A 288,358-nucleotide genomic window follows, 5' to 3' on the forward strand; every position below is an offset into this window, starting at 1 on the left:
GGACGGACGGGAGTGTTAACCTGCCACCCCTGCGGCGTCCGGGGACGCCTCCCGCTCAGAGATAATAGATCTGAACTGAAGCAAGTTTCAAGGGGGCGGGGGATGGGCTCATTCCCTCCCTCGGGGTAAAAGTAAACACACGTGGGCAGAGGAAAGTGCGGAGGGAATTCCTGGGCCTGGTTCCGGCGGTGCAGAGGCTGGCGGGCCGGGTCGGGGATCTCGGAGGAGGTGAGAAGAGGTGCCTCGTGGGTTCGGTGAGCTTGGGGCCGCGCGCAGGCGCACTGAGGCCGCCCGCCCGCCGGCCGGTCCCGGGGTACAAAGCGCTCGGAGAGCCGCGGCTCCCGGAGGTTTCAGGGGCCGCCTGGGGCTCCCTCCCGCCGCGCTCCGGGAGCAGCCACAGGCATTCCTCACCCGGCGTCTGAGGTTGACCAGCCTCCCCCGACTTCTGCGCCGTAAGCCGCGTTTGCAGGGCCGGGTGGCTACCGAGCGTTTCGGTGTTTAATTCTGGCGCTGGGCAGCCGGCCGGCTCCGCCCCCTCCGCCCCGCCCTCCTCCGAGGTCCCGGAGCCGGCGGAGCCCGCGAGCGGCGCGCCCGGCTCGGCAGGACGGGAGGAGCGCGCGGAGGTGAGTGCAGCCGGGGACTCGCTGCGCCCTTTTCCCCGCGGGGTGGGCGCGGGCCACCCGGGCTCCGGCTCCTGCGCCGGCCCGGCCTCCGCCCAGCCGGGCCAAGTTGGCGCGCGCCGGGGGCGCACGGCGGCCGTGGCGGGGGCGGAGGGCAGCCCCGCGGATCCCTCTCGCCGGCTCCCTGGGCGGCCCCAGAGCGGGCCTAGGGACGGGGTCACCGGGGTTTGGCGCTCGCTGCGCCGCGGGGCTGGGTCCGTGTGGAAGGGGAGCGCGGCGCGCCCGGCTCCGGGCAGCGGGAAAGTCCGGCCGGAGCGCACGGCCTTTTGATGCCCCCGGGCCCTTTGATCCGCTCGGGATGGGGTGGGAGATTCCCTCCGAGACGTCTCCCCGAGAAGTTCTCCGCTCCACGGGAGGGCAGGCGGTCGCCCTCTTAATCTCTGTTCCGGAGCGGCAGGTGGCCTCGAGTCGCCCTCAGCCGACTCGGAGAGGACTCGGGCCGCGGTCGGAGGGGCCGGCAGGTGGGGGAGGGGTGTGGGAACTCGGCCTCGGGCCCTCGGGACTAGGTCGGGACGGCGTGGGCTTCTGGTGGGTCCGCAACGTCCGGTCGAGGGAGGGTGCGCGTGCCCTGAAGCGGACCTGGCCCCTGAGCGCCCCCTCCAACACGCCGAGTCGGCAGACGCGCAGGGAGTGCTGCGCTCGGGCAGCCACCTCCCCCCTCCTCCCCGCTCATCCTCTCCGCCGGGTCCGCGTGGAACCCCGAGGCCACTCTCCGCGGGGAGTCCGGCAGGTCAGCCCGAGCTCTGCTGCGCCGGGGTGACTGGGTGAGGGCTTTGGCCGAGTTATGAAAAACAACCTATGGCGTCCCCCAGGGCTCGCTCTCTGCACATCGTCTCCTCGGAGGTTCATCTTGTATTAAAGAAACGTTGTTTTAGGACGAGAGCGCTAGACTAACAAGGGAGGTTCGTCGTGCAGGTCTGTCATTGTGCAGTTTCTTGCCTCACTTACACCCACTCCCCCCGCCCCCTCCCGTCCCCTACCTCTGAGCTGGATTGAAATCAGAGCCGGTTTTCTCATTTTTAATTAGGAGTTTATTCAACTTGATTTTTATGTGGTACTTAGCACTTTACCTGTTAGTTCCTTTTTTCTAAAAAAGTTGGACACTCTTTCACCTTTATTTTAAAAAATGAGATATAATAAACATGCCATAAACTTATCCTTTTAAAGTGTACAATTCAGGGGTTTTTAGTATATTCACAAAGTTATGCAGTCATCATTACTACCTAATTCCAGACATTTTCCAAAAAGAAACCCTATACCCATTAGCAGTTATCCATTAGCAGTCACTCGCCATCCTCCCCGCCCCCCCGCCCAAGCCTAGTAGTCCCTCATTTTAAGGTGAAGTTTTCCCAAGATAGAGACTGAGCAAACAGAAGTTACCTTCAGTCCTTTTACACTTAATAGATTTGGGGAAAGGTGCTGCTGCCGAGGCAGTGCAAGAAAAATTAAGTATGGGCTGTCCTATGTCAAGATTAAAATGTCTGAGGAGCCTGGCAGGCGTGGCTCTGAGGTTGAGTGAGGACCTATGAACCAGGAGGTCATGGTTCCATTCCCTCTCAGGCCACATGCCCAGGTTGCTCACGTGCTCCATCTCCAGTGTGGGGCGCGTGCAGGCGGCAGCCGATCAGTGATTCTCATCATTGATGTTTCTATCTCTCCCTTCCTCTCTCTGAAATCAATAAAAATATATTTTAAAAAATGTGTAAGGATGGAGGAGAATCCCCTAGGGGAGGAGTGAATGCCTCCTTTAAGGACACACAAATTAGCCCTGGACAGTGTGGCTTAGTTGTCCCATTAATTGGTTCAATTCCAGGTCCGGGCACATACCCAGGTTGCTGGTTCCTTCCCCAGTCTAGGTGGGTATTGGAGGCAACAATGATATTTCTCACATTGATGTTTCTTTCTCTTCTCACCCTTCCCCTCTCTAAAATCAATTTAAAAAGATATATATGTAAAAATACACAAATTAGGAATGTGATTTATCCTCATAGGCCACAGGGTTGCTTTGGGACACTTTCTGCACTCTAGATTTGCCAAGTCCACAGATCACTCTAGTTGAGGTTCTGCTTCAGCCAAAGTGAGTTGGGGTGGGGGTGGGGAGGGGAGATGATAGAGGGGAAAAAGGGACTGCAAATTTAAAAATAGTTTTGTTTTAAATCATCCAAAATGGCCCCAAAGAAAGAAATCACAGGCAAAAGGCCAGTAGAAGAGGTTCATTTCAACATCTACTCACAGATAGTCACATGAACTAAACTGCTCATGCATTAATCCCCTAGTCCAGGGAGGAGGAGAATGGGAAAGGGTCTAGTTCAGTTGTTCTCAACCTTCTGGCCCTTTAAATACAGTTCCTCATGTTGTGACCCAGCCATAAAATTATTTTCGTTGCTACTTCATAACTGTAATGTTGCTACTGTTATGAATCGTAATGTAAACATCTGATATGCAGGATGGTCTTAGGGGACCCCTGTGAAAGAAAGGGTCGTTCGACCGCCAAAGGGGTCGAGACCCACAGGTTGAGAACCGCTGGTAGTTGAAGGAAATTCAAGGAATGGGGGAGGGGGCAGGAGTCTGGCTAACAGGAGCCTGTTGTGGGAGCCCAGGCCTGTTAAAGTGGAGTAGCTGTGGGATGAGCAGATTCAGAGGCAGCCAAAGGGATCTCAGTAAAAAGTAACATATATTTCACTCAGGCATTTGTTGGATTATTTGTGCATGCTTTAAAAAAATCACATTTTAGTGAGCGGAGTTGAAGCTAGGTAAATTACGCAACAGCCACCACACTTCTCTTCCGCTCTGCAGTCAAATAAAGAAGCCAACTGGTTTCAAATGTTATAGGAAATTTCATGCCTCATGTGTGGGTAGCTTGGCTTATGCCATCTCTTTTTTTTTAATGTAATTTAAAAAATTGAACTATAACATACAATATGACAAATATTTACAAAATGAACATAAACTTACAACCAGCACCAGGATCCAGGAACAGAACACTGTGTTCTGCCTATTGCAGAAGAACCCTCATGCTCCTTTCCAGTCACTATCCCCAAGGGATAGTCTAACCATAGATTAGTTTTGCCTAATATCCAAGAGTAGTGGATATATATCGTTTCTTTTTCTCAACATTGCATATGGCTATAGTTCAATAATTATCATTGCTGGCCAATACTCCATTGTGTAATCCTACCCCGATTTATTTATCCATTCTAGGGTTGATGGGCATTGAGTCATTTCCAGATTTTGTCGGTGGTGAATTGTGTGACTGAACATTCTAGTACATGTCTTGATATACCTGTACACATTTGTATTTGTATTGGGAATGTCCTCAGGAGTAGAATTGCTGAGTTCTAGTGTTCAGTTTAGCATATACAGCTAAACAGGTTGCAATATAGTTTATACTTCAAACAGCAGTATATGAGAGTTTTGTCCTATTCTTTTTTTTTTTAAGATTTTTAAATTGATTTTTAGAGAAAGAGGAAGGGAGGGGGAAGAGAGAGAGAGAGAGAGAGAGAGAGAGAGAGAGGTATGAGAAACATCATTAGATCAGCTGCCTCCTCCATGCCCCAACCAGGGATTGAACCTGCAACCCAGGCGTGTACCCTGATTGGGAATCGAACCAGCAATCTTTCAGTGCATGGGAGACGCCCAACCAACTGAGCCACGCAGGCCAGGGCTGTCGTATCCTTTTTTAAATTGCAAAAGCAGTAGACTTACTGGTAAGGAGATTTTGGCAAATGGACAAAAGGTGACCCATATTAATCGATCTCAGCAGACTGATTATTTCTCTTGTGTTTGATTCCAGTGCTTTTCCATGTCTGTTCATATTTTTATGGAGTTATAATCCTAATATTTAATTTTGTTTGTATATTAACACTATATCTTAATGTTGCTCCAGTCTTTATGACTTTTACTTCCTATACAGGTCCACAATGTCATGGTTATGTTTTCATTTAATAATTTACCCAACATTGGAAATGTGTGTTAAATTTTGTAGTATTACTGGTATACAGGGTGGGGCAAAAGTAGTTTTACAGTTGTATGTGAAACAGCTTATTCTTGTATTATTATTTATTAATTACTGTATTTTCTTTTTTTAAATCCTCATCTGAGGATATGTTGTATTGATTTGACAAAGAGAGAGAAGAGAGAGAGAGAGAGAGAGAGAGAGAGAAAAGAGAGAGAGGAAGGGAGAGAAATAGAGAGATAGAAACATTGGCAAGAGATAAACATCATGGATCAGCTGCCTCCCCTGCATGCCCTATACTGGTAATTGAGCCAGCAACCCAGGCATGTGCACAACCTGGGCTTGTCACTGCTGAACGAGCCTGGTGATCTTTGTGGAAATGGAGCTCTGGACCCAGGCTCTTGGTTCCTAGGTCACTGCTCACCACTGAGCCACACCAGCCGGGTGACCCTGATATCTTCTTGATAAATAGTGTAAAAGTGACTTTGTTGTGATCTCATTTACTACTCACGTAGTATTTTTCTTTATAGGATACTTTTTGCAAAGGTACAGAGCTAGGAGCTTTAGGTGATATAAGAAGGATCGTACAGTTAAGTGTGATCAGAAATTCTGTATAAAAATTAACAATACCACTTAGGCAGAATTCTTATATGTGACATAGGAGTGTCAAGTTTACTTAACAGATACGGAATGCTTATATGAGTTCTGAGTCAAAAGAGGCCTTTCTTGCCTGGTCGGTTAAGATTGGCTTCCATAAACATTAAGACTTGAGCTGAGCTTTAAAGCTGTCTTTAGAAAGTGGGGTGGGAGCAGTCGGGGAGAGGTCAAGGGGGAAAAAGGGAGACATATGTAATACTTTAAACAATAAGAATTTAAATTTAAAAGAAAAAGAAAGTGGCTAGAGAGCAGGTATCTCTAAAGAGAAGAGACTACTGAGCCATTCTCAAGGGGAGAGATTAATGTATTAGTTCACAGACCACTCTGGACCATGGGGTTACTGCTGTTTCCTTACCATTCTTTGTCTGGAAGATATTGAAGATAAACTAATATAAAGGTAGAAGAAGTGTTGAGAGCAAAGAATCTCACAGAGTTCATAGCAAGCGGGGAGATAGATACAGAATTGTGGTAGGAGTCAGAAGGAGGGAAGTACGTGCTGTCAATGGTTCATTCTGGAAATGTAGAGGGTGGAGAAATGAATGCTGAGTGGAGAGATTCGGTGATATTTAGGGACCTTGGGCCTTGAAAACTGTACAGGTGGAGAGTAGAGAGCACTGCAGGTTAGCTAGGCTTTGAGAAACAAGGCAGCCCAGCAGTGCTTGACGCATAGTAAGTGTGGTCAGTCACATGCTTGGAGACCCAGGTAAGTGCACTTTGAGACTGTACCTTTATCCAGTGGCTTGTGACTGCTGAACTAGCCTGGTGGGTGATCTTTGTGGAAATGCAGCTCTGGGCCCAGACTGACTGGTTTGAATCTAGGTTTTGCCATTTGATGTGTGATGTTGGTGCAGTTACTGAACCTGTCTGTGCCTTAATTTCCCATGTCTAAAATGGGCAAAATAAAGTCACCCCCCCTCTCATGGGGTTATTGTGAGAGTTAAATGAGTTAAAACACATAGAGTATTTAGAAGACTGCCTGATACACAATATGTGCTAAGCATGTTTTCTGTTGTCCCTTTGATTCTTAAAAATTTCCCCCCAGCTTTATTGAGGCATAATTGACAAATAAAATTGTAAGCTATTTAAAGTGTACATCATGATGATTTGATATATGTACACAGTTAACACATCATCACTATATATTTTGTGTGTGTTAGAAGCATTTTTAAGTTCTACTGTCTTAGCAAATTTTAGTTATATAATACCTTGTTATTAGGTTTCCGAAGTCATGTTTGCACATTGTAAGAATGAAAAAAAAAACAAAGAATGGTTTAAAATGAAAGTGAAATCCCATCACTCCTCTGATCCTAGTTCAGAGTATAGTCTCTTTTCAGGTGTCTTACTGTTGACTATGTTTTTAGGTCTTCTGATTGTTATTGTTGAACAAATTACCTTGACATTTAGTGGCTTAAACAATTTTTTCATGGTAGTATGGATTCAGGCAGGGCTTGCTGGGTGCTTTTGCTCTGCATGATGTCTGAGGTCCCTGTGGCACTTAGCTGGTGAATGGGCTGGTCTGGGTCTAAGAAGGCTTTGTAGGCCTTGGCAGGGGATGGCTAAAAGGCTGCACTCAGTGTTGACTATTGATATACATATGATAACTTAAGCATGGTGGCCATCCAGATTCCTCCATGTATAGTCATGCCCCACATAATGCAGGGGTGGGAGCGTCTGGCCCGTGGGTTATATAAGGCCCGCAAAATCATTTGGTCTGGCCCTGCCAAGGCATTAGAGGTGAGTTAATTAAATGTTTGACCAAATACAGCTGGCTAATTTTTAAGTTGATAATTTTGTATGGCCCAGGAATCCTATCTAATAAAGAGGGAATACACTAATTGACCCTCATGCCATCACAAAGATGGCAGTGCCCACAGCTAATAAGGAGGGAATATGTTAATTGACTGCCCCGTCCTAAAAGATAGTGGCACCCACAGCCAATAAGGAGGGAATATGCTAATTGACTACCACGCCCTCAAAGATGGAGGTGCCCACAGCCACAAGATGGCGGCGCCCAGTCCCCTCAGCTCCACTGGGGCGGCAGGTGCGCCGGGCCCGCCTGCCTCCAGAGACCCCCCCCCCCCCCCCCCCGCCCAGTCTCCACAGCCCCCCAGCTGCCCAGGGCCGGCTCGAGGCTCAGGTAACCAGGGCCGCCCGAGGCTTGCGCTGTCGTCAGTGGCAGCAGCAGAGGTGTGATGGGGCATCGCCTTCCCCTGATCGCCGGGTCGCCTCCCTCCCCTGAGGGCTCCCGGACTGTGAGAGGGGGCAGGCCAGGCTGAGGGGCCCCCCTCCAGTGCATGAATTTTCATGCTCTGGGCCTCTAGTGAAGTTACAAATATCCAAATGGCCCTTGGCAGAGAAACGGTTCCCTACCCCTGACATAATATAACGATGGGGGTACAGTCTGCTGGTGATTTTGTTGTGCGAACATCAAAGAGTGAACTTCACAAACCTAGATGGTGTAGCCTACTATACACCTAGACTGTTGTTCCGAGGCTACAAACACTTGAACAGCATGTTACTGTACAAAACACAAGATTCAATCAAGCACACGAGAAAGTGATGCGATAAAGAGACAAAGTATGAGGCTGCTGGCTGCGTAACATGGCATAGTTTTATAGCAAACTTTCTTTTAAAAATCCCCATCCGAGGACATGTTTTTATCGATTTTAGAGAGAGAGAGGAAGGGAAAGAAAGAGAGAGAGAAACATTGATTGGCTGTCTCCTGTATGTGCCCCATCCAGGGATTGAACCTGCAACCTGGGTATGTGCCCTGACTGGGAATGGAATCTGAAATCATTTCTGTGCATGGGATGACACCCAACCAACTGAGGCACAGCAAACTTTTTTAATAAGTAGGAAAAGTATACTCTAAAGTAATAATGAAAAATATAGTATATAAACCAGGAACATTTTTTTCATATGATTGGAAGTATGTTAGGTTTGTTTACACCAGCTTCACCACAAACACATGAATAATGCATCGCGCTATAACTTTATGACTTTATCACTAGGTGATAAGAAACTTTCAGGTCCATTATAATCTTAGGGGACCACCGCCGTATATGTGCTCTGGTGCTGACTGAACGACATTATGCAGTGAATGACTATCAGGGTTCTGTAGAGAAACAGAACCATAGAATGTGTACATGTTTATTATAGAAGCAGACTTATTATAAGGAATTGGTTCACATGATTATAGAGGCTGACAAGTCCAACATCTGCCATGTGGGCTCACAAATTGGAGGCTCGGGAGGCCAGTGGCGCAGATGAAGACCAAAGGCCGTCCGCTGGGGAATTCCTCTTGCCTGGAGAGGCCAGTTTTTGTGTCCTCACCAGGCTTCATCTGACTAGATGAGGCCCACCCAGATTATGGAGGGCAATCTGCTTTACCCAAAGTTCACCGATTAAAATGTTGATCTCCTTCCAAAACACGCTTCATGTTGACACATACAGTGAACTCAAGCTGTGGGCACCTCCCCTGAACCAGTTGGAAGCTTCATGGCCTTTTATGACCTGGCCTCAGAAGTTACCTAACTTCCCTTTTACCAAGCTCTGTTGGTTGGAGCAGTCACAAAGCCTGCTCAGACTCAAGGGGAGGGAACAGAGACCCTCTCCACTTGATGAGAAGAATGTCAAAGAATTTGCAGCCTTCATTTTAAACTGCCCCAGTCTATACTACTGGATTTTGCAGATTTGACAGTAGCTATCAATTTTCTGTTAGGGGGGTTATATTATCTGGCCCCTCTCTTTCTCTCCCCTGTGCCTTCCAGTACAGTATTTATTAGATACCCTCTTATTTCTATCTTATTATAGGTTTTCCTCTCTTTTTAGTTACCTTTATAATTTTCAGGAAAGCATTTTATACTTGACAAGGCCCTGGAGAGGTGGAAAACTCAGGTTTGTTGGCGTGTTCACGTGTGTATGTGTGTGTGTGTGTGTTCTTGTGTTTGGGAGGGGCACTGAAGGAGAAAACAGAACTGTCCTGAGTAGGGGAAGCCTGACAATGAGGCTCTTATTAAAACACTTCAGCCACTAGACATGTGAGCTGCCTGTGAGTATGTACTCTGCGTGAGCATAGCAGGTGACGTAATCCATGCTTTTTTCATTACAGAAGCAATCAGTTAATTGGAAACTGTTATATATTTCAAAGTGTCAGGAAGCCTGTAGCTCTGTTGGGTTTTTTGTTTTGTTTTAAATCCATTTAGTTAATGGAATTGAGCAGTGGGGCTTAGTTTAACTCTCAGAAGACATACTAATCCCCCTTTTTATAATTATCTGGTCCCCTGAGAAGCACACAAGAACCTCTGTTCTTGTTGGTTTACCTTCTTTTTTTTTAGAGACAGATGGTTTATTTGGTAACAAGGGGTGAAAAAGGAATTCTTCATTCCTTTCCCTTTTTCTCTGCCTGGTGGCTGCAAGAGCCAAATGACTAGCAACATGTAAGAATTCCCTTGCAGTCCTTGATCTTTTGCAGAAATGCAAAGCTGATGTGCTTTCCAGTATATCAGCAGTTCCTACATTTTCTCCCTAACTTCTGGTTTCATGGCAGGAAACAGTACTTCCTTGATTTTACTGGTATTGGAGTCTGTGAGAAACATGGTGCCTCGGTGGATGCCCGCGCCCCAGCCAGCTGTGGGGGGCAGCCCTCGACATTTGTGAACATGGCCTCATCATCGCCAGCGGCCTTGCCTTGGCCTGTTCTTCAAAAAGCAGCCGCTGCCCCAGGGGTCATTCAGCTCCTGTAGGCGTTGCATAGTTTCTTCTTTGTGACAAACAGCTCCAAGTGCTCAGTCAGACCCTCTTCAGAGCGGTGCCATGGTTTTTGGCCGAAGGGCTCATTATCTGGGGCGATCACAGATGAATATAGGATTGATGTATGTCACTTCCAAGCTTATCTGGAAGCCTGGCTGTGGTCCCAGGTTGAGGGCATTCAAAAGCTTTTGCCACACAGATATTATCAAGAATTTTGCTAGTTTCTTCAGTTTCAAAGAGTTTCTGGCAGTTTCACCCCCAAGGCTTTCTCAAACTCTTCTAGCATGCCGATTCTCCTCTCCGGAAGAGTGGGGCGAAGTGAGTCTCCTAGGCTTGGCCTTCCAGGCCATCTGGATGGTAGATGACCTTGTAGCTGCCTGTAATGTGCTTTGCAATCCCCGAAATCTGTGAGCCAGAGCTCCTGTGTGGGTTCTTGACTTGGTTCGGGAAAGATTTCACAATGAGAGTCCAGGTGACTTTTCTTTTTTTAAAGAATCCACCACCTGATTGGGAGAGGAAACTCTTTTTTTAAAAAAAATATATTTTATTGATTTTTACAGAGAGGAAGGGAGAGGGATGGAGTTAGAAACATTGATGAGAGAGAAGCATCGATTCAGCTGCCTCCTGCACACTCCCCACTGGGGATATGCCCGCAACCCAGGTACACGCCCTTGACTGGAATCGAACCCAGGACCCTTCAGTCTGCAGGCTGACGCTCTATCCAGTGAGCCAAACCAGTTAGGGCCCAGGTGACTTTTAGAGGATGTTTATTAAAGCTGGGGACAGGAAACAAGGAAGGTCCTAGGATAGAAGAAGCAACAGGCGAGGGACTAGGCGGGGAGATGAGCCTAGGCTGGGCTGCTTTGGCTCACTAAGAAGTCAGAGAAAAGGGAGCGTTGGGGACAGGGGTTTAGCCCGGGACAGGCTGCCACTGCCCATTACTGCCTGGTTGCGAGCCTTGTAGGGTCCCTTAGAGTTTAGGAGATGCATAACCTGTGGGGAGGGAGAGGAGGAAGGAAAAGGCATGGATGTGATCCTGGGAGGGAGAGCATGCTGGGAGCTGGGACCTTTGTGGGGTTTTTTGTTGTTGTTTTAAAGATTTTTAAAACTGTATTTTAGAGAGAGGCATGGGGGAGAGAAACATCCTGGAGGGAACATACATTAGCTGCCTCCTGCACGCCCTCTACTGGGATTGAGCCAGCAACCTAGGAATGTGCCCTGACTGGGAGTAGAACTGGCAACCTCCAGGTTCATGGGACAGTACCCAACCAACTGGCCACACTGGCTAGGACTGGACCTGCCGTTTTTGAGGGTTTTTAAAGGCTGAGAGTTTAGGGAAGGTCTTGGGGAGGATCTGAATGGAATATTCATCAACTTTATGCTAATGTGCCAAAATGCAATTTATTCCCTTAACTTCATCTGACCTTGGGTGTGGGGCAAATGTCACTAATTGGATTTCTGCTAACTGCCACCCTGAGTAGGGTGACTTAAGCTATTTACCCTCTGACTGGGGAGAACTATAAACCATTCACTCTTAAGTGTCCTTGGTTTAGGGAAGATAGGAATTTTGTGATTTACTAGATGGCTGTAGGCTGCTTGGCCATTTAACTGTCTGTCTCAGTTTCCCTATTCCATTTTCCTGGTTTACTAACTAGCCTGTCTCACTTTGACCTCGGGGGAAAATATGAAAAAATAGAGCAAAAGTAGAAATCAAGCTTGAATTCATTCATTCTCATTCTCTCTCACTCATTCTTCGCAACAGAGCTGCTTGTTCCTATTTAAAAAGGAAAAAAAAAACTAATTAAAAGAAGCCGTTTTTAGGGGCTGGGATTGTTCATAAAACTCACTTTTCTGCCAAATAGTCCCTCATGTCCCTTCCCCAAAATAGAGCTGTGGGTGGGCAGTTAGACAGACATGAGCAGAGCAAGGACTGTACAGAAGGCCACCAGGGTGGGAAGCCCCAGGTGCCTAGCAAGGGACACTTATAGTGTGGTCCTCGCCCCCAGGGTGGCCTTTCCTCCCCTAGCAAGTCCATGGTCACGTGGTTTGGACCCTCTCCGCCCGCCCCCCGCCCCCCCCCCCCCCCCCGACACACACACACTTTTCCTCTCTAGAGATAATATCTAGGCCTCAGTTGTATTTCAGCTCCTGGCCCAGAAAAGCAGCAAAACCAGACAAGGGACCACAGCTGACCTGAAGGGCAGCTTCATTGGATAATGACCTCCTGCCCTGGGGCTGACCAATCAGCCAGTGGAGATCCCTACCCTGAAAGGACCCACCTGGAAAGCTGATGCATATTCTATTGAGATCATGCCCTGGAACCTCCCCTAAAATCTCCACCCTTAAAACCCTTAGGATGGAGGACCCAGGGCTCTCTTCCTGGGAGCAGGGAGCATGCCTGCAGCTTTCCCTTTCCCTTTCTCCCCCCATCCCCTCCCCTCCCCCTCTCTCTCCCCCTCCCTTTCCCCCTTCACCACAGCATTACCATTGCCTTCCTCACTGGCAAGCTCCTAGGGCCCTTCCTTTGCCTCCATAACTCATTTCCTCAGCCCACTTCTACGAATTATTTCTTCTACCTCTGTGATTGTATAAATAAATGTTCTCTTATAGTTGGAGTCTTGGTTCTGATTTTTTTCCTAGCCAGAACTCAAGTACCGAGGTTGCTGAACCCAGGTCCAGTGGGACGTCCACCAGTCTAACACCCAGTGCTGTTCCTGCCCGCCTACAACAGTGGCAAGATTAAATCCTGGGGGGCATACCTAACGTGTCTTTGGGGAATCCAGGCTTCCGACCTTGAGGAAGGAATAAGATTTCTCTGCCTCCAGAGACACCACACTTTGATCTCTGTTCAGAATTAAAATTCACGCGTGGGAGTCCACTTTGCTGAATCCCTTCAAGGGGAGAGGAGGTTGGGAGAGAAATTATTGAACTTTATTTACTAAGTTTCTTAGCCTTGGCAGGGTTTCAGTAGCAAGTGGGAGAAGCGATTCAAATAGTTACTGATATGAAAGTGTTGTATATTGAAACATTTTTTTTTTTTAAGTTGAGGGGATTTATGGTTATTCCTCCAGTGAAATCACATGGACTTGTGTTCTAATAGATTTTTATTGGGTGGGGGTGGGGGAGGAAAGGGGAGCAGTTGTGGGATCTGAGAACTGTTCATAACGCTGGGAACGAAGCTATGTGTGTGGGAGGCACAGTGCAGAGACCTGAGGACTAGCCTTTGTATGGATTGGCCCGGTGGTAGTTGAGTGAATATGTGTAATTTCATCAGCAGCATATACTGAGGCTGCCACAGCCGCATGAAGGCCTCGATTCATCAGCTGTCATCGTGGTCTGGTGCCCACTGCATGGCAACCTGGCCCGTAGGTCATCAGGAATCCGATGCTTCTGTCAGCTACAGTTTACACATTTCGGTTATAAAGAGATTTGTCCTAACAAGATCTGGCCCTACCTGCCAGGTGTGTGTCTGAGCCTGGTGTGTGTTCTCCACACAGGCGTCCCCTGTTCTATGTGTGTGAACTTAGAGCCACGAGGGTGCTGTAAGTTATCCTCCCCAAATTGAGTGTATTTTTTTTTAATATATTTTATTGATTTTTTACAGAGAGGAAGGGAGAGAGATAGAGAGCTAGAAACATCGATGAGAGAGAAACATCGATCAGCTGCCTCCTGCACATCTCCCACTGGGGATGTGCCCACAACCCAGGTACATGCCCTTGACTGGAATCGAACCTGGGACCCTTCAGTCCACAGGCCGACGCTCTATCCACTGAGCCAAACTGGTTTCGGCCAGTGTATTCTTTTTTCAGGAGAGTTTTTTCTTGGTTAATCCTCCCCTGAGGATATTTTTCCCAGTGATTTTTAGAGACGGAGTGAGAGAAACATCGATGTGAGAGAGACACATGGATTGGTTGCCTCCTGCATGCGCCCCAACTGGGGCCGGGGATGGAGCCTATAACCAACATATGTGCCCTTGACTGAAATCGAACCCGGGACCCTATCTACTGAACCAAACCAGCTAGGGCAGGGATGGGCAAACTTTTTGTGAGTGCGTGCCAAAGCCAGCAAAATCTCTGACTCAAAATTCTTCTGCGTGCCAACCCTAATTTTTTGAGAACATGTTACGCCTACTTGATATCTCTTAAGGTGTACATATGTGAAGAACCTTGAAGAAATAATAAAATTCATTCGAGCGACAAAAACACAGTATATGATGATGAAAAATACATTTATTTTTTAATGTATACATATGTGTAAAATTATTTATTTATCTAAGATGCACCTACACTGAATTTATCTGAAAAATAAAAAAGTCGATATTAAGAAAAAAATTGTAAATGGAAGATTATAAGAGAGGGTTTTGCATGCCAGCAAAAGTTACTGGCGTGGCATGTTTGGCACGTGTGCCAGGGGTTGCCCACCCCTGAACTAGGGCTTCAGGAGAGTTTTAATCAATTTTTAGGCTAATAGAGAAAGAGACTGTTTCTCCTTTTCGAGGGGGCGGGGGGGGGGGCACAGGAAGGGAGTTCTTCTGGCCAATCCCAGGAAACAGAAGGCCACTGTTTGGCTCATGCAAACCAGGAAAACCTGATTGGAAAGGCCTCGGTTTTCCTTTCACAGAATCCCATGTGCTCGTAGAGCTTTTCAACACTGTCCAGAGAACCAAGGCATCTCACTCAGAAACTGTGCCACCGTGCCGGGGCTCGGGTCTGTGGTGGTTGCGAAGGGTGTGCCAACGGTTCACCTCTTGAAGTCAAGAATGAGTAAGAGGCCTTGAGGACTCTTAGTCAGCCCGTAATGATTCAGGAAAGTATTTGCTTTAGTTCAATGGAAAAAACTCACTCTTTCCTGGTTGGCCAACTTTCCTTGCAAAGGCAGGAAATACTGCTTAAGGGGCTTGAAGTTTATATAGTTTATAGTTTATGAATCATTCCTTTTCTTTAAAAAAAAAAAAAAAGGTCTTGTAAACCTCCGGCCTTACATCCTATTTGACCAGATACCTGTGCTCACCCGCTCAGAGCCCTGACGAACCGCTGTGAGTCACATGCGACGTCTGCCTTTAAGCCTGGGCTTGGGTCCCGGGCCGGGTTGAAGATGCCAAATCCAACTTAATCCTGGGCATCTCCTTTTCTCTCCTTGACCCTCAGTGACGCAGAAGAGCTTTTTCTTTCCCGTTTCTTCCCCATTTTTAACCTTTACTTTTAGTCTGGTCATATTGAAGGGAGGAGATTCAATGTAGGGCAGTGGGCAGGCTCTGGGGCTCTCGACTCTTAACTCTACTGCTTCCTGCCAGGCATGTGTTCCTTTGCTTCAGTCTGAAAAGAAACAATATCATTAAGCCATTGTGTTTGTGTCTTGGGGGGAAGGGGAGAAAGGGGACAGGGAGAGCAGGGAGGGAAGATAAAGCAAGGAACATCCAGGATATAGTATTTCCTGACTGTAAATCTCCCTGGGAGGGAAATTCTTAAAAGAGCTGTCTTGTTTGCTTACGGCCAGAGAGAGGGCTGTGATCTCAGGTAGCCCACAGTGGGTGGAAGAAGAACCCTGGGAACATGGAAAAGGGCGAAGGCAGGCTCAGGGGCCTGCCTGGGCCCAGGGGAAACCCCAGCTCCATGCAGTGCTGCCACTCTTCTGCTTTCTCTTCAAGCTCCTCCACCGTCCTGGCTGAGCATAATGCTCTTTCTCTGCCTGTAACTTGGGGATGAGGAGAGAGAGAGTGCACAGAGGAGCTGAGAGGATCAATGAGGTAATAGGTAAGTGTGTGAGCCTGACCCAAGCTTTGTTGAAATCTGCTCACTCGAAGGGGAGCTTGTTGCTCCTCCAGCCAAGGAAACTTTCATTGGTTGTTTAGAATAACGGGATCCTGGTAATTGCTGGGAAGTTGTTGAGGTGTTGGGTACTTGGCTCTGGGAGCATCTCTTCTGGGAAATGCTTTACAGAACTGCTGGTTATGCTGAGCTGTGCTGGAAGCATGCTATGGGACTTTTAAGGGCTGGTGTTGCAAACCCGTCACTATTTATAACAATGTTTCCAGGATATAATGCATAAATTCCCTTGATAAACTACAGGTCAAGTTGGTGAGTCCCTGTATCTGAAGCTTTGGGGAAGTGAGGATGGTAACATTGTAATTGTAGTCTAGGGCCTATACATAGGCCCGGTCCTATATAGTTAACTTTCCCATAAATCAGTGGCTGAATAGACCAAGAGGATTGGGTCTGTTTCTCGTAGCAACATGCACTATTTTCCATTTCCCCTATTCTCATGTTCATTACAATTAACAACTTTCATTCAGCAGTAAAAATTAAGAGTGAAAAGGCAAATCACAAAGTAGAATATATTTGTCATCCTTATATCCAACAAGCAACTTGTGCAGAATCTGTAAAGAACAGCTACCAATCAAAAAACAAACAAAAAACCTTAACTTTAAAAAGAGAAAAAATCAGGAAAATGCAAAATTAAAACGACTCTAAAATGCCAGCATGTGTGTGTGTGTGCGCACACACACACACACACACACACACACAAATAGCTAAAATAAAAACACACAACCCACCATTAATAGAGATACAGAAAAGCTCAAACTCTCATATAGTGCTGGTGGAAGTGTAAATTGTTTGAACCACTTTGAAATTTATTTGGACTAATCTATAAAGCTGAACAAATGCATATCCCATGTCCCAGTACTTAGGCTCCTAGATGCCCCACCAGAATGAGTTCGTATGTGCACCAGAAGCAGTTATAAGAATGTTCATAATAGAGACTATCCAGATATCAGTGAATGGGTAAATAAACTGTGGTATGGCTATGTAACGAAATACTAAGTGGCAATAAAAAAGAACAAATTACTGCTACATAGAACATGATGAATCTCTGAGTAAAAGAAGTAAGAAACAAGCGTACCTGTTGTATGAATCATTTATATGAAGCTCAAAAAGAGGCAAAAAATAAGCAATGGTGACAGAAGTTAGAATAGAGCAGGAGGTGGTGCAAGGAATGTTGTGACAGGGCAGGGGTATGGGGCGGGGGGCAGGGGGGTGCTGGGACCCTGATGATATTCTCTATCTTTGACTTGGTAGCTGATGACATGGATATGTTTTTTTTGTGCTTTTTTGTTATTTTGTTTTTTTTTTAAAATATATTTTATTGATTTTTTACAGAGAGGAAGGGAGAGAGATAGAGAGCTAGAAACATCGATGAGAGAGAAACATCCATCAGCTGCCTCCTGCACATCTCCCACTGCGGATGTGCCCGCAACCCAGGTACATGCCCTCGACCGGAATCTAACCTGGGACCCTTCAGTCCACAGGCCGACGCTCTATCCACTGAGCAAAACTGGTATCGGCGACATGGATATGTTTATTTTAAGAATTCATCATGATAAATATTTAAGACTTACGTATTTTACTGTATGTATGTTATTCCTAATTTAAAAAGTGTATTAAGATCAAGCATTTTAACGTAAATAAACCAATAAGGCTTATTGGCTGAAGAAAGAAAAAAGTGAGAGAGAAGTGAAGTCTCAGAAGAAGAGAAAAGACTCCTTTAAACTGGCTTAAACATACCAGCATCAACAATAAGGAATTTGTTGGAAGGAACCCAGTGAAACCCAACAGTGTGGTAGCCTGGCAGTCCTCCTGGGCATTGGGGAGTTAGGGCCCGAGTTATGATTTCTTGGGGGGCACTCATGGTGTTGCATCTCTAGCATTTGCACCATTCCTTGGCTTTTCTGTAGAGACCCTCTTTCTCCTACTTCAGCTCACGTGGTAGAAAATGGCAGGCCAGCCCTTGTTTATCATGACCTCCCATTTCAAGCCTAACTCCTTTTATATGCCTTACTGGAGGCCTGGTGCACAAAATTCATGCAAGGGGCTCGGTCCTCACAGCCTCGGCTTCGTCCGCAAGGTCGTCTGGAAGGTCGTTTGGCTGTCTGGTCTAATTAGCATATTACACTTTTATTATTATAGGTAGTTATGAACCAGGAGGTCACGGTTCATATGCCTGGGTTGCGGACTCGATCCCCAGTTGGGGGCATGCAGGAGGAAGCCAATCAATGATTCTCTCTCATCATCGATATTTCTATCTCCTCTGTCTTCCTTCCTCTCTGAAATGAATACAAATATTTTTTTAAAAAAATTTCTAGCCCTCTCTCCCTCCCTGCTGATTGGCTTCATTTCCCCCCTGTGGTCCAGTTAGCTGTGGCCAGGGAGGTTGGGATTAGGTAGCAAACAAAGCAGCCAAATTAAGGACAGGTGGATTTTTCTAGAAAGGGAAACGTGTGAGAAAAAAAGAGATTGCCATTTTACCACATGTTCTCCTGCTGAAGGTAGGCTTCCTCCTATGTTGTCCAGCTAGATTTGGATCAGGGGGTCAGGGAAGTCCCCAGAAATTCTTTGTTCCCTCCCAACCACATCAGACTCTGATGTCTACTTCCAAACAGGACACCCCAGCAGCTTGACCCTGATTTCTTGCGGAGTCTCCCTGAACTCTGGTTTTACCAAGAGCCACCACGAACTAGCCTTGTAGAGGGAGCTGCTGTTACTTTGTACCATTTTAGGGATCATGAGATAATTTCCCAGATACATGGTGAGTCACATCTCCGGGGTATAACTTTGTTTCAGATGATAGGAAATACTGTTCCTAACTTGATTGAAGCTTAACAGTGCAAATAGCCATTCTGATCTCTATTTCGGGCTTGCTAAGGCTGGTGGAGAGAGCCATGGGCCCGGATTCAAAGCAGGGTGTAGCATTCTCTCCCTCCCAGTCTCTGTAGCTTTACAGTTTCCAAGGGCTGTAAACCTTGACTTGGAGATGCCTGTATGGGATTTCTTAGCATTGCCCTTTACCTCTCGCTAGGTACCTTTCTTTTTCTTTTTAAAATCTATTTTATTGATTTTTTACAGAGAGGAAGGGAGAGGAATAGAGAGTTAGAAACATTGATGAGAGAGAAATATCAATCAGCTGCCTCCTACACGCCTCCTACTAGGGATGTGCCCGCAACCAAGGTACATGCCCTTGACCGGAATCGAACCCGGGACCCTTGAGTCCGCAGGCCTACGCTCTATCCACTGAGCCAAACCGGTTAGGGCTCTCTAGGCACCTTTCCACTGGGCCTTCCTTCCATTTGTTTCCTCCCATGGAAAACAGACTCTCACCACAGTCTCTGGATATGACAACCGTTCAGCTTAATCCTAGTAAGTTTCTGAGCTCCTCTGGACTCCAGCTTGCCAAGACCTAGCGCACGTTTGCGAGAGGTGGTGTTGAATGCTTTTCCTTCAGAAATTAACTTTTAAATGACTTTCTGTGTTTCATCAGAGTAGCTATGAGAGGAGCCTTATCTCGGGGTGTTGCTTTCCTTTGGCTTCCAGAAAAGAAATGGAGAGTTCTAGTCATTTTCATCAAGCTGTTTTAACCTATCATTTGGAAAACGATTGTATCAGATCTTATTAGTAAGACTCCCAGGCAGGGACTAATAGTAAAAAGCTAACATGAACCTCGGCTTTTTTGGGGAGATGATTTCTATATCTCATAAAATCCCAGGCAGTTACATTTCCTTGTTTTGCTGGGAGACTGGTGTACAGGTTAAATTTATAACCTTGATTCTTGTTTTATCCCCCTATCAGTTCGAGATTAATTACGGGACTGTGGAACGGTGAGCTGTTGAACTTTATCTTCTTTGAACCTACCATTGTTCTCAAGAAGGTCTCCTAAAGGTCAGTAACTTAAGTTCCCCCTTCCCCCTAAAGCATATATTTATAAGGCAAAAACCTTAAGTAGAAAAAGGGAGGTGTTTTTTACAGTTTATTAGAGTTGTTATGCAGATGGCCAGCCTGAAAATTCACTGGCAGTAAGACCTACATGTCCATCTACCTTCATTAGGCTGCTGTGGGTATTAATTACTCTGTTGAGCATGAAAACATTTTAAAAAGTAAAGTGTTGGTTTCATTTCTCAACCTAGGTGCTCAGTGGCTTAAAACAACATTTTAATTTCTTGTTCATATTACAGGATAGCTATGGCCCTGCTCCAAGAGTCTTCTTTACTCTAGCTCAGCAGTTCTCAACCTGTGGGCCTCGACCCCTTTTCGGGTCAAATGACCCTTTCACAGGGGTCGCCTAAGACCATCGGAAAACACATATATAATTACATATTGTTTTTGCGATTAATCACTATGCTTTAATTATGTTCAATTCGTAACAATGAAATTGGGGCTCACCACAACATGAGGAACTGTATTAAAGGGTCACGGCATTAGGAAGGTTGAGAACCACTGCTCTAGCTAGATCCAGGCTGAATGGGCCACTCCCATCTGGGACATAATCTCCTGGGAGTAGGAAAGGGTAAAAAGGAAAGGACCAGTGGCTGAAGCAAGTCATTTGGCTAAGCCCACCCAGCAGTGAAGTAGGGAAGTAGAATAATTCCTCCATCTGAGGACACTGTCACGTGACAGTGGGAGGTATAATCCTCTCATGGGGAGGGCATCAAATAATTGAAACAACATAATCTACCACAATGGCACCCTATATTTAATTCAGAGGTTTAATGGCCTGTATGCTGATGCAGAAACAGTTTTTAGAATTGATTAAATCTGTATTTCAGGGTTTATTTTGAAAAGGTTATGCTTCAGAAATCTGCCTAGATAATGGAAAATAGGGTCTAATTTTTGTACACAGGACTGATTAATCTTTTATGAGCTGGAAAGCTGTGCCCGCAATTTGGTAACTTTCCACTCATTGTTTCTCAAAGGTCTAGACCTGTATTTTAATCAAGAAATTACTCTTATTACTTTCTTGACTTTAGTTCTTGATTTTTCATGTATTACAGTCTATCTCATTGGTCACTGTTTTTTTGTTTAACTGCTTGAAATAGTTGGGTCTTGGCCGCCAACTAAAGGCAGATGGTTCTATCAAGAGAAGGGTAGAGAAATGGAGGTCTTTGGTGAAATGAAAATTTATTAGGGCCCAATAAATATGCCTTGGTATTTATTCTTCCAAAAGTGAAATTGCTGAGCTATTGCTAATATCCTTAATGGGAAATGTCTACCTTACCATTTAAAAAGTACAAAATCAGCCTTAGCTGGGTTGACTCATTGGATAGAGCATTGGGTCGTGGACTGAAGGTTTCCGGCTTTGATTCTAGTCAAGGACATGTACCTAAGTTGCAGCTCAATCCCTGGCCCTGGTCCGGGCATGTGCGGGAGGCAACCAATTGATGTGTCTCTCAAAATGCTGTTTCTTTCTCTGTCTCTTCCTCTCCCTTTCACTCTCTAAAAGTCAATGGAAAATATCCTCAGATAAGGATTAACAATAACAAGTACAAAATCAGAATCTTTTTAAAAAATATATTTTTATTGATTTCAGAGAAGAAGGGAAAGGGAGAGAGAGATAGAAACATCAATGATGAACGAGAATCGTTGATCGGCTGCCTCCTACGTGCCCCACACTGGGCATCAACCCCGCAACCCGGGCATGTGCCCTGACTGGGAATCTAATTGTGACCTCCTGGTTCATAGGTCGATGCTCAACCACTGAGCCACACCAGCAGGGCAGGTTCTGCAGTTTTTATGTGAATGTCAAAATTTCCGCTTGGCTGCCTTTTACAGTAGGTGGACCAAACCTCCATTTGTGATGTTGAATGCTATACTCTGGGCTCTTTCTGCACACTTGACCTGCCCCAGTTATGAACGAAAACTTGATTTGGAGAAATAGTGTTCATTCATGAAGTTCTAAAGGATTTTACACACTTGTTCCATCGAAATACTGGGTACTTGGGAAGCCATATTTCCTTTTCTCTCTAATTTCTTCTGTGGGGTTAGCTTACATGACTGAGGATAGGAAACAGTGTAAGAAGCAGCCACAGGAAACTCTCCCACTTCACAATCCCTTTGGTGTCTCTCGGCAGCCCTTTTTAGAAGAATCCTTAGAAAAGTTGCTATAGGGTGGAGTAATACTGGGACATTTCTTGGGAAAACATTTGATTGACTGAACAATGTGAGTCCTGTAAGAAATTGTGATTTCAATATTTGGCCAAATTTATATCCCACTGGTAAACAGCCATGTTGGACTTTACGGTATCTTTTTGGCTGACTAATTTAGGCCTCATTTACTATTCCATTGTATTTTCCCTTGTTCTGAATTTGATATTTTCTTTCCTGTTTTTAAAATTAAGGTAAATATAGTTCAATCTAGTTTTAAGACTTGCCTGAAACCCTTTTTGGAACAAGGCTGGATATAAGTATATATATCATGCTTACTTGGTGTATTTGAAAATTTTAAGAGGGCTGTGCTTATGTGAAGTGCAGAGAGAGAGAGAGAGAGAGAGAGAGAGAGAGAGAGAGAGAGAATATACCAGATAACACTCCTTTATGTGCTCCCCTTATCTCCTTTATTGTGTGCTCAGGGGGATGCTGGGGTCTCTGTCCCTTTTGCTCAGACTCTGGGCCCTTTTGCTAATGAGGGAGGGGCTCCTGGTGTGCCAGGGCACCTGCGCCCCAGGCCTAGGACCCAGGTGGGGTTGAACTGGCAGAAGGCAACGCTATAATGGGCACTTCTGCAGGGGCGGGTCAGGAAGGGACTGCATACTAACTGTTGGATTTGGAGTTGGTATTTCCCAGGGAGCTACTTTGGCATCTACCCCAGCTGACTCTCCAAACTCTACTCTGCTTCTTGGGCTGCAGTGTGTTGCCGGCCTGCGCTCTCCCGACCTCCAGCCTCCGGCCCGTGCTGGCCTTTCTTTTTCTACCCCTCCTTGGTGCTGATCGCTGTGGTAATCTAGGCAGAACGGACCAAAAGCTAAACACCTGGACTGCTTGCTGTGCAGTAGCTTCCCATAGAAGCATCTTTTCTGAACTTGGTTCGACTTGATGTTGTTCCTGTTGCTGTTATTGAAGGATAGCATAAAGCGTGATCATGTTAACTTTTCCTACACCTGCTGGTTCGCCGCCTGGCTCACTGGCCACTCCTCACTTTCCTTTGCTGGTTCTTCATTTCCTTGATTTTTGGAGGACCCTAGGGCACTCAGTCCTTGATTTTTTTTGGTTCTTTTCTGTAGACACTCCCTTGGTGACCTCATCCAGTCTCATGGCGTTAGTTACTATCGATTCTGGTTATTCTCACATTTATTTCTCCAGCCTGACTTCTTTCCCCAACTCCACTCTTATATGTCCAACTTCCTGCTCGTATCTTCATCTGGGTGTCTGGCAGCGCCTCAAACTCAGCATGGCCAAAACAATTCCAGGTTTCCCCAGTCTCATTCTTCCCTCAGTCTTCCCTGTCTTGATGGATGATGGAATCCAAAAACGGTACGCTCATCCTCACTCTTCTTTCTCTCACACTCCACCTCCATTGTTAGCAAATCCTGTTGACTCCGCCTTAGAAATATATCCAGAATCTGCCTCCTTCTCCCCTTTGCCACTGCCACCATCCTCTCTCACTCACCTGCATTACTGCAATAGCCTCATCATTGCTTTCCCTGCTTCTGCCCTTGCAGTCTATTCTCAACAATGATCCTTTGAAAATAGAAGTCAGATGGTGGCACTTCTCAAACCCTCTGCTGGTTTCCCGTTTCCGTCAGAGGAGAAGTTTTTACAGTGAACTCCCTGGCTTTCCTGAGCTGCTCCCTTGTTTCCTCTCTTAACTTCCTATCCTGGCCCTGTCCTCTCCCTTCTCCCTCTTGTGTTTGGCCTCCTTGCTCTTCCTCAAACATATCTGAATGCTACCCCTTCGGGCCTTTGCCTGAAGCAATCTCACCTCCATATTTACTTTTAGTCTTTACGGGGGTGTCAATTGTCTCAATACCTTAAAATTCAGAATTACCATCTGCCTTCTTACTCCTGATCTCCCTTATCCAGCCCTTCCTCTTCTTTTGTCCCATAGCATAACAATATAGTAAGTAATTTACTATTGTGTGTATTGTCCATCTACTGCAGTACCTGTGGGCTTCCCCAGGATTTGGTTTATTGGCTGATGGTTCCCAAATTCCTAGGACAGGGCCTGGCACTGACTTAATAGATATTGGGTGTTGAGTGAACAAAGGATTCATGAGGCCTTCAGAACCCCTCATGTGAGGAAGTGTATGTTTCAGTTCACCGTTAGGAAAACATTTGTTTCCCTGATGAGCAAGGACTTTTTGTTATTTTCCCCAGTTATGAAAGTTATTGAAGTCGTATTTCCTTTTCTGCTTTGGCTGTTAGGATGCAAAAAACTGTTTTATGCTCAGTTGTGATTGTGACTCTGCTTCAGTATGTCGGTAAACATACAACCCTCCCCTCCTTTCCCCTTTCCCCAGCCTCACTGGGTGGAAACGTGTTCTGTAGTTATTTTTATTTTTGACAACAGCAGTCTTTTATTGTTAGACCCTATAGGTAACCTTTGGAAGTGGTTTATGAAAGAGATTTGTTTGTCTTAGCTTATAGCTGGTTTTCTTTTGAACTTCAGCATCATTGTTTCTGGTAGTATGCAACTTACTAGTTTGATCAGTGTTCTGAAACAGTAATTTTGGGTATTCTGTTTCTCTGTAGGCTTTTATTTGATTGAATTACACTTAGACACGTATTAATATACTTGTAAACTGTTACTGTCAATCCCAAACTCTTGCTTCTTAAACCCAAGGACCCTCATTTCTGACAGAATAGCCATTGAAAGAATTTCTTGCCACTGTTCAATAAAAGGAATTGTTGGCTAAACCCCAAAAAGATCAAATTAATGGCAGGGTGTTCAGTCTGAACAAATGGATATCCTAGTGCGTGCTTTTCGGACGGGGGCAATTTTAGGGGGTTTTCAAAGCCATAGGCTTAACTGTCTTCCTGGAACTTCAATTCTGCTTGAAATTTTTGGAGAACTCTCTTTAGAATTTGAACAGTCTTAGCAAGTGCTGTCACATAGATTGTAAAAATGTGTAGAATTTCCTCTTTCTGAGTTGGCCAGCTTTGAGTTACTGACTCTAATACGTGTTGGACTTTTATGCCAGCAGCCTGTGGCGGTATTAATGTCGGGATCTAGGAGAGGAAGCGACACGGGGTTATGCCTGTTGCCCTTCTCCCCTGGCTGTGGCTCAGCCGTTAGGACTGGGATTGGGGATTTCACAGTGACCCCTTAGGAACTGCACAGCCAGTTTACTAACAAACTGAGTTTGTCACCTGAAGGAGCAGTCGGTGTCTGTTTGATCAGTTCCCGAAGGCATCCCTTTTGGACTGTCCTCAACCCTGAGGTGCTCTTCATTTCTCTTTCCTGGATCCCTTGGGGTCCTCTTTCCTTGTGGCCTCTCTGGTCTCTTACCTTGGTAGGTAGAGGGCACTGCCAGCAGCTTCGGAGAGTGGTTTAGAGGGATACACATTTTTTGAGATTTGGCATGTCTAGATTATTATTATTGTTTAAATATTTTTTATTGGTTTCAGAAAGGAAGGGAGAGGGAGAGAGAAATAGAAACATCAATGATGAGAGAGAATCATCAATTGGCTGCCTCCTGCACGCCCCCTGCTGGGGATCAAGCCCGCAACCCGGGCATGTGCCCTTGACCAGAATCGAACCTGGGACCCTTGGTCCACAGCCACTGAGCCAAACCAGCCAGGGCTAGATTATTATTTTTTTATAGAATTTTACTGACTTTAGAGAGAGGAAAGGAGATGGATAGAAAGATAGAAACATTGATTGGATGCCTCCCGCACACCCCTCCCACTGGGGATGGAGCCTGCAACCCAGGCATGTGCCCTGACCGGGAATGGAAGCGTGACCTCCCGACCCAACCACAAAGCCACACTGGCCAGGCTATTTTTATAGTTTTAAACATAGCAGCATAGTATTTCTTTTTAAAGGCTCCATATTTTGTTAAACCAGCTTCTTATTGATTCTGCTATTGGCATTAGTGCTGCAAGGGATAACTTTGTACATACATTCTTTTGTTCACATGTGATAACATCGTAAATATGGAATTACCTGGTGAAAGGCTCTGTGCATTTGTACTTGTAATAGGTGTCACCCCAAATGCCTTCCATAGAAGCTGTGCTAGTAAGTATGGGCTCACCAGCAAGGTGCAAAAGTACCTGTTACTCTCCTTCCTTGCCAACATGGGATGTTAGGCAACTTCTTAATCTTTGCCAGTCGGTTACGTGAAAAATGGTATCTCCTGTGGTGTTAATTTGCATTTCTCGCAGGAAGGTGAGCATCTTTTCATGAATCTGTTTAGACCCTTTCTGTGAACTGTTCTGTCCTTTGCTGTTGGGCTGTTAGCGATCAAGTTCTGTCACTTTATGTATAAGGAAATGTGCTTTTACCTATGATAAGAATGGGAGTTGTTTACAGTTTATTGTTCATCTTTTGACTTGGATTATGTTGCATTTCTCCATGTAGACAAATTTATCAGCTGCTTATTTTAAGGCCTTTAAATTTTATGCCATTAAATTTAAAGGCCCTGCGGACTGAAAGGTCCCAGGTTCGATTCCGGTCAAGGGCATGTACCTGGGTTGCGGGCACATCCCCAGTAGGAGATGTGCAGGAAGCGGCTGATCGATGTTTCTCTCTCATCGATGTTTCTGACTCTCTATCTCTCTCCCTTCCTCTCTGTAAAAAAAATCAATAAAATATATTAAAAAAAAAAAAAAAAAAAAAATTTAAAGGCCTTCCCCATTCTAAAATTATTTTTTTAATTGTCCAGAGTTTCTTCTGATACTTCTTTGGTTTCAGTTTTTATATTTAAACTAGTGGCCTGGTGCACGAATTTGTGCACATTGAAAGGAAATTAATTAGAAGAAATATTTTAATATCACTATTTGCCCTTTCTCTATAATAAAAGTGTCAACCAAATTCACGATTGACAATGACAGATCAAAACACATGCGTGTGATTGGCGCCAGCGAGAGCTTTATATGTATTGTGCATGTGCGAGTCAACTTAGCCTTTTATAGATATAGAATAAACTTGCTTAATTAGACCTGCTTTCTGATTTAGCTAAACTTTTTCCAGCCCAGTGAAGCACCCCAACTTCTCTTTCAGGTAATTGTCAGCAACACAGCAGTAAATATCAACATGAAGCAGATTATTATTGTAGATCACTCAGGGAGAACAAAGGGTGAACTATTTAACTGCAGCAGTGTTTGACTATATTCTGTGCAGTGAGAATACCTGAACTCATTTTCAAGGTCCACCATTTCTTACTTCTTTTCAGTCGGGTTAAGTTTCTAAGCTTTCTAAATCTCTGTTATCCAGCTAATGAGAAGAAAATAGGATTCCACCAAGTCTCCTGTCTACCTACTCCAGGACTTCTGTGAGAATCAAATGAGATGAGGCATGTGAAAACGCTTCACAGACATTTGGTTAAAGTGTAAAATGTTTGCACCTGGCTATAAAGCAAGTCGTGTTCCTGGGCTGAAGAAACTGCAAGGAGGCTAGTCGCTAGGGAGAGGAAGCTGGGTGTTGCTATGTGATGTCATTACCCAGATGGACACAGAGACCATTTCTGGGCTGGGCTGGGCTGTGGGCCACATTTTGCACCATGGGGTCTTGGTGGGCTGTTCCTCTGGGGTGGTGGTGGGGCCTGTGTCCCACTTGGGGGAAGCCGAGTGTTGCTTTGTGGGTGCCAGGTCTGTGATGCCGTTTCTCTGAAATGGCCAGTGCACATCACGGCAGCTCCTGTGTTGAGCATCTGCCCCCTGGTGGCCAGTGTGCATCATAGCAACCAGTTGGACGGTTGGATACTTAGTATATTAATATATATATACATATATATAATTAATCTATCTCAAATTAATTTTAGTAAGTAGGGATCTCAATTTACTTTTTTAAAAGATGGCCACGGGTTCTCTCAGCCACTTACTTGATCATCCATTTATCCCTTTATCATGTACCAAATCCCACAGACTTTGTTTCCATCTCCTGACTCTTCAGTTCTCTGGACATGCCCATATGTTCATGTTTTAAGTGTACAACTATTCTCATTGTTAAGGATTTTCTAACATATTTTTGTGTTCGTGAGGATCAGGTTTTTTATTTTATTGTTGGGGTTAATATTAAGCAAAAAATTTTTGCAGTGACATTTGAAAATGAACTATTCAAAATGTAAGGAAAACCAATCAGAATTTTATGTAATTTAAAAGAAGTATACTGAGCTAGGTTGGTAAAAGAGTTTTCTAACTCAAGGTTTACTATTTATTTATTTTTCCAATGAGGGGAATCAGGATGCCAGAACAGGGGTAAGAAGGACTTAATTATTCACTTTGGGGATCAAGATTGGCTTCCAGGTCAGAACATGTAACCTTGAGGGATGGGAAAAAAAGGATTAAATGGGTCAATAATGGCAAAGCAGAGCTCTTTTAAGTTTGAGAGTTGGATGAAGAGACTTGATTGTGGGACTCGGCCATTTGAGATGCAGCTCTGGCTCACTCAGGTGATGGAAGTAGAGCAGCCATCAGTAGTCGGCGGGAGTGCAGCAGCAGCGCTGATTTCTTTCAGTGAAAAGCTTTTATTTGTCTGCGATGAAAAAGGAGACTGCAGCGAACCGTGGACCATTTCCTTCTGAACCTTGACAGCCTTTTGGCGTCTCTCCTCAGTTATCCCTCGGAAATAGCCCAGAAAGTGTGCGTGTGTCTGTGTGAGCCAGGCTGTTGTCGTATTAGATTGTGACACCAGGAGAGAGAAGAGCACCTGTCTAAAGGCCCACCTGAACTGTGGTGCCCACAATGCATGCGTACGAGAGGCATTTTGGAAACTGTTTTTATCCTGAAGGTAGTGAATTTAAACTACAGTGGGGCCTTGACTTACGAGTGTCCCGACTAACGAGTTTGTCGAGATATAAGCCATCTCTCGGCCGATTTTTTGCTTTGAGTTGCGAGCTAAAATTCGGGTTACGAGCCAGCTTCAGATACCCCACCGCTAGTTGGCGCAGCGAACGTCACAATGAACGCCACAACATCAGCCCAGCATCACGTGTCATTGTAATGGTGAAAATTGATTTGACATACGAGTAATTTGAGTTACGAGCTCCGTCAGGGAACGAATTAAACTCGTAAGTCAAGGCCCCACTGTATTACCTCCCAAAGGCCAGACCTGCGGTTTCCATTACATTGGGGGTTAAGGCTTTCACATGAATTTTGGGAGGGGGACAGACACAGACATTCAGTCCGTAATCAGATTGTAAAAATAGCGAGTGGGCTGCTCTGAGCCCCTGTGGCCAGTTCTCTCAGCGGCCTCTAAGCAGAGGACTTAGGCACCACTTAGGCAGACAGTGTGTACAGATCAAAAAGTAACTTGAGAGAGAGCACTATCCTTTTTTAGGAGCTCTGAGCCTAAAACTTGTGTTTAAAGTCTTCCCGGTAGTGCCTAGAATGGGTCCAAGATCTTTCAGGGATTTATTGGTCTCATTTCCCTTCAGAAGTGAGAGATTTCAGGAAAGAAGCGAAACATCCACTTGAAAGTTACCACGATTTTGTTGTTGTTGCCATTTTAACTGTACAATTCAGTGGCATTAAGTACATTTACACTGTTGTACAACCGCCACTACCATCCATCTCCAGTTTTTTCGTCATCCCAGACAGAAACTCAGCACCCATGCCAACCGATCCCCATTTCCCCTCCCCCCCTAGCTCCTGGCAACCACCATTCTGCTTGTCTAATTGATACTCAGAAGCTAAGCCTTGCTCATTTGAGACTCTTCCCTGGCTCCTTGGCCTGGGCATCCAGCTTGCTGGTTAAGCTGGGACTAAAATGCAGCCTTAATCGCTGATGTTGGAGTATCTTGGAAGAGGGTAAAAAACGGCTTGAGTTCACAATGAAGAAATGCACTTCAGATTTCTGGAGGAGATCAGAGATTTCCTTACCAGCAGTGGCATCTCAGTTAACCGTGTTTCTCTTATCTCTTGGCCAGAAAACAAAAGCTGGGGTTGTGGTATAATAAGCCTGTGTACACAGCTGCAGGAGGGAGCAGGGAGGTGGCTGTGTTCAGAGGCCCGGGGGCCTAAGGAAGATAATGGGGCATCTGGCCCCATGCAGTCGTTGGTCACAGCAGCTTTGGAATTGGATTTTGTCCTGCAGTGATGGCGACTCTTTGAAGAAAAAGGCACTTTTGAATATTCGCATTGCTTTGAAACCAGTGCCAGGAAGATACTGGTTCTTACTGCTGGTCTGAGGCAAAGCTGGGTGTGTGAGGCTTTCATATGCAGGAACAAAGGTTGTTGGAAAAAGGAGGTAATCATTAATTTTGTGAGTGAAATTTGTTGAATTCCCAGGGCAGTTTGGAGGAGTTTTGGCTGTTTTTAAAATCCTTTGGTAATCATGGTACATCCCAAAAGTGAATCCCAGGTTAAGAGCATGAATTTGGGTTCTGAGTTTAGGTGTGCTGATGTGTGACGTTCTAAGCCTCACAAAATCACCTTAGGAATGATTAAGATAAACCAAGTGGTGAAGAATTAAATCGTTCTCTGCTAGTATGTCTATAGGACATATATGTCTGCTGCCAACACAGTCAGCATTTTCAGCTCTTACGCAGAATTTGTTTCCTCATCTGAAGAATGAACACGGAGGCAGTTTGTTACTGGGTTCTTTGTAAGGAACAGATCAAATAATGCATAACGCATTTAAAGTGGCCGGCACAGTCTGAGTACTTAATACAGGAAACCTCTTATGCCCCTAGATGAGGCATATAAAATGGAAAGTTTTGTACATACCATAAATATTTTTATCCTTCAAAACACTGACAATCTTCCAGTCCTGAATTACTTGACTGACTTGAATACCACATCGTTTCTATTGGCTTACACAGTCCGATGTCTGGACCATCCTGCCTGGAGGACCATCCTGCCTGGAGGACCATCCTGCCCAGTGAGCAGTCAGGGATAACAGAGGCCGGCTAGCCGCTTCCAGCCAGCCCACCTAACTCGGGGGCATCTCTAGTTCCTGACAGAGTGAGGGAGGCCGATGCCAACGTCATGTGATGTTGTTTTCCTCTGCAGAAAGTGGGCTGGCATTTGTTTTCAGTAGCTGAGTTCATTATCCAACTGTCTCCAAGCCATACCTCCCCTTTCCCATGTTTATGAAAAACAAAACAAAATGACTAGGCACTCACATCATCCTTTTAGAAGGGTCTGGAGATTGATTAGCTGACACTCCCTGAGTCTACAGATTTGGGTGGAGATAAGGAGAATAAAAGCCACCTGGTAGCTTCTACCACTGTGCTCTTTTATTCACAGGGGTCAGCAGGGGTTTGTGGCAGGGGGAAGGGGGAAGGGGTGGGTGAAGATACGACCCGGTTCTGTGGTCTCATGCACCCAAATAGTGCCTCCGCTCTGATAACTGCTTGTCTGGGTTTACTTGGAAAGGGCGTTGAGTAATTAATAGTGGGAGTGTGAAGAATGAGCCTTGAGACCCACCCAACGTGTGGAAATTCAGAAAATGTCATGCAGAAATGTACGTTTTCCCAGCCTGTGAGTCCAAACAATGGGATTGTGGGAAGAACTTTTGAGACTTGTTCTCTTTTTTTTGAAAGCATGATTGTCTTCAGTGGGTACATGTGCTTTGCTCATAAAAATTTGTGCTTTAACCACATTGCTGGCGGGGTTGAGCTGTGGATTTTACTACCAACAGAAAGTAATGTAAGCGGTGATATCTAACAAGCACGAAGATATTTTTTTTGGGGGGGGGGGGTGGAGGGAACAAAGGGGGAAAATCCCAGCTTTTATGCCGAAAATGCTGACTGTGTTGGCAGCAGACACATCTGTTTTTTGAACATACTAGCAGAGAATGATTTAATTCTTCACCACTTGGATTTATCTTAATCATTCCTAAGGTGATTTCCCTCCTCTTAGTTTTGCAATAACCTGCTGGCTGACATTTAACCATTGACTGTTAATCCTGGGGAATGAACCACTATGATTTATGGTCAGGGGTACAGATGTAAAGAGACAGAAAAGATATTCAAATGCTTTTAGTGCCTTTTTCCCATCCCCATGATGTCTTCTCCCAGAAACCTTAGGAAAGCACCAAAACTAAAAAAAATTTTTACAATAAGGAAAAAAAACCCTCTCCTTCTTCTTCAGTAGAAAATTCTATGAGTTTCTGTAAACTTTGGCTTTGCCTTGCTCATGTAGGAACAACTGTGGTCCTTTCATTTTCGATGTGTATTCTAATTCCCTGGACGGAGATGGGTGGAGGCGGGGAGAGGGAAGGCCTCTGAGGTGGGACGCCAGGCCGGAGAATTGATATCTTTCTTTGAGGATGCCCCCGTCCCCCTCCTGCTGGCTTCTGGACCGTGGGACCCAGCGCATCACTTCCTGTCCAAGTTGGCACTGACAGTGGCACAGTATCTCTGCCCAGTGTTCTCAAATGCAGTTGGCAAGTTTCCAGCAATGGAGTCACCCAGAGAAACAACTCACCCCCCTTTTTTCTTTCTCTGAAGTCTGGGGCAGCCTCCCCAGGCCTCAGTCCATCTGTCCCTTGCATTTTGGAATATCCCCACTGAGCCCCAAACCTTGCTGTGGATTATACAGCAGTGGCTTTCTAAACACCCCCCCGCCCCCGCCCCCTCGCCTCCCCCCAGGCTCGCTGTTTCCTTCTCAAAATGCTTTCCTGTGGGAGAAAGGAAAGATATTGTCCTCCCAGTCACTGTCCCCTCTACACTAGGTCAGAAAGATAGCTCACACTCCTGAGTGCCTGTGTCTCCTACGCGCTCTAGGGCTTTCCCTGTGGGAGCTCATTAATCCCCATAACAATCCCGGGAGGTGGGTGCTAGGGTCATTCCCAAGTGTGGTTCAGAGATTGTCTGCCCGGCTCACGTGGTGAGGAAGTGGCATTCCAGAGAGAGCCGTTGACTCACTGAACAGTGAGGTGGGCTGTGCAGTAACGCTGGGTGGCAGGGTTGTCCCATTGGGTGGCAGGGCTGGTCCCCACTTTGGGGTGTCATGTTCGTGGTGTGACATCCTCTGCTCTTAGCAATGTACTGTAGGCCTCTCCAAGATAGTACGTGCTTTGCTTACCAGGCTCTTCACTTCCTTTTGAGCCCTCCCTGGCAGTCCTCAATGTACATGCGTCTGTTAACAGTTCTGTTTAGGCAATTTAGACTTTTCTGTCATTCTCCTCAAGTCTTCCAGGCTCCACCCACCGCCCAATCCAGGGCCCCTTCCATAGTTTGTGGTATTTGTTACAGCAGCACCCCACTGCCAGGTACCAAAATCTGTATGCTTTTTATCCCATCATTAACAAAGCCGACAGGTTCAGTGCCCGAAATAACACAAGTGTATTGTCTCAGTTCTGTAGGTCAGAAGGTCAACGCAGGGCTCGCTGGAATCAAATCCAGGGATGGGCAGGGCTGGTTCCCGGAGTCCATGGCTCCTGATTCCCCTCCTCCATCCTCACAGCCACCAATGACAAGTGGAGTCCCTTTCATGCCCCAGTTTTCTCCTGCTCCTTCTTTTGTCGTCTCTATCCTTTCTCTGACCACAGCCAGAGGCTGTGTGCTTTCAAGCACTCATCTAGTTACCTGGTACCCATGCGGATAACCCAGGCAAATCTGCTCATCTTAAAGGTCCTTAACCTTACATCTTCAGAGTCCTTTCTGCCATGTAATGTAAATTACATAGGTTTGGAAATTAGGACTTGGGCCTCTTGGTGTGTGCATGTCTGTCTGCCTTGTCTGTCTGTCTCTCTGTCTGCCTGCCTGTGTCATTCTGCCTACCACACAAGGTAGGGTATACATACACAGCAAAATTCATCTCTGGTCTTTGTTTGCAGCCGGCATTCCTATAGGCCAAGCATGTGGTTACTAATACAACAAGCATTTTCTTCAGGGCTCATCTGCTCCACCTGGCTGGCGGCACACTCCTTGCGGGACAGGTGAGAGGGCAGGTGAGAGATGAGCGGGAGCTGTGGAAAGGCCGAAAGCTCCCTCCTGTCTTTCAGTGAAAACAGGCCATGGAAGCAAGGGCCCGACCACGTGGGTTGAGACTGTCCTCCTTAATGTGACATTAAGAAAGAAAACGGAAACAACAGCAAAAACCTTTCCTAACGAAATGCATACTAGTGCTGGGAGGTAAAACTGACCCTCTTCCTCACAGGCTCTTTCTCCTTCGGGCACAAAGCCACACTACATTATAGTTTGAATGCTCTTCGTGGGAACACTGGGCCCCTTGGTGGCATTTGGCATGTTACTGAGTAGGGTCCCTTTGGGAGGACAGGAGCCGTCTCCTTCCCCACCTGGAATTCGATGCTGGTTCCCCTCTGACAGCGGGTTAGCCTGGAGGGCCCTTACAAGTTAAATCTTGTCTCGGGAAATAAGTTGCTGGAAGATCAAAGCGTGGATGGGGTAAATTAATTTTTCAACAGACCACAGGTCTGGGAGAACGTAAACATTGTCTCTGAAGTGCTGCTGATGTCCTTGGTGAACGAGTAATTTTGGGGGCTCTTTTTTCCTAAGATTATAATTCTGCATTTGATTGACTCATGTCTTAATATGTTGGAAAAGAACTCTGAAATCTTGTGCCTAAGATAAGGCCCTAAAATAACCAGTTATTTCAGCACCTAACTCATTTAGAGCAATGGGTCTCCAGGGGCTTTGTGGGGGAGGGGGTGACTTGGCCCCCTGGGGCCATTTGGCAGTGTCAGAGACATTTTTGGTTGTCACGATTCAGGGGAGGGGTGCTCCTGGCAGCTAGTGGTTTGAGGCCAGGGATGCTGCTAAACATCCCCACCGCAAAGTTATCCAGCCCCAAATGTCAACAGTGCCAAGGACGAGAAACCAGAGGCACCGCCTTTTATTTTTCACTTACTTGGGTGTGTCTTTCACACGGCACATAGATTTAATTTCTCTGAGGGTCCATTTCTTTTCTCACTCATCACAGCACCTTGCCCTTCTTTGGCTCAAACATTTATTGATTGGGTTGACTTTTTCCCCCCTCCCACCTTTGTTAAGGTATCCATTCTTCTTTTCTCCTCTCAGAGCACAGTTCTTGGGGCAGAGTTGACAAGGTGACTTTGGCAGAGTCGGCACAGTATGGAGAGTTTGCCTGCACTCAGTCTCTACTTTCTGTAAAATGGAGGTAATAAACAGCTAATTGAGGGTGATTGTGTTACCGGAAAAACTGGGTTATCCTCTTCCCCACTGGGTGCTGGGGATGGAGTCCTTATGATATATTGAGAAAAAGAATTTTCTGAGACCTGCACTGGAGATGGAGTGGTTTTTATTTGCGTGGAATCGCATCTCTGAGTTTCTAAAGTCCCATTTCCCGTAGTCCAGTCACAGAGGAAGTGTAACTGGGGTTTCAGCAGAGCTAGAAGCAAAGCCAGTGTCCAGAGTTTTCTTTCCATGTTGGACCTGGGTCCAGTTCAGCGTCAGGCTAGCAGCAGTCCGTGAGTCCACGGTGTGTGGGGTCCGCATGGGCCATCTGGCTGAATACAGGGGAGCGCATCCCAAGCAGTGGGAGCCCCAAGAGCTTAAGAGGAACCAGGAGCACACAAGCAGCAAGAACGTGAGCTTCTTTGTTCAGGGAATTGACTATCCCAAATTTCCTCGCATTTGCAGTGGCCACGCTCATTTTGACCAAGGACCTTTATTCCCAGGTGTGACTGACAGGAAAGCACCTTCGCTAGTCCCCCCAGCTTTACTGGGTATGCACCTACCTTCCCTTTGCTCCTTTCCTGTTATTAATAACTAGGTAATTACAATGGTATCATACGTGTTCAAGAGAGATGGTATTGCAGAGTGTTTGGCATGTAATAAGGCTCAGTAAATGCCTTACTTGCCCAGGCAACTGATTAGGAGACCATAGCAAAGTCCAAGGGGCCTACAGGGCCCCCCCCCCCCCTTTTTGGTAAAAAGTTGCATATAAAGGAGAGGCAGAAATCTCCAGCATTCAGGGATTGTTCTCACCTCTCCAGGAAGGAGAAAGAAAGAACTTAACAGCTTTTCAGTAAAGGTTACTGAAAGTAGAGATCAACAAAACATCTGAAGTACATGAGAGGCATGACTTGCCTCAGGCTAGAGCTATTTTAAAACTAAATTGACAGCTAGTAGTTCAAGTTGGAACAATCCAGACGTAATTATAGATAACCTGCAAAAGTTCCTTCAAACAGGAGGGTTTCCCAGCCGGGGACTCTTTGGCAAAGGCTGTCTGGCCAGTTACTTGTTTGAGAGCCAGCTTAGAACAGAGACAGGAGGCAGTTGGGCAGAGAATTCTGTCTCTGTTCAGAGCAGAGCGTCAGTTGTCCCATTTGTAAAACGGACATCGTAATACTCCCCTCAGAGGATGGCTATGGAAATAAAGATGAAGGCGTTTTTGTGAGGCATCTGGCATAGTAAGTATACTTCATACACATACCTGTAAAAGTTAGTTTGAAATTTTCCCAGTTTTTTTAAAAATCTAAATTCTTTATTGTTTAAAGTATTAAATATGTCTCCTTCCCCCCCCCCACCCCCACTCCATTAACCTCCCTCTGGCCGTCCCCACCCCCCAGCACATGCTCTCACCCCCCTACTGTCTGTGTCCATGGGTTATGCTTATATGCATGCATACACGTCCTGTGGTTGATCTCTTACCCCACCCCCCATTGTCTGTACTTCATGCTGATAATGTCTCAACTTTACGTCTCCTAACTACGTGTTTTCTCAAGCTGCCTCTACTGATTTGCATTTGTAGACAGACATGCTGCTTAGTAAGTATAACCTTTCATATTGTTTCCTCTCCTTGATATTTTTCTTGAAAATTAGTTCCATGTCATGCATATGTTTTGATATCCCTCTAATACTTGACACAGAGGGGCATTCTATAGCCTTGGTACTTATATTTGCTGTTGATGATGAGCCATAACAAATTTGAGATAAGAAATTAATTAGAGGATCTGGCTAACACTGTACAGAGGATGAAGTAAGGTTGACGCTGATGGGTGGAGAGGAGGGCAGATCAGCAGACGAAGTGCTCTGAAGGAGGACAGGCTGTTATGGGCACATAATCCTGGGAACATGAGTGGAAGGTGGGAGTCGGAGGAGCTTAAGCTGAAACCTGTTGGGTGAGGTGGAGTTAGCCAGGTGAAGGGGCAGATTTGGGGAAGAGGCTGGGGGGTGCCGAGCATCCTGTGTTTAGAACCAAAGAGAGTTTATTAGTATGTGACTTCAATTAGAGGGTGGAGTTAGGTGTGTGTGTGGCGGGGGGGGGGGGGGGGGGGGGGGGTTGTGAGGCCATAGAGGGCCTGGTGAACTATGTTAATGCATTTTATTGATTGATTGATTGATTTTTTTTTTATAGAGAGGGGGGAATGGGAAAAGAGGAGTGTGAGAAACATTGATTTGTTGTTCCACTAATTTATGCGTTCATTGGTTGCTTCTTGTATGTGCCCTGACCAGGGATTGAACCTGCAACCTGGTTGTGTTGGGACGATGCTTTAATCAACTGAGCTACCTGGGCAGGCCCATGTTAATAAATTTTAAACTTCATCTTAAAGGTGGTGGGAAATCATTGGAGAGTTTTAAGCTGGTGAGTGATATAATCAGAAGTGCAGGTAGGAAGGTTCCCTGGGCTTGGGGGTGTGAGGACGGCCTAAGGACTGAGGTGCCTGCAGGGAAACCCAGGTGAGGGGCATCGGAGCCTGGGCTAGAGCAGGGGCACGGTGCTAGGGAAGGTGGAGTTTCGGATCGAGTCTCTGAGCTGACTGAATGGGGAGAGGGAAGCGTCAAGTGCAGTGCCCAGGTTTTGGGAGGTCCAGCTGCTGCTCAGTGAGAGGAAGCCCGGGAGGTTTGTGGGGGAGGACGTGGAGCTCAGTTTGGGGACAGATTTAGTTCTAGGGCCTGCGGGGTGTCAGAAGAGAAATGTGCATTTAAAGTTGAGAAAGGAGAAAGGGCACAGCGAGCTGGGTTCTGGGAGTCTCCTGCACCTTGATGATCATTGCAGCTGTGAGGTAATACGACCACTAAGATAAGATGTGTGTGTGTGTGTGTGTGTGTGTGTGGCGGGGGGGGGGGGGGGGGGGGTTAGGATATAGAGTGGGAAGGAGGGCTTAGGGCCCAGCCCTGCAGAGCAGTCCGCTGAGGAGGGTCGGCCAGGGAGGTTGGAGGAAACCTGCAAGCCCGCGTTTCAAAGAGGGGACAGCTACCAGTGTCCAGTGCTGTGGAGCCTTGGGAATTGAGACAGAGCTGTGGGTTTGGCAGTAAGAACAGTTCCAGGGGTTTGATGGCTAATGGACCCAGAGCAGAGGGGGAGGGGGGAGGGGGGTGTGAGGAAGGTGCTTCTGCTGGCCTGTGTGGCCCTTTGAGGGCATTAGAAAAAGCTGTGCCCCCTCTGGGTGGGCACAGTCCTAGGGTGCATGAGTTGGTGGGTGGACCATGAATGAGCCTTCAGCTCCCACCTGCCACCTTAGCTGGTGCCCTTGCTTAGTGTGCAAACTGCACCCCCATGCATGGTGCCTTCGGGTAGGTCGGTGGTTCTCAAGCTGAGACAGTTTTGCCCCCTTCCCTCTCCTCCCCCCAATCTTTCAGGGGACATTTGGTTATGTCTGGAGACATTTTGGAGGTTACAGCTGAACCAGGGTGGTGGGTGTTAAAATCATCTAGTGGGCAGAGGCTACGGATGCTGCTGAATATCGCACAACACACAGGTCAGCCCACACCAAAGAACTATCCCGCCCCAAGTGTCACTTGTGCAAAGGTTCAGAAGCCTTGGTGTAGGCCAGTGGTCGGCAAACTCATTAGTCAACAGAGCCATATATCAACAGTACAATGATTGAAGTTTCTTTGGAGAGCCAAATTTTTAAAATTATATAGGTAGGTACATTGTTATTAACTTAATCAGGGTACTCCTAAGGCTTAGGAAGAGCCACACTCAAGGGGCCAAAGAGCCGCGTGTGGCTCGTGAGCCGCAGTTTGCCAACCACGGGTAGGCGAATCTTTCGAGATCTTGTTCTGTGAAGAGGAGGGGATGGAGGGTGGTAGCTAAAGGTGGACCTGGGGACAGTGACACTCAGCTGCAGTCTCATTGGGGCCAGTTTTCATCTTGCCGCCTCACCTCTCTCCCACATAATTCGTACTCATCAGGTGTAGTTCTTCCACTGTTTATTCTTCGGTAGCCGTTTTCACTAGCTATCCCCCACTCCTGCCTACTGTAAGGCACGGGAACCCTGTATCCTAATTTCTGTTTCTGGGCTCTTTGTAGGACATCTGCATTTTAATACCATTGGTCAGGAAATTCTTTTGGCAACCAAGGGAGGGACATAGCTTTGGTTCATCTAAAGTAGAGTCCATGATTCAGTGTCAGGTTGACAAGGCTTTAATGCCTGGCCGGTCACCTCCTTGACTATCTGGCTTGGGAGAAAAAGACAGGAAGTAGCCCTTGTCTTTGGAAGCGAGCCTTGCTTCTGGCGTTGGGAAGAAAAGCGTACACATGGTTCTCACCAGATAGGGTTGCAGCAGCTCTCCCAGCATTTGGGGAACAAATCAAGTGATTATCTCAACAATGTCAAAACTGTGTTCCCAGATTAGTTGTTGTTTGAACATTTGGGGCTGGCTGATGAGGAGGAGGCTTAATTAGCAGGTCCTCCTTGTGGTGTCCTTTTTCAGCCTTCTCAGATTGCAGCATCAAAGTCCCCCAGACATGCTGGCTGCTCACTTGGTAATCTGTTTTACACGGTACAAAAGGTTGCTGGCTAAATTTTGTGATCCCTCTAACGCGAGGCAGACAGTGTCCTGGGTCCAATGAACAAGAAAATTTACTGTAACGTGTGATCAATGGGGAAGGACTTGAATTCACAGAACAGCTTTGGACAGTCCTGGGTAAGTTTGAAGGGCAAAGTTGCCTTTTCTGTTTTCAGAAATATCTTACCCTGCAACAGTGGGTAAATCTAAACCCTTTGGACAAATGAAAACAAGCTTAATATTAAGTTTTGGCAAAGAGTGTGTTCAAGATAAGGAGAAGGTATGGGTTAAGAACAGGAAGTGTCAAATAAAAAAATAAAAAAGAACAGGAAGTGTCCTAATTTTAAAACGATGGCTCCATCCGGTTAGTTGGTTGAGCATTGTCTTGTGCACTGAAAGGTTTCAGGTTCAATTCCCAGTTAGGGCACATTCTTAGGTTGCAGGTTTGATCTCTGGTCAGAAAGGCAACAATCAATGTTTCTTTCTCACATCAATGTTTCTCTCTCTCTCTCAAATCACTAAGCATGTCCTCGGGTGAGAATTTAAAAAAAAAAAATATTTTTAAAAGAAAAGCATGGTAGCAGAGATGAATTAAAATGAATTACTGGCCACATTGAATATGAGATATGCCTTGGTTGTGGGCATGTTCTTTCTGAATAACTTACTGTATATGGTGATGTATTTTAAACTCTTTTCTATGAAATTGTCTCAACTAGTTTAAAAGATAGGGCTGATGACAAGAATAATCCTCCTGTGTGGAACCATTATACCAGTGGTATAGGCGTGCTTGTTGTGTATCTGTATACATACAGCCTAACTACTCAGTCTACAACCCCCTAACATTGTAAAACTCACTCCAGCTTTTAAATTTTTGTAGTAGACCAGCCCATTTTATGAAAGGAGAAATGATGCTGGGCAGGAAGCAGGAAGTTTGGGGCTGAAGAATTTTGATGTAAAATCTTATTTCCAGTTATGGAAGTCTTTGGTCATACAGTTAAGAAGGAGCTTGAGATCATCTCACATTTTCACATTTTCCCTAGTCAGGGCTGTGGGAAATATTGGTAAACGTTTATCCTGTTTTTAAACTGCTCCATACTATCCTATATAATAAAAGAGTAGTAGGCAAATTGACCCTAACTGCAGAACGACTGGGAATGACTGGTCACTATGACACACACTGACCACCAGGGAGCAGACGCTTAATGCAGGAGCTGCCCCCTGGTGGTCAGTGCACTCCCATAGGGGGAGCTCTGCTCAGCCACAAGCCAGGCTGACGGCTGCCAGCACAGCGGTGGTGGCGGGAGCCTCTCCCTCCTCCTCAGCAGTGCTAAGGATGTCCGACTGCAGCTTAGGCCTGCTCCCCTCGGGCAAGTGGACATCCCCCGAGGGCTCCCAGGCTGCCAGAGGGATGTCTGACTGCCAGCTTAGGCCCATTCCCCTGGGGAGCGGGCCTAAGCCAGCAGGTGGATATCCCCCGAGGGGTTCCAGACTGCTAGAGGTCATAGGCCAGGCTGAGGGACCCCCCGAGTGTACAAATTTTTGTACACTGGGCCTCTAGTGAAATTCATAATCTTCCTTTATAACTACAATAGCATATGATTATCTATGGTTAAAGAAACTATTTCTCATTTGTCTTTTATGTTTTTTTTTAATGGGTAAGTAATTAAGGGAAACTAATTAAGATCTTTCTTATACCTTCATAATATCAGTGGTTATCCTAAACCATATTGTAAGCCCTCAGTGGAAAGGATTACTAAAGGTTTTTCTCACGTTAGGTAGCCAGAAGAAGATATGTGGGAAAGAATCCAAACTCTGTTCTTAGAGTCATTTTAGTTAACTGAGGAGGGCTTTCTAAAGGTTTGTCAGTGATATATGAGGAATTCCTGATTTTGTGATTGCTGCAGGTGAACTTGGTACTTCCTATGCTGTTAAACCTTCAGCAGCACATACAGATGCTCCTGTTTGCTCCATAGACTATTATAATAGTAAATAGCAGAGCTATTTGCCAAGACTCTTTAAAAAAAAGAATGCAAACAAATTTACATTTATTTGAACAGATATTCACAATGTCGGTGAAAAAAAAATCCAATGTGTATAGTATGAGGGAATTTTTGTAAATCAACATCTCCCTAACTAATTCACCATGTATTTATTTATGTGTCTATGTTTGCATAGAAAAAATATATATAAAACTAGAGGCCCAGTGCACGGATTCGTGCACCAGTGGGGTCCCTCGGTTTGGCCTGTGAGAATCAGCGGACTTCTGTGCCGCTACAGCACAAAGTAGTGCGTGAAGCGGCCGGCAGCTGGGGAGGAGCTTGAGCCTGGGCTGGGTGCTGTGCCTGCCTGGTGTGTAGTGGGAGTGTCTACGGGAGAGGCTTGTGCCACTGCTGCTGCTCTCACCAGCTGTCAGCCTGGCGTCTGGCGCCCATTTGTCAGCTGAGCGGCGCCCCCACTGTGGGAGTGCACTGACCACCAGGGGACAGCTCCTGCATTAAGCGTCTGCCCCCTGGTGGTCAGTGCACGTAATAGCTACCAGCTGCTCATCTGGTCGCTTAGGCTTTTATATATATAGAATATAGATGTTATTCTAAAATGTTAACAGTGGTTAAGTTTCTTTTGGAATTATAGTAATTTAATTTAAAATTTTCTGATCGGATTTTAAAACATTTTGTAATGGTCATGTTATATTTTACCCAATAAAAATAAAATAGAGGGGGAAGATAAGTAAATATATAAATGGCAGGAATTTTGTAATCTGGTTACAGAGTACACATTACATGAAATTATAGATGATATCATATAAAATTAGTATTTTTGTTTTAATTCCACCAATAATTCCGAAGAAGTTTCTTTCATTTTTCCACTTATTGCACAGAATGGAAATTCACATATGCGAAGTTTCAACTTTTCTTCTCTGCTTTTATTTTTTCCTTTCTCTTAGTTGATAGTTGTTCTCCCAGGCCCCTTGTTCCAAAGCCTTCCACGGCGAGTAGAGAGTGCCCCATCAAAACCCTTCTGCAAGATCAGTCCCCTAACTATAGCAGGTGTGACTGCGGGCCGCTTGCCACCCTAACACCCCACTCAGCCCTATGGGAAAAGAGTGCTTTGCTGAGGAAACAGCGATCCTGCCTCTCTCTGTGGTTGACTTAGTTTAGTTGCAGGTTCTCCAGTTTATCCGTGAAGAGGACTGCCAAGGACTTGTTTATGGCAGAATCGAACTAAACCGATAGAGGAAAGCTCCCAGACAGCTCTGTTTCATGTTGAGCAATGCTGGTTCCTTTAGATCAGCGGTTCTCAACCTGTGGGTTGCGACCCCTTTGGGGGGTCGAACGACCCTTTCAGAGGGGTCGCCTAAGACCATCGGAAAACACATATATAATTACATATTGTTTTTGTGATTAATCACTATGCTTTAGTTATGTTCAATTTGTAACAATGAAAATACATCCTGCATATCAGATATTTACATTATGATTCATAACAGTAGCAAAATCACAGTTATGAAGTAGCAACGAAAATAATTTTATGGTTGGGGGTCACCACAACATGAGGAACTGTATTAAAGGGTCGCGGCATGAGGGAGGTTGAGAACCACTGCCTCAGATAAAAGACGAGGCAGGCCTCAGAAAGGAGTCCTTAGGGCTGTTTTCCTTCCTCTTCCTGTCCCAGCTCAGACGGCTGCCTCAGCACGTAGCTTGAGTTGGGGAGCAACCTGGCTTCCACAAGCCCCTTGCTGCATTGTGGGGGTGTCAAAAAGAGGCCCCCCCCCCCCCCACTCCTCTGCCCCAGCCACCTGGCTCCTTTGTTTCTTTCTCCTCCGCCTGTTCTCTGGAGTACAAACGGCAGTGACTGCGTGACTCCATGACATAGGAACTCGGGGGCGGTGACTAAATCCCCAAGCAGGTGGCTGCCGATTGTCTGTCTGGAGGAAGTGACCAGGGACTGCTTTCATCTTCTGATAGCTTCTGGGGGGCAAAATGACCCTTAATTGGGGTTGGTGGATTGCGTGCTTGCACATGCGCACACACACACACACACACACACACACACTCCTAGGGTCAGCAAGTTCCCTAGGGAAAACCTCCTTGTGGGTTTTGGTCTTTTCTCTCCACATAGTGCTGAGGCCTTTTGGAGCCTGACCTTGCTTTCTGATGTGAGCATGTCTGGAATGTCAGCAGTCTCAATAACACGGGGCTGGAGGCAGATATTCAGAGTAACGAGTTCCTATTAAAAAACACACAGTGCAGGTGGGATAAATAAGCCGGCTTAAACTGTGGTAGATTCCCCTTGAGGTCCTAATTTTTAGTATCTTTTTAGTTATTGGTAATTTCAGAGAGAAGTTCCAATCTTTAATCAGGTTTTATGATAGCCATTAAGGTGTTTATTACCCAGAAAACACTCATTATTTAATAACATGGTGCTAGCCACCTGTTCCTCCCACATCTGTACGTAAGGCTGACTACAGACCTTTAACAATATATTTTTTCAGGCTGAGCGGCAAGAACAGACAGGTCATCTTCTCAAAAGCACCATTATCAGAAAGTAACCTGGACTCCTTTATCAGATTAAATGTTCTCAGAAGGGGGAGGCAGAGGCTGTACACCTGGGAAGGCCTACGAGTTCTCTACTCTTGATCTTGAGCCTCGGGTTGTGAGAGGTAGGGGCTTAATTATAAGAAACAGGCCCAGCGGTCAGCCATTCCATTTCATCTCATTCCTTTTTCCATTCTTTCCTTGAACTGTCTATCTTTTGACTTTTTTTTGAACCCTCCTTCCCCTTTTCCTAGGCTCCGGGATAATTTCCAAGAGAACGTAGCTCTAGGAGTTTGGTTAAAATCCAGGCCCCTCCCCCTGGTTTTGCCGCCATGTCACTGTGTCTGTTGCACATCTTGAGAGAAGCTGAGTGGGAAAGCTGGAAAAGAGATGAGGGCCAGGGGAGAAAGAAACACTGCAGGTGGAGGGAAATGGATAAGGAACAGGGCCTGGGGAGTGGCAGTTCATGGCTAATCCCACATGTGTGGATCTGTAGAACCAAGATTGTGATAAGAGGACCATGAAGCTTTGCCTCCTCCCCAGAGCTTTCCCCCAGTTATAATTAAGGAGGAGTGACACGGCGAGAATGAAGGCAAGCTGAGGTGGGGGGTGGGAGAAGGAAAACAGACATTTACTTATTTCCCTCTTTTATCTATCCAGAATGACTAGGTGAGAGAAAGAGTCATTACCCGTGATGGTTTTTAATGCCAAATTGAGTACACTGGTCACTTGGTCTTATCAGCCCAAGCCCCAGAATTTTGAATCTGAAGTTACCTGTCTGCTTAAACTCGGAAGGTCCAAAGTTGTTTTTCAGCTTTCACCAGCTTCTGTTTTTGGAAACCGGAAAGATATTGAAAGAATTTACTTTCTCAACTGACAATATTGCATGTCTGAACACCTAAGTGATCTGCAAGTGTGTCTACCCGAAGGACTCAGAATTGGCTGGGTGAGGATTGGGAGTAGACGCTCTGAGCGGGAGAAGAGTGGTGCAACTGCACGTGCCAAGGCCCTGCGGTAGGAAGGAGGCTTCCGCCCCCCTGAGGCACAGATGAGGATCCTGTGACTGCGGTCACAGGAGAATGGACAGGAGGACAAAAGTCGAAGCAGGACTTGAGTTAGGCAGCTCGGGATCGTGCCCAGGGTCTGTTAGCTGGTGAATGACCAAGCCTTCACTCCGACCCAGGCCTATAGGAAGGCAAGGCAGCATCTCCTCAGTGTTTGTCAAACAACGTTTGGTAACAATGTTCATGTTAACCTAGAACATATTGAAAAGACGCTTAACTGACAGGTTCCTTTTGACATGGCTTATCAATCTTTTAATTACAATGTGAAATGTGTGTTGAATTATCAACTGCAAAAAGGAAGGGCAGTACTCATTTGAATGAACCCGCAGAAACTTGAAATTTTGCCTCCTTCTTCACAGCCTTGCCAAAACGTAATTTCTTTCATTCATCCAATCACATTCTTGACTAATCTGCGCAAGTCTGTACTACGCCTTGGCTTTCCCTCTTGGGCAGCCTAGGGATCTTTTAAAGTAAATATTTTGAAATGTTTTCTCTTGATCAGAGTATTTGCGGTAAGGTATTGTGTATACTGCATTGATTGTAGAATGAGCTGTGTTTTCAGTCTTGGGATCCTTTGTGAGGAATGAATGCGGTTGTAATCTTGTCACCTTTATTTAAAAAATCATTTGTCAGGTGCTTTTCTATAGAAAGTGATTTAGATGTTTACAACCTTTACTTTCTAGAGACTTAAGTATGTTCAGAAGTATTTAAAATTGTATAGTTTTGTTAGCTAATAATACCATTACTATTGTGGAGTGAGGGCTGCTTTGTACCAGGCAGTGTGCTTTAAAATTTTTTAAATTTACATATATATATATATATATATATATATATATATATATATATCAGAGAGGAAAGGAGAGGGAGAGAAAGAGAAACATCAGTGATGAGAGAGAATCATTGATCGGACACCTCCTACATGCCCCCTCTTGGGGATCGAGCTCGCAAACCAGGCATGTGCCCTGATGGACTCGAACCATGACCTCCTGGTTCATAGGTCAGTGCTTAACCATTGAGCCGCATTGGCCAGGCTATAATCGCAATCTTAATGAATGATCACTTTATTATTTTATTTATTTTTTTAAATTCTCACACAAGGATATGTTTTTATTGACTTGAGAGAGTGGAAGGAGTGGGGGAGAGAGAGAGAAACATTGATATGTCAGAGAAACATTGATCTGTTGCCTCCTGTATGAAACCTGACCAGGGATGGAACTAGCAACCTAGGTATGTGCCCTGACCAGGCCTCAAACCTGAAACCTTTTGTTGTATGGGATGACTCTCAGGCCATCTGAGCCACCTGGCCAGGGCAATAAATGACCACTTTAAAGCAAGCATTTATAGCTGTGATTCTCTAACTGTACTGCTCACCCAAATCCCCTGAGGGCTATATTAGAACAGATTGCTGGACCCTTAACCTCAGGCTTTCTGATTCAAGAGTTCTGGAGCTCATTTGAGAATTTACATTTCTGACAAGTCCCCAGTTGACTCTGCTGTCTGGGGACCACACTTTGAGAATCACTAATATGGGGGCAGAAATAAGTGCTAATGAAAATCGATGGGCCAATAGCTAGCCCCTGAAAAAGCCACTTCCCGGTCTCAGACCACATCCACAACCCAAAGCTGAATGGTGTCCTGATGTCCACCAGGGTAAAGAGTGAGACGGTGACTCCATGGAGCCATTCCCACTTTTGGGAAATCAGTGGGGTGACCTTCCCTACCCCAGCCACCATGTACATGATGGCACATGACTTAGATATGCCAGATGTACACAGTTAACCCTGCAATGATTAAGCGCTCCCACTTTGCTAGGTGAATGACAGTTGCCCACACTGCTGAATTAAATGAGTCAATGAGGAAACATAATTCAGAACTCAGGAACCAATTAGTTAGAATATTAATTCTAATGAGTATGTTATGGAGATTGTCCTTCCTCCAGGACATTTCAGTGCCAAAAGCTTTGATGGGTTTCTCCTTCTCCCCTTGCTGCTCCTGACTATTAGCTGCAATAATCTAAAAGTTTCAGGTTCCCCTTTGGCTGGGAATTAAATCACATAGGGTGATTTAGTAAGCCTTAAGAAATTCTTCCAGATTTGATGTGCCCAGACTTGCCCTGGAATATGAAATATTTGACTTAACAAGATTTGTAGGTTCCCAGTGCATAAATGTTTTTGAAAATATGTTTCACAAAATACGATTAGGAAGCAATTCCTTTGAAATGCTGAAATTACTCGTTAGTGGTGATAAACATGCTGCCAAACCTTTCTATTTAAAAAATAACCAATAACCTTCATTATGTTACAACATTAACTTTTAACCTTCATTATGATATAACATCATTAACTTGTTTGTAGACAAACATCACTGACCATATTAAAGTAATCATTAAACCTTTTCAGAACTCTGCTTACAACTACTTTTTAATCATACTACTCTAAAGTTTGAGACATATTAGTATTTGCTATTGAGTTTATGTTCTTTAATTTTTTCTCATGTTTTCATGAATGAACATGAATTGCTTCTGTAAAATAGTCCCGTGTATGTATATGTATGTATGTATGTATCTGCTGCAGAGGGAGAAGTTTAGTGTACATTCAGTGATCCCAGTGAAGAACTGGGAACCCTGTGCTTAGGAAACAATTCCTTTGAAATTCTGAAATTACTCTTTAGTGGTGATAAAGATACTGCCAAACCTTTCTATTTAAAAAATAACGAATAACCTTCATTAATTTTTAACTTAAGATTTAAGTTAAAATTGTGCTAGTCTCTGAATGAATGTGGGTTGAGTCTTAGGCTCCAGAGTTGACTCTTAGCCAGTTTTGGAGTCCCAGTGCTTCCAGTTACTAGATGTGACCCTCACATTATCATTGAACCATGAAGTCTTAGTTTCCACAACTATAAAATAGGCATTAAAAATAGGTATTATCATGTGGTTGTAGAGTGCCTGGCTTAGTAAATAATCTGAACGTTAGCTGTCATCCGGATAAATTGCATGACATTATTATTATTATTATTATTATATTACTACTAGAGGCCTGGTGCATGAAATTCATGTGGGGGGGGGGGGCGAGGTATCTCTCAGCCCAGCCTGTGCCCTCTCGCAATCCCGGACCCCTGAGGGGATGTCCAACTGCCGGTTTAGGCCTGATCCCTGCAGTCGTACATCCCTCTCAAAATCCAGGACCACTGGCTCCTAACTGCTTGCCTGCCTGCCTGATTGTCCCTAACTGCTCGCCTATCTGCCTGCCTGCCTGATCACCCCTAACCACTCTGCCTGCCTGCCTGCCTGATCACTCCTAACTGCTTGCCTGCCTGCCTGCTCAGTGCATGTCATAGCGACCAGTTGTTCTGCCATAACGGTCACTTAGGCTTTTATTATATAGATTTTTTGCAAGAGAAATAAAGTAAGGATTCTGAATATGTTGAGTGATCTGGCAGGTTGCTACTAAAAAATGAGTTTCAAGCAAGTAGGCAAAAATGTAGGTGCAAATGGATGGCCACAGACTCATAAGACTGTTCATGAAAATGACATAATCCTTGGGTGAGAAAGGACAGGGGAAGGAAGCCCAAGAAGTCACAGAGGCCACCCAGGAACTGCTGAGGAGCTCTCTTTTATAAAGGAACCTGTGCAAAAGGTGGTGGGAATGTCCGGGAACCAAAGTGCAGAAGATGAGTTAGGTGCTGTGAAGGAGGTGGAGAAGGCCAAGTCTAGGATGGGCCAACACCTTAGGAAATATTTACAAGTCCCTCAAGGTGGAGAATAGTAAGAAAGTATCGATCCAGGACTTGGAGTTGTTCTGTAATGTAACAGGAGACCCAGAGGTAGCAAAACTACTCATTGTAGGAAATACAGAAAAATTGAGAGGAAACCCCATTTCCCCCCCACTGTTAACATAGTCCATTCGTATTATTAGCTTAGTTTTATGTTCTGTAAAGTGGCATGAGCACTGAATTAGTGAGTACTGAACCATAGCTACTAGAGATTAAAAAAAACAAAAACAAGCTAAGGTTCCTGTGAGCTTCTGGTCATAACATTTCTTTTAACATTAACTTGTCAACTGATCAAATACATAGCCTTGTTTTGTGTGTGTTTCCGTTGAAAGACACCTTATTTAATATGCATTGTTGATTCATTAACATTGAACTCACGGCCTACAGCACTATAACTCAACGCCCGAATGAGGCTTACCTAACATAACATGTTTTCTCTGCAAGGCACATCCTTGCCTTTTTACAGTTAGGAACATGGGACAGCATTTCGGCACTACTTTTGGGGGCTATTTTAAGCAACAAAATGACCAGCAAAAAGCACACAAATGCACACTGTGAAAAGGATACTTGTTTATGGGATGAGCGCTAAAACAAGAAGGCAGAGTGTTGCCTTGTCTGACCTCAGCTGGGAATGTGTGCGTAGAATGATGTGAATCTTTCCTCACTCTGCAGATGTCCACCAATGACCATGAGCATTGATTTTGGAGTTACAAATGAATTTTAGTGGGCACTCCAACTTGCAACTACAGAATACTTGAATAATAGTGAGGATCTACTGTATTTTTAGTAAGCCTTTTTTGGGTAACTTACCCATCGCTGTTGAATTTTATCCCCAAAAGATTTTTCAGCTTCTTGTAAATTATCTAGTCTGTTCTTATGGCCTTTCAGATTTATTCTAAACTCTAACAATCAAGGGTAGTGGCCATTTAGAATTTCTTGCAAATATTTTGCAGTGGTTATCCTTTACAATTTTTGTGCGCTGCAGTCAACACAGAAAACTCAAGGATGATGCTTTTTAATTGGAAAGGGCAAAATAAATGCAGGTGAAAGCGGGTGGAGGTCTAGGCTGAGGGAGGTGATGGAGTATGTAGGGAATCGAATTTGAGTGGCTAGGCCCAGTTTAATCATATCTTAGGATATTTACAAGTCTTGCCAGAGGTAATCCCTTTTAAAATGCTTTGTAAACTTAAAAATACTGTCGCAAGTCTAGGGCATTTTATGATTTGTAGACTTCTGTTGACAATCTTGGAGGACAGGAGAAAGGCCCAAAGGACTGAAACTACAAGTGGATATTCTTCAGAAATTGAAAACATTTTAATTTTCTCAAATAGAAAATGATAGATTTTCCAAGTCTGGCCGAGCAAAATTGTTGTGTTTGTTTTTTTAAAAAAATATATTTTTATTGATTTCAGAGAGGAAGGGAAAGGGAGAGATAAAAACATCAATGAGAGAGATCATTGTTTGGCTGCCTCCTGCACGCCCCCTAGTGGGGATTGAGCCACATCATGGGCAGGTGCCCTTGATGGGAATTGAACCCAGGACCCTTCAGTCCACAGGCCAACGCTCTGTCCACTGAGCCAAACCAGCTAGGGCTGGAGTCGACTTAGGTTAGATGTGTTTGTGACTATCTTCCCTGTGCCCTATTTTTACCTTTATGACTGCCCTTCACACATATTGTGGTCTAGCCAGATAGAGCTGTTCCCTCCTGCAAGATAAGTGCTTCTCTGTCCCTGGAGCAGTTTCGTCTTGTGTTGTACTTATGTGGATGTGTGTCATCTCTCTCCTTCCTGGGAGATAAGCTCTGTCTTAACTCATTGTTTTATCTCTCAAAGAACTAGTTCAGTGTCTTCTAAATAGTAAGTGTGAAACCATCTTGGGGTGAATAAATAGAGGGAAGAAGGGATGGGCTGTAATTATGAAAGAGAACCAGTGGTTGTAAAAAGTCAGCATGAGTTTTCCAAGGACAGTCTTGTTTCTTTTCAAATCAATTATTTATTAAAGAGAGAGCGTTTGAGTAATGTCATCTTGGGAGATATCAGAGTAACACGAGGTGTTTAGGACTAAGCTTTTTAGGATCTTTTTATAGATAAATTGAAAAGAAAATATGGACGCGATTATAAGATACATAGATGTGTTGCAGGTTAATAACTATATGATGTTGTGTAATTTACTACTTTGCCAATGCTATTTTCATTTTTCCATTAAAGGAGAGGGAAGGAAGTTTATACTTTTGGGGGGAGAGTGTGGTGCTGTGGTAGATTGTAGACAGGGGTGTAGGGGGACTTGGGAAGCATAACCAGGAGCTAAATGTCCTTGAAAGTGTCATGTTTTTGCACAAAGATGAATCCACTTAGTATTTTATTTTCAACATACCCATATTTGTTTTGGTTTAAAAATATTTCAAATTATTATAAAATAAAATGGTTTCAGTAGCCCTTCCAAAATGACTGGTTAGAGAAATTGGTCTTTGATAAAGAATGATGCATCAGTCAGGCCGGCAAGGCTCAGTGGTTGAGCATCGACCTATGAATCAAGAGGTCGAGGTTCATTTCCTGGCCAATGCACAGGCCCGGGTTGCGGGCTAGATCTTCATTAGGGGGCGTGCAGGAGGCAGCTGATCAACAACCCTCTCATCTATATTTCTCTCTCTCTCTCTCCCTCTTTCTCTTTCTCTCTCTCTCTCCCTCTCCCTTCCTCTCTGAAATCATGAATGGTGGATCAAATTTGTGTCTGTCCCAGTGATGGAAGGGAAGTGAACCAAATGGATGTTAGAAATCAGGATAGAAAAAGGCTTCAGAACTTGAAGAGGATCAAGTGAGCAAATATACAGTTAAGCTCCGCTGAATACCGCTTCCTTATTTATAGGATAGGGGAAGAAAGCTCTGTATTGTGGAACAGGGAGACCTGGATCAAGAGAAGCTCATGCTAAAAAAGAGGGAAGGTTTTAGCCAACCGTGTGACGAGGTTGGCACCTCCGACAGCGTTAATGCCGCAGTGTGCAGAACAAGGAGAGAATCGTCCCGTTGTTTCTGCCTTGGCCAGGCTGCCTCTGAGGGCTTGCTTTCAGCTGAGCTCTGCATTTTTAGAGGCAAGCCAGGGAGGTAACTGGACTAGAAACTCTGCCCAACAGGAATAGTTGAAAGGCCTTTGGGTGGAAAGGAGAGCAAACATTCCTCAGCCTCAGGGGCAGAATTAGAACTTTCAGATAGAAGAACATTCTTTTCTGTGTCAGTTAATTCACGATTGTTTTCTGTGTATACACACAGAAAATGGGGATCATATACGCTATTTAGTAATTGCTTTTTTTTTTTTAACCAAAAGTAATGTGTATCATTCCATGTTAACATGGATTTATATTATCATTTCTATTGGCTGCATAGCCTTTCATTTTATGAATGCACACACTTGCTTTGTTAAAACCATCTCTTACTGGTAGTCATTCTGGTTGTGTCCAGTTTCTTAATATCATCAACAACACTACAATGAACATTTTTGAAATATCTTCATCACTGTTGTACTTGTCAAGGTGTGTCCTTAGGACAAATTCTCAGAAGTGGAATGGCGAGGTCAAAGTCAGTCCCTGACAACATTTTCTGAGGCTTTGGGTTGCCTTACCAAACTGCCTTGCCAATAGAACTGGATGTATTAAAGAAGTTGCATTACCCCAAGGCAGACGTGCAGTAGAAGGGGTTGGGGCAGTGGGTTGTATGCTGGACAGCGATCTAAGATCCCTCCAAGGATGTCGCAGACACTTTACATAGGACCAGGTGATGATTTTACCCAGAGATGTCATGTTTCAGTCTTAGCATGTCAATCCTACTGTTGTAGCAAACTAGTTGTTAAGAGTCTGTAAGGAAAATAATGCAGAAGGTTTCTGCAATCAAAACACACTGTAGAGAGATGAGAGACTAATGGTTGCCAGAGGAGAAGGGAAGGGAGGTGAGGTGAAAAAGGTGACGGTGTTAAGAAGTACAAATTGGTACTTGCAAAACAGTCCCGGGGATGCAAAGTACAGCATAGGGAATATAGTCAATAGTAATATTCTAATAACTAGGCATGGTGCCAGGTGGGTCCTAGACTTCTCATGGGGAGCACTTTGTTGTTGTTGTTTTGTGGGTTGTTTTTTTTAAAAATCTTTATTATTGAAAGTATTACATTAGGTCCTCCTTTTCCCCCCATTAACCTCTTCCAGCTGCTCCCGTCCTCCCCCCAGATCACTTTGTAAGGTATGCAAATGTGTAACCACTATACTGTACACCTGAAACTAATACAAAATAGTATTGACTATCAACTGTAATTGAAAAATAAACTTAAAAATAGTTTTAAAAGTTTTTTTTTAAAAAAAGCACTATAGAAATCAACCAGTGAAGGAAGGCATAGCTCAGGCTGCAACTCAATGCTGTTAGGTTGTATGTATGATGGGAATAACAAAGGGTCATTCAGCCCTGAGATCCCATGGCAGGTAACAATTGGAAAATTACCCATTTTTTAACTTATATAGATTGAGCTTTTCCAGTCGAAGTAAATTGCATTTTCCCCACATTACCTTTGCTTCTGGGGAGGATAGAAACAGGCAGAATGCTGCTCCAGGGCATGTTCCTAATAGAAAGCTCAAAATGATTTAGCATGTGTTTTATCCTTATAACCCAAAGCCCAGCTCCCGTGAGATGAATGGTGTACTGATGCCAACCGGGTGGTGGATTCCAGAGCTGATCTAAGCCACATGATCTCTCAAGCCTTAGTTTCTTAACCTGTAAAATGAGATGAATCATTATCAACGATCAGTACTTCGCAAGGAGTTATTGTGAGGATTACATGACGTGATATGTAGGACAGTACTTTATAATCTGTAGAACGCTACACAAATGTTAGCTGTCACTATCAGCCAATGGAACGTTCAGCTTTAAATCTTTCTAATGGATGAAGGCGATAGTTAGCTTTATCAAGGAAGAAATTGGGCCTGATTTCTCTTGATTTTTGTGTTCTTTTTTTTAGGAATATATTTTTATTGATTTCAGAGAGGAAGGGACAAGGAGAGAGGGATAGAAACTTCAATGATGAGAGATAATCATTGATTGGCTGCCTTCTGCACTGGGGATCAAGCCCACAACCCGGGCATGTGCCCTGACCAGGAATCGAACCATGACCTGGTTTATAGGTCAACGTTCAACCACTGAGCCACACTATCTGGGCAATTTTTGTGTTCTTAATGCTTGGTGCACAGTTGCAACTCACTAAATATTTGTTGAAAGAATTAAGGAAATATTTGTGTAATGTAGGCTTAGCTGGTATAAAATAACATTTTTCCCCTTGAAAATGTGCTTCTCAACTTTGTGGAATAAGTACTGTTATTTCTATCTTACAAATGGGGAAGCAGATCTGTTGATCCTCAAATCACTCTGATAGCCAGATCATGCATTTTCAGGTCCTTTCCAATCAAGTACTTTCTTTGATTGTTTGAGAAAAGGTGAAACAAGCCTGTGGTACCATAGCTCTGTTGGGTAAAACCATTTAAAACAAACTGATGAAATATTTCTCAGAATTTATTATTTACTGACCATTAATAGAAAACAATTTTGTTTGTTTTATTTCTGTCCTCACCAAAGTCTCTGTTACCAGAAAGCTAATTCTGTTATCCACGTCCCTAATATGGCAACTTTGTCTGTATTTCTGTTCTTTGTGCATTGTGTTTGTTCTTAAACTGTGAATATTCTATTAACTGAGAGCTCTGAATAGCCATTGTGTCACTGGAGTGATACTCTGTCTGTCAGTTCCATGCATTGTGCTTGAGAATAAATGTGCTGTTTTATTTCTGATGGGATTTCTCTCATTGCCACTAATAATATGACATAGAAAAGATAGGCCTATGAATAAACCTTGTAAGTGCTTTCATTGCTAAAACAACAGTCGTTCATTTTAGGATTACACGATTATATATGTGTGTCTATTTCAAATAGGTAGAACGGTCCGTGACTTATCCTTAGAGTTTTAGGTAAGAAGTATCAGTGAAATTAAATCCAGAATTATTTGTATATATGCGTGCTTTGCTAGAGAGAGGTTCCATTTTTTTTTTTTTAACTCAGAATCTCAAATTAGTCGATGGTCCAGAAATGTTTAGGGACCACTGACCCAGCCAATTCAATTCAGCCTGGTAGCTTGTTTTGATTTATAGTGGCCGTGCCATTAGAAAGTGATGGGAACTACCTAGACTAGTACCGCGCACTCGTAGATGCTAAGTATTTGTTGGAGACCTGATAAAAATCACAGGTTCTCTTCTTATTTATAACTAGAGGCCCGGTGCATGAAATTTCATGCACTGGGGGAGGGGGTACCTCAGCCCGGCATGCACCCTTTTGCAGTCCGGGAGCCCTGGGAAGATGCCCAACTGATGGCTCAGGCTTGCTCCCCATGGGCCGCTGCGCTCGCAGCCATCAGCCCGGGCTTGTGGCTGAGTGGAGCTCCCCTTGTGGGGACACTGACCACCAGGGGGCATCTCCTGCATTGAGCATCTGCCCCCTGGTGGTCAGTGTATGTCATAGCGACCTGTGGTTCCTGGTCTTTCCGCTGTTAGGGTCAATTTGCATTATTACCCTTTTATTGTATAGGATACCTTATGGTCCGTGAGCTTCTAGAAGGAAGACCAGGTCTACCTTTTACTCATTCCTTGGCATCCTTACTTCTCTCACCTCTGTCTCCCACGGTAATGCAACATGTACTGTTTAGGTCAAAGTAGAAGTCTTTAAACTCTTTTGATTAGACATCCCCATTCATACAAAACAAATTGAGCACACGTGCTCAAGATAGACACGTTTATAAATTATATACATGTATATGTCTATGTTGAAGATATGTCTTCAGATTGTTTTATAATGGTAATAGAAAGTACACATAATAGCAATGCTAAAATAAGAAAGATGAAAAGATAACCATGATGGCTTCATATTCACATTAGCTAATATTTAAAAAGGCATGTGGACGAAAGGGGCCACATGCTAACCTGACAAGCTCAGGGAAGGCCTGCATGGCGGTCTTGCAAACTCAGAGACCTAAAGTAACCACAAAGGATGGTCTGAAATTAAACTTTAACTAAAAGCAGTTATGGTGGGTAGTTACATCCTAGGCTGGTATCTTCACTGACAAGGTCAACCTTTACCTTAACTGAGCCTATCTGTCTTTTTGCATCTATAATAACATACCCTTGAAATGTCTGGGTAATTTTTAACTTCCCATTTTCTGGACCCCTTGGGGCACAACCTAATGTTCCTGGGTGCCAGGACAGATACCACAAATTCCTTCATTGTTATGTTAATTGTTCCTGCACCCACCTAAGTATGTGTCTATCATTTTACTTGTTATCCAATCCCAGGGGTTTCCCTGCTTTGCTTTCTCCCGCCTCTCTAATCTGTCACCAATGGATTTCATGTAACCCACCTACGTCCCTTTCCTTTGATTGCAATGTATAAATACAGATGTAACCCGCCATTCTCCCGAGCATTATCTCAATTCATTGAGGTTCTGCTTCCCGGTGTATGTGGACAGTTTGGCTCAAATAAACTCACAAAAATTATTTACAGGTTTCAATGGGTTTTTACGTTAATAGGCACAATCTAGACTTATTTCTGCTAACTGCTACCTTTGTCCTCCTCATTCCTGGGCTTGCACCATTTCTGGTTTTCCATGGCTCTCCTCCTACCTCCTAACACTCTTTTGTAGACGCCCTCACTGTTAAGCATCCTCTATACTTAATTCAAATTCTGGAGACTCAGGATCTCATTGGTCTGGTTCACCTTATGCCAGGTCAACTCATGGAAGTCTCCTTGATAAACAGTGCTGGTTTTGACTTCATCACTTGGCACAAGCATAGCTGTTCAGGTAGCAAGGAGTGTGGGTGGGGCAGCTTTATGGATAAGGAGCCTGGTGTGGCTAGAATGGTGACTGGCCTCACCTTGCACTAATATGTCTGTGGGAGTAGAAGAGACACCACAGTCTGACTCCCTCTGTTTTTCCTTTGCAAATCCGTGCCAATATCCTCTTAAAGACCACTAGGCATATTAAGCAAAGTTTTTGTGATTTAAATAAACCAGAGACCATTTATGCCTGTGAAGATCTTCCCCACCCACACATCCACCTTTCCTATCTCATTACATTGCTACTGGGGAGGAAATGGTAGCAGCACCATCTTTAAGACTTAACCCATAGTTCTTGCCATAGGAAAGACTGGTTCCATGTTTGCTCCCATTCAGCTTTGTGCAGACAGGGGCTTAAAGATTACTTGTGCAGAACACCACTCGTTTTAAGTCCCTTCTGCATAGAGAGGAGCCAATAAGGAAAGCGTCTGCGGTATTTCCCAGTTTGGAATCGCCATATAAATGAAGCGCATGCTTGGGAATGCGAAACCTGTTTATGCATCCGTGGGAATGTTTCCTTTTGAAAGGCACACTCTTCAGTCCTTTTCTTGTAGAACTTCAGTGCAGTGTTGGCCCATTTTAAAGGCTGTTGGGCCCTGGAACAGTGCATGAGCTTGTCAGAGCCAGACCTTTTCAGAGCCAGACCTTCTCGTATGAGTATGTTCTTAATGTTCTAAGACTTTCAGTGCCCATATGTGTATTGAATTTAGAGTTAATTTTTAAAATTGGCACAAGACTATCCAGCATGGACAAAATTTATATCTTCTAAAAGAGAGACAGAAAGAGAACTAACATTTTATTGAGTGCCTAAGCTCAGCACTTGGCAATTTTTGTTTTATTTAATCTTTGCCCCTATGAGGTAACTATGCTCATTCCCACTTTACAGGAGGGAAAGCAAAGCTCAGAAGTTGTGATTTGGCTAAAGTCCTAGACTAGTAAGTCAGGTGTGAGTAGAAGGTGATCCTGTGTGATAATAGCTTTCATTTCTCTTAGGGAACTAAATGCCAGTGGTGGTAAGCTTTTAACACACATTACTTTATTCATTCTCACCACATTTACGTTTCAGAAGTTTTAAGAATCAGTCTCATTAGATTGTTTTTAGACAAAGAACAAACTATTAAGAAATCGATGTAGCCCTAACCGGTTTGGCTCAATGGATAGAGCGTCAGCCTGCAGACTCAAGGGTCCCAGGTTCGATTCTGGTCAAGGGCATGTACCTTGGTTGCGGACACATACCCAGTGGGGAGTGTGCAGGAGGCAGCTGATCGATGTTTCTCTATCATAGATGTTTCTAGCTCTCTATCCCTCTCCCATCCTCTCTGTAAAAAATCAATAAAATATATATTTTTTAAAAAGAAATCGATGTAGTTCTTTTCAATCATTTATGTATTTTTATGTCAACTCTTCAAACTGCATACCCAGTTTTCACTTAATTTTATAAACTGTTATTTCCTCATCTTAATAAACTCTTCATAAATGTTTATTGTCTGCATAATAATTTAATTACAGTTTTTAAGTTTCTGACTTTTGATACTGTAAGTTGGGCAGTGAATATATTTGTGTCTAAGTCTATGTGTTTTATTTTTAAACACTATTTTCTTAGTGTGTATAATTAGAAGTAAAATTATAGGGTCAGAAGTTACATTTATTTTTAAAACTGTAACCACCACGCTAAAGGCCCTTGATGCATTTTACCGATTTGATATCTTTTAAAAATGGGAGGGACCAGTGTCCACCCCCATGGTGGTCTGTGAGTGTCTGACTCCCTGTAGACCAGCCCATGGCGGGGGGCGGGAGGTGGGGGAATGGATGGTTCTGGTGCTCCGACACCCAGCTGCAGGCTCCATCCTGGACCCGCTCCTCTGTGGGGAGTTTGTGTGACAAGGTGGTGTCATGTGTCTACTCCACAAGAAAAGGCATTGTTACCAAGGCAAACAGTGATACTTGATACCGCTATGTGCACGCCAGAGCCAGAGCAACCAGGGCATTGTTGACAATTGCTAGAGGTTGTGGCGGTGCAGAAGTTACATAGTGTTCCTTTGGCAACACATGTTCATGGATTTGTTCTCATGTTGGAGCCCTTCTTAAATGAAAATTCTGAACACCCACACTGGGGAAATATGTGTAAAAATAACCTAAAAAGCCTTAGGAATGCATTGTTTGTTAAGATTTAAATAAAGGAGATTCCATGTTGTTGAACAAGGCAAGTTGCTTTTTTCTTTTTTTAATATGTAAGGAAACAACCATGTTTCACTTTAAAATAAAATAAAAATTTTAAAGGGAGAACACATTTCTAGTAAGGAAACAAGCAAGGCATGCATTAAAATTAAGTGAAAACCAGGCACTTGTCATCCCATGTAAATTTACAGTGAGAAACCACATAGTTCTGCTTTTTTTAAAGAAGGCTGAAATGCAGTTGGAGCACAGAGCCTCAGCTGAGAAATTTAGACACCTAAAGTGAGATGTTTCTTAATTTATCAGAAAAATTAAAGGCAATCGATTTTGTTTAAAGGCAGTACACAGATTATTCAGAGAATAAATATGGGTTTTTCTTAAAGTGCTTAATGAGCATTTGGTAAGGACGCAGATACTGGTCTTCGTCTTTTTTGGCTCATAAAATCAAGCCCTAAACTCACCACAGGAAATTCCTCCCAGTTAACCTGTGGGTATAGGTGCAGCACAACTTGGGAGCACGCGTTTGCCGTTCCGCCCAGGAGGTCGCTGGGAGGACATGTCCATTTTCTTTTGTCAGGCATTTCGGTTTAAAACAAGTTGGAACTGAAAGTCAGTGTTTTGCCTCCACTTACATATCTCTACCTTGTATTTGCAATAAATAGCGATGACAAATACATATGTAATTTTTAAAGGACGTATAGGGTATCCCAAAAAATGTATACAAACATGTGGACTAATTATAAAGGCAGTGTTTAAGCTACCAGCTGTTAAAGCGTGTATCCATTTTTTGGGGACACCTATATATGTCAAGCAGGTATTTTTAGTATGCCAGTGCATTCTTTGCATCAGTATGTTTTAACTGATGAGGTAACAATGGCTGTTTCCAGCAGAAAGATCTTCCTTTCTTTCTTTTAGAAAATTTCTGAAATATGATTCATTTTATTTCTTAATTGACTTTTTTTGAGAGAGAGAGAGAGAGAGAGAAACATTGACACGAGTGCGAAACATGGATCGGCTGCCTCCTGCTCACGCCCCAACCAGGGATCAAACCCATAACCGCAACATGTGCCCTGACTGGGAATTGAATCAGCGACCTTTTGGTGCACGGGACAGTGCCCAACTAACTGAGCCATGCAGGCCAGGACTGAGATATGATTTCTTGTTGGTCTAGGTCTAGGACAGTGATGGCGAACCTATGACACGCGTGTCAGAGGTGACACGCGAACTCATCTTTTTGGTTGATTTTTCTTTGTTAAATGGCATTTAAATATATAAAACAAATATCAAAAATATAAGTCTTTGTTTTACTATGGTTGCAGATATCAAAAAATTTCTATATGTGACACGGCACCAGAGTTAAGTTAGGGTTTTTCAAAATGCTGACATGCCGAGCTCAAAAGGTTCGCCATCACTGGTCTAGGACGTGGTGAGGTTGTATCAAGTGGCAGATCTCCTTAGGACTTGCGTTTTCATTCTTTGCCATCTTGTCTGACATGACCACAATCTGTATCCTAGTACAGTGAAGGTCGGGTTTAACAGGGAGTCGTCATTTGTTTCCAGCATGTTTTGAGAAACAATATTTGAGCTGGTACAGATTTTAATTACTGGCAGGCGGAAGAGTCTGACTCGCAGAAACCGTGATGCTGTCATACCTGGACAGGCGCTTCCTTTCCCTCCTAAGGAGTTCACGGCCATCACTAAAGGCCGTCTTCATATCAAAGAACAAGAGAGAACTTGTAAATGTGGAGGGCCTAGGTCAAGAAATTAAAATTGCCGCCTTACCAGTCTCTAAATGTATCCAATAAATAAGTCAAATTTTTTAGGCCAGAAGTAATGTAAGTTGGTGCCAGTGAGAAAAGGAAGGCGGTGAGGGAGGAGGGATTATAACGTCAAAGGCATTGTTTTCTTCTTATTTTAAAGACAATAGGAAAGTGGTCGACAGTGTTTTCCAACTCACCCCTCTCACCTGAGATTGATTGATGTTCGCCTTAAAATCCTGAATGCGAAGACAGGAATTGCTTCCTTGTGGGAGCGATTGATGGAGAAGGGTCAGGCTTCCTCCGTTACACGGTAATGGAGATGCATACGCACTGGGAGACTTTAGTATCAGCCTGGGGTAACAATAGATGGACGGCGCGCTTGTTGTTTTTGTCATTGAACCGAGCTTCAGTTAGAGGCTCAGCGGAGAACGCTGGGAGGTGCTTGGAGGGGTCAGGCAGGAGGATCAGTGGGGCTGGGCCTGTCCACCTCTGCTCTGTGCTTCCAGGGTGTTTGCCCTGGGAGCCCGGGTTGCCTTGCTAGTGGAAGGAGTCACCTTGTCCGACGGAAGTAGGACTCATGGAGGCGTAACTGGCATCATCTTGCCTTGGCCCTTGGGCTGCGCTTAGTGGAATGGCTCACCTCAGACTCACTCCTCTCTTGGGAAAGAGGACAAAGGTTCTGGGCCCAACATTCCAGGAAGGCTGAGGAGCAGGAGGATGGTGACTGGGCAGGGCGCCAGTTGTCTGTGCTGAAATACCAGAGCCTGGGCTCTGATATCTAACGAGGCTCGAGAGCACATTCCCGTGGCATACTTTACAGCCTGACCCAGTTAACTGGGGCGCTCCGGGGAGCCGGCCTCAGTTTCCTCTCTTTCTTCCCTAGAGTGGAGTGCGGCATTTCTATGATGGTTAATATTGAAATGAGCACCTGCGCCACCCCATTCTCAACAGGGAAGAGGCCCTTGTTTTAGAATTCTTTACTGGAAATACTACTACTCTCTCTTTTTAAGTGTATATATATTTTAAATGGAAGCCTGAATGTGTTGCATTCTGTCTTTATACACACGGCAGAACTTGAAGTAATTTGTTTTCACGAGGAAGAATTAAAAGCATCTTTTCAGATTATTCATAATTTTGAGATAGAAAACATTTGCTAGGTTTTATCTAGTTTATTTGTTTGTTTATTTTTAAATCTCACCGGAAGATATGCTTGGAGAGAGAGACAGAGGGGGAGAGGGAAGGAGGGAGGGAAGGGGGAAGGGAGAGGGAGGGAGGGAGGGAGAGAGAGAGAGAAAGCGAGAAACATCCATTGGTTGCCTTCTGTTCTGGGGACTGAACCCTCTACCCAGGCATGTGCCCTGCCCGGGAACCAAACCACAACCTTTTAGTGCACAGGGAAATGCTCAGCCAACTGAGCCACTCTGGCCAGGCTCTTTTTAAAAAATATATAAAGTTTTCTCCCATCTTGCCTGGTAAATGAGAGGTCTCTGGTTCTTACCTTAAATGTTACAAAGTATTTCGATGAAAGCAGTCAACAATATTCTAAAAGACAAGGCCACAGCTGATCATTTGGTGACATCCTTAAAGTTACATAGTAATAACCCTCTAATCAGATTTACAATATTTGGGAGGTAGGTATTTTCACTGTATATAGGGAAAGTTAAAGCACAGAAAAAGCTAGTACAGTACTTGCTTGAGGTAAGTCATATGGTTGATAACAAAAGCCACATTCTTAGTCCTTTAGTAAGAGACTTCTGTTTTATGTAGTAAATTAATCAGAGAAGATAGTATTCTAGATAATAGCAAAGGATAAACTTAATGAATAATTCTCAAACTATGGTGCCTGGACCAGCATCATTCATCCTCTGAAAGCTTGTTAAACATTTAAATTTTAAAAAACATACATGTTTCTATTGGTTTTTAAAGGGAGAGGGAGAGATAGAAACATCCATGAGAGAGAATCATTGATCACCTGCCTCCTGCACGCCCCCTACTAGGGATCAGGCCTAAAACTGGGGCATGTGCCTTGATGGGTAATCAAACCGAGAGCTCTTGATTCATAGGTTGATGCGCTACCACTGAGCCACAGCAGCCAGGCTAACAGTGCCTTTATAAATAATTCTCTGGGAAGGTTAAGATATTTCTCATTTAAACTTTGGGGAAAAGAACACACTGAAGGTCCTTATGGCATCTTCCAAACCAGCTGACAGCACCACCTGCTGATCATTACCTACTAGAGCGTCATTCCTCTCACTCAGAGTACAGCGAGGGGCCTCCTGCCACCTCATCCCAGGCCGCCCCCAGATGTGGTCACTTCTACAGAGAGCGGAAGGAGGAGAAACACTGGAGAATCCGGAGCTTTCTGTCCTGGGGTTTATGGTTTAAAGGGTAGATCTGAGTCAAATGGTAACCCTATCATTGGTTGCCTTCTGTTCACGCCCCAACTGGAGACCGAACCATCTACCCAGTTTCCAATCTGAACAGTAAAAAAAACAAAAAAAAAACATTGGCCTTTGTTTCCTTTGCTTTAAGTGGAAATATTCTCCCTACTTTATATATCTAGATACCAGGAAAGGAAGTTGCTTTGGATGCCCGAGTGCCCTTTATTCCCTTTGTAATCTCTCTCAAGTGTGACTTTTTTTGGCCTTTGCTAAGCAATCAAGGTTAAAAAAAAAAAGTATTAGCAGTATCATTTGCATGGGTAGCAGTCAGCCAGACATTTCATTTCTGATTTATTAATCCTAAGGGAGAAAAGCTCTTTTCTTGAGTCCTCTGTACAACATTTTAAAAATTGAGTCTATTTATTTTATTTTTTTTCTCCGGGGACCGTATAACAGTTTGAGAGTGTATCTCATAGTTGATTTTTAAAAAACATATATATATATGTATGTGTGTGTACATATATATATATATATATGTATAAATCTAGCTGTTTCTATATTGTTATCAACTTTAGTGCAAGATTTTTAAGGAAAAATTAGTGATGACATTTGAAAATACCCATTACCATGTTGGGTATTACCACATTTCTTTTTCATTTGAAGAAATTGTGCTTAGGTGTTCATGGGAGAAATTATCCCTACCCTACCGTTATCTGTCAGAAAACAGAACTCTCTCGACAACTGTTTTCTCTCCCCTCTGTATATGTAACTTGTATTTGAGATGTAGGTCTAAGCCATGCTAAGGTGACAAGCCTATCCGAGGGGAAGGACCGATAGCAGAGCACTCTGACTCCTGGAGTGTTACTGTTATATCTTGATTTAATAAAATGCCTGTAGCTGAAAACAGGTAAAGAGGGTAAAGCTTGCACACAGCATTCATTAATCCTAAAAGATGCTATCAGGGCCCGGCTGGCGTGGCTCAGTGGTTGAGGGTTGACAAATGAACCTGGTCCGGGCTTAATCCCCAGTGTGGGGCATGCAGGAGGCTGCTGATCAGTGATTCTCTCTCATCATTGATGTTTCTATCTCTCTTCTTCTCCCTTGCTCTCTGAAATCAACAAAAATAATATGTATTTTAAAATGCTACCAGGGCAACCAGCATGTTGCAGAGGATCTGTGAATGCTTCTTCATCTAGAATTTCAAGCAGTACATAAAATATTTAGACAGCACCGTGCTGCTTCACCCCTGACAAGAGCACAGGTTCAGGTGTGTACGGTTACTGCTGGCATCGCTAATGTACGAGCTGCCGAAGAACCTTGAATGGTGTTTGGAATGTTAGAAAGTCAGGTACCTGTCATGGGGTTAGGTTTGTAGTGACTGATAAAGTGGCCCTGGCTCCTAAACATAAATATTTATCTTGTTACCAAAATGGCACTGAAGAGTAAAGACACATCACAGAGGAAGGAGAAGAAGAGAGTTTTCACATGGAACTTAAAAGAGTGGATGGTACCCAGTTGGTAGGGCTCAGTGGTTGAGCATCGACCTATGAACCAGAAAGTCACGGTTCGATTCCCGGTCAGAGCACATGCCTGGGTTGCGGGCTTGATCCCCTGTAGGGGGCGTGCAGGAGGCAGCTGATCGAGATCAATGATTCTCTGTCATTGATGTTTCTGTCTCTCTCTCCCTTTCCCTTCCTCTCTGAAATCAATAAAAATATACTTTTACAAAGCTTATTTGTAAAATAAAAATCTCATTATAAATTTACTAACTGTGGATGCCTATTACATTTTACCTGGAAAAAGGAATGATACCACCTGCCCAGTGGTGCCCTGACAGGGAATCAAACCCACAGCCTTTTGGTGCAGGGGACGATGCTCCAATCAACTGAGCCGCCTGGCAGGTTTGATCCCAGGTCGAGCACATGTGGGAGGCAGTCCATCGGTGTTTCTCTCTCACATCAGTGTTTCTCTCTCTCCCAACTCTCTACCTTTCTTTCTCTCTAAAAAATCAATTTAAAAAAGCATTCTTCAGGTGAGGATTTTTTCTTTAAAGGCACCTTACTAACAACAATTTCCTGTTTGTTTTAACAGTGATTACTTCCAGGCATGACTTTACCTGCATTTTCTTTAAACCCTCAGAATAGACCAGTGAAGTAGTGGTGTTTCCATTTTAGAGATAGAATTTAAAAAAGGAGGAACACATATTTGCAACACATAAGGCAATGTTCGTATGTAGTATCCTGATACAAGGCTACCTCTGTGTCCTTATGGTAAGATGCTTTCTGACTCTGATAGGCTTGAATGGGCTTTGCTCCTTGTAGCCAAAGGTTCCCAATGAATATACCATCTTCTCTCCATTATTAGGGTACTAAGTTAAGAATATCTCTGATAGAAAAAATGGTACAACAAATGACGAGCATTCTAACAGAAAAGTAAAGGACATACACAAGAAGTACAAAAAAAGTAAAAAACGTTCAACCTCAGATATGCTAATAAAAATGAACTTTTAAAATCTATAGAATGGGGTAGTTAAAAAATAATACTACTACACTATTTTAGAGGGAGTGCGGAGAAGTGTACTCATGTTCCGCTAGAGCATAGAGTGGCTGAAACGTTGTATGGGGTGAGTTATCAACAATATCAAATCCATGTACTTTGCATACCTCTGACCCATGTCCTTATCCCTAACAAATACTTAATGGTGTTTTCCAGGATATCCGTCTCACTATTATCTATATAATAAAAAATTGCAGCATTTGACGTCACTCATCTATCTTTGGGCTAATGGGCCTCTCCACTCTCTTGGTCTTTCTCCTACCTCTGTAACCACCCCTCCATGCCTCCTTTATCTGTTCTTCCTCTGCCTCCCTCACCCTTCACTGTCTTCTGCTCAGTCCCCTTAGAATTTTCATTTAGTCTTGGGGCTTCAGCCATCTTTTTTGAGTTAAGAGTCTAAGAAACAGTCTTTCCCTGCTGTGAGTCATCCCTGCTGTTGCTGGGAGTTTGCACATAAAATGTTTGTTTGGAATGAGAACACATCCGCTTTGACACAAAATCTGCGCACATTGGACATACTGAGAGCTCATCTCCTGGCTCCAGGTAGAGGCCCCTGGATTGTGTGTGAAGGTCTACTCCTGATGGCGGAATAAGTTTCTTGTGTGAACTTGGTGCACAGCAGTGTGAATGCATGTAATATCACTGAACTGTGTACTTTAAAAAATGGTTAAGATGTTAAATTTTACATTCTCTATATTTTACCACAATACATTTTTTATTTAAAAAAGAAAAGAAAAGAAGATGGTGTAATTCATAAGAATCTTACCTTAAGGCACGAATGCTTGTAAATTTCAAAAGCATTTGCAGAGCTGTTGCAAAAAATCCCAGATTTGTAAAAATCCTAATGTTGTCCATGCTGAAGTGCAAGGCTAACTTAAAATAATCAGAATAGTCCCTTTCAAATTGGACAACCAGCTCAGTAAACACAAGACAATGGATGGTACTGTTAACCCTCTCAGTGTGAGGGTTAAGTTGTCGGAAAGGTGGGTGGGCATTGCCAGAGCTGGAGCTGGTCCTTGCCAGAAGGGATAAGAAAAGCTGTATCTTGCCTGGGGAATGAGAGCTGCAAAGGCAGGGTGTATGCATTCTTTGGAGCAAAGACTTATCTGATTAGAACAGAGGGTGTTTGTTGGAAATTGGAGGAAGATAAGATAAAGTAGATCTAGACTGAAGTTTGTGTTGTGTTTGTTTTATGGAAGAGAGATTTATTACCACCATGGGTAAGGATATAATAGAATGTTAGACTTGGAAATTAGAACAGAGAGCTTCAAAGCTGGAGATAATCCTGTAAGGTAGGGTGGGAATGACTATTTGTTGAGTACCTGCTGTATGTCAGGTGCAAGACCTCACAGCTCTTATTCCTACAGCAACCGTAAGGGTAGATGATATTATTCCCATTTTATGCAGAACACACTGAGTTTTGAGGAAATAGAATTTGTCTAAGTTCTGCGTGTGCCTGGGCCAGGATCCAAGCCCAGGGACATAGGCCTTCAAAGCCCAGTGAGGATGGAGAACACCAAAGCCAGTTTTATAGTGAAGAGAACTGAGACCCGGGAAACGGGACTGTTCGAGGTTATACAGGTCATAGGATGGAAGCAGCTGTTCTGCAAGAGAGAGAGGATAGGTGGTGATCCGCAGAGAGAGAACAGGTTAGAGCCTGCTGCTACAAACAGGTAGGGGTGCCAAAGAATTTGGTAATAGCGGTGGATTGGAATGAAAAAGAGGCAGAGAGCGGTAGGACATACAAGGGAAAGCTGTGGTGGACTGATCTTATGGAGGAAAGGATGATGGAGAGGGATGACTTGGAAATAATCCCACAGTTAATCCCAAGGGACTGCCATTTATAGAGAGTCTTCAGTGGAGCTACTTTTAAGAGAAAGGCCATGTGTTACTGATGGAGTGGTCTGACTGAAATGACAAATGTTAGAAGATAAAATTGATGGTATTGATGAGCTGACTGATGCATATTGGTAAGTACACGGAGAACAGCAATGGAAATGAAGGTGAAAGGCCATGAGGAGCAGCCCATTTCTTTGACGTGATGGTGGGAGATATACCCCAAGAGCAAGCGACTAGCTGTTACCTACAGCCAAGGAGACTTGTGTTTGCAGGACATGCTAGGTTCTCTGTTACTCTGGCCTGCCCCTTCCCAGCAGGAAAAGCACTTCACTGTACTTGGATTCCCGAACTGCATAGCCGCCTCTCACACTTGATTCCCCTTTCCTGCAGGTCTGCAACCTAGAAAGGAATATTTCTCCATCACATTTCCCTCAACCAGATTCTTTTGTCTTTTCAGAATGATTGTCACTGTACTGGACAGACTGCTGAACTACTGAAGTCCTTCCGTCTTTTGACCACACGAGGAAATTGTCCATGGAGTTGAAATATTTATTGCAGTAATTTCTGGCCTTACATAACTGAGGTAAGCTATGCTTTTTCCCATATACTTGTCATGAAGTTGCTGTGCTTGTCTCTTTTAACTGTGCTTTTTAAGGAACATTAATCCACTTTCCCCTACCTTTTGTGCCCCAGTAATCCTTCAGAGTGCTCCTAACCTGCAAATGTAGATATGGGTGCAGAAAAGACATTTATAGGATGAAATATGAGCAAGCTGTTTGACTCTGAAGAATAAAGAGGAAAATGTATTGCTCTTCATATTAAATCAATAAAATATCCCATTTCCATAAACGCAATATGCATGGAGTAGATTATGCTAGAGAAAAATCAATAGATTGAAAGGAGTATTATTAAGGCTACTTGAGAAAAATGGAGATACTTAAATATTAATATATTGCTGGATTTATTCAAGTATAGAAAACCTAGAAAATACAGAAAATTTAAAAGAAAAAAATCTGGTATTCCACATCTAGATATATAATCAAGGTTTAAATAGTACTGCATTAATTATAATGTTTGTATCACAAATACTTGTAATGATGTGTGTGTTGTGTGTGTTCATTTGCTAGATTTTTAAAAAATGAGCATCATCACATGCTTACTCAGTACTAGGCTCTGTACCAAGCATTTTACATACATTAGTTTATTAGTTCTCACTACCCTGTGAGGTTGGTACATTTTCATTCCCCATTTAAAACTTGAGGTTCAGAGAAATTTTTTTTTTTAATTTTGTTTTATTGCTTAAAGTATTACAAAGAGTAGTACATATGTCTCCTTTTGTTTTCCCATTTGACCTTCCCGTGGCCTCCCCTACCCCCCAATGTCTTGTGTCCATTGGTTATGCTTATATGCATGCATACAAGTCCTTTGGTTGATCCCTTACCACCCCGCCCCCCGGCCCCCCAAACCTCCCCGGCCTTCCCGCTGTACTTTGACAGTCTGTTCGATGCTGCTCTGCGTCTCTATCTATTTTTGTTCATCAGTTTATAATGGTCTTTATTATCCATAAATGGAATTCCTTCTTTTTTACAGCAGCATAGTATTCCATTGTGTAGATTTACCACAGTTTTCTAATCCATTCATCTGCTGATGAGAAATTAAATGACTTGTCCATGCTCACACAACTGGTAAACCCACTCAGAACTTGAAATAGTCAGGTACCAAAGTCTATAGTAATGGGATTTTTTACACACTTCCACTTCTTAATAAAATGCATATTCCTTTCCCACTATCGCATCATTTTAAATGACCACGCTGTGTTCACTATGGGAATGCAGTGGTTTCTCTACCCCCATCTCCTTTAGTTGGACATGTATTTGTTTTCCTATGCTTACGTTTAGAAATAACATTGCAGTGCACATCTTTTGTGCACAGCCATAATTCCCCCAGGACAGATTACTGTGAGTGGCATTGCTGAGTGAATGGGCATGTGGGAATGTACTGTTCAGGGTTTGATACACTCTGCTAATTGTCTCCTCAAAAAGTTGTGCCAGTTTATAGTCTCACTAGCAGCATATGGAAGTGCCTGGTGACCCTAAGTCCTCAGCAGTATTGGTAGTTAGCGACGTGGACACTTTTGTTTGCCTTTTAAAGTGGTCCCAGCTGTCCTTGTTCAGGTCCATATTCTTGCCTCTGATGCTCTACAGCAGCGGTCGCCAACCTCTCGGACCTCACGGACCACCAGTGGTCCGCGGACCACTCTTTGGCGACTGCTGCTCTAGAGCCATGGCTCCCTGACAGGTTTCCTTCTCTCTACCCTAGACCACACCTTGTCACAACAGAATTGCAGGACAGAGGGGGAAAAACCTGAACTCTAGAGCTAGGTGCCTGGGTTCAAATCCTGGGTGTACCGCTTTGCCTCAGTTTCCCCATCAATAAGATGATAGTAATGGAACCTCTCTGGTAGTGCTGCTAGTTGATGTAAAGTACTTCAGGATGGTGCCTGATTCTCGGTACCTGCTCATTCATTGTTAGCCACTACTATTGTCTTCCAGAAGTCCATGCTTGTGTCATTCAAAAACCAAAGGCTGTGCTTGTTTTGAATGAAATAGGATCATTACCAAATAGGTAATTCACAGTAGAAACATCGTGCTGACACTGTAGTATTGTGTTAGCACAGTGACCAACCTGAGGGTCACAGGTAACCGCTCCTGCCTCAGTTGATGCTGAGAGGTCAAGGATAGTGAGGAAACAGAAATAACAGGAATAACTAGAACGTTAAAGTGCCTTATAAACTCACAGAGCACTTTCACATGCATCATCTCACCCGATCCTCACAACAGAGCTGTGAGGGAGGTGGAGCAGCTATTATTAACCTCGGTTTACAGAGGAGGAAGTTGACTTGGAGGACTTAAGTGACTTGCTCACTTAAGGTCATGGATGTGGTCGGTGGCAGAACGGGGTGTCTGCAACTCTTGCCGCTTCATGACAGAGATGAACTGAGGAGGCGCAGGTGTAGATACCCAGGCCTGGGAGTCGAGTCTTTCCCCTCTGGTGTCCACATAGACTCGCCGGGACTCAGGAATGCCTTGATGGTGTTCCCCCGAATCTGTTCTTCACATAGCAGAGTGATCTCTTTGAAGTGTAATCACGGCTTGGCACACCCCGGCCTGAGCCCAGCATGACATTCTCCCTACCGAGGCCTGCAAGGCCAGGCATGATCTGGCGTCGCCTGCTCTCCAGCCTCAGCTCTGTTACTCACTCTAGAACACTATGTTCCAGCCCCACTGGCCTCCTTTCAAGTCAGGGAACAGGCCAAGCTCTTTCTTGCCCCCGGGATGCTGTTCCTTTGCTTGGAACATGTGCTTGTGCATGTGCATGCGCAGGTGCGTGCTTGCACACATGTGCTCACACACACATTTCTTATGGCTGACTCCTCCTTGTCCAGGGAGGCAACTCCCAGAGAGAGCTCTGGAGCAGGCTGCTTGGGTCCCCGTGGCTTCCCCATTCCCTAGCTCTGTTTCCTTGGGCAGGTTACTGCACCTCTATCTCACCTGTAACCGAAGAATCGTCATCATAATAGTACCTGTCTCAGAGTTTTGGAGGACCATGTGGGTTAACTCATGCAAAGCTCTTAGAAAACTGCCCTGTGCATTGAAGTGCACACCCATGGTAACTGTTAACAAGATCGTCAGCTTAAATCTCACCTCAGTCAGAGTGCCATCCAACGTTGGTTATTTCCTCAGTATTCTCTTCCTCAGAATCCTGCTATTTTCACCTTTGTGCACGTATCATTATGTAATTTTTTTTTTCAATTTCCCCCTCTAGCCTGTGACTCTACAGGCACAGGGACTGTGTCTGTGTTTTCCACAGCTAGCTCTCTGCTGCTTGGCATCTAGTGTTTCTAGAATGAATGCATGAAAATCAACATCTCCAACCATAAGATTGCATAGAAATGCTATCTACATTTTCTTACTGTAGTATGATGATGGTTTTATTTCACATTATAAAGTATTTCATCTGTATAGAAGTTAGTTTGAAGTGTGATTTGAGATATGAATGAAAACTAATTTTTTCCCCCAAATGAGTAGCCAATTGCAATTTTTGTGATTTCTTTTTTAAAAAATATGTATGTATATTTTTATGGATTTCAGAGAAGAAAGGAGAGGGGGAGAGAGAGATAGAAACATCAATGATGAGAGAGAATCATTGATCGGCTGCCTCCTGTATGTTCCCCACTAGGGATCGAGCCTGCAACCCGGGCATGTGCCCTGATGGGGAATCGAACAGTGACCTCCTGGTTCATAGGTTGACACTCAACTACTGAGCCACACCGGCTGGGCTTTTGTGATTTCTTTTAAAGAAAGCTTCAATCTAAATTACAGTCCTTAGGAACTCTGATGTTTCTTTTGTTTGTTTTTTTCTCTTCTTGAGTAATCCTTTTGCAAAAAGTAAATACAGAAACTGTTCATCCACTTGAGTTGATTTTCTCGTGAGCGTCCTGGCCCCGTACCAGGAAAGATGCTCCTGGGGTCACCTGCCACGGCCTGGCTTCCAAGAGGAGGACATAACATTACCAGCGTAGGGGCTTGTTCCGTTTGCTCAACCGATAGGTATTTTACACAAACTTGTTTTAGATATTCTGACTGTCCTTTTTTAAAAAATATATATATATTATTGATTTTTTTACAGAGGAAGAGAGAGGGATAGAGAGTTAGAAGCAGCGATGAGAGAGAAACATCAATGAGCTGCCTCCTGCACACCCCCTACTGGGAATGTGCCCGCAACCAAGGTACATGCCCTTGACCAGAATCGAACCTGGGACCCTTCACTCCACAGGCTGAGCCAAAGTGGTTAGGGCTCTGACTGTCCTTTTAAAAGCCCAATTGAAACCTAGAAACTTCACCATCCCGATGACTACGATACTTTTCCTTAACTGCTTCCTGCACTTAGATGAGGGACAAAAATGCTTTGGCAGACCATGTATTGTAGTCTGTGGTTTGGAAAAGTTGCTCACCACTCTTTTCCATATATATATATATATATATATATACACACACACACACACACATATACTAGAGGCCCGGTGCACAAAAATTTCTGCACTCGGGAGGGAGAGGGGGTCTCTCAGCCCAGCCTGTGCCCTCTCGCAGTCTGGGACCCCTCGGGAGAGAACGACCTGCTGGCTTAGGCCTGCTCCCGGGTGGCAGAGGGCAGGCTCAATCCCTAGGTGCAGCCCCTGGTCGGGCTCAGAGCAGGGCTGATTGGGGAGTTGGGGCACCGCCCCCTGTCATGCACAGAGCAGGGCAGATCGGGAGGTTGCGATGCCACCCCTAGTCATGCTCAGGGTAGGGCCGATTGGGGGGTTGGGGCACCACCCCCGTCACACTCAAGGCAGGGTCGATAGGGAGGTTGCGGCGCCACCCCCTGTCATGCACAGAGCAGGGCCCATCAGGGGGGTTGGGGCTTCGTACCCTGTCACTCACAGAGCAGGGCCGATAGGGGAGTTGGGGCACCGCCCCCTGTCACACACAGAGCCGCAGGGTGATCAGGGGGTTTGGTCGCTGCCCCCTTTCACGCTGATCCCGGTGCTGGGAGGCATATTACCCTTTTACTATATAGGATAGAAGCCTGGTGCACGGGTGGGGGCTGGCTGGTTTGCCCTGAAGGGTGTCCTGGATCAGGGTGGGGGTCCCGCTTGGGTGCCTGGCCAGCCTGGGTGAGGGGATGATGGCTGTTTGCATCTGGTCATACCCCCTTCAGGGTGGGGGTCCCGCTTGGGCGCCTGGCCAGCCTGGGTGAGGGGATGATGGCTGTTTGCATCTGGTCACACCCCCTTTAGGGTGGGGGTCCCCACTGGGGTGCCTGGCCAGCCTGGGTGAGGGGCTGAGGGCCGTTTTCAGGCTGGCGGGTGACTGAAGCTCCCAACCTGTCCTTTTTTCCTTTTTTTTTTTATTCTGGGCCAGCTTTAGCTCTGAGGCTCTGCTCCAGCTATGAGACCTCCACTGCTGAAAGCAGGTTTCTGGCCTTTGTTTACCTTCTGTATTTGAAACAATGTTGCGGTCCTGCTGGCTGAAGCCTGGGGTTTTGTTTAGCTTCTATATTTGTTACAATGTTGCTTAGAGTGCAGCTGAGAGGCCGGCAAGGCAGGCGGGGAAGCTTGGCTTCCTCAGTCACTGAAGCAAGCAAGCCTCCCTGTTCGCGTCAGCTGCCTGGCTGCCGGCCGCCATCTTGGTTGGTTGGCAGTTAATTTGCATATCTCACTGATTAGCCAATGGGAAGGGTAGCGGCTGTACGGCTGATTACCATATTTCTCTTTTATTAGATAGGATATCTATCTATATATCTATATCTATATCTATCTGTATATCTATATATCTATACCTATCTATCTATCTATATATATATCTTTATTGATTTCAGAGAGGAAGGGAGAGGGAGAGAGAGATACCAATGATGAGAGAGAATCATTGATTGGCTGCCTCCTGCAAGCCCCCCACTGGGGATTGAGCCTGCAACCTGGGCATGTGCCCTTGACTGGGAATCGAACATGGGACCCTTCAGTCCACAGACCGACGCTCTAGCTACTGAGCCAAACCGGCTGGAGCTTTTGCATATTTTAACTTTTAAAATTAAAATTAATGACAGAAATAATACATCCCCATTGTCACATATTCAAGCCATAAAAATTGTACACAGAAAAAAATTACTCTTCCCACTTTCTGGCCCACCCCCTTAAAATAACCACTGCTGAGTTTATTGTGTATTTTTTTAGACTTTTTTTTTATGCTTAGTAAATATATAAACTAGGGCAAAGGTAGGTTTACAGTCATGAGTACGTGAAACAGTTTATTGTATTATTATTTATTAATCATATTATTTTCCATACAAACAACTGTAAACCTACTTTTGCCCCACTCTTTATTAGATCTACACACACACACACTTTTTTGGAACAATGTCATAAACCCACTTTCTTATACATGTCAATGGGCCTTAGCAACACTTGCAGCCTTTGTTCTCTGGCTGGCAGCATCTTAGAGAAGTCACTAATGGATATTTTCCCAGGGCTTCAGCCACCAAGTCCTGCTTAGTGTGTTTGAAGCACTGGCTGTAATCTTCTGGAGGGCAGGGGCCCGGGCACAGTCAGGAATGCGGTGTCATCTGATCATGATTCCCCTCTCACTCCAGCGGAAGAAAGGAGGACTTACAAGGGGAGCCAGTGGAGTGGGGAAGGAGAAAATTCTCCTAAGTTCATGAGGGCATACATGTAGCGGAATGTTTTTCACTGCGTTATATAACGAGTACATAGTTTGATTTCCAGGAAAACAGAATGGCAGATAAGGTGCTGTCAGGTTATACATTTTTTCATAACACCGCCTCTCATCATCATTCTCTTGTGCCTTTTTGTGGTGGTTGTCGCTGGTCCATGAGAATAGAAGGTAAAGTTTGGGATGGAGTCAGGTGGAGGGCAGTGACTCACCGGGCTGTGCCCTTCAGACTGGCATGAGAAAACCTGCCGTTGGCTGGCCCGGCTGCTGATCTATGGCACTGCATTCCAGAGAACTAACTGTGAGGCTCTCTGTGATGATGGGGGCTCTGGACTTAGGCAGAATTGCACTTGTCAGGGTTTCCACCGTGCCCGCCTTATTACGCTGGGGAGGCAAGTTTCATTGCTTAAGGGGACAATTTACGGCAGCGGGCTTACCCCCTAGTTTCAGCTCTTTATGTCTTTCTGCCTCTTCATAAAATGGGAAGTCACAAAGCAATTAAATAGTAGTGTAGTTTTCAGGCAGAAGGTGGAGAGAGGCTAACCAGGGGAAAGGCTAACATGATTGACAGAGGCTGGCTGGAGATTTACATTGAGAATAACTCGTTCTTCAAAACTTTCTTCATTTGCTCGGAGGGAATTATGAGGTAAATCATACACCAGGAGGATGGATGATTAAAAACACAGGAGTTATGATTTCTTTTTGACTTTGTAAGTCTCTAAATCCTCCACCTTCGCATAGAGTTCTCATTTCAAGAATTCGATGGAATGATGGGAACCAGCCCTGCCATGGATTAAAGTGAAGCAGAAGTACTTTAAAATCTTAAATTGTTAATAAGCTTGAGATTATTTATATTTTGTAAAATGTCTTATGATTTAATGCAATAAACTAGAGAATTGATGAGTGACTTTTTTTTCCCCTTTAAAATCAGATTTATAAGTGTAGATATTTTTCAGAAGTCAAAAACATTGAATGGGATTTCAACTGTTAGGTTCTAGAATTTTTTTAAATAGCATTAATAATTTTTAATAATGACACTCAAAATTTGAAAAAGAAATGAAGATAAAAATTTGGAGAGTTAAGATTCCCTGTCCCTCTTCTTCCAACCTGCTTTAACATATAAAATAAATTCTTTTGATTTAGCTGCTTTGTATTGATGATGACCTACTTATTCCTATCAAGAGAATTAACAAATAAAGATATATAAGTTCTACATGTCATCCTTTCCTATTACAGAAATAATTTGACTTTAAAAAGGGTTGAAAGCTGCCTCTTGATTTGAAGTTCTTCTGTTTGTTCCCTAATAATCACATTGAAATGCTGAAACCAAATAGCGTAAATAAAAATGTGATTGTTGGTATCAGTTGAGAAAAGGATTAACTAAAAGCCCATTTATGTGACCCAGAAAATAAGTGGCTAGGAGGTCACTGCTTTTCCTGGTGTGACTTTCTGTTGCCTGGGAAGCCCTCTGAAGGGGAGACTAAATTAGGTGTTCATTTGTGTGTTTTTAATTAAAAAAACACACACACACACAAAAAGGTAGTCTCTACTGGTTATTTTAAAAAGCAAGTAAGAACTCCACTATCCCTTCAAATGTTCCCTAGCATGGTCCCTCTTAAGTTTGATATGTATCCTTACATATATTTTCTTTTTGTTGAACTTACTGAGGTGACTTATACCTGTTTCAGGTGCATAATTCCACAACACATCATCTCCCTGCTTATAAGTACAAATAAAATTTCTTCCTTTGAGTAGAATTATAATATACTTTGTCTACATTTTACCTTCTGTATTTTTTACTTCACTATAGATTATGAATATCTTCCTTTTTCAGTCCATCTAGAATTAACTAATTCCTTTTAAACACTGTCGATTGTACAGATGTACCATACTTTAAGGGTTTTTTAAAATGAGCATTTAGTGTGTTTTCAGCTTCTTTTCTCTTATAAATAATGCAACAGTGAACAATCTTGTATACTTATGTATTTCTTTAAGGTAGTTTCCTATAAGTAGAAATGATAGGGCCAGAAATATGTGCATATTACCTTTATATGGATAGCCGGAGATCTTATTTTGTTTTGTTTTAACTGCCTGTTTATTATAGATGTAGATGCTGGCCACTATTACCTAAGAACGTCACAGTGAGTAATTAAATGCTTAGAAAAAGTAGAGAAAGGGTGTATCTACCTCTTTATTGTCATACAATGTGGTAACATATAATTTAAATAGAATGTAAGTAATAAATTCCTCTTGGGTATGTTTATGAGCTGTGTAAACAAGGTGTCTTTAAATGCATTGTTAGTCTAACTTAATATTTTTAGGCGATGAAGCACCTAGTAGCACATTTGTGCCTCTTGGGCTTTTCTCTCTTCTTCCCTTTGTACAACCCACCCCACTACTAACCTATCTTTCATTGTCTCTCCCCTCCGCCCTCAATAATGCTGGCAGTCATTTCTTAAATAGCTTTGGATTTTATGCCAAAAGATCTTTTGCTGTTGACAGATTCTGTGAATACCCAGTGTTCTTTTCTTTGGCACCATCCAAGACCGGTTTGGGAATTCACTAACATAGTCTAAAGTTAATGACTTTGTTTTGTTCAGGACTAACAGGCTAAACTCCAGAAGGCAGGCTGCACTTAATTTTTGAGACAGTCGCTGTGATGTTCTGTGTATCCAAGTCTCGTGTCTCATGCCTTTCTACGCTTTTCCATGGTTGACTGAGTAAAGCAGAGGAAGGCCTTTTTAGTCAAATTCCCAAAGAAAAGGAAGCCAAATGGAAGTGAGGAGTAACGTAACCATAGTTGCTTCCCTCTGCCGTCGGTTTTTAAAATCTTTTTATTTTGAACTTGGAAAAAAAGCTGCATAGATTGTACAGAATTTACAGATACTCTTTTCCAGCTCCTGCCAGTATTAGCATCTTACATAATCAGCATAATGACCAGAATCAGGAGATTTAAATTAGTGCCGTACCTGTACCTTTAGCTAAACTACAGACCTTATTAGCATGTCATCTGGTTTTCCACTGATGTCCTCCTTCAGTTCCAGGATCTAATCCATGATCTTCATTGCGTTTAGTTCTGTCTCCTCAGACGGCGACAGCTAGTTCCTCAGTCTCTCCTTGTCTTTCATGATATTGATACTTTTGGACAGTACTGGTCAGTTATTTTGTTGAATGACACTGAGTTTGGGATTTTTGGATGTCTTCTAATAATTACTTTGAGGTTGTGTTTTGGGGAAGAATACCACAAAAGCGATGATGTGTTCTTTTTCCAAGTGGTATTAAAGGTGATGCTAACGTTGATCACTTGATTCAGGTAGTTTCCCTGGGATTTCTCCACTATAAAGTGACTATTATTCCCTCTGTAATTAGTAAATGTCTTGGGGGAAGATACTTTAAAACTATGCAAATTAAAATTTTAATTTATAATTAAAAACCTACCTTATAGGTCTGGACAGATATCCTATTTCTTCTCAAGCCCACTGATTTTAGCATCCATGGGTAGATCTTGCCTGCAGTTATTATCACTATACCACTTACCTAATAGTGATTCCATGTCTCCTTCATTCCTATACATTTATGTATTTATTGGAATTCTTCTGTAAGGAAGAGCTGCCCTTTCTTTTATACACACACACACACACACACACACACACACACACGGCAGTATGAACTCATGGATAGTTACTTTATTGTATGGGTTCTAATTCAATGCTATCATTATTTTATTTAATTGCTTAAATTGTTCCAGAGTTGGCCATTGGGAGTTCCTTTAGACTGGCCCCACTGTCTTTTGACATGTTCCCATCCTTTCTTATTTTGTGGCACCCCCAGGTATTCAGCCTTATCTTATATTTTCCTTGCCCCAGCCCTGGAGTCAGTCACTTCCTCAAGAATCCTGGATCTTTTTATTGGAGAATGGTGTTTAGAACCCAGTGTCTGTGTGTTAGGTGTGCACGTTGCAACGGGGGTGCCAGTGCTTTTAACTTCCACCAATTTTAAAGCAAACTCTTCCCTGTGAGCATGAATGTAGCAGGACTGAAAGTTGCTCTTGACACTGTTGGGTAATAAATCATTTTGATGTAAAATAATGTTGATTAGGCCACTTATTGGTGGGTTGTTAAAAAATCAGTGCACAGCCCAGCCAGTGTGGCTCAGTGGTTGAGCATTGACCTATAAACCAGGAGGTCACAGTCTAATTCCCAGTCAGGGTACATACCTGGGTTGTGGGCTCGATCCCCAGTAGGAGACATGCAGGAGGCAGCTGATCAATGATTCTCTCTCATCATTGATGTTTCTCTCTCTTTTTTCCTTTCCCTTCCTCTCTGAAATCAGTAAAAATACTTTTTAAAAAAAAAAAATCAGTGCACATTGGGAGGCCTGTAGACAAATAGGTATTTTGACTGTAAATGGAATGGGTTAACTTTTTGTGGAAAAGTGTTTTAACACAGGAAAGGCCTGTGTTAGCATTCAGATATCCCTAACATTCTTGTATTTTTGACTCTCATTTTTAGTTCATTCCCTATTTTAAGATGAGACTAACTTTTGGTCCTCCATTAGTTATAGAAGGTAAATGCTATCTGAAGGATACCTACTAGAGTGTTTTACGCATGTCTAAGTATAGACATGAGATTGCACAGCTAGTAGGTCAGAGAACGGTGTGGATTTTGTTTGAGTTCAGTGCTCATTCCATGTTATATACTATGGCTGGCCTTGTGTCATAAAGATGAGAATATCTTTATGATTGCCTTTCCTTGAGAATATTTTTAAATTTGTAAAATCCTTCAGAGTACTTTTAAATGATTTTTCAATGCTTGTTTTTGGGGGTTCAGCTATTGTCAGGCTTTTGGTTTCTAGGCTTCGAATACTTGATACGAGACGGTAATTTTGCTCCCATATGGTAAAACCATGATTTTTTCTTAAAGCTGAATATGACTTTTCTCTTGGACTTTCTTAATTTCTGTGAGTGGAAACTTCAGGCTTTGGGCTGGTGGCACATAATATTTACTGGCAGAGAAAATAAAGCAGTAAACACTACAGTAGGCAGACTGTGAGCATTAGTCAGTTATAACTGCTTTGACCTTTAGTGTGAATGCTGCTGGTCTTACCCTGTCCCCAGTGGACATTGTATGGAGTTTGGATTTAGGAAGCCAATAAAATACTGCAGTTGGGAATGTATCTGGGGTAAATAAAAAGCCCTAACTTCAACCCCTCTTCCACTTATCCTTCCTAAATCTCTAAGGTGTGAGTTTCTGTTTATACTGGGCTCATGGTGACATCTTCCTTTGGAAAAGGGGATTCTTGGGAAAAGGAGGAGAGTGGATTTTCATATCATTAAAAACCTGCCTTACGGGTCTGGATAAATGGGGTAGAGGTGTTGATCTTAAGATGCAAAACAGTTTAAGAGATTTGGATTTAAAACAATAATGTTACATTAAAGCTCTTAAGAGGATTCCCAGTTATTGGTCATTGGAGACACTTTTTGATGATTTCTGAGGTAGTGAAGCTATTTTGACTACATAATAAATGCAGGAGAATTTAAGATGAGTGTCATGTGATGCTGTGCATGTAAGCTTAAAAATGCTAATTAATGTCAAGTTTATTGATTGGACACCAAATTGCCTTGTTAATGTGCATCCATAAATTTTTAAAAATGGGGCAGTGGTTCATATGCTGTTTGTGTATTTCTCCACACAGCATTATTTTATATGAATGGCCAGAAGTCATATAATGGTCCTTTTTATTAGGAACATAATATCCTATTATGTTGATGTACCATGGTTCTTGCTAAGCTCCCCCTCTGATGTTTGATATTTGCTTATTCTAGTTCTAGTTTTTCCCTATTGTAAATACTGAGGGATATGTAGAAAGGGCCATTCTTGCTATGGCAATTGTTGAGCACCTGCTGTGTATGTGCCACACGTGGCGTCAGGTGCTGTGGTAGATGATACAAAGATGAACGAGACAAGTGCTGGAGGAGATGGAGGAATGAGGGATACTTTCTGTCGACTGATCAAGGAAGGCTCCATGGAAGAGCGGCGTTTGATTCTGGGTCATGAAGAATGAGCAGTAGTAAGAATGGCAAGTACAGGAAAATTAAACTGCAAGCAGTGGAGTAGGCAACTTCAGAGTGTTGTGGCTGGAGTATATAGGGTACCATCTGCTAAGAGTCTAAAATACATTTTACCATAAAATATCTTGCTGTAAGCATGTGTCCTGAATATGTTTTAGACAAAGTGCACCACGAGTGTATAATAAAAATGTTGCCAAAGATATGCTGTCTACAGGAAAATACATTCTTAGAGATTTAACTCCTGTTTGCCAGCTACTTTTTGACCTTCCGTGATAGTGTTTCTTTAGAGGGAGACTTGATATCTGATTTCCAAGTGATGAAAGGGAGAAATGGTAGTATGCCATTTTCCATAAAATATGAGAAGTCATCAACATCATATGTACAAGCAAACTCGAGCTCATTCCATGTTTCGTGCATGAACAAGTGTTTAGAGGATCTGTGCTTGATGGGCCAGATCTGGAATTAAAGAAGACCCCATCCCCCAAAGGAACTAATGGGTAAATTGAAGAAATAACCCAATAAACAACCACAAGGATAAAAACAAAACCTCAGTCACCAGTTTGTGAAGCTCTTTGAAGTTATGCATAAGGACTATGGAGCCACAGGAAAGGGGTATCCAAAACTGGTAGGGGGCATCAGGGAAGGCTTCCTGGGGTAGGAAAGGCCTGCACTGGGTCTTAAAGAGTGGGAGGAGAAGCACATGAGTGGGCAAAGGCATAAAGGGATAAGAGAGCATTAAACACTTGGAAGCTAGTGTTTAAACTCTTCTCTGCAGCTGAAGAGGTGGAGAGAGACCTAACAATGAATATCTGTGAATGCCATACAATTCTGAGTTTTAAAAGAAGCATAATCACATTTACCCACAAAGTGAATGGGATGGCCCAGGCTAGCAATGTTGAGCATAGTGGCAGGGAAAAGAGGCGATAGTGAAGGAGACCTCCCCCATGGACCACTCTCCCTTGGTACTTTGGTCTATGGGGAAATGAACAGCTTACTCAAGACAGCCACTGCGCCCAGAATGGTAGGCAAGCGTGGTTGTGTAAGTGAATGAACACCTGGTGAGAATTATTTTATTACTAGAGGCCTGGTGCACGAAAATCGTGTACTCAGGGGGGGTGTCCTTCAAACCTGGCCTGTGCCCTCTCACAGTCCGGGAGCCCTCAGGGGATGTCCAAATGACGGGGGAGTAGGCCTAAGCCATCAGTCAGACATCCTTAGCACTAATGCAGAGGCGGGAGAGCCTCACGCCATCACTGCTGCAGCTCCTGCATTGACGTCTGCCCCTGGTGGTCAGTGCGCATTATAGCAACTGGTCGTTCTGCTGTTTGGTCAATTTGCATATTAGCCTTTTATTATATAGGATAGGTTAGGCTGTGACCAGGATGGGAGAGAGAAATGGTAACAGGAATTAACTTGTCTCTGTACCCCACATGGAATTTGGGGGAAGCACTAGGTCCACAGCATGGGCCCCATGTGCTGACTCCTCCTAGTAGAGTGGTTGGTGGTAAAACGAAGTTTGCTACACAGTGAATTCTGGTTGTGGGTTTTAACCATTCAGCTAATTTTATCAAATTAGTATAAGTATGTTTTCCTCTTTCAAAGACCATAGTGGGAGAAACAAAAACAAAAATCAAACAAAAAGCCACGCAAAACAAAAACAAAATAAAAGACCATAGGGGGAGAAAAACTATGGAGCTTTTCCCCAGTATATAACATTGAATTTTATATAGAGAATATATATTTTTAATATACCGTATATATTATATATAAAAAGTAAAAGATGCCCTGTAAGTCATGGCTTTCATATGACCACTGCAGCTAGAACAGAGGACCAGAATCAACGAGCTTTTAAAAATCAAAGTCCCTGCTTTCATGGAATTTACATTCTAGTGGTTAGATGAGATAAGACAGATTAGTGAGTTGTTTTAAAAACTAAGAAGAAACTGGTGAAATATAGTTGTCCACTCAGATTTTAGGAAAAACATTGGGGCTACGATTTAAATTTAAATTTTATGAGTTTTCATGGGGCATTCTTTAAAACTGGGTTTTAGACCAGTAATTAATAAATGATACCCTCTTTCATCTTCCTTAATTTCTTTGCATGCTGTTGGGTCATTCAGAATGGCACTAAGGTTAAATCTGGCATATCATAAGCCACTTGAAAACAGAAGGTTAAGTCTGCTAAACACAGGTTCGATTGGGTACCTCTCCTTTGGGCTTGTTGGTTCTTGTACAGATTCCTGCTTCCACCCAATTCCAGGACCAGCTGCACATACCTGCCTCACCCCAGTCCAGGAGGGCCAGCCTGTTTTCTTCACCCAGCCCAGAGGTAGAGTTGTGCTTCCAGGATTTTAAGAACTTCTGTAACTTCTCCCCTTCCTTGTTCTCCTAACTTATTGTGCTGGGGGGAATTGTGAAGGGTGGCAAGGATTTTTAGACAAAGAATACTGAAATGGATGTGGTGCTGAATTTAGGCTCTCTAGGAAGCACCATAACAATCCTCTTTTATGATCCTGGTCCTTTACCTAGTCGTCTGTAATGTAACATTTGTTTTTCTTTTAAAAAATCTGTGTGTGTGTATATGTGTGTATGTGTGTGAGAGAGAGTGGGGTGGGGTACCTTGGAATCTTTGAGGGAAGAGTATGAAAAATTGTAATAATAATGACTTCATTTGCTGTGTATCACATTCTACGTGACAGTAGACCAAATCTCTTTTATTAATATTTGCATATTCTCTTAAAACCTACAAGAATTATTTTGGCTTTATAAAAATCTCTATTGACTGATGTTATAAATAGAAAAATGTCATTGTGTCAGAGCATATGAGATGAAGATGGTTAACCTGGGGGCCTTTGCATGTGGGCACAATCAAGAGAATTCAGGTTGAAAAGGGTGGGCTATGTCTGCAGCCTGTACGTCAGGAATAGTGCACTCATCATCCAGGCTGACTTGGTCAGTCCGTCTTTCATCAAGCCCATGGGGTAAACAGACTTGACAAATTGTTATAAAAGGTTTTCAGTTTTTAGGGCGTGGCTGTGGAACCACACCTGAGAAGCTAGCTCAATGAAGCCAACTCATAAAGTTACCTAAGCGCCTCCACCCCGGTTGATGGTCCAGATTGTCTCCAAGGGAGGTGAACTAAGCCAGTGTTAAGACTCTGAGTGGGATCAGGCTGTGGTGGTGATACATAATGGGTGCATTCATACCCATCACTTCAATACAGCCTTTTCTTGGATGGAAGCATGGGAAACAGCACATGAGCGCGCACTCACGCTTCTTGTCAGCTCTCTGGGTCGCTGCTGGCCCCCTTCTGTCCTTCCTCCCCCAGCTACCCACTGGGACTTGAGCCTTTGTAAGATCATTGAAAATACTTAAGTTCTAAGAACCCAAAGGAAAGAAAACTTGACTTCTATCCCTTCAGAAAGTTGGTTGAAACAATATTATTTTTTTTAAAGAGGCCCTCCACATATATTCAAATAGTTGTTGTTGACTAGAATAGATTTACCATGTTATGAAACTGATCATTGTGGTAGTTACTATGGCAGCATTTTAATTTAGAAAGTACTTTGATAAATTAGCTTATAAGTTAAATGGATTTGTCAATTTTTAGGGAATTTCTTAAACTTCTGATTGGTACCTCAAGTCCATTAAAAGTAGATATAATAGACATGGATCCTGAGACCCTATTTTGCCTTTTAACCCATTGGTACTTTTTCCATTTCCTTTAGTGGACTTAAGTAAAATTTAGGAAAGCTTATAAATTCCCACAAAATAAAGGAGAAGTTGGTTAATACCTTAGTTTGGAATTATGGCAAAATTAACTTTCATCAAATCACCGGTGAGCGAGTGTTTTATATTTATTTGTTAAAGGAAATCAGTAACATATTTAAATTGCATATAAATTCTAGCACTCTACACTTTTTGATCTTATATATCTTAGTTACATTTTGTTTATGTGGTGTACTTTCTATTTGGAATACTACTTTCACTGTAGTTTTTACAGTTTTCCACTCATTTTAAAAAATCCTTTACAATTATAATGATAAATAATATTCAGTCACATGCGTGTACCATAATCTATGAAACATCTTTCTCATGTTTACAATGTAGATTGTATCTAATTCTTTGCTGTGTTAGACAAGACATCATTATAGTGAAATCTTTATGCTGTAATAAATTATCTCTTCGGGATAAATTCACAAGAATAACTAGGCCACAGGTATGAACATGTTTTGGTTTGGTGGGCTTATCAAAGACTTTCTGGATTATAAAAATAATACATAATCATCCTAACACACTAGAATGGTATGGAAGTAGAGAAAATAAAATTTCTCTGTGGGACCTCAGTCCCCGCCCCCCTCCCCGCCTCGTGTGAGCAAAGGTTGTGTAGAATGGGGAAAGAAGGTTCTGAGCAGTGGAATGATGTGGAAGTGGTGACAGTGTGCTATCTAGTTAAACAATAAAATGAAGGACTGCTTTACTTGTATGATTTTAAACATGGAATCTGAGCAGTGCCCTCTTTGGACAAGACGTAGAGGTGTCCATTGTTAGTCACAAGCAGCTGGTTTGAGAAAGTGCAGTTTCCTGTGTCAGATAATGTTAAGTGATGTCTGTGCCCCCTTGACTCTGATTAAGAAGAGATGGCTGGAAGCAGCAGGCCCCAGCTTTCCTGGGTTTAAGGGTCATTGAGGAATCCTTGTAGATAAGAGAGGAAGTGTATATGCCAGGCCCTGGAGTGATGACTAGACTTGGGAAGGTGAGAGGGTCCGTGGAGGCAGTTCAAGTGTGCTATGGAGGGAGTAGGCTTCTGGCTGCGTGCCTGTGACCTGTGTGTCTTTGAAATTTGATTTCATCTTCTAGATTTCACCTTTCTAGGCAGAAATCAAGTTTTCGGTCTTTCCCATTTGCGGGGAATTGTGGCTGAGCAAAGGGAAAGAAACCAATATATAAGACCACTCTTTACAAACGTGTTCATTTCCTCCACGAGCCTTGGTTCTCCACCTTCTGGCCCTTTAAATACAGTTCCTCATGTTGTGACCCAGCCATAAAATTATTTTCGTTGCTATTTCATAACTGTCATGTTGCTACTGTTATGAATCGTAATGTAAATATCTGATATGCAGGATGGTCTTAGGCGACCCCTGTGAAAGGGTCGTTCGACTGCCAAAGGGGTCGCAACCCACATGTTGAGAACCGCTGCTTTAGAAGAATAACGCAATGATATTCTCCCATTGGGTTGTTTCATTAAATTGTTTTGAATTATTTGTCTCTAAAAGGAGGCATCTTCTGTGTCCTATGTGCTCACTTGTTACTCTGGCCTGAGTGAAATTAGGTGACCTTCTCACTCTTCCCACCAGCCCTGTCTCCATCCCCGAACCTGAAGGGAAGGTTGGCCTGACATGCATGGTGGTTTTTTGACCTTCAGAGATGTTAGCTGTTAGTCCACAGAGTCCTGTTTGCTAGCATTAGGTCCAGCTCACAGCTTTCTACCATAAAAACAACAGGCAAACTGGGGAATCTTTTGGTCAGTCACAGACATAATTGCCACTGAACCGAGATTCCCGCTAACTGGGCCAAGTTCCTCATTGACTCTGCATTAGTTTCCCGTGTTTGAAATTGGGTGTCTAGACTTATCTCCAGGATTCTGCTAGGACATAGATGAGTAGAGGTGGAGGCCTCAGGTGACAGCTGAACTTGGAATAAAAATCACGACACCCGAGTCCCCCGTCTGTCAAGCTTTTCAGACATGTCCCAGCACTTGCTGCCTGCACAGAAGCTGGATTCCAAACAAAGAAGCCACTGGGAAAGTTACGCTTCGCTGCACTTTTTAATAAAATAGAGTGACTACCTCATTAGATAGGAGTATGTCTGGAATTCAGAACCTCGGATGCCAGTTCTCTGACCTTCAGATGATGACATTGAATTTCTCAGGTATTTAAAAAAGGCCGAACATGTGATACATTTGTAGGAATAGAAGGAATGCGACCAAAGAGGAGAATTTTATAATATACATTAGATGTTTATATAAAAGATATAGTATTTTTCAGAGAAGTTTCCCTTATTCCCCTGTCTTTTCTTTCTTCCTCCCTCGGAGTAAGAAGCAGTGATGACTACTCTCAGTGACCTTCATCACCTTGATGATTTAATTTATGTGTGAAATATGATGTTTTAAAATAAAATCTGATCTTGTTTGCAAAATGAACACAGATTACCTGTATTACTTCCCACACCAACCCACCCAAACTTCCTTCACTCTATTTTGCTAATAAGAAATTGGGGGTCTTTTGTGTGTACACTTTTGGCAGTTCAGAACCAAGTGTTGTTACTCTTGGGTGTAGGATTGAGGAGATATATATATATATATATATATATATATATATATATATATTAAAATCCTCACTCAAAGACATGCTTATTGATTTTAGAGAGAGGAGAAAGGAAAGAGAGAGAAACATCAATTGGTTGCCTCTTCTATATGCCCTGACTGGGGATTGAACCCACAACCCAGGTATGTGCCCTGACCATGATTGAACCCACAGCCTTATGGTATATGGGACAACACTCCTACCCACTGAGCCACACCAACCTGGGAGAGAATATGATTTTTATAATCTGTATTTTTTAAATAGCCAGTGACTGGAGATATGAAAGGGAATTTTGGTATGCAGCCCGAGATGCCCCAGGGGTGAACTCTCACTGGGCGTGTTATCTAAACAACAGTGATTGAATGCAGTTCCACAGTGTGTGGGCAGGACTTTAGATGTTGCTCCAGTGGTGATAAGGTAGCCAGCAGTGTCCTACATACTTCTTGAGAGAGAAAGAAGAGCCTTTGGGATTTCAATTTGAGTATTGTCGTCTTCGTGCCTGTGGCCATGAATTTATATTCTGCCTTTGAACATGCCACTATTTTCTAAAATATTATATAAAAGCTTTATAATTTAAAATCATAAATCATTTATCTAAAAATGGGACAAAGTGTAGCACAGTGCGTCTCAGTGTTTTTGTGAGACAGGAAATGAAGAAGTAGTCCCTTCAGATGGAGAAGCGTCAGGCGTTTGAACAGGCATCTCAGGAGGCCATCACAAAGGTTTCCTTAAACCAGCGGTCGCCAGCCTCTTGGACCTCATGGACCACTGGTTGGCGACCGCTGATCTGGACGATGAAGAAGACAGCAGTTACAAGTGATAGTGTGCCTTTGAGATGACAGCACTTTAACCCCAGTGTAGGCCATCAGCAGTGCTGCTAATGAGGAGTTAACTGGTGGAGAGGGAACCCTAAGAGTCACCTCAGGCAGGAATCAACATAGACTGTGATATTTGTCTTCCATGTACTTGTGGTTTCATGATTGGGGGGGGGGGGGGGTGTCCCAGCAGGACCGTCATACAAATAACAGTAATGGCTGTTTTTTTAAAAACATATTTTTATTGATTTCAGAGAGGAAGGGAGAGGGAGAGAGAGAGAAACATCAGTGATGAGAGAGAATCATTGATTGGCTGCCTCCTGCATGCTCCCTACTGGGGGTCGAGCCCGCAACCTGGGCATGTGCCCTTGACTGGAATCGAACCTGGGACCCTTCAGTCCACAGGCCAAACTCTCTCCACTTAACTAAACCGGCTAGGCCTAGGGCATGGCGTTTGTTTTATATGTTCCCAATCTTGTTTCAGGGGGAAAAATATTATGGTGGCTTAAAAGGCCATACAAAGTAAAACTAAAAACCAGTGGGCGAGGATATTGGGGCAGAGGGAAGTGAGGCTGAAGATAGCATGTACTGTGTAAGGTCTTGTAAGCACACTGGAAACAGACCAGTGACGTGGCTCTGTGCTCTTCAGCAGTCAAGGCAAAGGGAATGGGGCCAGAGGCATGGCTCTCACAGGCTCTTTAAGGTTCAGTAACCTGGTTACTCAGGGAAAGCACAAGTACCCATGACACAGGGAACAAGTGGGCCATGCCGGCAACAGCACCCTGATGTAAGTTATAAAAGTATCCTCGCCCAAGGGTATCTTTTCCATTGATCTTTAGAGAGAGAGAGTGGAAGGAAGGATGAGGAAAAGGGAGGGAGGAGGAGAGAGAGACATTGATGAGAGAGAGACACATCGACTGGTTGCCTCCTGCACATGCACAGTCAAGGGCTTGTTTGACCCTATTGTGTTTATTCTTATTTCTCAGTTATGTAGAACAATACGTAGACTGCAAACTCAAGGTAACATAAGTGATACTTCTGATGAGATTAAAAACAGGATACACTGCTGCTTATACTTCTCAAACTCTACCTTAGGAAGATGGGCCCACGAGCTCTTAAATTGTTGTGACTTCTGGTGTAAAAAGGACTGGATTCACTAGATGGCAGTGTCAACAGCTTTTGGAAGTGAAACAGGACCATGAATCCCTCAAGTGCTGAAAATGTGGGAAAGCAGGAAAGCCGCTTCATCAAACACACAGGATCTCCTTTCTAGCACCCTCCACGGAAGAGAAGTTTCCATTTCCCCCTCCCCTTTGCTTTCGGAGGTGCTTACACACGGTGGCTGCCTTCATGTCTGGGTGGCCCTTCTCCCAGGAGCACACCCGCCAGCAGGTCTGTGCAGCCCGAGGCAGCAGGGTCTAGCCGCTTTCCTCTGCTGCTGCTGTGTGAGCCTTCGGGTGTGGTAGGGCCGGAGTTACTGGCAAAGTCTTGGGACCAGCTGTGGGGTCATGGTGTACTGATAAAGTGCAAAAAGGTTTAATAAGTGGGGATACTTTTGAGACCTCCAGCGTTTGCTCATTTCTAGCATCAAAGCAATGTGAGGAAATGAAGTGATTTTGTTCTGTTTATATAAAAACCTTTTGCCCATGCCCATCTTTGAGGAGAGATTACTTTTTCATACTTTTTTAAATGAAAAAGTTAAATTTGTTTTTACATCATGATGGCATGAAGTTAATGATATTTGTTGAATTGTAGGATTTCTGTAGTGCTTCTTGAGAAGTCATAGAAGAATTGATCTCTGTCCTATTCCTCCAGGCGCCTAACAGCAGCGCTGCTGGTGTTCTGAGTGGGACAGTCCTTCATTGTGTGGCACTGTACCCTGTGCTGCAGAGCATTCTGCATCCCCGGCTCCTGCTCACTTCTAAATGTCAATGTCCCTCAGTCATTATACCACCCAATAGCACATACAGCTCCAAGGTCTCCTTGGAGGTCAGTAGAGAAAGGTCGAGGCACCACCCTGGGTTGAGAGCTGCTGGGACTAGAGGTTTTGTGTAAGTAAAGGGATTTGTGGAATTTAGTGGGCATAATCTCTTTAAAAGATTGCACATTAATAACTTTATGATACCTTAAACCTCACACTTGCATTTATTTATGGGTTGTGATTTCAGTTAAGTCTACAGAAACACAATTTTTACAAAGCATAAACTTGCACACCGAATTTTAGGAGGCTACACTGTAAACAATTTTTAAAAAATATATTTTCATTGATTTCAGAGAGCAAGCGAGAAAGAGACAGAGAGAAACATCAATGATAGAGAATCATTGATTGGCTGCCTCCTGCATGCCCCACACTGGGGATCGAGCCCACATTCCCGGCATGTGCCCTGACCCGGAATTGAACCATGACCTCCTGGTTCATAGGTCTATGCTCATCCACGGAGCCACACCAGCCAGGTTCTATAAACAATACTTTAAAAATTGGTTTTAGAGAGAGAGGAAGGGAGAGGAAGAAAAGGAGAGAGAGAGAAACATCAGTGTGAGAGATACATAAATCGGCTGCCCCCTGCACGCTTCCTACCGGGGATTGAGCCTGAAACCCGGGCATGTGCCCTGACCAGGAATTGAACCTGCGACCTTTTGGTGCATGGGATGATGCTCAACCAACTAAGCCACACCGGCCAGGGTTAGGGTTTACTTTTTATATAACCTTATCAGGTGCTTTTTCTTATACTCCTTATTGTTTTTCTATTAGTCTACACATCATGTCCAGAAAATCCATTCTCCTCCACCTTGCTTCTCCCTTCCCTTTTAAAATAACTTTCTTTGAAAGGTACAACCGTTTATTTTTTTCTCCTGTGAAATTTAGTATCATTTTGAGATCTGTAAAGTCTCTTTTTGCATTTTAATTGAAGTTATTAATATACAAGCGACCTAGGGTTGAATTGTATTCTTTGCTGTTTTAGTCCGTCTGGCATCATATGTTCTCTTTTTGTCAAGTCCCCCTCTTCCCTCCCATAAATGTTTTATTCAATGGGAAGAAGTCTTACTTTTGTTCTCTGATTTCACCTGCCCTGGAGGGTGGTTTGCGTCCCCACATGCCTCTTCAATTTTAGATTGTGCTAGTTGAAAGAGGAGTAATCTGTCTCCTTTCTCTTTTTCTCTTCTCATCAACTAGACTAAAACTGCCACTTGAGCTTAAGGCCTGGAGTTTAGGATTTCTAATTGTTCACATGGTACCTAGCAGAGGGTCTGTCCATAGGTAAAGCCTTGGTTGATTGGATGTTCCCAGTTTACTTTCCCCGGTTGGTCTTTGCATTGGCACAGTGAACATCAGCTTCTAGATATAGGTTAGGTCACCATGTCCAAGACATTAGGAGCAAATTTTTTAAAAACCTGCCTGTAATTAAAATTTTAAATTATATTTTTATTTATATTTAGAGAGAGGAAGGGAGAGAGAGAGGGAGAGAAACATCAATGTGAGAGCGAAACATCAATTGGCTACCTTCCACCGGAGACCAAGCCCGCAATCCGGACACGTGCCCTGACCTAGAATCAAACCGGCAGCCTTCCAGTGCATGGCATGACACCCACACCAGCCAGGGCAGGAGCAAATTTTATATCTTGCTTTTGATGTGTAAAGATAGAAGATACGGGTAGAGGAGATCCCAAGTGGCACCTGACCTAACAAAGTATCCCTGAGTGAGAAAGGGATGAGGGAAGACAGCTGCTGAATCCAAGTGGAAGAATGCTGGCCTGCGTGGGTCCTTGGTGTGCCAAGGTCCAAAGGCAGTGCCAACTGATCATGTATGTTGTGCACCTGAGTTGATGCCACTTGCCTGCCCAGACGAGCTCTTCAGGCTCAAAAGCCCAAGGAAAGGCTCTTGTGTTAAGGAGCAGCTAGGACTCTTCTGCACCCTTCATCCCAGTGTTATCTCACCAACCACACTGGCACCCCTCCCAACCTGGCCCTCCCAGTGAAGCTCAATAAAGAAATTATGTTTAATGCTAAAGGATTCAGTCAACAAGATGGACTTTCAAAGTTTAGGTAATCTCGGGGTCTTGTTGGGTTTATTAGGCTTTCAACATCTATCCAGTCCCCAGAACTGCCTTGTTGCAAGGTATATCCATGGCACTAAAGTGAAGCTGTTTTGACAATCACTTCAGTGACTCCTCCGGGGCTGGTTGGTATTCTCCCTGCCCATGTCAGGAGCAACTGGATCAAAGAGGGCAGATCTTGTGCAGATTGTTAGACTAGATACTTTACACATTGATTATAAATTGCTATCATACTACACAACCCAGATCTTTATTTTGCTTTACAAAGACCTTTATTTTGTTTGCCACTTCTCCAAGCTGTCATTCAACCTAAAAGCTGGTGGTCTCCACACCCTGTAAGGAAATATTTGATTTATATTCAATTGATACCTACCAAATTTTATCATTGAGTACTTCCTACCATTTATCCGACCATTCACCCAGGCTTTATTAAGTGCCCTGTATAAGACACTCAATATCAGTCAAGATGGTAATGATACTTCATGACCCCAAATCTCAGTGGCTCTCTAAACAAAGACTGATTGCCCAGTTGTCCTACATGTGCCTTGTGGGGCAGCTGCAGCTCTGCTCTGTATTGACCTCAGTCTATTGATGGAGCAGCTCTGTCTGCATCATTGCTCCTCTCCAGAGCAGAGGTGGAAGAGAGAAGAGGTGAAGTTCCACACGAGCACTTCGAACTTGCCCCTGGAACTGATGCGTGGTCATTGCCCAAAGCAAATCACATGGCCGTGCTTGAGTTCAGGAGTGTGGGTATATGTAACTGCCTCTTGGGAAGAGACAGCAAATTTTGATGAATAGTGACTTGATCTACGATATGTCTAAAAATGCAATTCCCATCCTGGAAGATCTGAATATCCTGAGAGAGTAGTTTTCAAAATATAGTATCATTAAGAGACTGGTGAGTCAGGTTGATTGCCCCTCCCCCCCCATTCTTGCAAGTAATCTTGTTATTATGTTCAATAATAGTCATGATATATTTGAACTATCTTTAAAGTTATTTTACTGTGGCTTAATTTATCAGTTATCAGTGGCTTCATTTAACAATTTGTATTCTACCACTGTCAGTTGTTGGCTTTGCTGTTAAACATTTATTTTTCAAAACCAGACATCTCTTTTGCCTTCCAAAGCTAAATGGAATCAGTTGAGGGAAAGGATTGGGAAGAAGGAATGAGGGATGACAAATGTCTAATACCCTGGGTTTTCATTCCTTAATAACGCCCCTCCCTGAATAAATGTCGGCACTTGCTCAGGTGGGTCTATCTGTTTACTTTTAAAAGTTACTTTTGCTCTTGGCCAGAAGCCAGCCTGGCAGGAAGAGAGCCCAGGGTCTCCGTTACAGCGACTGGGTGGTGATAAGGAGCCAGCTACTCCTCTTTCTCTGGCTGGGGGCGGAGGGGGTGTGGCGGGGGTGGGGTGGGGTGTACAAGCAAAATGGGCTGGTCGGAAAAATTGCTTCCTGGGCTGAATTGTTCCCACCATCAACCTAGGCAGATAGGCTGACGCTCCACACCTATCTTCCTGGCAGAAACTCAGATCAGCAGGCCAGTTCCTGACACACACCTCTATACCCTTCAGATTGCCTGCTCGGTTTTCCTCTCTTCTGCTCAGGTTCCTCTCAGGAGTAGGCTCTGCTCAAGACTTATCACTTTTGTCAAAAAGAAAACACATATTTATAGGATGGAATATCATATCTTTCCGAAGGAGGGTGTGGGCAGAGCGGAGGAAGAAAAGAATCCTGGCTGTTGTCAGTCAGCAGCATTTATGGCACCACCCCTCCGGGTGCCAAGCTCACTGTGGGCAGTTATCAAAGAAGTAAGTTTGGCCCACCTGCCTGTTGTTATCCACCCCGCACACAGGACTTCATCCTGAAGATTATTTCTACTGGTTCTGCCCCTGGAGTTCAGCTTCCTGTGGATAAAGAACAACATTTCCGAGAGTAAAATAGACAAATCTGAACCCCACTTGGTGTAAAACTGTGGCATTCATTGAAAAAGGTAGAGCGTTTTTGGTTCCAGAACCCATTTTTAGCAAGAAACAGGTATTGTCTCATTGCCAAAATATTTATCAGGACATAATTCTTTTTACACAGAGTGCAGTTTTTTAAAACATGCTGACTCCTAGGCATCTGATTCACTGTTTCACACACACAGTAGGCATCATGAAATAATCTTTAAATGATAGTTAATCATAGAGCTTGCTCAACTTAAAAAATAAATCTCCAACCACTACACCCCTATTTGTCACCTGGGAAAGGATGCTTTGATTCAGTAGGAAAGCTTGTGCACAGCTGGGTGGGGAGGCAGCCTTTTATCTTCTGGCTCCTAGCATCTCCTATCTGTCCTGAGGCCAAAGCACTCCACCCTATTATCCCAAGAACAATCTGTGACTTCTCAATGTTTGAAAAAAAAAATGTACCTGCCACTTAAAATAGAGAATAAAGTTGTTGAGAAGTAGAGAATTAATGACCAAACTTTACTTAAATGTGGACTTAATATTTTCTGAACTTACATTCACTATCTGTTGCTGAAAATCCACAGCACCCTTCGGGGGAAAAATGGCCATAAGTAAATGCAGGGCTCTCTTTTAAAGAAATGCTCTTACCCTGGTTTGTTAGAACCCTCCCCCCCCCCCCCCAATTGGGTTGAATCTTAAGTTCTTTCTTCAGAGTCTGTACTTCTCTCAAAGGAGTAGGGGAGGTTTATAGTGCTTCTGAATTCAGGGTGTTGGGGGTCTTATCCATGCCTCAAGAATCGTTTTTATAAATGTTATTTTTTCAAGCCCTACAGTACTTAAAGGTATCACAATGCATAGTCTTATTTATCTAGTTGGGTGGAAGGTGAAAGAATAGGCAGGGTGGAATCAAGACAGGCATCAATGAGCTGTTGTCATAGCAACTTCTTCCTTGGGACAGGTAGCTATACGTAATTTCCCCTTTACATATCGTATTTGGTTTGGTCCAGTTGCTTTAAATTTTGAAAATGCGCAGTATTTACACAAAGAAGAGCTGACATCATTTCAGAATAGCTAAATCTACGCTTCTTTTAGAATCAAATGAGCTCTGACATACTCATCATAGCTTTCCAGCGTTCAGCGAGGGGACAGAATAATGATATTTGATGATCCACAAGTCACTTTGCCTTTAATTTATGGGGTGCACACGGACTACAGAATGCAGGTTTCCTCCAGTCAGCCTTACTGTAATTTTCATATACAGTATACTCCCATATTAAAACGTTAAAATTGATTAAAACCTGAGTAATTTGCTATAATTCTAAAATACTTTAAACAGAATCTTCCTCTGGTGGTATTGTTCTCCCAAATCTATTTAGCTGGTTGACATTCCTTTGTTGTATTCTCAGCTGTCTAGTTCAGGTCCAGGCAGGCCAGAGACTTTGCTCCGGACTAGTGTCTCCTGAAATGCCCTTAACTCTCCATTACTCAGTGTCAGCAATCACGTCCCATTCCTTCCCCACAATTCTTGGAACGGGACAGGAACTCTGTAACCACCCTTCTCCTAACACCTCTTTCACAGGCACAGGTGAGCAACAAGTATTCTTTGCAAGAAAGAAAAATGTTTTTAATTAGATAAGGGGATAGAGTAGAACTAGGGATATAAAGTTTGAAGGAATAAGAAGCCAGCATTGTCTTTTTTCAGTGACTATAGCCCTGTGAGCAATTTTACTCTTGACCTGAATATAGAGCACCAATTTGCTAATTGAATTGATCAAATTCCAAATTGAAATTAGTCATTGCTTGATTTATCAGAGTTAAGCCTCTTGGGTCAAATTTTCTCATTTGTTTCCTCCCATCTGGTCTATCTGAATCCTTATTTAAGGACCAAACTGCGAAAGTGCTGTCAGAATGCCCAATACCAGAAATCTAAGGTATTTAATTCACTCTCTCCTCTTTTCAGTCTTCTTACCTAAAGCCCACTTAAGAATTTTACTTTTGGGCCCTGCCTGGTGTGGTTCAGTTGGTTGAGCATCATCCCATGCACCTAGAGGTTGCTGGTTCGATTCCCAGTCAGGGCATATGCCCGGGTTGCGGGCTCGATCCCCAGAGTGGGGCCTGCAGGAGGCAGCTAATCAATGATTTCTCTCTCATTGTTGATGTTTCTCTCTCTCTCTCTCTCTCTCCCTCTCTGAAGCCAATAAGATCATATTTTTAAAAAAATGTTATCTTTGGGCCTCAGCTGAGAAGGGTAACTGAACAGTCACAGCTCTCAGATTACGTGTTAGCACTCTGGAAATTCTCAAGTCATGACAAAGTTCACACAGAGAATTCTGATCACGTGGCACATTATCCTGAGAAAAAGAAAGACTTAACAGCCTTAGTCCTCAGTCATTTCATACTGATGAATCGGCTCTGTTCCTAAATTTTCAAGAAACAACAATTCTAGGCAGTTAGAGGCGAAAAGTCTAAAACTTTATGATAATCTATTCCTTTCTTTCCCATGACCAATAGACATTCTTCCAGCCAGGGTTGATTTCTTCTTTCTTGTTCTTTTTTTTCCCATCAAGAGCATCTGTTGTTCTCTTCTCTTCTAAACAGTTTTTCACTTTCCAGCCCAGCCTGCTCACTGCCCTGTTCCTACTCTACCTGTGGTGGCATCTTGACCTTCACAGGTGGGCCATGCCCTCACCAGTGGAGGGGATGCAGTCCAGGCATGGGGAATGAAGAAACCCAAATCTCTGCCAGATGGCTTTGGTTTATCCTGGGGTTTACCTCTGCTGTTGCTTAAGCCTCTTGGGAAGAATGATAGAGAGAACAAACCCAAAAAACTGCCTTAGGAAACTTCTGACAAGAATAAATGATAGGCTCTCCCTATACGGCAAACGGATTATAACAAATGTTACCTGTTGGATTCGTTTGCTTTTTAATCATATAGAAGCTGCTGAAGTTAATATTAAAGCCCTTTAACTGTTTGGAGGGAGAGCCTACCAGAGAAGATTAGAAGGATATCTGGAAGAGGTTTTCTGGGTGAATTTGTCTGTTCCCAGCCGTGCACTAGTTTCTGTGGAATCCTCTCAGCATGTCACAGGGCTTTTGCACTATTCTGTCTCCAGTCACATTAGCCTAATTACTTAGTGTTCTCTCTCCCCAGAATGGAAACGTGAACCCATTGGTTGACTAGCATCTTGCCTCTTTAGTTCTAAGGAGCACAGAGATTACCATGGTAGGCTAGGTTAGTGGACTCACACCAATATTTCTTAGAAAATAGAGCCAGCTTTTGGCTCCCTTTCACTGCCTTTTGTAAGGCGCTTGTTCTTGCCAACCACCATGGTGCAGCTCAGAGAGCCAAAAGCTGGTTTATTATTGTAATTTTCAAAAGCTGAAATTCACTCATTTTTTATATGAAATTTATTTTTCATTAAAATTGCTTTCAAACTTTCTTTAAACTTATAGGTACAGTTTGTTTTTAAAGCTTTTGTTGTCCTGCTGTATCACGGGAGTTTACCAAGTATGGGAAGAAGTGGGGGAAGGGAGTAGTCTAATTTGCTCCAGTTGAGGAATCCCTGAAACCTGGTTATATTGATTTGGAATTGATGACTTGTGTTTTCAGTCTCTCTAACAGGCTTCCCTTGGATCAAAAAAGAGGCTAGTCATCGGTCTATCTCATTGTTTCATGCCCCTCTCAGGTTCTGTGTGATGGGGCACTGCTCTAGGTGTGAGAGACAGCTATAAGGAGACATACGGCATGAGGTCCTTTCCTGGAAAAAGCTTAAATCCATTAGGAGCAGTGAGCAATGTGTAAATAACCATTTAAATCTCAAATGAATCTAGTATGTACCTGGAGAGCTGCCAAAAGGCATCCTAAAAGTTGCATTAAAAAACAACAAACCAGTATCTTCTTTAAAAATGCAACTAAAAACAAACAAAATAAACTTTTTACCAGTGAGAGCCCGTCTCTAAGTAGGAGTTGAATTAAGACAATCCTAAGTTTAAAGCTTCAGTCTTGACATGGACTGATTTTATGCCCTTGACCAAACTACTTAACTTTTATATTCCTTAATTTCTGAATTATAAACTGGCAATGGAGCCTAACATGAAGGTGTCCTGGGTCTGAAATGCGCTACTACGGTTATACACGATGAGGGTCATTAATGTCCAGGGCAGACCCCATAAGCCCACAGGGGTGTCTCTTTGACAGCAAACTCCTACAGATTAGCAATTAAAAGCCAGATTTCCTCTGTCACGAGAAAGATTTTTTTAAACATTTTTTAGTACATTTTCCTAAGTCTTTATCAAGGAGGGCCCCCAGATAAAAACCCTTAAGGATTTAGCTGTAAGCCAAGAGTTGAGAATAGGAAACATTTAATCTTAAAGAAGCCGAGTCCAACAAAAATGCTGCCTGACAGCCCGACTGAGGTGACATAAGCCTTGTTTCCAAGTTTCCTAGAAAAAAAAAGGTTTATTATTGGGCAAAGCCCGGGCCTCCATGGTTTTGTTTTTCTTCTCTCTTTTAATCCACAGGAAACTTGTGGGTTGGGTCTTTTGATAGTTATCCGCTGTTAAAAGTTTTCTATTTCTACAGTGCGTGTTTCTGTAAGGCATATCTAGAAAAGACCAGAAGTTGAGATTGTTTAATCACTCTTTGAAAATTAGTGTCTTGGACAGGAATCTACCTTTACCTGGTTTGTAACTAAAATAGCCCTTATAGAAACATCCTGAAATAGAGCCACATAAACAGGTGTTCGTGGCGCCTTGCCATCCTTTTCTGCATGGCAGGCCTATTTCTTTGTGGCCTTTTGGGGCCCCAGCTTCATGTGGGGCTCCCTGCTCAACTCCCCATCTCAGGTGCTTTTGCTTCCTCAGAGGTACATACAAACTGTTCATCTTGTGATGACAAATCAGAGTTGATGAAATGTGACTTTAAGTGGCTAGAGTAGCCCTGGGTGGCTGTTTGCGTTGCCTCGCTTAGTTGGTTTTTTTTTTTTTTGGCTTTAGGGGAGTAAGTGGGTGTTCTCTGCTCCCCTTCTAAGACATTCACTCTCCCTCCCCCCAGCCTTCCGGGCCACTGCCTAACTTGGTTTCTTGCTGGGTGCACACATGTGACAGAAATACAATGTTAATATATATTTCTACATGTAATAGAGAACAAGCTGTAAAAATAATCATTTGCCATCTGCTCAGATGAGTTGCTAGGAAAAACAATGACATTTTCTGATTCAGTAACTTAATTATTCTTGTGCCTCCTGTAATCACATCATAGACAGACAGATTATACATATCCAAACACTTGTCCTACAGAAAATGCACTGGTCATTGAAGCAAACATGAATAGCAAAGGATGTCTGATTCTCCCTTCTCAGGGAAGGTCCAGAATAGCTATTCTCAGTTCTCACTTGCTCATTGTGTCTCACAGTTGCAATCTACAGTCAAAACATGTCCGTGATACACCTCCTATGTGTCTGTGGAAAGAATGGGTATAGCAAAGTGGAGAGGAGAATTGGCCTGATGGACTCCCAAGGCCTATGATGAGGGAGAAGAAAGTGTTGTAAACAGCAGACAGTAATAATAACTTCTTTACTGAGTGCCTGCTATATGTCAGGCACTGTACTAGGTATTTCACATACGTTAGCTCATCTGTTGGTGGACTACAAATGCTCATTAACAACAAAGGGAATAATCATATCTAATAAAGATGGAATATGCAAATTGACCATCACTTCACAACAAAGATGGTGGTGCCCATAGCCAATAAGGAGGCAATATGCAAACTGACACGACAAAGATGCAGCGGCCGGGATGCTTGCGTCGACACCATGGCAATGACGCAGGCATTTCGCCCCGCCCTGGCTGCTCCGGGCCTCTGGGCAGCACGCAAAGGCAGAAGGCAGCTCTGGGCTGGAGCAAAGGTGGAAAGGCGGCTCCGGGCCGGAGCGAAGGCATACCGGCAGCCAGGGGAAGGAAGGCCTATTCTTGCACGAATCTTCATGCATCGGGCCTCTAGTGGTAGGAATAAAAGGTAATAACTAATTGAAAGCGTAGACAGTTTTAGGTGAAAGGTGATAAAAGGAACTGAGAGGCTGCCAAAAGCTTAGTGCAAAAACAATTGCTTAGTAATTGTATTGTTAATCTTGAAAGGAGAGTTGAATGGGAAATATTTTAAAAACTGGTTAGAGAAGATAATTATTGGGATGGAGAAGATAATTGCTTATTACATGTACTCCAACTGGTGTGGATGGATGTTTCATGTAAAATAAAGCAGCTTGTTGCGCAATGGATAGCGCATTGGACTTCTAGCTGTTGAAGGTTGTGTCACAAAAAGGCAAACTCCGGGTGTGACCGGTTGGTGGGAACAAATATCTTGATATAAGCAGTTCTAGGAATGACAGGGGTCTGTTGTTGTTTCTGCTCAGTGTTAATATGTTTGCATACCATCTGCAAATATTTCCTTACTCCTTCACTTTGAGACAAAGGGGGTGAATTCACAAGTTAGCTGGAAACATTAAATACACAATACAGTTTATGCCCAGCAAACAGAATTATTGATGAAAGTCATATGGCCCACACAGAAATGGCCCCATTAGCACCCCAGGTTTCATGGGGCTTCTCTCCTGGGCAGCCTTAACCAGAAGAGTCTCATGGTCTCCACAGTATTCCACCCCAAGATTCAAGATTTATCTTTTCCTCTTTCTTAGAGGATTGTCATCTCTACTCCTAGGCTCAGCCATTCCACACTGCTCTGCTCCTTGTCTGCACCTCCAGCCCAGACCTCCCTCAGACCCCCCCCACTACTGTACACCTCTACTGGGCAAGACATTTCCCTCGCTTCCGCCAGGAGATGTTGGAATTCCTAAGAACTTAACCCCGTGCGGTGGCTTCAAAGCTCAGGTGACTCAGTGACTCCCCTTGCTTTCAGAAGAAATTCCAGACTCCTTGGCTTGGCATACAAAGCCCTTAGTCATGCAGCCTTGGCATATTTACTTTCCCACGATTCCCTGCTGCACACCCCGTCCTGTGGTCTCCTCTTGCCTGTGCATCTGCTGCATGTCTTCTCTGAGCACTTCCTCCCGCTCAGGGCCAACTTACCCACCTTCAAAACTCTCTTCAAGGGTGATGTCCTCCAGTAACCCTTTTCCACACTCCAGTTTGGGGTGTCTGCCTCTCCTCTGTGTTTCTGTAGCTCTCAGCTCGCATCAGTGGGATAACTAACATACAGTTAAACTACAGAATTATAATAACTTCCCTTCCATCACTCCGTGTTCCATGAGGGCAGAGGCTGTCGCACTGATCCTCTCCTCTCTGGAACAAGCACTATATCTGGCCTTTAATAGTCCCTTCATAAAAATTTGAATAAAAAGGAAGGGATATTTGGCCTTCAAGTTAAGGATGACAGGTCATTGATCCAGCCTTAGAAAGGAGCAATGAAATTCTGTTAAAGTTAGATTACACATTTTCCTTTAACGTCAGATACCACCAGCCACCTATTCCAGATTTTCTTGGCCAAAAATATTACTAAAATTCCATACTTCCAGATTTTGGTCTCTGGGATGATACATTCACAGCATGAAACTATTTGTCTGGATAATTGTGCTTTACCTTGGGATTCTAAGAGAGGAGGTTAAAGGAATCACTGGTTTAGTAATTGTATTGTTAATCTTGAAAGGAGAGTTGAATGGGAAATATTTTAAAAACTGGTTAGAGAAGATAATTATTGGGATGGAGAAGATAATTGCTTATTACATGTACTCCAACTGGTGTGGATGGATGTTTCATGTAAAATAAAGCAGCTTGTTGCGCAATGGATAGCGCATTGGACTTCTAAAATAAAGCAGCTTATGTGTGTGGTGTTTTTGTTTTGTTTTGTTTTGTTTTTGCTTTTGTTTTTTACAATTGCTGTCCTGTGTAGGTTTCACAGAGCATGTGTGAGGCACAGAGCATGGCCTTCCTTGTGGATGGGGCTTTAAAATTAATTCAGTAGCTTGGCTGTGTGTGTGTGTGTGTGTGTGTGTGTGTGTGTTTAGGGAGAGGGATATCTCCATTCTGATGAACTATGTTGAGTGTTTAACTTTGATTAGCACAGGGCGGGGGCCTGGGTGCCTCATCAAAGAAGATAATGAAAGTGAGTGTTTTAGCAAAGCCAACAGGCCGAGGCCACGTGGCTCTTTCCATCCATAGGTTATGAGTTTCTGTACCATTTTCTGTCCAGTCTTGTCTTTTTTTACACACTAATTTTTTAGTGTCCCATAAAACAATAAGGGAATAAAAGATTTTATGGACTATTAAGTAATAATACTTATTATGCTTTCCCCTTCTATTCAGGTTACTACCAACAGTGCCACCCTTACTCATAAGACTCCTAATTATTAATGCCTCTGCTCATATTGCAAAATCCAGATTGCTAAACCGGACCTATGAGCCCTCAAGAATTCAGTCCAACTCATCTTTCCAGTCTTAATGTTTGAATAGTTTTAGGTACAAGTAAAAACCCCAGAACACCCCGAGTCAAATTGCCATATAAGGAAAGGAAAGGTCATCTTTTTCCTAGCAGAAGTCCAGAGAGCAGCTCTTGAGACTGGCTCAGTGACCTAATGATGTCATCAGAAGCCCAGCTTGTTATGGTCGCTCCACTCTGCTGTGCACTCCACCACCTGCTGGTGTGTCCTCTGCCTGGTGGCAGGATGGCTGCAGAACTGCTAGGTATCACATCCGGACAATGTTGTGTGCCTCGCTCAGGAGTGAGGAAACCTTTCCCAGAAGTGCCCTGGAGAACGTCTCCTTGTGTCACTGACCAGAATGGAGTCACATGGCTTTTCCTGAACCAATCACTGGCAAGGGGAATGAGGCTACGATGGGAACCAACCTTTGTGGAACAGAAGTGGAGAGTCAACCATTAGGACTGGATTACAGGGCTTCCTTACTTCCCTGTGTATCCTACCTTCCCATACCTACCTCAGCCATTTTGGCCTTTCTGTGGTGGCCCTACAAAGCCTTATACCTGCCTCCCACCACTCCTCCTCTCTGTCCCTCCAGATCCTAGCCCTCCACCCTCACCACCACACCCTCCCCAGTCCTCTCCCAGGTTCCCTCTGCTTCATGGGACTGTCCTTGTGGTGCTCATTTGGCACCTGTGTGAAGGCCACATCTCTGTAGCTAGCTTTGTAGGTCCTTGGGGCGTGCCTGTGCATCTCTCTATTCCCTAGTGTCCTTTTCAGAGAGCCATAGACCCTGACTTTATTCATGCAAAGGTTTCCCCTAAATGTAATTAAGACGAATATAACCCACGGAAGAAAATGTTCTTAGATCCTATTCATAACAAACCCTTTTAAGACTAGAGGCAGTTCTTAAAATAGAATATGCATTCCTTCTGTTACTGGAAGAGAAAGAATTCCATATTAGTGGAACAGGAAAATGTAAAACTAGCATTCATAATTTATTAATACTCTCTTTTCATCCACCCACATCCCTTCTTGTTGAACTTGACTTCTGCCACTGAAGTGCTTGATTCCTTAGAATTCTCTCATAGATCCCCTATAGATTCCTATAATTCTCGAATCAACATGAGCCCTGAAATGTCCTGTTCTGACTCTTCCATGGAGTGACTCTGCCATTCACTTTGACTGCCACTGCCAGGAACAGATAGAACAGGGAACATAATGATGTCCACAATGTAGGGACAATCTGCTCCTTCTAACCTAAGGCTGAGCAAATGGATGTAACTGTATTTAATTTTACAATATACTAGAGGCCTGGTGCATGAATTTGTGCACTGGTGGGGTCCGGCTGGCCCTCCCCGATTGGGGCCAGGTCGGGTGGTGGTGGTGGGGGGGGGGAATTAGGGGAGGGACCGTGGGTGGTTGGCCAGCCAGCCCCGCCCCTGATGTGGGCGGGGGTGGGGGTGATTGGGGCCACAGTGCACATCAAAGCAACCGGTTGTTCTGGTCGCTTGGCTTTTATTTATATATATATATATATATATATATATATATATATTCACCTAAACAAGGGTAATGATTTAGAAGATTCATAAAATACATATGTAAAAAGCCATACCTCAGTGTAAGTCCTGTGTTCCTTAAGGCAGCAGTTGCCAACTGGTGGTCCATGAGGTCCAAAAGGTTGGTAACTGTTGCCTTAAGGAGCCCCATAAAAACTCTCTAAAGATGCGCTTTCACCCCACAGATCTGACAGTAAATACTTTGTTTCACCAGCTTCAAGGCTTATCTCCAAGTTGTCATTGTACTTGAGCTAGGAATATATGCCACTATTTAACTTAAATATACACCTCCCTTATAATTTTCTCTCCTTATCTTGGCAGGAATCAGTTTCTCTAGATCCCACCTTCTTTCCAAATGCAGGTTTGATCTTGGATGAGTTTACCAAACAGTGCCCCTGCCTTCTGCCTTTTGAGTCTGTGTGTGTGTGTGTGTGTGTTTGTGTGTGTGTGTGTGTGTTTGTGTGTCTGTCTGTCTGTCTGAGGCTCCAGGTGTGAGGTCTCCATATCTCATTGTACACTGCTTCATTTTAGAATGACTCCACACCTGAGTTAGGGACCCAAAAGCTCTCATCCCCAATCCTGTGCTTTGTGAAATATAAAGTGAAGTTCATTTGAATGAAATTCCTCTCTGGGATACACATCAACGTTTTAAAATGTCTGTCTGTGCTGCAGTGAACTTTGAAAAGGGAGAGCTCAGTTTTGATGTCAGGTTTTTAATAGATGTTGCCCAGAGCTGTGTTGCTAGCCCAAACCCATTTCCTGTTTACCACCAATGATACTTCCCCGCCTGACACATGTAGACCCATGTGGGGGAAAGTCCTGCAGGGGTGAGAATTCAGCTGTAAGAAACCAGGTTCCCCTGGAAGTGTAATTAATGCAATTAGGTGTGTGCTGTAGTGTGGTTTGGGGTAGTCTGGGCATGTATGTGTATGTTCTGTCTTTATCAGATAAACAAATGAAAGTCTTTTACCTAATTGTTTCCTGTGTTAGAATCCACCTCTTCACATGTTGGCTGTGGTCAATGAGGTAGGGCAGAGCATCCATCTCGGTAATCCTCCCTTTTTGCTAGGACTCCTCACATTCCTGTCCAGAACATGGGCTTGTTTTGTGAAATGGCTAATGAGAGCATCGCCACCACCATCCTTAGCACACAAAAGGAGCAGCTTTCTGGGTGTTCTAAGCATTGAGATTCCAAAGAATTTTAAGGCTCAAGGCAGCACTTAAAGAACTTGGAACAGAGGCATCCTCAAAGCCACCTCAGATTTGCTTTACAAAGGGAGGGAGAGAATAACTTTTCTCTTTGAGGGTAACATGCACAGACCCATGCCCTTTTTCTCTCTCACCTTAAAAACTTGATATTATTTTTACATCAGCTTCTATGAATGAATTTACATTTGGACAAAACTAAAAAACTGGAAAGAAGATGGTGGAGTTTAGGTGTTTAATTAGTGAAATTTAATTAGTGGTGCTTAAGCTTGCTTTTGTAAATTTCCTACCCCAAATTTCAACTTCATGGACCTACCCACTCTCCAGAACTGAGAGATGGTTTGCATTCCCATGAATGGCTAGCTGGCAGAATTAGCCATCTTCAAGAGGGAGAAAAAGTCAAGCTAGACAGAACTGTGTGTGTGTGATTTATGACTTGAAATTTATTTGTATTTCTAAGGAGAAATTAATTTCTCTATGTCCTTTACAGTAAATAGGTACTAGTCATCTTTTCTCTCTTCCATCTGACGAGCTTCTACTATAGATGGAAGAAAGCTAGTGCTTCCTTTTGGTATTTTGAGAGTTTTATTTTTGTGTCTCTCCTTGGCAGCCTATTCTCTCTGTAAGCCAGTGTCGACGTGATGGCGAGGGTAAGTATCCATGGTGTTCTAGAACGTCTTTTTGTTGCAGGTTTACATGAGTAAGTTTATATTTTTTTTCACCTACTTTAACTCCATATTTAATATGTTATGAACCTTTTTATAAACAAAAAAGAGAAAAGTCTATCTGGAGACACATAAGAACAGTGAAGGCAGGGTCATTTTTAAGCATCTGATTAGGTCACAATTTGGGAAAGATCTGACACTTTAAAACAAAAGTTTTGAACCACAGATTCGTTGAGGGTGGAGGGGGGGTCCTCCATCTTCTTCTTTCTTTGAAATTGCATTTAGATTTGTATGTGTGTTTGTGTGTCTGTACATATTTGAATTCTCTAATGAAAGCGTCCATCACTTTCATAAGCTTTTAAAGCCACTGCCTTAAAATATCTTCTTGATTTTTACTGTAGTTGTTTTAAGATCTGCTTTTTACTATTTATAAACAACTTTCAATATTCATTAATTCTGTAAATGTTTCTTTTGCAGAATAAAATCCTTCTTGCAATATATATTTTTTGTTGTTTAATTTATTGTTCACTCAAAATTGATCCAAATTCTAGGAGGCTTCTCCCAAGAGAATTTAGTTTAAAAGCAAAGGATTTTACCATAGATGAACTAGGCTTAGCTTGGCTTTGTTTTGCATGTGGGAAAATATATATTCCAGTGCAGTCTGTATCGCTCTTCACCACGGTTGCATTGGTTCTTCCTCATGAGGTGTCTGTGGGAAAGCCAGTCTTTTTTTAACCTCTGAAATAGAGGGAACACAAGTAGAATAGATCCTGACTTGCTACATCTGGAGACTGAACTATATTGTCCTCTGGGAAACAGTTAAACAAAGCACAGATTTAGAAATCAGTGTGGTCAGCATGGTTTCAACCAAGATGATAAGTACTATGATTTTATTGGGCTTGCTAATGTTTTGAAAAGAAGCATCAATTACTATCAACTTGGGTAAAAAGGAGCCGAGTTCTACTGTGATATTTTTAGGAGTTTAAGAATTAGGCTGTAAGTTAATAATCAGTGAAATAAGAGAGATCCCATTTTTAAGAAATGAAAATCCCTCACATTTAAAAATTCACATGTGTACATTGATCTGTGCAATGAAAACAAGATAAAGGGTTAAAGTATTTCATGATTTGACCACAGCTTACATTTTTGGCCTTAATGATAAGACTTGGCCACACAATTATTTATGTCAATAAGCATTTGTTGAATGCTTCATCTGTGCTGAGCACTAGACCAAACTTGTGCAGGAATAACAAGAGGACTTAAAGCCGGAGGTCTACCCAGGCGCTACCAGCACAGGGCAGGGCAGACACCCAATAACACCATTCCTTGCCCCTTTGTTTTATGTTTTCCTAAGTTTGTACAGGGTACCTATTTTGACAATCATACAGATCTTTGGAAAATATGACTATTACCAGGCTCCACAAGGAAATATTTTTTTAAATATTTAAAAATAAATTATAGTGAAAATACAGGAGCTGCCTCTCCTTGAGAGAATAAGCTATTCTGGACAATTGAGCTTTCCAAGTGGCCCAGGATTTGTCCCTCTAATTTTGTCTTCTCTGTTCCTCTCTCACTTTAACCACTTTAGTTTGAAAACTTTGTACAATTGATTATACACTTGTAGACTTTTTAAAATACATATTGAACAGATTTAAGCTTCCCTTAGTAAGTCAGGTCTGTCCTTGTCCATTATAATGATTGCATCATGCTGTAAGAGTCAGTGTCCCTAGGAACTGTACCTTGTATAGGGCTGTTTGCCCCAACTTTTCTGCTTTGTAAGCATCATTTTTTAATGTGTTCCCTTGCGATAGGACTTTTTCTTTGAGTTCCTAGACTTTCTAAAACAATCCCACGGCTTTATAATCTGACCATATGTGAAAGAAGAGTGAGTGAGTTGGCCATGGGCTTAGGGTTTCTGTGTAAGCTAAGTTCATGGATATAATTTTCCTGATAATATTATCTATTTACTTGATTATTTTCTGTTCTTGTTAGTGATCCAAACAGAGTGGCCAGACAAGTCCTGGGTGGATATGATGTTTTATAATATTTCTTGGCATTGTAAACAAGTGTGCTGTATTTTACTTTTATTGATGACATAGGAGGCAAGCAACTACAGAAGCTTCAGTGTAAGAAGACTGTCCCTTTGTACCTCTTTGGATTTTTCTCTGCCTTCTCATGCAACTTAATCAACTCGTTCTGTTTATCCTGGGCACTGGTGAGATCTCAAAGTAATGAAAACCACAGAAAACAAGTGTAGTGTTTTAGTGTCGATACTCTCTTCCCATTAAAGGTGTACTTAATCCCTAAACTCTTTTTAAAAAAAATCAGTTTGCTTTAAGGCAGTGGTCTTGAGGCTTAAACAAGACCTGTGGTGTCAAATGAGGAGAAGCACCCAAAGGGGAGTGTCAGGAGCAGAGGTTTTTGCCGTGATCTCGTGAAGTGTTCTGAGCTATTTTTTCCTTGTTGACTCAAAAGAACAAATACCGAAGAAGGCACTGAGTAACCTCCGTTTTCCTGCTGGCCCACACGTCTGTGGCGGGGCGTGAAATACCAGCTCCGATCCAGGACCTTCAGTGGGTAGTTTGAGGAAAGTGTTTTTCATAGAGCCATTGTTGAAGTCCAAGGAAATCGGGCCTAAAACTCCAGGATCTCAGTAGATCTAGTGCATTTCAGCCTTCTGCTTTCATATACTCCTCACACAGCTAATCTGCCTATCAGAGACCTCCATTTCTGGATGTTCCTTCTCCTTTAAGCTGTATTAACTACACGAGAGTGGTAAGTTCCTGGTTTCTCTTATCCCTCTCTGACAGTTCTATCTCATATTAAAAAAAATAACCTGTGTATATGATTTGCCTAGACTGGGTCATCAAGTGAGAATTTATACACAGAAATAGAAAGGTACCAATTCCTTTTCTTACGGAATTAATATAGCCATTCAAAAAATAATCTTTAGTTAATGAAAAAGAATTTTGAGCATTGGCTGTCCTAGACTCTGTGAGCCGGATACTCAGAAACCTGTACATCGTTGCACTTGTGAAGCCCAGTGGGGAAGAGTGGCATGCTGGGAAGGAAAGCCCAGTCCAGGAAGTGTTGACTCAGAGCCACATGCCATGTGAGGCTCACTTCTCTGAACTTCAGTCTCCTTATCTGTTACTGGGGAAGGGTATCTCACGAAGCTGCTTGGACACTTAGCTAAGATAATGCATGTGAAATGGTAAAGCTGTGGACGTGTCTGTTCGGTTTAAAATAGAAGCTAGGAGAATTTTATTCTGCAATCATCTGGGTAAAGGGAGTGCTGCAGCTCCCGGGCGCATGTTTGAGATTATATTATTAGGAGCCTCTCGTTCTAGAAATCATTGCATTGGCATTCATGCTAAAGTGTTGATGGCATTGGGAATAACACAGACACACTTGACATCACACATTACTGTCAGCCTTTCTTCGCACCCACAGCGCATTTTTGCTGCCTCTCATTAATAAGAATGTATTGCGTCTCATGGTGCCTGTTTGCTAGTCTGTTCTAGGGTGTCTTTATAGCAGTATCCCAGTGTTTCTACTTACTGTTCTTCCTCTCCCTCACCCTTTTTTTCTGTTAGTTCTTTAAAGGTAGGGAGATCATATACGCCTCAGTTTGCCTGGGATGGGCCTGGTTTATACCTGTTGTCCCAACAGCCCATCTATTTCGCATTTTAGCGCTCTCAAAAGTGTCCCCGTTTGGACCATAAGTTGTCTATAGTCACCCTGGCTCAAGGCATTACGAAAATGAAAGAAGGAGCTAGCAAATTAGTGGAGTTAGAAAGATCTGTGATAACTGACCTCAGCCACTGCGCTGACTGTTACACGGTGCGGATTTGGTCCAATAATACCCTGGAATGCAGCTCTCAGACTGAAGTGCATGGTGTCTGATGATCAGTACACATCCCAGCAGGTTTCCTGGGGAGCTGATAAGACTAAAACATGTGTTGAGCTGGTAAGACTAAAACATGTTTTGCTCACTCTCGCTCAGAACAGTAGCGTTGACACTTCAACAGTGTGCACTCCGGCCGGGCTTGTTGGAGCTTGAAGGCTGACATTCCTTCCTAAAGGCTCGTCGGGGTTTTCATTCAGTGTGAGCAGATGCATTCATATGGTATCGATCCTGGTTTGGCCATCTTCTACCCACGGCAGCCAACCAAGGGGGGTGTACGTAAAACATGTCGTGGCCCCCTCCCCACCCGTGCAGCTCTGGCAGTGGGACCAAGGGGATGAGTGAGATCAAGGGGATGTTTTACTGGTTTAGTATGTGCAGTCTTAGCATTTTCACAGCAGGGCAGTTTAAATAAAGTTTCAGTGCAGGTTATGCCTGGTCAAGAGCAAATGTGTGACGAACGGCCTTTCTCTGTGGTCAGCTCTGTTGGAGTTGGGGGTTGGCCTCTGAGCTCCTGAGCTCTAAGGAAATGACTTACATCTGTAAAGTGAAAGTGGACGGTCAGGAAATAAAGAGAAATCAATGGCATGGGTCATCTTAGGGCTATCCCCGTTTCACTTTCCCAGAGGCGCCAAAGTGGGGTAAAGATCTCTGTTGAAACAGTGCTTCTCACACTTGAACACGAGGCCTTGTGGGAATGCAGATTCTGAGACGGTAGGTCTGGGGCGAGGGCCTGTGGTTCTGCATTTCTGACCAGCTGCAGGGGTGCCGGTGCTGCGGGACCTTGGGCCACATCTGGAGGGGAGAGTTGTGGGGGAAGCCTGAGCTTCAGCCTGCTCTGACTCTGGATGGCACTGTTGTACCACAGGCAAGTCAGAGTGACACCCAGGAGACCCTCGCTGCCGGGAGCTCTGTTTCAGCGAGAGGGTAGAGCAAGAGGAGCTATCTTAATGTTCCTGCTCATGAAAAGAATGCAAAAATATATATCTCATGGACTTGCACTTCCAGTCACTCGCTCCTTTTCTATCAGTTAAGGGCTTTGAGGAAGGGGGAGATTAAGGAAATACATAGGAAACTAGAAGAAATTGAGAAAAGAAAGTTTTATTTGCTCCTGCTTCCATCATAGGAGAAAAAGTTGCGCTGTGCCTTCCTCTCTCCTGGCTACTTCACTTCTGTTATTTCAGGAAATGTCCTCATCCACCAAAGAAGGTTTGGAATGTGGGTGGTTTTCAGAACCGTTTAGATCAGCAGTTCTCAACCTGTGGGTTTTGACCCTTTGGGGGTCGAACGACCCTTTCACAGGGGTTGCCTAAGACCATCGGAAAACATATATAATTACATATTGTTTTTGTAATTAATCACTATGCTTTAATTATGTTTAATTTGTAACAATGAAATCGGGGGTCACCACAACATGAGGAACTGTATTAATGGGTCGCGGCATTAGGAAGGTTGAGAACCACTGGTTTAGATTGTTAAAGCATAGCAACTGAGAGGTTCATGATTGTACGGCACTATATGTCGTATAGTTTTGTCTTTAAGAATGTGGTTTTATTTCTGTAAGGGCACCTCCAAAATAAGTATATGCATTAGACAGGGGTGGGCAAAAGTAGGCTTACAGTTGTTTGTGTGGAAAAAGGCATGCCGGTTATGATTATTGCAGTAGCTTTATGAACTCTGTGTTTCGCGTACTCACAACTGGTAAACCTACTTTTTGCTCACCCCTGTATATATAAATTTGGCATTTCCCCCTGTATACCTGGTTCTCTTTCTTTGAAAATAATCTACTTTGTTTTGAGGAGGACCAAAGTTATGCCGCCCCATGATATGCCTTTTGGGATATTGACTTTTGCTGGTTATGAAGAAACAAAAAACTTAGCATCTTCGACTCTCACCCTTTACCTGCCTGGAGGAATTCAGATGGAAAAACCTGTTTAGCGGAAGGGAGCATAATCTTAGCATCATATTCTAAACTAAATGTGGCAGATGGGGAAAATCTAGCAAAGCCTGTTTGTTGGACTTCCCTCTGCGTCCCGTTGTTTCTGGGGGGCCCAGCAAGAGTTCATTTACCACATGTTTGCTTTTTCATCTACCTGCGAATTACCTGCCTTCCCTTTAAAGTCCCAGGCCCCTGTCCCCCTTCCCATTGTTCAAAATGACCTATAATCCTCAACTTCCCAATGTCTCCTGGGGTCCCACATTCTACGGCACCAGCATGTACAGCCCAAATACATTTTGGACATTTTCCCCTGTGAATCTGTGACATGTTAATTTGGTTATTCTCCCAGCTACAAGAACTTGGAAAGTGTGAGGAAAATTTCAGTTTCCTCCAGTTTCATAGCTTCAAAAATTTTTAAATATAACCTGTAGTTAGCTGTGTTAACTTCTGCTTCTGTAATACTAATAAATAGGAAACTAATTTGAGGAATCCAGCCTCACAGTGGCAGCAATCGCTAGAAATGTTTATTAGCACTTATTCTAAGCACCTGCTTGTTTTTGTTTTTTTTTGGGGGGGGGGGTGTATGTGTAATAGATGCCTCTTTTGAGAGGATTAAGGAGTGCTTCTTTCAAACGGTACGGTGGGTCCAACTGTGTGCACTCCACATGTGTCCTCTCGACACAGTGACCTCTTCAGTCTTAGGACAGAAGCCTGGAATTTATTCCCATCTCCGTTCTGGCTAACTGGTGACACATCAAACCCTATATAGTGTAGTGAGTAATGGAGTAATCCACGTCAGTCAAGGATTCCTCACTCTCAGACCTCTGGATGAGAAAATTAAAATTTTTCTATAAATTTACCCTCAGAAGAAATCTTCAGATTATACACAGGAGTTGAGTTTTATAAAATATAAATTATTCTGAACCAACGATGAAGAGTAGACGTAGAATCCCATGTTGAACACCTAAAATGGCTATATTGGATTCACAATGAAAGCATATTAATTGTCTACAGAGAGATTTCCATGCATTGTTTTGAGGGTGTGTTTACTGTATTAAAGGCAGTGAACCTCGGCATGGATTCCAGGCTCATTGGCCCTCCCAATGGTTTAGGTGAGTTTAAATCCGTGCCTTCTGCAGGGCGTCCTGACATTATCCATCAGACTGCTTGGGCTCTATCTCCTTATTTCATAGCTCTACTTCTTTGAGTTGGTCCATGGCAAATTATTGGACAAGTACACAACGCTCTATGTAAAAGTTTGTCCCTCACCGTGTTTGTGACATGAAAAAATTGGAAATAACCTAAATATTTCAATAATAAAGTAAGGTCCAAATATGGCACAAATGTGAAAGGGAACACGATGCAGGCATTAAAAAGAAGAGATATTGGTATTATCTTAGAAAGGTGGCGATAATAATAATGTTACAAGGCATAAAATAACATATTTAGAAAAAAGTATATGTATACAAATGTGTACATAAGAACAGGGAAGAGCCCTGGCTGGTTTGGCTCAGTGGATAGAGTGACAGCTTGTGGACTGAAGGTCCTGGGCTCAATTCCTTTCAAGGGCACATGCCTGGATTGCAAGCTCAATCCCCGGTAGGTGGCGTGCAGGAGGCAGACAATCAATGATTCTCTCTCATTATTGATGATAATTCTATCTCTCTTCCTCTCCCTTCCTCTCTTGAAATTAAAAAAAAAAAAAAAGGACAGGGAAGAATTAGAAGATACACACCAAAATGTTGATAGTAGTGGAAGGATAGCTGATTTTCACTTTCTTTCTTAACACTTTATTGTTGAAGATTTAGTGCTATCCCATTGAGGGGGAGGAGATAACTTAGTTAGAAAAGGGTCAGAAAAAAGCAGCCATCCTGCGAGCTGGGTTGGAGGAGAAGTCAGAGCTCTACTGTTTCAGCGTCTCTCCGGTGGGAATTCTCTGGTCTCCGCTGTGCCAGGAGGACCTTCCAGAGGCAGGGGACTGTGAGGCAAGACCTGCCCTGCTGACTCATACACAGTGTTCCATACGGTCTTACTTTATTTGCCAATGTGGGCCCTAGGGAGCCTTGTAGTTCCCCTGGGGCCTGGGATGTAGACAAGCAGAACCAGAGATCGCCTGTCAGGCCTGGAAGTGTCTTCAGGGCTGTCCTAGTCCAGCAACAAGGAATTGGAGGCCCAGAGCATTGAAGGCACTTTCCCAGAAACCTGGAGGGAGTTCAAGGCCATGTTGAAATGAACACATGGTTCTTAGGCTGCTGCTTTGTGTGTCCCAGATTTCTGCCGTCGTGGATGAGCCCCAGTTACAACGAGCAGCTTTTAAGGCCAGAGAAAAAGAGGGTTCCAGGCAAGGCAGTGCCTTTTCTCTCAGATCGTTGACTATGATGTTGTTAGGCCTTTTGTCCTGATCTGTTTCCAGTGAAATATGTAGAAATTCAGAGGTTCTTGACTTCCCTTGGGTCCTGGCCTCTTTGGAGTATCTGACAAAGGCTGCAGAACCTCGTCCTTGAACAATGTGTGTTTCCTAAAAACCACAAAACTATGCATTTGATTTTGCAGGTTTGGGGAACCTTCTGGCACCTGTCCCTATTTCGTAAATGTTTCTTGTCTTGTGTTCCTCGAGTTTTCACATAGTTCTCTTGTATGTGGACATAGTGGAACTGTGAACTCGTTTTCATATCTTTGTGGTAGATGTTCCTTGCCAAAACAATAGAATGGAAAGAGAGAAGCAAAGGACGGAAACTTAGGAAGAAGAACACGCCTTACCGCATCAGTGCGACCTTTGTTTCCTATTGCTGTTAGATTATCTATCCAATAAGGGTAGATTCTTATGATATTTTCTAAATGCCCACCATACTAGCATTTGGCAGAGTGCTCAGCTCTGTTCCTAGCCATATGAATGCTTTATGATTGCATCCAAAGACTGTCTTCAGCATCTTCCAAAGGACAGGGCAACCCCTTCCGTAAGAAAGACACTGGCCAAGGCCCAGGATGAGGCCAGCGTTTCTCTGTGCTTCTCACCAAAAACTAGGTGTCTGAATAAGAGCGAGGAGCTTCCAATTTAACAGTGGAAGATGGCCTGCTGCGCTGCCATGGCTTTCAGACCAACTGAGGACTTGGGAACACACTGATCTCTGGCCCACCTGCAGTTTCTGACCCAGTGCTCCAGGGTGGGGCCCAAGAATGTGCATTTCTAACACGTTCCCAGGTAGTGCCGACACTACCGGTCCAGGGCCACACTTTGAGAAACAGCGACCGCGAGGGAATAGGATTCCTGTCAGGCAAAGTGTTTTTCAGACTCTGATAACAAGAATCACTTGGGGTTGTGTGTGAAAAATGTAAATGCCAACTCCATGCCAGACTCACTGAATCAGAATCTCTGTGAGAGTCTTGGGATGCTGTGTGGTCAGATTTGGGGAAGCATGATTGCTGTTGGGATGGTAGAATTCATTTGCTGCTCTAAACCACAGTCTCCATCTACTGCATGCTTTGCCCCTATGAACCTCTCAGCCCCTGAAGTCTATCTTCCTGGCTTCATCCTCATTTTAGAATGAATTTTAAGCTATTGTTATGAAACATAATTTTTAAAAAAAATTCCAGGTGCCTAATTGTGCAAAATTGATATCAAGAATGCCTGCCTTCTGAGAACTAACTTAAAAAAATTGTATTTATTGATTTTAGAGAGGGGGTGGGGAAGGAGAGGGAGAGAGGCAGAGGGAGGGAGAGTGGGAGAGAGGGTGAAAATATGGCAGGGAGGGGGGAAGAATGGAAGAATGAATGTGCATTCTAGCAAGTTCCAGGTGATGCTGATGTTGCTGGTTTAGGGAGCACACTTTGAAAATTACAGAATAGACCAATGACTCTCAAGCAAAGTGCAGTAGAATCTCCTGGGGGAGATTTAAAAAATACTTCGGTCTGAGTCCCACCCCAGAGAGTGATTTAATTGGTCCGCAGTGGGGTCTGGGCTGTAATTCAGTGATAGGCCCAGGTAGTGAGCCACTGCTGTGGGCCCTCAGGACAGAAGGTAACCGGTTAGGAAGCATAAGGCCTGATGAGGCAAATAGGGCTAAGCCTATGGCCTCTGAAACGTTGCTGTGTCTATATATTACCTGGGCATCTCCTTAGGCTGAAGATTCTGACTCAGTAGGTCTGGAGTGGGACCCAGGATTCTGCTTTTTAAACAAGTCAGCACCAAGTAGATGCTGCTGTCAGCCTAGGTACCACACTTTGCATAGCAAGGGGCTTAGAAGGTGCCTATCAACAGTTTTTATGTTAGTTTTTTAAAGTGCAGAACAAATAAGAACAATGTCAATGAGATGTCAGATACCTTAAACTGGAAATAATAGTTTTCCATTAGTGAACATTTACCTTCCTTTGGTGGCTATAAATTTTTGTTTTTGCTTCTCCCTACCCCCTTTACCTATAGTTTCAAACAAATGCTTGTGGATTAATTTAGTGTGATACACATATACTAACCCCCCCCCTGCCCCCCCTTATCTAGATCTCACTATTCACTCTGAGTTTGGGATCTTGCCTTCCAGCTTCCTCATCGCCTGAGACCCAGCCCGTTGGGTGTTATCACCCAGGGGCCAAGGGTTCTGTAATGCCCAAGGCCCTCAGTTCAGGAGCTGGTGGCACCTGGCTCTGTGCTGGCCGATTGCACACTCAGGGAGCCAGCCTTCTTGGGACCTGGCTTCAGCCCATGTTTCTGGCTTAAGCCCAACCTTTCTGTCCTGGGTTAGGGGTGAAGCTTTTCCTCTGGCAGGTTCCACCCTCTGGCACTTTCCTAGGGAGCTGGAGTTGAGACATTGCCATCAGAGCCTTTCCAAGGGGGAAGGGAAGTGGGGCAAGGGAGAGGCAGGACCTCCGGGGGAGCGGGGAGCGGGGAGGGATTGAAGTCCCAGCTGCTGAGTTGGCTCCCCAGCCTGTTGAATTTCCCAGCAGAAGGGTCAGGTGGTTGATGGCAATTGAAATTGGTGTGACCCACCCCAGGGGTCCTCCCTTCCGATGCTGACCAAGGGGACAAGGCTCTCCCTCCTGGGTGTGGCCTCATCGGTCAGGTTGTCACCAAACTGCTATTCATGTCCCCAGGGAGATGAGACTCTGGCAGGAAATAGGGTTTTTAGTCATTTCCTCTTTCTAAATGAAATCTTTGTGGCAGATGCCAATGCCCCCACCCCAGCCCGCGCCCTGAAATTGGCCCGCCTAGCAAGGGTAGACGGGACATGAAACAGCACGACTTTTGCGGAGTCATGAAAGCAGTGTGCTTGTCCCAGGAGGGAAGCCCTTGACAGTAAAAAAAAAAAAAAAAAAAAAAAAAAAAAGCACAGAATGTTCTGAGTCTTCTCTATGAAAAAGGGGAAAGCTTAAGTGCGATTTATTACAACTAAAGGAGAGCGCCGTTCAGGATTTGCTTGAACAGCTTGTATGACGTGTGAAGGGCCACTTGCACTTGAGTGCGGCTGGGACACAGTGGACACAGCTTCTGCCCTTTTCAGTCTCTGCATTCAGTGTCTGGTCTCAGCTTTTCCCATAACCTAACTGTTTGCAGGTGCAGTGCATTTGCTGTATTGATAACACTGTTTAACATTTGGGAACTTCTGCTGGGCAGCACATTGCAGAGTACCTCTTGGGCTGGGCATTTGCCCCCTTTCAATTTTCCATTAAATAACTAGGAACTTAGAAGTTATGGGGAAACACAAGAACATCTAGGAAGTTTCTGTTTAGGAATGGGTGGGCCTTTCTGCTGTAAATTGTGGAAAATAAAATTTTTAAAGCTCTTCAGCCCTGACCTACCTCTCCGTAAAGATGGTAAGAAGCCTAAGCAAAACATTGAGAAATACGGCCATTTGTCTTATGTTACTCATTGGCTTTGAAACCCTCCCTGACTTTACTTTGCACCTAGAATAAAACCCCTTCTCCTTCTTGTGGCCAAGAGGCCTGCAAATTTCATAATGGTGCCTCTGTTCCCCTCTCCTCTCAGCCCAAGGTGCTCTGTCCGTTTCTTAGTAAACTCAGTTGCTCAAATGCATAGAGCTTTATCCTGCCCCAGAGCTTCCAGGCCATTCTTTCACACACACAAAAAAAGAAAAAGATTTTAATTTTGATGAAGACCATCTGATCTATTTTTACTTTTATCCATCTTCCTTTCAGTATTATGTCTAGAATTCTTTTCCAAGAATTGGAGATCTCTGTTTTCTTCTAAAAGCTTTATGTATCTTTTGTTTTTCATTCAAGACTATGATTTCTTTGGACTTAATTTTTGTGTAAGGTGAAAGGATAAGATCAAGTTTCATTATTTTGCCTTTACATGGCCAATTGCTGCAGCACCATTTTTTTATAAAAAGACTTTCCTTCTATTGAGTTGTTTTATATGCCATTGGAGAAAACCATGTGGAAGCGTTGTTTCTGAGCTCCATTCTGTTCCTGGACTATTCTCATCTCCCACATCCTGCAGCTCACTTCTAGGCATCTCTCGGGCCTCATCTTCAGTGTTATTTCCTAGAGAAGCCTTTAAAGACCACCCATCGCATTCATCTGCATATCCTCTACTTCAGTCCCAAGAAAATTGGCCTCCATTATTCTCATTCAACCCTGTTTTCCGCCCTCATGGTATTTAGCATGATTTGCTAATAATGTGCTGGGGTGTATGTGTGTAATTTCTGTCTACAAGCCCCAAGGAGCTGGAACTGAGTTCATTTTGTTTAGCACTATAGTGCCCAGCAGGGTCCCTGCTACATGCTAAGTGCCAGGTCAATATGTTTTCAATAAATTAATGGGGGGAAAAATTAAGGCTTCTTAAGGGATATTTTCTAAACCACTGGGTACCATTTCATAAAATCAAAGGACATTCCTGGCTCTAGGTGCCTTATGACTTCATCTCCCCGCCCCCCGCCCCCCCCCCCCTGCCGCCCCAATTAACCAATTAATATTTACAGGCAGTGGTTTTGAGAACCTTTGGCCTGCATCAGAGTCACCTGGAGGACTTACTGAACTGCAGACTGCTGGGCCCACCCCCAGAGTTCATGATTCGGTAGGTCTGGGATGGTGTGAGAATTTGCATTTTTAACAAGTTTCCAGAAGACCTTACCAATGCTGCTGGTCTGGGGACCACACTTTGAGAACCCCCATTTGAAGGTTATGATCTCTTTTATCTACTGATAGTTCCAGGCACCCTTGAACTTGTCATTAATAGTATTAATTAATTTAAGAGCAATCACAGAGAATATACAAGAATCCAATCCTAGAGGAATGAAAGGGAAAATGTCCATGATAGCAGTAAATAATATTAATAACTGCATATTTTAAATAATTTAAATAGGAAATGAACAAAAGCCTTCAACTACCCTGAACTAATTCTCTTACATCTGTGTCTGTTACATTTTGGTTCTTCAATATTTGAATAGGCAAAAGCACTGATGTTTTAATTCATAAAGTTCTACCAGGGATGCTTACTAAGTAAGAGCAAGACTTCACTAATATGGACAAATTTATAAAATCAAGGATGAGGTTTCTGCTATGACCTGTTTTTAAACTATTTACAGATGAATCAAAGCAAGTCAATAAAGACTATTTTACGTGCTTACACTGAACTGAGTCATAAAATTACTTTCCTCTAAAGCAGGGCTGGGGGACTTTTTCTGCCAAGGGCCATTTGGATATTTATAACATCATTCGTGGACCATACAAATTATCAACTTAAAAATTAGCCTGCTGTATTTGGTCAAACATTTAATTAACTCGCCCCTAATTTCTTGGCAGGGCCAGACCAAATGATTTTGTGGGCCTTATACAGCCTGTGGGCCAGATGTTCCCCACCCCTACTCTAAAGTCAACAAAAAATGGGAAGGTGGCACCCTAGCCCCTGAACCCAGATACATGCCCTTGACTGGAATGGAACCTTCGATCTTTTGGTGCCTGCGCCGACACTCTAACACTAGTCAGGGCAATAATTCTAATCTTCATTTGTCTCCTCTTCTCCAGTTTGTCCCCTATTTCTTTTGAGAAAAGCAGTTCGTTTTCAGCCTAGGTTGTTATGATCTGATAAACTTTCATCAGAGAAAATTTCCTGGAAAGAAAATCTGCCAGCATCAGTTCTTTTTAAGTGTTCAGGAAGCTATGTGGATCCCAGCAACCCACGTGGAGCAGAGCCAGTGCAGGGCTCGGAAAGTATTTACAGGCTCTGAGATGGTTTTAACCCGTTTGTTAACAGCATTGCCCTTAGGCACACTCTTGGGGAGATACTAATGTGCTTCCATGGTGTCGAGTGCATGTGGGCACACTCTTGCCCACTCCTGTGCATGGGGAGGCAGAGCTTAACATAGGAATTCTTTTCAAATAAGGCCAAAAAGCTAAGTAAGGAATTGGCTTTTCGTACAGCTAATCTGTGAAGTGCACTGTGACCTAAATTATCTTTGGGCCCAAAGCACAGATCTTTGGTGAGATTATTTTGGGAAAGGAATGAGGTGGGTGTCTGCTCTGTTCATTGCTATATCCTCAGTGCCAAAAACAGTATCCGGTACATCGTAGGCACTCATTTGTTAAATGAATGAACTTATTTACTCTTCCTTCTTCATATTTTGTCTTTATTTTAAATTGTTTCTGTGGCTTAAGTACTTCCTTCAGCCTCTTAAATATGTTACTGCAAGGCATAAGTTTTAAAATATAACCAAACAAACATAGCATAAAATTTCTCTCATGGGTAAAACCCAACCATTTTCCTACATTATCAATGCAAACAAGTATCCAGGTAAAATTTTAATTTAGATCTGGATTGATAATTGAGATTTCCCTTTACCTATACCCCACCCATACCAAGAAAACTGCTCTGTTTGAGGAAACCAAATGGGATTGGGTCATAATTAGGCAATTTGGTTGCAAAATAACCAAGAGCTGGTTAATATTACTCACCACAATTCTTCTAGTAGGAGCCAATATTCAAAATCAACGGAAGGTAACCTGATGATGAGCTGTGGCCAGAATTTCTTCACAAAACATACTTTTAAATAAATTACCTTTAATTAAATTCTTGACAGCCATATGTGGACATTCATAGATGGTATATTATACGTTAGATAGGCGTTTGAATGTCTGTTTGAAAGTCTGGCTTCTTTAAAGAAAGAAATGAACTTTGCATTTTTTAAAATTAGGGTAAAAGTGTGTGTGTGTGTGTGTGTGTGATTTTCGGTTTGTTGTTTTTTGTAGCACCCACTTCCTTCAGATTTCTCTCTAGCACCCCATCTCCTGACATCACTTCCTCTCTGGCAGTTCACTTTATTTACAGCTGAGCCCTCGTGGACGTGGACGTGGATGTGCTCTAGCCACTGTACTTCTCCTTGCCATGCACTTTCTCTTCTTCTGCCTTTGCATGTGCTGTTCCTTCTGCCTAGAATGACCTTCCATCTTTCTCACCCTGAAAAACACTCAATTATCCTTTATGACTTAGGCCTAGTGGTCTCTTGTGAATACATTTTTTGGCCACTCTCATTCTTTTTGGGCAAAGTAAGGCCATACTATGGCTTGGAATCGAATGGTGTACACAGCTGTTCTAGGCTTTCTCCTTTCATTGTGTCTCTGTCTGCTTCACAGTGCTAGTGTCTGAACTTCTGGGAATGGCTCAGCACTTTAGTTTTTCTCGTATCTCAGAAAAAAATGGCTGGTGCACATTCTGGAATGTTATAGGTCTTTAAAACATGTTAAGGTCATTAAAATATACAGTCAACCAATATATTGAAAAGAAATAGCCTCAGGTGGTCACAATGGCTACATTAGGATTGTGAGGTAATAAATTATTGTTTTTTGTATGTTCTATCCTTTCCAGATTTTAGGTAAAACTATATTGCTTCTTTAATTTCATTAAATGAAGAAAAAATACTATGACACGTTATAAAGGAGATTCTTGAACTTTCGCATCAAAATTGTTTCTCCTGTCATAATTGTCCTTTTGAGCATCAAGGTTCTTATTCTAATTATATTGCCATAATTCTATCCATTTTCTTTTGATTTATTTTAGAGAGAGAGGAAGGGAGAGGAGAGCAAAACAATCGATTTGTTGTTCCACTTATTTATGCATTCATTGGTTGCCTCTTGTCTGTGCCCTTCCTGGGGATCGAACCCGTAACCTTGGCATACGGGGATGATGCTTTAACCAACTGAGCTACCCAGCCAGGTCTAATTCTATCCATTTTTTGAAACTACCATGATTCCACTGAGAGCCTCCCGCCTGTCCTCAGTGGTGGACAATGTTTTCAGTTGAAAAAGTACTTAATTTTTTTGAAAGTGTCAGATGACATTCATAGCAGAATCTAAGGAACAAGGCCGATACTCAAGCTGACTAAATGTGGAGTCTAGAAGGAAGTGTGATGGTTAAGTGCTGAGACATTTCCTGTGTGCCATATAAGTGCCTCTTTAAGTTCTTAAACATGTAACCCCAAGGAAGAAAATTGGAAATTCAATCGCTTTAAAAACAATTACATAAATTTTGAAACGTAACTTTCTATCTAAAAAAAAATTGAGCAAAGCATCCTTGCAATAGGCATATACATCCGTCAGGTGACTACCTTGAAAAGGACCTCACTGACCTATGCGTCTAAGTTCTTACTTGTTAAAGCAATAGTGTCCTCACTCTAAATCTCATACTCACAGGGGCTGGAGCATGAGCTCTAGGGCTCATTTAGCCCCGAATGTAGCTCTCTCACTTACTAGCTGTGTGACCTCGGCAAGTTCTAAACCTCCCTATGCCTCAGTTTCCTATCTATAAAATGGGAAAAGAGGACCCTAATACTTCATAGGGTTGTTTTGAGGTTTAAATAGATGCCTTAAAAAGTGCCTTGAATGTAACATAATTTTACCAATTCTCAGATGCACAAATTTCACACTGTAACACTTCTGAAATGAGGATGTGTCTTATAATTAATGTAATTTTTAAAAAAGCATTTTGTCATCATGTAATCACCAGTAACTTTTTTTTTTTACCTTAAATAATGGAGCACCTTAAAGTGGATTATGTTTCAGATCCCAATAACTAATAGCAGCAAGAGCACAATATATACTGGCTGTCATCAACAGTGGCGTCAGTGTTGTCATCGCCATCATTACCGTGGTTCTAACCAAGACATGGCATTTGATTGGTTGGCAGTGCTAGCCTAGAGTACATAGCAAACCTCAGTTTCATCTATTTGTTTTTATTGATGTGTTCTTAGAAAAGATCTAGTGAGCTGATTTTTATATTTATTATATTAAGCTAATAATGGAAAGTATTTAGGGGTTAATTCGTATAATCTCTGCATTATTTTCTGCACTGTACTTGGGGAGCCACTAACATGTTCTTCAATGCAGATCAGTCTCTTGAAATAAATAGAGAAGACAAATTCTTTATTTTCTCTATTGATGTATTTTCCCAAATCCTTTCAAAGAAGTGCTCTTTCTTAGTAAGCAGAACTAAGCCACCATTGTACCACTTAAGATTTACTGGTTTGAATCTTCTCTGAGGGAGAAAAGAAGCAGTTTATTGATCTGTAACAGAGAGTGGATCCTGGCCAAAGCTTTTCTGGCTTATACAATAACACTGACCTAAGAATCTGCATGTCATTAAGAAGACGGAGTCCTCCCAATTTGAGGCCACCTGTCAGGCATGAGCAATACCTGAGGAAAATCGATACACAATATAAAACTTGTTTTTGCACAAACACTGCCAGGATCCACGCCCAGTGACAGGCGTGTCTTGTTATTTTACCACTGATATGCTTGTAGTTCCTAATTTTAAGCTCCCCCTCATTTTGATTTTATTGTTCAGTTGTGGGAGGGCGGGAGGGGGGGGGGGGGCTCATTTGAATCTGAGATAAAGATCTTCTGCCGGATGAAAGGGGTCCAATAACGTGAGCAAACCTTGGACCACAGTTTATGAAGCTCGATTAGGAAGATCCTGGGCACTCCTCCATCCACATACCTTGACACATACTTCATGCATCCATAACCCATGCAGCTTGTTCCTTCTTGCCTTCTGCTCGCCCTCGAGAGTTTAAATGGTGGTATTTACAAGCCACCATGAAGCAAGAGTACAAACACACCAGGCTCCACAGGGGCCAGGAAAGAGGGATTTCACTTAGGTTTTTGTTGTTGGCTTTTAAAAGTAAAATTCGTTGAATAATTCCAGAAGCTGGGTTTCTTTTCTTTGCCCCCTTATCTCCCCACTCCCCTTCCTTCAGTCCGCCCAGTCCCCATTTGTTTATTTTCTTTCTTTCCTATTTTTTTTTTACACAGGTACATTTGTCAGACATGTATAGTCATTCCTGTTCTTAAAGATGATGCTCACTCTACCCCTAAAGCCTGCTCTGATCCAGCTAGCTCTGCTTGTGCACAGAGGTTACTCTCCAAGTTCAATGCCCTGGGCCTGATCCAGTGTCCCTTTCCAGCAGAATGTCCGGGTGATTGCCACAGAGTCCGAGAGCTTTCAGCTCCTCTCCCCTCCTGGTGTGCTGCCAGGCAGACACGGGGGGCCGGCGAGGACCTGGAGGCCTCCGGTGGAAGGTCCAGCTTTGGGTCCTGTGCCGGAGCTGAGCCGTAGTCATTGTAGCTGGAAAAGCCGTGCAGGGGGCACTCCTGTCAGCAGCAGCCATTCCTTCGCGTTTGCACTGAGTCGCTTTCACAGTAGTTAGCTCCGAACTGTACAAATCCATCAAACAATGAGGGAAATTTCACAAGCTAAGTGATCGGCCATTTCTTCTTCTTTCCTTTTTTATTTACTTACATTTCTGACCTCTTAGAATCTCCATGATTGGAGTCTGATAGCTGCTTTTTGCATAGCGTTTTTAAAGCAAATAAAAACAAAGTTCACAGGAAGTATCTAATGCTTCTTTTTAATAATAATTATTATTACAAAAGCAGTAAAGGAGCTAACATTGTAATTGCACAGCATCCTGGGGCAATGAACATTTTGGTGTATTTACTTCTAATTGTTTTAAATAAATGTCTAAATGTGTACATACCGTACTGGTACATGTTTTTAATGAAATTATGTTTGTGATAGGGTAGTTTTAAAATCAATGTCCTTTGAATGTTTTTCGGTATGATTAAAAACTTGTAAATGATTTCAATGGCTGCATTAGATTCCAGTATATATGGATATGTTGTTATTTTAACATTCTATTGTTGGGAGTCATATGGTAGATTTTTAAATTGACACTTCAGTTCTGAGCTTGGAATTTGTTAAGCTCAATTTCTTCTGATTTCGTGGGCCTGGCGTTAAAACAGTGGACTATTTCTGTCTGTATCGTGGTTTGCTTTGCAAAGGTTGGAGTAATGTTTTCTTCTATTCTTGTTCTTGTTTTCTCCCCCATTTGTTTTAAATTCTATGATTGTAACATAAGTAACTTTACGGTAATCTCAGTTAACTTTTACTAGAGAATCAGTGTAAAATAAATACCAGTATGTTGCTCAACCTGAACCCTAATATTTCAAAACTGCCATTTGGAAAATAAAAAACTGCCATTTGAAATTTACCCAACAGGACAGTGGGAAATATTGAAGATTTTTTGTTTTTAAGAGGGGGGGTTAACTAGATTACATTTGTGCTTTAGGTGAAAGACTTGAGATATCTCAAAAAATTGCCATGAAGTTCATCTTTTTTAAGAAATGTGACCATGTGGTGTAACAACTGCTTTCAAGTTGAACTTGAGTAAATTAAACCAACTGAACCAACATTTCGAAAGGAGGATAAGCTTAAAAACCAAAAGTTTGTGAAGCGCTACAGAATGATACACATTAGGAGGTCATTTGTATTTGGAGACCACCTTCCTACAAAGTCTCGTTTCTGGATAGCCAGTCTTGTTTCCCGTCAGAGTATTAACTGAAGACCTGCTTTCAGTGCCTGTCCGCCCGGGCACCTGTCGGCCTGTTACTACTCCCTTAGCACCGAGTGGCGGGTCCAGGGCCGCCACCCCCTGGAGCCACAGGCTCTCTGCCCCTTTTCAGATTTGCTCTCTCCACAAGCAGTCATCCTTGTAAACGGAAGTCTAAGATTTAGTGTTGTACATACTTTTAAATGATCCTTTTTGATGGGGCTCTCTTTATTGTTTCAGGTTGAATGCATTTGGGAACTTGGTGCATAAATTTGCATGACTCCTCACTCCTTTCTAGACCTGTCGTTGGACTCAAGCCAGCATGGCTCACACCACAAAGGTTAACGGCTGTGCCTCAGGTAACTGTGTCCTAGAGTGTGTGTGTGTGTGTGTGTGTGTGTGTGTGTATCTATGTTCAAACCAATTTCTAATTTCTCTTTCACTAAATGGGTAGATAACAGCAAGTTGCCTAGATAACTAGAATTTCAAAGCGATTTTCTATCCATTAAAATTGGGGGAGGCATTGTTTTGATTTTTAATCTCTTAGAGAATTTGCTTTTATCTTTAGAGTCTTTATGTACAGAAATCAGTGAGGTAAATTATGACCTAAGTCAATTCTATTGAAGTGTTGAAAGATAGTAAAGCCCTGAATGCTGATGCATGTGTAATGTACACTCCCCTGGTACTTCTTTATGAGGGACTGAAGGATAGGAGAGGAAATGAGTTTGGATGCTTAAAACCAGTCCCTAGTATCTGCTCCTGAGCAGTTGTGTTTGATGTTGCTGCACAAAGGGAAAGGGAGGGGGCAAGAGAAGGGTATGTTCTCCAAAGTGACTTTCCCAGGGGAATAGGCAGCAAGCCATGTTCTGAATCATAAAGACTCACACTCTACTTCTCGCCGTGGTTACAGTGGAGACCTATATAGTTTGCATATCCCAATATTGCTTACATGAAATTTGGGGGAAATTTATAGAGCAAATGCAGTATGTAAACTGTAAAACAAAGAGGGGTCCTTTTACAGGTAACAGCAGAAAGAAGAGACCTGAAGTGGGCACATCCAGCCCACGTATGTGACTTTTTTCCCCCAAAAGCAATCATTATTTTATTGTAGTCGGCAGACACTATTACATTAGTTTCAGGTGTACAACTTAGTGATTCAACGTTTATACATCTTACGATGTGCTCACCACACTGTCTAGTAACCATCTGTCACTGTGCAAGTTTATCACAGTGTTATTGACTATTTCCCCTTCACCTTTTTCACCCATCTCTCCACCCCACACTGCATTATTGGGAAGGGAGAATCATTGATGGGCTGCCTCCTGTTCACAGCAGTGAACAAAACAGGCAGAAACACCACCATCAGTTTATTCCTTATTTGTATAAGTCTGTTTCTTGTCTTGATTTTTTTTAAAATTCCACATATAAGTGAAATCATGCTGTGTTTTTCTTTCTTTGACTTCTTTCACTTAGCATAATACCCTCTAGGTCCATCTATGTGGTTGCAAGTTGGGGGGGGGGGGTCATTCCTTTTTATTGATGCGTAATATTTCATTGTAAATATGTACCATATCTTCACTACCCATTCATCTATTGACAGACACCTCAGTTGCTTCCATATCTTGACTATTGTAAATAATGTTGCAGTGAACATAGGGGAGCATATATCTTTTCAAATTAGTGTTTTCCTTTTTTTTTGTAAATCCCCAAAAGTGGAATTGCTGGATCATATGGTAGTTCTGTTTTAGTTTTTGAGAATCTCCATAATGTTTTCCACCGTGGCTGCTCCAATTTCTGGTCCCTCCAGCAGGACACCTCTCGCCAACACTTGTTACTTATTGACTTTTTGGTCTGAGGTGGAATCTCATTGTGATTTTCATTTTCATTTCCCTGACGATTAGTGATGTTGAGCATCTTTCATATGTCTGTTGGCCATCTGTACGTCCTCTTTGGAGAACTGTCTCTTCAGGTTCTCGGCCCATTTTTTGATAGGATTGCTTATTTTTTCATTATTGAGTTGTGTGAGTTCCTTACATGTTTTGGATATCAACCTCTTACCGGCTCTATCATTTGCGAATATATTCTCCTGTTTGGTAGGTTGTCTTCTTGTTTTGTTGATTTCCTTTGCTGTGTAGAAGCTTCTTAGATGAAGTCCCATTTGTTTATTTTTGCTTTTGTTTACCTTGCTCGTGGAGACATACCCAAAAATATGTTACTAAGACTGATATCAAATAGTTTACTGCCTATGTTTTCTTCTGGGAGTTTTGTGGGTTAAGGTCTTACAATTAAGACCTTAGTCTATTTTGAGTTTTATTTTTGTATGCGGTATACATATGTGACTTTTTATTCCAGCAATCTGAGCTGGAAGTATCTGCTCTGTCAAGAATGCTTAGTTTGCTGAAAACCAAACCCAAATAAAGCTAGTTGTTTATTCTGCCCATTCTTTTGCTTGTCCTTTCTACTGCCCAACTTCTTGGAATTTCTCTAAATTTTGCTCAGGACTGCTGTCAGCAATAAATATGAATGACAGTATCTAACATGTAATGAACACTACAGTGACCAAGATGCTTTGCCTGCGTTATCATACTTAATCCTCGCAGGGACGCTGTGCGATTACATTGTTCTCATCATCGCCAGCACAATCACCCCTACGTGATAGCTCTGCGAAGCTCAGTAAGTTACCTAAGTGAAGTGAGAAAAGTCAGGATTATTACTGGTTTCTCTAGTGAAATATCTGATAAGGAAGGAGACTGAAACATGTAGAATTTCTTTTTTTTCTTTTTCCTTTTAATTTAGGGCTGGTGGGGAGTGTAGCTCTGGGGCGATGCCTTCTCTGAAGAATCCAGAGCCCTGGGGATGGGGGTGGGGGTGGGTGGGGTGGTAGAGGGTGGAGGGTGGGGGTCCATTGTGAAATTTCTTGAGAGTTGTGGGCAGGTTTCAATCTAGCGATGCTGTTATCTTCCTTCCCTGCCCTCACTTCCATTCCCACGCTCAGAGGAAGGTGGGGCTTGGAGATGAGGGAGGGGAGGGGAGGGGAGGGGAGGGGGGATTCCAACATCCACCCTCTGGAGTCTCTGACAATATCTGTCTTCAAGGGTTTAGACATCTGCTCCATTTGTCCCTAATTCATTGTCCAACTTGACTTCTCTTGAGATTTCTCTTTTCTTTTGTTCCCGAAATCTGACCATCCAGCTATAACCTTTCCTCTTCCCCTGTATCCTGCCTATGGGCCTGGGCACTGAGTTTGAATGCGAAGGAAAGCTCTCTAATTGCGGCTTCTGGGTTTCAGGGTATGGATTGTTCATGTACACAGGTATCTGGACCAGGCAAGGGAAGGCTTTTGTTTATTCTCGTCACCATGACCTCAGCAAGCCTCTAAGCAAATCTGATTAGAGGCTCAGTCGTACACAATTACTTTAATCACACTTACAGCTATCAAAACATATATGCATTGTATCTGCATATACATGGCAGCACATATACATATATATGATGCTCAGTGTAGAACCTTTAAAAATATAGATGTATAGCAATGTCTAAAAAAATAAAGCAGGAATTACTAGTAGTAATTTCATATAGTCTTTAAATTTTATATACAGGGTGTCCCCCCCAAAAATGTATACACAGTGTATACTTTAACAGCTAATAGCTCAATTTTGAAAATGAAATATATTTTAATAAACACTGCCTTTATAATTATTCTAAGTTTGTGTATACATTTTTGGGGGGAACACCCTATATTTCACATAGCTAAGATTGTGCTTATAAAAATAATTTTACCTTTTCCTTTCCCATTTTGTATTATAAAACAAATACCCACTGTTGTTGGTTGTTTTTTAAGGCAAATTCAAGCAATGCAAAAGTGTATGCTCCTTATAAATATACTATTTTGAAATGAAATTTACAGGCCTCAGATTAAGATGGGATGAAGAGGGCTTTATGGCAGCTAGTGAAGGCCTGTTACTAATCTTTCCCCTGAGAAAAAGATAAATTATTTGGGTAGTTTAGTAGGAGTTTTAAATGTGGAGTAATTGGTATGATTTTTATTTTTATTTTTCAAAGATACAGTATAATATTAAATATGTTATGCCCAAAAGAGGTCCTCCCACCCATCCCCCTGAAAAATCACTGCTTTGGGCTCCATAGAACTTGAGAAGAAATCCCATGAGAAGTTGAGGTCAGGGCACTGGCAAAGGAAACACTGTTCATGGTTTTAAGAATAAAACCAAAAAAAGTAGAGCAGCTGAAAAAAAACACCAGCTGGCCACACCGCGCCCTCGGCTGCAAAGCCATCTGACGACTGATCACCCCACGTTCAGGTCTCTGCTTAGAGCTGCAGTTGGGTAAGGGACGAGTCACAAGTCCTTTTATATTCTGACTTCCCCAGTGTGTCCTTCAGTTAGATTGGATAAAAGGTGCTGATTTGAAAGTAAGAGCAGTTAGTTAATACTGTAATCTGTAAAATTTATTAGGATCCATTTCCGACATGCAAAATGGGTAGAGGTTAGTTACATAGCAAGCACCCATGCCCATACCACCTCGCCTAATCGATATGGATAATATCACTCAGCACCTACCACGTGCCAGGCATCGTTCTGTGCACTGGGGACACAACAGTGAACAAAACAGGCAGAAAGAATCTTATCTTCGAAGGGAAGTTGAGGTTTTCTGTGGACAGAGTCTGTAAAAGTGTTTTGTTTACCTGAAATTCAAATTGAACTGCGTGTCCTCTGTTTATTTGCTGAGCCTGGCAACCTGACCTGTTGCATCTTTTTCCTTCCTGCCCACCCTGTCACTGTCAGTCGTTTGTCAGTGGTACCTCCTTTTCACCAGATCCTTCATCGGACTTCTGATGACTGACGCAGTTTTGTTTTTATTAATTTAAAACATTTTATTATGGTATCACTAAGAGTACCCTAAAGGCATTTTTTTAAAAATATATTTTTATTAATTTCCGAGAGGAAGGGAGAGGGATAGGGAGAGAGAGAGAGAAACATCAATGATGAGAGAGAATCATTGATGGGCTGCCTCCTGCACGCCTCCTACCAGGGATCGAGCCTGCATCCTGGGCATGTGCCCTTGGCTGGAATCGAACTCAGGACCCTTCAGTGGGCAGGCCGACGCTCTATCCACGGAGCCAAACCAGCTAGGGCCCTAATGTCATTTTTTAATGTGATGAGAATGAGCATCATAATGGATTATGACTGTTCTCTTATAGCTAATTAGGAAGTACATGGGGGAGGGGGGTCTTTGATTAGGAAAATTGCTGTATTTCTGCAGATTTTTCAGATGGGGACAGTCCACTTTTCCCCGAGTTTCTGAATCATGTAAACTGGAGGCACTGATTGATACCTCTCTAAACACTAATTAATGTTGTGAAACGTTAATTAAGAGTTTAGAATCTCTTCAGAAGCCAAATAATAAGTAGCTTATTTGTCAGATGAAGATAATAATACCCGTCCTGCCTTCTTCACAGGATTGTTGTGAGAAAAAAAAAAAAATGAAACAATAGCCATAAAAAACACTTTTTAAGTTGCAAGGTGCAGGTCCGATGTCAGAGGACATCACTGCCCCCCTGCCGCCTCTGCTGTGCGCTCCTGATCTAATAAACACCCGGGCAGGTGCCATCGTGCCAGGGTTGCTGTGGCACTGGGGCAGGATCTGTGCTACTGTCCTGAGTCCAGCAGTTACAGGAAACAAGTAGAGGAGCGCTATGGAGCGGTTTTTTATGCCTGCCCTCACCATCTTTTATTTTTGCGAATATACTTGCCTTTACTAGTTTATTTGCCGTTTTGCCCTCTTTTGCTGTTTCTCCCTCTTTCACAGCCTAAATATATACGTTTCCCCCCGAGACAGATAACATTATTTATTAAAGTCTTTATTGAATTGCACGGAAATGCGGTTGTCACTTTAAATTAATAGAATACATTTCATGCGTGAGCCTGTCAGTCACTCGGCTCCAGGCTTTGTCTCCACGCTGATCTTCAAGGAGGTACAAAGGCCGCTGGTACCCCCGGTCGCTCGGAGCCAGAGGCTCCTGGCAGCGCAGGTGGAACGCCGGCAGCCCACTCTCGTTGTGTAAATATTTTTTCTGGGCAGGAGTATTTCTCAAACAGAACTCTGAGCCCACTGCGGTGACCCTGACAGCAGGAACTGCCTGCTGTTTGTCAAGTGCAAGACCAGTTTGCACTGACTGGTCTGGCTGGAACCACCCTGGTGTTTTCTGAGGCCGCCCGTGGAGAGAGTCTCCGGACACAGCAGAGGCGGTGTGTTCCTCGTGGCGAGTCCCCGGCGTGTCGTCCGCCTCGGCGCTGGTTCAGAGGCAGAGGGTGAGCTGATTAGAAACCGGGGCTGCTTCGGTTTGTGGGTAGCTGGCATGACCTTCCGGGGTCTCCTGGTTCCATGTGCAAAAGGAGCCAGTGTGTGTTGCTACTTGTGCTTTGCATTCTCCTATCAGTGGTGTGTTCAGTGGCGTATCGGGTGCGCTGAGAGGGTGGAACAAAGACCTGTGAGCGCTAGAGGAGGGAGGGCGTCTTTTAGATTCTACCTGTCCCATCTCCCTGCCCGACTTTTAGGTGACAAAACAGGACTTGTCCAGCTCACACAGTTAATGGCTAAGCCAGACGTTCAATATGGAGAGTCTCTTTTCTTTGCTAACGGCATTCTGTTGACATTAAAATGAGAAGTGTGGTGTCCGTGAAGTTCTGATTAAACAGATCCAGGGGGAAGTATGTAATTTCAGAAAATGTATAAAACCCAGAAGTAGCATGGTTCAGAATAAAATGTCCTTCCTGATAGGGGTTATACTGCTAAGTTATTTTCTCTTAGTGTGAATTATTTTAGAGAGGCAAATTAAAATATATCTAATATCTTATATGCATTTAATAATTGAATTTAGTTAGATTGTGCATTTCAACTTTAAAAGAAACTGTTCGTTGTTCGTTTATTGAAGGCTAATTTCACACTGAAGTTTATCAGTGGAATAATTCATTTTCTCGCAGTGATGGTAGACGAGAAGACAGTTACATTTTTTTTTAAAAAAAATATTTTATTGATCTTCCACAGAGAGGAAGGGAGAGAGATAGAGAGCTAGAAACATCGATGAGAGAAACATCAATCAGCCGCCTCCTGCACATCCCCCACTGGGGATGTGCCCGCAACCCAGGCACATGCCCCTGACTGGAATTGAACCTGGGACCCCTCAGTCCACAGGCCGACGCTCCATCCACTGAGCCAAACCGGTTTTGGCAAGTTACATTTTTTAAGTAAAAAGCCGTTATCCTTGAATTTCCTAGTGGTGGAAATGCCGAGACTACCTACAAACAGGAGACCTGGGTTTCGGTGCCCTGCCTGTCTGGTTAAAGAAAACCCCAGGATGCATGCAGCCCCTTCAGAGGTTCTCAAGAGTCCCTGCCTGCTCGGGGCTTGCCTGTTTACAGGGCTTGAGTTTTAATGCAAGCCATAGGCCAGCTTCACCTAATACGCTTTCTTGCTCCAAACCTTGAGCGAGTCGTAATGGGTTAAGCGTCTGATTTCAGGCAGGTGATTATCTCTCCGGCCAGGCGGAGGCAGGTACTTCCAGCGAGTGTAGGAAGTATAGGAAGGGTAGGTGCCAGGCAAAGATACCCTCTGGTTGGAGACGTCTTCCTTGATGTTTGGTGGGTGCCAACAAGAAAGAAAGAACACCAAATGAAAACCCCGCAGGGAGGTCCACTGTGTTGAGGACTTGAGCTGCTGCTGTCACTCTAAGCTTGCATCGTGGGGCAAAGGATTAGAACAGCCCTTCCTCCAAGGACGTGCGTGTCCTGTGCCTGCTCACCCACAGACTTCCCATCGTGAGTATTGGCGTTGGCTTCTGGTTATGCACTTCCCCTCTTTCTTGAAGGACTTGGGTGAGCCAGCTCAGCCCATCAGAGTGTAACTCACCAGCTTCCTTTTCCAGGGTTTGCGTTCTTCCTGTGTGCTGGATAATTCCAGCTCGTCTCCTCTGTGTCGTTTCCAAGAAAGGTTTGTATGGGCTCAGGGAATGAGTGACCGAAGCTCTCGATTTCTGCTCAGGGGTCCTTTTCTATTTTTTTTAAAAAAAAGCTGTTTGTTTTGATCTGGCACAAAAAATACTAGCAGAGTTCCCAAATTCAGAGGAGTAGTGAATTCTTGCTCTTTTCTGGCAACAGATTTTAATTAAAATTGCATTGAGGAGACTTCTCTAATAAAAACCTCCAGGAAGACCCAGTCAGGAAATCAGATTTGATAAGAGCCATTCCAACACGTCTCGAAATTCTAATTAAAAATAAATTGGTGTTTCCCTTTTTCCTCTCCTGGCTTCTCTGCGGGATGTTTTCGGAGTGAGCTGTAACTGGCTTACTCATTTCCATATGCTTTAGGACTATGCTCGTGTTCTGGAGGCAAAGCCTGGTTCTGCTTTGGGGTTGTAGTTCCTTATGAAGCCTGAAAATGAGAAGTTTTTAAACTGTGCGGCCCATTTGTATATATAACCTTCGTGATCTCACAACTTAAAAATAATAAGCATGCTGCTATTTTGAGGATTTGGAAAAAAAAAATTGTGACTAGATTTCTAATCCTAGCAGTTCTTGGAGCAAGCCATGGCTGAAAATTCAGGTTAAATAATATTCTATAATATTCAGAAGGCCTTTCTAACCAACAGGTAGAAAAGCAGAACTGTTGACATGTGGGAGAGCTGGGCCAAGGGACACGCTGTTGGAGTCATGAGATTTGTTCTTATCCTGAAAGTTAAACCTTTGTACTACTCTTGCTCCGTCCTGTTTGTGACAAGCCCCGTTTGAGTGGTCTGGGACATTTCTCCCAGCTGGATCAAAGGTTGTGGCCGTGGTTGCAATTTGACATGTGAATCTTTACTTTATTAAGGAGCTGGTACTAGAGTAATAGTTCATGGAAGTCATTAGCTGTTACAATAGTCACAAGTCAATAGTCACAAGTACTGAGATTATTTTAGGTTCTTTTTCACAATTTTACTTACTTGGAAAAGTTTTCTCTCGAAGGGGGTCTTTTATATTTTGGACGAGATTTCTGTTAGGTAGCATCAAGAGACAGTCATGCGATTCTCTAAATTTAGTCTCACCGTGTTTGGTTTAGTTGATAAACTAAACCATCAGCTTTGCAGATAAGTTTGGGAAAACATTGATTCAGCTTGTCCTGCCCGGTTTTCCCCTCCCTGCCCATGTCTGGTGTCCTTTCCTCTGGCATCCACCGCCCATCAGGCTAAGGCACTAGGAGTGCTTCTCTCCGGGAGGCACATTTAAGAGTCTCCTGGAAGAAGAAAGGGAGACTATTCCCAGACTAGAAATAGAAAAAGGGGAGACAGATGTGACAGTTCTAATAATCCATAATCCAGCTGCTTCATACCTTTAAAACCTTAGTCCGTGTGCATCAGCGCTGGCGTTTTAATAACTAACACCCAAAATAGTTCACTCTCTCTCTCTGCTCTCAGTATCCACTCATCTCATTCTACATACCCTCCAAGGTACGGCAATTTTATTTCCTTTCCCCCAGCATTTCAGATCCAGTGGCTGGGATGCTTTATTCAGATCAGGAGCGCACCAGGGACATGTTTTTGAGGCAGCCCGTTTGGCGTGGTCCCCTCCGACTGTGAGGACAAAGACGGGTTTGTCTTCTCTGGCCCTGGCAGAGGAGGCAGAAGACCTGCCGGCTCCAAGCAGCATGTACCCTCACCGGGACTCCGCCCCTTCCAGGGGTGAATCATCCCGATGAGACACTGGTTTTTATAGCACTCGGGGTGGAGACCTGGACGTCTGTAGGCCGGGAGGGGAGGAGGGAATGGTTTGCATGTCAGACCAATGCAGCGGCAGCCTACAGGAAAACATTGCAAAACACCCAAGTCCTGTGCCACCAGATTTTTCCATTAGCACCACGCTTTCCACGTCTGCCCCAGGGACAGCTGTTTGGCCGTGTGAGGGGAAGCGGTCACATCACAAGCTCTGCCAGCCTGTCCCGTAAGGAATCCCAGCAGACCCTGAGCACTGCCTTCTGCACTCTCCTGCATCACACACACACACACACACACACACACACAGTGTGATCTCTGAGGAAGGGTGCACAGACGTTCTTTGGACACTAGAAAGCTGCTGGAACTTACGCCACCTCTGGATACTGCTTTTAAGTGAAGAAACCCAAGACCAGAACATCTTCAGAAAGGTAGAGGGGACCCAGAGCCGGGGGCTTTTCCTCTGGAGTGTTATTCTTTGGTGGTCTGTCTTCTGGACACTTGGATGATGACAAAGTAAACTTCCCAAATAGTGGTGCATTTAAATCGGGGTGTCATTTGGGGACTCCCAGGAGGAATAACTCAGAACTCGGGAGAAATACTTAAGTTCAGCCAGTTCATTCACTCAGTAGCTGGCTTTTCAGTGACTGCACGTACATGTGTGTGGCAGTAAAGGCAGTGTTTCCCTCTGGTGGAACGCTCTCGTCCTCAGGGCCTGCGAAAGTTGGTCTGTCTTTGCCTCATTCTCACTGCTTTGTGATTTTGTTTTGCTAAGGATGGCTGGCAAGATTAAGGATCATCCAGCTTTCTATACTTTTGTTATTTTTTCTTTCTCTCCAACCATTTTATCTTTCACTCATTTAATCTCTGTTCCCTTCTCTTAACTCTGAGCTGTTGGTTTTGGCCTTATTTTGATAGCATCCAGGGTCTATTTCTGTCTCTCCCGTCCTCGTGTGTGCAGAAATCATGGTGAGCCTTTCAAGCTTCCACGGCTCCAAGTTGCAAGACACCAGGTCTGTCCAAAGAGCTGTGAAAGAGGTGCAGTTCCCCTGCACCCTCCCAGCTGCCGTTCCCCAGTCCCACTCTGTCCTTTTCCCCTCTCAGTGGCTTTGCTCAGAGCACTGTTCTCTTCCTCTGCACGTCTTTCCCTTACCTATTAATATAAGCTCTTCTTGTCCTTCACGACCTGCTTCTTCTCTTAACCTTTTCCAACAGGTGTTCTCAGATACTCCCAATGGAAAGTCACCCTTCCTCTTCCTTATTCCCAGGGAGCTTTGCACTCTATTAAGTAGTTGTCGTCACTTGCTTTTAGGTAAGAGTTATGGTTGTGTACCTCACGAATATGTCGGCTTTGAGGTCTTGTGAGGCAGGATTCCGTGTCATCTTCATCTTGGTGTGCCCATCGTGGCTTGCGTAGTGCTGAGCATAGAGTCAACATGCTCAGTGTTCAGCAGGTATTTGCAGCACACCGGCTGTGTGCTGGCAGAATGCTGGGCACCTGATACAGAGCAAAGCGCAGGACAGTGCCTACTTCCGAATCTGGGATTGAGCCCTGCCGGTTGCCAGCCTTATATTGTCATGCCCTTTGCCGTTTTCTCCCGCCTGAATGAACAGGCGGCTCTCACTTTGTCACACACACGTGCTTGCTTCTTCCTCTGACTAAGTGGAGGTCTTGGTATCTGCCTTCTTCCCATCACGTACTCTAGGGAGGCTTACAATGATAGTGTCTGTTAGATGCTTTGGGTTCCAGGGAGAGGTGACCTGATATAATGTGGTTGTCCAGGGAGGCTTATTGTCACAGGCCATTTGGAAAGTTCTTTCATGGCCTCTCTCCTGTCTCCTTTCTCTGCTTGTTAGCAACCCAACCAGGGAGAGAGGAGGTGGGACCCTGGTCGGTTTCTTTTGTCCCAGGCCTAGTATCTAGTCTGGTTTGGTGGCTGGTTGAAACTGGATGAGGACCTGAGTTGGTGACCTCTCAGGTGGGAGTGTGGCTGGTTGGTCTACCTTCCTTCTCTGCCACCGTTTTCTTGGGAAGGTCTCTGCAGGTCTGTCACCCCTTTGAGATGAGAAGAACTGTCCTTATCATCACTGATTACTTACAGCCTTCATAGTCTTTGTGGCAATCTAATTTAAAGTTTTAATTGCCTTATTTGGTTTTGTGCTTCAGTTAATTTCGTCATTTGACCTTTTTTTTTTTAATTTTATTGATTTCAGAGTGGAAGGGAGAGGGAGAGAGAGATAGAAACATCAGTGATGAGAGAATCATTGATCGGCTGCCTCCTGCACGCCCCCTTCTGGGGATCGAGCTCACAACCCGGGCATGTGCCCTTGGTCGGAATCGAACCTGGGACCTCTGAGCCAAACCGGCTAGGGCCGTTTGACTTTTTTAAATGTTGATTTTAAATCTCAAGATGAAAGCATATTGCGTGACAGTCTCTTGTTTAAATTGGATGAAAGTAATATTCCTGGGGCAACCCAGACTGAAAAGGAAGCCTAATGTGTATGAATTCATTGCAACTCCAGTGTTAAGGCTCAAATACGTGTGGGGAAATGCACTTGGTTGAGTAGGGTATAATGAAGAAATGGACTTTTTCTGGCCTTTTAAGATAGGCCCATCTTCCGCAGCATCCTCTTCCTAATTTCACTCTCCTGAGTAGACTGGCACACCTCCACGGGGCACACACACCCTCCTCATGTTGATTGTGGCCTCTCCTGGGAAAATCTCCCCTTGCATTCAGTTGTAGGAGCAGATCCTTCTAATCCCTGTCCCACACAGAGGAGTCAGTCCTCTTCCAACACCCAACATTGTTCACACTTCACGGGGCAAGAGAGAGCTGGGAGCCCTTGCTGGACCTGTCCTTGTAATCCCTTCAAGTCCTGACAGTCCCTTGGGCTTTGGTGGATGTGGGTGGAGAAGCAGCTGTGGTGACATGGAAAGGAACTACGCCCGCTTTTCTCCTTCACCGTGGTTTCCTTAGGCACCCAGCTTTTGGTGTCACACCCCATCACAGTCTGAGAAAAGATGGGTAAAGTAGCTCATAAGGTATTTGAATTCTTTAGGGGTTGGGAAGAAGTCTCAAATACAGCAGAAATAACTCAGGCCCCCGTTAAAAGTGATAACAGCATCTTGCCTTCAATCTGTTTCTTTTTAAGATGATTTCTTACAGGTAGGCTTATCAATCAGGATTTTGCACATCAAGTTTACCTGTGAGAGAATTGGTGCAAGGGATCCTGGACTGTTGCTTTGATTGTTGCCTTTGTATTTAGTTATTTATTTATCTTTTATATATATTTTTATATCACCATTTATCCCCCCCGCCCTCTTTCACCTCCACCCACCCACCTCTGCAATCACTCCACTGTTCTCTGTATCCATGAGTTTTTTTCTCTTTTAACATCTTAGTAGTAAAAGAGCTAAATTTAAACATAAGCAATTAAGTTAATATGCACCAGAATTAAAATTGTTTTCTAATTTGTTATAGCTTGTTCCAACAAGGACTCTTGCAATATAAAATGAGAAAAAGTTGGCCACTTAGAAAGTGGGAAAAGAAAAGGGATGGGAACAGGAATGAAATTGGATCCCAAATGAATACCGGGAAGTCCTTGCTGGGCGCCACACGGAGGCCTGGGAGCATGTTCTGTTTGACCAACTCAAAGCTTTTTTAAAATTGCCCCCAATTTTTTTTTTTACTTTATTATGTTATTTATTGATAAATATAGTTTTACTCCCCATCAATTGTCAAAGTTTTTTAAATTAGGCAGTTTCATATAAAAATACCGATTTCTTCAGCTTCTCTTGAAAAGTCAAAAGATCTGGCACATCCCTGGGGTGTATTTCCATTGGTCCACAGGCAACTGGAGAGGACAGGGACTGTCTGGTCTCCCCCAATACCCCCCCCCCCCCCCCGACCTCTTCCTTTCCGTTGCTGGCCTGGACTCTAAAGGTACTTGAACTTGTGATCTGGACTCTGAAGGTACTGGAATTGCTTGAAGGGCTGCCCGCAATTTGGCTCTCAGCTTCTTTTTAGCCTAAAGGAAGAGCACACTTTGAGTTTCAGATTTTGCTTGATTTCTAGCCCAGTTTCTCATCCCAGGCTGTGGCATAGACTCATCTGGGGAGCTTCTAAACTTGCTGATGCCTCTGGTCCCACCCCAGGAGATGCTGATTCATTGAGGTGGAAGTGGGAGGGTGACTCGGCATTTTTAGAAACAGCCCAGGCCCTTTGATTGCAGGGCGGGTTGAGAACTTGTGGCACTGACATGCTTGCTCTGGGAGGTTCCAGCAAAGGTGATGTTAGTCCCATCACCCATTGTCCTGCCTCAGCTGTAAAGTGAGGACCTGGGCTCAGAGTCCTTGACATTTTCACGCAGCTCTTTAAAAGGAAATACTCCAAGTTTGGCTCCTCACGAAGGAATTAAATTGGCCGAATGCGTCCTGGGCACCTGCAGTGCCGGGGCACAGCTGTGGTTGAGATGAAAAGCACAAAGCTCCTGTAAGTTTGTAGGAATGTAAGGTGTGTGCACAGATTGGAACGGGGAAAACAAGCTACTCTGAGAGCCTGGCTGCAGAGGAGGCTGGGAAGATGAGACAGCTGCAGGCAGAACCGATATTTTAGCTGATCCTTGCAAACTAGAAATACTTTGTCCGAGAAGGTTTGGTGTGGGGCCGTGGTCGGCAAACTGCGGCTCGTGAGCCACATGCGGCTCTTTGGCCCCTTGAGTGTGGCTCTTCCTAAGCCTTAGGAGTACCCTAATTAACTTAATAACAGTGTACCTGCCTATATAGTTTAAGTTTAAAAAATTTGGCTCTCAAAAGAAATTTCAATCGTTGTACTGTTGATATTTGGCTCTGTTGACTAATGAGTTTGCCGACCACCCGTGTGGGGTGTACATCAGAAGGGGAAGGAAAGGTACAAGCAAAAGCATTGAAACACCATCCACCAGAAATGTCAGCTCCCCTCCGCTTCCCCAGCTTGCTTTGCCCTCTAAGGGCTACAGGAAAGAATGTGCTTGGTGTTAGAATGTGGCTTTTCAGTGCAGTGTAGCATTAATACAGCAGTCGAGTAGGCGGGGGCAGTAGAGTAGCAACATGGATGACATGAGTTTCACCTGTGAACTGCCGACAACCATAGGGTTGTTGTGAAGATTAAACGAGTTCCTGTAAATGTTTGACACACTTGGAGCAGTGCGGTCAAGAAGAATTGTGCGCAGTGCATGGTGGGGAGAGATGGGGGCAAGGAGACTGTTGTGAGACTGATAACCCAGGTGCATTTGTGCTGTGGCTCTGAGACTGGGAAGGTGGGAAGAAATCAAGGAGAGGAGGAGGAAGGTAAATTCAGGGCATGTCAGGATATATGCATCTTAAAATGTCCAAAATAGAATTCATTGTTACTGGTCAATACTTCATTTGATTTTGGCTTTATCTCCAGACCTGGGGTCAGGCCCTCTGGAGAAAGACCTTGCTGCAGTAATCCTGTTAAGTAAGCGTAGAAGAAACACAGGCTCAGGTAATGCCTGATTGCAGGCTCAGCCCTCTGCAGCCACCCTCCTGGGAAGACTGTCAATGCACTCCCTCAGCCAGCCGGGAAACACAGAAGTCTTTTGTCTACGGCCCATTGCCCTTCCCACTGGGAGTCATCTTTTCTGCCTACTCTCCACCTATCCGAGGAAAAGCCTTGAGTACATCTTCATCCTCCCAGACTGCATTTGGCTTCTTCTTTTGTACATAAATTAAGAGAGAGGAAAGGCAGACAGGTGTGCCTTTGCCACTACAATGGGAACCGTTGTGACTCTCCCATTTTTAATTCTATCAGAGGACTAGAGACTTATTTGCATACAATGACTTTTTCTGCTAGACCTGCCTTCATAGAAGCACACATGCGAGATAATTACCTTCAGCTGCTTTGTAGTGTAAGCTCTATTCTTACCAGAACACAATATAAAAGAAAATAAAAACGTAGCAGGATATTTTTGCTTTGCAGGATTAAGAAATACTACATTCTGTTGCTTTCCTCAGTTTAATTCTTAAAAACAAGACTTTTGATATTAACATCTAGTTGGGACAATACTAATGTGACTAAATAATACCAGGCTTTCTTCAAAAGCACAGAGAAGAAAAATTACCTGTTAAAAGCAAATGATAAAACAAACCCGAGGATAGCTTTAAGGATGATGGATATTTTCTACAACTGGATTGTGGTGTTAGATGCACAACGGTATATACATTCACTAAAACTCACCGAACAGTACACTTAAAATGGGTGAGTTTTATGATATGTAAATAGCTCCATAAAGTTTTCTGAAGTCCCCCAAAAACATAAGAATAGGCCTAACTCAGATCTCTGATGTTGGAGGTATTGGGTAACATAATTTGGAATTATTTGGACCCTGTATTTCAAAGTATATGCCACTGGAAGCTGTGTTCTTGGCTTGTAATTTCCCTTTCGGTCAGTTTGTTTGTTTTGTGTAAAACAAACCTCAACGAGTCCCACATCATCTTTAAAAAGTTTAATCTTTGTAGCTTCACACAGAAAAACGTCTGTGCCAAAGAGAATCCCTTGAAGTATCCAGCCCCCAGATGTGGGCTGGGAGAATGGAAGGAGCAGATGAATGGAGTGATGCGGGGAGGGAGCAGACACCAAAACTGAACCAGTCAAAAGAGGCAAATGCAGTGTGGGCTCTTGAAAACTTCGCCTTTCTCCTGTTTTGAACTTTACAAAGCAGGCCATTTAGAGCCATCCCTAATCTTTGGTAATCTCTGCTTTATTGTTTAGAACTGGCTTTGCTTGTTTGTCCTGTAGAGAAAATTCTGTAAATCTCTTCCTCTCGATTCACTTATACCCAGTGTATTTAGGCATAGGTGACGAGAACGGTTTAAAAGAAACTTTTCTTTCTCATTTTTTAAAGGTGGTGAATTGAAATAAAATCATTAGAGGGACATATCATCCTTTAACTTTTTAAACAGAAACCAAAGGTTGCTTAAATATATGATCACCCTAAAACAGAATGCATTTTTAGGGGCAACAAATTCTTTGTCTTAGAAAGTCACGTGGTCTAATTTGGGTAAAAATGTTTAAGGGAACAAAACAAAACAAAAAAAGATTTGGGTGTGTGGTTTACAAATGGGAGTGTTTTTAGCCTTCAAATTGCATCCTGCATTAAATAAAAATACACCAAGGAAAGGAACCACTTGCCTCCAGGCCAGCCTGGGCTCAGCATTACACTGAATCATTTCCTTCATAAGAGGGCTGCTGAGCCAGGGCTCAGATTATAGCAGGGAGCCTTGCTCAGCCCTGGAGGCTTTGGCGGGGGAGTGGGGGGCGGGAGGGACAGGCAGGGGGAGTTTTGGAAACATTTGCTGCCTGTCTAAGTTCTTCCTAGAATGAGCAGGTCCACAGCTGCATTTCTAGGTTAGGGTTTCATGGAGGATAGTTTGTTTGGACACTCAGAAGGGGCATGGGAGAGAGAGGTCTGTCTTCACCTCTTGTGTTAAGATCCTCCCTAGCAGTTTCGTTTGTGGGCAGTTTTTGCTGTCTCACTGACGCCCCAGCGTCCTGGAATTAAACCCGTGGCCTGCAGGAGGCTGCTGGTTAGTCAGGAAATTCCAAATGGGTATAAATAAATTCTCGGCAGCCTCTCCTGGGCCCTTTGCCTGCCCATGTGTGTAGTCCCTTTAATGCCGAGGGAGGCATGCCTCAGACTTAGCTTCCTGCTTGCTGAAAATCAGTTATTTTGTTTCTGGGTGGGTAAGTAAGAAAGCCCCAATAAAGACCAGGAGGACAGTGCGCCGTTCCCGGTGGGTGTTGGTGGGATAGAAACGCAGGCTCCGCATGTTATGTAAAGTATTTGCTCCGATTAACAAGCCGGGAAGGATCACTCAGAGCTTGATTTTTGGTTCAGTGAAAATTTCAGCTTGGCTAGGGCTTTAACATAAAGCCATCATTGTTGCAGGAGTGAAAGGTTGTACTGTATGCTAAGGCTTGAGTTTTTGAGTTTATGGTTTAATTAAATTCCAGAGTTTCCCTTTTTGTTGCTAAATCCATTTTTGGTCATTTGTTTTCAGCTCGGTTTTTCTAATGGGAACTGCTCAGTGTGCTTTTAAAGCTGGTTTCTTTCTCTTATATAAACACTATAAAACAAAGTGAGGGCCGAGAGTCATACAGTTACTCCAGCCCCCCCTCAACCCCTCCCTGGTTTCTGTCTGTTGTGTTAGAAAAGCCCTTTCTGTCCCAAAGTCCAAGTTTATGCTTCTTCTCAGCTCGTCAACAATCACCCTTTGAACTGGCACATTTTCCTATTTATGCTTCGAGCAGCATTGTTATTTTATGTAAGTTTAAATTTTAACCCTCACCCCAGGATATGTTTATTGATTTAGAGAGAGAGGAAGGGAGAGAGAGAAACATCAACCTTTTGCCTCCTGTATGCGCCCCAACCTGGGATCGAGCCCACAACCTAGGTATGTGCCCTGCTCTAGAGTCTAACCCACAACCTTTCGGTGTACGGTACAACGCTCCAACCAACTGTGCCACACCCGCCAGGGAGAGCAACGTGTTATTTTTAAAGAAAGTTGGGAGAATAGAATCTAGTTCCCGAGCTGGTTCTCTTGGGTGCAGGCATGAACATCCGGGCTGTGTTTCAGCAATAGCTTTTTAAATTAGACAGTGGGCCTTGAAGAGCAACACTGCCTAAGCTGGCAAAGGGCAAGTACTGAAGACTGGCGTCTTGGCTATTTCAGACAGATTTGGGGTTAAGAGTCACTGCATCTTGTGGTTGACACTGAACCCTGGAGATGAGGGCCACTGTGTAAACCTCGGGGCCTCTGTAACAGAATGCACCTTAGTGTAATGTCCCGGGCCTCCTTAATGTCATGCACCCTTTATGAAGGCACAGCCCGTTCCATTCCCAGGAGCAGCAACTCTTTCCACTTCCTTCCCTCGCAACCGCTCACCTGCAGCCTGGCTTCTGGACGCCTCAGACACGCCCTGAGTAGAACCGGTGATACTGCAAAGGGAAGTGGCATGTGGGGAACCTGAGCTGGTGCCAGGTGTGGTGGTGCAACTGGAAAGGTGCTGCGAAATGGCCTGGGAAGAGAGCAAGGCCAGGGGCTCTGCCCGCCTGCACATCTGGTCTGACAGCTGCTGCAATTAACTTCTGTCCTCGCTCGATCACATAGCATGAGGTGTTAGGAAGTTTTGTGCAACGTGCAGTCAGAGTCACAGGCTGGAAGCAGCCTTTGGAAATCACCGAGTCCCACCAACCCCCTCATTTCACACATACAGACCTAACTGCGGCAGGGAGCAATTCCAGATTCCTGCTTCCCCTTGCGTGTGTGTGGACTGGGAGATATTGACAGCTCCTGTTCTTGTGTTATGAAAAGAATTATACCTCCACCCTGGCCAGTGTTTCTCAGTGGTTAGAACATCAGCCTACAAACCAATGGGTTGCAGGCTCGATTTCCCGGTCAAGGGCACATACCTTGGTTACAGGTTTGTTCCCCGTTCCTGGTCGGGGCCCATGCCAGAGGCAACCAATGGATGTGTCTCACATCAATTTTTTTTCTCTCTCTCCCCCTTCCTCCCTCCCTTTCATTCTCTCTAAAAACCAATGGGAAAAAATATCCTCAGGTGAGTGTTAACAACAATACGAAAAAGAATTATACCCCTCACCCCCCTATTTAGGCAGCCATTCTGGCTGGATGGGAAGGTGCCCCTTGGGTCTAAGGCACACGCCTCTGCATTGTGTTAAAGAACGCTTTACTCCTATGACTTTGGTAGAGGTACGAGAATGAGGTTGTTCAGAAACATCAGTGCCTCCCTTTGTCCTCTTACTGTGACAAGGGAATATTTTAACTCAGGCCATAAGAATACTTTTAAAGGTTGGAGGACATTTGCCTACTTCTTCTTAGTTTTATTTTGCCTCCTTCCAGTGCCTAATTGATGCTATAGCCTCGATCACTCTCTCTGCCTGACCAGCTCCAGCACCCCACTGTCCCTGAGCCTAGTGAGTACCCTCGTGCACAGGCACAGTCTCCTGCAGGCCCCACAGCATCCCCCTCATCCACTCTGGGAAGCAGAAGCCAACTTAGACCTCAAGAGTTTAGTAAACCCAATTGATTTGGAATAAATGTTTCAACACTTCAAACTTTACCTTCTCAGGAGGCCAGTAGCGGGGTGCAGGGCAGGGTGGAGGGAGGAGAGTTCTGGATCATCTTGGGATGCCAGGGCCATAAGCGTCACCATACTACAGAGTGGTCCAATAATAGTGGACAGTAGGCATCCTTCTCAGTGGTCCACAGCAGGACTGCGAAGCAGGCCATTGTTTTTCCCACCTGCACCACTGGGGTAGAATCTGTCTTGCCAACAGCTGGAAAGTGGCAAAGCCAGGATTCAAACTCAGTCAGTCTGGCCCTGGAGTGTCTGATTTTAATCATTATACTCTCTCTCCACCACACTTATTAATCGGCACGTGCCTAGACATGGGAGTTTACATTTCAACAAACATTGAACATGCTGTGTGCCAAGCACCATGTTATGTGGTGAGGGATAGAGAAGTAAATACTGCGTGGTTCCTGCCCCCAAGATGCCTGTAGTCTGTTAGGGGAAGGCAGTCATGTTCCTGCTAACTATAACATGTGTCCGTAAGTGTAGGCAAAGTTTTAGGAGAATGGAGGGAAGGAGGGACCCAGTTCTTCCCAGAACAGAGCAGTTGGAGGTAAGTGAAGACTTTACAAAGGATGGGCCCTAAGGTGGATACAGCCAATTCTGACAGGTGGCAGAGGCTGGGCAAGGGTGTGTGTGCTGGTAGAGGAAACAGGATTAGCAAAGGCAGATAGGCTTGCAAGTCGCTCCAGTGGACTGAGGCTCAGGGTGGGGAGGAAACGGGGAAGAGCTGGACTGGGGCTAAATCGTTGAAGACTTTTAATGCCACAGAAAGGATCTTTCAGACTGCATTCTCTCTAAGGGGGCTCCTGGCACATCAGTCTGCAAGATTAATAATTGAGAAGCTCTACAAGTTTACAAGGATACCTCAAACAAATGTAAAGTTCCTCAAAGAATACGTAATACTGGAGACCAGAGACATCAGCCCATGGTTTTTTTTTGTGTGTGTTTTTTAAAGCTGCTTTTCTGACATCTGAGCAACAGTGGAGTGTTGGCTGTGCTCCCTGGTGACTGGCTGACTGCACTCATGTACCCCAGAGACACTGCCGGCACAGTGAAGGCAGGTTTTACACACAGGGCGGGGCACATGGACGTTTACAGTTGTTCATGTGAATGTGTGTGCCTCACACACACACACACTGATTAACATTGTTATTTTGATGCTCAAATTATCCCAGATTTGAACAGCAAGATCCCAAAAGACAGTTTCTGAGCCAGATAGATGCCTGGCCTGTCTTTAAATAGCTGCTATGATTCAGATTCCCCAGTGGGTAACATTTTACCACATTTGCTCCATCGTTTCTGCATCTGTGTGTGCGTACGTGCATGCGGTGCATCTGTCACATCTCTTTGATCCCCTTCAATCTAGACAGGTCTCAGCCTAACCTTCCCTTTCTTTCATGACCTTGGCAGTTTAAAAAGAGACACCCGCTACTTTGTAGGATATTTTTTAAGTAGAATCCCATCAGTGTTTCTAGACTCAGGCCATGCCTTCCAGGCAGGAACACCACAGCCATGATGCTGTGCTCTTCTCAGAGCATGACATTCGGGGCACGTGATGCTATAGCCTCAATCACCTGGTCCAGGTGGTTATCCATCAGCTTTCTATACTGAGAGTCACCACGTTTCCCTTTGGGATTGATAAGTATTTTGTGGGGGAGGTATTCTGAGGCCAAACCAATCAATATCTTCTTCTTAAGTAGGCAGTCTCTACCCACTAGCCTTAGTGTGCATTCATCATCCCTGCATGAATCAACCATTGTTATAATGGTTGTTAAATGGTGGTTTCTGTTTCCACAATTCCTTCATTATTTATTAGTTGGCACACTACTGTATTTATTATAACGTTATCAACTCAAGATACCTACTTTGCTCACTGAATTGTAATCTATTACTGTCGTTGACCATATTAGTTTGATGCTCTAATTATTCCACATTTGGACAGTGAGAGCCCAAAAGAGAGTCTCTGAGCCAAATAGACTCCTGACACTGTCTTAAATAAATAGCTAATGCGACGTGCGCTGACGACCGAGAATAACAACTGGCAGGCAGCATATGTCGTCCGAGTTCTGGATCACACATGTAACGCAGACTGTCAGGGTCACCCACAGCAAGATCCTTACAAGGCAGGCAGATAGGAACACTCAGGTGACTCCAGAGGGAAGCCACCTTGAAATTCAGCTGGCCAGAGACCTCCTACTGGGTAGAAGTCTTAGCTGCCCCCCAGGCCCTGTCCTCTGTCTTTAGCCGTCCTTCCCTGATGGGTAAATCAGCCTCGTCAGATGTGGGCAGAGGAGTAAGGACAAGGCCCGGGAGCACTGAGAGTTGGCAGCCGCCCCTTTGTCTCTTCCTCCTCCAGGGAGACACTTGCTGGCTGCCAGGGTCAGTATTGTTTGCTTCACAGACATTTTCAGTCCCTGCTGTTCCCATCCCAGTTTCAAATATGGAGCAAGTTTGCACTCTGCCCGTCAACGTGCTCAGTCAGAGCACGCCTTCCCTAAAATGCCCCCTTGTCTTCCTTCCTGCCCTCACGCATGCCACACTTATCCCTTTCCGGTTAGGTTTATCATGCTTTAATGACCTTCAGAAAGGGAAATCTCATCATTTTGCTCTGCAGTGAGTCATCCTTTAGAAAAATATTTTCTTTTTTGTTGGCAGGAAGAGGTCATGGACAGAGCCCTGAAGGACGAGTGCAAAGGCCTGCTCCTGGGCTCCAGCTCGGCCCTGAGAATCTCAGATGTCTCAGGCCTTCCCAGGCTCCCCTTCAGTATTTTGGGGAAGGTGTAGACCACACTACAGGGCGTCCCAAATTCAGCCAGGCTCTACCTCCTGGTGGTTTTAACACTACGGCTAAAATCAATAAAACTCATGTGGTGCAAAGGAATTTTTGACACCTAGAGAAAAATTCATGGGGACTTGAACAATTCATGGAAAACCAAATGGAGGACACTGAAGAGAACCTTAATGCAAACTCCAGCACGTAGCCAGAGCAGTCTTACTAAAATGCAAATTTGATCATTTCACTCCCTTGCTTAGAACCTTTCAATAGCCAACCTGACTCCAGGGGCCCTGTGTGATGGGGGCTTTGTCCCCTCTCTGAATCATTGAAGGGGGTCCTTATTATCAGGCAAAGCCCCCTTTTCAATTCCTAAAAGTGGCAGGTTTTGTATGTGCTATTTCCTCTGCCTAGAATTTCCACCTGCACACTTTGCCTGGTGGACTCCGAAATACAGCACTGGCCAGCCCCGTGGGTCCCTGCTCTCTCCTAGCATACCTCCTGTATTTTACTGTAACAGCACTTACCACAGTTGTTACTTATTTCTGCAGCTGCTTGTCTGGCTACTCCTAAAGGTCGCAAGTTTGTCCAGGCAGGCTCTGTGTCCGATTTGCTTACCTCTTGGCAGTGTTTGGCACATGGAAGCTACTTAATCAATATTTCCTGAATGAAAGACTACACCCATCTTGCAGTCTGATAATTGCATCTCCCCCGGATCGGCATTCCCTCTGTGGGGTGTGGGAATGGGTAGACTTAGAACGTGGAGCCAGTTTGGAAAGGGTAGTGATGGGAGACAGTGGAAGTGTAGGGAGAGTGTGCAAAGTAAAGTCTGTGGAGACAGGTTAAGGAAGCAGAGATAAGATCAGCTGTGAGAGGAAATCTAAAGATGTAGAGGGAGAAGCTAAAAGGAGTTCTGAAGAGTTATACCTATAAGAAATAATACCACATGATAACTTAGCCTTTTAAACAAACCATGCAGGTAGGGAACATATGACATGTCAATTGACCTGGTATTTCCTACGCACTTCCGTCTTACACTTTTGCTTTCCTTAATGTTGTCATTTTATTTGCACAAAACATGTAGATGCCTGAAGCAGCTGCAACCCTAGCTGAGGTCCAGGTGAAATCAGGTGGGTAGGTAGGTAAACTCCATGGAACAGGGATGCAGGCTTCATAGAGCTGGCCCTCGCACCTAGTGGGTGCTCAGCATTTGCGTGGATGATTGGATGGGTTTGTTGGCTGGGTGGGGTAAGAGCCCGTTTAAAAAGACTGGTTGGCACATGCAAGAGCAATCTAGGGAAATCTCACCTGCCACACATTATTTTAAAACAGAGTGAAGAACACTTACTCCGTCCTCCTTTTCATTGCGTGTTCTCTAACAGATGGAGTTTCTCACGTAGATTTGGTACAAGGAAGCTCCTTGGTCTACAGGTCCTAATGCTAACAGTGTCGTCCAGGGAACTTTCCAGTTAAACCTGTTCACTAGGTCCTGTTCCTCATCTCTGTCTTCTTATCCCACTGGTCCGTGTCTAGAAAAGTTGATTTGCTAGCTCAGTTACTTTCACGCTGTGAGTAATTAACTTCATGGGAATTTATCTCGCTCACGGAGTCAACCCACTGGTGTTTTCCCCTCTGCTTCTCAGCCTTCGCGGGTCTGGAGTCTTCTTTGACTGCTTCCAACAGCAAGACGCTTGCACTCTGCTGGTTTTAAATATGGCAACCTATGGCAAGTATGTGATTCTCAGGACTGACTCAGCTCTTTAAGCCGAGTCCCCATGCTTCTTGTGAGAGGAGACGATACAGTTATGGGGGTTAGCAGTGTTCTTCGGTTTCACCAGTCAGGTAGAATAGCTGGCGGAGAAAAACACAGAGAGAGCGTGTGGAAGTTTCGGCACATGGGCGTAATTATTTTTCATGGCGCCATTAGTCGGTAGTAATTGGGTCTGGAGTGTACAGCAGTGAGGCCAGAACAAAGTAGTCATTGTATCCTAATTAACAGCCAAAGTAATAATATCAAAGTTGTGTCCATTTAAAAGTCCACCAGGACACACTATTTCAGAAACTTCCAGCGTGTTTGCTCATATGAAAGAATGGCCCATTGTGGTAGAGTGTGTAGAAGACAGTTCAGTGTTTACTTACTCAGAGGTGGCATTTTTATCACCCTGTCACTTGAACATGAAGTGGAAGACTTGAAGCCCACAGCTTACATGGCCACATTCTCCATTGCTGTATGTGGGTTTTTTACTTTGCTCGTTGTCTTCGGTGCAGGCATTCTCAGCAGAGACATTTGCACTGGATAATCCTTTGTTGGGGAGGGTGGGAAGTCAATAGCAGGATCCTGGCCTCTACCCACTAGATGTCAGCAGCAGCCCCCATTCCAGTTGTGACAAGCAACCATGTCTCCAAACGTTGTCCAATGGCCCCTGGAGGAAAACAGGTGTGAATCCTACTAGCAGGTTAGTACCCTTGCTCCTTTCCACCATCTAATCTTTCACCCCCAGTGAGTACATTAATTTGTATGTCTTTCCAAACCAAATGTTGTCTGGACAGTTAAGTTTAGTTTCCTTGAAAAGTTAAAATCATATAATACCTGATGAACTTAAATGACATGGTTTTTGATATATTCATATCTCCATTTCACTTGGTTCATGCAAGGAAATTTCAAATTGTTCTTGAGTCTATAAAAGTGCAGTAAGTTGTACCAGGTAGTAAATATATGAGTAAAGAGTAGAATTGCCATCCGTTTGTTGATTTCACCTTCTTTCTGAACACGTGGGAATTTGGTCTGCACGTGGGAAGTTGTTTCTAGTTGCTCCTGCCACGTGTGGTGTTTGGTTACCCCACATTGCAGACTGTGCAAACTGGGTCGGGAGAGAGAAGTGGGTAAGAGGGACTCTGAGACCCTTGGCGTCTAGGAAGTAGGTCAGTTTGAGGATGACATCAACCCCAGAAGCCATGTGGCCCACTGTTAGCAGCCCATTCACTTACACACTGGTATAAATTCTGGTGATTCTACCTTTTGCTTCACTTCTGCCATCTACACTAATAAAAGAGAAACATGGTAATTAGCGTACGACCGCTACCCTTTTCATTGGCTAATCAGTGAGTATATGCAAATTAACTGTCAGCCAAGATGGCGGCCGGCAGCCAGGCAGCTGGAAGCTAACAGGAGGCTTGCTTTCTCCAGTGACTGCAAACTCCAACGTTCCCTGCCTCACTTTCCGGCCTCTCATTTGCAACTCTAAGCAACTATGTACTATGTTGCAAATAAGAAGCTAAACAAAAGCCCAGAAACCGGCTTTCAGTCAGCCGAGCTTTAGCAACATTGTATCGATGTTTTCGCGAGGCCTCAGAGCTAAAGCTGGCCCAGAATAAAAAAAAAAAAGAAAACAAGGAGCAGTTGGAAGCTTCAGTCACTCGCTTCCGGAAAACGGCCCTCAGCCCCTCACCCAGACTGGCCAGGAACCCCAGTGGGGACCCCCACCCTGATCCAGGACACCCTTCAGGGCAAACCAGCCGGCTCCCACCCGTGCACCAGGCCTCTATCCTATATAGTAAAAGGGTAATATGGCTCCCGGCACCGGGATCAGCGTGACAGGGGGCAGCGCCCAAACCCCCTGATCACCCTGTGGCTCTGTGTGTGACAGGGGGCGGGGCCACAACCTCCCTATCTGCCCTGCTCTGTTCATGACAGGGGAAGGCGCCCCAACCCCCTGATCAGCCCTGCTCTGTGGGTGATAGAGGGTGGCGCCCCAACCCCCCTCCAAGGGCCTTGCTCTGTGTGTGACAGGGTAGAGCCATAACCTCCCCATTGGCCCTGCCCTGAGTGTGACAGGGTGCAGCGCCCCAACCCCCTGATCCGCCCTGCTCTGTGTGTGACAGGGGGCGGTGCCCCAACTCCCCTATCGGCCCTACTCTGTGAGTGACAGCGGGGAGCTCCTCAACCCCCTGATCAGCCCTGCTCTGTGCGTGACAGGGTACGGAGCCCCAACACCCCTGATGGGCCCTGCTCTGTGCGTGACAGGGGGCAGCACCCCAACCCCCTGATGGGCCCTGCTCTGTGTGTGACAGGGGGCAGCACCCCAACCCCCTGATGGGCCCTGCTCTGTGCGTGACAGGGGGCAGCACCCCAACCCCCTGATGGGCCCTGCTCTGTGCGTGACAGGGGGCAGCACCCCAACCCCCTGATGGGCCCTGCTCTGTGCGTGACAGTGGGTGGCGCCGCAACCTCCCCATCGACCCTGCCTTGAGTGTGACAGGGGGTGGTGCCCCAACCCCCCAATCGGCCCTACCCTGAGCGTGACTGAGGGTGGCATTGCAACCTCCCGATCCGCCCTGCTCTGTGCATGATGGGGTGGCGCCCCAACTCCCCAATCGGCCCTGCTCTGAGCCTGACCAGGGGCTGCACTTAGGAATTGGGCCTGCCCTCTGCCACCCGGGAGCAGGCCTAAGCCAGCAGGTCGTTATCTCCCGAGGGGGCCCAGACTTCAAGAGGGCACAGGCTGGGCTGGGGGAACCCCCCCCCCCCCCACCCCGAGTGCACAAATTTTTGTGCACCGGGCCTCTAGTATATTATATTTGGCTTTTTTTTTTCATGCACCCCAGCCTTCACAAGACTGTGAGCCTTGTGAGAGTGGGGACCTTGTCCCTTTGGTTCACACTGTGTCCCCAGCTCCTAGAACAGTGCCTGGTAAAGAAGAAAGGATAGGAAGGCGAAGGATGGACGGAAGGAAGGAAGGAAGGAAGGAAGGAAGGAAAGAAGGAAGGAGAGAGATTGCTTTTTTATCAATAGCTCTAAATACAAGTTGAATGCATTAATTAATAAATTTTTTATTTGGTTCTCACTTCATACATGGGGATTATAACATTTTAACTAGTCCCCTTGAATTTAATCTCTTTCCTTACCTCAGTCTAATGCACACACAGTTATCAAGACAGTCTTCCTTGCTACCTTTGAGCCCCTAACACAGGGCCGGGTGTGCCAGGTAACAGTGACTCAGTGGACAAGACTCCCCTGGCCCAGGACCCAAGTCTGGTGGCCTCTTCTGTACTCAGCTATCCCCATCTCTTCTAACCTCATCTTTCTTTGAGCTTCACCACAGGCCCCGCCCTGGCTCTTCTCCACCATTTACCTGTCTTTTCCTTTTAGTCTATCATCACTTACTTACCTTCTCTTCAGAACTCATCTCCTGGTTAACTCCATTATGTTTTGATCACTCATTCGCATACTGTCACATTGTTCTTGTTGATAATATGCCTTTGTAACTGATCTCAATTAGTGTTTCGTTTAGGGTGTTTGGCATTTATCTTCCAGCTAGACTCTACCTCATTTTATTTCTTATAAACCCTCCCGCCTACTCCTCCCACTGAATAGGACCATTTTCTGCACCCAATTAAGCTTTCTGTAAATGCTATATAATGAAGGTGGAGGTGGTGCCAGGCGCAGTCTCCACCACTGGATTTCCAGACATTCAGAAAATTCTTGTAAACACCAGAGACAGCCCTCTGATTCCAGAATATTTACTTGGAAGCTGTTACTTTCAGGAGTCTAGTTGCAGACATGGCCAGTGGTTTTTGGCTGTGTATGGGCAGGCATAGCTCTGTTAGTCCAAAATAAGGCTTTTTCATCAGTTAAGAATCTCCTTATAACCTACTTAGAGATTTTTTAAACTGTTGCGTTTTACATTTCTGTAATTCTTAATCAAAATGTTTGTCATAAAAAAGTTTTACTGTAGCATCTCCCCAGGATATTATTTAGCATTTTTCTTCTTTTCAAGATCTGTCTTAAATTTTTTTGTGGGGGAGTAGACACATGGAATTCAGTTTAGCTATAAGTAACAGAGACCTAAAACATACAATGACTAAACAAAAAAGAAGTTTCTCTCTTTCACATAAAAGTATGGAGGTATACGCTTTCTAGAAGTAGCAGAGCAGCTTTGTTCCACAAAGCTTTTAGAGACCTAGGCTCCATCTGGCACATTGTTCCTGTATCCCTGTGTATGAACTCATGGTCCAAGACAGCAGCTAGAGTTCCAGTCATCACATCTGCATCCCTGGCAGCAGGATGGAAGAAGGACCAAAGAAGAAAGGAGGTCATAGACTTACTCCTGTGTCTTTTAAGGGTGTTTGCTACATGACATTTCTGCTATGGCCATACGAACAGTAAAGGGGGCTAGAGAAATAGTCTTTATATTTGCCCAGGTAAACATAATTCTGTTAGTGTAGAAGAATGGGATAAGACATACTGAGGAACATCTAGCTATCTTTGCCATGGCTGCCTCCTTCATCCACCTTCCAAATGAACTTATTTAGCATTTCTTGTCGTTTCTTTCGGTTCATTTCTCTTGCTTTCCAAATAGTGACTTCTTGGGATCATATTTTTAAAAGACAAACACCTATGTGTTATAAAAATTTATAAAACATAAATATCGACATTAAAACCACCTATGATTCCACAACCTAAAGGTAACTACTGAAACAGTGTTTTGAACAGTGTTGTGCAAGAAATGTCCTTAACACTAATACAGAGCAAGCAAGTCTCTCGACAGAGCAGTAAGAGCATTTAAAGCTCGTTATGTTATACTGTATATTCAGTTAATTCCTTCAGGAAACATTTTTAAACATCTTCTTTGTTCCCGGTATCTTGTTAATTGATGTGTGTGGTTGGGGGAACATATTTTATTTTTTTAAATATATTTTTATTTATTTCAGAGAGGAAGAGAGAGAGAGAAACATCAATGATGAGAGAGAATGATTGATTGGCTGCCTCCTGCACACCCCCTACTGGGGATCAAGCCCGCAACCAAGGCATGTGCCCTTGACCAGAAATGAACCCAGGTCCCTTCAGTCCACAGGCCGTCAGCTCTATCCAAGCATGTCAAACTCGCAGCTGGTGGGCTGCATGCAGGCCGCAAGTTCATGCTTGCTCCATCCACTGAGCCAAACCAGCTAGGGTGGGGGAATATATTTTAAATATTATATTATTGCTCTGAAGATAATTACAGTCTAGTATAGGGAGATAAGACTACCTACATGAAAAGTTGGGAAATCAGTCAGGGCCCTAGAAGTGCCATATTTGTGTTAATGTTTGTAAAGGTACACTAGAAAGCAAGAGATAAAAAAAAAGCAATGACACTGGATATCTCTAATTGTAGAACAATTCATACCGTGGACATCGTTTGTAAAAATGACATATTGAGAACACAGCTTGTAGTTTTTAGTTGCCTGAGCATGAAATTTGAAATTACAAAGCTGTAGGATAGTCTGATTCAAGCAGTATTCGCAAATCATCAATCCTAACCTGGTAAAATTCTAACCTCTACTGATTCCCAGATTTAGGAGCCTTGAGTCCATTTGAGGGTAATTCATTGTGACCATGCCTTTTGTAAACTTCAGTATGTAAACTTCAGTGTGACAGCTAAAGTTCACTGAAAACATGTGATGTAGTTTGTTGTGTTTTAAACCCTGATGTTAAATCAGTGCATTAAATTTTTTTTGGAGGAAAACAAAAAAAAGTTAACCTTTCCTATTGAAAATGCTTAAGTGGGAAAAGTAAGTATGTTAAGAAATAGAAAAATCTAGGAGTAACAACGAAATATTAACAGTTGCCGCTAGATGGCCAGGTGAGTGACTTTCTGTCTTAAATAGTTTCTACCTGACTTTTTTTTTTTTTTTAAACAAACATGTACTACTTTCGTAAATGGAAAAGGGTGTTTACATTTTTTTTTAAAAAGAAACGTTCAACAGTGGCCCAAGCTGAGTGGAGATGCTCGTTAAAGGATAACTTCTTGTCACTGGTTGAGCACCAAGTGCTGGTGCCAGTTCCGCCGGGCTCTGCACCCACCCACCCACCGGGCATGGCCGGCTCGGAGCCTGCAGGGAACAGTGGGGCCGATTGTGCCTCACTTTCGCAGGTGACCGAGCGTCGAGGCCGCCGAGCTTCCACACAAGAACACACACTCGTTCACGGAGAAGGGGCTGGCCCTGCAGACAGAGCCTCTCTGTGGCCCTGGTGAAACTGCTGGCTTTATGTTTTACTTCTGGCAGCCCTGGGAAGAAGCACACACGTTTTCAAAAGCTCCCGGTTTCCTGTTTCCATTAAGAAAGCAGGGAATGCCGAACCCCTGAGGGTGCTGGGGGTGGCGCCACCGAGGCGGAGGGAGCCTTCATTGGTGAACGCTCGGCCTATGGTATCTGCGCGTGGCCGGCTAAGTTTACGCGAATGTGGAACCTCCTTTCCTTATGGGGTGAAGACCCGTGGCCTCGGAGCAACAGAGCGGGGTGTGCAGTGCAGCGGGGCGGGCCTGCGGGGAGCGCAGCGGGCGCCTGGTAGGTGCGCGGAGAGCGGGCTAGCCTGCGGGGCTGGCGGGCCAGCAAATCCGGCCGCCTGGGGGCCTCATCTCGGGGGAATGGGGCTGGATTCCCTGGATTCCCCGGAGCCAGGACCCTGCGGGGGGGGGGGGGGGGGGGGCGGGGAGAAGTGGGGAGTTGAGAGCCACCAGGCTGGTGGTGTCTGAGATCTGTCTGCCTCTGCCTGACACCGGAGCCTGCAGTTTCTCTTCGCTTGTGGAATTTCAGACAGCGCTAGAAACAGGTCCGGCTGCATATTTGGAATGACGCGTTGTCCATGTGGAGTTAAAAGAGAAGGAGAGAGGGATGGAAAGACGCGGTCTTGCTAGCGTGAGCACAGATTTCCAGGCGCGGGCGCCCTGCATCAACTCACCCTTCTTTGGTTAGAAAATGCTGGGCGCTGTGCACCCCTTAAAGTGCTTTCCCTGCGTGGTTTAGAATTGAAAGGTAGGGCCTGAGTTCCAACAGCTGGGACAGTCTGATATTGTTTTAAATCGGGGCACAAAGGACACACAACGTTGTACTCCTCTGCTTGGCAGTCTTCTTGGTGTGCTTTCCTTTCCAGCGTTTCAGAGGAAAGAGGGCGAGCAGGGGCAGGAGGTTTGCTCAGAGCATTCCCATATCGGGTAGAAGTGTTCAGCAGTGGTGGGGTGGGGAAGGGCAGGCTGGCAGCCCAAACTGCTGGGAGTACTGGGCCCTCCACAGGCCTCCGTCGGGGTTTGTATTCCCATGGCTTGTGTGTTTTCACTCACTGCGTTTGGGTCCTTCCCGTAGCTCCGAAAATGCAGCGCTTCTCATTACGACTCTAGGAAGATCCAACAATTTAAACAAACAAAAATGGCCTTGCCTTTCAGCTTGAAATGCATAGCTCGGGCCAGCAGCACGCTCTGTGCCTTGAAAAGCTCTTGTGTTTCCTTTGCGAAATGTCTGGTTTAGGCAGAAGTAGCATTTACCAAATGCCACATGATCCCGGGTTTGGACGGAGGCTTGCCCTTGTTTCCATCCTCCTTTGCATCTGTTTGCATACACCACCGCCACAAAACAGGGTGTTCTTGGGACAGTGGATGTTTTGTCCAACAGAAGTCCAAGTTGGAGAAACTGTTTCCTCTGGCTGGCACGGGGTTTGCTTTTGTGTTTCAACGGGAACACACAAGGTAGAGGTGAAGTCTGTGCTCTGCGTCCTTGCACCCCTGCTGCTGGAGTTCATCACTCGGCTCTCTCAGCGAGGAAGGCTCTCAGGGAGGAAGGCGGCAAGGCCAGTTGTGATCTTTGCAGGTGATGAGGCACTGGGACCCCGTTCAGTAAGGCGGCATGATCTGCACTGGGAGGTCAGTTATGCTAAGTGTGTGTGGTTTTTTGCCTTTTGTGCCTCAGAGTGTACTTTATGAACTAGGAGTGTCAGTGACTGCTATCCTACTTCAAGGGACTGTATACAAAAAAATAAATTATCTACTTGAAAATGCTTTTAAGTCTTTTAATGATTCTTTTAAAAAATAACAATATTTAGTAAGGACTTGCTGTGTTCTTGGCTCTTTAAAATCATTATCTCATTACATTCTTTTTAACAGCTTTATGAGTTAAATGCTGGTATTTTCATCTTTTTGCTGGGGGGGGGGGTAGTGCAGGGGAGGGGAAACTGAAGTTCCCAACGGTTTATTAGCTCGCCCAGCTGTAAAGTTATAGATCCAGGATTCGAACATAGGTCTGTCAACTCTTAACCATTTGTATACCATAAGCGTCTATAGACGCAAGCAGCAGACCTTTTTTACTTAAATTCAAAATACCGTGGCAGTTAACTGGTTAAATAATACCAGCTCGCCACACTGCAACACACACACACACACACACACACACACACGTTAGCTTTTGCATTATGTGTATCCCATAGCATTAAAAGATTGTCTTCTCTTTCTCCCACAGGAAAAGCAGATGATGTTCTAAATGGGGACCATGACAAGGAACAGAGAGATCCTTATTTTGTGGAGACTCCCTATGGTTATCAACTAGATTTAGATTTCCTCAAATACGTGGATGACATACAGAAAGGAAACACCATCAAGAAACTGAACATCCAGAAGAGGCGGAAGCCGTCTGTGCCATGCCCAGAAAGCAGGCCCCCACCTGGCCAGCAGGGTGTGTGGACTTCCACCGAATCTCTGTCATCTTCCAATAGCGATGACAACAGGCAGTGCCCCAGCTTCCTCCTAGCCAGAAGCCAAGTTACATCGACTCCCGTCGCAAGGCTACCCACCCCTCTGGACATCTCACCCACTTTCCTTACCATCCCAGAAAGTCGACAGCTGCCACCACCCTCACCACAACTCCCGAAGCACAATCTTCATGTCACCAAGACACTGATGGAGACCCGAAGAAGGCTGGAGCAGGAGAGAGTCACCATGCAGGCGATGCCAGGTGACTTCCGAAGGCCCAGGTTGGCCAGTTTTGGAGGCATGGGCTCCACAGGCTCTCTCTCCTCCTTCATGGGTTCTGGAAACCACATTCCTGTCATGCACCAGCTTCAGAATGGTTACCAAGGCAACGGGGATTATAGTGGCTATGCCCCAGCTGCAGCCACCACCTCTTCCATGGGGAGCTCTATCCGCCACAGCCCCCTGAGCTCAGGGATCTCCACTCCTGTGACCAACGTGAGCCCCGTGCACCTGCAGCACATCCGGGAGCAGATGGCCATTGCCCTGAAGCGCCTGAAGGAGCTTGAGGAACAGGTACGAACAATCCCTGTGCTCCAGGTAAAGATCTCTGTGTTGCAAGAGGAGAAAAGGCAGTTGGCCTCAAAGCTGAAAAACCAAAGAGCTGCATCCCAGAACGACATCAGTGGTGTGAGGAAGCGGTCCTATAGTGCTGGGAATGCGTCCCAGCTGGAACGGCTCGCCAAGGGCCCGAGAAGTGGCGGGGAATTATACATTGACTATGAAGAGGAAGAGATAGAGAGTGTAGAGCAGAGCACACAGAGGATAAGAGAGTTCCGGCAGCTCACAGCAGACATGCAGGCCCTGGAGCAGAAGATCCAGAGCAGTAGCTATGAGGCCCCCTCGGAGCTCAGGGAGAACGGGGAGTGTCGGCCTCGAGAGCATCGGTCCGTGGCTGCGGGTGCCGACGAGAACATGCATGACATTGTTGTGTACCACAGAGGCTCCAGGTCCTGGAAGGATGCTGCTGTGGGGACAGTCACGGAGACGAGGGATTCTGGGGTGAGTGTGACAGAGGCCATGCTTGGGGTGACTACCGAAGCTGACAAAGAAATTGAGCTGCAACAGCAGACCATAGAAGCCTTAAAGGAAAAGATCTACCGCCTGGAAGTACAACTCAAAGAAACCACCCATGACCGAGAGATGACTAAGCTCAAGCAAGAGCTGCAGGCTGCTGGATCGAGGAAAAAAATCGATAAAGCCATGATGGCCCAGCCGCTTGTCTTCAGCAAGATGGTGGAGGCCGTCGTGCCGACGAGAGACCAGATGGTTGGCCGTCACGTGGACGTCGTTGACTCGTGTGTTGGGACCTCTGTGCAAACAAGTAGCGTAGGCATCTCCTGCCGGCCCCACTGTGAGAATAAAGTCACGGGGCCGGAGCTGCCCATGAATTGGTGGATTGTCAAAGAAAGGGTGGAAATGCGTGACCAGTGCACTGGAAGGGCTGTGGAGACGCGCGATAAGAGCGTGGGTGTGGAAATCAGCGTCTGTGAAACAGGCAGCAACACGGAAGAATCTGTAAACGACTTGACGCTGCTCAAGACCAACCTGAATCTCAAAGAAGTGCGATCGATCGGCTGTGGAGACTGTTCCATCGATGTGATTGTCTGCCCGCCGAAGGAGTGCACCTCCCGGAGCGTGAGCACGGAGCCCGCGGGCCAGGCCGAAGCTGCTGTCATGGCAGTGCCTCATACCACCAGCCAGCACACCAGCACGGCTTTGGAACAGCTGAACCAGTCCACCAACACCGAGACGGCCACCCTCGTCGAGTCCTGCACCAACACTTCCCTCAGCACTTTGGACAAGCAGACCAGCACCGGGACTGTGGAAACGCGGACCGTGGCTGTAGGAGAAGGCCGTGTCAGGGACATTAACCCCTCCACCAAGACTCGGTCCATCGGAGTTGGCACGGTGCTCTCTGGCAGTTCCGGGCTTGACCGGCCATCAGCTGTGAAGACCAAAGAGTCCGGCGTGGGCCAGATAAATATTAATGACAACTACCTGGTGGGTCTCAAAATGAGGACCATCGCATGTGGGCCTCCCCAGTTGACTGTGGGGCCGATGGCCAGCAGGAGGAGCGTAGGTGTTGGGGATGAGCCTGTAGGAGAGTTCTTGGAGGGCCCGCAGCCTCAGGCTCCTTCCGGAATGATGACCGGCTTGGATCACTACATTGAGCGCGTCCAGAAGCTGCTGGCGGAACAGCAGACGCTGCTGGCTGAGAACTATAGTGAACTGGCAGAAGCTTTTGGGGAACCTCACTCGCAGATTGGCTCTCTCAACTCGCAGCTCATCAGCACCCTGTCATCCATCAATTCTGTCATGAAGTCTGCAAGCACCGAAGAGCTGAGGATCCCCGACTTCCCCAAAATGAGTCTGGGTAAAGTCGCAGGTAGGTAGCACTCTGCAGGACCCAGGGATGAGGAAGGGTGGGGACTATACTTCTAGAACCATTCTAAAATGCTAGAACCCTGGAGAAAGCTTTAGAGTGGTCATTTGGTAGAATGATGGAAAACCGTGGCTAAATGTGCTATTTCTCATTGTCTGGTAGCTTCTTTGGCCTCTGCCTGAGGACTCAGGCTAGAAGAAGAAAAGTAAACTAATGCTGGCTGGCCTAGGGGCTGTCTCCTGGGACTGCTGGTTTGATATGATGTCTTCCAGTTATTTATTTAGTTGTTCATTTAATTTAGGCAGGCTTAAAAAGGTCCTTTCATGTTTGTAACACCAATTACCAGTATATTATTTTTTTTTTTTTACCAGTATATTATTGATAAAAAAAACTGGTAGAAAATGTTGTCAATTAAAACTTTTTATGAGGGGAAGGAGACTCCATTAATTCATATTAATCCAGCAAATAATAGATTGAGTTCCTGCTCTGTTTCAAGCATAGGTGTCAGCTCCTGTCCTGACATTCCAGTTGGGGGCACAGGCACTAAACAATAGACCTAGCCCATGTCAGGTGGTGATATGTGCTATGAAGAAAAGAACTCCAGTTACAGGAATAGTGAGTGGTGGTGGTCTGAGTGGGGGCTGTTTGAGGTGGGGTGGCCCAGGAAGGCCTCTCTGATAAGCCAGAACTCTGAGAGAAGGGAGGCCTAGCCCACTGTTTGTTTTGATCGGTGCTTACATTTTTGTCTTCCTCAGCCTTGCCCTTATTCATTGGGATTCCTGCTCACCTCCTGATTTTTTTTTTAATTGACGTTAATAATTGAGAAATTACCCTGGAAGATTTTGTGGCATAATACTTCCCTGGACGCCTCACTAAAATGACTTCCCTTGTTGTTAGTGTTGTGTGTCTCTAAGAATGCATCCTATCCGCCCAGGACGGGGCTTCATTCCTGGCTGCCCTGGTCTCACGAACCAGCGTGACCTGGGGAGGCAAAGTCAGCCTTCCTTACAGGGCATTGTAAAGTGGGGACTGGAAGGGCTCCCATCCTAGAAGGTTGTCACTGTGTTGGTCACTGGCATGTGGTGAGCACAGGGTCACTGTTGTTGTCATTGGTGGTTGTGCTAGTGGCATGTTGAATGTGGTTTCCTTTGTTGATGTGCTAAACCGTAGTGTGAGGTTTGGGAGGCCACTGCAAAGATATTCTCAACTCTGACCAAAGGCTACATGCAAAACGAATGTAAATGCTTCGTGTGATTTGTGTGATGTAGATTAAATTTAAATTTATTTTGATTGATTGATTTTAGAGAGAAAGGAAAAGGGAGAAAGAGACACATTGATTTGTTGTTCTACTTATTTATTCATTCATTGATTGATTCTTGTATGTGCCCTGGCCGGGGATCGAACCTGCAACCTTGGCATATAGGGATGACACTTTAACCAACCGAGTTACCCGGTCAGGGCCCTAATATGCATTAAATTTAATTGTAATGTGAAAATGTCCAATGTTTTAGACTTAACTGTAAGTAAGCCATTAACAAGAATTTCAAAGTCTTTCTGTTTCTCTTTATACGTAGTGCTTCTCAACCTTCTGGCCCTTTAAATACAGTTCCTCATGTTGTGACCCAACCATAAAATTATTTTCGTTGCTACTTCATAACTGTAATGTTGCTACTGTTATGAATCGTAATGTAAATATCTGATATGCAGGATGGTCTTAGGCGACCCCTGTGAAAGGGTCGTTCGACCGCCAAAGGGGTCGCGACCCATAGGTTGAGAACCGCTGCTTTATGGCCTAAAAGTAGTAGTGGCTGACATGGACTGAAATATCTTTTATATCTCCCTAGGTTTCCACTTTCAATACTGAATTAATATTAGCTTTTAGTAACCATGCTGTGGAACAGACAGCTTATTGTAGGGAAAAAAAATGGACATGACCATGACAGCTGATGTGTGTGTTTTTGCCTTTTAGAATCAAAGGAGTCTAATAAATGTTCAGGGGAGTCATTGTAGAGTAAACAGGATTAAAATGATATGTGGACTGAAGCAAGAGTCTTAAGTAACTAATAATATGTCTGTTTCCACGTCTTTTTTAAAAATCATGATGTCAAATGTTGAAGTCAAAATAAAACCCTTAAATACCTCCAGACACAGATGGTACAGTAGGTCATACATTATAAAGGCGTTTTCCTGCCAGCCTTCCTCCCTCTTCCCCAAACTGGGGCTTCTATTTCACATTCTTGCCAAAAATATTCAGCTGAACCGTTAGAGTAATCTGCCTGACACCCCGAACAGCAAGAGGGGGGATAAAGTTGTGTCTGGCTGTGTGACAGTGTGTTTGGGTCTATTTCCAGTCACACCGATGCTCCACACGTCTCTGCTTAGATCTGACCCTGCACAGGAACGCCTAATTAATCAGCTAAAATGCACACGCACCACAGCATTGGTGAACAAACAGTATAAATATATTTAATAATACTTATTGGGTCATAGTGGCAGCTCCCTCGCAGAACGCACAAGAACAGCTTCAAACTATTTCTGTAATCCACATCACGTTTGTATTTTAGACGTTTTGCTTTTAAACTTCCAATGAAGAAGGAATTCGGTCAGGAACTCAACCCAGGGTGTTAAATATTTGTTATCTGGTGTTTGTTATATGAACTGAAAATGAGAGCAGTTTGATCTCTGGTCTAGAGAGAGTGTCAGTACCTGCAAGCTGTGAAGATTAAAGGTGTGTCAAAATGCACTGTGGCTGACTGTGCACACCATATAATAGAGAGTGTTGCTCACACACAACGTTTCATGCCTTTCTCTACCAAAAGGCATAGTGGAGTATAGGAAGGTATTCATTTCAGACTTTGTCTTCCAAATGAAATGATAGGGTATTTGGGTTTGACATCTACCAAAAGGATCATATAAATGATTATGTATGTTATGTCAACCTAATACTTGAGTGCGAAGGAGCTGTTGAGTTTGGGCTCCAAAGCCAGACATTCTGGGATCAAATTCTTTCTCTGCCACTAGGACAACTTGTCTTCATTCCCTCACAGGGTTGAAATGAAGATTTAATGAGTTAATAAGAGTAAAGCATTTGGAACAGCCTGCAGCACTGAGTATATAAATGCTCAATATATGCTGGCTGTCGTTGCAGTTACTATTTTTAGTACTTCCAGAAATGGAAATGTGGACATAGAACAAATTGCCAAACAGAAATTGTGCAAATGATCTTTTGTTTTTAATCCAAATTTTCATCTTCATCATTCTGGCTGGCCATTGCCTTCGTCCCCCAATTATATTATGCCTCCCCAACTAACAATTTTATCAAAATAAAAAAATATATATAGAAAAAAATGGGAAAATACCAAGTAGGAAGAATAAATTTTCAGTTCAGCCTCATTCAGAATCTGTGTGAAAGCCCAAAACGAAGCCAAAATTAAATTAAGTATATTAGTGTCCAGTCTAGGAAATTCTCTTAAACTTGCCTAGGGTTGAAGATTTGAGGGTATAACTTGTTGTATGCACAAGAGCATTCTTTTTAGCAGCATTATTATGCCTAAACTATCATTTTCTTAAAATTATAACAAGTATATGCTCATAACAAATAGCGGTTCAGAAGGCCATAAATAAAGAATGACAGCCTCTCCCTCACGCCCCCAGGGGGTAACCTCGTGTGTGCTTGGTGTACACAAGTGTGTATGTGAGTGGGGCTGTATTTTGGATGCATACTTTTTTAAACAAAAGTTGAATCATACATATTCTATGCATTTGTCACGTAAAAGATCACAAACATTTTTCCTGAATTTGGTGCTGACCAAAGATGTTCTATAAAACATCTTTTTATAGACATGTTTTATAAAACATGTTTTTCATTCCTAGCAATTGAACTTCCATGTATTATTTCTATAGGTAGATAAGTAGGTTGTAATTAAGAATTTAAGAAGAAATAAGTTTCTGTTATCAAAGAAACCTTAGGAAAAGAATGCTTATGCTTCCTGTAAATCAATTGGATTGTTTTGGTTTGAGGAGTGGGTTAATATTTCTTTTCATTTTTTTCTTTCTCTCTGGAAGAGGAAACAGGAGAGAAAATTCTAGACAAATGACGTGCAGTTACAAATACTCTAAATATATTATAGCTGTCTCTGAGGAAACACAAACAAAACTATCTATAATGGTGGAACTGAACTGCCTGCCACATGAGTTATAGAAAATTCATCTCTCATACTCAAACAAAAGAACTGTGTTTTAAATCAGCTTCCACATTTGCTCTGTTCATTATCTCAAGTTTGTTAAAAAGTTTATGAACTTGAAGTCATTCCCATAATTGTGAAAGCAGTTTTGTAGACAGAGAGATGTGAGCCAAAGCAAAGCAGGGAAATAAATTGTTACAAAATACCATTTCTAGTTAGTTTTCTCCTAGTTCAAATAATTACCAGTTACTTGTCCTGGTACCTATTTTTTTAAAATAATAATTGTCTTTTAATTAGTGCTACAATAGCATCAGAATAAGCCAAACAAAATATTGTTGGCACCCTGCAGTATATGTATACTGGCATGAGGTAGTTAGCTGACTTCTGGTACCGGCTGTACAGGAACTTGGAGAATCACTGTAGAAAGGGAGAGACTGGGCTTCCATGTCCTTCTGTGTCATGAGAAGGATGCATTAGATTTTTCATGCAAGGGGCTCTTTCAGCAGAATTTTTTTTTAAATATATTTTTTATTGATTAAGATATTACATATGTGTCCTTATCCCCACGTTATCCCCTACCCACCCCACCCCCACCCCCGCTCATGCCCTCACCCCCACCCCCACCCCCGTTGTCCGTGTCTATTGGTTGGGCCTATATGCTTGCATATAAGTCCTTTGGTTGATCTCTCGCCCTTACCCCCACCCTCCCCTATCTTCCCTCCAAGGCCCGACAATCCAATCAGTGCCTTTCCGTCTCTGGATCAGTCCTTGTTCATCAGTTTATGTTGTTCATTATATTCCACAAATGAGTGTGATCATGTGGTATTTATCCTTCTCTGACTGGCTTATATAGCTAAGATTTGGAAACAGCCTAAGTGCTCATCAACAGATGAATGGATTAGAAAACTGTGGTACATCTACACCATGGAATACTACGCTGCTGTAAAAAAGAAGGAACTCTTACCATTTGCCACAGCATGGATGGAACTGGAGAGCATTATGCTAAATGAAATAAGCCAGTCAGCAGAATCTTTATGCGAAACTAGCTCTTCACCAGACTGCCTATCAGATTCAGCTGGGGAACTTTTCCAAAATTCATGGGTTTCCTGCTGTCATCCACCACCACCATCACCAACCCTATAGGCACACCCAGGCCCTATTTCAGGGAAATATTGTTGGAATAAACAGCCTTAGAGTGAGGCTTCTTAACCTGGGGTCCATAGCTTCATGAACATTTTTGTGTTTGGAATTTTTATGAAGAAAGTGCATAATTTTCATCAGAGTCTCAAAGGGGATAGTGACCCTCAGAAGGATTGAAATTTTAGATCGGTTTCAAACCTTGGGGAAAAGTACTCCAGTCCTGAGAAAAATCCTTTACAGAGTTTAAAATCTGTTCACCCTGTTGGTGAGCCCTTTAGTTGACACATTTCAAAATCTTCCTCTTAAAAAAAAAATTATATATGTATATGTGTATACATATATATATATATATATTTTTTTTTTTCAGAGAAGAAGGGAGGAAGGGAGAGAGGGAGGGATGGAAAGATGAGAGAGAATCATTGATGGGCTGCCTCCTGCACGCCCCTTACTGAGGACGGAGCCTGCAACCCCGGGCCTGAGGGGGAATCAAACCGTGACCTCCTGGTTTCTAAACTGATGCTTTATCGTGTTCAGTGGGTACTAGTGAAATGCACGTGCAGCCTGGGGAAAAGATGCAGGTTTACTTTGACGCCTATACTGTGAATGAATCCTAAAATGTGCAGTTCATTTCTGGCCAAAGCACAGAGATTAGTGGTTTGTGAGAACAAAATGGCTTTGAATCCCTGACGTCCATTCATAAATGACAAAGGGGATTGTTGAGTGAGGATGATGGCTACCGCTGTTTATTCTTCTTCTAAACAGCAAGTTACTCATATCTCAATAAAGATGTCCCAAGTCTGCTCTGTACCCTTCTCCTTTGGGGTCAATTGATAATTATGCAGTCAGCGTCGACTATATGCAAAGTGTGGCACTGCAACAAAGAGAGCAAGTGGTCCCATACCTTGAAGGACTTGGGAAGCCAAGACATATAGCAGAAATATGAATGATTACCTCTGGTGGTATATGTTAGCCCCTAAATAGTGTGCACGTACACAGCGCTGGAATTGTTCAGCTGGCATCCAGCTCTCTGAGGCAAGGGAGGGGACGAGCTTAGGGAGCAGAGGAGGACCTTAGCTGTATCTGAGGAACAGAGCACATCTGCTCAACCCAACTTCAGTTACTGCAGCTTGTCAGTGTGGGTTTTCTGGGTTGCCTTGGGTTGTGTGTAATTAGATGTGGGTGGGGTTGTGGTGAGGAAGAATCTGATTCTTAATCTACTCTAACGTTTTAATTTCTGAGTACCCACTTTTAGATACATTCATAACAGCTGTCTGGCATTTTCTCAAGAAAATATTAAAGTGGCCCTAGAAATTATTAAACTGCAGCTCTGGCCATGTAAGTTTTCATCTCCAGTTCGAGTTGACTATGTTGGTGACCACCTGTAGTAGCATTCAGGTAGTGCTTGAGAGGTGATCCTGGAAACAGAAAGGGATTGTCTCTTCTCCACCAAAGCTACATACTCCCCCCCCCCCCAAAAAAAAAGTCATAAAAGGTACCCAAAATAAGTGATCCTTCATAAATAATCTCTGTCTATTCCCCAAACCCACATGTGGGCTGACAAGGGTGAATTCATGTTCAAGCTCTTTTCTTCTTGGAAAAACTAGAAGTACTATTTCAAATTCCTCTGAATTCTTATACTTTGTGAAAATACCTAAATCATTGAGTGGCCTCTGTAATGATTCAGAAATTTCAGTCCTACCTCTTCTTGACAAGTAAGCTAAATGTTCTTTAAAAATCATATCACAGTGTCTAGCTCAAAATTGGCACCGTAACATGGTTAATTTTCCTTAGCTGTGTTTTCAGAAAGCACTCGACATTGAAAATAAAAATATGAGTTAGCATGCCAGAAGAGCTGGAATGTGTGAACAGAGCAACTTTTAAAATCTATTTTAGTAAATTTTTAAAAATCAACAGATCTAGAAACAAAACACTGCTCTTTACTAGCATTAATACCCATTCTGGGTGAATAAACATCTCAGAGGAAACTGGAGAAGGTGATCTCTTTAAAACTCCTCCAGTTCTATTTTTCATTGAATTATTTTTCTTCCAAATAAGTTTGCTTTTAACATTTCTAAAAAAAGTAAAAAAAAAAAAAAAATGTTTTCAGGTTACTTATTTTTCATTATAGTTTGCCTGAGCTAGTATAACTATCCATACATTCATCACTAAGTATACTTGAGAATACGAATTAATGTTTCAAAGTGGTTCTTATTTTCAAGAAGAAAATCACATTTTCTATCACTTGCTCTCTTAGTCATTACATCTGGTCAAGTCATAAAATGAGGCTAGTGCTTTATTGGCCTTTGTGGCAATTTTGAGTTCATGATCAAAGTTGCCCACTCCCCAGCTCACTCACTTCCCGGGTGAAAACCATTGCCACTTGGTGGGAGTTTGGAGCATCTAGGCCAGAATTCTGAGGGTGCTTCGTGTTACTTCTGTTGTTTTGCCCGTATTGTTTGGTCGTATTTACTGCTTGTCATGGGTTCCTACCATTAGGGGTCCAGGCCTGTTAATAACTAAATTACCAGTAATTCCTAAGAATTCACATGATCCCAGTTGATGGATTGAAACCAGATGGAAGTCTAAACTCTTGTTTTTAGCAGCCGAGTTGTGTTTTTATACTGGCTAATTTAATCCAGTGCTTCTCAGTCCTGGGTGCTCATTAGAATCACTTGGGGAGCTGTTAAAAAACAAACTAACTAATATTTAGGCCCACCTGCAGATAGTTCATTACATCTGTATTTTTAAAGGTGCCACCTCCAACTCAGGTGATTTTGAAAGGCGGCTGAGGTTGAGGCCATTGAATTTTCTTGGCCGCTTTATTTCTGGCTTTCTTGGCTGCACTTTCCCTGTGTTTTACTTAAACACATCAGTCATCTGTCACAGTCTCATGCTAGTGCACGTGTGATCTTAGTGTGCCCTATAACTACAATGGGTCTTATGAGTCCAGACTGCTGTTTGTGGACCATTTAAGATCAGTCAGAGTTTCAGTACCATCTGAGAAACATTTTCTGTCAATAAGGTTATAAATTCCCTCTGATTTCAGTGAATGGGAATTGGTTTAATATTTAATGTTGTTCTTTGCCTTTGCTAGTCAGCCTATACAGAATCCTCGTGACTTTCAGTTGAATTACATAGGCACTTACCAAAGGCTTTCTATTGTCCGGTGCTATTTTAAGCACTGAAGAGCACACCAGATATGAACATGGCACGAAGAGACTCAAGCTTACATTCTCAAGGAGGAGACTCACATGAAACAGAGAAAACGGAGGGCAGGATATATTTTGGTCAGGACAAGGAGGGGAGAAAAGAGGTGTCAGTGGAATCGTGTCATAGGAAAAAACTATAGAGGAGAGAGAATTGGGGCCAAGTCTTGGTTAGAGTGTGGGTAGAATTTAACTGGCAAAGGCAGCCGAAATTGCAGGCCTGTAGAACAATCTAGTAGAGAAGGTCACTGAAGTGGGAGTAATTAAGTCACTAGACCACTCTGAATGAGTAGGCGGTAGTAGCTGAGCAGGAAAAAAATCCCACAGGCAAGAAGAATCTATCCACACTCATCAAGAAGTATCCTCCAGTGCCTGCTTGAGCAGTTGGGCCTTGATTGGAAAAGGCTTAGAAAGCCCTAGTTTACAAAGGTAAGCTGTGTAGAGAAGCGTTGCCTTGGCTAGGGAGATTATCTGGAAGGAAGGGGAGTTGTGGGTTTACTGGGTGGTTAGAAGTGTTCTGTGTCTTAATTTGGGGGGAGGTTACACAGACATTTACCAAAACTCACCAACTCTACACTTAAAGTTTTTTCATTCTATTGTATATAAATTATACTTCCATTTTAAAACATTTTTAAAAGCTGTATTTAAAAAGAAAGAGAACCTATGGATTAAAATGCTTAAAAACCATAGCAGCCAATGGATGTATAGGACTGGGATTCTGATTTAAACACTATTAAAATTTATAAGAGACCATTGGACAGATTTGAATACTGACCAGATAATGTGGTAATTTTAAGAAATTATCCTTTTTTTTTTTAGGTTTGATAGTTTTAGCATTATAATTATTTTGAGAGCTCTTTGTTTTAGGAATATATACTAAAATATTTATGGATGCAAGTGATAGGATCTCTAGCTCTTGCTTCAGAATAATTCTGAGTGGGTGGAGGAAGTAAAGATGAGACCAGATAGCTCTGATCATTGTTGAAGCTGGTGATGTGAACACAGGGATTTCTTTTTTTATAAATAATTTTTTTATTTTTCAATTGCAGTTGATGTACAATATTATATTAGTTTTAGATGTACAAACCAGTGATTAGACATTTATTATGTATCTTATGAAGTGATCACCCTCAATAAATCTAGTTCCCATCTAACACCATACATAGTTATTACAGTATTATTAACTATATTCCCTACACTCTACTTTACATCCCCATAACTATGCTGTAACTCCCAGTTTGTACTTCTTAATCCCTTCACTTTTTCACCTAGCCCCACCCAACCCCTCTCCCATCTGGGAAATGACAATATGTTCTCCATATCTACCCTATGAGCCTGTTACTGTTCTGCTTATATACTTTGTTTAGATTCCATATATAAGTGAAATCATATGGCATTTGTCTTTCTTTGTCTGCACAGTACAATGCCCTCTAGGTTTATTCATGTTGATGCAAATGGCAAGATTTCTTTTTTTTTTTTTTTTATGGCTGAGTCCTATTTCATTGAATATATGCACAACTTCTTTATCCATTCATCTTTTTTTTTTTTAATATTTTATTGATTTTTTACAGAGAGGAAGGGAGAGAGATAGAGAGCCAGAAACATCGATGAGAGAGAAACATCGATCAGCTGCCTCCTGCACATCTCCCACTGGGGATGTGCCTGCAACCCAGGTACATGCCCTTGACCGGAATCGAACCTGGGACCCTTCAGTCCGCAGGCCGACGCTCCATCCACTGAGCCAAACCGGCCTCGGCATCCATTCATCTTTTGATAGGCTGCTTCCCTATCATGGCTATTGTAAATAATGCTTCAGAGAACATATAGATGTCTTTTCGATTTAGTGTTTGGGGATTCTTTGGATAAATACCCAGCAGTGGACTTGCTGGGTCCTTTGTTGTCTCTTGTTATAGCCTTTGTTTTAAAGTATGTTTTGTCTGGTATAAGTATTGCTACCTCAGCTTTCGTTTGTTTGTATCCATTTTCATGAAATATCTTGTTCCATCCCTTTAATTTCAGTTTTTATGCGTCTTGTCTTTCGTTCTGAAGTGGGTCTCTTGTAGGCAGCATATGTAAGGATCTTGTTTTGTTATCCATTCAGCCACCATATATCTTTTGATTGGAGCATTTAATCCATTTGCATTTAAAGTAATTGTTGATAGGTTTTTATTGTCATTTTATTCATATTTTTATCCTTTTTTTTTTCTTCCTCTTATAGAAGACCCTTTAATATTTCATGTAATATTAGTTTGGTAGTGGTGAACTCCTTTACCTTTTTCTTGTCTGAGCAGCTCTTTATCTGTCCTTTGATTCTAAATGATAGCTTTGCTGGGTAGAGTAATTTTGGTTTTAGGTCCTTGCTTTTCATCACTTTAAATATTTCGTGCTAATCCCCTCTGGCCTGTAAAGTTGCTGTTGAGGAATCAGCTAACAGTCTTATGGGAGCTGTCTTGTAAGTAACTAACTGCTTTTCTCTTGCTGCTTTTAAGACTCTCTTTGTCTTTAATCTTTGGCATTCTAATTATGATGTGACCTGGTGTGGGCCTGTTTGGGTTTATCTTGTTTTGAACCCTCTGTGCTTCCTGGACTTATATGTCTGTTTCCTTCACCAGGTTAGGGAAATTTTCCATCTTTTTTTTTTTTTTAAATAGGTTTTCAGTTCCTTACTCTCTCTCTTCTCCTCCTGGCACCCCCATGATGTGAATGTTTGAAGTTGTCCCCAGAGGCTCCTTACATTGTTCCCTTTTTGGGGGGGTAGGGGGAAGGTGTTTGTTTTTAATATTTTTATTGATTTTTAAACAGAGGGGAAGGGAGAGGGAGAGAGAAAGAGAAACATCGATGTGAGAGCAGAACATCGATCTGCTATCTCCTGCATGCTCTCTACCAGGGATCAAGCCAGCATCCTGGACATGTGCCCTGACTGGGAATTGAACCAGCAACATTTTGGTACACAGGACGATGACTAACCAACTGAGCCACACTGGCCAGGGCCTCTTTTTGGAGGGGATTCTTTTTTCTTTTTGCTGCTCTGATTGGGGTTTTCCGATTCTTTGGCTTCCAAATTGCTGATTTGATCCTCTCTTTCATCTACTCTACTGTTGATTTCAGCTTAGTGTATCCTTCGTTTCTGACTGATTCTTTTTTTATGTTTTCTACCTCCATTATTATGTTAACTCTTTGTTGAGGTTCTCGCCAAGTTCATCTATTCTTCCTCTAAGTTCATTGAACATCCTTATAACCAGTGTTTTGAACTCTGCATCTGGTAGATTGCTTCTCTCCATTTTATGTATTTCTTTTCTGGAGTTTTTCCCCTCTTCTTTCATTTGGGACATGTTTCTTTGTCTCTCATTATGGCTGTCTTGTTGTGTTTGTTTCTATGTATTAGATAGAGCTGCTATGTCTTCCAATCTTGGTAAAGTGGCCTATGGGCTCTGTAGGTATCCTGTATGCCCAATGGTGTAGCCTTCTTGGTCACCCAAGGTAGGTATTCCACTTGTGCTCCCAAGCCCGCCCCCCCCCCCCCCCATGTGGGCTTTATGCATACTCCTGTTGTAGTTGAGCCTTGATTGCTGCTGGCATGCCAAGAGAAGGGCTCACTTCAGCAGAGCTCTGATTCCCAATGAGTCCTCCCATTTGGAGTCTGCCCCTTGAATGTGTCGCTCATGGAGGTGGTTGGGTGGTACTTCAGCATGGTCTGAAGCTGTCCACCAGGTGTGCTGGCTCTGGTCTCCCGAGAGGTGCCAGGCCAAGGTCAGCCGCTTCCTGTGCCCTGCCTGGAGCCACCTGGCATGAGCTACAAAGCGATCTGCAGATGGCTGCTACATGTGCTGGGATTGGAGGTGCCCAGGTAAGGCCAAACTATGAACTGAGGCTGGCTGCCAGCATGCCGGGTGTGGGCTGTTTAGCAAGAGTTTGGGGGCACTCCAAAGCCAGATGCTGCTTATTTGGGGTTTGTGAACCTTTGAGAGATTTTAAGAAAGTCTGTAGCATGTGAACTGAGACAGGCCATTTGTATGGAAAAGCCACTGGAATTGGCTTGGTGGGCCCGCAAGTTGGATGGAGCATGGTCTCACCAGGACAGGGGTAACAGTGTTAGGCAGGTTAATAGAGAGACACTCAGACGTGGTGCCCTCCTGCCAGCTGTAGGGGGAGGGCTCAGCAAAGGAACAGTGGCTTCTGCCAGGAGTTCTGTCTGGAAAAAAGCTGCCCTTCCAACCCTCCCCCCAGACAGTCCAGTTTCTCCCTAGATGTTTCTGGCACCTTTCCAGCTGCTGCCCCAGTGCTGCATGAACATGGGGATTTCTTGTACCATCTACTTTTATGTTTAAGATTTCAATAATAATAATAATGATAAATGTATTTGCATGTTAAAAATCATTGTTCTTGATTATGAAAATGCTTATTGAAGGTGTTTCTTTAGGAAGAGTGTTCTGGCCCTGAGGGTTTACTATGGAGACTTTAGAGGTTACTGTAGTAATTTCAAAGTAATGATGAATGTACTTGGAGGAGGAATGAAGATAAATGATGATAAATCCCCTGTTTTGTTTATTTGCTTAAAATAAGTCAAAGGCATTTTAGACATCTTATATTTGCTGCAGGGAGACACATCAGGTTATGGGGCATTAAATAACATTTGGAGAGCTGCATTCAGTATTGTATGTGTGTGCTGAGGAGGGAGGTGGGTTTGTAAAGGAATTACCAGGAGGTACCTTCAGAGCTAGAGGAGGGAACATTGTGTTGTTGATTAGTGGACAAAGTGCTGTTCACAGAATTACAAAAGGTGACTTCAAGTCACTGAACCTCCCTGGCCTTCAGAATTCATAATCTCTCACACTGAACATTTTTCCTCCCTCTACCCCTTTTTTTTAATTACAGTATTGTTTTAAACTAGTAGTTTCCAAAGTGGGGCATCTGCATCAAAATCTCTTGTGAATGTGTCAGTGTGTGTGTGTGTGTGTGTGAGGGGGGTAGGGGGTGGTCAGAAATGCCCAGATCTATAGAATGATTTTCTGGCAGCAAGTGCCTGGGAATCAGCATTTAACAAATACCCCAGATGAACCTATGAACAATGGAGTTTGACAAGAACGGATTTATAGGCTATCATGGTTCTTTTTCTTCTGATTGCATCAAAATGCAATCAGTACTTAAATTTCTTCTAAGAATCTACGGTAAGGGATTTCAAAGCTTTTCTTTTCAAGAATGTTGTGATCAAATTCTTATCATGTGACGTTATTGTGCGTAGATTTCAATTTTGTGGTTGTACTAGTAGCTTATGTTTGTAATGCATAATTGAGAAAATAGAGACACAAAGAAGAAAAGATTATAAAAACCCATAATTCTTTAGCCTTACAAAAACAGTGTTAAATAGGTTTGTTGCATATCCTTCCAGACTTTTTCTAATATGTATTCATATAAATATAATTATTTACCAAAATAGCCTATTTTATTAAATTTTTATTAGTTTTATTCTCATGTAATCTTAATCTTTATAGCCTATTTTTAAAACTCATTAACACATTATGCTCATCTTTCTATGTTAATAAATGTCCACCTACATCAACATTTTGAATGGCTGCATGACATTTCTTTGTATAAATGTACCAGACTTATCGCATCTGTTTCTTACTGGCGCTCTGTGATATTCACCTCTTTTTATTGTTTTCCCCATGGAAATTGGGACTATCCTATTTTTTTTGTACATCTTCAGTATAAAGTTTCTAGAAATGAAATTGCTAAGTCATTTGATAAAAGTGCACAGTGAATCAATGTTCACTGTAGGAAAAATAATGACACAGGGAAAAGTTAAAATCATCATAGCTTTCAGATAACTTTTCTGTTTTTGTGTGAAAATATATTAACATGTTTTAATAGGATTATACCATACATAGAATTTTAATATCTGCTTTTCTCATTTAACCATATATTGTAAATATTTTCCCATGTTAGCCATATTGAAAATTCTGTGATGTACCTATATATATTAATTGCATAATACTTCATCCAATTTTTCTGCTTCAGTCAGAAAAAAATATTAAGTACCTAACATACACAAAAGCAATCTGGTAGATGTGGTGAGAGAAACAAAGTTGATTAGAATTGTTTGGTGTCCTTAAAATATTTACAGACTAGAGGGGAGTCTAACTCGGTCACACAAATCACCCAGTACCTTGTGTTATAGATCCTGTAAGAGGGTATGAAGGATGGGCTGTGAGAGTTCAGAGAAAGACAAGTTATTTTTCTTTAGGGAGGTGAGGGAAGGCTCAGAAGAGGACATGATGCCGGGGGGGGGGGGGCTTGACCATGTGGAGGTGGGGAAGAGGAGCATGCCAGGTGGAAGAAGAGCCTATCGGAAGTAGTTCCATCTATTGGGATGCAGTTCCCATCCCAGAAAGGACCACAGGTATAGAGGGAAGTAAACTTGGAGAGGAACCTTGGTGCCAGGTTGCAGATGATCTAGAATATCTGGCTCTGTGTTTCCTGAGTGATGGGGAACTTTTTAGGTTTCGTTTTAGCTGAGGTAACGATGGGATTTGAGCTGAGCGGGAGTGTTGCTCTCAGCGGCATGCGGGAGGGGGCGGGGGGGGGGGAGGAAGTGGGCCTGTCAGGATGCTATGCCGGTGGCCCAGCATAAGGCTAGGTGTAGCAGCCCGAGCAGAGAGAATGACAAGCTTCGGATACACTAATAAAGGAAAAGATTTAGAGTCAAGAAGGCCTTGGGGGTTTGCGTGTGGGTGGCTTGGATATAGTTCCACTTATGCAAAAAGAAATTGCGGGGGGAGGGGTGGTGGGAGGGGGCGGGGGGTGGTGCACTTAAGAAAATGATGAGTTGCAAGAATCTTTTTATTTTTCAACCGTTTAGCCCATTTTGTTTGGTTCCAGCATTACACACTTCTCTACCCTTCTCCTTCCTGACAGGAAGTAATTTGGAATACACCTGTAGGTGTGGAGGCCTACAGTCAGGAGGACCGTTAAATACGCAGACATCCCGACATGGACGGGAGGTGGGGTTCACAGAAGGAGAGCCCGTCTGCAGCCAGGACACCTTCCCCGCTCAGGAAAACACGCTGTCTGCAGTGAACCTGACAGATGACCAGATAGCTGCTGGCCTCTACGGTAACCTTCCTCCCGCCCAGTCCTTCCCAGCATCAGCATTCCAGGCCGGCGGCGCCCGCGTTCCAACCTGGTGTCCCTGTGCCTTATAAACTCACCTGGAGGCAGACCTAGCAGAGCTTTAGGATTACTAAAGAAAGAGCTCTGTGGTCCCTTTAAGAAAACTCACCTGATGTTATGAAGTAGAAAATATTTTAAACAGTGTTTCACTCTTTCACAGTCTGGAAGGCATATATTTTCCCCAGGTTATTTCAGCTGAAGAAAAGTTATAATAATAACCCTTATTTTAGTGCCGAAGTGGTTTTTGAAGATCAAATGAGACACGACATCACTTTATAAACAGTGAAGTCTGATACACACGCTAGTTGTCGCTGCTTTTGTTATGTCTGGAAGTACTAATGGTTTTTCTTTTCCATAAAGAACATTATTAAATGGAACTTTGAATTTTTTTTTGCATGCACACAGTTTTCCAATGAGTTGTGCAGGCTTCTCATATATAGATGCCAAGGTCTGTATTTACATGAATGAGGGGGGAAAAACTAAGTGTATGTGAAGAAAGATTACCTATTCACTGAACTTGTATGGGTATGAGTTACGTAAATTTTTATCGCCTTGATTTATGTTTTCACAGTATGTGCAAGTAATGAAAGTACGCTGAAGTCCATCATGAAGAAGAAAGATGGCAACAGAGATTCGAATGGAGCGAAAAAGAATCTCCAGTTTGTTGGCATTAATGGAGGGTAAGGAAAGATGGTGGTACCAGCATTTATACGTGGTCTTTCTGTCTCCTTTGCCTCCTGCCTACTCGAGTCATATCCAAAGGCGCCCAGCCTGGGATGCCGCCGCGTCTTGGTGATGGAAGACTCCCTCCTAAGAAGGGGGCACTCGGGCTTCTCTCCTCTCCCCCTCTTGCTATCTTTTTAGGATATGTCACTCTTGAAAGGAAACCTGATGAAGCTGAGCCATTTACATCTTCTCACCTTTGACCTGAAAAAAAAAAAGAATAGTCTTCAAACAAAAGTAGCAGGTTTCCTGCACTGTTGGACACCTTGTACTTACCCGTATCTGAACTCAGACACAAACAGAAAGAGACTGAGGGCGTCACTCCGTGGCCAGCGAGAGTTGCCCACTCCTTCAAAATGGGTGGTTTTCGCTTGGCGCTCCGTGTTTGCAGACAAAACTGTAGGGCCTCGCCCCCGAAGAGCAAACCAGTCCTGCTGTCAGTTCTTTGCTTTCTCAATAGAATGTTTACTAGTTGTTTGTTCCTTCTCTTCTAATTGGCACAAGTAAATAGCTAAGCCTCTTTGTCTTCCAACCATTAAATCAAATCAATCTATAGTGAAAGGATAGAAAAAATGAACAACTGCAGACCTAGTTCTTATATGATAAAGTTTCCTGAGATTTATACTAAGCAAGAGGTGCTCTCTATCTATAGTAACAAAAGTGTAATATGCAAATTAGACCGGACAGCGGAACGACCTTCCGGACAAAGCCAGGGCTGCGAGGGCCGAAGCCCCTTGCATGAATTTCGTGCATCGGGCCTCTGGTGTGTGTGTATGTGTGTATATATATATATAACATATTTTTCCTACAAGTGGTATACCAGTTGGTAATGCAGGTTATCCCTCTTAAGTCAGAACCTATTCAGAACTACCAGGCTTTTAAATAGACCTTACTTTGGACTGCTCAGTGTAGGGCAAGCATGTTAAATAAACGAGGCATGCGGCCCACCGGTTGCAAGTTTGACATGCTTGGTATAGGGTCTAAACACACTGGTGAGACTTCTGGAGTCAGTCCGCAGCGTTCCCTTCATAGACGTTTCTGTCACTGGGTCTTGATGGGCACACCTTGCATCTCCTGAACTCCCGATTGCCACCTAGGTATGAGACAACTTCAAGTGATGATTCCAGCTCAGAGGAAAGCTCTTCTTCCGAGTCAGAGGATGAGTGTGATGTCATTGAGTACCCTCCCGAGGAAGAGGAGGAGGACGAGGAGGACGAAGACACTCGGGGAACGGCGGCAGGGCACCATGCAGTTGATGTGGAAGGTTGCAGGTCCGCCAGGGTGGAAGATGAAATGCAGGTTCAAGAATGTGAACCTGAGAAGGTGGAAATCAGAGAGAGGTGTGGTACATTCCCCTCCCCTCCCTTCACCCCTCCCACGTTTAATGTACTTTGGCAATAGAGTTGGCCGTTTAGGAGATTTTGCAGTTGTATCCATTTGTTTATTAGTCTTTTCAATCTCCAAAGGAAAGCTAAACTTGATCTGTTCCTCAGAGATGCATACATCTTGTCGTGATATTGATAAGTACCAGTGTAGAAGAAGGTGATCACTCTCAGATCTCTTACAGTAGCAAAGAGAACGACTTGATGTTTTTGGTCACCTTTATTTCCTTCAACTTTAAGTATTTGTCATCTAATGGTGTACTTGGAGCCACCATCCACAGAGCTATTAGCGCCTCTAAGGTTTCCATTGTTTGAACAACTCGCCTTGTATTTAAAAGCATGTTAGAATGCTTTGTGTCAGCACATTTCTTTTAAGGTTTTAGATTTTACCATTAGTCATTTATCTTTTTTAAAAATATATATTTTATTGATTTTTTTACAGAAAGGAAGGGAGAGGGATAGAGAGTTAGAAACATCGATGAGAGAGAAACATCGATCAGCTGCCTCCTGCACACCTCCTACCCGGGATGTGCCCTCAACCAAGGTACATGCCCTTGACCGGAATCGAACCTGGGACCCCTCAGTCCGCAGGCCAACGCTCTATCCACTGAGCCAAACCGGTTATGGCTAGTCATTTATCCTGATACACTTCTCAGTACTGTTCTCACAGGAGCGTTGTGTGTGAGAGGGACAGTTTCTTGGCCTCAACCAAAGATCACATTTACTGTAAAGGTGATGTAACCGGTCACATGGCTATTTTTGGTTGTGCACTGAGTGATCGGGAACACTGCAAGAATGGTTTTTGGAAATATCATAAACAGCAGCTGAAATATCAAGTAAACACTGGTTGGCTGAAACATGCACACAAAATGTAGTAAATTTTAAAGACTTAGTAAATACAGCATCAGTGCCTATAAAACAAGAGAGAATGAACAGATGGAAATTTCAGTGTGGTTTTTCACTATGTGATGCAATAAATAGAACATTTTAGAAAGCTTGCCTTTTTTTAAATTTGGCAAGTGAAAGCTTAACTGTATTAAGACAAGGTAAGTACTTTTAGTTTATATGTCCAAGTATTTTCAAATGGCGCGATGTCTTGTCATCTGATTTTTTAACAGCTTTATTGAGATATAATGTATATATCATATGTCCTCTGATTTTTAAGTTTACACTTCACGTGGGTTCAACAAACACATCCTGGGTCACCAAATGTGAGTTCAGACGTGTGGTTTACTGGTCGGTGTAATGGGTATGTGGTAATTCAGGCCTCTTCAACCCCATAAGAATAAGAAATACTTTTAAGAACTCAGAACAAAAGGAGTGAAAAATATCCAAATGTTCTTCCACAGTAATGTCATACAATTCAAACTGATGAGGCCTAAAGCTACTCTCATGAAAAGCCATGCTCTCTGGTGATCTCTGGTTGGAGGCGTTAGCTCTGTATCATAGCATCAGCCCTTGGCCAGCTAGGGACGCCTGGACTACCTCCAGGGAAGCACCTTGTACCGAGCAGTGAGCTTGGCTCGGCGTGGGGCCTCTTGTCTGTTAAAGTGTTACAGAGTCTGAGATAAAAATGCCTTTCCTTTCATGGCCAATTGTGAGCTGCTTTCTTTTTATTTTTCCCCCCTTTCAGGTATGAATTAAGTGAAAAGATGTTGTCCGCATGCAACTTACTGAAAAATAACATAAATGACCCCAAAGCTTTGACCAGCAAGGATATGGTGAGTCTGATCTACAGTCACTGTCCCCAGTCTGTGCACAGTGCTGCGTGGACACGCTGGTCACGGCAGCTGTGGCCTGTCCCTGAGTTGTTGTTGTTGCCAGCATGCTTGCCTCCAGACTATCTCTAGCCTGTGTGGGCAGGGCGAGCATCCTGCTGCCCCGCTCCCTGGGTCACACTGTGAGCCGTTCCCGGAGGCCCAATCTCACATCTCCTCCTCGACCCTGTACTTTTCCCGGGGGCGGTGCATCTGTGAGGCATACTTGCACGTGGAAGGCAGGGCTGATTGCAGTCACTCGGCACCTTTCTGCGAGTTCTGCTTCTACTTACAAAACCTTGTGATCCAGGTAGCAGCATCCCAGATGTTTTTTTTTATGTTAGCATATGTGTGGGTTTGTTTTTTTTTGTTGTTTTTTTTTTAAAGAAAAAACCTATCTGGGCCAAGGTCAGCATTCCTTTCAATTATGAAACTGCATATTATGTTCCGGTGTGGAATGCAGGCTGCCACTATTTTTAAACTTAGAAATAACTGCACTGTCGTCATCCCACAGTCTGAGAGATTCAGAAGCAAACAGCAGAGAGGCTGATGGTTGCCGTAGTCAGCGCGAGTGGCAGATGTGGGACAGAGCCGCGTTCCCGTGGCAGTGGTGAATCCGACCCATTGCCAAGTCTGTCGCCCTCTCCTGCGTTGGTGAGGTCGATGTGTGGCTGCTTTCCTAGGTCAGACCAGCCCTCGTGTTGACAGCTCTGTTCAGTGTGCTGAGAAAATGTAGTTTTTTGTGTTGTTTTAGATAGTAATGCGCAGCTGAATCTTTGCATTTTAGCATTAGATTTAATAGGAAATTTTATGCTGGTTAACTTAAGTCAGCAGCTAGTGAGAGAGTTGATTTATAAGCCTCACAGCATTAGAGAGTTATGAAACCAAAATGTTTAGGGCTAGAAGGGATTTAAGGAATGATCTAACCCTGGAGAGGCAACTAGATTTCCTTCCTGTACAACAAGCACAATCTGAAGAACTGGTGGTGACTGTCACAGGCGTGAGAAGTGCATGGGCGTGTGCCTACGAGGCCTCTATTCTGGTTCATCCTGCTTTAACCAAAGCCCAAAAGATTATAAGTCTTGTCTAGAGTGGCAGCTACTAGTTAGTGCTGGGGCTAGATTATACCTGTCTTGAGTACTGGTTCATGTTTTTTTGTTTTGTTTTTTTAATAGGATATTGAAATATTTGTTTCTTTTTTTCTTTAATATATTTTATTGATTTTTTACAGAGGGGAAGGGAGAGGGACAGAGAGTTAGAAACATCGATGAGAGAGAAACATCGATCAGCTGCCTCATGCACACCCCCTACTGGGGATGTGCCTGCAACCAAGGTACATGCCCTTGACCAGAATCCAACCTGGGACCCTTCAGTCTGCAGTCTGACACTCTATCCACTGAGCCAAACCAGTTAGGGCTTTTGTTTTTATCCAAACTAAATCACATAACCTTAGTATATGGTATTTAAAAAAAAAAAAAAGGATGGTGTCTCATATTTGTGTATGCTGCTACGGAGACTTAAACTTCATCAGAGCCAGCCAAGTCCTGACATTCAGTCAGTGTCCTGAGAGGAGTGTGGCAGTGACGTTTACGGAAGGAAATACTCCATAAAATTCCTGGCCAAGGGGCGGACATTGACTACATGCTGGACTCTATCAGTGATGCACTAAATGCCGGTCTGAACCTTTGTCACAAATAGCGAAACCATGAAACATCACTACAGTGTTACTATTTCCCACTACATTTAAATTGAACTTAAAACTGGTGCTTTCAGGCCCCTGATTTTTTAGCCATAATATATTTTTTCTTTAATCTGGCTCAGCATACTAGGCCATGTGGTCTTCCGGGAAGTTTTCACATTTCTATGACCCCAGATTGCCAAGCATAGTGTCGGGCGCACATTCCGTGATCAGTACATTTTTGTTCATTGAATATTTCTTTAGTGCAAAAGTGTTTAAAGTATTGTGCTGTGAAAAGTAGTGGACATATGAATGGTCACAATGTCAGGGGCCATATAACCCTATAGGACACTGGATATTTAGCAGTAACAGAGCTAGGATAACCAGAGGACATAATTCCCCTTCCTTTCGTGTTATAATGCCAAGGAAATAGAAATCTGAATATGTAAAAGAGGGAGGGGGGGAGGGGAAGGAAAAAGCGGGAGCAGAAAAATAGAAAAAAAAATAGAATAATTCTTTCTTGGCCAGGACCCCTTTCAATGAGTGACCAAAAATGTGGTTGAATGGGCTAAAACTGAATCATCAGTGGCAAGAAGATAGAGGTGGAAGCTCTACAATCTCAACCTGCCTATAGAAAGAGGACTTCTTGGATTCTGTTTCTTTTGACATAGACTTTCCATCTTTCTTTGATATATTTTTAATCTTGTAAAGAGAAGCAAAGCACAGATGAATGGTACACTCGTATGAAAGAGGGCCCGTGAAAAAAGTGTAGTTATCCCTATCACCAGGACTGGCTGTGACCCGTCTACCTTGAACTTCATGCGGTGCAAGTTTGACCTGCTCATCCATGAAGAACATGTCATGTGTCCACACCCAAAGCGGGGAGGCGAGTGGGGCTGATGACCAAAAGCAGATGAACCTCCTGGGAAATGTAATTTGTCCCAGATCTGCTTTTTCCTCGCTTTCCGTGGCTGAACATGTCTTTAATATTGGCGTGGGGATTGAGCTGGCTACGTACTTATGGTCTCCCAGCCTCACGCTGTGGAGATGTTGAAGGAGCTGAGCAGCATAATTAAGTGTGGGTTAAGTAATTCCTTCTGTCCCAATTACTATGAAAGTCATTTGCACGGCCAGCATAACTGCATAATGTTCATAGTTCCGTAATAACTAGAGCCAGGCCTCAGAGTTTTACCTGTATTGCTTCAGTCATTCTCGCCACCAACACTGTGGAGGGGAGGTATGTTTATTGTTCCCATTTTGCAGACGAGGACACTGAGGCACAGGATGAGTGTCTTCCCCAGGGTCTTAAACAGCCCCTAAGGAGCAGAGCCAGAATGTGAACTCTTGTACAGGGCTCTGTGGCCTCTTAGAGAAGTCAGAATATGTTTGAGTTTAGAATCAGGAGGGATGACAATCCATGTGGAAGTTGAGGCCTCTCTTGGGGCTCTGGGTTTTGCTGCTGTTTCTACAGCCAGTGCTAACAGCATGGGCTTTGGCCATACAAGGCTGGTTCCTTGGGCTTCCAGCTGGGTCCCAGGGAGTCTATAAATAGAAGCACTAACGGCCTCGCCTGGTGTTTTGGCAGCGGTTCTGCCTGAACACCCTGCAGCACGAGTGGTTCCGCGTGTCCAGCCAGAAGTCGGCGGTCCCGGCCATGGTGGGGGACTACCTGGCGGCCTTCGCGGCCGTGTCCCCCGAGGTCCTGCGCCATGTCATCAACATGGCAGACGGCAACGGTAACACGGCCCTGCACTACAGCGTGTCGCACTCCAACTTCGAGATCGTCAAGCTGCTCCTGGACGCAGGTACGTGGCTGCGGGCTCCTCTCTAAGGGCGCCCGTCCAGGGTGCTTGGTCAGCGCCTCCATGCTGTGCCATCCTGCAATCCTCCCCATTGCTCCTCCACATGGTGAGGCAGGGAGCGCCTGACTCCGCGTGGGAGGCGTGGCGCGGAAACGAAACAGGGTGACGGACTCCAGATCGGTGTCGCGAGGAGGTTTGGAGGATATTCTTGCTGCAGTTCAGCTGCATGTGAGCGAGTGGTGAGCGAAGGGCATTCCTGGGCCGCCGTTCCCGCTGCTGGAGTCGTGCAAGGGTAGCCGGTTGGCTCCCAGGAGGCTGGGCTGCTCCCTCTGGCATTGCTCCACGACCTCCAGCCAACTGGCTCAGGGCGGTGTGTGGGGACCAAGCAAAGGCACTGTGATAGATTATGTAGAATCATCCGCGTTTCCGCCAAAATACACCCAGTTATTGGAAAATCAGCATAGAATGAAGGAAGTGTCACTCCTGAATCTGAACCATAGTCGTGAGAATTGTGGAGATTCTGGTTTATAACCGGAACTTGCCATCTCAAACTATTGCCAATGGATGTATTAAAGAGGAAGCGAGGGGGTGCTGCTACATAGAAGGGTCCCCTTTGAGAAATGCTGAGCTTTCAACTTATTCAAATGGAGCAGCCCAGAGGTGCATGTAGTTCCCAAAGCATTTTGATGTATCTGTTTGTTATTTATTTTATTGTTGACACTATTGCAGATTTCCCCCCATTTTGTCCCCTGCCCCCCACCCCCAGGCTCATTTTGATTTATTTTTGAAATCCCTATTTCCACTTCTGTGATGTGGCTGACAGAGTTCACAGTGCCTCGGTGTCGTTAATGGACACACAGTGTGGACAGCTGATTTAGAAAATGGCTGTAAAGTTGCCCGGTTTTCCTATGCTTCTGCTTGACCCAGCAGCCCAACTTTTTCTGCTCTGTTTTGTGGATGTTGGATTAATGCAGGGAAGAAACCAGGCAGATTTGTCCATTTTTCTCTTCTAAGCTTGCTTGTTCCCGGCATAGGGGCCACGTTAGGATACAACTGCTTCCGTGTTTCAGGGAGGAATTCCAAGCCGCCTTCCCTTCAGGCTTTCCAGACCGTAAACAGAGCTGGTGATACTGTCAGCCCTAGTTATTGTTTAAACAGAGAAGTGGACAATATCCAGGAAAGCAAAAAACAGGATTACTCCTGAAAGTGATGATTTAACCTAGCCGTGGATATTTTGTGTGGACAAGATATTTTGGTAAATTAAATGATTTTAGTTAATTCCATTGTTGGATGCCTTTGGTTAATCGCATATATATGTTTTTATTGATTTTAGAGAGAGAGGGAGGGAAAAGGATAGAATCATCGATCAGCTGCCTCCTGCAGGCCCCCTACTGGGGATGCAGCCTTCAACCTGGGCATGTGACCGGGAATCAAACCAGGGACCTCTGGGTTCATGGGTTGACGCTCAACCACTGAACCACACCGTGTGGCTGGGCTGGATTTAGTTTTCACTGATCACCATTATAGACAGAGATTGTGGCTCCGTAAAGTGTGTTTGAACTGAACGTCACAGATGCTGAGGAGCCTCGCAGAGCACGTCTGCTCACCTGCTTCTCCATCACACAGCCTTTTCCTTTCTTTCCTCCATTAAAAAATATGCACTATTGTAGATGCCAGATGTCCCTGGTGTACAGTTGTTTCAGAACTCGGGGAACCTTCTCATGGTACCTCCTCCCTGTGATGGAAACAGCCTACCATTTTAACTGCATTTGGTCACACACAAGTGTCTTTCCTGCATCCTCCATCCCTTTCATTTTATTAGTGCGGAAGGAATTTAAAAGGCCTGGAGGATAATGTCGCCCCAGAAGACCTCTTAGTAATTATAGAAATAGGAAAGGTCTGGTTTATAGGGTCTCTTAGTCCCTGGCAGTTTGGGACTTGACTGCATTTGCTCTCAGACCACAATTCCCGGAGTAGGTGTCCTGTGATTGAAATTATGCTTCTAAGGGCCTCACACACGTCTGATGAGTGAAGCCCGGGCCGCAGAATGAGTCGTGGTTTCATATTCAGATTCTGTGCACAAGCCTTTACAGATCCTTGTCAGTTGTAGCTCTCACTGCCTTCTTCACTCCACAGCAGTGATTTCCTAAACACAGATCAATGTCCAGTCGCCACATTATTGTTTATCCTTCACAGCAACCATTCCTTAGAATAACCTCCCAGACAGCCGCGCGATTCCAGTTCGGCCGCCAGTCGCAAACAAGACGTGTTCTGAAAGCTCATTGTAGCTCCTGGCCTCATGAAATAAAAATAATAATTTTTTTGTGTGACGTAAAAACACCCCTCGCATTTCCTTCCAAGTCACTCCTGTACTTGGACCTCCTGAGGCCATGTCATTGGGTTCTTCCAAACACCATGCCTTCAGTTCCTATTAGGAGATGAATTATCCCTAAACAAGACTCCTGTCGCTGCAGACGTGTGCAACGTGGATCACCAGAACAAGGCGGGCTACACCCCCATCATGCTGGCAGCCCTGGCCGCCGTGGAAGCGGAGAAGGACATGCGGGTGGTGGAAGAACTCTTTGGCTGTGGGGATGTGAACGCCAAAGCCAGCCAGGTGAGCGCACTTTCTTCCCAGGCTCGTTCGTGTCCGTGCTTGCTAGCACAGCTCTGACCTGCACGGCTTCCCACACCCCCTCCCACCACTGAGCACTCACTCACTGGCCCAGCCCCGAGTCCACGTGGCCACCTGGCAGCCCTAGACGACCCCTGGACAACCAAGCGCACAATGAAATACTGGCCTAAACTTCCCACTGGAAACTTCTCCGTCCTTTGCCTCTGTTTGGAGCCGTGTGCATGTAAACTGTAGGTCAGCCTGCGTATCGGTGACTGCGAGTCCCTGCATCGACCAGGTGACTAGTGTCTGCATGCCGGGTGCCCCTAGTTCAGATGTGTTCATAGTGGTTAACCATCTGCTGACTTTCCAGCTCCTGGATATAATGAGACAGAGCCTCCAAGCTAAAGGGAAAAACTGACTCGATACGTTATGATCTAACATATTAACTTAGCTCATCGCTCATGAGAAGCTGATTGCTCCATGCCTGCCTCCACCCGCATGCTCCCACGTCCATTTTTTCCCCTCTGTCACCACACTCCCTCCCCCCCCCCCCCCCCCCGCCATAGGCCACACCCTGCCAGCCCGGTATGCACTTCTGAAGTTCACTGCCATTTCTCTGCACAGGCAGGACAGACAGCCCTCATGCTGGCGGTCAGCCATGGGCGGATAGACATGGTGAAGGGCCTGCTGGCCTGTGGTGCTGACGTGAACATCCAGGACGACGAGGGTTCCACCGCCCTGATGTGTGCCAGCGAGCACGGGCACGTGGAGATCGTCAAGCTGCTGCTGGCCCAGCCCGGCTGCAACGGCCATCTGGAGGACAACGTGAGCATCTCCCTGGGGCCCGGGGCCCACAAGGCCACGGGGGGGGCGGGGGGGGGGGGCAGGCAGGGGAGCTCTGTGAGTGCTGCTTGGCCGGGGGCAGAAAACAAATCCTCCTTGATTCTCCTTGAGGATTTGTGTTGCCACCCAGGCCACCTCGCTTCATGGCCCAGCTTGGCAGCATTTATTGTGTGCCAACTAATACTCCATTAACTAAAGCCAAAGGCCGAGTGGTAAATGGACCTCACCCCCAAATTTACTAAAGGAAGGAGGTGCTGGGCAGGCACGAGAACCAGCCTATTAAAGGGGAATGAACAGATTTACATACAGAATCAGATGTAGGCAACTTCTAAGTCCACTGAGAGGACCAGGTCCCCGGCCTGGTTGGAAATCCGGATTCCCAGCCACTACCAGTTGGGGTTATTGGGTGACTAGAACCGATATTACTATAGTGAAACACTTCCCCAGGGAAATGAAGTAAAGGCAGGTGTGCCCGTCACCAGGGCCCACGGGAGTGACGTTGCATCAGCCGGGGGAGCTGGCCGGTCTTGGCCCCCTTAACATCTTTCCACTCCTGCTTGGGCTGGTCCACCATCACTGTTCTAATCTCCTCTCGCAGGTGCTAAGCTGTCCCCACTTCCAGATAAACCTTGACTGGGAGCCTCCTAAGGAAAGCTGCTTCTCTCATAGGAACTAACATTTGGGTGGTGACAGGGTTGAAAGGTCCAGGGGTCATAGAGGTCGGGCTGGGTTGGCTCTGTTTTGAAAAGTTTATCTCTGTGGAGCACAGGTTGGGGCCAGAGCTTCCTCTAACTGGAAACACTAAAAAGTGAGAGGGGAAAAAACATCCTTCTTTGCACTGAACCTCAGGTCCCGGTGGGCCCCAGGCAGCAGGAAGAGCAGCCAGTGCGGGGATTGGCAGGCGCGGTGGCTGCACAGGAGCGGAACCGCAGTCCCACCTCATTCCCTCACCTCCACCCGAGCAGAGGGAGCGTTTCCAACCTGTTCCCTCAAGAACACTGTGTTCCGTGTGTCTTGGTTTTTGTTGGTTGGCTTTTGCTTCTACTCTCTTTCAGCAAAGAACAGCTTGTGGATGTAGTAATACGAGGCCCTAGAGCCACAGTGACTTCCAGACATCCTGGTCACCAGCTAATCGTCTACTTCCTCATCCTTGAGGGAGTGGGAGGCATCTTTATTCCAATCCTAGACAGAAACTAAGTTGTGGTGTTTTTTGCCTTGATGCTCTTTTATATCCATCTAAATGTTTAATAGAAACCAAACATTTTACTGACAATTTTTCTTTCCCATATGTAGTGTTTTCCACATATTTCCATAAGATACATTTCTTTTATAAAAATTACTTTTGAGTTTCGATAGTGGGGAAGGAGGAAGAGGGGAGGGAGGGAGGGAGGGAGGGAGGGAGGGAGGGAGGGAGGGAGAGAGAGAGAGAGCCATCAACTTGCTATTCCACTTATTTGTGCATTCATTGGTTAATTCTTGTATGTGCCCTGACCAGGAATCAAACCTGCAATCTTGGCATATCTGGATGTCACTCTAACCACTTGAGCCACACAGCCAGGACCCCATAAGATACATGGCTTGCAAGCCAGCAGGATTCAGTGCTTCTGCATTGATGTTACTCACACATCCCACAGGGTGGTTAGGGATGCAGGACCAGCTCTCTCCCCAAGAGGAAAATTAAGAGACCTTAGGCAAGATGTCAAAACATACACCATGGTACATGCCTGCTGCTCATTTGTAATTACAAGGGGGAAAAAATTAAAATATGTTTCTACCTCCATCTCCTACTGTCCCCCACTGGTGGGCACAGTGGTTGAATGAGACTTCTCCACGGGCAGCCTGCATTGTCCAGGGCCCACAGTGTGCAGGCCTGTACACTAACCACTGTGAGGCCAAGACAGGGGAACGGGTGACGGTCCTGTTGACTGTGATTTCCTTAGGGTGCGGCCTGTGCCTCATTCGTCCTTGTATTTGTAGAGCTTAGCGCGTCGAGGTCGAGAAGTTCCCTTTTAAAGGACTGAACCAATGGCTAGATTTGGGGGACCATGTCAGTTACTGGAGGGTGTTTTGTTTTGTTACCTCTGGCTGTCTGGACGTCTGAGAAATCCAACCTGGCTCGTTCTTTTCATCTTTAAGGATGGCAGCACCGCGCTTTCGATCGCTCTGGAAGCAGGACACAAGGACATCGCCGTCCTCCTCTATGCCCACGTCAACTTCGCCAAAGCCCAGTCTCCGGTCAGTGTTGTGCGTTTGGCATTTGTTAGGAGGCTGAAATCCACCAGACAGGTGGGCCCCTTCCTCTGGGAGTTGACGAGAGGGAGTTTTCTGAGGATTCTGAAAATGGAAGTTTTAGTCTGGAACTTAAGACTCCATCACTTTTACCCCAAACCGAAAGGCCAGGAGTGCTAATGGTTAGCACAGCGGAGAAGGGACTCCTGCTTGTCCTCAGGGGACACACACTCTCACACCCTCATATGAAGGACTTATTCTGGGCGGAATTATTCAAATGGCACATCCCCAGCCAGCTAACACATACCGCCATGTTCCCGCCATTTCTTGTAATGCAGATAGTGTGAATAGCAGCCTGTGGTCCCAGAGTCCACTCTTAGCAGGAAGTCGACTTCCCAGGGACAGCTGGTCACAGCACTGCTGAGCGCAGCTGGCTCCTGAGCGCCTCCTGCTGGCGGACCTGTGTTCTGTGTTCCAGCTTCCGCTCTGGCTCACCAGTGGTTGTCAGCTATGGTGGACCGAGTTCCTATGTCACAGAGGACACACCTGCCTGAGGTCACATACTAACCCCCATTTTTTTCCTTTCCTGGTCTCTAGGGCACCCCTCGGCTTGGAAGGAAGACATCTCCTGGTCCCACCCACCGAGGTTCTTTTGATTGATTTCTGTACAAATAGCCATCCATTTACATGCCACCATTAAGCTGCTAACTGTTCCTGTTGGGGTGACAGATACTGAATGTATGCATGTTGTGCCTGAGCTCACCAGCAAACAGGACGCAAAAGGCCAAGGACCGAAGGCTGGAGCTGTCACGGTGGAAGCTGAGCCAGCGAGAGATTGCCGGCGGGCACTCACCACCTCCCTCCTGGCCATCTTCCCTCTGTGGAGGGCACACTTGACCCCAGTCGCTGTTGCTGTTGAGTCTCTGCTCCGTTATGAACAGTCGTAGGAAACTGTCACCTGACCTGAGCGGGCAACTTCTGCGCCTTCTCTCCACCCGCCCCCACAACCCCTGCTGAGAGTGTCAGGTTCTCACTGGCACAGTGTTTCCAATTTCTCCTCCAGTGTTTATATTGACTGGCGTGGAACGATTGGAAAGCTCTTCAGAAATTCCATTCCAGGATGGTTTTGTTGATGTTTTTTTTGTCTTCATTATTCTAAAGCAAGTTGAGGTGACTTTGGTCATCAGCAACTTGGGCCTGGGCTGGTAGGTTTCTGGGTTAAAATGAAAAGATGGAACTCTTTAAAAAGTATAACACGTACAAAAGGAAAGCTTTTCAGTTGGTTTTATCTTGGTGGATGTATTATATGACTTTTTATATAAAAGGTATCTATATGAAAGTGACACAGTATTTTCAACTTTTATATTCCATGGTAATAAAAGACATGAAGAACTACATGTAACAGTACCATATTTTTTTATTAATAATTGCACAACTCTATTACCTGATGATAAAGGTTGAATTGTGTTAGAGGAATTGGCTACATATTCGCCTCTAGAGAAACATGGCGTAGTTCTCCACGTATTTATGGATTCCTTTATACCATGTCACACTTACCATGGTCTTATATGTATTTAAATGTTTGAAGTGCCTTAGACTCTTGCCATATTTTCAAAATAAAATTTCATTAAGCTCTCTGCTCGTCCCTGCTTCATCTCTGACAGCTGTGTGCCTGATGCTATTGACTTGCAGCAGTGGCAGCACCAGCTGACGGATTGCTCGGGGAGGCCGAGCGCCCGGCCCGCCGGTCCGGTCGTGCACTCCGACAACAGAAGACACCTTATGAGAGCGCCACAGCTCTGCTCAGCACTCAGGTTGCACGTCACGAGTCTGAAATTTAAGACCTTGTTAGGCAAGCAGTTCACCAGACAGGTAATCTCTGAGGGGAGCCGGTGAGCTCGCTCTTCTCACGTGCAGAAGCAGCACACCTTGGTTCCGAGTCCGGGTGCACCTACCGGTGCTGGTGGAAACCCGTGATGATAGGAAAGGAGAGACGGAGCCAGGCGGGCTTTATATTTCAGACAGCTGATGGCCCGGCAACACCTGTTTCCAAGTCCTTTCTAAAAGGTCCATCTGATTAGAACAGCGGTTCTCAACCTGTGGGTCGTGACCCCTTTGGCGGTCGAGCGACCCTTTCACAGGGGTCGCCTAAGACCATCCTGCATATCAGATATTTACATTACGATTCATAACAGTAGCAACATTACAGTTAGGAAGTAGCAACGAAAATAATTTTATGGTTGGGTCACAACATGAGGAACTGTATTTAAAGGGCCAGAAGGTTGAGAACCACTGAATTAGAATGAAGAGGCGCGGTGGCCAGAATGCACACGAGGTATTTGGGCAGAGTGGCTGGTGGTGGGTTTTTTTAACCCAGGTCATCGTGAGAGCCAGGTGCATCCCAAAAAGGTCACTGAGGCTTTTCTTCAACCTTCATTTTCCTTCTTCCTTTCCTTCCTTTTTTTTGTTCATTCATCACTGAGCTCAAGAATAAGGCCAGAGACTAGAGTTTTCCAACAGGTGTGTGTCATCACAGTGCTTGCACTGGACAGCCTGTTTTCATGAGCTCAGGCGTTGGCACTTTGAAGAATTTTGGAGGCGCTGGAGAAACATTGCTGGCAATTCAGGCTAACTCGGGGCAGTAACAGGGACGGCTCAGTTCACGCTGGGGCCTCTGGGCAGAAGGGCCGTTCTCTTCCATGCAGCGTGAAAATGAGGCCACAGGTGCCGGGGTCACAAGCATCTCTTTCCCTCCTGGGACAGATCCGCCAGCTCTGGGATTTGGGCTAAACTTCGGTTCAGATAGTTATTTAAGGCCAAGTTCCATCAGATCTGAAGTCGCACAGCAAATTAAAGCAGGAGAGTGTGTTTGAAGAAAAGTGGGGCTGTGAGTTTCCTGCCTCTTAACGGCCTGGCCTGCCTTTTGAGCAAGGAGGGCTGTATCTCAGGTGGTTTGTGACCCTGAGAATTTTCTCTGTTGCATTTGAGAAAGGAAGGCGATTTTGTCGGTGCTGGAGAAAATGAATTCCTACGTCTGCGTGCTGCAATTCAGACTTCTTGTGCTAAATTTTGCAAAAAGAAAACGAGTGCTTGTTTTGCCGCGGAGTGAGGTCTTCTTCAGTACACATCTAGCTTCTGGGTAATGTCTGCTGCCTGTCTGCTGCCTTGGGCCTTGTTTGCTCTGCTAACACTGGGCACTTTGAATGCTTTTTATCTTGGGATCTTGGCACACTGTATTAACCAGCCTGAGTCTCCCCGTTGGCACAGCTGCAATTTATTGAGGCACAAATACAGAAAGGGGTTTGGGGGGGGACGCTTGGGCAAGGTCCCCAAGAGAGGCTGGCAGAGGGCTGGCGAGACCTGGTTTTATTTTCCAGCTTTACGGAAAAGCCAGTTTTCCAGACACCCTTGCCCTGGAAATTAAGAAGCTGAAGGCCAGCCCTGGCTGGGTAGCTCAGTTGGTTGGAGTGTCATTCCATGCACCGAGGGTTTGCAGGTTCAATTCCCAGTCAGGGCACTTACCTAAGTTATGAGTTCAATCCCCTGTCCGGGGGGTACAGGAGGCAACCAGTCGATGTTTCTCTCTCTCACTGATGTTTCCCCACCCTCTCTAAAATCAATAAACATACCCTCAAGTGAGGGTTTTAAAAAAAAGAAGCTGAAGGCCAGAGTCCACCCCAAGACTAAAGGAATAGAGCAATGGGAACTTTGAGACTTTAATGTTAAGTAAAACTGACAACTTGTCCTGCTGTTAGGACTAAACCCTATACTTGTCGCAGTGGTGGGCCTTGCTTATAGAGAAAGTTACCCCCAACACACTATCTAGCACTAACCCCCACAATAAATGACATGTTGGGTCCCTGTCAGTAATTTTTAGATACTCCCATGAGCACAGTTTTACCCCTGACTTATATAACACTGAAATACTGCAGATATGTGATAACGCAGACAGAATCAGGTAAGAAAACTGCAGTTTTCCCCTCAAGGGAAATAATGAACAGACGAGCCATAATCTTTCTTTAAATGCTCATGGGTCCCTTTGAGGGGGAAGCCTGTTGCAAGCGGAGATACCTTTATTTCCGTGATACTTGGTGTGAGCTTCCCCCTTCACAGCGTGCATAGGAGTCTCCGGAGGGAGCTGGTGGGCATACAAATTCCGGGCCCCACCCTGCAGAACTGCTTCTTTAGGTCTGGGAATCTTTAAAGAGCATCCCTGGTGTTTCTCAGTGTGACCTTTGGTGCACGCTGAGAATTTTATTACTCCTGAATTATGAGAACACTACCCTTAAGTTCTTTTCTAAACAAGGTAGGCAGGGTGGGGCCTGGAGAAGCCATTTCTAAAAGGCCGGGAACCTGCTGCCACGGATCCATCTGTGTGTGTTTATGGGGGAGGGAGGTGGGGGCAGCTCAGTACATGAGTGACAGCAGCTGAGCAGGCAGTCAGCTCTGGGAATATTTTCCTGTTAATCTTTTCCTTCCCCACTTCCTTGTGAAGCAGCAATGTTCCTGCACAGGAAGAAGGCCGTGACCTGTTACTCTGGCTTTGGAATAAAGACAGTTTTCTTTTTTTTTTTTTTTTTTTACTGAAAGCGCAGTTTTGGGGTTTTTTTTAAAGCCCCGGCCTTAGCCAGAGACTATTTCGTTCTCCTTTGTGCCATGAGGAAATTACTAATCATATGGTAACTCCGTGCTTACTTAGCATGGCTGTCATTTGGAAGCCAGCTGACTATAAAAGTATATTTAAGGCACATCTTGCTGAAGATGATGACCACAAAGGATGTGGCCGAGTGGTTGGCCACAGTGTTCCAGAGCTGCACACACTCTGCCCACCCACCAGAGTCCCTGGCCATTTCCTAGGGGGCTGGGGGGTGGGAAGGGACAGTCAGCCCTTCAATGTGACAGATGGACTTACACTCCTAATGGTGTCCCAGGACATGGGGCCCGAATGCCAGCAGGGACTTTATAGAGGCAGGAAAGCAAAGCACCATGTTTATGGGCGCGTGCCTGCACTGATGTGTCTGATTTTGAAGACATTTGGGGAGAAGCCGGCATTTTAGGAAACCAACTGCCCACTGTCTCTCCATGAAGACCTTTGTTTGATCAGTTAATAGTCAAGAAATTGGCCGAAACCGGTTTGGCTCAGTGGATAGAGCGTCGGCCTGCGGACTGGAAGGTCTCAGGTTCGATTCCGGTCAAGGGCATGTACCTGGGCTGCGGGCACATCCCCAGGGGATGTGCAGGAGGCAGCTGATCGATGTTTCTCTCTCATCGATGTTTCTGACTCTCTATCTCTCTCCTTTCCTCTCTGTAAAAAATCAATAAAATATATTTTTAAAAAAAAATAGTCATAAATTGGGAACTATATTCCTGATTTTCAGATCATGGAAGCTGCATAGGAATATCCCTAAAACCAAATGCCAATCTTGTATTTGGGCCAAAATAAATTTCACTTGTTCCTCATTCCCCAACCAGTTAACCCAGCCCTAGACCCACCTGGAAGGGCGAGGCTATACAAAAGGGAGAGAGAAAACAACTTGTGTTCAACGCTGGGAAGGTTGGCTGTGGGAGACCCAGTGGCGACTGGGCGGGTCACTTATTCGTCATCTGTCAGGCGGCAGCGATTCTGGCTATGATGGCATCTGCCCTGGTGTGAAATACGGAATGTGCGCAAGTAAACAGGTAATAAAGATAATATTCATTAAATTGGTTGAGTCCCTGAGAGTTCAGAGAGCTCATGGCCCAACCCTGTCCAAAACGTGTTACCCCACCCCCCACCCCCGAAAGCCAGTCTTCCTCCGGGCAGCTCACAGAGATCGGCTCCTGTGCTTGGGTTTGTCACACCACCTGCCAGGGCTGGGAAGTCTAGTGCTGCCTGGCTGATACCTGCTAGTTGAATGCATGTGCGTGAAAAAATAATTGAAGCGTGATGTTGGAAATCAGGAGAGTGTTACCGTTAGGAAAGGGGGAGGAGATGGCTGGGAGGGAACCTGATGGGGTTGCTGAGTGCCCGATGACCGTCCATTTCTTAGCCTTGAGGTGGCTATACTGCCATGTTCACTTTGTGGTCACTCATCAGGCTGTATCCTCAGGATTTGTGCACTTTCCTGTGTGTATATTAACTTCATTTTTTAAAATATAAAGAATGAAAAAGTTTGGTCAAAAAAGACCGTGGGGGGAGGTATAGATTTTGTTGATTTGAAGATCAGTGGGAACAAAGAGGCAGTGACTATAAAACGGAGAAGCCGTGGCCTTGCCTTTTCTTTACTGTTAACATGCAGCGATGCATCCGATGGCTACCGGGGCCCAGGCGTAACCTTGTACAGTGGTCATTCGGGCTGTTCTCAGGCACTCCGTCCTCTTCTGGGTGCTGCTCCCCTGCTTTGGAAGTTAGGCCTGGCATCTCCTCTTCCCCATCAGCCTGGGTGCCTGAGTGATGAGTAGAGTTCCCTTGCTGACCTGTGTTACCAGCTGTATTGGGGGCAAGAAATAAACCTTTATCATGATAAGGTAGGGACGTCTGCAAGAGGTTTGTTGCCACAGCAGAGCTTAGGTTTTCTTTATTGGTATAGAAAGTGGGTGCTGCTGTAACCAGGTGGCTTAGATGGTGATTCGTGGCCAGCCAGGGCGTGGCCAGTGGGGACTCAGTCACAGAACACGGAAGAGTATTTGAATAATGCTGTTCTTTTTTAAAAGATATTTTTAATGCTATCAGAGAGGAAGGGAGACAGAGAGGGAGATAGAAACATCAATGATGAGAAAGAATCATTGATCAGCTGCCTCCTGCACACCCACTACAGGGAATCAAGTCTGCAACCCTGGGCATGTGTCCTGACCGGGAATGGAACTGTACCTCCTAGTTCATAGGTTGGTGCTCAATCACTGAGCCACACTGGCTGGGCGAATGATGCTTTTCTTAATTTTCCCGAGGATGGTCTGTGTCAGTTCCATCCTAGATGCCCAGAAGAGAAGGTAATATGTTACATAGATGCCTTAAGGCACTAAAAACTAAATCTCTTTGGGAAGGATAGCCATGTCCTATGTACCTTCTGACGCAGATTGTATCTCATAAACTTGCAGTTCTCAAACTTGAGTTCACACCAGAATCCCCCGGGGGTGTGTGACAACACAGACCGCAAAGTGTCTGATTCAGTAGGCCTGGGAAGAGGCCCAAGCACTGGTATTCCCCACAAGTTCCCAGGTGTGACCCTGATGCTGCTGGTGCAGATGCCGCACTTTGAGAACCATTGCTCAAGGGGAAGGAGTATGAAGTATTACAAGGAGACTTTCCTTATCCCAACCGCAGTACCTGCTGGCATCCTTGGTGTTTGTATTCTTTGTGGGGTTTCGTTTGCCGTTTCCAGTGAGGAAGACTTACAGTGAGCCAGTTTCCTGTGGACCCTTTGCTCCTCAATCTAAAAACGAAATTTTACAAAGGTGCACTTGTTTCATGGCAGATTGGTCTTTCTGCAGCTTGTATAATATATCCAGTGTTTCTAATCCTGTACTTATCCAGAGTTGGGTTTTAGCATTTGGCTAGAGGACATGACTTTAATCACAACTGCCATGTAAGAAAAATGACACACATATTATACTTAGAAAGAAAATCTTTCTTCGTGCTAATCCCACTGGGCCTCCCTCTGCGCCGGCTCCCTCCCTCGTGAATCCTCATTTAAGAATCACCCTCTGGTTCTGAAAGCCCGGGGGCGGGGGGGGGGGGGGGGGGGGGGGAGCGTGCTGCATCGAGCCGCCCTCAGCTGCTGCCTCTGAATTCCATCTCTGTTCTCATGCTGCCACCGGGCAGAGGCACACAGTGCGTCCCTGTACAGAGCCAGGGCAGCAGTCCTCCTGGATGCTCACGCCAAGGCCGGAGAGACAGAGGCATCTGTGAGGGAGCCACAGGGGCCCATGGGAGCAGGAACCCACCCGAGGGAGCTCCTGCCTAGAGGCGTGCAGTGTCTGTCCGTAGCTCTGGGGCCAGAGACTGAATTGAGAGGAGTAAGAAGAGGGTGGAGAAATCAGTGTGTCCCTGAGAAACTGGAGGCCACTTGTTTACGTGCTCCCCCGCCTCTAAGTTCATCTCCGAGAGACAAGGCTCACTTTCAGGAAGTACGCTTGCTGACCCTGATTGACAGCCGGTGTTGAATGACCAAGGAACACGAATGAAGTCCTCCCACAAGCTCCATTCAGTCATCGTTAGGATATATGACCAAGTATATCACCAACAGCCAGAAGCTTGGTGACGGCCATTAAACCCCTGCTGTGTGGTCTGGTCTGTGTCACGTTTAAACAGGGCAGTCAGAGCTTACCTTCCTGTGTCAGAGTTCAGTGACTCCAGTTTGGGAGGCCAGTAACCCTGCCGTTGCTGGAGCACAAGAGACGTTGACTGATGAACTTGCTCTGCTAGAATTTTACCTGTGCTTCTAATCCGCATTGAAATCAGGGAAGCCACACGCTGCCATTGCCCGCCAATAAGTTTCATAAAGATGACCTGTCAGTGATAGTGTTATACTCTGACCTCTGCATGCACAGGAGTTTTCCAGATGCCAACATGAGGGATATTAACTGGTTCAAACAACCCACCCAACCCCACCTGGGTAGGCAAGTCCCGCATTAGCCGGCGTCCATGCAAACATAAGTGAGCATCATTTTTCTTGGCTTTGCTTCTCCCACGTGTGTTTGTTTGATGTCTAATAAAAAATGACTTGATTATGGTGCTCATTCTCTGGTTTCTGCCACGATATTAAACACATCTAGAGTTGAGACCAGTGAAAGATATTCAGCTGTCAGCTCCAAGCAATGCAAGGGAGGAAGCAATCTGCAGGAATCCATTTTATTTGAAGGTGAAAGTTGCTTCTAATACATATGATTTCTTCAAGGGGTGCCTCATTCTCTAATTTCTAGGTGGGGATGTTAGCTGACTATGGCCACAGTAATGCTGTGTAGCACGCTGCCCTGAAAGCCTCCGTGACACACAATAAGCATTTATTGCTACATGTCTGGGTGGTCAGTGAGGTGTCCGCTGTTCCAGGTTGGCTTTGGTCAGGGAGCTGAGGCAATTCGGTTCCATTCCACGTGACTCTGATCTTGCAGCCGAGCAGCCCAAGCATGGTCTCACAACTCTCACAAAGACACAAGGAGGACAACTGGATAAGGCTCCTTGAGACTTAAGCTCGGAACTGGCACCTCATCATTTCTATGGCCCAAGCAAGTTCAAGGCCAGTCATGATTCAAGGAGCTTGGAAAACAAACCCTGCCTCTCTAATCAGTGAGAAGAATTGCAAAGCCACGTGCTAGAGTGTTGGCTATACACAAGAAGTTTGGAGCAATAACTTCATCAGAGTGAGGCCCTCCCCTAAGAGTAGTTCTCACCAGGATTTGGGAGGGTGCTCAAGAGCCATCCTTCCATTAACCTCCTCCAATACCTGTGGGAAGGGTGAAGACATTACATCGGCAGAGCCTCTTCCACGGTGGAGGCCTCATTGTCACCAGGGGGGAGCCCCTACCTGGAGTTACCTGCCTCAGAGCACCTGTGGCGGTGAACTTAAGCAGTGGACAGAAGATGGTAACCTGAGATTCATGGGGGTGGTAGCTCCCAGCAGCTGGAAGTGGAGCGCGTTATAAGAGTCTTGGGAGTGCGTTTCAAAGGCTGTTTTGGAGGAGGGTCAGGGTGAGGCCCACTGAGGGAGGGAGGATAGATTGCTCCAGCCAGTCCTCACTGAGGAGCCTTCTTCCCTGGAGAGCAGGAAAACTTGACCTTCACAGCGTTGACTTCCTGCCGGCAGAATCAGAGAGGACCGTGGCAGGGGCTGTGTTAGAATCCCCCCAAGCTCTTAGCAGACAAGCATGACCTTCAAGCATGATTTTCACCACAGGCTTCTTCCTGTGGCCAACAGGGAGAGGCCCCACGGTCATTTCCGAGTCCTAGTCCATGGAATTGCTCTGAGGCAGTCTTCCAGGTCCATCTGGCTCAGTCTCTGGGCAGTTACTAAAAGGCTAACCCCTACCACTTCGATAGCTGATCCCAGCCTCGCGGAGCACATGGAGCCTGGACATTGTGGTGTGCCGGGGTGGGTGAATGTTGAGGGAAGGGGGAGCAGGGAATTGGCAGAGAGGAGCACTTTACTACTTGCTAATGAAGTGAGAAGAATTCTCCCTTGCTTAAGGACATTATAACCCTCTGGCTTGCTCTAGATATAAGCTGTCTACTGAAGTCTCAAAATATTGAGGCACGTACTCCGCGTCCTCCTGGAAAGATGGAGCAGGCTGCGGTCATCACTTTAGTCAAACCCGAGAGCCATGCTGATAGGAGGAAAGTGAAGCTAATGGGAGGAGGAAGGAGAAGAACAACGATACCCAGCTAGCACCTTGTGAGGCACTGGAGACAGGCGGTTCACCAGCCTGTGGCTGCCCCTCCCTGTGCTCACAGAAGAAGGCTAAGATGCCTAGTGGCCCGTGGTTCCTCGCTGCAGACAGACGCTGAAGCTGTGCTGGAGCTGAGCTAGATGTTTCCTTTCATTTGCTCCAGGGACAGCGCCCAGGGCAGGCCAGGGTGTCCTCGGAGCATCTGGCTTTTGATGTCACGGAGTTCTCCTCTGGGTTCCAGGATCACCTGGGTCAGGTTGTGCTGTGGCCTCGGCTCCCTCCCAGGGATCCCTCATGCCCCACAACCTCATTCCTCCAGCCTCACTGTGTCATAGCTACCGGTCAGATGGTTGCTTAGGCTTTTATAGATATAGATAATAATATGCCATGACACCCTCTTATTTCACATTCTGCTCTGGATTCAAATAGCGAAAAAATAACAATCCTTGAACTAGTATAGCACAGAACAGTACATACCAGGTACTGTTCTGAGGGCTTTATATATGTTAACTGATTTTTTTCCTCACCACAAACCTACTGACTGAGGGAGTGGACGGTTCCTGGCACAGCAGGGTATTCTGTACAGTGAGGCAGATTCCACTTGGTGTTCACGACAAGTCTCAAGGCAGCCGGTCACACATCTGAAGGACAGAAAGGGATGAGCTGAGTTCTGTGCTGCTTCACAAGAAAGAGGGTCTGAGTGCTGAGCCAAAAATCCAACAAGCAGCACACACACTACATTTAAATGGTTCCCTGAGGAGGGAAGGAACCAGGAAAAGTTCACTCAACTAAATCCACTAGAGAGATGTTTGTTCAACTAAATAAATTCTGACTGAGCACCTCTGGTATCTCTGTGAGGGGCTTGCTAAGGGGTGTGGGAGCTTGCATGGGCTTCCTGAGGTCCCCACTAGCACTGAGACCACTCCCTCCAATTCCTCCAAACCCTTTGCCAGTTTTAGGATTCCTCTGTGCAGCCTGACCTATCAGCTCCCTCTAGTGGCCAGCAGTGGGCACACCCAAGCATGAGTCAGTCTTCAAATAATGGTATTTTTTCAAACAAGGTTTCATGGGTACAAAAATCAACCTCATGTTATCTCCACTAATCCCACTGTGCTGTAGGGATGTTGAGACAGAAAGCTGGGCCTATGGCCCTCAGCAAGACTCACATGCCGTAGTCAGTGCCGAGGGATTCCATAGAGAGTGATGACGCATTGGATTGAATCATAAGGAAACTTGGACAGTTATTGGAAAATGTAAGTGTAACTTTGGTTCTCCAAGTAGGTTAGTCAGTCTTTTTTCATTTTTAATGGACAATTTAAAGAAGCAAAATGTTACAGACACACACAAAAATCAATGTAACTACAAGCATTTTTTTAAAACCTAATCAGAAATCTAAGATTTAACCACAAAATGGTGTCATTTCATGAAACTACGTGTGTGTGTGTGTGTGTGTGTGTGTGTGTGTGTGTGTGTGTGTTTTCTGGGTTGCAAGGTAAGATGTATGTGTTAGTGAGTAAAGTAGAAGTTTTAAAAGTTTGGAAAACCTAGGTCCAGAACGTGGTGCAACCAGGCCCTTTGTACTTTTAGTTCCTAGTGGCAAGGACTTCTGGGGGGATCATCTTCAGGCACCCATTCGGACTCATTCTGAGTCTAGGACTTGAATGGAGGGAGCAGCATAAAAGCGAGAGAAGATACAGTCCCTGGTCGTCAAGGGGTTAAGACATAGTTGACAAACAGCCGCACACAAGTATATTGTAGGGCAGCAGGCACCTGAGAAAGACTGAGGCAGGTAGCACCAAGGGTAGGAGGAGAGCTGTGGGAACAGAAAGGGGGTTGGGGGGGGGGGGCCGGGGCGGAGATTTGTCCCAAGATGTGTCATGAAGGAAACAAAGGGCATGGAAGTGCTGGAGGGAAAGGAGGCTAAGACTGGAAAGGACTTTTCAGACCAAGGTCATTACAGCTCAGTGTTTTCCTGATAAACCATGTCTACAGCAAGCGCCTTCTCTTTCAAAGTTAGCTGATTTCTCCCTCTGTTGTCATTTTTAATTTTTTTGTTGTAAAATACACATAACATGAAGTGTGCCATTTTAACTCGTTTTACGTGTACAGTTCAGTGGCGTTAAGTGCATTCACATTGTTGTATAACCATCACCACTACCGCTTTCCAAATCGTTTTCATCTGTAACTATAACAGAAACGGTAACCATCAAGCAATACCTATCCATTTCCCACGCCCCCTCCCCTGACAGCCTCAATGCTATTTTCTGTCTCTGATTTTGACTTTCTAGAAAGCTCACATATGTGAAATCATGCAATATGTGTCCTTCTGTGTCTGGGTTATTTCATTTAGCATAAGGTCTTCAAGGTTCATCCATTAAGTAGCACGTGTCAGCACTTCATTCCTTTTATGACTGAACTAGAGGCCTGGTGCACGGATTTGTGCACTGGTGGGGTCCCTCAACCTGACCTACAGGGATCTGGCCAAAACCAGCTCTCCAACATCCCCCGAGGGGTCCCAGATTGCGAGAGGGCGGTTCTCGGGTGACATACCCTGAAATAGGGCTCCTTCTTCTCTGGTTCTGGGTGCATCACCTGAGAACCACAGCTGCCAAGTCACTGCAGCTCGGCAGCTTCTGCATTGAGCATCATAGCTACCGGTCGGACAGTCATATATATATATATATATATATATATATATATATATATATATTCATTCCATTGTGTGCATATGCTACATTTCTTCATCCATCTGTTGATGGACACTTGGGTTGGTATCACCACCTCATTTTAAAATGGAGAAATGGAAGCTCTGAGTGGCTTTTGCCATGACACCCTTTTATTTCACATTCTGTTCTGGATTCAAATAGCGAAAAAATAACAATTTTTGTACTAGTATAGCACAGAATAGTACATACCAGGTACTGTTCTGAGAGCTTTATATATGTTAACTGATTTTTTCCTCACCACAAACGTATGAGGTAGTTGTACATCATTACTTTCTACTTTTTAATGATGAGGACACTGAAGTATAGCAAGGTTAAGTAATTTGGTCAAGGCCACACAGTTAAGGCAAGGCCAGGCCAAAGCGACAGGTCTCACTGGGAATATATATATATTAACTTTAGAGAGGAAGGGAGAGGGAGAGATAGAAACAACAATGATGAGAGAGAATCATCATTGCCTCCCACATGCCCTCCACTGGGGATCAAGACCACAACCAGGTATGTGCCCTGACCAGGAATTGAACCATGACCTCCTGGTTCATAGGTCAACGCTCAACCACTGAGCCACGCCAGTTGGACTGGGATTATATTTTTAATGTTAGATATTTGATCCCAAAAGGAAATCAATTAAGGTGCCCTTTATCTGAGATGAACTCAAGAAGGCAAGTTTGTTTCAGACACAAGACTGGAAGTTGAGTGACACCTGTCTTTTACACAAGCATCCATGGCCCCAAACTCTGCCTGGGTCTCAGGGACAGTCTCCTCCCCTAACCAGGGTGACCTAGGAACTACATGGCAAATAAAAGTCCTTCAGGCCCAAAATTGGTTCCCTAAAACATTCTAGAATGCTCGGTTAAAGACACACCAATCAGCCGAAACCAGTTTGGCTCAGTGGATAGAGCGTCGGCCTGCGGACTGAAGGGTCCCAGGTTCGATTCCCGTCAAGGGCATGTACCTGGGTTGCAGGCACATGCCCAGTAGGAGATGTGCAGGAGGCACCTGATCGATGTTTCTCTCTCATCGATGTTTCTAACTCTCTATATCTCTCCCTTCCGCTCTGTAAAAAAATCAATAAAATATAAAATAAAATAAAAAAGACACACCAATCTGAAAGTGTAAGTATTCAGTTACCCATATGCCTCACAGTCTCAACCTCAGTTACCCATATTCCTCACAGTCTCGAACTCCAGGCCACCACAGCCACTATAGTTAGGGGTAGGCCAGCAATCTGCAGGCCTCAGAAGAGCCACACAAGCACCAACAACCCTGCCCCTGCCATGTGTAGGTCATGTGGCTCACTGACTAGGAAGACAGAAACTACTAGAAAAAAGCAGTTAGTTACACTGGGAAAAGCAAGTGATGAGGAAATCACTCCCACCCTAAGGCGAGGGGAATAGGAAGGCAGTCAGCTGTCTCCAGTGAAAAACACAAGGACACTTACTTAACAGGCTCCGCTGAGAAACTATTCTTAGAAAGCCTGAGCCCCAGGGGACTCCGTGTCCCTGGAGTGTGGCTGCCTCAGTTCTCCCGGCTGTGGGTTCAGCCAGGAAGGCTAAGGACTTCAGTAGTGGGGTCAACAAGAACAGAACGTATTTACCTGCCACAACACGTGGAGCTGTAGCTCTGACAAGACTCCCCCAAGATGTCCTTCCAAAGCGACCTGTTTGCTGGCCCCTGCCATTGCTGGGGGAAGCCACGGCCTACTAAAAAGCAAGGAAGGGCAAACATGCACTGCTCTGTTATGCACCCAGCCACTTCTTCCCTTCGGCTTCAACACACCAGTGTTAACCAACGTCTCCTACCTCCAAAGTCAGGTACCACAGAAATCAGGGTGATATAGCCCACAGAAGGAACTGTTTTTCCTGCCATAGATTGGAGACGACAGTTCCAGAACCAGACTCAATAAAACCCCATCCAACCCCAGCTCTGTAAATAACTCCTGTGACTCCTCCTCTGGCCCAGAAGTCTTCACAGAAGGGTACCCTCTGTTCTAAAGAAGCCCAAGACCCTGTCCAGAGCCAGGGCAAGAAAATCCATGGAAGCAGGAACCCAGCAAAACTGACAGGCTACACAGCACTCTGCCACTCATGTGCAGACCTCAGAAGAGTCACACAACCACCCAAACTGCCCCAGTTACATTTAGGTCATGGGACTTGCTGACCAGGAAGAGAGGAACTTGCAGAGTGAGAGCCAAAGAGAATCCACAGCTGCTTTCCAAGCCTGCGATACTGGAAAAAGCAGGTGATGAGGAACTCACATGAGCCCATGCTTGTGAAAGCACCGTGTGAACTTGCACAGGCCCGCTAGAAGTAGTAGCTGTCCTGCTAGGGGTCAGATCGTTTCTTTCTCTTGAGGTCAGGTGGTTTGCAGCCCAAGTTTCACTCTCTGGCATCCCTCCCCAGAGCACACAGGCACTCACACAAAAACAGTGTCTCCCAAGTTGCCCTGTGAGCATGAAACACAGCTGGGCCATGGGTGACGATGTGAGCTACAGATGTCCATGTCCAGATTGGGTTGTTCGCTGCGGTGCTGAGCCCAGGCAAGCTGCTCTGGTGGGTGAAAAAGAAAAAAGAGCCCACTGGGCAGTGGGAAGGTTTTTCTGAGGAATCTGCAGCTTGTCTTTGTGGGGTGCGAGGTGGAGAGGTCTTCTCTGCCATCAGGGTGTGCTGTGAGGCAGTGCCTGGGCTTCATTCGCTCCTGGAGGCAGTGAGTATAGTTTTCTACGCTCTTTAGTCCTTGATGACCCCTCCCCTGAGGGTTCAGAAGTCTTTTTGTAAAACGAACAAAACATGGGTCTTACCTTTTCTGTTAGTTTTATTGAACACATTTCAATTTTAGAAAGCACAATCAGAACACAGATTAACTTAAATTCTTTTCACAAAGAAATGAATACCTTTTAGAGCCACTGTAAATGTTTCTCCATTCGTTTTCAAGGTTTTCGAAATCAATACAATACTTTTTATTTATTTTTATTGAATTTATTGGGGTAACACTGGTTAATAAAATTATATAGGTTTCCAGTGTACAACCCTATAATACATATTGTATTGTGTGTTCCCCACCCAAAGTCAAATCTTCTGTCATCATTTAGCCTTCCTTTACCTTCTTCTACCTCTCCTACCCCCCCCCCCCCCCCCGTTTCCCTCTGGTAATCACCATACTGTTGTCTGTGTCTATGAGGTTTGTTTTGTTTTATTTTTGCTTAATCCCTTCACCTTTTTCACACACACACACACACACACACACCCCAATGCCCCTCTCCTGACAGCTGTCAGTCTGTTATCTTTATCTGTGAGTCTGTTTCTATTTTGTTTGTTATTTTGTTCATTAGATTACACATATAAATGAAATCATATGGTATTTGTCTTCCTTTGACTGGCTTATTCAGGTTCATTCAGGCTGTTGCAAAATGTAAGATTTCCTTCTTTTTTATGGCTGAGTAGTATTCCACTGTGAAAATGTACCACAGCTTTTTTATCTACTCATCTACTGATGGGCACTTGGGCTGCTTCCAAGTCTTGGCTAGTGTAAATAACTTTACAATTAACATGGGGGTGCATGTATTCTTTTGAATTAGTGTTTTAGGGTTCGTTGCATAAATTCCCAAATGTGGAATCAGGTCATAAGGCAGTTCCATTTTTTATTTTTTGAGGTAACTCCATACTGTTTTCCACAGTGGCTGCACCAATCTGCATTCCCACCAACAGTGCACCAAGGTTCCCTTTCTCCACATCCTTGCCAATACTGTTGTTTGTTGATTTATTGATAATAATCATTCTAATAGGTATGAGATGATTTCTCATTGTGGTTTTTTTTTTATGTGCCCCAGCCATGAAACAGCTGTAGCCACCAACACAGGCATCAAGCTAGAATAAAGTAAGGACTGTACATCTGCTTTGCCCTAACTGATAGAAGGGCAACACCACCAATCAGGTGTCTCCTTGCCCTTTGCCAGGGAGTTCATTGTGGTTTTAACCTGCATTTCCTGATGATTAGTGACACCGAACACCTTTTCATATGTCTATTGGCCATCTGAATGTCCTCTTCGGAGAAATGTATATTCAGGTCCGCTGCACATTTTTTAATTGGATTGTTTGTTGGATGTTGAGTTGTATAAGTTCTCTATAAATTTTGATTATTAACTCATCAGATGTCTCAGTGGTGAGTATGTTCTTCCATTTAGTGATTGTCTTTGCATTTTGTTGATGGTTTCTTTTGCTGTACTCCTGTTTGTTCAATTTCTTTTTTGTTTCCGTTGTCCAAATAAATATATCAGAAAAAATATCGCTATGAGAAATATCGGTGATTTTACTGCCTATGTTTTCTTCTAGGATTTTTATGATTATGAGTCTTACATCTAAAGCTTTGATACATTTTTAGTTTTTTTCTTGTGTATGATGAAAGAAAGTGGTCTAGTTTCATTTTTTGCACACATCTGTCCATTTTTTCCAACACCATTTTTTGAATAGACTGTCTTTACTCCATTATATATTCCTACCTCCTTTGTCAAATATTAATTGACCATAAATGTGTAGGTTTATTTCTGGGCTTTCTATTCTGGTTCATTGACTTATATATCTGTTTTTGTGTCAGTACCCTGCTGTTTTGATTACTGTAAACTTGTAGGATGATCTGTTTTCAGGTAGTGTGATTCATTTAACTTTGTTCTTCTTTCTCAAGATTTCTGTGACTATTTGGAGTCTTTTGTGGTTGAATATAATTTTATGGAATATTTGTTGTAGTTCTGTGAAATATACCATTGGTATCTTGATAGGAATTGTGTTTGATCTATAGATTTCTTTGGGTAATATGGACATTTTAAAGGTGTTAATTCTTCCTATCCATAAACACAGTATATGCTTCTACTTACTTGTATCTTCTACAATTTCTTTCTTTTTTAAATATATTTTTATTGATTTCAGAGAGGAAGGGAGAGGAAAAGAGATAGAAACATCAATGTTGAGAGAGAATCATTGATCATCTGCTTCCTGCAGGTCCCCTACTGGGGATAGAGCCCCCAACCCGGGCAGATGCCCTGACCAGGAATCCAACCTTGACCTCCTGGTTCATAGGTTGATGCTCAACTGTTGAGCCATGCTGGTCCAGCTCTTCTTCGATTTCTTTCTTCAGTGTCTTATAATTCTCTCAGTATAGGTCTTTTACATCCACGATTAAATTTATTCCTAGGTATGTTTTATATGTAATTGTAAATGATATTATTTTCTCAGTTTCCCTTTCTGATCATTATTGGTCTACATAAATGCAACTGATTTCTGGATTTTTGTTTTGTATCCTGCTACTTTATTGAATTCAGTTATCAGTTCTAGTAGTATTTTGGTGGAATCTTTTGAGTTCTCTACATAGAGTGTCATGTTGTTTTCATATATGACGGTCTGTGTGTTGAAACCACATGTATGTGGTCTAACAGGTGGGATCGGATCCACGCGTCTCACATGAGAGGACCCCCCGGGGTCTTTATCTCTGGGCACATAGAGACCCCTGCACCCACTTGAGCAGCTGCTCAGCTTCCCTCCTCCACATGGACCAGGATTGGTGGATCCCATGCCCTCTCCACAGACATTAGTGGTCTCTCCAATTCCAGGCTATTTCATCACTGCTCTGATGGACAGTTTCAAAATCCAACTCTGACCAATTGTGCAAGAATTTCTGTGGAGTAACCCCTAGCGGGGGCACTGCCAGGTGCAGGTGTGCCCCTGTGGAGCTTTGGCAGGTCCTGCTCACTGTTCTCCCAGAGGAGGGGCCCTTCCCCTTCTCCCCAGAAGACCTGCTGGGGCCTCTGCAGCCTCACTTTGTCCCCAGGGTGCTCGCCACCAGCCCAGAAGCCCGCCAGTCTGACGGTGACAGTGCTCTCCCCCCAGTGCCCACTGTGGGTGTGTCCCCATCGGGGAGGTGGGGCATCTCTGACAGGTAGAGGAGTGTGCACTGTCTCTTTGGAAGTGCATGTGTTTGCCCTTTGTCCCTTTAGAAAACGACTTTCCAGAGTTCTCTGACCACAGGGAGGTCACACCTTTCTCTGGCCTTGGGTTGTGAGGAATGCTTTGCAGCTGGAGGTCTGTCTTCCCAGATTTCTGCATTTTTCTTGTTTTTGTTTTGGGCACAGGAAGAGCCAGCCTTGGCCTGACTGGCTTCTGGCCCTGAGGCCACACTGAGCACAGAGCCTCTACCTGGAGATAATGCACACACTTACTAAAAGGGCTTCTTTTTTTCCACCTGATCTCTAATCCATGTGGGATTTCCCTTTCAAATTACAAAAATGCTATTTCAGATAAAAAGCAAACAAAAATATGTGAGCAGACACAAAATGGCACTAAGATTCTATGTGTAGGGAACATCCAGAACAGGTAACAGAGCAGAGACAGAAAGCAGACCAGGAGTCTCCAGGGGCAGGAGGAGTGGGGAGTGAGAACTGTCGGTACAGGGTTCCTTTTGGGGGATGGAACATCCTGCAACTAGACGGTGGTGATGCTTGCCCAGCATCGTGACTGAACTTCAGGCTCAGCAATGGCACCATTTAAATACAAACAATAATTTTATTTATTTATGAAATTGAATCACCCCCAGGGAGAAACAAAGCATAAAAGAAGAAAGAAGAATAGAGAGAGAAAAAAAGACCCCAAAATTCCCCAAATAGTAAAACCTAAAAAATAAACAATTGAATAACCCCAAGAAGAAAAATAAAACATAAAAAAGAAGGAAAATAGAAGGAAAAGGTCAAGAAGGGGGGGTAGCACAACTGTTTCTGAGGGGACACGCCGAGCAGTCTCAGCCAGCAGCTCTGGAGCTGGCCCTGCTAGGTTTTCAGGAGGCAGCTCCTCCTCTGAGGCAGGTTCCAGGGAGGGCTCCTCACCCAGGGGTGGTGGGGCCTCAGTCATGTCTGCAGGTGCCTCCCAGGCCGGCCCCGGCTCCACAGCTGCCACCAGAGAGGCTGCTGCAGGTGGCAGGACCTCTGGAGGTGCCCACTCCTCCAGCTCTTCATCAGACTCCTCATCAGACTCCTCATCCGACTCCTCATCAGACTCCTCATCAGACTCCTCATCAGACTCCTCATCCGACTCCTCTGTATAGACTTCAGGAGTCTCCTCTGCCTCTGGTGCCGGTGCTGGGGTTGTGAGAGGAGAAAAGATCACCCCTGTGCCTGACTTTCTATGTGCCCATCCTCCCACCAAGGACATAACAGAAGCCAGAGCCTTCCAGAGAAGCCACAGCCCAGGACCAACCACAGAACGTGCTCCCCAGCTGCAGTCCAGCAGGTGGGTGGTCTGGAGCCAGGCTTTGTCCCTGGCCAGTCTCTGGGGGTGCTCCCTGTGTGCCTGGCCCTGAGCCCTCCCCATGAGCTCAGATGCATCACCTCCCCAACCCACTCCCACCTCCCCCTCCTTCTCACCCTCCTGGGGCTCTGCCTCGTGGGGCTGCAGGTCCTCTGGCCCAGTGTGATTCACGTGGGCCTGGTGCTCCAGGTAGGCATCACACATTGGGAACCTCTTGCGGAACCTGGGCGACTGCAGGAATGAGTTGCAAAGTGCGATCCGCCTTTGCTGATTGAGCAGCTTCCAGGACGGAGGTCTGCAGAACCTGATGGCCTTCTGGGGAGGACTCCATCTCCGGGCACTAAAGGGCCCTGGTTCTCCAGTACCACAGCTGGCCGTATGCACTGCGGGCCTGCTCTGGCCTTTAGTATGGCCCAACTGCCCCTCAGTGGTGAAGGCGGGGCTGGGGTCTTCATTGACCAGCTGCTGTTCCTCTATGACCCGAGTTGAGCTCTGCAATGACAGTGACCAGCAACCGGTTCAGAGGCTTCAAGCCCTGCCTGGCCCTAGTCGCTGCTGCTTCTGCCCACTGGACCTTCTGCTCCCGGATCAGGCCCAGCCCTGTGTCTGCACAGACCTCCACCCAGGGGAAATGAGAGTCACCTCCAGGGCTCGGGATAGACCTCGGGCAGAGGGCGCCACCACACTCCACGTCCACCCAGCCAGCCTTGACCCGGGGTGTGAACATGACTGGTCCACCAGGCTTCTGACCACTCCTCAGCCTGTTCTTGCTCAGGGCAGGCCCTTTCTATGTGAACCCCCCTTTTACACACACACACACACACACACACACACACACACACACGGAGGGGACATCGGGCTGCTCAGGTGGGGTCAGAGTAGTGGCCCGGCCCGCACACAACCACCCTGGGCCTCCCTGTGTTACCTCTGGCTCCAACCGTGTTGAGGGCGACAGGGGTCTGCGCTGAGTCCTGAACCATCGGCGACTGCTGAGGAACCTACTCTCATCTCTGCCTCTCTTGTGGCCTCGGCCTCGGGACACGGGGAGACAACAGGAAAACATGGTGTCCTCTCCAATGTCTCTGTCCGAGTGAGCCGGGAAGGGGCAGTTATAGAATGTGGTGCGTGGTTACCAGGTTCTGTTGGGCTCCATCGTCAGGAAGTGAGGTCACTGCTCATGTCTGAGGAGATGCTCAGGGTAGGGGACTCAGGGGTGACCTCACTTCCTGACGATGGAGCCCAACAGAACCTGGTAACCACGCACCACATTCTATAACTGCCCCTTCCCGGCTCACTCGGACAGAGACATTGGAGAGGACACCATGTTTTCCTGTTGTCTCCCCGTGTCCCGAGGCCGAGGCCACAAGAGAGGCAGAGATGAGAGTAGGTTCCTCAGCAGTCGCCGATGGTTCAGGACTCAGCGCAGACCCCTGTCGCCCTCAACACGGTTGGAGCCAGAGGTAACACAGGGAGGCCCAGGGTGGTTGTGTGCGGGCCGGGCCACTACTCTGACCCCACCTGAGCAGCCCGATGTCCCCTCTGTGTGTGTGTGTGTGTGTGTGTGTGTGTGTGTGTAAAAGGGGGGTTCACATAGAAAGGGCCTGCCCTGAGCAAGAACAGGCTGAGGAGTGGTCAGAAGCCTAGTGGACCAGTCATGTTCACACCCCGGGTCAAGGCTGGCTGGGTGGACGTGGAGTGTGGTGGCGCCCTCTGCCCGAGGTCTATCCCGAGCCCTGGAGGTGACTCTCATTTCCCCTGGGTGGAGGTCTGTGCAGACACAGGGCTGGGCCTGATCCGGGAGCAGAAGGTCCAGTGGGCAGAAGCAGCAGCGACTAGGGCCAGGCAGGGCTTGAAGCCTCTGAACCGGTTGCTGGTCACTGTCATTGCAGAGCTCAACTCGGGTCATAGAGGAACAGCAGCTGGTCAATGAAGACCCCAGCCCCGCCTTCACCACTGAGGGGCAGTTGGGCCATACTAAAGGCCAGAGCAGGCCCGCAGTGCATACGGCCAGCTGTGGTACTGGAGAACCAGGGCCCTTTAGTGCCCGGAGATGGAGTCCTCCCCAGAAGGCCATCAGGTTCTGCAGACCTCCGTCCTGGAAGCTGCTCAATCAGCAAAGGCGGATCGCACTTTGCAACTCATTCCTGCAGTCGCCCAGGTTCCGCAAGAGGTTCCCAATGTGTGATGCCTACCTGGAGCACCAGGCCCACGTGAATCACACTGGGCCAGAGGACCTGCAGCCCCACGAGGCAGAGCCCCAGGAGGGTGAGAAGGAGGGGGAGGTGGGAGTGGGTTGGGGAGGTGATGCATCTGAGCTCATGGGGAGGGCTCAGGGCCAGGCACACAGGGGAGCACCCCCAGAGACTGGCCAGGGACAAAGCCTGGCTCCAGACCACCCACCTGCTGGACTGTCAGTGGGGAGCACGTCTTGTGGTGGGTGCTGGGCTGTGGCTTCTCTAGAAGGCTCTGGCTTCTGTTATGTCCTAGGGAAGGGGGAAGAGATAGGGGTACAGAAAAATGCAGGCATGTGGGTGATCTTTTCTCCTCTCACAACCCCAGCACTGGCACCGGAGGCAGAGGAGGCTCCTGAAGTTTATACAGAGGAGTCTGATGAGGAGTCGGATGAGGAGTCTGATGAGGAGTTGGATGAGGAGTCGGATGAGGAGTCGGATGAAGAGCTGGAGGCGTGGGCACCTCCAGAGGTCCTGCCACCTGCAGCAGCCTCTCTGGTGGCAGCTGTGGAGCCGGGGCCGGCCTGGGAGGCACCTGCAGACATGACTGAGGCCCCACCACCCATGGATGAGGGGCCCTCCCTAGAACCCGCCATAGGTCCTGCCTCAGGGGAGGAGCTGCCTCCTGAAAACCTAGCAGGGCCAGCTCCAGAGCCGCTGGCTGAGACTGCTCGGCGTGTCCCCTCAGAAACAGTTGTGCTACCCCCCCTCCTTGACCTTTTCCTTCTATTTTCCTTCTTTTTTATGTTTTATTTTTCTTCTTGGGGTTATTCAATTGTTTATTTTTTAATTGTTATTATTTGGAGTATTTTAGGGTCTTGTTGTTTTTCTCTATTCTTCTTTCTTATTTTATGCATTGTTTCTCCCTGGGGTGATTCAATTTAATAATAATAAAAATATATTGTATTTTAAACGGTGCCATTGCTGAGCATGAAGGATATTCATGATGCCCATCTAGTTGCAGGATGTTCCATCCCCCAAAGGAAACCCTGCACCAACAGTACTCACTCCCCACTCCTCCTGCCCCTGGAGACCCCTGGGCTGCTTTCTGTGTCTGCTCTGTTACCTGTTCTGGATGTTCTCTATGCATGAAATCTTACAATAGGTGCCTTTTTGTGTCTGCTCACAGATTTTTGTTTGCTTTTTATCTGAAACTAGAGGCCCAGTGCCTGAATTTGTGCACGGGTGAGGTCTGGCCAGCCTGCCCCAATCAGTGCCAATCAGGCCAGTCAGGGGGAGGGGCTGCAGGCGGTTGGCTGGCCGGCCTTGCCCTCCAGTCAAACTCCCTGTGGAACTCTCGGTGGAGGGGGCAATTTGCATATTAGCCTTTTATTATATAGGATAGCATTTTTGTTATTTGAAAGGGAAATCCCACATGGATTAGAGATCAGATGTAAAAAAAAAAAAAGAAGAAGAAGAAGAAGCCCTTTTAGTAAGTGTGTGCATTATCTCCAGGTAGAGGCTCTGTGCTCAGTGTGGCCTCAGGGCCAGAAGCCAGTCAGGCAAAGGCTGGCTCTTCCTGTGCCCAAAACAAAAACAAGAAAAATGCAGAAATCTGGGAAGACAAACCTCCAGCTGCAAAGCATTCCTCACAACCCAAGGCCAGAGAAAGGTGTGACCTCCCTGTGGTCAGAGAACTCTGGAAAGTCGTTTTCTAAAGGGACAAAGGGCAAACACATGCACTTCCAAAGAGACAGTGCACACTCCTCTACCTGTCAGAGATGCCCCACCTCCCCGATGGGGACACACCCACAGTGGGCACTGGGGGGAGAGCACTGTCACCGTCAGACTGGCGGGCTTCTGGGCTGGTGGCGAGCACCCTGGGGACAAAGTGAGGCTGCAGAGGCCCCAGCAGGTCTTCTGGGGAGAAGGGGAAGGGCCCCTCCTCTGGGAGAACAGTGAGCAGGACCTGCCAAAGCTCCACAGGGGCACACCTGCACCTGGCAGTGCCCCCGCTAGGGGTTACTCCACAGAAATTCTTGCACAATTGGTCAGAGTTGGATTTTGAAACTGTCCATCAGAGCAGTGATGAAATAGCCTGGAATTGGAGAGACCACTAATGTCTGTGGAGAGGGCATGGGATCCACCAATCCTGGTCCACGTGGAGGAGGGAAGCTGAGCAGCTGCTCAAGTGGGTGCAGGGGTCTCTATGTGCCCAGAGATAAAGACCCCGGGGGTCTTCTCATGTAAGACATGTGGACCAAGTCTCTGCATCCAGGATCCCACCTGTTAGATCATACACATGTGATTTCCACAGGCAGAGCCATACATGTGAGAATGAGTCTGCCTGTGACAGAGACAGCCAAACAGAATGAGAGAGGCAGAGCCTGAGAGGGACCGGTAAGGCACTCCTGATGGTCACCTCTGTGGCGGGACTTGCAAATCTCTCATCTTCTGGTTGAGATGATGTCTGATTTTTTTTATAATGCATGTGTGACTGATAGTTCTAAACATATTAAAGTCCTGTTTTCAATGTTATCCATTGATCAGTCATCTATGGAGTAAAGTACATTATTTGGTTTTTGTTTTTAAAGTATTTCTGACCAAAATAAAAAGGCTTATTATGGTACAAAAAATGAACTTGAAAGCAATTCCGAATCAAGTAAAGAACAATGCCCTCCCAGGGAGAAGAGCTCTGACAGGGGTGCTCCCTGTTCCAGTCCCTTCCCTGTGTGTGCACATTGTGTTTGCATGTGCACGTGTGTGTACCTATGTTCCCTCACTCACGCATACATGTGTGGGTGCCTGTGTTCCCATGCTTATGCATGTATGTATGGGTGCCTCTGCATGTTCATATGTGCACACGTGTGTGTGCACTTGGGGTGGTGGGCAGGGCGGATTCTGGTCATGTGCCCTTCTGGAGCCTCATTTCCCAAGGGGTGGACACTGCCAGTCAGTCCTCTCCCTCCTTGGCATTGTCTGTGTCCCCACATCAGAATTTCCAAAGCCCCTGCCGTGGACCATGAGCCTTTTCTGATGCTTCACTCCCATCGTCGTGCTAAAGGGGACTTCTACATCCGTAAATCTTTATTTAGCTCGGGTCTCCAGAAGTGGAGATTCTCGGTCTAATGTAAACACGATTTTAAGGTGTTGGGGACAGCTCCCTACATTCGAGGTCACATTGTCCACTTCGAGCCTTGTTTGGGAAAGCAAGGGTGAGGAGACCTGGGGCTGAGACCTCAGGGAGGGAGAAAGAGGAGGGGTGGGAGTGGAGGAGATGAAGGTACCTGAGAGTGACAAACCCAGCTGGAAGTCATCCAACTTACCTTTGCCTGCCCCATGACCCACCACATATCCCCTCTCCCCTACCCCTGCCCCTAGCTCGCACCAGTCCCCCCTGCTCCATAACCCAGCTGAGCTGAGCAGCCTGGCCCTGCTGTCCAGGACACTGGAGGGTGGGGCCTGCACATTCTGGCCTGCTCCCTTTCCCCTTCCTCTCTGTCAGGAAAACAGATCTAGGGAGGCTCAGCTGGTCAGGGACCACCGTGAAAGTGCTCTATCCAGGGGGTAGTTCTCAGTTGCAACAGCAGGACCCACTTGACCTTGTGTGAGCAGAAGGGATCTTTTTTTTTTTTTAAATATATTTTATTGATTTTTTACAGAGAGGAAGGGAGAGAGATGGAAAGTTAGAAACATTGATGAGAGAGAAACATCGATCAGCTGCCTCCTGCACACCTCCTACTGGGGATGTGCCCGCAACCAAGGTACATGCCCTTGCCCGGAATCAAACCTGGGACCTTTCAGTCCGCAGGCCGACGCTCTATCCACTGAGCCAAACCGGTTTCGGCGCAGAAGGGATCTTATAAGGGGCCACATGGGAGGTGCCAGAAGGTGAGAGTATCAAGCTCGAGGTTTCGGGGCAGATCATAGCACCCAAACCACAGAGGTCCCCCAGCGGTGACCTCTGCCCCAGTCCTGTGCCAGCGCAGCCCACACACCCAGCACATCCAGCTTCTGTGAGTGGGGCTCTGCTCCGTGGGGAGGAGGCAGAGAGCTGTCACCTCATTCAAAGTCAGGTCAGGTGGAGTCCACTGGTGTGAGGCTGCCAGGTGAGGCCACCGTCAGCGACGTATCTCTTGTCTGCCCAGAAATGGGAGCTGTCTGAGCAGAGAACATATATCCTCTCTAGATGCGCTCTCCCTGGAGAAAGAGAGCGAGAAGCCCCTGGTGGTAGGGGTAGCAGGAGAGAAGAGAGAGGAGGCTATTTTTGCAGATCTCAGTCTTCTAACTGATTTTAACATAAGCCACGGAATCGGAGAAAGTGTTTTCAAAATGGATCTGATAAAAAACTGGTATCTAAGTATTTTTTTAAAAAGCCACTTAATCCTCAATAATAAGAAAACAAACAACCCCGTTAGAAACGGGGCATAAGCTCGGGACAGACACCTCAGCACAGAAGATGCAGAGAGGGTGGGGGATACAAGTTGTTCGTGAAGCAGGTGGAAGGTAAACGCAGCTCCTCACAGGACCAAATGCGAATGACAACCAAATTATAGACCAGTCTACCTGAATAACCAAACGAGGACTAGCTGAACAGAAGTCTTATAACTAAGGGTTACAGAAGAAGTCCCAGCCGGAGTGCTAGGCAGGATGGAGACCTGGGTCTGTGGTGCAGAGGTTCTTGGAAGGCTCTTGAGGACGTCTGAGCAGACTCAGGGGTGACAGAGATGGACAGGGAGAGACTAAGCATTTCCTTCTATACCTCACTGACACCACCATTTCTGTGCAGAGCCCTCCCTCCACATAGCCAAATCTTAGTCTGTTTTAGCCTGATGAACTCCACTGGCCTCACCCTGCGGACTCCCTGAGACCCGCCCCACCACAAAGGTCTACAGGCCCCCAAAAGGTCACTGATGGCTTTGTTGTACCTCTAAGATGTTTGCTGAGTGTCCTCAGCCCAGCACTGGCCAAGTTTGAATCTGTGAACAGCATTGGTGAACACCACTTGCCTACCTGGTGACTTACGGAGGACCTGCTCACACAACTCGCTTACTGCCAGAGGCTCTTTCAGTGACTGAGCCTAACAGGCAGCCAGCAAACAGAGGCAGATCTTGAGGTAACAAACTTTTTGCTGACCTACTCCCAGGCTAGGTCCTGGTGGTACGCAGCCTGGCTCCTTCCAAGTACACTCAGGCCCAGCAGAGGCCACCACAAACTGTGGATCGCCTTGTAGCTCCAAAAAAGGTTGCTCAAGACTGGTCACAGGTGGCATATGACATTGACCTGAACTGGAGTGCCTCTCAAGAGACCCCAGAAATAATACACCTGGTGGTGGGCATCAGACCACATCAGAGCACCACTCAATTAGCTCCACCAGCGGCATACCCAAAAGGACATCTCGGCAGGCACCAGACCCTGCTGAGCCAAATTCTTCTTTGTGAGGTTAGCCCCATATAAAAGCTCCTACACTGTGATGGGGTCGATGCTCATAGTCTGCCAGCCTGAGGGTCAATTACACCCATGGATGGGCCAACAGCAAGCAAAACTCAACTACAACAAAGAGCGCACATAACCCACATAAGGGACATTCCTGGAGTACCTAGCTCAGGTGATTAGGGAGACTGCACCACTGAACCACACAGGCCACCAACTATATAAGGCTACTAAACCAAGACTGGCAGACATAGCAGATCTACCTAACACAGAGAAATAAATACAGAGAAGCAGCCAAAATTAAAAGACAAAAAAATTAAACATGTCCCAAATGAAAGAATAGGAGAAATCTCCATAAAAAGAATGAAATAAAATGGAGATAAGCACTCTATCAGGTACAGAATTCAAAACAATGGTCATAAGGATGCTCAGGGAACTAAATGAAAGAATGGATAAACTTAGTGAGAACTTTAAGAGATGACAAGCATAAAAAGGACATAGAAATCACCAAAAAGAACCGTCCAATATGAAGAACATAACATTTGAAATGAAGGTTACACTAGCAGGTTAGACGAAGCAGAAGATTAGATAAGCAATTTAGAGAACACGATAACAGAAAACACCCAAGCAGGACAACAAAAGACAAAAAGAATTTTTAAAAAAATGGAAGTCTAAGGGACCTCGGGGATATCAAGCATAACAACAGCCACATCATAGGGGTACCAGGAGGAGAAGAGGAGTAAGGGGATCAAGAAACTGTTTGAAGCCCATTGGTATGGCTCAGTTGGTTGAACATCATCCCATGCACCAGGAGGTCGCTGATTCAATTCCCAGGCAGGGCACATACCTGGGTTGTGGACTTGATCCCAGTGCAGTGTGTGCAGAAGACAGCCGATTGATGTTTCTCTCTCATCAATGGTTGTTTTTTTTTAAAGAACCACTAGCCTAGCCTAAAAAACGTCTGTGACTGCTTGATATTTTAAGTGACCCTTGGTCCCCTCAACCACCTTTGGGCCTGGCCTGCAAGCAGGCTGAGAAAGCTATTCATCTGCCAGGAGGTCATTTACTAATGTCCTATCCAGATAATATCAAAACGAGTGATGAAAAAGCAAAGCAGAGCCACGTGCAAAGGAGAACACAGACAAGGGAAGGACCTCCAGGGCGCTGAATCAGGGCCAATTCAAGAAATGTGCCATCCCTGTAGGAGTGGAGGGGTGGAGGCTTCTTGGAGTGCCTGCCTACTCTTAGTCTATTTCCAAATTGCTATGGACCAGTGACTGCTGAGTGTCTCCCATTTGTCCCTTTCCCAGTGGGAGTGTTTAGCCACTGCATAATGGGGGAACAGTAGGGAATGCAAATAGCTCATCTTTCTAGTTCACTGGTTTCCAGATAAAGAGAGCCATACTCAAGAATGATCAATGATGAGGCTACCTCATTCACTAAAGTAGAGACTGTCATGAGATCCTGAACTTTTTGTTTGATACTGAAACTGGATAGGACTTTTGAGCTCGAAGGGGAATGAAAGAAGGATGAGTACATTTGTGTATAGAAGGAGGGTGAACTGAATTCTGGGTTAGCAGGTGGGCAGACTGCTGTAGCCTGTAGTGCTATTCACCAAGTATTACGGTTCTCTTCTGATCTGGTACACAGTAATATTGTACTTCTGTCCCCACCCCCTTGTAGTTGGAAGGCACTGAGAGACTAGTTCAGTTCTTTGCCTTTTGTTTTCATTGGCACACATACTACCAAGAAAGTGGTATACGGATCAACATTTTAGAAACTACAAATATAATTTTCAATTAAACACTAAAGAAAGGAAGGAAGGAAGGAAGGAAGGAAGGAAGGAAGGAAGGAAGGAAGGAAGGAAGAAAGAAAGAAAGAAAGAAAGAAAGAAAGAAAGAAAGAAAGAAAGAAAGAAAGAAAGAAGCTGAAACGGGATTATTGATCTAATAAAGGTTGAAGCAGATGAGGAGGGATAGCAAGAGAACAGGCGCCAGTGTTGGCACCAAATAGGAAGAGGGCCACCTTGGATTCCACGGTTCATGGCAGGCTGAGGACTGGGGGACTGAGATGCTTTGGTTCATTTATCTGCTCAGTATTGCTATCTCCAGCCCATCACAGACTCTTCAGTGACTTGCATGGAGATTATAAACCAATCACATGAACAGCTAAGTGTGTTCCTGGGCATGACATTAAGGATAAGACTTTGTGTTTCCCATAGCATGTGTTTGGTGGCACTAACTCACTAACTCCAATTTAGCGCCGAATCACAGACCTGGAAGCCTCTCCTGGGGAAGGTTCATTAGAAGGATCCATTGGACAGCACTCAGATGTCAAAAATTATGTTGATACAAACCTGCAACAGAAACTTTTTTATAGGATTTTCTAGGGATTCATCATTTTATAGCCATTCTCGGGGGGTGAGAAAAGTAGGGGGAGAAGGCTATTATGGTAACTTAAGACAGTGGCGATGGCTTCACAATTATCAGCGCTCCCAAAGGAATTAGGCAAGGTAGGTGAGTCAGTCAAGTCACCGCCTAGACCCAGAAAGGCCACAACACTCTCTTCAAGGCCACCCTGGCTCCTCCCTTGGGCTGGTGCCCTGGTTTCTGCCACTGAACTCAGAGAAAAGGTCTTTGTAATCAGGAAGCCAAAGCACAGAGTACAGAAAGAGGCAGCTGGCTTCCTGAATAGGCACACTTCTTCCATTCCAGTAAAATGTATTAGCCCAGACCATAAGCTTGACACAATTTTTGAAAAATGAAAAGTGCTTGGCTTTTTATCCCCGAGTTTCTCTAATCAAGTCCATCTCCTTCTCCATCTCTGGATTTCTCTGTCCCTTCAACATCAGCCTCTCATTAGGCCACTCCAGCTTATATATTCAGAAGCGGATCTTATTTCAAATGTGATGTCATCACTCAGTGGTACTCAATGGCTGGGTGGCAAGCAAATAAATTAATGCACAGACATCTCGAGGTGCTGGGAGCCAGCCAGACTGTCATGGTAGGGACATCGGCTCCACGGGGCCTACAGTGGGACGCAGATGTGGTGGGCACCTTGGCACCACACTGGGTGGCGCTGGCTCTTCACTGGGTCTCTGTTGATGAGCATGTGTGCCGTGCAGGAGCCTCACTGCACAGTGCTGCTCTCATGCCTGTGAGTCACAGCGAAAGCAGCTGGTGGGGCTACAGCTGCTGCTGAAATAATTTTCTGAGTCCAAGAGTGATTAATGCATTTTCGATTGTCCTCCTTAATCTGCTCTCATGCCTAATAACCTGATAAGGTATCAGACCATTTTTCATAACTCTGAAGTCTTGTTCTCCTAAACTCATCTGTGCTAAAATGTCTAAGAAAGCAGGAGGATTTAGCTGATCGTAGGGAATAAGGCCCACCCAGTACAGTGTGCTCCCACAGGGACTCCTCTATTAGTTTGCTAGGGCAGCCACTATCCTCATGGGGCTTATGTTCTGGTGGGAGGCAGACATTAAAAAAACTAAATGAGCTCATCAGAGAGTGAGAAGGATGAGAAGGTGATGACTCGGGGTGACGTGATGGGCAGTGCCTTCTGGGAGGGCAACATGAGTGTGGGGTGCTCAAGGAGAGCCTCTCTAAGGAGATGATGTTTGAATGAAGAGCTGAACCAGGAGGGGGTAAGCCTTTGTCAGGCTGAAGCAGGCCTGAGAATCGGGATCCTCCTGGCCAGCCTAGACCTTGAGGTGGGGCAGATCTCACCGAGTAAACAGACTGCCGTTGGCATTCAGAGCCCTGATATACTTCACAATCAGTACTGTCATAGCAATGTCATTTAATAGGACAAGTGTGGGTTAAGTATAAAGTTTTATTTATGAAGATCTTGCTCTGATTGTAAGGAAGTGGGTACAAATAGTTGGGTGGAATGTTGTTAAATGTTCAGTGTTGGGAAGCAATACACTCTATCATGGCATCTTTAGGAACACCTTCTACTTTAATTTGCAATTAAATAATGGGGGCTAGGAAGGAAATTATTTTCTTTAAACCAAAGGTCACCTTTGTCATTGTTGTGTAACAGGTACAGTGAGCCCAGATGATGTGCGAGTTAAGGCTCCCTGAAGCCTGGGCAAAGTCTGATTTCCAGGCAGGGTCTGGGGTGAAGTTCCCAGAGCTGGGGTTACTGTGGGGTGTTGTCTGTCCTGTGTTGGGATAGGGCTGGGCAACCAGCCTTAAGAGCTGTCATTTGCTACCCGCCTCTGCTGTAAAAGACTGGCTAGTACGTAGACTCATTGGGCATCCACAGGGGACATCAGGTTAAGGGCAGATACAAAGGTTGGCTCTCTCAACATCCAGTCCAATCTCCTCTAGCTTATTCCTGTACTATGAACTGGAACGCTAAATCATGTTTCTTCATGTCCTTTGCAAATGGGGTGCTAGCACGTAATATGGTTCTGGTTCTACCTGCAGGATGACTTATGGGAGTCCCTGAGCCGGAAGTGAGCAATGTGAGGCAGCAGCCATGTGCAGGGGGATGGACTCTTCTTGTAAACGCATTGGCAGACGCACCTGGTTTTTCTGGGGCTGCCATGGCAGAGTTTCGGGCATCCAGTCCCTAAATTCCTAGGTGCTAAAGAATAGGAAGCAGCAGCCACAGATTCCTTCTGCTGGACTCACACTAAGCCAGTGGTTTTCAGATTCCACTCTCTATCAGCATTACCTGGAAACCTTATCAAAGCACAGACTGCTGGGCTTCATCCTTAGTGTTGCTCATCAGTGGGTCTGTGGTGAGGCCTGGGAATTTGCATTTCTACCAAGTGCCCAGGTGATGCTGAGCCTGCTGGTCTGAGAACACACTTCGAGAACCACTCCTTAAGCTCTGATTTCTCATTTCTTCTGGCTGCGCTATCTTTGGCTCCACTGTTCCTTATGGGTAATTGCCAAGCCTGTGTGGCCTTCCTGGAGACTGTCGATCAATTAATACCCTTTGGTTAAAACCGTTTTCCTTATACTCGCTTGAGGTGGATTCTGTTGTCTGCAACAAAGAACCTTGATCCACACCAGGTCCTTGGTCTTATCTACCAATACTCTACACACTCTTGTAGTCCTCTACTGAGTCTTTCCCTTCTCTATTGGGGGATCTCCATGTCACTTCTGAGGCCCTGGCCCTATTTCTTATAGGAGTCACATGACTCATGCTGACACAATCCCTGTCCTATCTGATGTCCTTCCATTTCACAATCCTACCTAAATAAGTCCCCCCTGTTCTGCAACGTTCCCACAAAGGCAAAAATGTCTTGAATTTAGCACTGAAACTGAAGGAGCCCATGGAAGGTAAAGTTATAAGAGTCTTTTTATCTACCAAAGGGGCGGGGGGACTCAGAGGCCAGATGCATGCTTCTGACTCAGTTTTTCAAGATTTGATCCTTTTATTTGTTTTTTGGTAAAGTATCTTAATGTGAAATTTAAAATAAAAAACAATCTAAAAGAGCCCTCTTTGAAAGGTATGAGAGTGGATAAGATTGATAAAATGGCATCTTGCTAGCCACATCTATTTAAAAATTGGTTAAAAGATATTATTTACCCAATGAACCATAGGGCTCAAAAAAAAAATACCTCAAACACAATAATAACAGTCCCTCAGGTAAATGCCGCTCCAGACAGTTTTGTAAATGTGTATCATTTACTTGATAAAGCATAGCAGCCTATCCAGAGAGGAGCTATGGTCTGCTGCATAAATAGGCATTTGGACAGCTTTAAAAATGCATACTCTTTACATCCAAATGCCGGGTGAGAAGCCCCACGGAAACTGGTTATTATGAGCAAAGAGCAACCACTTTTCAAAACCAAGAGGTGATCGGGCCCAATGGTGTCTTTCAAACTTTTCTTCTCCAAGAGCTACATCAACACCTACTTATTCACTTGCTGCAATGACCAGAATAGGTTCAGGGCCTGGGTTGAGAGAGAGGGTGGGTGAACTGACCCTCCCTGAGCCCAGGCTGGTCAATGCCCTCACCCTTGTCTGAGCACTGGGATCACCTAGAAGCCTGTCTAGGCCCCACCCCAGAGCGGCCGGGACTCAGAGTGTTCTCAAAGCTCCGAGGGTGATTCTGATGTGCAGTCAGGGTTGAACACTTCCATGCTGGATAAGGAATCCGAAGCCCAGAAAGGCCAAGTGACTTGCCCAAGATCACACAGCAAGCCTGGGGAAGAACCCAGGTAACCTGGACCCCAGGTTTCACTTTTAGCTGCTGGTCCACACTCGCTCCTTTCCTGTCAGAGTTGCCTTGGGTTTACTTACAATATGACTTCATGCTTTCTTGCATCTACACTTAAAGTATGTAAATCGTGTGCAGTAATTATACAATCAGATTACTAAAATGTTTGAAAACACAAGGGGCAAAATATATTTCCCTCCCCCAAATACCGGTTCAGTTAGTACTGTTGAACTAATTGTACTAGGTTCCTTAGCTTTCATGTTCTTCTCTCTATATTTCCCCTATTTGTAAATGAGTTTATATGTTTGTTAAAATTTTACACTCCAAGTGTTCTACCTTCCTATAAAGTCTCTGTTGGTTTTATATTACAGTTAACCCTCGAACAATATGGGGGTTGGGGTCCCTGACTCACTGCACGGTCAAAAATTTGCTTATAATTTGTTTGTTTGTTTGTTTGTTTGTTAATCCTCACCCAAGGATATTTTTTCCATTGATTTTTCTTAAAAGAGAGAGTGAAAGGGGGGGGGGGAGGGGGGAGAGAAACATCAATGTGAAAGAGACACATCAATTCGTTGCCTCCCGAACACACCCCTACCCGGGACCAGGGATCAAACCTGTAACTCAGGTACATACCCTTGATCGGGAATCGAACCCAAGACCCCTTGGTCCAAGGACCGTCACTCTAAGCACTGAGTCAAACCAGCCAGGGCTGCTTATAACTTTTGACTCCCCCAAAACTTCGTTGTCTCTTGGTATCCATGGAGGATTAGTTTCAGGACCCCTCGAAGATATCAAAATCTGTGGACGCTCAAGTCCCCTTATAAAATAGCACAGAACTATGCATACAGTCATCCTGCCACATCTGCAGACTCCCAACTCCGGATCAAAAACAATACAGGTGTTTATATTTAAAAATCCATGTAAAAATAAATAAAATAAAAAATCCACGTATAAATGGACCAGTGCAATTCAAACACATGTTGTTCAAGGGTCAGCTGTAATTTAAAAAGTAATATATGTTCACTGAAAGTTTCAAGGAATATAAACATGCACAGGATAGAAAACGGAAGGCCCTGAGCCCGCCCCATCCCAGTTTCTAGAGAGCTCTTTCTGCTCTACATATGCTAAAAATGGGATTGTATGGCAGGCACAGCTCTGTAACTTGTCTTTCTTTCTTTCTTTCTTTCTTTCTTTCTTTCTTTCTTTCTTTCTTTCTTTCTTTCTTTCTTTCTTTCTTTCCTACTTAAAAGAATGCTTTGTGCATCTTCCCATGTCAGTGCACACCAAATTACCTCATTTATACCATTCCATTGAGTGAGTAGTCCAAAATTCAGTTAACCCATCTCCCACTGAGACATTTAAAAGTCTTTTCTGTCAAAAACAAATAAACACACAGATAGACAACTACCCAAGGGAGTATCCAGGCTTCCCAGCTCAGGATACCATCTGGCCCAGGCTGACGCTGCGGGGGCACTCCCTGACGCCAGCATCCCAGTGCACACACTGTACTCTGAGGGCTGGAGGACTCCTGTCATTGACTCCCTGACCGTGGTTAAAAAATAAACAAAAAAGTAAAAAACAACCCACAAGGAGCGACTCTGATAATTCACCTCATATCCAAGGCAACTCAAAGAACAGGGAGGCCAGGCCCAGAATGTGCTTGCAGAAATCCCTAAAGCTGCCACAGTTCAAGGACTTCAGGTCTCTGAGCAGCCTCCCTCCTTCCCCTGTCAGCTCAGCGATAGGAGGCAAATGTAAACAGCCATTCAGCTACAGCAACACAAGTGTTCTTGGTTTGTTGTTGTTTTTTGTTTTTTGCTTTAATATATTTTTTATTCATTTCAGAGAGGAAGGGAGAGGGAGAGAAAGATAGAAACATCAATGATGAGAGAGAATCATTGATCAGTTGCTTCCTGCATGCCCCCTACTGGGGATCAAGCCCGAAATCTGGGTATGTACCCTGACCGGAAATCCAACTGTGTCTTCCTGCTTCATAAGTTGATGCTCAACCACTGAGCCACACCAGAAAACGGGAAAAAATGTTCTTGAACCCAGAGACGCTGCTCCTAGGCAACGTAACCTAAGAATCAGATTTGTGCAGAAAGATGAAGAGGCCAGGCTCTTAATCTTAATTTGAATCCTGGTGCACTCTTTGCTAGCTTGTGACTTTGGACAGTTACCTCTCTGTGCCTGTTCCCTCATCTCTAACCTGGGACTAATACCTGTGCCTCCTCTTTGGGCTTTTGTGAAGATGGAATGAATTAACTGACATAAGCCAGTTAGAAAAGGACCTAGAAAGATTTGTGAATGCTGGCTATTGGTATTTGTAACAACAAAGGTTGATGGGGAACTGGTTAAATAAATCATGGAATATCATATAGCTATGAAAAATCACCATGTATTAATGCTCACAACATCATGTTAATTAGAAAGACAGAATGAAAAACAACTTTACATAAAGCATGACATCGGTTACATGCAATTGCAGCAAAAGATTAGATATGTCTGATTTTAAGATTATGAGCATTTTTATATTTTTACATTTTACATTATTGTAGGTTTTCTACAATAAGTGTCAATGACTTCTATAACAGGAATAGTTTTTTGTTTTGCTTTTTAAAATAAGGCATCTTGGGATATACATATATATATTTCAAACTATGCTAATCCTTTTCTCCCAAAGTTAGGCCCAATGCTCTCTCCAATCAGAGGGTTAAGGATTGTTTGTCTGCTCTCTAGGTCTCTCCATTCCGTGTTGTCCTTCCCCCACCACTGCTGCCCTCAGTCCCTGTTCTTCTCATTCCCTCACGTGGCCTCCTCTCAGGATAGGTTTCTATGAACTGATTCAGGCTCAGCTGTTAATGCTTGCAGGGGTCCTCAAACTACGGCCCGCGGGCCACATGCAAATACAAATATTGTATTTGTTCCCGTTTTGTTTTTTTACTTCAAAATAAGATATGTGCAGTGTGCATAGGAATTTGTTCATAGTTTTTTTTTAAACTATAGTCCGGCCCTCCAACGGTCTGAGGGACAGTGAACTGGCCCCCTTTAAAAAGTTTGAGGACCCCTGGAAAGTGTTATGCTGCCCAAGAGAATATATATTTTACTGGGGAATCAAGACAAAGGATGAAATTGCTAACAGTGAAATTTTAGGCAACATCAAAACAATGGAGAAAGCTGTGGGGTAAACAGGAAGAAAAATAGCTTCCTGATGCCCTTCAAATCAAATTCTGTTGATTCATTAGGCTGGCTCAGCTCAAAGCCACAGACAGTTCAAAGTGAAAAAACTCCTTATCTCCTGAGAGGTACAGATTCTGATCAAACGAATAGAACAAGTCGGAGGTGGCATGGAAGAGGGCTCTAGAAAGGGCTAGTTCACACAAAGTTTTACTACCTTTAATATAATATAGGCCTTTAATGAAATTTCAAGGTATGGATGAGGAGTCCTTAGGAATTGTGGGAATTATGCCAATTCCTTAGTGAGGGCAAGAAAAAGACCAGTGACCTCTAGGATCTGCATATTCCTGACTTTCTTCCCACTACGGGGAGAAGGAAGGAAAAATGAATGCCCTTTTCAAGTTCAGAGGTTGCTGTGCTGGGAAGAGGAAATGATTAGAATTTACATTGTCTGAGCCCAGGTTTGTAACCAAAAAATTGCTTCATAATTTTAAAATTATTCATTCCCGCCTATGCTGTGGCCTCATCCCAGGAAGTAGCAAGTCAACTGTATTCAATAAGGGATTAAAGATAATAAATAAAAGAGCAGCAATTAATTGTGCATTCTGATTTAAGAGGCTGGGCTGCCTGGGTCACGCCTGAGTGGCTTATCAAATTTAGCTCCATTATGGTTGTCTTGTATTTCAATTGATGCTTGTGCTCACCTCTGCAGGCACTTGTACCACAAGGCTTTTCAGATATAAAAGAATTCAAATGTCTAGATTGCTTTAGGATTCTGTCCTTCTTACAGTATGAGGCAGAAGTGTTGAAAATAGCAGTTTAATGAGTCATGCAAAGCGGCACAGTATTCAGTCACTGACTCAATTATTTTTCCCCTCCAAAGGCCACTCTTGGCAGACTAATATGGTTGTTTTCTAAATGCCGTGGTTCTGACGTGCCTTTTTGTAATTCTTGGTAATTTCCTTGCTCTCTGAAAAGCAAAGGCATTCCACAGGCCAACACCTGAGGCGGTCTGATAACCAGAATCATTTTCAGAACCAAAGGAGAAAAACAAAGGCGCGGAAATGGGCCGGGGGACTTCAGCTGCCAGCTCACGATGAACCCGCTCTTCCTGCACAGTTGCGGGAACAGAATGTGGAGGTGGATGCGGGAAATGCAGGAAAACCCTTCCTTCCTGGCCCCGTCGGCGTTCTTGGCCTCAACTGCCCCAACGGGCAGTGTTTTTCCTGCCTGAACGACAATCTAATGTGAGCAGTGCGCTGGTTCCTTCCTTTTCTGCCCTCCGTGTTTTCACCTCCAGAACGTAATTTTACCTGCCAACTCGGGTAAATAGTCTTTAATAGGACAAAGGCTCTGGAAAGTTATACTGCACTTGGTTTTGTGCTGAGACTTTGAACTTCCGTGTGGAGTCCTCCAAAAGAGAGCATGTATAAGCCAGTGTCAGTCCTCCCTCAGGGTTACCTCCTTCCAGTGCCTTTGGGAAAGGAAGGGTGGTTGTATCTGTGGCTCTAAGCTGTGCTTTCCTCCCTCAGCTAGGAGTGGACCAGGGGGAGATGGTTGTTCCTCTCGCTGCCCACCTCCCATTTCCCTCGGTGACGTCACTGCCCAGTGATGGGCTGGGGACAGCTGAAGGAAATGACAACTAGGAGGGAAGGATTTAAAACTGATCAGGAGGGGGGTCAGAGATCAACCAAAGGACTAGTATGCATGCATATTAGCATAACCAATGGACACAGACTCTGGGGCAGTGGGGGTTTATTTTGGGGGGTGAGAGTGGTGGGGGGGTCTCAATTGGGGGGAAAGGAGACATATGTAATACTTTAAACAATAATAAATAAAGGAAGAAAGAAAGAAAGAAAGAAAGAAAGAAAGAAAGAAAGAAAGAAAGAAAGAAAGAAATTGATCAGGAATATGACTTTTCCCATAATACAAGGGAATAGCTTTTAAGAAAGAAAGGGAACAATATTTAAAATCATTATCATGTAGTGTACCGCATAGAAATGAGAACATGAAATACCTATAAAAATACAAAGAATTAACCAGGATGCTTAAGTTCAGACCCTAGCTTCTTCCGACAGCATTATATGAGGTAGTATGATTTGTCTCTAACACATGCTGCTGGGTCAGGCCAGACAATTCAAGGTCTCCAGAAACCCCACAGGCTATCATAGTTGGATTTTAGGAAACCTTTGCAATTAGTAGTTTGGCAATTTGTGGCACTCTGGTCCACAGCCACAAATTGGTTTTCTATAAATATCATGTAGTTATGGGCTTGATGAGGGTTTTTATACATTTACCAAAGGGACAATCACATTGTTCTTAGATCCCTAATTCAGTAGGTAACCAGCAGGCAAGGGTATTGTATTAGTTTGCCAAATTGCAAACAAAGTACCACCAAGTGGGCAGCTTAAACAACAGAAATGTATTGTCTCAATAGTTCTGGAGGCTGGAAATCCACGGACAAGAAAGGACACACAGAGGTGGGGTTGGTCCTTTCTGAGGGCTGTGAGGGAAGGATCTGTCCCAGGCCTTCACTCACCTTCTGGCGGTTTGCTGGCAATCTTTGCTGTAACCAAGCCTGATCCGGAACTACACACTGTCTGCAAATGAACTTCCTTAAGAAAAGCAAAAAGATCTACCTTAACTAACTCAAATCAATAACAACTAAAACCGATAGCAATCAAACAATTTGCCTAAAAGGAGATAATTTTGCAATAAGGACATATGGTCACCCAGGGATATTTGTTAAGAGGATATGCCTACCAAAGGAAAAATAGTTAAATAAATGATTAAATATCTACCTGATGGAATTTTATGTATTGATGTTTTAGAACTATATTTTTATTGATTTCAGAGAGGCAGGGAGAGGGAGAGAGAGAGAGATAGAAACATCAATGATGAGAGAGAATCATTGATTGGCTGCCTCTTGCACACCCTCCACTGGGGATCGTGCCTGCAACCCAGGCATGTGCTCTGACCGGGACTTAACCATGACCTCCTGTTCATAGGTCGATGCTCAGCCACTCAGCCACACCACCTGAGCTGTATTAATTTTAAGTGAAGGTTTTGGAGTCTATGTCATGACATGAGGAAAAATATATTAATAGCAACACAGGGGAAAATCAGGATGACAAGTGTGTTCTAACAAATGTATATACAATGATTAACACAATACAGTCCCACACTCTGGCCCAGGCCTGCATGATCAGCCCCCTGCCTGGCTCTCGGACCACATCTCCTCTCTCTCTCTCCTTGTCCACACTGTGCTTCAGCCACCCAGCGCCTCTCCTAGGTCCTCACACAGCCAGCTTGTTTGCAGGGCCTTTGCACATGCGTGTCTCACTGCCTGGAATGCTCTTTTCCCTCTCTTCACATGCGAACCCCTTCCTAACAACTCAAGTCTTTCCCTGAGCACCTGATCTAAAGAAGAGACCTCATGTCTCCTTATCACCTGTTTGGCTTTCTCCCTAGTGCTGGTGAAGGACTGAACTTTTCCGTGCTTCGCTTACTCATTTATTGTTTTTCTTGTGCACTCGGTAGTGTCAGGAGCTTTGCTTGTTGTTTGCTATTAGACCCCCAGATCCCAGAATAGACATTGGTCAGGTGATATCTGTTCTATGAATGAATGAAAATATGCATAAGAAAAGGCAGGCAATATATCCAATTGCCAGGACTTTCTAAAAGAGTATTGGGGGCAGGGTAATCCCCCCCTTCTTTTAAAAGTTTTACTGTTTTCTATAATATTGTTCAATTTTATAATGAAAACATTTAAAAAATTATTTGCCTTCCAAAATGCTCATGTGAACATAGAAGGGACAGCCCTATATATACTCCAAACTATGATAAATTCATAATTTGTTCCTTTAGGAAGCCAACTTCATAGATCCCAAAGAGAGTAAGAACACTTGCATCTGCTTTGGGAAATTTTAGATCTAATTCAGAGAGAAATTGATCATGTTAAATCATGCAAGAGTATTCTATTTTTTACTCTTTCATCTGGAAAACTCTATAATAATCATTGGTTTCAGAAGGGCCACCTCAGAGTAAATCGACCTTTCAGTAAATACCATGGGCTCACACTTGCATTTGGCTTTCTGGAAAGTGCTTAGTTATTATATCAATTGTAAGTAGCTTACTTTGATTTTTTAAAAAATATAATTTCATATAAAAAAAATCTAGCATCATATACAACTTCTAATCACTCTGTTGGTGAAATGGGCAGCATATATTTGGTAAGTGAGCATAGAAATACCATGCTCACTGAGACCATGAATTTTAACCCAAGAATCCTGGGGGAGTGTGGATATGAAAGGAAAATATTTTAATTGTTCAGTGGATCTTTTGATAAGGATTTCCCTGGTTCTGTAGTTAAGTAAGGGGAGTGAAAAAGGACGAAAAATTTCCCCAAATCTCGAGACAATGACGAATGGAAGTCCTTCCAAATGAATGGCCTGTTTACGCCACCTACTGGATTGTTGTTGTACTGCTTAGTCGTGCCCTGATTTCAAGAGGGGTTGATTCCTGTCCTCTGAGAGTCTACAAATCCCCTAATCTCTTTAATCTACAATTGGACTTCCTTCCTTCCTTCCTTCCTTTCTTCTTTCCTTCCTTCCTTCCAATTTGGGTGTGATTAATGGGAAGCACTCATACCACCTGTGCGTCAGGAAAAAGGCAAGGATTCTTTCTTTTCTCAGTGTTTCTCCCTGTTGGGTGGCCGGAGGCTGGCTTGGGGTCTCTGCTGAAGGCACAGCCCCTGCAGCCCCCTTCAAAGCTGTAGCAGCTCTCTTGGGTTCCCAGGATCCTTCCTCCCTTGCCCCTTCAGGTCTAGGTGGGAATGGCTCTTGCTGACGCCAGCCCCAAGGTGCCGCACCATCCCTGAGTGGTTTCTCAGAGTCCTCCTCACACCCCTGAAAATGGTCCCTTTAGTCATTCCCCTGCATTTCCCACCTGAGGATGCCATCCACTCCCAGTCAGTACCCCAATTCAACCTCCAAACACCTTCCCCACCTGCGTTTCCTCCCACCTGTGGAATCCCTATTCGATCTTGTTTGTGATCCACAGTTTTGTGTTTCCAGGTATTCTTTTTTAAAAATATATATTTTTATTGATTCCAGAGAGAAAGGGAGAGGGAGAGAGAGATAGAAACATCGATGATAGAGAAACATCATTGATCGGCTGCCTCCTGCACACCCCACACGGGGGATGGAGCCCACAACCCGGGCATGTGCCCTGACCGGGAATCGAACCGTGACCTCCAGGTTCCTAGGTCAACGCTCAACCACTGAGCCATGCCAGCTGGGCTTCAGGTCTTCTTTGTTGAAAGGCAAGTGCTAGGAATTCCAAACTATAACAACAACTGCTTAGCAGATTGCTTCCCAGCCCTAGCCCAAGATGAATACGTTTTATAGAGAGGAATGGGAGCAAGGGAGTTGGGAAGAATAAACCAGGAGGGAAGTGAAGGGGAAGGGCAGGTAATGTGGTCCCGAGGACAAACTCTGCCCAGATCCTCAGAACCACATGGGAGAAGGCTCTCCATGCAGTGGTCACAGCTGGGCACCGGAGGGGACAAGGGTAGAGGTCACAGCTCTGCTGCTTAAAAGCTGGGAGCACTTATCCTCTCAGAATTTATTTAAATAGCCTCTCCATTTATGAAAAGTGAACAGGAATCGTATATGCTCCATAAGGTTGTGATGAGGATCAGATGACTAATGCAAGCTTAACACTTCTTGCAGCGCTGGCCAAGTGTTCTGTAATCATTAGCGCTTGCAGGCTCTATCAGGAAAGCATTTTGTGTTCTCAGTGGCTTATGAGCTCACCCAAAACCATGCACTTTGTGATCAGGGAGCTATGGTGGGTCTACTGTCTTGGAAGCAGGAAGCTCTGAAGTCAGGAAGGCCTGGGTTCATATCTGGGTTCTGTCAATCATAGCAACATGACCTTGGGCAAGTTTTACTTAAACTTCTGTGTCTCAGTTTCCTCATCCATGAAGTGGAGGTAATTATATGTACCGCACAGCTGTGTTGTCAAGGTTGCATGATAGCGGAATGACTACCACATAAGATATGCTCTGTTTTCCTCCTTTTAAACCAGGATGATTTTGGACATATATATCGCTGAGAGAGACAATGAGAGGGAGAGAGAAGGATTGAGAGAGGAAAAGAAGGACAGAGAGAGAGAGGGGAGGAAGGGAAGAAGAGGAAGAGAGGAAGAAGTAGATTTATTTTTAAGGAAGTGGCCCTGGCCAGAGTGTCTCAGTGGTTGAGCATGGACCTATGAACCAGGAGGTCATGGTTCAATTTCCAGTCAGGGCACATGCCCGGGTTGCGGATTTGATCCCCGGTACGAGGCCTGCAGGAGGCAGCCAATGGATGATTCTCTCATCATTGATGTTTCTATCTCCCCCTCTCCCTTCCTCTCTGAAATCAATAAAAATATTTTTTTAAAAAATAAGATAATATAGCTCTATGATGTGTGTGTGTGTGTGTGTGTGTGTGTGTTTGTGTGTGTGTGTGTGTGTTCATGTGTTTTCTTTGCTTCTCCTTTAGGCCATGAATTTTCACAGGAGAAGTGAAAATTGGTTCTTGGGTGATGAAAAAGTCCTAGATATTACAATGGCTTGTGGTCCTCCAAAGCCAAACCCTATCTGACAAAATCTGATTGCTTAATATTTAATTTCTCTCATTAGGAAGGAATTAAATTAACTTATACATTTTATATTGTATAATTTAACTTTATTTAAACTCAATAAATTGGTTTAAATTTATTAAATTAAAATGTCCTCCTTAGGGAGTGATAATGAACAGAAAGGGCGAGAAATGTTGCTGCAGGCCCTTTTGCAGAACATATTGATGCATCTCTGGCTACAAAAAGAAAGACCCAACACAGTGTTTTTTATTGATTGGGTTGATTTCAAGCCTTTTTGCTGCTCCATCTTTAATTTTATGAATGATGAAAGGAGTTCATATTCTTTGACTTAGCCAATCTTTTTTTTTTTTTTTAAAGTGTCCATTATGTAGGAACTCAATATTAAAAGTAATTTCCATAGAAATTTGCTCGGTTGTCCATGGCTGTAGCACTAACATCGTATTACTCAAGAGTCTGACAGCCAGGCCGGCTCGCTCCACAGCGGCCCCTCAGTCCATTCGGCCCAGAGGAACCTGATTACAGCCCTGACGGAGAAAGTTATATTTATGATGATGACTTACAGTTAAATCTACAGCCAGGACCTCTTCCTCCTGAGCTCCTGTCCTATTCAAAATGCCGTTTATTTCAGGAAACCGCTAGTTATTTCTGCTGAGCATCAAATGAGCTACCAGGTTGCTGCTGAAATAAACTCACTTGTTTCTGGGGAACTTTCTAATTTTCCTTTTAAACATGAGCTACTTGAACAACCTGAGCAGGGCCCCCAGCTCCATCCCTCTTGAAAATCTGTGACCTGGGCAGGTACCTTGACAACTTAGAGCCTCGGTTCCTTTGTCTTGAAAGTTGGAATACAGTAATGATGCAGCCGGCCCCACTGCAAGAAAACACTCAGGAAGCTGCAAAGTGCACCAGCTGTCGGGTCTTATTATAATGAAACTACAGCTCCCCCATTTCCTGCAAATAAGTGTATTACTGATGAGAAACTGCACTCGAGCTGTTCCCTCCAGCTGCCATTCCCTCCAGCTGCTGTTCTTTGCACACTCTTGGCCTGACTACTTGAGCGCATCCTTCAGAGAAACCCTCCTTGATCCCGCAGCCATGAGAGCCCCTGTCATGACCTGTCGCCACACCTCTTAATGGACTTTCATTCGGAACACCCCTCACAATCTGTACAATACATCTATTTCTACGATCTTTGTAAAATGGAAGCTCTAGAGAGCAAGTTCCTCATCCATGCTGTTTAGAACTGTAGCCCTGGAGTCCTGCTCAGAGCCCAGCACTTAGTAGGCATTCAACAAATACCTGTTAGAAGCGAATAAACATGGCTGTTCCCCCCAAGACTCTCTTCTCCAAAATTTGGAGAGAAAAGTTGGGGTTTATTTTTTCTTACTAATGATCTCCAAAGAACTCTCTTTTCTAAAAAAAAAAGGACTTAAATATAAGACGGGAAACCATAAAAATACTAGAAGAATCCAAAGGCAACAAAATCTCAGACATATGCCGAAGCAATTTCTTCACCGATACAGATCCTAGGGCATTGGTAACTAAAGAGAAAATAAACAAATGGGACTACATCAAAATAAAAAGCTTCTGCACAGCAAAAGAAACCATCAACAAAACAACAAGAAAGCCCACTACATGGGAGAACATATTTGCCAACATTATATCTGATAAGGGCCTAATCTCCAACATTTATAGGGAACTCATACAACTTAACAAAAGGAAGATAAACAATCCAATCAAAAAATGGGCAAAGGACCTAAATAGACACCTTTTAAAAGAGGACATTCAGAAAGCCAAGAGACATATGAAAACATGCTCAAAGTCACTAATCATCCGAGAGATGCAAATCAAAACAACAATGAGGTACCATCTCACACCTGTCAGAATGGCTATCATCAACAAATCAACAAACGTCAAGTGCTGGAGAGGATGTGGAGAAAAAGGAACACTTGTGCACTGCTGGTGGGAATGCAGACTGGTGCAACCACTATGGAAGACAGTATGGAGTTTCCTCAAAAAGTTAAAAAATGGAACTCCCATTTGACCCTGTGATCCCACTTCTAGGAATATATCCCAAGAAACCAGAAACACCAATCAGAAAGGATATATGCATCCCTATGTTCATAGCAGCACAATTCACCATAGCTAAGATTTAGAAAACAGCCTAAGTGCCCATCAGTAGATGAATGGTACATCTACACAATGGAATACTATGCTGCTGTAAAAAAGAAGGAACTCTTACCATTTGCAACAGCATGGATGGAACCGGGGAGCATTATGCTAAGTGAAATAAGCCAGTCAATGAAGGAAAAATACCACATGATCTCACTCATTCATGGATAATAGAGACCATTATAAACTTTTGAACAATAATAGATACAGAGGCAGAGTTGCCTCGAACACACTGTCAAACTACAGCAGGAAGGCCGGGGAGGGTGGGGGCGGGGGCAGGAGGGGTGGTAAGAGATCAACCAAAGGACTTGTATGCATGCATATAAGCATAACCAATGGATATAAGACACTGGGGGGTAGGGGAGGCCAGGGGATTGTCAAGGGCGGGGGGAAAAAGGAGAAATATGTTAATACTCTTTGTAATAATTTAAGCAATAAAAAAATATATTTTAAAAAAAAGGGAGAAAAGAAAAGAGAGCTTAATTTCTTTTTACACATTGCTAAATCTTCTTATCAAACCTTTAGAGACTTCATTAGTGGGAAAGTGATACTCAAGAAACTGCCCTCCATGTAATAAGTTGCAATAGTTGGGATGGGGTAGATTGAAGCTCCTCTCTTGAACCCCAGTGATCTTGAACTCGAGCGACTTGTCTTCTGATAACCCCATCCCTTTCCCTGGGGATCCTGCCCTGCACGTGGCTTTCCTGAGCATCTGCCCTTGCTGTTGAACCTTGCCACTCCTCCGTTTCTTCCCTATTCCCCATTGAAACTCCCCTATCATGCACTGCCTCCCTTAGGGGAATGAATTTGGCATCAGTCTGAAATTAAAATATGACACAGCAATTAATTTTCATGTAATATGTTTTCCTTTGTGATTAGCACAGACATTCATAAAACCATTATTTATGATTAAGCATCTTCCGTATAATAATACTGTGTTGGGTATTGAGGAAAATGCAAAGGCTAATAAAAACATGGTTCTCGACTGACTTCCATTTCCAAAAATGAATGGCAGGTTGGCTACTTTGAGCAACTTCCCACAACAAAAGTCTTACAAATTCTGAAAAAATAAAATATTATAAATATACTATGAAGTCATAGTTGACAAGAAAATAAGGGACTCAGAAAATGGTCTAGTTTTATCTGGGGTGTGTATATCTGTCTAATTTTCCCAACGCCGTTTATTGAAGAGACTATCTTTATCCCATTGTATGTTCTTGCCTCCTTTGTCATAGATTAATTGACCATATAAGCGTGGGTTTGCTTCTGGGCTCTCTAGTGTTCCCTTGATTTATGTGTCTGTTTTTATGCCAGTACCATGTTGTTTTGATTATTATAGCTTTGTAGTATAGTTTGATATCAGGTAATGTAATGTCTCCAACTTTGTTCTTTCCCAAGATTGCTTTGGGGTCTTTTATGGCTCCATATAAATTTTAGGATTATTTGCTCTAGTTCTGTGAAAAATGTCATTGGTATTTTGATAGTGATTGTATTGAATCTGTAGATTGTTTTGGGTAGTATTGACATTTCCCCAGAGGTAAAGAACAAACAAGAGGTTAAAAACTGAGGGTAAGAGAATGGACTCTTTGGGTATCCTGGTGTGAGTTGCACCTATCATAGTGAGCCAGGGGCTTGGCTCTTTTAAGACTCTCACAGGGCCAGGACACAGGCTTTTGGCTGTTCCTGAAAACCAAGTTGGAATTGATCCCCCAACACAAAGCTGGGGCTAGTCCTGAATGAAAGGATATACCTGAATAAAGGCCTGGACCAAAAAATCGCACCCCTTGGCTAAGATGACAATGAAGCTTGTCTACCTGGGCCTTGGGTAGGGGTACAGGGGAGGGAGTGAGGAAGATATCTTCCATGAGAATTTGTAACCACAAATTGTCCTTGAAGAGTTTGGGAGTTGGAATGTATACTACCTGTGAAGGCTGGGAACCTCCATACAGAGATATTAATATCAAGAAGTGGCTCTGAACTAGTAACACCCATGGGGGTGTTTGGCAGAAACAAGAACATACCCTCACACCAGGTTGCCTTTCCCACAGATAAAGCTCCACAGACCATGAGCCCAGAGATCTGGGCTCAAATTTCAAAACACATGCAAAAATGAAACATGACCTCAGCCATCTTGGAGTTTATAATCATTGAGAAAGACAAGGCACACACACATTCAGAGAAGGATGCTGAAATCAACTTCACCATCCACACTGCAGAGCAATTGCTTCAATCCAAAACAAATGACTCCATAAGCCAAAAATTCCAGGTACCATAGAGAGCTAGTGAGGAAAACTTGATACAGGCAAGACCTTTCCTGTGCCCCTAAAAATCACTTACAACTGTGGATCCTGCAGCTAGTTCCCAGCAAGAAGCTGAGAATCAGGAGGCTTGTACTTGCACAGACAAGGCTGGGTGGAATTCTGGACAGATGTCTAAGTGTTGCCCACTATGGAGTGATTGAGAATGGTCTATCGATTCAGGCTACCTCAGTCACAGCCCTTACTTTACCTCTTCATGTAGCCTCTCAGGGCCTCAGTTTCCCCATCGTTTACACAATGATAGTAACCATGCTTATTTCACAGGTGCGTGAGGATTACGTGAGATTCATTTATTTAAAGAATTCAGCCAAGCGCCTGGCACTGAGTGTTCAATTGAAGTTGGCTATTATTATTTTCATTGTGAATTGATTACCAAACTGAAATGATTTCTCATCAACTATGTACTCCAATACCTCAGAAAGTATTCAGAAAGCTAATTCTAAAATAACATCAATACATAAAATCACACCTACACTGAGCAATGTAGCCTCCCTTCTCTAACTGCATGAAGCAGGTCTCCCCTTGGGCGAGGCAGAGCGTTCTTAGCTATGGCACCCTAAAAGCACAATCACTCTAAAAGCATAATCCATAGCAGAAAAAATTTGATAAATTCTACTTGATCAAAATTCAAAACTTTTGCACTTCTAAGGACACCATTAAGAAAATGAAAAGACAAGTCACAGACTGGGTGAAAATATTTCCCTATCATATGTTTGATAAAGGATTTGTATCCAGAGTAAGAACTCTTAAAACTCTTTAATAAAAAGACAACCCTATTAGATATTTCACTAAATATGATGAAGGCATAATTAATAAGCACATAAAAAGACACTCAACATGATTAGTCATTAAGGAAATACAAATTAAAATCACCCCCCAATGAGGCCGGTTTGCTGGCTGCAGTGGGTGTCATAGCGACCGGTTGTTCTGGTTGTTACTGCGTTCCAGTCACTGGCTTTATATATATATATATATATAGATATAAATAGATTGGTTTCAGGCATACAGTTTAGTGGTTAAACAATCATCTACTTTACATAGAGATCTCCTCCATATTTCCAGTACTCACCTGGCACCATACCTAGTTATTACAATATTATTGACTATATTCCCTGTGCTGTATTTTACATCCCCATGACTATTTTGTAACTACAAGTTTTTGCTTCTTAGTCCCTTCACCTCTTTCACCCAGTCCCCCAAACCCCTCCTCTCTGACAACCACTAGCCCGCTCTCTGTGCCTACGAGTCTGTTTCGATTTTGTTTATTTTGTTCTTTTTTACTGAGTGGATAAAAAAGCTGTGGTACATATATACAACAGAATATTACTTGGCCATAAAGAAGAATGAATATTTGCGACAGCAAATATCATATGATTTCACTTATGTGCTTCCTTGTTCTTGACTGCTTGCCGCGTGCCAGGCCCTTTGTTGAGCTCAGGAGAGAGAGTGGTGAAGACAGCAGGTGGGCTTCTTGGTAAGAATGTTGGAGCTCAGCAGGGTTTTTGTTTGGTTTTGCTTTCTGGATTTCCTGAATAGGACTGTGTAACCCCTCCCTCTCTCTGGGATTGATATGATCCTTCTCCAGTTTTTCCTTTTAAAGTTTCCTTCATAGGACTTGTATGCACCCATATAACCATAACTAATGGACATAAGACACTGGGGGGTAAGGGAGGGCAGGGGCTTGTCAAGGGCGGGGGGGAAAAAAGGACACTTATGTAATACCCTTTGTAATACTTTAAGCGAAAAATAAAAATAAATAAATAAATAAATAAATAAATAAATAAAGTTTCCTTCATAATCTATTTTCCCTCGTTTCCTAGTGGCTGCTTTCTTGGGCTGATGAATTATACTGTAGGTCCTCTGCTGCTTCCTATAAACCACAGGCAAACAGCCCAGATTTAAATATTGAAAAAAAATGGTGAAGGTGGTAAAAAGTATAAACTCTATCAAATAAATACGTCCTTGGGGTGTACTGTACAGCATGGTGACTATAGATGACGATGTTGTATATTTGAAGGTTGCTAAGAGAGTAAATCTTAAAAGTCCTCATCACCAGAAAAAAGAAGTATAACTATATGTGGTCATGGGTATTAATTAGAACTATTGTGATGATTATTTCACAATATATATACATATGTAGAATCATTATGTTATATACCTGAACCTCATATAATGGTATATGTCAATTATATCCTAATAAAATTTAAATTTAATTTAAATTTAAAAACCTAATAAAACAACCATAAACTACTTCTAACCTTGTTTAGCTTCCAGCTTCTGCTACAGAATGATAAAGTGGGCTAGGCTCCATCATTTTTAATCCAGCTACAGTACCAGCTGACATGTTGATGTCATTAACAGGGCATATGTTGGGATGCCTTACCCAACAAGTCACCTGGCAGCACATAGGAAATACCTTTGCATTCAGTTAAGCAGAAAGGTTGTTGCTTTATCCCATCTGCAGTGAGAATTTAGAGCACGTTGCAATGAGAACTTTTCAGCCCGTGAACTGGCCCTGGGATGTGTAACAAGGGGACTCCACAGTCGGCTGGAGGAGAGGGGACCTTCTGCAGAACAACGTGTTCGCTGCCCTAGCACAGTGCCTTCCTGCCCAAGTACACTGGGACTTGAACCTTTAGGAATGAAACATGAAGATACTGACTGTGCAATTTTCAAAACCACCTAAGTTGTTTGCAAAAGAACCATGGCTTTTTTGTGTTTGTTTGTTTTTTCTTCCAATCAAAGAAATTTAGAAAACAACAACCAAAACAAACAAACAAAAACTTAAAATGTAATTGCTGGGAGGGGGCCAGAGAGAACTTTCTGGAATGCTATAAATGGTCTGTATTTTGACCTAGATGGCTGGTATATGCAAATGTAAAAATTCATGGAGGGACGCACAGGATTCTTGCACATACGTTTGTTATACTTCAGTTTAAAATTTTAAAAATAGAGATGGAAGGTGGTGATGGTTGCACAACAGTGTGAATGTACTTAATGCCACTGACCTGTACACTGCAAATGGTTAGAATGGTACATTTTAAGTATTTTTTGCCACAGGGGAAAAATTACCATGTACATACATGGGTATAGTTCACTATCATATATTAGAGATGCTAATGAACCTTAATAATGGCAGAGTTAGCCTTATACGTGGATGGAAAACCACCTCTCTGCTGGAGAATTTACCTTGAACCTACGTTTATTTTTCCAGGTTGCTTCCTTCCCAAGATCTATAATCTGCACTAGAAAATAGAATAATAGCTGTGACTGTGGCTTCTGTCCGGTCCTCCTTATGACCCTGACCCGACCCAGCCCTCACCCTCTCCCCTGCATTCATGGCCTTCCAGGATTGGGGAAAGCTGCACAAAGGCCTAGGGTTCAAGGGGAGGGCAGGGTGCAGAGCAGGGCAGAGAGGAGGGGAGAGCCCCGGCCAGCATCTCTGCTTTCCTCCTATCTCTGGCTTCCCCTCACCTCTCCTCCCCCAGCTGAGGCAGGAGGCAAACTGTAGACTTTTAGATGAGAAAGAGACCCTAGGCCATCAAGTTCCATCTCCTTATTTTTACTTTATTTTATTTTATTTTATTTTATTTTATTTCTTTAATGAGGCAGCCAAGCACAGAGAGGTGAACGGGCTTTTCCAAGGTCACACAGCCCATTGGAGGCTTAGCAGGACCAAAGTGTAGGCCCTCTGTTGCTCCTTGCTGTATTAGACCTGCACCCCGAATGCAGCCCTTTCACTCTGCTCCATGTAGGGCTTTCTATCTCTTCTTCCTCCTCTACCTCGCCTTCCAGCCAGGGCATTTTTTTTAAAGAACAACTTTATTGGAGTATAATTCACGTCATAAAATCTGCTCATTTAAAGTGTACCGTTCAATGGCTTTTGGCATATGGAGAGTTGTGCAACCATAGGAAGCCTATAGAGAGTTGCCTTTGCTGCATGCATCATATAAACGAGAGTCATACAATATGTGGTCCATTGTGACTGGCTTCTTTTCCTTAGCGTAATGTTTTCAGGGTTCATCCATGTTGTAGCCCTCCAGATCGCTAAGTAGTTCTTGTCACAGTATGTGGAGTAAAGGGGCCACAGCGCAGCAACACAGTTACATGAAGGTGAGAACGGATTCCCTCCGATGTACACACACCTAGGCAGGCGGTTTCTATTCATTGCCTCACTTCATTTAATCTTCTTATCCCCAGAGAATCACTATCCCCAATTCCGATGTGAAAGCTAAAGAGGACTTCGGTCCCTTTTCCAAGGAAATGCAGGGCAAGGATAGGAATTCGAGTTTGTTGGGCCCCAAAGCCAGTCTCTCCCTGGACCAGGCCACCTCTGTAGCTGTCAGATTCTGAGGGTAGTTTTTTTTGATCCATGGTGGAAGGTAACATCCGGCCAGTCTAAAAAGTGGTGATCACTGCAGTAAATCTCAAAAAATTCAAAACCTAGGTGCCTCTGTGGAGGGGCACTGGGGACTAGGGTGACTAGGCAAGAAACTTCACTCTTTAGATTTTTGAATCCTTTAACTTTTGAGCCACGTGACTCTATTATCTACTTCAGTACATATTTAAATCTACTCGTTCATTGGACAAATATTAATGAACCGCTAGAGCCTAACAAGTGTTGGGGAAACAGCTGTGAACAGGAACCAACAGAAAGATGGCGAAGATTCTCGCAGAAACACCCCTTGTTTCTGAGACTCTGAAAGACCAGCTGAAAGGCCTGCTCCTCGGACACCTCACAACTCCTTTATGAGCAGGAATCATCGTGTCCTTTCCTCTCTGATTTTCTACAGCATTTAGCAGGGGTCCTCAAACTTTTTAAACAGGGGGCCAGTTCACTGTCCCTCAGACCGTTGGAGGGCCGGACTATAGTTTAAAAAAAAACTATGAACAAATTCCTATACACACTGCACATATCTTATTTTGAAGTAAAAAAACAAAACAGGAACAAATACAATATTTGTATTTGCATGTGGCCCGAGGGCCGTAGTTTGAGGACCCCTGATTTACAGTCTGTATCACGCTTGATTGATTACCTGCCCATTTGTGTTGTTTGCTGTGGCTCTAAGAGTGCTCAATGTAGATCACCCTAATTAAGTTGCTATCACCATTCACACAATTGTCCGAGATGGTCCTGGGAGCCAAGGAATATCTCTCCTCTCCATTCCCACTACTCACTTGTTCCCACCACTGCTATCTGAGCGAGGAGAGAGGAGCAGCCTGACCTTTTTAGAATGAGGTTAAGAATGTGAGCCTGGGTCCACCTCCTCCTGTTCTCCCTTTTTGAGATTGGGAAGTCACCTGACCTCTGTGTACTGCAGATTCCTCATTTATAAAGTGGGGACAATGACAGGACCCTTATGATAATGACATCAATGAACACAGAAAGCACTTATAGCAGTGTTAGGCACATAGGAAGCTCAATGTGAACTTTGTTAAGTATTCCCCTGCCCCACCCACCTGCCTTCCCCTGCCTCTCAGGTTTAGCCAAACTGAACTTCATTTCAGGAACACGTCATACACTTGCATGCATCTGTACCTTTATCCTCCTGCTTGGCTGAGATAGGTGCTCTTTCTTGTCTTCCTGCCTGCCTGCCTAGGCTGGGTGCCCCATATTAACTCTCCGCTCCTCCCCATCCTTGAGACACTCCCTTAACATACTTCCCGCAGAACACTCTTTAGGTCGCGTCTCCCGGGCAGTCATGAGCTCTGCCAGATAGGGCCTAAGTCATGTTTATCCTTTAACCCACTAGGCAGCAGGGGCCTGGAGGCAGGTAGGGAGGCTGAGGGGCAAGGACAGGACTAGCATTTTAGACAAAGCCTTTGGGCATACCGCCAAATGCATTACCCCATTTGGACATATCTTTTGGGTTTTTTTTAAAAAATCATATTGGGAGCCTTAAACAAATGGAAGTGTGCAGTGGGGGGTCCTCACGCTTTTTAAAGGGCCAGGTAGTAAATATTTTAGGCTTTGTGGGCTGTACAGCCTCTGTCTCAGTTCCGGAACTCTACCTTTGTATCTCCAAAGCAGCGAGCTACAAACATAAAGGAACCCGTGTTCCAGTAACACTTCGGGTTTTGTACTTTATTTATGAACACCAACATTTGAATTTCAGATAATTTTATTTGTCACCAAAATTCTATTTTTGATTGCCTTTCGACTATTTAAGAATGCAACGCCTGTTCTTAGCTTGCAGGCCACACAAAAACAGCAGGAGTGCTCCTGGTCTACAGGGTCTTTTTTCCCACTTCTAAGGGACCTTGGGGAAATGGTGTCTCTTGAGGACCCTTAAAAGCAGAGTCATCAAAATTAGCAAATAAAAATACAGAACATCCAGTTAAGTTTGAATTTCAGTAAACAAGGAACAACCTTAAAAAAAAAGGAATCATCTTTTTTAGTGTAAGTATATCCCATGCAATATTTATGTATGTTACTTGGCACACCTATTTCGCTAGATGTAAGGATATCAATCCCACTCTCTAACACCAGAACCCTACCACCCTCAGCGCCACCGTGCCGTGCCGCCACCCCCCATAAGAATTAATTATGCACACTCCCAGCTGGACAGCACATTGAGCTGCCGGAGGGCTGAAGACACTACCTGCCAATCACTGCAGAGGGGGCGGGTCTTCCGGGCAGAAAATGGGGCCTGAAGGGGGCAGGGAGACTCCTTGCCCCGCCCAGGACCTCCACTAGGACTAGTGTGCCAGATGGCGTGGTCACATGGCGGAGTGGGAGTGGGAGTCCGGGTGGGGGGTGAGGGGGCGGGAGGGGAAGGTGTGTTATTGCGTAGAGATGGCCCCTGCCTTGTGGGGGCACCCCTGGCTGTAGCTCCTCGGGATCCCCAGGAAGAAAAATAGGAGATTACGTTTTGCAATCCATTGTGTGTTGATTCATGGCACTCGGATTATTTCCTTGTTGTTTTTCCCCAGCTTTTAGTAGTATTTGTAAATAATAATTAAAAATACTCCAGGCTTGTCTCAGTAAAGACTCCTGGAAGCAAAGAAAGGCTTTGAAGTCCTCCTGAGCCTGTTGAAGCAGGAGGAATGCTTCCACTAAGGACAGTGGAGGAGGCGCATGGAACGATGTGGGATGGAGGTAGTGGGCACCCCAGCGATGAAAACTTCGGGGACAGAGTCAAGGAAGCATGTATATTCCCATCATGGGACAGTCCCAGTCCCCACTTGGAAGATCTAATAGTAGTTTGCATCAGTTTACCACCCCTTCATGTTTCGGTTCCTTAATCCAAGTACTGCTTTTCTGAAAGCTTGCTTCTTCCAGGAAGCCTTCCAGGGAGCCTCCCTCGGAGCTCAAGTCCTCAGTGTTTTTCTTTTCTAAATTCCTTTCCGTTGGTAATGAATCCTGCACTAACTGGAGACATTCCTTGAACTGAACTGTTATTATGTTTTTTTATGGTGAAATAGTTCATCTTATTTTCCTTGGGCCAGGAATATGCTTTATCATATTTCTGAAGTCACATTTGGTTAAGGGTGTGGTTTTGGCCCCTCACGTCTCAGCAGCCAACTCTGACAATAACCATGTAATCAACTCAAGCAATAGTGATCAGTAGTATTATGGAAATGTCTGAGTGAATATAATTACTTTTTTGGCATTTTATAGTTGCAGGTGGTTTTACAATAATCTGTATTAATAATTACAGTGAGCATAGTTAATCAAATTCTTGGCATGAATACCACAGTCACTCTCACTGTTTGCCTTCTTAGCGCATTGTTCTATCTTTAGGAATTAGGTGAATGTTTTTTATAATATAATCTCTAAAACTAAGTGTAGTTTTCTTCCATTCTTTGATAAAGTGGAAAATTGACAAGGCCTTCGGTGGGGGGGGGGGGGGGGGGGGCGGGGTTTGATAAAATACATAATAGCCGATATTTATGTGTCTACTAAAGGTTTCAATTTTTAAACTTTGAATCAGTCACAAAATATTCATTTTACTATTCCCAACTCTCTACCTCATATAAACGGCCTATGGTAAAAATACAGGCTTACTTACATTGTTATTAGCACTGGTAATCTGTCTATTTGTCTTGTTTTTATTTTGTTAACAAACCAAGATATCAGCAAGAGAGTGGCTATTGAACACAAGGTGGGGTATACTAGTATGTAAACACCTTTGTTGATACACATTTTAATCTTCCAATTCATCTGAAACACTTAAATGAAATTTTATTTCAGGGTTTGCTTTCACGGTTTCCTCTGTTCTTTTAAGTCTATTACAGCAGAAGGCACAGGAATACTCTTGGGTGAGCTTCATTTTACCAGAGAATCAATTGTATAAGAAAATATTTAAATAGATGGTAATTTGGGATGGATTATCAAATTTGAAAAGTAATTATTTTTATTTATAAATGGTCAGTTAAAATAAGGCATTTGTAGAATAAAATCTAAAATAGCAATTTGACATTTGTTTGCTCTTCACAAATATCGAACAGTAAATCTATGTAGTTACTTTTTCTCCTTCCAATTTAACTTTGTAGAAATAACATTTTTAAACCAGATTTCGTAAGCAATCAGTTTAAGCAATCAATCCTATAAGAAAAACATGTGGCCGTAACCGGTTTGGCTCAGTGGATAGAGTGTCGACTGAAGGGTCCTGGGTTCGATTCCGGTCAAGGGCATGTATCTTGGTTGTGGGCACATCCCTAGTAGGGGGTGTGTAGGAGGCAGCTGATCGATGTTTCTCTCTCATCGATGTTTCTAACTCTCTATCCCTCTCCCTTCCCCTCTGTGAAAAATCAATAAAATGTATTTTAAAAGAAAAGAAAAACATGTGATGGTAAGACATTTCTTTTTCTTTAAATTGATGGAAAAGGGTCATTATGCTGCCAATAATTGCCAATAGCAGTTAATACTGAAAAGTCATCTATAGTTATCTTTAAAATAACTTGACAATCTTTAAATTTCTCTAGAGTGCATTTTCTCTAGATTACTTCATTTAACTTGTATTATAGTTGTTTTTTTAAAAATAATTTAAGTTTTCCCCTTTAAATGTCAAAACTTGCACATTTTGACAATTTTTATTGGGAAATATCCTAGAATACTTATACTTTTACTGAACAGAGAGAAAGGAACTGGACATGGTTTAATTTCTTGTTGATAACTCTCAGGGGATTACTTGTGAAAATCCATCACTGGACCTTCTTTTAAAACAGTGACGCAGCCCTGGCCGGTGTGGCTCAGTTGGTTGGAGTGTCATCCCTTGCACCGAAGGGTGTGTGTTCAATTCTGGGTCAGGGATGAAAACCTGGAGGCATAGAGGGTAAGTGGTGTGCCCAACGGGTGCACAGCTGTACGTGGCAAAGCTGGGACTCCACCACAGGCAGCCTGACTCTTGGCAAGGCATGTCTGGATTCCTACACGCCAGCCACGCTGCCCAGCACGCCATCTGTGTGGGTATTGCTGGGAACTGGAATGCACAGGGGAAGATGGCTGGTAAGTCAGTTGCCCTGCGGCAGCCTCAGGCATAGCCATCTTCCCAAGCAGCCCGGCCCAGCATTATCTGCTTTCAAATGTCTCCCGCACCTCCAAGCCACCCTGACGTTAGCTACCAACAATGGTTGAGCGTTTTCTGTGTGGAGGGCATGGTTCTATGACATTGTCATCTCCTCATAGGGACTGAAGGCTTAGAAAGGCATTTGGTGGCTTGTTGAATTCACGCAGTGATTGGCAGACCCCTTGCTTTTATCCCTCAAGCACCTCAAGGACAAAGCCTCCATCATTCTCCATTTGCCTAAAGGATAGATGCCAAATTCCTTACTGGCAGGCAAGGTGCCATACTATCTCTCCACCCTTATCTCCCGCTGGGCTCCAGCTTGACTCCCCTGTTCTAGACTGGCATGTATGTGCCCTCTCCCCCACCCCCCAGGCTCACTCCCCATGCCCAGCCTTCTGTCCGTTGTTCCCACGACCTAGAATGTCCTGTTTTCTCCTTTGTGCCGACTCAAACCTGGTGACACAGGGCACAGCTCAGCCTTCCCTCCCTCCCAAGGTCCTCCTGCATGAAATGCCCCAGGCCCTACCAGTAGGGCTTCTCCCTTGACTCCTTCCACCAGTCCCCGGGGCACTGAGCACACACAGTTGTACACCAGATCAGGCAGCGGATTCATGGCTCCACACTTGATACTCTGTCGAGCTGAATATTTGGACTCATGTGGATTCATGCATACGGGTGGGCAAAAGTAGGTTAAATTACCAGCCATACTAAAAGATAAATCATAAGTGAGGATATGAAATAATAATAACAACAATAAGAACACAAATAATAGAATAATCCTATATAATAAAGAGCTAATATGCTAATTAGACTGGACTGCAGAACGACCTTCCAGAACGACCTTCTGGAATGACCAGTGGGCAGGGGGTTGGGCTGTGAGGGTCGAGGCAGCCCGGGCTGCGAAGGCCTACTCTTGCACAAATTTCGTGCATCGGGCCTCTAGTTAATTAATATTAGTACAAGAATAAACTCTGGATTTTGAGTACTTACAACCTTTAAAACGACTTTTGCTCATCCCTGTATCCACAGAGAATTTTCCCTGTTATCTGTTGGATCAAAACCTGGGGCAAAAACTGCTTTCCATGGACAAAATGAAAAGTATATGAAATTTATGATTGGTGTTTTCTAATATAGCTCCCCCCCTTCCCTGCAAGTTATTCCAATATGTGTAAGGTTACTCTTTTTTTCCTACTATTTCCTACTACTTTTTTTCTTTCCATTATGAAAATAATAATAATAATATAATAATAGACATATTACTGTCTGCTAGCTACTTTTCTAAGTGCTTCATGAGTATTAACTAATGTAGTCTCCCTATCAATCCTTTGAGGTAGGTATTTATTATTACTGTCTTTTGCAGATGAGCAAACGGAGTCACAGAGAGGTTAAGAAACTTGCCTAAGGTTATTTAATTATGATGCTATATTTGCCTCACCAAAAATAATAATGTATTTTTTTATCTGATGGTGAAAGTAATGCCTTCGAAGTGTTTTAAAACTCAGATAATAAACAAAATATAAGGCCACACAGCTATAGTAACTGGAAAACAAAACATGTAATACTTTATTGTGAAATGAGCATGAGTTCCAAATTCTAATGCTAAGACTGCTGGTGAGCTGGATCACAGGGCTGAGGCTGTGCAGGCGAGGCCCAAACCCAGACATCAGTCCCTACCACACAGCCAAGGCAGAAGGGACAGAAGGCAGAGAGCAAGAACACAGACCTGTTCTGAAAAAGCAAAAGCAAAAACAAAGCGTGAGGAAAATGTCACCCATAACCCTATAACCTACGGAGAACTACATACCTACTCAAGCAGATACAAATACACATTAGTTCCCATTTCAGACATGGAAACATACTGTACATCATGAGGTTTCTTTTTTGTCCTTAATTCAAAATTTTAAACAGCTCTGTTGAGGTATAGTTTATATACCATTACATTCTCATTTTAATCATTCAAAAATTTTACTTATAGTACAGAGTTTTTTAATCATTACCACAATCCCATTTTAGACTATTGTATTGCCCCAAGAAAATCTCTCATACCCATTTGCGCTGACTTTGCATTCTCACTCCCACCACCTGGCAACTACAAGTCATTTTTCTCTCTGTATTGATTTGTCTATTCTGGACATTTCATGCCAATGGAATCATACAATGTGTGGTATTTTGAACCCGGCTTTTACTTAGCATAGTATTTTTAAGGTTCCATCTTGCTATAGCACATATCACTAGTTTACCTCTTTTGATAGTGAATAATATTCCATTGTATGAATATGCCACGTTTTGCTTATTTATTCCACTGTTGTTGGACATTTAAATTGTTTCAAATAAACAGTGTCATGTGTACATAATGTTTTCATTTCTCTGGGGTAGATACCTAGGAGTGGAATTTTTGGGTCATATGGTAAAGTTTCCAAAATGGCTGTGCCAATTTACATTCCCACCAGCAACATATGAGAATTCTAGCTTCCCCACATCCTAGCCAACACTTGCTATTGTCTATGTTTTTATTATAGCCATCCTAGTGGTTGTGAAGTGATATCTCATTTCGATTTGTATTTCCCTAATGACTAATAACCAGCATCTTTTCATGTGCTTACAGACCATCCAAATATTTTCTTTGATGAAATGTCTATTCCAAATGTTGCCCAAATTTCGATTGGGCTGTCTTTTTATTATACACTCCCACAGTTCTTTAGGTGTTCCCAACCGGGTTGGTGATTGAACCTACAACCCAGGTATATGCCCTTGTCTGGGATTCGAACCCAGAACCCTTTGGTGTGCAGGCCAATTCTCTAATTACTGAACAACACTGGCCAGGGTTTTTTCACTTTCTTTTTTTAAAAAAAATTATATTTTTATTGATTTCAGAGAGGAAGAGAGAGGGAGAGAGATAGAAACATCAATGATGAGAGAGAATTGTTGATCCGCTGCCTCCTGCACACCACCCCCCACTGGGGATAGAGCCTGCAACCTGGGTATATGCCCTGACCAGGAACTGAACCGTGATCTCCTGCTTCAAATGCGACGCTCAACCACTGAGCCACTTTCTTAATGGGGCACAAAGGTTTTGAATTTTCATTAAGTCAATCTATCAATTCTTTAGAAGCACAAAGGTTTTGAATTTTTATTAAGTCAATCTATCAATTTTTTTCTTTTATCGCTTGGGCTTTTGGTGTCATATCTAAGAAGTCTTTGCTTAACCCTGCCATGTTTTAGAATCGTCCTGCCCCCACCCGCCACTTGTCAGCATGTCTTGGATATCTCTCTACCTCAATAAACACAGATCTGCTTCATTATTCTTTAAGCATTTGGTCTCTAGAAAGAGGGGAGGAAGGAAAGGAGACCACAGGGTCAGATTACTCCAAATATCCAGGACCATGCTGTTCATCCTTGGGGCATTCCTAATTCCGTTTTGGATCATCTCATGTCTCATACCTCCTCTGTGGTTGTGGTTTGTGAATAAAAACTTTATTAGGTCATTAACTTTATCATAACATCTTATGTTTTAATACCTTGCTCACATAGATTCCTGGTCCCAAATTTTCTGTAGGCTTAAATTCCTCCATCCCAGATTCCAGGGATGGGATGCTCATAAGAAATATGGTTCCCCTATAATGGAGATTTGACAGCCACTGTGTCCAGCATTTACTTCACTCTCTAAAACTGACTGAGCTTTGGGAATGACTCAGCTCCAGCTAATGTATTGAAATGTAAATATGGAAAAAGAAAAGTAAATTGTAGATAACAGCAATTGGCACGTTGGTTTTAATGGAAGCCTTAGGGATATTCCTGAACAAAATAGTTTATCATTTAACAGGGTCCAGAATGAGATGAATGTTTGCACCCTGGCCTCTATCCAGAGAGGAGTTTCACTGGCTCAGTGGGGAGGGTATGAGGTATTGTGCAAAGCTAGACCCTTTTTTAGGAACTACATTTTAGACAGAGAACAGTAATGGAGAAAATCCAGTGAGCAAAAGGGCCTCTAAGAGGGACCTCAGAATAAGAATGGGAAAGGCAGGTTAGAGGATTTCAGAGCTCAGTGCTGAAAATGCTAACCTGCTGAAAGAGAGGGTCACTACACAACCATTTTGATGAGAAGCCGAAGTGGGATGGCCAGGATCCTTTGTAGGCCTGGCCCCCTAAGATTGGGGCCCAGAATTTGGAACCTGAGTACTGACACTGGGGAAAAGCAAAGAGCATGGGGGAAAGATGTAAGGGCAACCCCCTGGCTGCACCATGGCCATTGCAAGGTCAGGGAAGTGCCCTGGGCCAAGAGGTACACAAGGGCCGACAAAGAGCTCCCCCCAAACTGGTAGGTAACTATATGATGCTGAGAAATGCAGAGGGAGATCATTCTAGTCTAGGTCCTTTAAGCATTAACCTTAGGTCTTTAACTTTTGGTTTTTTCACATGGAAAACAATACCGAGTCACTGCTGGGGGGAGGGAGGGCAGCGGCTGTGTGCATGGAATATACTGGAAGCTACTGCGGAGATTCAGACATGAGGAGGCTAGCGTGATGCGGGCAGCTCTTTTTCTGGTGTGTAGGAAGAAATGATCACCAGGCTTTTAGGGACGGGTGTCTGTGCAAGCACAAGAAGATACAAACATGGGTGGGGGTGGGGCGAGGTGGAGTGGGGGTGGGGCGAAGGCTGTAAGAAGATGGAGGGTTTTTTGGAGGTGTGATTATATACGTACACCAAAATGCACAAATCTTAAGAGTGGAATGAAGTTTGATAAATGTCTGCATGAGGTTTTTTTAAAGGCTGAGTTTTGCCTGCCTGCAGATCCTAAGTGAAGCTGCCTCAAAAGCAAGAAGCTATGTGCACCTTAGCGAGAGAAGCAACACAGGCTGGAACTATAAATTTGAAAGTTATGCCAGCAGGTTGAAATTTTGTGAGCAAACAAACACAAGCACAGGAAAGGGGAACTGGAGAAGAGAAAGGTCCAATTTTTGGTGCGCTTGAAGCCCACACACTGGGGGTCTTATTTGCGGGTTTAAGTGCAGAGACTTTTTTTTTTCAACCTCATACTAAATTCTCTTAAGGGAGAAAGAAACCACGTTCCCAGTTGGCTTCTGCCAAAGTCTGCCCTACAGAACTTGCAGAATGGTGTCGTTGGGGGAAGGGAACGACAAGACCCCACGGAGTAGTCTGCACCTCCTCCACGCAGCTTGCACGACTAGGATACACAACTTTGTTCCCAACCTGGGGAGCCCAGCTCCTCCGTGCAGCAGCCCTGCAGCAATACCTTTGGTGTTTGCAGACTGTGCAAGCTCACTAGCAGCAGGAGCACAGCTCTCAGAGTTGGGGGGTAGGGGGCGTGGCCGCGCCCTCTCCCGCCCAGATAGTCCGGAGAACTTTCTAAAAAGTATCCAAAAGTTCTGTGCCGCGCGCGCCAAAAGAAAATATAAAAGGGCGCAACCCCCCACTACTCTGGGCATTGCGAGTACAGACTGCGCTACTCTCGTTGCAGTGCACACGCCTCCTGCGCGCTCTCGGAAACCCAGCCGTCGGCTGGGCGCTTCCCTGCTAGCGGTCTTCGGACCAGAGAGGCGCCCTGAGACCATTTGCGCTTCTCTTTGGAGCACCATGCCCAACGACGACGCATTCAGCAAGCCCTCGGCCCCGTCGGAGCCCCCGCACGCCCCCGGGGCACCGCCGCAGGGCAAGGCCGGGGGCTTCGGCAAAGCGGCCGGGGCGCAGCTGGGAACCTCCGGCGCCGGAGGCAGCGGCGGCGGCGGAGGCTCGGGGGCGACCGGCACGGGTGCCGGGAGCAAAAAGTCTCCGCGGCTGCCCAAGTGCGCGCGATGCAGGAACCACGGCTACGCGTCGCCGCTCAAGGGCCACAAGCGCTTCTGCATGTGGCGGGACTGCCAGTGCAAGAAGTGCAACCTGATCGCCGAGAGGCAGCGCGTGATGGCCGCGCAGGTGAGTGCGGGCGCCCAGGGGACCCGGGCTGAGCCCCACACTCTTTTGGATAAAGTCCCTCCGGCCTGGCCGGCGCCGCGCGGGGCCCGGGTGCGGGAAGGAGGCGGCGGTGCTCGCCGGCCGCTGCGGCGCGCTGGGTCCGGGCTCCCAGCCGCGCGCCGACGACCTGCTCGGGGCGACGCGTCTCCGATCCCGCCGGCGGAGCGGGGAGCTGCGGAGTTCGCTCGGCTTGGGCACCCCGCGATCCCTGGCCCAGCCCTCCAGCAGAGAATTGCGGGGTTCGCCCCTCGGGGGGGTTCCTAGAATCTCTGATCCCGCTTTTATAGCAAAGTTGGGTTCGCTCGCGAGCCCCCGGGATCCCTGACCCAGCCCTCCAGCAGAGAATTGCGGGGTTCGCCGGGCTGGGGAAGGTCCCCGGGACCTCCGCCCCCGCCGCGCCCCCAGCAGAGTGGCAGGGTTCGCGCTTTGGGGGGTCCCCGGGGGTCCCCGATTCCGCCCTCCAGCGGAGAGTTGCGCTTACATTCGGAGGGTGCCGGCCTGGACTACCCATCTGGGCGAAACCGAGAGCTGCCCGCTGCTCAGGATTTCCCGTCGGGCAGCTCTCTTTCTGGAAACTTCGCTGTAACGGACGCGGCCGGCGTGGCCCTCCTGCGCTCTTGGCGCCCTTTCGGCTTCGCCCCGCGTGGCCGGCGGCGCCTCAGCCATTTTGGGCGCCGCGTCCGGCACCTTCACCGGCGTCTTCCCGTTGGGTCTGTCCCGACCCAACTTACTCAACTACGAATGGCTTTGTGTTTACTTTTAAAACGCACTCCGGAATTCCTTTAAAAATATGCGCGGCGGAGGAGACGCTAGGGGTTGAAGTTTTGTCTGTCCTTCGCGGTTTATTTTCTTTAAAACGGCAAAAGCACGACAGTAATTTAACTTCGTAACGGAAGTAGTTAATGTCTTCGGAATCCTAAAAGGATTTTTAGAAGAGAATAAAAACTTTTTCTTCCCAGCTAAAAACTTTTTTTTTTATCTTTTAAGATACGTTATTTTAAAAGAAAAGATACCCAAGATATTTACCAACGATGTGCTACTTTGGGGGCGGAATGTGTAAATATCCTCCATTGAAAATGCTTGAGGATTATACTTTTATGTATATCCTTTTTTTTCTTTTTTTTTCTTTTTTTTTTTTTTTTTACAAAAATGGGTTTTAAACTAGATCTATTTTGGCTTTATAGATTTTGAGTGCAGTCATGGGAATGTAGGTGTTTTTTTTTTCTTCTTGGTTTCTCTCTAGATTTTTAGCTTAATCTACAGTGGATGAAGAGAGTAAGCTGAGTGTCGCATTCAAATGCATCACAATGAGCTCACTGGGACAAAAACACACCTTAGGAACATTTAGATTGTGTTTGTAGGGAGAAAATATTCGGAACATTCAGTCGTTGGCTTCAATAGTGGGGAGAGTATGCTTGGGAGGGGAATTTTCCTAAAAAATATAATAAAAATATTCATTTTGAACAAGCTTTAGTATAGGGGCACTAACTTGGGAGAAGGCTGTTTGTTATGTTAAAAGCAAAAGCAACTCAGGATTACTTTTATGAAAATGTGAAACTTGGGTGTTTTCCACATCAGAAGGCTGGTGTTGTGATGAAACCTTTCAAATCCATGTAACAGCTTTTTTTTTTTTTTTAGTCCTAAAATAATTTGAAATTGATCTTAGATATGACTCTGAAATAATTGCATGTTTGTTTGTTTTTTAAAACAATTGCCTCACCTTCCCTGTTTAAATAACATTTCCTAAGAACCCTTGGGAGGTCTTTGTAAAAGTGTCTTTAGTTTATGGAGTATTTAATTTGTATGTTTTGTGCATGAATGGGATTTGTGTAAATCAAGCTATAGGCATAGGCATACTGCACAGGTTTGTGGGTATTTTTTTATTATTTATGGTCAGATCTTTAATATTCTGTTTTAAAATTTCATGGTTAATAATAGAAAGTCCAAGATTTAAGCATAATTATTTAATCTTAATTACTTAAGGATTCTTTTGTAAGTTGAAAACTCCTCTTATAATGAGTAAAATTACTTCCAAATTAATCAGCTTTCTGAATTTGGACTACAATTTTCCTAAAACAATATATAAATTGTAGTTGTGCTTCCAGTTTACCATTTTAAAAAAATCCAAAGCAAACCAGTTTACCATTTTGATTTCAACTTTGGGTTGTCTTTGGGACTCTGAGGTACAGGTACTTTCTCATTTCATTATCACCAAGAGTCAATTTCAACAGAAAGTCTCTCTTTTTGTTACCTGTGGTCAGCCAAAATGCAATTTATTTTCTTTACACCCCTTTTTTCTATCTTTAACAATGTTATTTAAAAGAAGATAAATTGAAGAGGGGCTATGAGGAGTTTCTTTTTTTTAAATATTTTTTTATTGATTTCAGAGAGGAAGGAAGAGGGAGATAGAAACATCAATGATGGGAGAGAATCATTGGTTGGCTGCCTCCTGCACGCCCCCCAATGGGGAGGGAGCCCATAACTCGGGCATGTACCCTGACTGGGAATCCAACTAGCAACCTCCTGGTTCCTGGGTGGACGCTCAACCACTGAGCCACACTGGCCGGGCAGGAGTGCCTGAAGTATGTTAGGTCCCTTCTAGCTCCTCCTTCCTGCTTCCATCTCCTCCTTTCCTGCCTGGAATTCCACCTTCCTCTCGCTTTCTCTCCACCTCCAGCCTCTCCCTTCTCCAGGGGCTTCAACACCAGCTTCCAGCCCTTTCCCCCTCTTCCCCTTACTTCTCCACATGCTCCCTCCCCTCCACCCCAGGCTCTGAAGGGTGTCACCAGCAGCCTGACTTTCCTGCCCACCTGCTTCCCTTGCTCTGCCCCTTCCTCCTTACCTGTCCAAGTCCTACTCCACCTAATATTCAAGGCTCTGATCCAGTACCACCTCTGGTGATTCTTACACTTGAAGCCGTTTCTGGCTCTGAAATGTAGGACTGGTGTGTGCCTCTCCTGTGGTGTTTGCCACAGTCTGCAATCTGTCTTGAGTTGCATTTTGCTTGCCTCCTGTTTCTCTTTTTAAAAGTTTATTTATTTATTTTAAATTCTCACCCAAGGTTGTATTTTTATTGATTTTTAGAGAGAGAAGGAGGGAGGGAGAGAGAGAGATGCCTCCTATGAGAGAGAGAGGGAGAGAGAGAGAAAGAGAGAGAGATGCCTCCTATACACCCAGGCCTGAGATGCAACTGGAAGCTAGGTGTGTGCCCTGACGGGGAGTTGAACATGCAACCTTTTGGTGCACAGGATGATGCTCCAACCAGCTGAGCCACCCGTCCAGCCAGGGCTTGTTTCTCCTTTAAAACAGTGAGTACCTTGGGATCTAATCTAGTCTCACTGTATCTTGCTGGTCGCTGTTCCCAGCAGAGTGGCCTGTTACCGATTTATGGAGCGAAGAGGATCCCATTCCCCTGCCTTTCTAACATTCGAGTGCAGACTTCTCAGATCGAACACCTCTGCTGGGCTGACTACCATTTTTCCGGATTCTCCCTCCCTAGCCAACCTTATTTCCTTCTTCTTTACATGCGAATTCATTTACTGAACATTGTTTTGAGCGCCTACTGTGGGCCAGACACTGGCTCTAAACCGTTTCTGAGCTTTGGCTGCTCATCGCAGTGACCTGGCAATGGGAGCTGTTCAGACCACACCCTGGAGCTGCTGAATCGTGCGGCCTGGGGTGAGCGGGCTTCAGTGTTTTTTCTCAAAGCTGCGCGAGTGATGCTTGTGGTGACCTGCTGCCCTGTGCTTTCAGGTGGCCCTGAGAAGGCAGCAGGCCCAGGAGGAAGAACTGGGGATCAGCCACCCCATCCCGCTGCCCACTGCGGCCGAGCTGCTGGTCAAGAGAGAGAACAACGGCAGCAGCGCATGCCTGATGAGCGAGAGCGGCAGCTCCGCGCAGCCGCCGCCGCCGCCCCCACCACTGCCGCCGCCGCCTCCGCCGGTGGGCGCCCCCGCCAGTGCAGTTCCAGGTAACCTGGGGGGCCCGGGCTTCACAGTGTGGCTGAGCAAGAGGGAAGAAGGGCCATGGCCCCCAAAACAGTCTCAGGACCGTCCTGAGTCACGTGTCACTTAGAGGGTTTTCTTACAGGATTCTTCCTCTGCAGGTGTTTTTGGCTGCTTCACAGAGGAGAGGGCCATGTATTCTAGAACTGGAAGTTCAACAGCTTTACTTTTCTGTTGGTTATTAGCCAAGACTGCATCTGCACAGCATGTCAGAGGAGCGAGATTTCCCAGATTTCACCACAGCCCACCCTTCCATTTTTTAGTCCTTTTGGTGACAGCTATAAAAATCCTTGTTTTCTAGAACCAAAAGTCCATTTCTCTGGCAAATGACTGCAATCCCTTTGCATCAGGTTTCAATGAGCACTGGGATGTGAGGGAAGGCATGTCTCATTGGCTTAAATTCTCTCTCCCATGCACTAAGACTGTACCAGGGGCTACATGTATGTTTGCTCATTTCGTTCTCAGAAGTAGGAGGTATTAGTCCCATTTTACACATGTGAAAACTGAGGTATAGGAAGTTTAAGTGACTGGCTAAATAAATCTACAGAACCAGAGAGTATATGACTGGGTCCATCTGCCTCCAGAGCTCACTGTCCTTATTGCATTGGGTCTCCAAAGTACTTCCAGCATCAGGATGGTCTAGAGCTGCACTGTCCAATAGGGAAGCCCCTAACCACAGGTGGCTATGTGAGATTAATAACAATGAAAAAAAGTTAAAACATTCATCCAAAGAAGATAAACAAATGGCCAATAAACACGTGAAAAGCTGCTAAACATCACTGGTCATTATGGAAAACAAATCAAAATTACAATGAGATTCCATCTTTCTTAAAAATATTTTATTGATTTTTTACAGAGAGGAAGGGAAAGGGAGAAATAGAAATATCAATGTTGAGAATCATTGATTGGCTGCCTCCTGCACACCCGCTACTGGGGATCGAGCCGGCAACCCAGGCATGTGCCCTTGGCCAGAATCAAACCTGGGACCCTTCAGTCTGCAGGCTGATGCCCTATCCATTGAGCCAAATCAGCTAGGGCATGAGATTCCATCTTAAAATAAGATACCAACCAACATTAAGATGGTTACTATGAAAAACCCCACACAAAATAACAACACTAGTGAGAATATGGATAAATGGAAAACTTTGTGCTCTGTTGGTAGGAGAATAAAATGGTTCATCTGATAATGGAAAACAGTATGAAAGTTCCTCAAAAATTGAAAATAGAATTACCCTATGATCCAGTAATTCCTCTTCTGGTTATATCCCCAGAAGAATTGTAAGGAGGGTCTTGAAGAGCTATTTGCACACCCATGTTCACAGCAGCATTATTAATTTTAGCTAAAATGTGGAAGCTACCCATGTTTATCAACAGATGAACCGATAAGCAAATTATTTAGCCTTGAAAAAGAAGGAAGTTTTGACACATGCTACAAAATGGATAAACCTTGAGGACATTGTACTAAGTGAAACAAACCAGTCACAAAAATACAAAAATACTATATGATTCCACTTAAATACTTAGGGTAGTAAAAATCACACAGACAGAAAGTAGAATGGTAGTTCTCAGGGACTGAGGAGAGTTAGTGTTTAATGGGTATAGAGCAACGATTTTCAACCTTTTTCATCTCTTGGGACACACAGATTAATTACTAAAATTCTGCAGCACACCAAAAAATATATTTTTTGCTGATCTGACCAAAAAATAGGTATAATTTTGATTCATCCACACTGGACAACTATCATGTTGGCTGTTGTCATTTTTTAAATTTGACAATCCAAGGAAAAAGAGGTCAGTGCCCCTGACTAAATAGTCAGGTATTGAATGTTTTTAAAATTCTGTGGCACACCTATTGAAAATCACAAAGATGAAAAGAGCTATGGAGCTGGATGGTAGTGATGGTTGCACATTCTAAATAGATTTAACCAGTGCCCTGGTGCACGGATTCGTGCACATTGAAAGAAATTTAATTAGAAGGTGGCCAGTGGGGTGGGACTGGGCTAGAGCGCCAGACACGCCCTGGAGCCAACCTCCCGCGGTCCCTCCCTGGCCAGCCACACCTGGGGCAGCTCTGTTGCTCAAAGGGCATCTGCAGAGTGAGGGGGTCCCTCAGACAGGTGGGGTCCCTTGGCCTGGCCTGAGGGGATCTCGGGCTGAAACCAGCTCTCCAACATCCCCCAAGGGGTCCTGGATTATGAGAGGGCAGTTGTCAGGTGATGCACCCCGGAATCAGGCCCCTCCTTTCTAGTTCTGGGGTGCATCACCTGAGAACTGCTGCTGCCAAGTCACTGACGCTCGGCAGCTCCTGCGTTGAGCGTCTGCCCCCTGGTGGTCAGTGTGTGTCATACCTACTGGCTGGTGGGACGGTTGGACTGTCGCTTAGCCTTTTGTATATATAGATACTGTTGAATCGTGTACTTAAAAATGGTTAAGATGGCGCCCTGGCTGGTGTAGCTCAGTTGGTTGAATGTTGTCCTGTGCACTGAAAAGTTGCCAGTTTAATTCTCGATGTTTGGCTCTTAACATCTATGTTTCTCTCCCTTCCTCCCTGCTTCCCTCCCTCTCTCCTTCCCTCCCTCTCCTTTCTTCTCTCTCTAAAATTTAATAAAAAAATGATTAAGATGGTAAATTTTAGGTGTATTTTACAATAAAGAAATAAAAATTTAAAATATTCATTTTCTCATTTGTACTAGCACATTTCAAGTGCTCAATAGACACCTATAGGTAAGGCCTACCATATTGAATAGTGTGCATTGCCATTTCTCACAAAGGTCCATTTGATGGCTCTGGTTTAGAATGCAGGAGCTCTAAGAAAATCCACCAATGACCTGTGAACTCCTGTTGGCAATAAATATATTACATATATTATAATATAAATATAATATAATAAATGTAATACATATATTATAATATAAATATAATATAATAAATATAATACATATATTATTATATTTAATACATATACTGAGATTCACAGCATGTATATAGAGCAATGGTTCCCAACCATTTTGTGGCCATGCCCCACCTAAGCACCTCTAAAATCCTGATGCTCCCCCCTGTGGCATATAATTCTTATTATTCAAAAAGGGAACTAGTCACGTGGAGGAAGCCTAAAAGGCCATTAACTTGGTTTAAACAAGATTCCAGAGAACATGGCATCCATGAAAGAAAAATAAAAGAACAAAAGGACAGTTGAAGTGTTGAGGATGAAATCACTAAGAAATTGTAAAAAAAAGTAATAATATGAAGTGATATGAAAAAATAGCCAATAAAGTTTTAAAACATATACTAGTAATAGAGAAGTCAAATGCTTAAATATGTCACAATATATATGTATATACTGTATATGAGGCCCCTAGAACAGTGGTCGGCAAACTGCGGCTTGCAAGCCACATGCGGCTCTTTGGCCCCTTGAGTGTGGTTCTTCCTAAGCCTTAGGAGTACCCTAATTAAGTTAATAACAATGTACCTACCTATATAGTTTAAGTTTAAAAAATTTGGCTCTCAAAAGAAATTTCAGTCGTTGTACTGTTGATATTTGGCTCTGTTGACTAATGAGTTTGCCGACCACTGCCCTAGAACCATAAGAAATGCAAAAAATTCGTGGTAATAACTCATTCTCGAATTGCTCCCCTTAAAAATCAAATTGCCTCCCTGTGGGGCGTGTGCCCCACGTTGGGAACCACTGATATAGAGCCTGTGGTGTGGTTCCAGGAAATAGAGCCCTGCGGTGTGCTCTCTCTCCCCTAATATTTTCACAAGTTACTCAGTTTGCTGCGCTTTACCACTGGGCTCAGTTGCTCAGCTGCCCGTCGTGAACTAGTGTGTAACTTTGAACACGCCGCTTAAGCTCTCTGGGCCTTCTGTTTCCTCCTCATAAAAGGGGGAAGGAGGTCTTTGAGGGTTTTGAAGACTCTCTGAATCTTGACCATTAAAACGAAGGAGAAAGTAAGCAGGTGAGTGGTGGAACCATAATTTCTACATTGCAGATTGCTGTGTCTGTGTGTCTGTTTCTATGTGTGTTGCTGGGGCTATAGATTCTATAGCTAACAAAGGAAATGGTATTATTTCCTATTTATTTATTTATTATTTTTTTTGGCTTGATTTCTCATATACTTACAACAGTTTCCAAACTTTCGTTTCCGGAGGAAGGAAAGAGTATATCAGAAGTATGATCTTTACACTTTGGGATTTTAAGCTGTGTCTGAAGTTAATTACCAAATAATACATACCTGGTCGGGGCTGATGTGGATTTAGCTGGAGGGCTGAGATGGAAACTGGGTGTGCCAGAGGAGTAAAGGGGAGTGGGTGTTCACAAACATCTTAGGAGGCAGGAGGGAGTTACTCCCATTTACAGATAAGTAAAGGAATGGTAAGGAAACTGCCTCAGAATAAAGCCCTGCCTATCCAGTTCCAAAGCCCATGGGTTTTCCATTTGCTGCCTGTGAAGAAAGGCTGTGGGAACAGTAGCCATATTTCTTTGGAAAATGGGCAATTATGATTAGAGGCATGGTTTAGTCCTCAGAAAGCATTTAGTGCTAATGGGCAATAAGAACTATGTTAGGGGCAGAAGTCTCTGCCGTTCTCCGGTCGCATAGAAGACTGCAGCCACGGGTCTTCATGAGGAGAAATACAGGGAAAGTGATGGGTAAATGTCAATGCTGGGCATTTTGTAAGTCATACAGGTGAACTTGGTCTAGCTGCCGTCCTGTATTCCACCTTGGTGGAAGGGATGTCAGAGTTTGATTGTGTGTACCCCAAGATAGTGGAGCTTTAGAGAAGGATTTCAGGCTAGATGGAGTTCAGAATGACAAAGAAGTTCTCCCAGGGTATTTCAGAGTGGCACTGGGGGAAATTACAAATAGGAGCAGCAGAAAAGCAAGGTAGAAGGTTCAGGGTCAAGGAGGATGTGACCAGATTTCCTTCTTTGCCTCTGGACCTGATAGACCTTGGGAGTCATTCTGGAGTCTTGGATGAACACTCAAAGGGAGGGGAATGTGGAAACCAACAGTGCATTGTGCTCACATGCTCAAATGTGGGTGGGGATGCATCGCTGCCAAAGGTGACGGGCTTCTCCCACGCCGATTCATCTCCCTGGGTGGGGCAGGAGCCTCAAATACATCGTCATCACTCACTAGACTTCAATTAAAGCTCCTGAGTTGAGACTGGGCTGGGATATGAGCAAGAGAAAAACAGAAATGCCAATAATAATAGAGGGAGAAAAGAAGGAAGGGGTGATGAAGTGAGAGAGAAAGAACCAGAGACTGACTGACTGGATGGTGTCTGAGTTTTATGCAGCATATGGGGCCTGACTTCTTACATAACTTGCTGCTAACAAATACGTAGCTCATACTAAATTTCCAGAGATGAGGATTTATTTAAAATAATACTTAACTTTCTGCAGGTAAATAGTATTCATTTCTAGAGTACAAAAACATATCCAGCGAAAGATAATTGTTCTTCCACTTCCAACCTGCAGCCCTCTTACATTTGTCATTCCAGAATTACATGCTGCATGTACAAGCATATGTGTCTACTGGTCATTTTCATATATGGATATTATATGTATACATTTAACATGATGGGGGTGTATGTTCCCACCTGTGTGTCATTTTTTTTCCATTTAAAGCAGTTTGGAATGTCTTAATGGCCTAGTATCCTTTTTATAGATGTGGAAGGCTCGGATTTGAATTGATTAGTGACAGTGGTAGGAGTTGTTATGGAATAGTAGAGCCTACCAACCTGGCTCACCTGGGGCCAAGTTGCTCACCTCCTCTTTCTAACACCTTAGGTTTAGTGTTTACAGGGCAGTAGCTTAGTGAAATGCAATAGATTTTCATGCCCTTGAACTTTCTACGTTATCTCCTTTTGGCTTCTGAAAGTGCCAAAAGGGAGAGTGAGAAACACTCAAAAATTATTTCAGGGGATTATTGGCTGAATTCTAAGGACACTGAAGACAATTGGATTTACCAAGCTATTTCTTTTATTGGAGACTTGACCAAGTACTTTATAACAAAGTCTCTACAATCCTCAGCCAAAGATTTTTGTTGTTATTTTCACCTGTGATTGTGGGTATTACTGTGGAAGAAATAGCCTTTTGAAGAAATTAGCCTGTTCATTGCTGTTTCTTATACTGGCAGGATCAGATGTTAGCAGATGCACTACTGATTAGCACATAATTTCTTCCCAGACATTTTTGGGACACAGAAAAAAAAGGTGATCGTTGTGGCTTATAGAGAACTGTGAATTAATCGTAACTTCAGCATAGATCTCTGTGGTTTTACTTTTTAAATTTAGCATAAAATGCATATACTTCAAAAGTTATGAACTTAAAAAAATATCGTAGGCATTCTTCCTCTTTGGGCTCCTCTTGGTTTTATTTTATATTCCACTTTTCCTTCAATTTCCTGTGCAGCCAGTAGATTGCTGTTTTACCCAGTGCCTACACTAATGTCTGCCTAGTGCTGTGCCACTGCTTTTCTGTGCAGAGCTGTCAGATGAAGGGTTGCATTGTAGATCATTTGGTTCTGCTTATGTGTCCTTTGTAAGTAAGGACCTGAATGTTATCTCTCTTGGAGCCCTCCCTCCTGGAGCACCCTGGACTTCCACACACTCACATTCACACTCCCCCACCTCGAACCACCTCCTACCGTCTTGAACCTTCCCTGGGCAGCCCAGTCTCCTGTGGGCTATGGCTATCACCTTTCTCCTGTTGGAAGGGCCAGTCAGCTCTGTGTCTGATAATGGTGGGGCCCCCCCCTTCACTTCTCTTATTTAGCAGTAATTCCACTTCTGAATAAAGGCATACAAGGTAGGGAACACTTTTCATTGCATGTCTTCTAAGTGCTTAAATGCTTTACAAAGATGAAATGTGGCAGTTTGAAAGTGGAGTAATGCTCCCATGCACTTTTTACCAGTAAGAAATGTGGCTGATGAATTAACCATTAGAGATACTGAGGTTTTAAATAAATAAAAATATATATTTTAATTGAATTAATTGGAGTGACATTGGTTAATAATAAAATTATATAGGTTTCCGGTGTACAATTCTGTAATACTGTACATCAACTGTATATTGTATTGTTCGCCCCCCCTTCCCCTCTGGTAATCACCATACTGTTGTCTGTGTCTATGTGGTGTGTTTTTTCTTAAACCCTTCACCTTTTGCACTCAGCCCTACAACCCTCCTCCTCTCTGACATATGTCAGTCTATTCTCTATCTATGAGTCTGTTTCAAAAATAAACTATTCTTTAGAGCAGTTATAGGTTCACAGCAAAATTGAGAGAAAGGTACAGAGATTTGCCATGTATCCCCTACCCCCACACGCACTGCCTCCCCTATTATCAACACCCCTTTAGGGTGGTGCGTTTGTTATAATTAACCTACACTGACACATCATAATCACCCCAAGTCCATAGTTGACCTTAGGGTTCACTCTTGTGCTATGGTTTTGGACAAATTTATGATGACACATATCACCACCATTGTAGTATCACACAGAGTAATTTGCCCTCAAAATCCTCTTTGGAGTTATTAAAATATATTTTACTTTTTATCTTTGCAGTTTTCCAGTATTGTACAGAAAGAAGCTTTTCAAGTGAACAAGCAAAACATTTTACCCAAATTGGTTTGAGAGTTTATTTTTGAAGGATTCTGTTCCCTTATATGAGTGAGCTCCATTTGATTTTAGACAGAGCTCTTAGTTTCAGATAGAATAGAAAATGTAGATATTTGGTTTAAAAATGCCTTTAGAAAAAAAGCATTCTCCAGTTTTACTTTCAGAGTCCAATTTCCAGGATGTCTAACAAAACAAAGCTCCTTAAACTGAAGCAACAGTTGGAGGCTTGAATGAAACAAAATGCTGATCATTAATACTGATCATTTTGATAGCCTGTTGTTTTAAAAATAGTGTCTCAGTTTTATTTATTTGAAGGGCAGTCTTTGCTTACATGTCAAATGTAGAAATTGGTTGTACTGATACCCTCTGTAAACAGTATTTCTGTAAAGCAGTTACAACAATGAAGTACACAGAAAGTAACCTACTGATCTACCTTTGACTAGAAAGGAAATTTAGAAAACAAGAGTGTTACAAAAAAGGGTAAATACAGGGTTTAAAATCACAAATTAAGTTTTGTAACCAGCATGTAAGAGACGTGAAAACGTTTGATTGGTTTACATTTACATCTCTTATGAAAATGTAATCGTAAGGGCAGGAATTGCATTTTATTCGTGTGCATAATATAGTACATGGCTTTATAGTGGATGCTGAATAGATGAATAACGTTGGTTAAACTTGAAGTTGTGCTTTAAAAAACTAGAACAGTAATCATGAATCAACCTGAGGTATCAAGAGTAAAGTCATTGATCTTCAAAGTGCATTTTTGTTTTATAATGTTTTTAAATGGCTAAACATTAAAACATAATTTTACAGTTTAAGCTGTTAATTCATATGCTATATAATTCATCTCTTTGAAGTGTACAGTTCCTTGTTTTTTAGTAAATCCACAGAGTTTCACAACCATCACCATAACCTAATTTGTGGACCATTTTTGTCTCCTAAAAGAGACTGTGCCCTCTAGCAGTTATTCTCCACACCAGCCCCAGGCAGCCACTAATAGATTTTCTGTCTCTAGATTTGCCTGTTCTGGACATTTCATATAAATGGAATCATTTTGTGTTTAACATCTTTCAGTTAGCGTAGTATTTTCAAGGCTCATCCATGTAGTAGCATGTGCTTACTATTCCTGTTTTTTAACTAAGCAATATTCCATTATTCCTCTCTCTCTCTCACACACACACACACACACACACACACACACACACACACACACTGAGTGGCCAGATTATTATGACCACCTGACATTTGTAGGCAAATTAGCTATAATTTCGTGCTGAAGTTGCTAGAGGGCCAGACCATTATACATAGGGAAGCAGGCTGTTTACCACGACAGTAGAAGTGATTTTTTTCTGAAGATATGGGTAAACAACGCAATTTAACAGCCTTTGAACGTGGGATGGATATATATATATATATGCTGTTAAATCGCGTTGTTTACCCATATCTTCAGAAAAAAATTTCTACTGTCGTGGTAAACAACCTGCTTCCCTATTTATAATGGTCTGGCCCTCTAGCAACTTTAGAGTGAAATTATAGCTAATTTGCCTACAAATATCAGGTGGTCATAATAATCTGGCCACTCAGTGTATATTCAGTTAATGGACATTTGGGTTGCTATACTTTTTTGCCTATTCTGAGTAATACCTCTATAACATTGGCTTTTGTCTGAATATATTTTTTATTCTCTTGGGTCCCTCCTAAGGAGTGGAATCACAGAGTCATATGTTAACACTATGATTTTAACTTTGAGGAACTGCCAGAATGTGTTCCAAAGAGGCTGCACTATTTTGCATTCCCACCAGCAGTGTATGAGGATTTCAGAAAATTCTAATTTATTATTTTTTAAATTAAAGAATAATAAGATGCCTTCATTCTGGCAAACACTACAGATATAAAACCCTTTGAGAGTCTCTTTGATGACCAGAAGTTTAGATCATGGAGGATTCGATAGGTTCGCATTTTATTATCACTAGAAATATGTTAATATTCAGTATTTAAAATATTTTTATCTTTTACCTCATTGTCACATGTAGTTTGTAGTGAAATGAACAGTGCTGGAGGAAGTAAACCATTTAGGAACCTCACAGTGGGCTTTCTTTGTCATATTGTTGGCCAATAGAAATGCTGGTTTGTTTCTGAAGAGGTAAAGCAACTTTTCAGACCTTGGGTGACAACCATTTCCTTAGAATGAGGGAGAGGGAATTCTTTTGCCCTAGGAACTTCGGTTTCTAACTGTGGAAGACTACCATCATCACTTTTGTGGAAAGCAAAAGAGAAAACCTGAGAGATGGTTAAAATAGACAGCTGTTCTTCGTGTTACCAATGGGAATGTGGTATTTTCAAAGACTGTCTTAGAATTTACTGCCAACAGCTGGTTGTGGCATTGGGGAACTTTTAAAGATGGCGACACTAGGTATGGTCATAGCATGATACAGCCTTGCATTTGCTGCTGTAGGAAACTTGGAATGTCCCAACGCTCATCTGTGTCCTTATTTTCACTTGCCTGTTCCACAGTATTCCCCTGGACTCCTTGAACCACGGATTCCTGGTTATCTGCTGGTCCAGTGATCCTGTCCATTGACCACCCCCTCAGCCACTTCCTACTCTTTGAATCTTGTAGACACCTTTCTGACCCATATGTTGTTTTGCTAGGTCAGCTTTCTTCAAAGCTTCTTGGCCTTTGAAATCACCTGTAGACTCACATGAGATGATTCCTTTTATCTCTGTCAGCATCCTTTCTCTTTCCTCTCTTTCTTCTTTTCCCAGCCTCTAAATTTTGGCTTTATTGCTGACTTCTCTCTTTGTTTTATATGCTGGTCTAATCTGTATTTCTGAAATAATGAGGACTCTGAAGTTTCTCAAAGGCCTGAGGTTTACAGGGAAGGGTGCACGGGGAATGTCAGCTAACACCTTGTGCAGGATTCTGTAAATCCTATACCTCTGCCAGATGATCTGGGCTCTGAGCCTGGTAGTGCTCCGTGTTGCTCCAGGAAGCAAAGGAAATGGATAGGTGTGCCTGTGGCCCTCTCCTGGTTCCAGCTGCTGTCTCACTGGTTCCTGACTTGTCAGGGTTCCTTTTGCCATTGTCACAGGCAGCTGTGTAAGTGCAGATCTGCATTTCTGTCTCAGTGTGAAGGTGTCTTACTTTTCAATTTATATTTTAAAAAAATCAATGTAACAACCTTTTTGACTCCCCTAAGCAAATTCACATAAATATTGATCCCTCTTGTGAACCAGATTTACATTTCAAACCCAGTTTACTCTCATGTCTGTCTGTTGGCGGACTCTACAATCCCTAATCTGGTTTTAGTGTGCAACACCATTAACCGTGCTTTTCAGAAAAAAATGCATAATAAACTCTTAAACTATGAATACCTGGCTTGTCAAAAGAAAATAGTAATTTAGTATTATAATGAGAGCAAATTTTCAGATTTTTATTGGCAGTGTTTTTAGATAATACTTTAGCCATACAACATGAGTTCAGTCCAATGTGTACTAACAAAATACTTTCAGTATTGATTTCAGCACTTATAAAACTACTCCCTATTTTTGTATTACCCTTTAACTGTGGTCCTGAGGTTTAGGGGTTTGTCTAAAATATAGAATTGCATTAACTCAGGGAAGCAGATTGGATCCATCAAACGCCAATAAATGTTTGATGAACTAAATCTTATTGACACCTTTCATTCCTTCCCTTCTTCCCTTTCTTCCTTCTATTTTTCTGTTTTATTTTTCACTCATTCAGAACTATTCATTGTGTGACTGCATTGGGTCAGACCCTTTTCTAGGCCTGGGATATACAGCAGTGCATAAAACATCTGTCTCTTGTGGGTCTTATATATCCATTGGGGAGACTGTTGATAAACAAGTACACCAATAAATAAGCGAGATATTTTTAGAAAGTGACAAGTGCTATGAAGAAAGAATAAGTGATAAGATGGAAGTGCTGGAAGGAACAGTGGGTATTTGATAGTGTGGTTAGGGAAAGAGGGCTTGGCCTCTCTAAGGAGACTAAATTGGAGCTAGTCCTGAGTCATAATGGTCCATTGTGGTCAAGGCCTGGGGGAAGAGTCTTTAGGCAGAAGGTGCGGCAAGGTGAGAACTCCCTTAGAACAGGAAGCAGGCCAGGAATCTGGAGTGGTGAGAGCAAGGGTGATGTTACTGGGGGCTGTGTCTCCCAAGACTTGTAGGCCAGGGAAAGAGTTGGGATTTCATTGAGTGCAATGGGAAGTCAGTGGAGCATTGAAGCAGTGACAGGCATGATCTGATTTACTTTTTTATAAAGCTCTCTCGCTGCTATGTGGAGTGTAGTTTGAAGGAATGGAAGTGAAGGCTGTGCAGTTGCCCAGGCAGAGGGGGAGAGCAACTTGGACTGTAGTGTGGGTAGTGGAGATGGAAAGAAATAGTGGGACAGGTGGTCAGTTTTGGAGGCAAGTTGACATGTAATTTGGTAGATATTGTCAATGACACTCTCTCCAGAGAGAGATTGCCACAGCATTGCCAATACTAGGTTGTCATTGGGGCTTTATCAGCCTGAAAGGTGAAGAGTTGTAGGTTGGCATGGTTATTAGGATAATGGCCCCCCAGAGATGACTGCACCCCAGTCCAGTGACCTGTGAAGGTGTTATCTTACATGGCAAAAGGGAATTGGCAAATGTGATGAAGTCAAGGATCTGAGATTGGAGATGATCCTCGATTTTCCAGTGGGCTCATCTAAATGGCATGAATCCTCAGAAGTGGGGAACCTTAGCTGGCTGTGCCAGCGAAGCCACAACAGAAGAAGATTCAGGAGGTGAGTTTTGAAGTGTGAGAGGGATTTGACTCACTGTTGCTGGTTTTCAAGATGGAAGAAGGGGGCCCCAAGCCAAAAAATGGAGGAGTTCTCTAGAAGTTTGGACTGCCCTCAGCTGACAGCTAATAAGGAAATGGGACCACAGTCCTACCACTGCAAGGAACTGCATTCTGTCAGCAACCTGGCTGAGCAAGGAAACAGGCCTTCCCCTGGAGCCTCCAGAAGGGAGTGCAGCCCTACGGACACCTTGATTTTCAGCCTGGAGAGATTTGAATCAGACTTCAGACCCACAGAGCTGTACAATAATGTGTATTCTTTTAAGCCACTAAATTTGTGGTAGTTTGTTATATAGCAACTAGAGGCCCAGTGCATGAATTCATGCATGGGTGGGGTCCCTCAACCTGGCCGGCGATCGGGGCCAATCAGGGCTGTGTGGCCCAGTTCTGATCAGGGCTGGCTGCTGTGGGGGAGAGACTGCAGGAGGTTGGCTGGCATGGGGGAGGGACTGTGGGAGGCTGGCCATGGAGGTTGGCTGTGGGAGCGCACTGACCACCAGGGAGCATCTGCCCCCTGGTGGTCAGTGCATGTCATAGCAACTGGTCGTTCCAGTTGTTAGGTTGTAATGGTCACTTAGGCTTTTATATGTATAGCTAGAACACAAATATATTTAATATAGATTATAATCCCTGTTTCCTTTGTTAGTGAAGTTGAATATTTTTTCTTTTTATTATTATTATTTTTTTAAATTTTGTTTTATTGCTTAAAGTATTACAAAGAGTATGACATATGTCTCCTTTTTTTCCCCCTTGACATTCCTCTGGTCTCCCCTACCCCCCAGTGTCTTGTGTCCATTGGTTATGCTTATATGCATGCATACAAGTCCTTCAGTTGATCTCTTACGCCCCCCTCCCACCCCCCAACCCTCCCCAGCCTTCCCGCTGTAGTTTGACAGTCTGTTCAATGCTGCTCTGCCTCTGTATCTATTTTTGTTCATCAGTTTATAATGGTCTTTATTATCCATAAATGAGTGAGATCATGTAATTTTCTTTCATTGACTGGCTTATTTCACTTAGCATAATGCTCTCCAGTTCCATCCATGCTGTTGCAAATGGTAAGAATTCCTTCTTTTTTACTGCAGCATAGTATTCCATCGTGTAGATGTACCACAGTTTTCTAATCCATTCATCTACTGATGGGCACTTCGGCTGTTTCCAGATCTTCGTTATGGTAAATTGTGCTGCTATGAACATAGGGATGCATATATCCTTTCTGATTGGTGTTTCTGGTTTCTTGGGATATATTCCTAGAAGTGGGATCACAGGGTCAAATGGGCGTTCCATTTTTTAACTTTTTGAGGAAACTCCATACTGTCTTCCACAGTGGTTGCACCAGTCTGCATTCCCACTAGCAGTGCACGAGTGTTCCCTTTTCTCCGCATCCTCTCCAGGACTTGTCGTTTTTTGATTTGTTGATGATAGCCATTCTGACAGGCGTGAGATGATACCTCATTGTTGTTTTGATTTGCATCTCTCGGATGATTAGTGACTTTGAGCATGTTTTCATATGTCTCTTGGCTTTCTGAATGTCCTCTTTTGAAAAGTGTCTATTTAGGTCCTTTGCCCATTTTTTGATTGGTTTGTTTATCTTCCTTTTGTTAAGTTGTATGAGTTCCCTATAAATGTTGGAGATTAAACCCTAATCGGTGATAACATTGGCAAATAGGTTCTCCCATGCAGTGGGCTTTCTTGTTGTTTTGTTGATGGTTTTTTTTTTTGCTGTGCAGAAGCTTTTTATTTTGATGTAGTCCCATTTGTTTAGTTTCCAATGTTTTAGGATATGTATTGGTAAAGAAATTGCTTCGGCATATGTCTGAGATTTTGTTGCCTTTGGACTCCTCTAGTATTTTTATGGTTTCTCTTCTTACATTTAAGTCCTTTATCCATTTTGAGTTTATTTTTGTGTATGGTGTGAGTTGGTGGTCTAGTTTCATTTTTTTGCATGTATCTGTCCTTTGTGGTTTTTTCCTGTGAACCATTCGTGTATGTCTTTAGCACATTTATCTATTGAATCTCCCCCATATCTAGGGAGTCTTTATTATTATAGAAGTGGCCCTTTGTGATATGAGTTGCAAACCATCCCCCCACACCCTATCCCCTTTGTTTATTTCACACCATAAGACCAGCTGGGACAGACTGCACAGATGAGAGGAGCCCAAGGATTGATCCCTGGCCACTGCACATTTTGGAGTCATGCAGAGGAGCAGGAGTCTTGCTTCTTCCAGTTCCTGGTTAGTGGGTCATTAGCCAGGCCAAGAGAAAAGGGCCGCACTAGAAGGTAGTAGCACAGCTAAACCTGATGTCTTTATATTCTTCAACTTCTACTCTTCGTTGCAGTTTAACCATGGGCAGACTTCAGGTTAAGCTAACAGCCCCAGTGACTGAGCCATTTCACAATCACATCCAGTGTTGTGACCTAGAAGTTTCTCTATTACCATCTATATACATAAAAGGCTAAGCTACCGTCCAACTGTCCAGTAGGTATGACACGCACTGACCACCAGGGGGCAGATGCTCGATGCAGGAGTTGCCGAGCAACAGCAACTTTGCAGAGTGCCTTCTAGCACTCCGGGACACCTCGAGGTATGTCGGAGAGCCCGTTTTGGCCTGATCCCCCCCAGGCCAGGCCGAGGGACCCCACCTGCCAGAGGGACACCCTGCAAACTCCACAGATGCCCTTCTAGCCAAGGCACCACCCCAGGTGCAGCCAGCCAGGGAGGAACCATAGGACATTGGCTCCAGGGTGTGTCCGGCCCATCTCGCCCAGTCCCGCCCCGCCGGCCACCTTCTAATTTATTTCCTTTTAATGTGCACAAATCTGTGCACTGGGCCACTAGTTTGGTATGCAATTAACTGGTGCGGCATGACTAAGGGGGAAGGGTATACTGTCTACACAGATATTCTGGTTACTAAAGGTTAACCTTATTCTTACCAATGCCCCATTAACTTACAATGCATATTATCAGTCAGCTGTTTTAAAGAAATTTGACTGCTCTCTTTGACTGAAGTGGAACACGTTTGGGTCATGCTTCCCCCAGGATGAGCTGTTGTTGCCACATGGCAGTGCCAGGTTGCCCCTGAGAGAATGGTAAATGGTGGTAGAAGCTTGACTGAAGTTCTTAAAGCTTGAAGACACCTGGGAAAAGACCTTTTTGTTATCTTGATAACTTTGTACCTGGGGAGGAAGCTCCATGTCATTGAAAAAACCCCAGAACTGGAGTCCAAAGACCCAGCCCAGTTACTTACTGCCTCTCTGATTTTGAGCAGTTAACTTAATTTCTTTGTGTATTTCTTCAGCGGATAAATGAATAAATTAATAATGTCTGTCCAGTTTATCTGGCAGAATTGTTGTGCTCAACTAAGATATTTATGTAATTCCTTGTAAGCCACAATGAAGTACAGAAACATGCCATGGAATTCATGTTACAGATTCTAATAGGAGGATATGATCCTGGGCATGATCTGCCTGGTAACCATAAACTATTTTTGGTGGGGTTTGTTTGTTTGTTTTGGTTTTTTTTTTGCAAAAATTAAGCTGCAAGGAGAAACATCATGAGAATTATCTCTCTGGGTGAGGCTTATGTAACTTAACCCATTTCCTTCTACCCCAGTTGCCAGGAATCTCAGAGATATATCTTAATGCTCATTTAGAGTAAATGTATTGACCCTCACATTGAAATAATTAGAGTAAGCTTCCCTTCTTCTCTTGGTCTTACTTTTATTTTTCTATTTTACTGATTTTACCAATATATGTCTTTAGTGTTAGCCATCTCTCCTATCCTTTCTAAAGGCAGTGGGGAGTGTTGTATGACCACACAAATACTCAAGGCGCTGAGATGAGGTAGTCGCTTTCAGTAAAACAGGTAAAGAACATAAATATTTGCTGCCCCTCACAGTTTGGGAGGCACACACTTGAGAAACCTTGGGACATGTATGTCAGATTAAGAAATAGGGGTGTCAGCACAGACCTTGCGGCAGGGGACGGACACTTTGACATCACCACCTTCCAGAAGAAATGTGAGAAAGCTGAACCAGGTGAGTCCACCTGATGCCCACTGTGGAATGGGGTCCAGTTGTTGACAAGCATAGTCTTTTTAAGTGTTTAGTTTGAACAGTTTTCAGTGTAAAAAATACTCCCAGAGCTGTGTGCTTTGAAAATTAATGACAGATTTTTCATTAGGGGCAAAGCAAAGCATCAAGGGAGTCTCAAGGACGCTGTTCTAACACACTCACATCAAATGCAGTGGGTGGGGAAGGGATGGACAAGTGGTAGCAACACAGGCCGTGCACAATTCCTCATTAGCGAGCGTGAGCCACATCTGAGACTGTCCCGCGGCATCCCACCCTCGGAGCTGCTGTCTCTCAGAGCCCTGGCTGTCCGCGTGGTGAGGGTGGCGTTCGTTTTCCTTATCACTCTCTGCCTCAGTTTTTATCTGGGAGATGGAATTATGAGTTACAGGAGAAAAGGAGTAAGAAGCACATCAAAGAATTCCCTGGTGGCTTTTGAATGAGGGGCCTCATTGGTTTGGGGTTGTTAGCTTTGGGTGTGCTGTTTTCATCCTGAAGCACCTGGGTTTGTTTTTCTCTAAAAGATGTAGATAAACTAGAGAGAATCCAGGGGAAGGGCAACAAAAATGATGTATGGCTTAGAGAGAAGGAGAATAACAGTCTATAAATATTTGAAAGGTAATATAAAAGAGGGAGAGAGGTTATTTACAGCAATGGAAAGGAGTTTGACAGGGAACAAAAGCTTGCATCTAGGAGCAGGGGAAAATTGGGTAGAACTGAAAACACAAAGCTTAATAAGGGTGATGAAGCAATGAAATGCAATTTCCACATTAGTTTGTGATGCCAAGGTCAGAATGGCAGGAATAAGTAATGCTTTTCAAACTGAGGATTCATGTGTGATTGTGAATGACGTTGTCCTAATTCCAGCTCGGAGAGTGGACAATGCTTTATTCTTCGCCTTTGGAGTATAGTTTGTTCAATTCCCAACTCTGGCGTTACGCTGTCAGCGGTGGTAGTAATAATTACAATTCTACTAGCTCTCATTTGCTGAGTGTCTGCCTGATGCCAGGTGTTGTTTTAGCTGTTTTGTTATTTATATTCTTATTTAATCTTTTACAGCAACTCTGTAAAATAGGAACTATTTTTCCATTTGTAGGGAAATTGGGGTTTAATAACATGCTCAAGATTGCACATGTATTAAGTGGTGGGATTGGGATTCAAACCCAGGCCTGTGACTCAAAGCCCATTCTCATTCCCGGCATTGGGCTCTATCACCTAGTCATGATAGTACTAATTTGGGACCCAGTAGGTAGCCAGGTTACTAAGTCAGGTGAACAGTTTGTATCCAGTTATAGAGGTAAGTAAAATAGTTGATGTCCAGAGACCTCTTCTCCCTCTCTCTTTATCTCCTTTTCTTTTTAAAAAAATATTTATTGATTTCATAGAAGAAGGGAGAGAGAGAGAGTAAGAGAGAGAGAGAAACATCAATGGTGAGAGAGAATCATTGATTGGCTGCCTCCTGCATGCCCCTAGTGGGGATGGAGCCTGCAACCTGGGGCATGTGCCCTGACCAGGAGTCGAACCGTGACCTCCTGATTCATTGGTCGATGTTCAACCACTGAGCCACACTGGCTGGGCTCTCTCCTTTTCTTGAGATGTATTTTTCTCTAGTATCAGTGAGTGCTATGTTATTATCATGTCACATTTTCTCATTCTGTAAATTCAGTTGTACCATAAGCCTTTAGTCTCCTTATAGTTACAGAGTGGTCTGTACAATCTCATGTAGGAAAGACAAGTTGGGTAAGTCGGGCGTTATTCTTGATCCTATATGCTGGTTGTAATGGGGATCCCTTGGCAGTCAGTATTCTGGGCTTTCAGACTCTGATATTTTATAATGTCCAGTATATTGATAATCATACCAAAAAATCCAAAATACACTGAATTAACTCCTCACAGTAAAGGTGAAGAGCGGGGTGTCTGCGTTTTTTATGTCGTTGTAAGAAGGTACCAGTCCTGGAATCAGAGGCCTGGGTTTAATCCTGACTCTGGCTCCTACTGTATTCCTTTGTGTGCAGGGCACCTTCCTAAGCCACAGCCGGCTCCTCTTCTGGGGAGCAGAGTAGTTCCTGCTCTCTCAACCTCATGGAGTGATTGTGGGTAGCATCTGAAAGAATATGTGTAAATTGCAGAATATTCCATAAATGAAAGGTGATGTGAAATTAAAAGTTAGCAACATTTGCATTAACCGCTTTTTAAAAAAATCTAATCCTCACCTGAGGATATGTTTTATTGATTTTAGAGAGAGGAAAGGAGAGAGAGGAAGGGAGAGAGAGAAGCATTGATTGGTTGCCTCTCATACATGCCCCACCTGGGGATTGAACCCACAACCTAGGTATGTGCCCTGACTGGGAATGGAACCCAAAACCTTTCAGCGTATGGACGACACTTCAACCAACTGAGCCACCTGGCCAGGGCAGCAGCTCATTTTTTAGTTTAGCTCCTCTTGGGTAAAATTTAGGAGAGTTAGTGTTGGTTGAGACTTTGGAGCAAGTTGACATTATTCAAAGGGGCCGGAGTCAGATGTTTATTGGGGGTAAAACAGAAAGTGCCAGGTGAGTTTCAGGGACACTCTTCCACACTGTTGCTGCTTCCCTTTGCCCATGGTGGCATGGAAGGAAGGCTGCGCTGAATTTCCTAGCACTGTCATTTCTCACTGACACATTTCCCTTTGCCAGTCCTATTTGTTGTTCTACATAGGAAGCACCTTCCCTCTGGAACTGTGTGCCTTTTTGAAATAAAGAGCTCTTTGATTCCTGTCCCCATGCTGTTCTGCTAGCAGTGGTCTCTAGGGAATTTCTCCATAAAGTCATCCCTAGATTACTTTTACTGTAAGCTGTAATGATTTCCCCCTGGTCATATTTCTCCCAAGGTCTCCTATCTCGGTTACTTGTAAGGCTACTCCTCCCCTCTCTTGTTCTCTTTGATCTTTTATAATTGGCTTAAAACTCTCCATATTTAATCTGCAGTGACTTTGTTTCTCCTCCCTATTTTGGCTTTTTCCGTGCCTGCGGATTTAATAATCTGTTGCTTATTATTTTCTTCATTTTTCTTAAGGTGGCATATTTTCTGCCCCACTGTTTGTCTTTTCTCCTGGTCTACACGCTTGTTTTCTTTTAGCTGCCCTGTCTGTATTTGGGCTTGCAATAAATAAAGTGCTACCCAGTCTGTGCAGTTGTGGGTTTCCTAGTTTTAGACTCAGCTGAACTTGAAGGCATCTGCACCTGCATGTGGTAATGCCCTGAGGAAGTGACCCTTTTTACCTCGGAGATAGATAGTTGAGCACTGAGTTGGTATTGAGTGAGTGAATGAATGAATTGGTTGAGTTTTTGAGCGTTTTTTTCTCAGAAGTTGACCTTTCAGGGGCAAGTGACTGCTCAGTATGTGAAAGAAGAGCTGTTGTCCCCTGAGGTTAATTTTCTGGTGAACCCGCCTGTGCCAGCACCCATCCTGGTCTTTTCACTAAGCCCAGCTCTTCAGCTCTGAAACCCTCTGTCACGGCATTGCCGTCCGTCAGCCTTCCTGCTGCTCCTCTGGTCGGTGTGTAGTCTCCAGTCCAGGGATGAGGGAGAACACCCAGGTGAGGCTTGAGGCTCTGCCTATGTTGTTGTTTTCTTTCATGGGAAAAAGAAACCAACTTAGATTGAAAACTTGTGAGCTTGTAGGAGTAAATGCATTTTGGTTATTTAGATAATGACCCTTGCCTCATTGGTGGTTTTAAAAAAATCACTGAGCACACCGGCCAGGGCTAATTCTATTTTTTATTAATTATTGTCACTCTTTTACTGCGCTTAATTTTAAGTTAAACTTTATCATAGGTATGTATGTGTAAGAAAGGATGTAGATTATGTAGGGTTCTTGGGGTCTTGGACCATATCTCCCATGGATAAGGGCTGGACGACTATGCTGCTAAATAGTTCTTGATACTAGCGACCTTCCATGAAACGGAATTTCTGGGAGCTGTTAGATTGCTGGTGATCAAGACGGATAAGATCTGAACAACACAGGTCACTAGGGGAGAAAAATAAAGAGATGTTAGGGGACTGTGACTGTAGTTGTGAAAAGGTGACCGGTTACATGGCTTCTGTGGTGCTGTTTCTTCTTTGCCATGATATTGTTTTAGTTGACAGGCCCAGCTTGGTTCTTGGTAATCATTTCTTTCAGTTATGGTTTGACTTTCTTTTCAGTTAGGATGTTGATTGATATATACATCTGTGTGCTTATATAATTGTATGTACATATATATTAGAGAAACCTATATAATGAAAGCCTAATATGCTGTGTCCGGTCATACATTCAACCAAAGCATAATATGCTAATGATATGCTAAGGCCATTCAACCACTCGCTATGACGTGCACTGACCACCAGGGGGCAGACAGTCGACCAGTCGCTATGATGTGCACTGACCACCAGGGGGCAGACGCTCCAACCGATAGGTTAGCTTGCTGCTGGAGCCGACAGGGATTGAGCAAGATGGGCCAGACACGCCCTGGAGCCCTCCCGTGGCCCCTCCCTGACTGGCCAACCTCCCAGGTCCCTCCCCGGCCCGATTATGCACCAGTGGGGTCCCTCAGCCTGGCCTGCACCCTCTTGCAATCCGGGACCCCTCGGGGGATCTTTGAGAGCCAGTTTCGGCCCATCCCACAAGCCAGGCCAAGGGTCCCCACCAGTGCAAGGATCTGTGCACTGAGCCTCTAGTATGCATATAAGATCTTTGGGTAATCTCTTCCCGCCCTCCCCACTCCCCACTTCCCTCTGAGATTCATCAGTCTGTTACATGTTTCCATGCCTGTGCATTGAGTGTCTGCCTCCTTGTGGTCAGTGTGCGTCATAGCTACCAGTCGAACGATGGCTTAGGCATATATATATATATATATATATATATATATATATATATGTATATGTGTATATATATATACACACATACATACACTAGAGGCCTGGTGAACGGATTTGTGCACCGGTGGGGTCCCTCGGCCTGGCCTGCACACTCTTGCAATCTGGGTCCCCTGGGGGGATGTTGGAGAGCTGGTTTCGGCCTGAGGGAGCCCGATCCTGTGCGTTGAGTGTCTGCCCCCCTGGTGGTCAGTGCGTGTCATAGGGATTGGTTGACCTTATATATCTTCTATAATAATAAAAGCATAATATGCTAATTAGACCGGATGTCCTTCTGGGGCTTCGAGGGAAGCCTGGGTCCCAGGTGCCAGAGGGAAGCTGGTGCCGGCAGCCAGGGGAAGGAATGCCTACTCTTGCACAAATTTCATGCTTCGGGCCTCTAGTATATAGATAAGATATGTATGTGTCTATATGCACATAACCTAGGTTGGCAGTGCCTAGAGCCTTCAGGACCATATAGCTGCTCTGTGGTTCCCCTTACCTGACGTTGGTAAAAATGATTATTGAAAGAATGGACAAAGTTTTATTTTTAGAATCTACCTCTTTTCATTTCAGAGGAGCTTTATTCAGAAGGAAGGAGGGGCAGGAGGGACTTGGGATGGCACATGCAGGGAGTGCACACACAGGAGATTCTGGTGGGACGGGCTCTGACGCAGGGCCGTTAGTGGCCACACAGACACTAGGTGGTTTCACACTCTTCCAGACTTTTCTGCGAACCTTGTAATAGCTTTGAGGTGCATCTCACAACCTCATACCTAAGTGGTGCAGCGGGGTTTCCGAAGGAGGCAATGGTGAGGAAGACACAGAGATGCCAGTAAATAGCTGAGCATCTCAAAACCCACATGTTCAGCCAGCAATCCTCGTCCCCTTTCCTCTTTTCCTGCTAATGAGGAAAAGTGAGAGAAATGGAAAGTGACACTTTGGGGTGTATCACCAGATGTCAGTTCTGGAATTAATATTTTAAATGTACATGGAATCCCCAAATATCATTTTAACCACTGATTTGAACATAGTTCTTTCACTCAGAAAACACTAAGTGTGGGAGCATCTATATTGAATTTGAGGTTTAATATTTCACTCTTTCCCTATTCCCTTCCCCATCTCCACCTTCTCCTAGTAGCCATCTTTAAAAAGCATGATACAATTAAAGAACCAAATAAAAGAAAAGGGAGTGTAACGGGCTCCAGATAATTCCCAGTAAGGGTTATCAGCTCCCACATAATGGAGGGTTGATTATACTTTATTTTCCCCATTATTAGAGGGGAGGTAAAGCTCCACGGAGGCAGGAAGGGTGCACCTGGAAGAGATCGGAAATATTCCTGACTTGAGAAAAGTGTGCCTATAAAACACGATGTTGGCTTTGGAATATACCATGAAAAGCACGAAAGGTCAGAAAAGCTTCCTTCACAAATTTGGTAAGACGGAGCAGTTAGCTGTAACAGAGTGCAACCCTGGAGGTCACAGACCAAGCTGAGAGAAATAATTATGCATGGTAATGGGCAATTACAGATAATGGCCTTCCGGGGGTGGCAGAAAGTACACAGCCCCTCAGTCTAGCCTGGAATGAACATTGAATAGCACATTAACTTTATAGCGAGCTCAAAGTTCAGCCCTGAAACAGCAGCAGTCCCCCAAATAAGTAAAACCCCTGGCTTACTTAAGGGGAGCACCGTAGCTGCACTTCTCAAAAGCAGAATTGAACACAAGAGGAGGTGGGGCTGGGGGAGACGGAGTTTGGGGAAGAGAAGGAATGGTCAGCTCTCCTCCACTTGGCTGTATTTGCCTCACTAAGTAGAGATGGTTCCAGGCGAGGCAGGTACACAGTGAAGAGGCTGTTTACTTTCCTGGCGCCAGGTTTGTGTTTGACTTTTAAAATAGCCCCGTCATGGTTGTCTTGTGGGAGAAACAGCTTGTTCCCGCATTTCCTGATTATGACTTTAGGGAGTGATAGCACACTGGCTGCACTCAAGGCTCAAGGCTACTGTCTGACCTCAGAGAAGGCCAGGAGCGGAGAGTTCTGCTCCTTCCCCAGTTCATTCGCACCGGGAAGTCACACCAGGTGCAGCCCAGGCCTCCTGCGGCACTTGAAGATGGAACATTTGGAGCAAGGATGACTTTGCAGAGTTATTTGGTGGCTCTCTTGCGGGAAGGCAGAGAAGGTTATCAGTCTATTGTGACCGTGATAATAACAATAGCTAGCATTTATTGAGCACTTACCAGGTTTCTCTGCTCTCTATGGTGTAAGTAGCAGCATTTCCCTCGTGCACATGTAGATACTGAGGCACAGAAGAACTAAGTAACCGTTGCCAAGGTCCTGGGGCGGTAGATTTCAGAGCTGATCAAACAGTTTGATTTGGGAGCCAGCTTTCTCAGCCTGAGATTCTGCTGCCTGGCATGTTTTGTAGTGGTGGACGTCTTCCTCACTGGAAGGAATGTTCCAGGTTCAAGGATAAAGCCAGAGACCTCCGTTGGGACTTTATGGCTGATTGCTGAGCTCAGGGAGCTAGCGCAGAATGAGACACTGGACTCCAATTGTTCTGAACTCAGTCCTTCTGGAAAGAGAGGAGCCCATAAGACAGAGGTCCTGAAACGTTTTAGTCAGAGGACCCCCTTCACACTCTTAGAAATTATCCAGGACTTCAAAGAGCTTTCGTTTATGTGCTATAGCTGTTAATATTTAATGAATTAGAAACTTAAGATTCAGAAATTAAAACTATATTTATTAATTTCTTTAAAATAGTAAATCCACTACTTGTTAACATAAGTAACATTTTAATGAAAAATAAGTATATTAAAAAAAAAGAGTGAGGAGAGTGGTATTATTTCACATTTTTGCAAATCTCTTTTATGTCTGGCTTAATAGGACACAGCTGGGTTCCCATATCTTCTTCAATCTGTTTTGATTGAAATACATGAAGAAAACTCTGCTTCACATAAGTAAATAGAGAAGGGAGAAAAGAATTTGAATAGCTTTTTCAGATCATTGTGACTATTCTTTGATACTAGATCAAAACTTGACAAGTAATAATTTTGTAACAGTTATAGTGAGTCTGAAATTATGCTAATGAGCTTTTTGTTAAATTAAACCCATTGATCCATCCTGCCCTTTGAATGGGTCTTTCACCCATGCATGATTTCATAACCTCATGCTTTGGCCATTTGGGAAATATTAGTTTACTGAGTTATGCATTTTTTCCAAATGTTGACATGTTTCATCACAAAATATCACTTTATCCCACTCATTAATATATTACTGATCTCATCAAAAGAGTCTTGAAATTGGGAAGCTGTCAAACACATGGTAGCAGTCCTAAGTTTTCCAAAATTCTAATTTTTACTTGAAAGCTCAGACTTATAGCAGTAAATGCTGTTAGTTTTTCTTGAAGTGAGAGGCTCACTATGCTGATTTCGAGAAGATTGTGCCAGATACCCAAGTTGCAGTAATCATACTTTTCATCGGTCATTTTTTTCAAGTATATGGCATTGTCGATGTCAGAAATGTTTGAACCTGTAGAAAACTTCTGTAAGAGCTTATTTGAGCCCAAACTGACGATGACTGCCAGGAAGCAAGATCTCAGATACACTGGAGAATGACAGTTTTGCAGTTTCTTTTATGCATTTGGAATTAAGGAGGGAATTTAGGATTCTATGAAGGTGGGAAAAAGTAAGATGGAGTTGGATTACAGGATAATTAACCCTTTGCACTCCGCTGTCCCCTCTCAGGGGACATCGGAATTCTAGCATATCACTCGGACGTCCCCTCTCAGGGGACATTGCAGTTTATTAGTGATTACGGGGAATTGAGTTATTTCAACGCAACTTTTTGAGACATGCATGTTTCCCTGAAGTTTTATCTTGAAATGGCACAAGAAATTAAATCAAAATATCGTAAAATTACTAAGATATATACAAGAAATGTCAGCGGGTTTTGTGTCGGATTAAACAATAAACTACATATTCCCGATGTGGGACAAAGAAAACGGGACTGCATTGTGTGTTCTAACAGGAAAACACCTGGTGGCAGGCGTCAAACCACTTATTACTGTGAAACATGCACTAATCAGCCTGCAATGCATATTGGGGAGTGTTACAAAACTTATCCTACTGTACGAAATTATAAACAATAAAATATTGTTTTTTTTGCAAATATACATTCCTCGATGTCACCCAATTCATATAAGTCCAATATCATTATAATACGTTACTTGGTTCCAAAATTATACTAAATAATACGAGGGTCTGTAAATGCACGTTTCGGCCGCAAAGTAGTGTCGAGTAGCTGGTAGCCAATGTCCAGAATGGTTCGGAGTGCAAAGGGTTAAAATGCTTATGTGCTCTCTTGAGGATGGCGATGCTTCTGAAGGGTCCGAAAAGAGGTATTTCAAAGCTGTGTTAACCTAGATGCACAGAAACAATGGACAGGGCCTGTTTAAGGTAAAGATAAACCTAAAGAAGTTATGTGCCTGGGGCCTGACTCCCACCATAACCTGCCCAGTTAGGAATTTATGATAAGATCACCCTGTGTGGCTACTTTCCATAGAACCCCTTTTTTGTCCACTGTGTTCCAGTAAAAGAAGCAGTGAATTTAGCTTTTCACTTAAACATTTGCACAAGGGCCCTTTTCAAGACAACCGTCACCCTGTGGTGTGCAGCAGAGATATTTGATGAGTGCTTCCCATCTTGTCACACACTCTTAAAAAGACACACTCCAAAGTAGAGATTTGATGAAGTTATTTTCTCTGCTTCACCAGGTCATCTTTAAGCAACGTTGACACAGAATTTAAAAAATACTTTACTTCATGATGATGAGGTGTGCCTGTGCATTTTGGTGGAACTGCCTTGATTTGTGCTAAGGCACCAGCTCCCATCATCACTGCATATGTCACCGGTGAAAAAGGCAGATGACATTTTTACGTTAATGTGGAAATATTTTGATCTTACGGACCCTTGAAAGGGAAGTGTGGACAGGGGGCCTCCAGTCCCGTGTTTGGAACTACTATGGAAAGATGGCATTAAAACACCAACCTCTGAGAGGGTTAAAGCAGTTCTCAACCTGCTGGTGTTGGGTTCACCCTGGTGGTTCTGATGTCTGGGTCCCATCCTGTAGAGTTTCTCGTGTGTAAAGTGGTCTGAGGTGTGGCCCTGCCCTGAGGAATTTTAGTTCCCACCCCAACCCAGAGCAGCCAAGGGTGAGAGCTGCTGGTGCAGAGGCAGATCTGGTTCCTGGGGGTGGGGAGGAGGCAGTCCAGCAACAGGATAAGTTACTGTTCATGACTTGAAACATAAGACAAATACCTGGATGAAAACTGTGATATTAAATTGAACTGGTAGAACCTTGACTTGAACAAAAGCCATGTGAAATAATCTGATGCAATGTAATTTGTGTGTGTGTGTTTTTAAACCATTCACATTTATTTAAGACCCCATTTCACTTCAGACCATCATCTGGGACCTGCAGGAGCAAAGACACACATCTGTGATCTTATTATTATTATTATTATTATTATTATTATTATTATTTTAAACAAGAGGTGTCTGATCTGGCGATGGTTTGGCCATCCTGGTATTTATTTTATTTTATTTTATTTTTTAATTGATTTCAGAGAGGATGGGAGAGGGAGAGAGAGAGAGAGAGAGAGAGAGAGAGAGAGAGAGAGAGAAAGAAACAAACATCAATGAGAGAGAATCATTGGTTGGCTGCCTCCTGCACATTCCCTACTGGGGATGGAGCCTGCAACCTGGGCATGTGCCCTGACTGGGAATCGAACCTGTGAGCTCCTGGTTCATAGGCTGATGATCAGCCACTGAGCCATGCCGACCATGCTGTGATCTTGTCATTAAAAGAGTTATAAAAGCAGAATCCAAATCCCAAACCTAAAGGGGACTGGCCATGAGCAGACTTAAAACGTGTCCCAGACGCCTCCTGTATTCAGTACCCTTCCCTACACTTCAAGCTGTCCAAATATGGCTGAAAGCATACCTTTTCTGTGGCAGCCTAGATATACAGGGGTGGGCAAAAGTAGGTTTACAGCTGCAGTATAAATAAATACTATAATAATACAAGAATAAGCTCTGTGTTTCATGTACTCACACCTGTAACCTGCTTTTCCCCACCCCTGTATGTACACAGTCAGATATGCTCCCAGTTTAAAGTTTTCTTAGTGTAAGAGATATTAAAAGTCCTCGAGAAGGAATTCTCTGTAAAACCTCTATTAGAATAGAGTACTTGATGGTATCTTCCCTCTCTTCTCTCTCTCACTCCCAAACGCAAACCTTGCTGCGGGCCTGTGTGTGGCACTGTCTTATCCAATCTGCCGGGAAGTGTTGACAGCCCCAAACTGTTGCTGGTGTCTCGCCAATGATAGGAAATTCTGAACTGGCCTAAGGAGAGAAAACCTCTCTCTTGGCCGTGAGACAGGCTTTCATGGCCAGGAGACCTTTTCTGGTCAAGTCAGAGAAATGGCATTTTCTCTTTATCTGACTCCCGCTGTAGGCAAACAGTTTCCTTGGGTGCCCTCGGGACTTCTGAGGGGGCGGGGGACACAGAGCAGGAGCCAGGGAAGGGAGAGCAGAAACCTGTGAGTAAGGCAGATAGGTGCGGATGTGAGTGGGGTAGGGGTGCAGTGCTGTAGCTGCTCCTTGGGATCCATTTAGCACCCTCATTCTCGGTTCACCAGGGACTCTGTGCTCCCCCTGCTCTGCATCCTGTCCTGACTCCCAGACACTTTGTGGATAGAGGGTAAGGTCCTAGAGGGCAGGGCTTGGTGTTGCTTATTCTTGGCCTACCTCCTGGCTCAGCACTTTGGGAGTTGCTACACACAATGGCTGTGATTGTTACTCGCTGGGCTTTGCAATGGCCTGGGGGCAGCTGGTTTTAAATCTTGGTGAGTTCCCTTGCATTTGCTTTCCCCTCTCTTTATATTTTTTCCATCTTTCTCTTGCTTGGTTTCTTTGATCTACTCATACTCAACAATCAATCTGCCTCTCCCTCCCTCCCCCTCCCCCCCTCCTGTTCCCCCTCCTCCTCCCTCCCTCTTCCCTGCTCTACTCCCCCCACCCCCCCACCCCCGCCAGATCCCTTTGCTTCCCACATTGACATTTCCCACACCTTTGAACCAAGCCTGTTCTGGCTTGAAAGGCCAACCAACTTCAGGTTGTTGTTGTTTTTTATGAAAAGCCTAAAAAGAAAAGTGAACCTGACAGATTCCTCTGGGACCAAATTACATTTTTAAAAATGTATTGGGAAAAAGGAGAAATAGGTTCTCACATATTCCCTGCCTGTGCACAGGAGTGTTGTTAGTGAGCCAGCATCAGCAGAACTTGCACTTGGAAGGTTGCACTTAATCCTGCCCTCCCTTCCACACAGTTTTCTGTTTCCCCATAGCCTTGGTCAGTCTTTCCTTCTGTGTGTTTGTTCCGGAATCTGCCTTTACAGCTAAGCTCTGCAGCGTCCAAGGTGCTGGACAGGTTGTCTTGCACGCAGTAGGTGCTCAGTAAACTTCTTTCGTTGAACATGAAATGTTTTCCCGGCAGGGAGCGGTGACAGGTGTGGTGATGTCATCAGTCACCAGTTAGTGGTGTGAATAGTAGGCACACTGCTGCCTCGCTACCAGGCCTCTCTCTGTAATGGCTCTGCTTTAGTTCAGAAAAGCAATCCGTTTCCTGGGTCAGGATGGCAAGCTTTCCTTCTTAGGTTTGTGAGGGCTGAGAGGGCCCAGGTGTCAGCTCATGCAACAGCTTTCCCCCCATGTGTACCCTCTAGGCTCTCTCTCTTGTAGGGGAGGAGTCCTGACGCCTCACACTGGATTTCTCAGTGTTTCCAAGTCTAGGAGATGCCAGGAGCTGACTCATCTGGACGCAGGGTTGCCCTGCAGAGGAGAATGCTGACAGGAGGGAGCTGAGGAAATGAAGCTCTCGTTTCAGTGCGGGTGCACCCTACTGTCATCCTCAGAAGTCTGTGACATGCCATCATCAAATGATACAGTCTTTTTCTCAAGACCTTTTTCTTTGAGTAAAAAAAGAGTTGGGAAGATGACTTGCACTTTTTCTGTGCCCTCCTAGCATTCAGCACAACATGTTAGTTGATGGCAGATGATTCTGATATCTCAGATTTAGTGGGGAACAATTTTTCCTTGATTGGTGACTCTTAAAACTGGAAGCTAGCCCTGACCGGTTTGGCTCCGTGGATAGAGCGTCGGCCTGCAGACTCAAAAGTCCCAGGTTCGATTCCGGTCAAGGGCATGTACCTTGGTTGTGGGCACATACCCAGTGGGGAGTGTGCGGGAGGCAGCTGATCGATGTTTCTAGCTCTCTATCCCTCTCCCTTCCTCTCTGTAAAAAAATCAATAAAATATATTTAAAAAACAAAACAAAAAAACTGGAAGCTAAGTGGGAAGGCACCATGGGAGAGTATGGATCAAAGACAAATAAGACGTGGTATACATAAATTAATTGGTTACAAGAGATCATTGTGAATCACAAATAGTGTTATCATTGTAAATTGTCAGTTTTGGTTTCATATGTAATCTTTCATACTGGAAACTCTGGGGTTTGGTGTTGTTATTGAAAGGGGGAGAGTATGGCTCCAGGTTTGAACGTAAAGGACTCAAAAGTGCAACAACTCCAGGAATCTTGACACTCCAGAGGAGTGGGGGGGAAAGCCTTCACATACCTTAAAATGAATTACTGGTTAACTACTATTAATATGCCATGGGCCCAGAGACCAGCATATAACACTGCAAGATCAATAAGGGTATTTATCATGTGTTGGGTATATTGATCTCTCATGAAGGAGTGAGTCATATTTCACGCTGCATACGTTAGCACAAAAAAAGTAGCAGAGCAATTGGGAAGCCTTACCAAAGAACTGAACTATGGAATGGAAGGTAAATGTACGGAACCACAGC

The 288,358-nt window shown here is 44.3% G+C and overlaps 2 protein-coding genes and 1 pseudogene across 8 annotated transcripts in view; 2 read left to right on the plus strand and 1 right to left on the minus strand.

The window, feature by feature from the left end:
- The first annotated feature begins 569 nt into the window (after positions 1–569).
- KANK1 (KN motif and ankyrin repeat domains 1) lies at positions 570–191,693 on the plus strand. 5 transcript variants are annotated; one of them, XM_070431552.1, is made up of 14 exons: positions 570–623; positions 19,665–19,754; positions 68,080–68,205; positions 125,930–126,048; positions 158,655–161,330; positions 176,773–176,970; positions 177,599–177,707; positions 178,848–179,090; positions 180,766–180,853; positions 184,153–184,372; positions 186,844–186,986; positions 187,611–187,811; positions 189,966–190,064; positions 190,656–191,693. In XM_070431552.1, the coding sequence occupies exons 4-14, from the start codon at positions 126,012–126,014 to the stop codon at positions 190,716–190,718; spliced, it is 4,077 nt and encodes a 1,358-aa protein (XP_070287653.1). In that variant the 5' UTR covers positions 570–623; positions 19,665–19,754; positions 68,080–68,205; positions 125,930–126,011; the 3' UTR covers positions 190,719–191,693. The 5 variants fall into 5 exon arrangements, with proteins under 5 accessions (XP_070287653.1, XP_070287654.1, XP_070287656.1 ...); XM_070431553.1 differs by lacking the exons at positions 570–623; positions 19,665–19,754 and adding an exon at positions 67,517–67,753; XM_070431555.1 differs by lacking the exons at positions 570–623; positions 19,665–19,754; positions 68,080–68,205; positions 125,930–126,048 and adding an exon at positions 133,422–133,524.
- A 15,266-nt stretch (positions 191,694–206,959) lies between these two features.
- On the minus strand, positions 206,960–207,102 carry LOC139021347 (small nucleolar RNA SNORA48; annotated as a pseudogene).
- Positions 207,103–253,640: 46,538 nt separating this feature from the next.
- The window catches only part of DMRT1 (doublesex and mab-3 related transcription factor 1), a 94,653-nt gene continuing 59,935 nt past the window's right edge, over positions 253,641–288,358 (plus strand). The window contains exons 1-3 of one of the 3 annotated variants that reach the window (XM_070430159.1): positions 253,641–253,979; positions 257,772–257,944; positions 258,066–258,076. In XM_070430159.1, the coding sequence (XP_070286260.1) occupies positions 253,641–253,979; positions 257,772–257,944; positions 258,066–258,076 (523 nt within the window). Of the gene's footprint in view, positions 253,980–257,771; positions 257,989–258,065; positions 258,077–284,630; positions 284,642–288,358 lie in introns of all 3 variants that reach the window. The other 2 variants (XM_070430158.1, XM_070430157.1) reach the window with 2 other exon arrangements.

The sequence above is a fragment of the Myotis yumanensis genome, unplaced genomic scaffold, assembly GCF_028538775.1.
Source record: "Myotis yumanensis isolate MYYU_CA2020_CCGP unplaced genomic scaffold, mMyoYum1.0.hap1 SCAF_12, whole genome shotgun sequence".
Classification (NCBI taxonomy): Eukaryota; Metazoa; Chordata; class Mammalia; order Chiroptera; family Vespertilionidae; genus Myotis; species Myotis yumanensis.

Excerpts from the sequence above, each read along its gene's own strand:
- KANK1 (XM_070431552.1), top strand. The coding sequence starts at position 126,012 with ATGGCTCACACCACAAAGGTTAACGGCTGTGCCTCAG. Across the intron at positions 176,971-177,598 it reads GATAGCTGCTGGCCTCTACG|TATGTGCAAGTAATGAAAGT; the intron begins GTAACCTTCCTC and ends ATGTTTTCACAG. Across the intron at positions 190,065-190,655 it reads TCGCCAAAGCCCAGTCTCCG|GGCACCCCTCGGCTTGGAAG; the intron begins GTCAGTGTTGTG and ends CCTGGTCTCTAG.